The sequence below is a fragment of the Ascaphus truei genome, chromosome 1 (genome assembly GCF_040206685.1).
Source record: "Ascaphus truei isolate aAscTru1 chromosome 1, aAscTru1.hap1, whole genome shotgun sequence".
In the NCBI taxonomy this organism is placed as follows: Eukaryota; Metazoa; Chordata; class Amphibia; order Anura; family Ascaphidae; genus Ascaphus; species Ascaphus truei.
In genome coordinates, this window is record NC_134483.1 from 127,378,265 (window position 1) to 127,666,622 (window position 288,358).

Consider the following 288,358-nt stretch of genomic DNA (forward strand, 5'->3'; position numbering starts at 1 on the left):
TCTCTCAAACGCGCATGATCTAGCTCCACTTGTGAGTGTGCTACTTTACTTTCATCTTGGCAATAATTGTTATACAGATTTATACTATGTGGCACGTGCTTCTCTTTTCTTCTCTTCTCTTCAATTTATATATATATATATCTTATACTATATTAGTGAAAGCACTGTATGCCTGCCTGCCTGCCTGCCTGCCTGGATGTCCGGTGTCCCTAGGGGAAATCTCATTGGTCCCTTGGCCCGCCCCCGCACACCTCTCATTGGCCTGAGGCGGAGTGATGGGCCAAAGGACACACAGGGACACACACACACACAGGGACACACACACACACACGGACGGACGGACACACACACATACACACAATCCCCTCCCGGTGCCCCTCACTCTCCCCCGTCAGCTGGACCGCACCTCAACTTCCACCCCCCCCCCACCCTCCCTGTGCCCGAACTTACCCGGAGTCCCGTGTACACACACACACATTCCCACCCCCCCCCAAGCTCACACACACCTCACCCCCCCCCCCCAAGCTCATCCCCCCCCCAAGCTCACACCCCCCCCCCCCCCAAGCTCACACCCCGGCGCCGCTACAGTCAGCAGGGGAGCAGAGCGAGCGCCCGGGACACACGCGGGGGAGCGGCCACAACACACGGCCTCCCGCCTCACATCCACGTGGGAGCGGCCGGATGAGTGAGGCAGCGGCAGGATGGGTGAGGCAGCGGCAGGATGGGTGAGGCAGCGGCAGGATGGGTGAGGCAGCGGCAGGATGAGTGAGGCAGTGGCTGGATGAGTGAGGCAGCGGCAGGATGGGTGAGGCAGCGGCAGGATGGGTGAGGCAGCATACCCACGGGCCTCGCCGCACACTCCTCGGCACTGCCTCACCTCTCCCACCCCCCCTCACAGCAAAGACCAGCCTACCCGGCGCCGCCTGCAACGCTCCTCGGCACTGCCGCCTCACCTCGAGCCGGAGGGCAGCGGGGGGGCTCCCGTCCTGCAGGAGGCCTCACCTTGAGTCGGAGGGCAGCGGGGGGGCTCCCGCCCTGCAGGAGGCCTCACCTCGAGCCGGAGGGCAGCGGGGGGGCTCCCGTCCTGCAGGAGGGACCCCACACATGCCCCGTGCTGCTCTCCCCCCTCCACATGTGCTCTCCCCCCCTCCACATGCTACGTGCTGCTCTCCCCCCCTCCACATGCCCCGTACTGCTCTCCCTGCAGCTTCCACACATTCCTTCAGCGCCAGCCTCATCCCTCCATACACACACACACACACACACACTATATATATATATCTCTATACATAAATATATATATATATAATATATATATATATATATATATATATATACATACACATACACAGAGACACACACACACAGAGACCACACACACACACACACATGTACACACACACACACACACACACACACACATGTACACACGCACATGTAGACACACACACATGTAGACACACACACAGATGTAGACACACACACACACACGTAGGCACACACACACACACATGTAGGCACACACACACACACATGTAGGCACACACACACACACACATGTAGGCACACACACACACGTCGACAGACACACACATGTAGACAGACACACACACACACACACACACATGTAGACAGACACACGTAGACAGACACACACACACGTAAACAGACACACACACGTAGACACACACACACACCTATACATACTCACACCTATACAGACACACGTATACACAGACACACACGTATACACACACATGTATACACACACACACATATACACACAGACACACGTAGACACACAGACACATGTAGACACACAGACACACGTAGACACACAGACACACAGACACACGTAGACACACAGACACACGTACACACAGAGACACACGTACACACACAGACACACGTAGACACACAGACACACGTAGACACACAGACACACGTATACACACAGACACACGTATACACACAGACACACGTATACACACAGACACACGTATACACACAGACACACGTATACACACAGACACACGTATATACACACGTATACACACAGACACACGTATATACACACGTATACACACACGTACACACACGTATACACACACGTATACACACACACACACGTAGGCGCACGCATACACACACACGTAGACACACGTATACACACACATGTAGACACACACACACATGTACACGTAGACACACACACACATGTACACGTATACTCACACACATGTACACGTACACACACATGGAGACATACACATACACATGTACACATACACACACACGTATACACACACACACGTATACATACACATAATGTATACACACACACACATGTATACACACACGTATACACACACACATGTATACACACACACACGTGTATACACACACACACATGTGTATACACACGTGTATACACACACACAAACATGTATACACACACATGTATACACACACAAATGTACACACACACAAATGTACACACACACACACACACATACACATACACACACACACATACTATGTATACACACAAACATATATACACACACACACACACATGTATACACACACACACACACACTATATACATACACACAATGTCTACACACACGTGTATACACACACGTGTATACACACACATGTGTATACACGTGTATACACACACATGTGTATACACACATGTGTATACATACACATGTATACACACATGTATACACACACACGTACACACACACACATGTACACATGTATACACACAAACATGTATACACACACACGTGTGTATACACACACACGTGTGTATACACACACACGTATACACACACACACACACACACACACACTATCCCCAGCACCACCACATCAGCACATCGCTATCCCATGCCCCCCCAGCTCACTGGCATTCTCGGCTCCCCGCCATTCCCAGCCCCCATCAACACCATCAGCACACACACATCGGCACCTTTGCACCTCCCCCATCGGCACACCCACATCCGCACCCCCACATCAGCACCAAACCCTCCCAAATCAGCACACCGATACAATCACCATCAGTACAGCCACAGCAGCACTACCACCGCACATGGGCCGCGTTGACCACTCCTCACCCAAATGCCACACCCACACCACAAACATCCCGGGCAACGCCGGGGCTCTCAGCTAGTATATATATATATATATATATAATCAAAAAATAAATTGATGATACCGTTCTGTGGCTAACGAAATGCTTTTATGTGTGCGAGCTTTCGAGATACACTGATCTCTTCTTCCGGCGATGTTACAATGAATGAAGCAAGCAAAAGCTATACTATAAACAGTGTCTATTGGAATGTTATCTGTGCTGGTCCTTCCCCCGGTGTGGATGTGTTTTATGGCTGGAGGTGTCAAAAGGTTCCTGCCTTATTTCTACTTGCTCTCGTCCTCGCCTCCCACATACAACTTCTACTCCTTCTGGTGTTAACCCCTCCAACCTCATACCCATCCCCTGCTACCCTCCCTCCTCTCTCCCTTTCTCCTGTGCCCTTTGGAATGCTCGCTCCCTCTCTAACAAGTTCCTCTCTGTGCATGACTTCTTTCTCTCTCACTCCCTGCTTCTCTTTGCTATAACTGAGACCTGGCTCACTCAGTCTGACTCTGCTCTGGAAGCTGCCCTCTCTTATGGTGGCCTTTCCTTCTCCCACACTCCGCGCCCTGATGGCAGGGGTGGAGGTGTGGGACTCCTGCTCTCCTCTCTCTGCCATTACCGAACTCTTCCTATTCCCCCCTCTCTTGCCTTTCCCTCCTTTGAGGTTCACACTGTCCAGATCTTCTCTCCTCTCCCTGTTCATGTGGCGGTCATCTATCGCCCACCTACCTCTACTCAACTCCCTTCTGCCTTTCTCTCTCACTTTGAATCCTGGCTCTCTTTCTTCCTCTCCTCAGACTCCCCTGTTATTCTCCTTGGGGACTTCAATTGCCACATTGATGACCCCTCTCTCACTTGGGCTTCCCGCTTTCTTTCTCTAACCTCTTCTTTTGGCCTTCAACAGTGGACTGCAGCCAGCACCCACAAGGATGGCCACTACTTAGACCTGGTTTTCACTAAAAACTTCTCTCTCTCTGATTTCTCCATTTCCCCTTTTCCTCTCTCTGACCATCACCTCATCTCATTCTCTCTATCTCGCTTCTCCCCTTCTCCACCTCCGTCTACCCCCCGGTTCTGCAGAAACCTGCGCTCTATTCACTTACCTGACTTTGAGTCCACGTTACACTCCTCCCTCTCCTCTAAGCTCTGCTACAGACCCTGACAAACTGGTCAGGAACTACAACTCTGCCTTGTCCTCCTCTCTTGATCTACATGCCCCGCTTTCTCTCTGCCGCACTCGCCCTTTTAACCCTAGACCCTGGTTAAATTCCCATACGCGCATGCTGCGTTCCTCCACTCGTTCCTCTGAACGCCTCTGGAGGAAATCTCATACTCTCGCAGACTTCCTTCACTACAAATTTATGCTATCCTGTTTAAACTCTGCCCTCTCGCAAGCTAAACAAGCCTACTTTTCTTCACTAATCAACATGCACAAGTCTAACCCACGCCGACTGTTCTCTGTCTTTGATACTCTACTCAAACCATCCTCAGCTGCCTCTCCTTCCTCCATCTCCGCTCAGGACTTTGCTGACTATTTTAAGGAAAAGGTGGAATCCATTCATCAGAACATCCCCTCTGTTTCTTCCTCCGATCCTACACCTCTTCCTAACTCTCCTCCTGCCTTCCTTGACTGTTTTTCCACTGTCTCAGAGGAGGATGTGTCGCTGTTGATCGTCTCTTCTCCCTCTACCACTTGCCCTCTTGACCCCATTCCCTCCCATCTCCTAAAACCTCTTGCTCCTACTATAATCCCTACGCTCACGCACATTTTTAACTCCTCCCACTGCTCTGAAACCTTTCCTTCCTCCTTCAAACATGCAACAGTCATACCATTACTCAAAAACAGCAAGCTTGACCCTACCTGTCTTTCTAACTATCGGCCTGTCTCCCTCCTGCCTTTTGCCTCTAAACTCCTTGAACGTCTTGTATTTGCTCGCTTGCTCCATTTTCTCAACACCTATTCTCTCCTAGACCCTCTACAATCTGGCTTCCGCACTGCTCACTCCACGGAAACAGCCCTCACTAAAATAACTGACGACCTCCATGCTGCCAAAGACAGAGGTCATTACACTCTGCTCATATTACTCGACCTCTCTGCAGCATTTGACACCGTGGACCACCCTCTTCTCCTTCACATTCTCCATACTCTTGGCATTCGGAACAAAGCTCTATCCTGGATCTCATCCTACCTCTCCCATCGTACTTTCAGTGTCTCTTCTGCTAATACCTCCTCCTCCTCTATTGATCTCTCTGTGGGGGTACCCCAGGGCTCTGTCCTGGGACCTCTTCTCTTTTCTCTGTATACACTCTCTCTAGGTGACCTAATAACATCTTTTGGGTTTAATTATCACCTCTATGCTGACGACACACAAATATATTTCTCAACACCCGACCTTACACCTGCTGTACAAACCAAAGTTTCTGAATGTCTCTCTGCTATATCATCCTGGATGGCCCTCCGCCGCCTTAAATTCAACATGGCTAAAACAGAGCTCCTCATACTTCCTCCCAAACCTGGCCCTACTACCTCCTTCCACATTACTGTTGGAACTATGATCATTCACCCAGTAGCCCAAGCACGCTGCCTTGGGGTCACACTCGACTCCTCTCTCACATTTGCCCCTCACATTCAAAACATTTCTAAAACCTGTCGCTTTTTCCTCCGCAATATAACAAAGATACGCCCTTTCCTCTGTTGCTCGACTGCTAAAACTCTGACTCAGGCCCTCATTCTCTCCCGTCTTGATTACTGTAACCTCCTGCTGTCCGGCCTTCCAGCCTCTCACCTGTCTCCCCTACAATCTATCCTTAACGCTGCTGCCAGAATCACTGTACTCTTTCCTAGATCTGTCTCAGCATCTCCCCTCATGAAATCCCTCTCCTGGCTTCCGATCAAATCCCGCATCTCACACTCCATTCTTCTCCTCACTTTTAAAGCTTTACACTCTTCTGCCCCTCCTTACATCTCAGCCCTAATTTCTCGTTATGCACCATCCAGACTCTTGCGTTCTTCTCAAGGATGTCTTCTTTCTACCCCCTTTGTATCTAAAGCCCTCTCCAGCCTTAAACCTTTTTCATTGACTGCCCCTCACCTCTGGAATGCCCTTCCCCTCACTCCCTTGAGAAAGGTCCTGCTTCAGGACCGAAACGTCGGTTGAATGTGCCTTTTTTCAATACATCTATATTTGATATCCATCTGAGTGCTGTCTCGGTTCTTGCTGCGTGGTCTTGGACTCCTGGTCTGCCTTGTAAGGAATCACCATTTTATATATATATATATATACATACATATAGTTTATGTTTTGTATATAAAATTACGTATACTGTATATAATATTTACGTATATTAAATAAATGCATTTATCATGAATAATAGCAAAATCATTACAAGTCGCTAGAATTTAGACACACAGCCCAGGCAACACAGCCCAGTAACAATAACACTCACAATAACAATATTATTCAATAAAAAATTAGTTAGCTTCCCCATGGCCATTCTAAGTAATACTTGGGAAACATCAGGGAATCTGGTTTAAGCAATTGAGCAGTAAACAAAGAAGTCTCAATCCACATCCAATGTGACAAATACTAGAGTTCATTTATATGTTTTTTCTTCTCATAAGTATGGGTCACCTAGTTCAATCTTTTGGCCAAAACGTCGTCCACCTGCAACCAGGGCCACCAACAGAAATCATGGGGCCCGGGACAAATGAAAGGAGCAGGTCCCCCCCCAAACCCACAGCGCACCCCCCCCCCGAACCCAAAGCGCACCTGCCACAAAAAAATATCTTTTAGTGCGCAACTTTTACTTAACTGTTTTCTTATTGTGATACAGAAAAAAACATTACAATGCAACCTGGTTATTTTTATATTTTCAACAAAAGACATGTGACTGCCTGTCTGGGTGAGTGGGTGGGTGAATGAAAGTGGGTGAATGACGGTTGACAGGGACTGGGAGACAGTGACTGGAGACAGTGACTAGGAGACAGTGACTGGGTAGGAGACAGTGACTGGGTGGGAGACAGTGACTGGGTGGGAGACAGTTACTGGGTGGGAGACTGTGACTGGGTGGGAGACTGTGACTGGGTGGGAGACTGTGACTGGGTGGGAGACTGTGACTGGGTGGGAGACAGTAACTGGGTGGGAGACAGTGACTGGGTGGGAGACAGTGACTGTGTGGGAGACAGTGACTGGGTGGGTAACAGTGACTGGGTGGGTGACAGTGACTGAATGGGTGACAGTGACTGGGTGGGTGACTGTGACTGGGTGGGTGACAGTGACACTTGACAGTGACTGGTGGGAGACAGTGACTTGACAGTGACTTTGACAGTGACTGGTGGGAGACAGTGACTGGGTGGCTGGGAGACAGTGACTGGGTGGGAGACAGTGACTGGGTGGGTGGGAGACAGTGACTGGGTGGGAGACAGTAACTGGGTGGGTGACAGTGACTGGGTGGGTAACAGAGACTGGGTGGGTGACAGACTGGGTGGGTGACAGTGACTGCGTGGGTGACAGTGACTTGACAGTGACTTGACAAAGACTGGGTGGGTGACAGTGACTGGGTGGGTGGGTGACAGTGACTGGGTGGGTGACTGTGACTGGGTGGGAGACAGAGACTGGGTGGGAGACAGTAACTGGGTGGGAGACAGTGACTGGGTGGGTGACAGTGACTGGGTGGGTGACAGTGACTGGGTGGGTGACAGTGACTTGACAGTGACACTTGACAGTGACTGGTGGGAGACAGTGACTTGACAGTGACTTAGACAGTGACTGGTGGGAGACAGTGACTGGGTGGGTGGGAGACAGTGACTGGGTGGGAGACAGTGACTGGGTGGGTGGGAGACAGTGACTGGGTGAGTGACAGAGACTGGGTGGGTGGGAGACAGTGACTGGGTGGGAGACAGTGACTGGGTGGGAGACAGTAACTGGGTGGGTGACAGTGACTGGGTGGGTGACAGTGACTGGGTGGGTGACAGAGACTGGGTGGGTGACAGACTGGGTGGGTGACAGTGACTGTGTGGGTGACAGTGACTTGACAGTGACTTGACAAAGACTGGGTGGGTGACAGTGACTGGGTGGGTGGGTGACAGTGACTGGGTGGGTGACAGAGACTGGGTGGGAGACAGTAACTGGGTTGGAGACAGTGACTGGGTGGCAGACAGTGACTGGGTGGGAGACAGTGACTGGGTGGGTGACAGTGACTGGGTGGGTGACAGTGACTGGGTGGGTGACAGTGACTGGGTGGGTGACTGTGACTGGGTGGGTGACAGTGACTTGACAGTGACACTTGACAGTGACTAGTGGGAGACAGTGACTTGACAGTGACTGGGTGGGTGGGTGGGAGACAGTGACTGGTGGGAGACAGTGACTGGGTGGGTGGGAGACAGTGACTGGGTGGGAGACAGTGACTGGGTGGGTGGGAGACAGTGACTGGGTGAGTGACAGAGACTGGGTGAGTGATAGAGACTGGGTGGGTGACAGAGACTGGGTGGGTGACAGAGACTGGGTGGGTGACAGTGACTGTGTGGGTGACAGTGACTTGACAGTGACTTGACAAAGACTGGGTGGGTGACAGTGACTGGGTGGGTGGGTGACAGTGACTGGGTGGGTGACTGTGACTGGGTGGGAGACAGAGACTGGGTGGGAGACAGTAACTGGGTTGGAGACAGTGACTGGGTGGGAGACAGTGACTGGGTGGGAGACAGTGACTGGGTGGGTGACAGTGACTGGGTGGGTGACAGTGACTGGGTGGGTGACAGTGACTGGGTGGGTGACTGTGACTGGGTGGGTGACAGTGACTTGACAGTGACACTTGACAGTGACTGGTGGGAGACAGTGACTTGACAGTGACTGGGTGGGTGGGAGACAGTGACTGGTGGGAGACAGTGACTGGGTGGGTGGGAGACAGTGACTGGGTGAGTGACAGAGACTGGGTGAGTGATAGAGACTGGGTGGGTGACAGAGACTGGGTGGGTGACAGAGACTGGGTGGGTGACAGTGACTTTTGAGTAACTGGGTGACAGTGACTTGACAGTGACACTTGACAGTGACTGGTGGGAGACAGTGACTTGACAGTGACTTAGACAGTGACTGGTGGGAGACAGTGACTGGGTGGGTGGGAGACACTGACTTGGTGGGAGACAGTGACTGGGTGGGTGGGAGACAGTGACTGGGTGAGTGACAGAGACTGGGTGGGTGGGAGACAGTGACTGGGTGGGAGACAGTGACTGGGTGGGAGACAGTAACTGGGTGGGTGACAGTGACTGGGTGGGTGACAGTGACTGGGTGGGTGACAGTGACTGGGTGGGTGACAGAGACTGGGTGGGTGACAGACTGGGTGGGTGACAGTGACTGTGTGGGTGACAGTGACTTGACAGTGACTTGACAAAGACTGGGTGGGTGACAGTGACTGGGTGGGTGACTGTGACTGGGTGGGAGACAGAGACTGGGTGGGAGACAGTAACTGGGTTGGAGACAGTGACTGGGTGGGAGACAGTGACTGGGTGGGAGACAGTGACTGGGTGGGAGACAGTGACTGGGTGGGTGACAGTGACTGGGTGGGTGACAGTGACTGGGTGGGTGACAGTGACTGGGTGGGTGACTGTGACTGGGTGGGTGACTGTGACTGGGTGGGTGACAGTGACTTGACAGTGACACTTGACAGTGACTGGTGGGAGACAGTGACTTGACAGTGACTGGGTGGGTGGGTGGTAGACAGTGACTGGTGGGAGACAGTGACTGGGTGGGTGGGAGACAGTGACTGGGTGGGAGACAGTGACTGGGTGGGTGGGAGACAGTGACAGGGTGAGTGACAGAGACTGGGTGAGTGATAGAGACTGGGTGGGTGACAGAGACTGGGTGGGTGACAGAGACTGGGTGGGTGACAGTGATTTTTGAGTAACTGGGTGACAGCGACTTTTGAGTGACTGGGTGGGTGACTTACCTTGACCGGGTGGGTGCTGGTTCCTTCTTCCTTGCCCCCCCAGTCGCTTCCCCCCCTGCCCCGATATCCCTGTGGCAGCTGCCCGGGGCATGAGGTGGGCTCAGGGGGCACGCGAGAGGTGGGCTCAGGGGGCACGCGAGAGGTGGGCTCAGGCGGCATGCGAGAGGTGGGCTCAGGCGGCACGCGAGAGGGGGGCTCAGGGGGCACACGAGAGGTGGGCTCAGGGGGCACGCGAGAGGTGGGCCCAGGGGGCACGCGAGAGGTTGGCCCAGGGGGCACGCGAGAGGTGGGCCCAGGGGGTATGCGAGAGGTGGGTTCAGGGGGCACGCGAGAGGTGGGCGGCTGGGGAGGGAGGGTCAAGACTGGCGGGCTAATCCCGTGGCTGTTGCCCAGGGCAGGAGAAGTTGGGTTGGGGTGCGCGCGCGAGGGAAGTTAGGTTTGCACCAGGGCCATCTTAACAACATTAGGGCCCCCTGGGCAAAGCAGTGCACGGGGACCTGCCTACACAATCACTCACATTAATAAAAATGTAAATTAACGATTTAACAAATAGTTCATATCCCCTAAAAATCTAGTTTACAATTTATTCTGACATCTTACTGTTACAGTGTTATTCATAAAACAATCTTTTATATAACTTTAAAATACCTCACAAGAGAAACATCACTTTGCTATAACTGCAGTACAGTGAAAAAAGTCAACCTGTACCACCTTTTTTATCTGAAGAAATATCACAATAAAGACACAGTCACTGGTATATACAATGCAGACTGTCGCTTCCAGCCTCTTACGCGCTCACTAGCAGCAGCAGGCACTGGAAGTGCTGCACTGCTAGGCTGCGAGCGGTTGTGACGCGAGCCTGTGTGCCGGGCGGGCGGAGAGTGAGCGAGCGGAGCCAGGGTTCCACTTCCGGGCGGGAGAGAGTGAGCGGAGCCAGGGTGCCGGGCGGGGTGAGAGCGAGCCAGGGTGCCGGGCGGGGTGAGAGCGAGCCGGGGTGCCGGGCGGGGTGAGAGCGAGCTGGGGTGCCGGGCGCCGCTGCGGGGGAAGAGCGAGCCCTCCTTGCTAGACTTAAAATGGAGATTTTACTTTTTTAGCATTGGTGGGTAGTGTTGAGTCCGCCCCCCATCTGCACCTTTATTTTGGTGTCAATGGATTCCTCCCACTGGGCTTTAAGCCCAGACACCGGCCTTTAATACCGGCTACACTAGCATGAGGTCACTAACAGACCTCCTTTCACTCTATCTGTTGGTTCTGTCCCAACAGATCTTTATTCTGTCCGCCCCACTCTATCCCCGACCTCCCTCCGGGCGCGCCGAACCAGATCCCTTGAACAGAGAATCCATCTCCCTTGCAGAGAAAAGGGCCCAAAAGGTGCCTCGTCACACTCTCCCTAGTGGGAAGGGAGTCTTACTAAAAGAAGTAATAAAATACTGCCCCAATGGCTAATATAACCCCAATTAACTTTGTATCTCTAAATGTGAAAGGTTTAAATCACAACAGGAAAAGGAGGTTAGCCCTCCAAGAGATGAAAAGATCCAATGGGGACATTATATTTGTTCATGAGACGCACTTTACATCTCAGGAGATGCCCAAATTATTCAGCAAGGCCTTCCCAACGGGTTATTTTTCATCGTTTAACAGTAAAAAACGAGGAGTCGCAACTCTAATCCGCCTGGGAACCCCATTCAATCTTACTAAAACAACCACAAAACAGAGGGTAGATTTTTAGTGGTATACGGCTTGCTCGCGGGCGCGCCGATCGCTCTGATCAACATATACGTGCCTAATGAAAACCAAACAGAGTTTCTGAAGGCAGTCCTTGACAAGATCGACCCAAACTACTTATCTTCACTGGTAATTGGGGGCGACTTCAATATGGCCCTGAACCCTTTAGAGGACAGGTCGAGCCTACTGAACCGTCCACATGCAAAAGTCTCTAAAAGACTGGGGAAAAAATGTAAAGATATTATAGGAGAATTCTCTTTGATGGATATCTGGAGAGTGCAGCATCGGGGCCAGAGAGATTACACTTTTTTCTCCTCTCTACACCAGACTTATTCTCGTATAGACTATTTTTTTGCTACCAAAACCACCCGAGAAGCCTCAGTAATCTCCAATATAGTCCCAATTACGTGGTCAGACCATGCCCCAATTACAGTGACCTTCGCAACCCCTTTTGTAAAGACTTGTTCCTACAATTGGAAACTTAACGACTCTCTACTGAACTATCCCGAGATTGAAAGGGAAACAAAGAAAGCACTCAGAGAGTATTTTGCCCTCAATACCGATTCGGTCTCCTCCCCGGCGGTGCTATGGGAAGCCTATAAGGCAGCGGTGCGCAATCTGTGGGGCGCGACCCCCAGGGGGGGCGCGAGACTGCCGACGGGGGGCGCGGGGTTTACAGAGGCCCCGCGCGCTTCCCGAAGGCACTTAAATTAAGTGCCGGGGGAGCTGCAGGGCCTCTGTAAACCATACTTACCCGTGGCTCCGGCGGCTTCCTCCCGGCGTCGCCATGGCAACGCGGCGTCAAAATGACGCTGCGAGGTCATGTGACGTCACGTTGCTATGGCAACGTGACGTCATTACGCCGGTGCGAGGGTAAGTTGGGGTTGGGGGGGGGCGCGGGAGTGAGGGGACAGCCGGCAGGGGGGCGCAGGGAAAAAAGTTTGCGCCCCCCTGCTATAAGGCAACAATCAGAGGAACCCTCATCTCCATTGCATCTAATAGAAAGAAAAACAAAATAAAGTCTCTTAAAGACTTAACGGATAAAATTATAGAATTAGAACGCCAACATAAAACCAACCCCTCAAAAAAAATTTACAAAAAATTAACTTCCACTAGAGAGGAGCTTAAACAAATACAATTAGAGGATGTAGAAAAATCGCTAAGATGGACCAACCAAAAATATTACGATAAGGGCAATAAGGCCGATAGACTTTTGGCTAGCAAACTAAGAGGTATACAGAAGAGATCACAGATAACAGCCATTAAAGGCAGGTCTGGGGAGATTATATATAGTCATAAAAAAATCGCAGAGGAATTCACCGCATTCTATACAGAGCTCTATAATTTTTTTAACTCAAGTTCCGAAATAATTAAGGAATCTCTCTCTAAATGCCAACTTCCAAAACTGACGGAAGAAGAAACGCAAGTACTCAATGCGAAAATAACAAAAAAAGAACCGACAGATGCGGTGAAGACATTAAAGGTCTCCAAGGCCCCTGGCCCCGATGGCTTCTTCAATACCTATTACAAACGGTTCCTCACAATTTTATCCAAACACCTCTTAACATTATTCAACTCATTTATGGATGGTACCCCAATCCCGCCGTCCATGACTAACGCCAGCCAAGCTATAATAAATAAAGACGGAAGAGACCCACTGCAATGTGGGAACTACTGCCCTAACTCCCTATTAAATAATGACTTTAAACTGTACAGCAAGATCCTCGCCAACAGATTGAATCCAATTCTACCCAGGTTGATAAATATTGACCAAGTGGGCTTTGTCCAGAACAGGCAGGCCTCCGATAACACCCGCAAAATTATAAACATAGTCGACCATGTTCACCTCACAGGCACTAAGGCAGTCTTATTAAGTCTAGATGCAGAGAAGGCGTTCGACAGAATTGATTGGCTATTTCTTGACCAAACAATGCAAAAATTCGGCTTCAATGATTCATTCCTGGAAGGAGTAAGAGCACTTTACCGCAGTCCCTCAGCGGTGGTCAAACTCCGCAAAAACGTTTACGATAAAAAATGGCACAAGACAGGGATGCTCCCTGTCACCTCTCCTTTTTGCCCTAACAATTGAACCTCTGGCATCAAGAATACGGGACAGCGTCGACATCCAAGGCATCTTAATTGGAAAAACTAATTATAACATTTTGCTATTCGCTTACCATATCACACCCCCATACCTCCCTCCCCAATTTGCATAAGGAATTAACTGACTTTGGTAAGATATCAGGTTATAAAATGCAGTAAATAGCAAACAAATCAGAAGCCCTGAATCTCAATCTATCGGAGCCAGAAATACAACTATTAAAATTAAACTTTAATTATCGGTGGAGCCCTTCATCCATAAAATATCTGGGAGTAAATGTATCTAAGGACTACCACTCTTTATACCGATACAACTACCCAACTCTTTTTGATAAAATCAGAAAGGAACTGGATAAATGGGAAGAATATCAAATATCCTGGATCGGGAGAATGATCTCAGTTAAAATGAACATACTCCCTAGATTATTATACTTTTTTCAGACACTCCCGATCTGAATCCCTGGGTCAGAACTGAAAGATGTTCAAAACAGGATATTCAAATTTATTTGGCATGGAAAAAGACCCAGGGTGGCAAGATCGGTATTAATGTCGCCAAAAGCGAAAGGGGGTATGGGAGTACCAGATATCACAAGATACTATCTAGCAGCCCAACTAAAACAAGTTGTCGAGTGGAATTCGGACGCAGACCAACTTTGCTGGCTAAAGATTGAGTCTCAATACGCCAAAACGCCTTCTCTGCAAGCGTGCCTGTGGGCCACGGACAGAGGCGACAGGGTGGCCGTCCGGTTCGAACTAGGGACAATGGGACACACATGGGACTAAAGACTAAAACCAAATTCCAGCTCTCGACACCGAGCTCACAACTCACACCACTGTATAACAATCCAGAGTTCCCCCCCCCGGTTGCGAAAACAATTTGAGCAATATAAAAATAAAGGGATCAGAGCGGTGGGCGACCTGTTGAGCGACAGGACGCTCCTGAGCTATCAAGAAGTACGCAATAAATTCGATGCCCCAGATCTGGGCACATTTAAGTTCCTCCAAATTCGGCACTTTCTACAAAAACTGTCCCCCACTTTAGAATTCCCACCTCTTACAAAGTTTGAAAAACTATGTCAGGAGGACACACACCAAAAAGGTCTTATATCTCAAATTTACGCCGAATTTGAGAAACCAGCGAATCCCACTACACATGATTATATGCTCAAAAGGGCAGCGGAATTAAATATAGACATAGACAGAGAGGACTGGGAAGAAATATGGGACTCGGCATCGGGAACTTCCGTATGTACCACGACCAAGGAAAACATATCTAAGATAATGTTCCACTGGTACCTCACGCCAGTGAGATTGAAACAAATCTACCCTCTGGCTTCTGATCTATGCTGGAGAGGCTGTGGACAAAAAGGGGACAAGGCCCACATTTGGTGGCTATGCCCAGGAATTCAGAAATATTGGCTCACAATTCAAAATCTGATAAAAGAGGTCACAGACCTCACAATCCCTATAGATCCACAGACCTACATACTGAGCAGACCAAGAGAGGAAATTGATCGCCCAGTATGGAAATTAATCTCCTTCATCTTAATAGCAGCAAGATCTTCCGTGGCGGCCTCATGGAAGAAAATATCTCCCCCCACAAAACAATCTGTGAAAAAGAGATTGATGTTAATGGAAAAACTGACAGCATTTCTCAACCACTCGACGGAGAGGTTCTATAAAATATGGGAGCCCTTGCTGACCCACTAAACGTGTCAACTATATTCTCTCCCCAATAAAGTTAACCAAGATTGACCACCTGATGGAAGCGGCAAGGCGTCACCAGGAGAGGGAAGGGGATCCCCTCCTCCCCCACCCACCCCCTCCCTTCCCTTTTCCCCCCCTCTCACGGTTTACTCTTCTCCTTTTTTCTTTTTCTCCTTCTCTCTCAGATTTAACTCTAGGGATAATTGTGCGACCCTGGAGGTCCTCCACATTCCCGTGTGGTTATTCAGTTCTCCTTCCCCCTCCCCAACTCCTTCCCCCCCATCTGTCAAAAAAGAAAAACAATTATCACTGTATTAGGCCATTATCACTTTGAAATGTTTGTTATGTGATGTATCAATGCCTATGTAGCCATGTGTAAAATTGGTGTACATATCTCTTTCATGCTGGCAGTTAACCTGGTAAGTATGCAGGATTGCCAGTAGTCATCATGGAGGTTTGCCCTCAAACCCTGGTGAGGTGTCATATGTCCCAAAGGAAGTGACAACATGCTTGGTGTCCACCCTTAGTGACATCAGAGATGGGCCTGTTCCTGAGGTGATATAAGACTCAGCACTGCCTAAAGTTAGTAGTTCAGTTTCCTGTGTTGTTCTGCCTCTGTTCAGTGAGAGGCACGTGAAGGTCTGCAACAGTGTTGCAGTAGTCTCATGCTAGCTGTGAGTCTGTGCAGCTCTGAGCAGAGAGACAGAGAAGCTGTTGAATCTCCCTAAGGGGAGAGGTGGAAAGCAACTCCATTAGGAGAAGGAGGAACTTTCCAGATGGAGTGCAGCATAGGAATGAGAGGCTAAGCTGATAGCTGTGAGGGGCAGCTGGCCCATACCACCATGCCAATAAAGATGACCTTGAATAAAGACACTTCACTGTGTGAGTCTGGAATTACTCATCAGGGGAAGGCATCACCAAGAAGGAGTTCCTCATCAGAACCATCCCCTTGCGGGCGCAGGGATCCTGATGAGGTGGAGGTGCTGCACTGAATATAGGTAGGACTCAAGTACACTACCTCAGCTGCCTGTCTGGGTTGGCAATCCCCACACAACATCATGCGGGAGACTCAGGAGTCCTGTGTTCCACTGAAGAGCAAGCGGCAGAAGGGACTTTTGCAAGCATGCTGTGGAGTGGTGCCAAAGCTGCGGCCGCGCCGTTCTGGTCCTGCCTAGGGCCGCGGAGTATTACTCTGGATGATAGCGAGGAGGACATTGTCGTAATGTGTGGGGAGAATGGTGAATTTGCTTGCTAGTCAGCGTACAACGCACAAAAAGCTACCTCAGTTGCTAAAGAGATTGGCGAGGCAAATCAAAATGGCGGCTCCAGCTTCCCTGGGAGACCGCGTGGGCCAGTTGCAGAAAATTCTGCAAATGCGGGACTTGCAGAGAGTTGGCCAGGAGTGGCGCCAACAGGAAAACCCCGCTCTGATGGGGGGTATGGCGCGAAAGCTGCGGCCGCACCTTCTTGGACTATGACCAGCTCAGCCCCAGTGCTGGGTCACCCGATCAATCTATGGGACCTCCCCCTAATCTCAACCAGGGGGAGTGGTTTCCAATTATGCCCCGTGGGCATGAATCCAGCGGAGCAAGGAGCTGGTGAACCGGCAATGCCACTACAGAAAGTAGTCCCTGTAAACAGTGCTGCCTGCGGAGAAGAAGACAAGGATTTTGCTAGCAAAGTGGCTGCAAGAAATTGGCTGGGATTGGCGCCAAATAAGGAGTTGCGCTCAGGGGGTGGCTCAGTGGAGCGAAAACGGAGGACTGTGAAAAGTTCATCCCCTTTGCCGGGGCATCCAATTAACTTGTGGGACCCTCCCCAAATATTCACCAGGGGGAGGTGTCTCTACCTCTGCCAAGCGAGACCCGAGTTGTCTGAGGGAGGAGCTGGATGTGAGCTTCCTGTCCCACAGTTGCGAGGAGCTGGTGAACAGGAGAGACCACTGGGCAAAATGTCTCCCGTAACCAGCACTACAAAGAGCGAGATGGACATTGGGGTATATCCCTATTCATTGCCAGGAGGCTTCCTGGTAGTCACGGCTGGGGACAAAGAGACATTGCGGTGCCTGTGCATGCAGTGCAGGTTGCCCGGTGGAGAAGCCAGCACAACGGCTAGGTGCCCCCAATGTGGCATCCACTACCTAGGGGCCGTGCAGCCCTTCGTACCAGGGCAGACCGTGGAGGCGGGAGTGAACACAACCAAGCTGATGGCTGAAGTCTCGCCCTTTGTCAAGCAAGAACCAGTTGATTCCGGAGAATGGGGATCACTCCTAATGATCAGAACGGAGCCTGAAGAGAAAGGGGCCTGCAACCGCGGTGAGAACCCGGAACCTTACCGTCGGTCCCCAACCGGAGTGCCACTTCCCGAGTCGGAGTTCGGATACTCAGACGAGGAGCAAGCAACCCCGATGACGGTGGTGATGCGCCTACCGGCGGACCACTACAGCGGTGCTGGAAAAGAATCGGCACTTACCTGTGTCGATGGCGGAGGAAGAACCATCCCGAGCCGACGGAGCGGTAAGCGACATCCTTGCCCTCCCCAGGCGCCGGTGGTGGCAATGGCGGAGAGAGGCCTGGCCCAGGCCCGAGCGGAGCGGAGAGCAGAACCATCACTTCCGGCGGCGGATGTCGTTCTGGAGGAAGAGGTTCCGGTTGGGAGCCCAACGCAAGATGGCGGCGGCGAATCCCGCGAAATCCAGGACTTCATTTCCGGTGGGCGTAGCGGAACCGGATGGAACAAGGACACGAGTGAACCGGAGTGCCAGTCCGATGGTACCGGGCAAGGTAGTGAACAGTTGCGGGTCATAGCCCCGCGTATGCCGGCAGTATTTCCCTATGCTCAACCCCCGGCCATAGTTAAAGCCCCTGCCCCTGTCACGTCTCCCTCGGTGTCCCGATCGAGCCAAGGGTGGTCTGGGGAGTCACAGGGCAGCGCTGATGAACAGACTGGGGAGAACCTGGACTGGGGTGATTGCTTTACATCCGATGAGGGAGCGGGGTGGGAAATGCATAGGAGAAAAGAGTCATCTTGTACGAGTAATACTGATTGCAATGCTAATATAAAATGTAGGCCTAAGCGCTTTGGGTCCAATTCTAGGTCCACAGGGTCCACAGGAGTGTCTTCTGGGGATTTGGGTAATGTTGCTCATATTGTGCCTATTGCCCGGGGAACCCCCTATGTACCTCCAGTGTCGGCAAGGGTTGCCAGGGATCGCCAAAAGCTATTACTTTATTTTCACCATCCAAGGGAGGGAGAAATTGAGTTTGAGATGGATTCCACTGATGAGGATAGAGGATATAGGGCTCTATGCAGTAAGCGTTGATAAGGGTTTTTTCGCCATTTTATAGGCAAAATTGGGTTTGAGATTCAGTAAGCGTCGATATTTGCTTGATTTCGGCAGGTTTCGTAGCCGATAATTTTGTTATGGCCAGTCTGCTGTCGATAAGCCTGTTTTCGGCACTTATCGCCACTTTTTTAAATCGGCTGTATTCAAGTAGCAAAATCAGCTTATCGGGGCTGATCGGCACTAAGAAATTGAGATGTTATGGCCAATTTCTCCCGCCAACTAAAGTTGGCAAGTTGGAGGGGAGAACGATCGCTAAGACTGCCGGAACGGCACTTAGAAAAAAAAAATCATCTGCACATCAATGGAGTCAATGGAGCGGGGACGTATAACATTATAGTACTGTTTACGTTCCATTGCTCACAATACAAATGTGATTAGCATTACAGTGTGGGGCATTCACTGCATTGTGTCAAACCTGACGTGTATTATTTGATTTACATTGTACTTTTAGATGTTTTCATCATTTGCGTGTCACATTACTCATCATGTGATGATGTGTCAAGGGAAAATCCTATACTCCACTCTTAAAGGAGAACCTCACATCATATCACACATTTTACTGAACTGAGAGACAATTCTTTATATGATGTTACACGTCACACATCTAACACATCCACCGTATATTCATGTTGCTTTACATTACACAATGCTTGTAATGTGTAACGCATCTTTAAACGTTCATGTACATCTTTCTTCTCATGTTTACATGTACTTTGGGTCCTCCCTTTTTTCATGACGTCACTTATTGGACACTCAATCACATAGCATGTTTACATTGTAAACGTTGCATTACAAGCACTTCAACCTAACTTATACACACAAGGACAGTAGTTAATCATTGTTACACCTTTCAAACTGATTCAATAGCAACTATCCTCATTACATAAATGTATGCATATGCACACGAGAATTCATTGTTGTGAACATGTGACAATAACATGGCTAATTACACATGTTGCAGCAAACATTTTCCACGTCAATCTCAGGCTTTTTGTCTATTTACATGACTGACTGTTGCGTTCAGAAGTGTTACATGCATTGCACATTACACTAATAATTTTCAAACAATGTTTGTACAAAGCTTCACGTTACATCATTGGCAAATATCATGATTGCCTGCTGAATACACAGAACAAATAATTATTTGATCAAATGGACACAGCTTGTGAGCCAAGTACTTTAATATGTTAATGTAACACCTTGCTTTTTACTATGTCACCTGACATCATCACATACCTATTTAAAGGACGCCCATTACCTGCTCATTCACAGCTACTCATTTCAAAATGTTGCGATTGTTTAGGAGACGGAGGAACATTCTTTTTCATGACATGCTTGCAGATGAAGAGAATGATATAGGGCAAGGGAGGGACAGAGCCAGGGACAATGTCAGGGACAGGCACGCGGATACGACAGGGACAGGGAGAGGGACAGGCCGAGGGACAGGTAGAGGGACAGGAGATCAGAGGAGAAGACAGAGGAGACAAGTTGTGCCTCGTCCGCGTGTGTACAGGGAGAGAACCCTGTTAGATGGGATGAGTGAGGAGGAGATAGTCAGTCGCTATCGTTTAAGTTCAGCAGCAATCTTATCTCTTTATGAAGAGATAAGGGGAGATTTAGATTTTTTGACAGCCAGAGGTCGTGCAGTCCCTGGGCTTGTTAAAATGCTGTGCTCATTACATTATCTTGCTTCCGCGTCATTCCAGACAACTGTGGGCATAGTGGGCGGGGTCTCGCAATCTACATTCTCGCGGGCCTTTACCCAGTTTCTCTATGCACTCAATAGACGCGCTAGGAATTATATTCATTTTCCTACAGAGGCCACAGAGTGGCTGGAAGTCAGGAATGGCTTTTATCACATAGCAGGGATACCATGTGTGCTGGGTGCAATCGATTGCACACATGTTGCTTTGATTGCACCTAGTCAGAGTGAGCATGTTTACCGCAATCGTAAGCACTACCATTCACTTAATGTACAGGTGGTATGTGATGCCACGATGAGGATAATGCATGTGGTACCCAAATTCCCTGGTTCCCGTCACGATTCCTCTATCCTGAGGAACTCTTCAGTCTTCCATGCTTTCGAAGAGGGACATTTTGGACATGGTTGGCTGCTGGGTGAGTACATATTTGGATGTTGTAACACAAAACACATATTTGTTTACGAATGTTTTCATTATAGAATCTTATAACTAATGTAAGCTTATGTGTGCTCCATTGATTATAGGTGACTCAGGATACGGAATTAGGCCGTGGCTCTTGACTCCGGTGCTAAACCCTCAAACTGAAGCAGAGGAGAGGTACAATGCAGCCCATATCTCTACAAGATCTGTTATAGAGAGGACATTTGGCCTACTCAAGACCAGATTTAGGTGTCTCGACAGGACTGGTGGGGCTCTTCTATACAAGCCTCAGAAAGTGTCTGATATTTTAATTGCCTGTTGCATTTTGCACAATGTGGCACTCACACATAATGTACAATCAGACCTACCTGACGCTTTGGTAGAGGAGCATCCCACCCATGTAGCTGCTGAAAATGAACAAACAGACAGTGGTGGCCAGACACGCCAGAATCTCATAAATTCCTTTTTTTCTTGTAAGTAAAAACATATATTTTCATAGTACTACTTTTATATATTAATTATGTAATATTAACACTAATTGTTTTTTACATAACCTTCTGTTAGGACACAGATGAATATGGGTTGCACACCTTTCTTTTCTCTGCTGTGTGCACAAAGGGATGTGGCACCGGTATGTTATTGTTGCACAGGTTATATAATCCCTCTTCCATTTTAATTTAGTTGTGTGTATGTGAATACAACTGTTGTAACAAATCAGTAATATTTTAGCATTGTGTTGTTCCTTATGCAAACACAATACACATAGTATGGCCATAGTCATGAATTCTTGCATTATGCTTGCATACAATGTTATTGTTGCAGTGTAACATGTACATCCATATGATGTGTACACCAGGCTGGTTTACATTTAGAATGTGATACAATATACATGGTGTTGCACATTTAACACCAAATACACACTTTGCTGTGTTGCTTACGGTACTGAAGATGGCATGTCAATGTTTGCAATTTATATATTGTTCCATTGCATTATAGGTATATCTCCAGTATGACTGATCATGGTATGTATATTTGCTGACATCTGTCATAAGATGTGCCTACCTCAATATTCGTATAAGTATTTGAAGTAAAAATCCAACATATTGGTAAACGATAAATGTTACATATATGTACTTTCTGTATCATGTACATGCATTTAGCTACTAATGAGGTTTAATGTGCATTGTATTATAAAATGATTACTCCCAGTTCATCACATTTAATGTATGTTCCCTTATAATTGCCATTAATGTAATATACAGGTGTTTGGAGAGAAGGGGATAACTGTAGATATTTTTTCACTTACGGGAGCTCATTAATCACGGATGCAATTGACTGATCATAACACTCCATGCATGAATGCATGTCTGTGCGTTGAGTTCAGCAGGCTGCAGAAAAGATATCCAAGAGCCCAGGCTGGATCCCTCTCCGGCTGTCTTTCCCCTATCAAATCTCTAGTATCTTGAGCAGATGTCTCCTCCTCTGTATGTGATTAGGTGAGTTGTAGGTGAGGAAATGCATTTCAACGCACAGACGAAAAGAACCTGCCAGCAGGGAACCAGCCAAGACAAGACACCCCAACCCGGAAAAGGGATGCGCTGTGGAGTCTGGCGTCATCTCCTTCTAATGCCAATAAATATTGGCCGCTTGTGAGTGTTAAATCTCTTTTTAATTACCTGTTAATAAATCGTATTGCACTATTTTTTTTCCCTTTCTTTTTATTTTCTTGAGGAAGATACCAGGAGGCATCCCCTCATCCCCACCCCATCCAATCACCCACAGTGGTGAAATCACCTAATCATTACTGGAGACTAGATGTGAGTGTGTCCCCTCCTAGAAGTGAATTTTTATTGTCTAACCCCCACCTCCCCCCAAATGAAGAAGTGAATTGTGTTTAACCTTTGTGTTGTTTTTCACTGTGGTTCCCCTTTCTTCCCTTCAATTTCATACGTTCTACACGTCGTGGAGCCACAAATGGAGCAACGTGCCTGAGGACCCTTCCCCTTTTTTCTACCTACACCTGTACAGAGGTTGGTGAATCACCTCTGAGAGACTCGGGCGGCAAATCTCCTTTTGTGGAAAGAACTGAAGCCACACATTGAACAGTAGGATAATCTTTTTGGCGCAACTTCCCTTTTCTTACTTCTTGGGTGGTCAGGGAAAGGTTGAGGGCTTTCGATTTATCGCTGTTGATTTTGTACCCTGAAATCCGGCCGAATCTTTTCAACTCAAACTGAAGATTAGGAAGGGTCGTCATGGGGGATGTCAGAGACAGGATAATGTCATCCGTGAACAGCGAAATTTTGTGTTCTCTGTCTCCGATGGCGACCCCTCTTATATCTTGGCTTTGTCTAATTGTTGCTGCCAGGGGTTCGATTGATAGTGCGAAAAGGAGTGGGGACAGAGGGCAACCCTGTCTAGTACCATTCTTAAATTTTATGGAGACTGAGTCTCCACCTGGGAGTTTGACAAAAGCCGATAGGTTTTTATATAGGGCCCTAACCCCCTCCAGGAAGGGGCCCCTGAATCCAAATTTAGTCATAGTGTGGTCTAAGAAATCCCATCTAATTCTATCAAATGCTTTTTCAGCATCTAGATTTAGTAGGAATGCTTTTGTCCCCACTAGATGCATGTGGTCAACGATATTTATTATTTTGCGCGTGTTATCCGAAGCTTGTCTGCCCGAAACAAATCCAACCTGGTCTTTATGGATCAAGCTCGGTAATATTGGATTTAGTCTGTTTGCAAGGATTTTACTATAAATTTTAAGATCCGAATTAAGTAAAGATATTGGCCTATAGCTCCCGCAATGGAGCGGGTCTCTTCCTTCTTTATGGATAGTTGCCAGGTTAGCTGTGGACATGGATACTGGGACATCTTCCCCCTCCATAAACAAGTTGAAAACCTCCGTTAAATGTGGAACCAGCACTTTCTTGATTTTTTTGTAATATTGATTTGAGAAACCGTCTGGCCCTGGGGTCTTGTTTGCCTTTAGTTGTTGTATTACTTCAAATATTTGTTATGGGATATTTTCTCGTTAAGTTTAAGGACGGTTTCTTCTGGAAGGGCAGGTAAACTCCACTCCTCTAGGTATCTAGAGATAGCCGCCAACCCAGGCTGGGCGTTTTGGGGGGGATTTAGGTTGTACAGTTTGGTGTAAAAGTCTGAAAACTCTTGGGCAATTTCTTTCTCTTTAAAGGATTTTACCCCCGATTTGGTCCGAATTGCTGAAATTTAGGATTTAATCCGTAGACCTTTCAATTTATTGGCCAACAACCGGTCCCACTTGTTTCTTTTGTCGTAATACCGTTGGTTTGTCCATCTCAGTGCCCTCTCTACCTCGTCAAGTTGGACTCTTTTTAATTCAGTCCTTGTTTTTTCTAGAGTTTTGTATAATTTTTTTTTTGGGTTTGTTTTTATGTGCGGTCTCCAAAGACAGGACCCTTTCCATCAATTCCTTGTATTCTTTTTGTCTCTTTTTCTTTTGGAAAGACGCTATGGAAATGAGGGAACCTCGGATCTTTGCCTTATGGGCTCGCCACAGCGTTATAGGGGAACCAACCGAACCCTTGTTTATATCAAAGTACAGCTCAACCCCGTTATAGCGCGATCCGCTATAACGCGGTTTGAGCGTGGACCCCAAATTTAAAAAATAAATAAAATTATTTTTTTAAAGTTTTTTTTTTTGCACACACTCACTGCACACACTCACTGCACACACTCACTGCACACTGCATACACTCACAGCACACTGCACACACTCACAGCACACTCTCACTGCACACTGCACACACTCACAGCACACTACCCACATTCACAGCACACTGCACACACTCACAGCACACTACACACACTCACAGCACACTGCACACACACACACACACACACACACACACACACACACAGCACACTGCACAGCACACTGCATACACTCATAGCACACTCACAGCACACTGCTAACATTCACAGCACACTACATACACTCACAGCACACTACACACACTCACAGCACACTGCACACACTCACAGCACACTGCACATACTCACAGCACACTGCATACACTCACAGCACACTGCACACACTCACACACAGTCTCACACAGTCTCACACAGCCAAATACACACACACACACACACAGAGACACACTGTCTCTTTAAGGGAGCTTGCTCTCGCAAGACAGAAGCAGAAGCAGGAAACAGAGACAAGGAGAAGAGCTGCCAGATGCCGGGTAAGTGCTGTGTGCTGTTGCCGCTGCCCCACCGGGTCTGGGAATGCTGGGAGAGTTCTCAGCTTTCCCCCTCCGGCGGACACAGTACCACCACAAAAAAAATGAAATAATTTTTTTTGGCGGACATTTTTTTTCCGCGACCCTGTTTATAACGCGGTGGTCACGGGTGGCCCACGAGGACTGCGCTATAACTGGGTTAAGCTGTATTCCTTTAGTTTTTGTGTCTATGTGCCCACTATTTCTGGGGAGTTTAAGAGAGAGTTGTTTAGTTTCCAACTGTAACTATTGTTCTTACTGAAAGGCAGAGAGAGCACTATGTCTATGGGAGCATGATCAGACCATGTTATTGAGCCATGGGTGGACGCCTGGAGAACATTTTTGGTACCCAGAAAAAAAACAATCCTCAAGTAGGACTGTTGTAGAGCAGAATAGAATGAGAAGTCTCGCTCCCCCTGGTGTTGGGTTCTCCAAATATCGAACATTGGGAAGTCTCTAAGCATATTGTTGAATTTTTTGGCATTGATTATTGATGTCTTTGGTGGCGCTATGCCTTGGGCACTCGATCTGTCTTGGTCTGGGGAGCAGGTCATATTAAAGTCTCCCGCTATTATTACTGAGGGTGATTTAAGGTTACTTAGAGTTTCAAAAATTGACTCCATGAAGGGGATCAGGCCTTCATTTGGCACGTAAACGTTCACTAGCGCAATCGGCTCTCCTGTAAGTGAACCCAACAAAATTAGGAATCTTCCCTCTGGTTCCAAGATACTCTTTTCGAGGGCAAAGGGGATATTACTTCGTATCAGGGTAGCTACCCCTCTTTACTTAGTATTGCAGGAGTCGTAGTATCCTTGTGGGTATTGTCTACTGAAAGTGTTGGGAGGGTTATTTAAGTTAAAATGAGTCTCTTGTAAAAATAAGATGTCACCGTTGAGCTTATTCAATTCTTTTTCATTGCCTCTGTCTTCATGCTGCATATCTGGGACAAATTTACCCGATCATAGAGCAATCTACTCTATTCTCTGAATTTGAACATGTTCATAACGGACCAAACATTTTGGACATTTATATATATATTTATATATATTTTCGTATGAAATTTAACCCCTTAACATTCATTGATATGAATTTTAAGTCTCTTTTATTAGCCATAGTAGTTTAATTGGTTTGTGGGCCTTTGCTGTGATCACTTTCTCAGGGTGATCAGGCTCATTTATCTTTGGTAGATAGACCTTCGGGTGCCATCTGTGCCGACCCCCAGCCCCCCTATGATCTCCAGAGTTTCGAGAGGCGACTCGTCTGAAGGGGGGTGGTAGGAGGGGGACGGGGAAGAAAAAGGAGGGTTGGGAGAAAGGGATAGCTAGAAAAAGAAACCTGAGGGCTATGAGAGAGCCCAAACATGTGAAACCTTCTTTGCCCTTCTGGCAAAGGTGGAGGGCTTATTGCCCTTTGGAGATCTTCCAGCGCGCTCTCGGGAATGGCGCCCTGAGTGGTGGGGGGGACCGAGCCCCTCTCTCATCTTGCATTTTAATTTTATTTTCTTAGTACAACAGCTTTTAAAGTTTGGGGGAGCCATGGGGGCAAGTATCTATCAGTGGAGAATGGGTGAGATTGGGGGGTGGGGGTGGGGTGGGATTGGAGGGGGGGCTGGGATGGTGGGGAGGGGTGGACATGAGGGGGAAGAAAGGGGGGGGGGGAAAGAGGGATAGGGGGAGGGAGAGAGGAGGAGGAGAGGGTGGGGAAACAGGGGGAGGGTGAGGCGGAATGGGGAAGTGGGGCGAGAGGAAGGAGGGAGAGATCAACTGTACTCATGTTTCGAGTATCTATCAGTGAAGGGTGGGTGGGATAGGTGGAGGGTGGGGGAGTGAGGAGGGGTTGACCTGGAGGGGGAAGGAAGGGGGAGTGAGTGGGGGAGAGGGGGGGAAGGCGAGGTGGAGGGGGAAAATGGATAGGGGGAGGGGAAATAAGGATGAGGGAGAGATCCACTGTACCCCATATTGCATTTAATAAGAGCCTTTGTTGGTACCTGCTATATGTATAACATCAAACATAAAAACTTCTACATTGACATGAAACAGCTACTGTACTCAGAAGAAGTCATGTCTTAATACTCTGGAGATAGCCTCAACCTTTCTATAACTTTAAACAGACGATTTCCACTTTGTGACATGAGGAGATGGGGGGGGGGAGGAAGGGGGGGAGGAGGAAGGGGGATGGTGGGGAGGAGGGTGGTAGGAGGGGGAGGAGGGTGGAGGGAGGGGGGGATGGTGGGGAGAGGAGGGAGGAGGAGGAAGGGGAATAGGGGGGAGGAGGGGGGAGGAGGGGGGAGGGAGGGGGGATGGGGGAAGGGGAGGGGGGATGGGGTCGGGGGAGGGGGGATGGGGTGGGAGGGAGGGGGAGGAGGGGCGCGGGGGGGAGGGTGGAGGGAGAGGAAAAACCACCAGGGCCAGTGGTGTACTGACTGGGAATCCTTGTTGGTATTTGCTATACTTATAACAACATAACATAATAGCTTATACAGTTTTAAACATTCAAACAGGAGGAATCTTATCATAATACTAGGAAAGTACATCAATTCCTATATTAATTCAAACGGACGTTTTCCACTTTGTGACGGGAGTGGGAGAGGGGGAGGGAGAGGGCAAAATCCACTGGATCCTGTATTGCATTTACTAGGAACCCTTGTTGATATTTGCTATATGTATAACATCAGATATAATAACTTGTACAGTAGAAAACAAGAAAAGAGGTGCTCTGGAAATAATATCAAACCGTGTATAAACTCGATCAAACATTTTCAATTTCAGGGGGAGCTGGATGGGGTGACCCAGGGGGTGGGTGGGGGGGGCCGGACAGGTGGGAGGGGATGGTGGAGGGTGGGGGATGGGGGGGAGGTGATAGAGGGTGGTGTATGGGGAGGGGGGGGGGTGTTCCGCTGAGCAGACCCCCTGGTTTGTGGTGTATTTGTGGAAATGTATAATCATTCACAACTTTCTACTAACTGTAGACCTACGACACAGGGTCTCAGAGTGGCGTCTCGGCTCGGACCTTTAGTTGGAGTCCTCACGGCGGTGCCAGTCGATGTCTGAGTATCGCCCACGCCGTCTTAGTGAGATGGTGGGGAGGGCCCCCCGCGGGAGGGCCCCCGTCCGTCCGACAATGCCCAGGCTCCGGTCAGCACTTTATTTAGCCGTGTGTGTGTGTGTAGGGGAGGAGGGTCTGCGCAGTGGAGAGTGCCTCGTGGCAGCAGATGGGCTTCAGACCTCACAGGGAGAGCTCCGTCCGATTCACCGCTGGCCCGGGTTCTGCAGGGCGCTCCGAGCTCCTCCCGCTCCGTGGGCCCGCCGCAGAGCCTCCGCTCCCGACCAGGCTGCCAGAGGCAGAGGGCGATTTTGCACCGCCATTATTGTTGTTTTAATTGTCATATAGTCGGCTGGTCCCTTTAAGATTTAACCATCCAATGAGGGCCCAGGGACTGGTTCTCTATGTGCTTAAATAGCGCATTCATTCACTATTGCTCCATTACCCCTGAGGAAGTGACGTCAGTAGTCACGAAACGCGCGTAGGGTGGAGTTTAGACTGTACTTGGTACTGCGTGCATGAGCCGGTTTTGGAGAGGAGCGGCGGTGTATTAGTGACGTCATCTGAGGTGGAGCTGGCGCTCCGAGTCGCGGCCGCGAGTAGGAGATAGCCTCCATACACACCGCGCAGCCATCTTCTCAAGCCTGCGGACGGCACGTTGTAATCCGCTTGCAATGTCGCATAGCATGTGAGTGCATTTGCTGTTGATCTTAATTGTTTTATTAAATTTTGTTACGGTACTACACCATTGGCATTTTTTATTATTTTATGTATTTTCCGTGACTGTGATTGATCCATGTGGAGAGGGCAAATGTAATCACCTGAAGACCCACTGCTATCCAGTCCCATACACCAGAGCACAAGCTAAAGATACCTTTCAAGGCCTCTTGCTATCTACTTTCATGTAAGTAGTTAGCAGCTGTGTGGGTGTGATCTCCAGCATCAGAGAGTACAGCGCAATGGTTCTTGTGTTTTGTCTGATTTCAGATATACATTCACCAACAAAGAATTTCTGAAAGATCATCTGTGAGATCTACGAACTGTTCCTTCATTCAGAGAACTGGGAACTTACCTATCAGTTTTATTATACCTGGTGGTGAGCAAAGGACTGTTTTCTCTTTGTTTGCTGACATCCTTCTCATGTTTATTTATTTGATATTTGATATTTATTTTATACCTTTCCTTTCTAAAAAGATGTCCAACATTTTTTTTTAAAGATCTATTATATCTGCCATTACTGTCTCCATTGGTAATGAATTTCACATTTTAATTGCCCTTACTGTAAAGAACCCTTTCCTTTGTTGCTGGTGAAATCTCCTTTCCTCCAACCTTAAGGCAGGGGAGCGCAAACTTTTGCTGCTGCGCCACCTGTCTTGCCTGCCCCCGTGCTCGCGCCCCCCCAACCTTGGAGCTGCGTCACGTCACATCCCCCCGCTGCTTAATTTGATGCAGCGTTGCCATGGCGACGAGTCACAGAGCCGTCTGAATCACAGTAAGTTGAGAGTTTCAGACTCATCACGCATTCCCACGGCATTTAATTTAAATGCCTCGGGATGAGCACAGGGCCTCTGCAACTGCCGTACCACCCCAGAAAAATCTCCCACCCCCCTGGAGGGGCGCCCCCCAGTTTGCGCACCCCTGCATTAATGTATGACCCTGTGTCATTTGTACTGACTTTGGGATGAATAGTTCTTTTGAATGCTCCTTGTATTGTACTTGAATATATTTGTAAATAGTTATCATATCCCTCTCACATGCCTCTTTTCTAATGTAAACAAATCTAATTTAGCTAGCCCCTCCTCAGATTTTCCATCCCCTTTATTCATTTGGTGGCTCTTTTCTACACTTTTTCTAATTCCATAATGTCTTTTATATACCTTCTTCAATACTTACATGGAGTGCTGTATACTTTTTCTGAACCCCTGGTTTGGGTTATGTATTATGGTTTATTATTGATGTATTAGGATACGTACATGCACCAATACATACATATATATATATATATATATATATATATATATATATATATATATATATATATATATATATACATATATATATATATATATATATATATACATATTATATATATATATATATATTATATATATATATATATATATATATATATATATATATATATATATATATATATATATATATATATATATATATATAGAGGTATCAGTACCGTGTTAGCCGAGCTTATATATATATATATACACATACAGTTGTATGAAAAAGAAAGTACATCCTCTTTGAATTCTATGGTTTTACATATCAGGACATAATAACAATCATCTGTTCATGTTCACACATGTATGGAGTGAAAATTCTTAGCATTTTGTCACCCTCAAGTCTTTCATTCATGCAACATTATAACAATCAAAATATAATTTGAGGAAAAATGCAAAGCAGTGTGACTTAGAACGTATGTGTGTGTATATACACACAAACACACGTGTGTGTGTGTATGTGTGTGTGTGTCTGTGTGTCTGTGTTTATATATATACATACATACATACATACATATACAGTTGTGTGAAAAAGAATGAACACCCTCTTTGAATTCTATGGTTTTACATATCAGGACATAATAACAATCATCTCTTCCTTAGCAGGTCTTAAAGTTAGGTAAATACAACCTCAGATGAACAACAACACATGACATATTACACCGTGTCATGATTTATTTAACAAAAAATAAAGCCAAAATGGAGAAGCTATGGGGGCTATGCACTAAGCTGCGTGCTTTCGTGCCAGCCTGAAAAAAAATGATCACGTCTGATAAAAAATGAAGCCGGCGGCGTGATTCACTAAGGCCCTCAGCCCAATTTCTATCGGACGTGCCCAAAACAGGCTTATCGTGCGTGCAATGTTTTTTCCCTCTGCTAGCGCACTGAAACTTCCCGTACGCTAGCTGATAGAAAAAATAAGCCGCCTGTGACATTTGCATGGAGATTCTGCACCCCTGCACATCTACATTATGAAACACATGTATATTAAAAAAAGATTTCACAAACATCAATACACGAACCCCCCCCCTCTGCCCTAACACATACAGTACAATAATGTGCAAAATTACTATTATCCAGATATGGATAATAGATTATTTGCCCATTATTAAAAACTGCATTAGCATACATACATAAAGTAAATAAAAACAGTAGCCAGTTATTCCAATGAATACAAGCAGTAACAACATCAACAATTAATTAATTAAACCATTAACCAATTAAACCAATTAATTCCTAAACCAACTCAAAATGAATAGTAACACTAACCAATCAAACCAATGAATTACTACAACATTAATGAATGTAAACATTAAAAGACAAAGAAATACATTCAAACAATATCTGAAATAACCATAAAACGCATTAGCTAACATAATACAACATTAACTTCAAACAGACACCAATCGCAAACATTTTATTACCATTAAGCAGGAAAAAAACAAACAATCACATCCACATAAGAAATTGAAATTAAAAAAACCAACAGCAATACCAAGCCACAAATGCCCCCCAAATATTGTCATAATAATGTATTAATCTGTACCCTAAACTGGTACAGATTAATATATTATCAGTCAATGTGCCTCCCCCAAAAAATAAAAAAAAACAAATCCAATGAAGAAACCTGTAAAAAGAGATATTTACAAACATTCAATATATTACTTACCATTAGAAGCGGTGGCCCTCCGACTCCCGGGATAACAGGCCTCCAACAGCATCCGATGCCATCCGCCATAAAGATTCGGATCAGGTACCCAAATCTTCTTATTTCTTTCTTTAATCACCTTCTTCTATCTTCATCTGTCACCATTTCTTGATCTTCTTTATCTTCTATCTTCATCTGTAAATCCAAAAAACCCCATGGTAAATCCCAACCGATGTTGTCTCGTCGTCTTCTTGGGCTCAAATGAGGCGTCACAGCCTTAAAAAAGGCTTGTGAAGTCACATTTAGCCTCAAAATGGTTAACAGCCACCTGATTGGCTGTTCAAACCATGTTCCGACTTTAATTATTATTATTTTTTACATGACGTCACTTAAAGGGAATGATGCCAGCCAATCAGAATGGCTGTGCTTCCTTTGCCTTTAAGATGACGTGACGAAGCCGGTGTCACATGGTATTACAGCCAATCAGATCGTGGGAACCAATTCCACACTCTGATTGGCTGAAATACCATGTGACGCCGGCCATCTTGGATTTAGTGAAGTCATCTTAAAGGCAAATGAAGCACATCCATTCTGATTGGCTGGCATCCTGCTTTTTTTATCACCTGCCTTTAGCTGGTGAGCTTTATTCAGCGCAACTTTCACGTACGATAAGTTTGCGTTGCTTAGTGAATCCTGCAGAAGGGCAGGATTCAGCGCAAAGAGCTCATCGTACGAGCAAAGATGGACTTTGAAAAATTTTCAGGAAAACGTCAGTTTTAGAGCGTAAACTGCCTGTTTGCGCGGCTTAGTGAATAGCGCTCGGCAGAACTTCACGTTCTAAGAGCACTTTGCGCTCTTAAAACGACTTATCACTGCTTAGTGCATAGCCCCCTATGTGTGATAAACTAAGTACACCTTTACTGCTTCCATATGAATTAAGATGCTAAGTAGAAGACAGGTGCTGCTAATCAAATGCCGTTGATTAATTGATCATCAGCAAGTGTGACCACCTCTATAAAAGTCGAAGTTTTAGCAGTTTGCTGGTCTGGAGCATTCAGGTGTGTGTTAAAACAATGCCAAAGAGGAAAGACATCAGCAATGATCTTAGAGAAGCAATTGTTGCTGCCCATCAATCTGGGAAGGGTTATAAGGCCATTTCCAAACAATTTAAAGTCCATCATTCTACAGTGAGAAAGATTATTCAAAAGTGGAAAACATTCAAGACAGTTGTCAATCTTCCCAGGAGTGGACGTCCCAGCAAATTCACCCCAAGGTCAGACCGTGCAATGCTCAGAGAAATTGCAAAAAACCCAAGAGTTACATCTCAGACTCTACAGGCCTCAGTTAGCATGTTAAATGTTAAAATTCATGACAGTACAATTAGAAAAAGACTGAACAAGTATGGTTTGTTTGGAAAAGTTGCTAGGAGAAAGCCTCTTCTCTCTAAAAAAAAGATGGCAGCATGGCTTAGGTTTGCAAAGTTGCATCTGAACAAACCACAAGACTTTTGGAACAATGTCCTTTGGACAGATGAGTTCAAAGTGGAGATGTTTGGCCATAATGCACAGCACCACGTTTAGCGAAAACCAAACACAGCATATCAGCACAAACACCTCATACCAACTGTCAAGCTTGGTGGTGGAGTGGTGATGATTTGGGCTTGGTTTGCAGCCACAGGACCTGGGAAACTTGCAGTCATTGAGTCGACCATGAACTACTCTGTATACCAAAGTATTCTAGAGTCAAATGTGAGGCCATCTGTCCGACAGCTAAAGCTTGGCCGAAATTGGGTCATGCAACAGGACAATGATGCCAAGAACACCAGCAAATCTGCAACAGAATGGCTGAAAAAGAAAAACATCAAGGTGTTGCAATGGCCTAGTCAAAGTCCAGACCTCAACCCAATTGAAATGCTGTGGCTGGACCTTAAGAGTGCTGTGCATAAACAAATGCCCACAAACCTCAATGAACTGAAGCAACATTGTAAAGAAGAGTGGGACAAAATTCCTCCACAATGATGTGAGAGACTGATAAAGTCATACAGAAACAATTACTTCAAGTTATTGCTGCTAAAGGTGGTTCTACAAGCTATTGAATCATAAGGTATACGTAGGTTTCCACACATGGCTTCTCCATTTTGGCTTTATTTTTGTTAAATAAATCATGACACGGTGTAATACTGTATGTCATGTGTTGTTGTTCATCTGAGGTTGTATTTACCTAATTTTAAGACCTGCTAAGGAACAGATGATTGTTATTATGTCCTGATATATAAAACCATAGAATTCAAAGAGGGTGTACTTTCTTTTTCACACAACTGTATATGTATGTACAGTGGCGGCCGCCTTTAACCTCCTGCGGCCGTTTCCCCGCGATTTTTAAAATCGTGGGCAGATGCGGCATGTTTTCGGCTGTTTTGGGCGCCGCAGGCGCTTTCATTGTTTAGCGCGATTAGCGCTGTCTGGTGAATGCGGCTGACGCGCGGCAAAGTCCGTGACAAACGGAGAACATCCCCGAATTTTTCCGGGTATGTAGGAGGATAAAAGGGGCCACGGCTGTATGTATGTATACACACACACACACACACATATATATGTGTGTATATACACACACATACGTTCTAAGTCCCACTGCTTTGGAAGCCAATGTGCTTCTCATTACCCTTCAGCTGTCCAGACCGCCGGGTAGAGGCATGTGCTTTCATACAGGGTGAGTGTTGTCTTCCCTTCACTTACCCTTGTCAGCACAGTCATACCCCCCCCTGGTCTTACTTTATGGGGCTTTAATAGGAGTGATATTGCCTTTATTTCCACACTTCATTGTGCACCTGGATATATGTGTTACTTCATGCTATATGGATTCTGGATTTACCTAAGATACTGATAAACCACATAGTGACGTTTGTAGCACCAGTTAGAGGATTGTTCCCTATTCCCCTATGCTCTGTTATTGACATCAATGTAATTTCACATAACTTTCAACTCTACCTACTGTAGATGGCAGGTAGATACAATGTACTGTAGTGCCGATGGTTATTCTAACACAAACCAGTGGCAATCACCAAAAAGATCCAGGTACATACTGGGTACATGCTGGGTCGTGTTTAAGGCAAGTTTAAGGCATTGACATTAACAGCAGGGGTCCCTGGCAGTCCCATTCAAACAGAATGGGACTGTCGGGGACCCCTGCTGTGTTAATCCAATGGGTCATTAGTCAATGCAGAAATGCCTTAAACTTGCCTTAAACTAGCCAAGTTACACCCAGCATGTAACCAGTATGTAACCAGCATGTAACCAGCATGTAACCGGACTAGTTTAAGGCAAGCCTTAGAATACTCGTGGTCTCGTCTGTAACTGAAATTAGACATTCGACTTTATGTTAAGAGCTGTCTTTAAAAATAGCAAAACACCTTGCACTCTATTTTGTATTTTTTTTATCCTAAGATTGAAGCAGGGCGTCTCTGGAGCTGGATCTCATTCCTTTCAGCATCGGGGACCCCATGCTTCTAGAGATACTTAGCTCCATAAGGGTGCCGGTATCTTTTCAGCCAGTGAATTTGTTTGGCAGTGTTTAAATGTCCCACATTATGCGGGCCAAGGGGAAGCTATGACATCATCCCTTGCTGCTACCCATTGGCCCGCGTGACCTGGACATTGTAACTCCACAGAAATACCAGCACCCCATATAAGTATCTCTGGTAGCAGGGGGTCCCTGTAGCTGAAATGGGGATCAGCCCTGGAGACTCGCGGCTTCAAAGCTACTGTATAACAAAAAAAAATGTCGTTTTGCTTGGTCACAAGCAGAGTTGTTACTGAGATTACATGAAGTGACAATAGGACAGCAGAGAGATGCAGAACGCTGAACATGGCAGCACATAGCGGAATAATAACCATTATTTTTATGTTATAGCTTTATATGTTATAGCTCATGTAATTTTATTGATATTTAGTCCTACATTCACACATTAAATAGACACAAAGTCTATGCTTACATGAAGACATTCAGAATAAAGGCTTTTCTTAATTGGGGTACAGTGTAATCAGATTTCACCAAAACAAAATAAAAACTAGGCTTATTTTATTTTTGATTGTGTATGCCTGCAATGCTGCACTTTTTTTTACTACAGCAGGGAGTTTCCCAGGCATTTAGCCACAGAATTTGTCAGTTGGCCATAAACCAGAATTCCTTAGTCTTTCAATTTCAGACAAAATGGTAACTGGTTGGGTGGCCAATGGGAAACACCTTCTTAAAATGCATAAATATCTTAAAAGGATACACACTCGGGGGGTGCGTGCGTGACGTCAATGCGGGTGCACGCATGCTAGGGAAGCTCTGTGCACCCCGCCGGAAAAATAGCTAAAATCCCCTGATCACCGCTCCGTTTAATAAGTATATAGAAACAAGTTCCAAATAACGATGCTCAGTAAGGACAGGAAACATGTATTTCAAATGAAATCTTGAATCATGAAGATAGATGTTAGTCGGACGAGCTCTGAATCAAGCCTAGTGAGATTCACAGACCCAGTGTATTGGCATCTCAGATGAGTAGTTAATGCAATAACTGTCCATATAGTGGAGACACCTAGCATGATCCTATAAAAGGACTCCACTGGATGATTCCCTCTAGAGTAACACTGATAGTGGTCAACTTCTCCCCAATAATTGAATGGTGAAAATATGGTACTCACATATAGCAGCTTGTCCTTGTGCGTGCGTCAGTAGTACAGAAAAGCATCCAAGGATAAGGATGGAGCACAGTATACGGGCTAACACCAACAAAGGAGGGTTAAAACATTAAACTTTAATGATCATGGCATAAGGGGAATATGTGGTAAACACTCTGACGCCTTTCACGCTGACGCCCTTTATCAAAGAGTATCTTTGCCATGATCATTAAAGTTTAATGTTTTAACCCTCCATTGTTGGTGTTAGCCCCTATACTTTATAGCTGTGCTCCGTCCTTATCCTTGGATGCTTTTCTCCACCGCTTCGTTTAGTTCCGCAGAACATCCGATCCGCCGGTGTACTAGCAGAGATGTCCTCCTAGAAAACGGCGAAGCCGGGTACACTAGATCTCTCCTGCTTCAGCCGTGGGCAGCAAGCAGCACTAGAGAAAAAAGAAAAACAAAGATGGCGCCGCTGAGCGCACAGGAGCGCACACCTACAGGGAATAACAAGGGAGAGAGGCAAGTTACGGATCTTGAGGGGGATATCCCTAACAGAAAAGCCACATTAAGAAATCAAGCAGAGAGGACCACAGCAGGTTAAGAGGCAGTGGGGGGAGCTGCTACAGACAGAGGACTGACTACAACAGAGGGACATACAGTGATTACTAAACAGGACCTCCAGAACATGCTTAAAGAAATGCAAGCAAGTTTTCAGTAAGCTCTGGATAAAGCCGTAGGGGAATTTAAAACAGAAGTCTCTGTACTAGCTATAAGAACTAGGGAGCTTGAAAATAAGATGGACATTTCTCAGAATTTACGAATTCGATATATCCCAGAGTCGGTGTCCGTGGAAGCCCTCCAGTCATATCTTAAGAGACTGTTTAGTCAATTGACCCTCAGCTCCTAAGGCTCCACCAATATGCAACCAAGGAAAGGATTATAAAAGCCTGCAGAAACAGAGGCTCAATAGAATTTGAAAACCCCTCTATCCAGATCTTCCAGGACCTCACCAGGATGACAATTGAGAGGAGCAGAGGGCTGCGATCAGTAATGGTGGTACTTCAGGTAAAAGGTTTTCGCTACCGATGGGCCTTTCCATTCCACCTTTTAGTCAACCATGATGGCAGACATATCTTGATCCGGTACCCCGAAGAATTAGCACCTTTCCTATCGGTATTGGGTCTGACCCCCAGGGATGGAACAGGCCAACGACAAAGACCTCGGGATGATAACAAAGATGACGATCGATCGGCCGAGGGTGCAGTTGCCCGAAGATAAAAGACCCTTGACCATCTGTGCCTTTGAGGAACTCTTGTCAAATCACTCTCCTGTGGTTCTCTAGAACTTTGGAAGATTTAACTGGAATCCACGGCTGTTTTCTCCAAACGAGGATCCGTCTACATACGATGACTATGAGAAGCTTACACCTGTCCTATAATGATGTTTGCTTCCCCTCTGTTTTGTCCCCCCCTTGTTCTTCCCTTTTTTATTCTTTATAACCTTTGTAGGGATTATTCCATCAGAGTCTTGGAGTTGACCGTCTTTATCTCGGAAACTGGTCTGCTGATCGGTGAAATAAAAACGATGCTTGTGCTGTTTGCGAGCCCTGGCTAGGATGCAGGTGCGATCAAGGGACTGGGAATAGAGAAAGACGGGGTGTGTGGGGTGGGAAGAAGCCCTGTATGCCTGATGTCATGTCGCCCCCAGTAGGGTCATATGCCGTCAGGCCAAGTAGGGCCTGGCTGCAAATTACAGATGAGTAGCTGGTTACACTCATCTTTGTAGTTTAACTTTTTGTTTTTGGTGGGGTTTTTTTAGTATCCATGTTCCCGGAGGGGGGAAATTCCCTTATTTTTTTTCCCACTCCCACCTGTTCCCCACAACCACCAATCTTTTATGTTCACAATTTTCACATGAGAGCGAGAGACACAATATTGGGAATGACTAGTCAGGCGCCATTGAAGTTAGTGTCCATGAATGTTAAAGGCCTTAATAGCAATGGTAAGCATAGATTAGCCCTAAAAGAATTTTGGAATATGAAAGCAGATATTGTCTTTCTACAAGAGACACCTTTTGACACCCAGGATCCCCTAATACTTTCAGTGGGACTTTCCCTATAGCATTCCACTCATATTTTACCAGTTAAAAAAGGGGGGTTGCAATATTGGTATAACAGGGTATTCCGTTCCAGCCACTGGAAATCAAGAGGATAAAGGAGGGAGGTCCTTGGTGGTCCACGGGCTCCTCTCAGGCCAACAGATTATTCTAATAAATATATACGCACCCAACAATGGTCAAATTGGAAACATTGGAATCTATGGGGGAAGTAGAGATCAGCAACTGATCCTGGAAGGTGATTTTAATATGGTACCAGACCCAGACATGGACAAGACCACTCACTCAGAACACCTGCACTCCGCAATGACCTACAGTGTAGCAAAGACATTTAGACTGCTACTCAAAGTATTTGGGAAATTGGATGCCTGGCGTGGCACACATAAAGGACAGAGGGATTATTCTTTTTACTCGCCCCCACATGATTCGTATTCGAGAATTGATAATATATTTGTATCCCCAAGGATCTTGGAAGTATTGGTCCAATCAGATATAGGGCCTATTACGTAGTCAGACCACGCCCCCATGGTGATTTTGTTCCACCCCCCATTTATTAGGACGCGATCATTCCATTGGAGGATGAACGACTCACTATTAAACTACCCAGAGATTAGTACTCAAATTGGAGAGATGCCTAAAAATGACTTACATATTAATAACGGATCTGTAAAATCAACAGCAGTATTATGGGAGGCACATAAGGCACGATTAGAGGACAGCTCATTTCAATAGCAACGTATAGAAAGAGGATAAAAATAGAGAAAAAAAATGTTACTGGAAAAATAGTACAGTTAGAACAATTACACAAAAAAAAATCCAGAAAATTTTAAGTTAGGCAAGGGTAGAACTCAAGAGTATACAATTAGAAGAGGTAAAGAAGGGCCTGAAGTGAACTAAACAGATGTATTATGATAAAGGAGATAAGGCTGACCGTCTGCTAGCAAATAAACTCAGAGGGATTAGGTCAAGAACTTTGGTCCCTGCCATAAGAATGAAAGGAGGAGAAGTGACATACAATCCCACTAAGATAGCAGAGGAATTTGCTAAATTTTATACGGACCTCTATAACCTAGATAACTTATCCCCAAACGCTAAGATCCCAGACTTGTCCCAGATAGAAGACTATTTTAGAGAATGAACCCTTCCGAAACAGACAGAGGAAGATCATAACATTTTAATGCAAAAATAACTCCGATTGAGCTAACAAGGGTGGTTGGCGCATTGAAACCATCAAATTTTAAGGAATCCTAGGACCATGTTTACTAGATTTATTTAACGATTTTCTTAGCAGATAACAAATCCCTTCACTGATGACGAAAGTCAATATAGTGGCGATCCCTAAAGAGGGTAAGGATCCTTAATGTTGTGGCAGCTATAGGCCAATTTCACTGCTGTAGTTGTTTGCAAACTCACAAACATGGTTTCGTTTGATAATGAGAAGTTTATTGCAGAGTATGATCATACACATTCAAAAGTCTTGAAGACTCTCTGCCAGGGAGTGTCCAAACAGCCATTTTATTCATTTTTGAATCCTTTGCTAAAAAAAGGTTACCAGGTAGAATATACTAACCACTCCTTAATTCTTAAACCAATCATCTTACAGATCATTATATCAATTGGCTCTCTCCAGAAAGTTACTGATGTTAATTTTCACTATCCTCTTGCAAGTCACACTGTATGTCTAAAACCATGGGTCTCAGAGCTACAGTATGATGCCTCGGTTCTGATGATACTTTTATGCATAACCTTTAGCTTTAAAGCTTTAGTGCTAAGTCCTCCTAAAAATAATAAATAGTTATCATTGCCTGTCTCCACTTTTCCTGTTATTTCTAATGCAGAGCACATAGATTACAAATGCGGTCATATAGTGCATTTGTTCTGAATTTTGTCTTAAAGCAGCAGTCCAAGCTGACGTTTTTTCCCCCCTTTAATATGTGCATCAATACAATCCATACAATGATAAGTAATTAGCTCAGTTTTCGATCGATCCGTTCTCTTGTAATCGATCGGTGAAGATTCAGCTCAGAGTTCACTAAATGTCTGTCAGTGCAGCAGAAGAAGACCAAAGAAGCAAAGTTCTGTGGGGAAAATCATGTGACCAGGCAGTCACTAGATACAATTGATGCACTGCTAGGGAGAGGGCAGGGCTCAAAAAGGGGTGTGCCAGAGCCTGTTCAAAGAGGAAGGGGATGTGACTTTGTAAATGGCTGCTATAGAAACAAAAAATGCTTGTTACATTATAATACATTAAAATGTCAGAGTTGTTTTTAAAAAAAAATATGCTACAAGTATTTTTTCATAGTACAGAACTGATTACAAAAAAAAAAAAACACATAGGATATTGCTTGGTCTGCAGCTTTATGGCGATTCTTGTTGAAACCTTTTTGCTTTGCACCGGAAAAGCATTACTGTTTACAGCCTCATGAACCAAATGTGAATGTTCTTTAGTAGGCATTTATAGGGTCTATATTATTCTCTTATATGTACTGTAGTACTGCATTCCCCATCAGTACTTAACTGAATGGTACTGATTAAAATGCATTTAAATATGTAGACATTTTAAACCCGGTCGCAAAAATGCTGTGAAAAATAAAGAGGATAACCTTTAATAAACCATCATATATCTTCATCATATTCATATAAATTAGTTAGAATGTGTGCAAGATTATTTAATTTTTCTACACATAACTCTCCTAAATTACAATAAATAAAGTAAACAATGTTAGGCAGATGGGAACAGTGAAGAGATCACTATCAATTGGTGGAACAAGGAAAACTGTGCATGTGTGGGCGATGCAGACATATAAATAAAGCAAAAAGAATTAAAGGGAGAGGGGAAGCAGCAGGATACACTATAAATGCTTCTCCTGAACCCTCTCCCTTTTTTATCTCTTCCAATCTAATTCTACTGTTGTTGGTGTAATCTGTGAGTGTGGAGTTTGTTTAGCAGTCTGCTTGCTATGCATGTGCCCACAGTTGCTGACATCAGATTACCTTTCACCTACTTCCTCAGCTGCAAGAGAGGTTACTAGCGTTCACTGAGGCTCCAAATGTACGCATGCGTACTGCTTTCGTCTTAGCTAAGCTGGGTTACCAGAGCTTCTCTTGCAATAGCTGCAGTGAGGATACCCTCTATGGGTTTGCTTGCTGTGGCAATATTCATTCATGGATAGTTCACTCCCTCTGATGTACGAATATGGAGGGCCTTGTACCCCTACTCTGTCACAAACACACAGTTCTGCTTTTAATGGAGCAGAATAGAGCAATTGCGACAAGTCTCCCATAGGTATGTAACGGTATTCCCCCCCCCAATCGCAGATCTGGTGTGTGTGCGGAGAACATTTTTCACAGCCACCTCCATCGGAGCCTGTAGGGAGTAAGGAGGTTCCTCACCACTCTGCTGGCTTGCGATGGATTCCTCTTCCTCTGGAACATGATCAGGTAGGTACAGGTCCACTCGCACCACTGGACAGCTACCTTCTAAGGAGGACACCTCCGCCAGGACGCGATGCTGAGTGGAGCCATTCGCCCTGGTGGCCAGACTTAAGGAGCTATCGTGCTCCGCGGTCACCTGGAGGCTCACACCCAACACCCCTGGGGCAGTCAACTCACCCTGGTCATCGTTAGCAGGTACTGATCCCAAGCCTGGGACCGATGGTACTTCTGTAGTAAGCCGGACTGGCCATTGTAGGGCACACGGGCCCACAGCAGAGTCCGCAATATCTGGATACACCTCCTCTAGGGCACACGGGCCCACAGCAGGCTCTGTATCCGCCGAGATAGTTGGTTCGATGACGTCACTAGAGTGGTCCGCCGGCAGGCGCATCACCACGAACGGTTGGTTGCTGGAATCACCAAAGGAAGATGGGGGTATAGGCACCTTACCCTGGGGTTCCTCTGTATCACCGCTGGGGTGGTTTGCCGGTAGGCGCATCGCCACCGATGGGACTTCAACCTCTGCCTCGGAGGATATCACTATCGGATCCTCCGCAAGGTAGACACCGGGTCCTTCTGCGATACAACCAGTGGGTATAGGTACGAAGCTGGCGTGCTCCGATACCTCCACTGCGGTCACGCTCTTCTCCACCGATGGTTCGCTCGGTTCCGTAGCTAGCTGGGCAGGTGATTCCTGCTCGGGAACCGGGTCTAGAATGTTCACTTGGGCACACGGGCCCTCCACAACCGGTTGTTGGTAGCGGGAATCCCTAAGTAACTTCTCCCTGAAGACAGACTTAACTTCAGCACAACTCATAGTGATATAGAGGTCAGGCTTCTCCTCCTCCTCTGAGGATATCACGATCGGATCCTCCGAAATTTCTATGAGAGGGGTAGATAGGTTAGCTATACTGACCGGCTCATCGTCCTCTGCTGGTTCTACAGGAGGGGCATAATAGGCTTCAAGAACCGGGCACCGCAACCGTCACATTGAGGCTCCCACGCCAATGCCGCTCTAGAACAGTCATGAAGGGCTAAAATACTGTATGCTCAGCTCTCCGTCCACTGTGCCGGTCTTGAAATCCAGCGGTAGCTGAAACAGGTCGGCTCCCTGGACATAGGCTTTTTGCAGGCAAGTGCACATTAGTGTAAGGGCTTTCACTCCTGGCTCGTGCCAGGCCACATAAACATTGGGGTGTACCCCATGACAGTCTATTACCTCATCAACGTATGTTGGATGATCACAATGTTTGCTCCCCCTGGTGGAATGTGAAGGAGGGGCAGCACACTCTTTCAAGGAGTGATTCTGGCTCTGCACTCTGTCACTCAGTTGGCAGGGGTGGGGCTTAGGTTTTCCCGCCGATCCCGGACAGTTTTCTGCAAAGTCATTCTGCGCCTTGAGCGCGGTACCACGTGCACTCGGGGGAGTGTTCACTTGGGGGAAGTTGCCATGGCGCTGGGTCAGCGTATACTAAAGGGTAACCCTCAGGGGGGCACCCGGGCATAAATAACGTGGACGGTGACTCGAATGGGCATATATCCCTTGAGAATGACACGACAAAAAGCAGCGAGCTCCACGTAGGCGTGGAAGGGCGTGCTGCCATCCGGGGATTTTATGCATATGCTCATAGATCTCTGTCTCTGATACGTTGGCGGGAACGCCTTCTAAGGCCACCACACGGCGGGGACGAAGATTATTTATCCTCAAGGCCCAGGCAAGGACCTTGTGTCCGGACTTAACAAACATGGTGGACAATTTGGAGAAAGAAAATATGGAACAGGGCACCCCAGGTCTATCTCAGCAGCACCTCCAAATGTAACGGGTATCCCCCCCCCAATCGCAGATCTGGTGTGGGTGCGGAGAACATACAATGTTACCAGGTGTGGTGCTTTACCTGTTGGCTCGCAGGAGGGCTGAGCTTCCGCCACGGGGAACCTGGGGCAATTATGATATTATGAGTAACCACTTACTCGGTGCAGCGCCTCCACCTGCGATGGCTCCCACCAGAGGGGGAGTAAGTCCTCACAGGACAAATACAATAATCACATGCACTGTATGTATAATAACCAATGTTTTTTACTAACGTGCAAAGCAAACATGTAACATCAATACCACCATAACAGGTGTCCCTCTCTAGAGGAGACACTAACTGCGTCGCGCAGGACGCTTCCCCAACACCAGGTGATCCCACCCAGTGTCCATAGAAACTCCACCCAATGTCCCGCACTCTGGCAGAGAGAGGCAATGGGTGACTGCGCAGTCACTATTATACTAAGGGCCCGTTGGTGCACTTGTATATGTATAGTACCTGCCGAGCACTCCGGTGCTCGGAGCCGCAACAGCTTCGCAAAGGATCAGTCGTTCTGGGATCCCGTCTGATCCGGTCCGGTGAATCCTTGCTTGGGGTCCCCCAGGGGCGATCCCACCCTGGAGATAGTCTCTGGTCTCTGGGTACCGACTTGAGCCAAATTCGTCTCTCGTGGAGCGCAGCAGCCACTGTGTCCCTGTCTATCACTGGCACTACGTGACACGGTCCCTAACCTAGGGCATGTCCCTGTAGAACCACAAGCTGGGGAATGAGGACCTACCTGGGACCTAAGGGGTTAATGGCCTATCCCGTCCCCCTAGCGCTTCCTGGTCCTGACTCTAACTAACTATTAGCACTCGCAGCACTTACAATAACGCGCTACAACCTACTCGCAACCTGCAGCTAACGTACTGCACTAACACTGTGCCTGCCTGTCAGACCTCACGGCACTGACAGCCGTGAACCTGACTAGACAGCACACTGACACTAAGGGCAGCGGCCCTATCTTGGGCCGTCCCTGATCAATTACCCACTAATCTGGTGGGGAGTTGGGGCCTACCTGGGGTGTGGGTACCTATCTGGGCGCAGGAGCTGCACTCGCTCCCCGCACCCTTCCTTCCCTCACAGCTCCCCGGCTCCAACTGACTCTCATGCTGAAAGCCCGCGAAATTGTATCTTTCTGCCTGACTGGAGATCCTAAGCCCTATTGGCTCCCTGGTGTCACGTGGGGCGCGCAGAGGCTCCTGGGACTCGTAGTCCCTACTAGAGCCTTCCCTGGTAGGCTAGGGCTTCGGGGGCTTTCTATGGGCTGTCCTGCGCCTGCGCAAGCTTTCTGGTGCTGCCTCAACCTCTCCCTTCCTATTCTTGCCCTCGCGCGACTTCTCCCTGACTCTGGGGCCCTACCTACGCGTGCGCGATCACTGCGCATGCGCGAGTCCCTTATCACTGGTGGCGCCCTCACCGCCCGCTCCGGGAGCGCCGGGATCCCTGTGACGCGCCTGTGGCCTTGGCAACTGGCCGCACGGGTCCCCGGCAACCCCCGAGCCGGGACCTGACCGCCCTCACCTCTGCGATCGCCGGGCGGAGCCGCCATTGGACTCGGCGGCACCCGCGATCGGCAGCTAGGTGAGGCGGGTGCTGACAAGCTGGGGAGACCTGGCTACAGGAATATATTTCAATTTAATGTCCCAGTTTACACGGGCCAGGACTGTCCTATAGAGAAGCAGAAACAGGGCTAGAATACGTGTAGACAACATGCATAGGGGGTGATTCATTAAGCAGTGATAGGGTTTATCGGGGCTGATTTAAATGGGAGTGTCCATACCACTACCGCAGTTCAATGAATTACGCCCCATAGTCTATTTTATATATATAGATATAGATATATTCAAAACTAAAAAATGAACTAGCACTAGTAGGACACTGACCTTTATTATTCTGCAATAAAGTGTCAAAAATGAATATTTTGGGGCTTAAAGAATCAATAAAAATATTAAGTCTACAGTTGAAGTACAATATACAATATGTTAATTAATCAAGGTGGGTGCACAGGTTATAACGGGTCCCAGGTCAAATCACATTCTTAACTGCCAATAAAACAGTCTAATTTGGCTTCCCTAAACAAATGTAACCATGCTAACAAAAAATACTTGTCTCTTTTCATTTTTGGGGAAATTATTTATAAGTTGAATTTCTTAGGGGCCTCTGAATGGGGAAGTGTTTGTCAATAACGTGTTTTCTTTAGCCTTTTTCTGACTGTCAATAAAGAGACAGGGAAAGAGTGGGAGAGAGAGAGAGAGAGAGAGAGAGAGAGAGAGAGAGAGAGAGAGAGAGAGAGAGAGAGAGAGAGAGAGAGAGAGAGGGAGACGGGGGAGATAAGCACAGTGACCAAAATGAACAGCCAGAGGAATTGAAAACCTCTCCGAAGTCTCAGCTCACCATCTTTACAAACTGAGATTAAATATTATTTAAACATACCGCTAGATGTCAAATTTGAATAAGAAAGGCACGAGTCGCTAAGATGTAACCATTTAAACATGTCACTGCCATTAGTACATTTTTATTCTAGAAGGGATTACCCCTTTAAAGATCATGTGTTAACACAGGGGTGAACAAACTGGGTGATTCTCTGAGGGGGGCGCTGGGTTTAATGAGGCTCTGCACGCTTCCCCAAGGCATTTAAATTACATGCCGGGAGAGCGGCGAAGGCCTCTGTAGATTTCCCTTAACTTGGCTCAGACTGCTTCTGGAGACGCATTGCCATGCGTCAAATGACGCCGCAGGGTCGCGTGACACTGTATTGCCATGACATCATATCGAGACGTCAGAACACCGGAGCCCAGGTAAGGAGAGGGGGCGCGGGGAGGGGAGGGGGGAGAACCAGCAGGGGGGCACAGGGGGAAAAGATTGTGCACCCCTGTGTTAAAGGATACATATCCAATGTCTTCATCCTGGTCCGAATCTTACTCCCTGAAACTGAAACCTGAAAATGCGGTATCCTTTACTTTTACAGGCATACCCCGCATTAACGTACGCAATGGGACCGGAGCATGTATGTAAAGCGAAAATGTACTTAAAGTGAAGCACTACCTTTTCCCACTTATCGATGCATGTGCTGTACTGCAATCGTCCTATACGGGCATAACTGATGTAAATAACGCATGTGTAACAGGCTCTATAGTCTCCCCGCTTGCGCACAGCTTCGGTACAGGTAGGGAGCCGGTATTGCTGTTCAGGACGTGCTGACAGGCGCATGGGTGAACTGCCGTTTGCCTATTGGGCGACATGTACTTACTCGCGAGTGTACTTAAAGTGAGTGTCCTTAAAGCGGGGTATGCCTGTATTACACTCTTTCTAGCAGTACTTTGAATTTGAAGTGCTGGTGTCTTTATTTGCCGTCTGTAATATGTTGCCCTCTTCTTCAACATTAGCGGGATTAAACTAGTAAAAGAACAACTAGCAGAGGTAATTCAAAGGGCGTCACATGAAGCGTGCCAGTGTGCATCGGAGTCTGCGCCAAATGTAAGAATGTATTTTAATGCAAATCTCTTAGGCTGACCCAGGGTTTATCTGATGAATACAAAGCGGAGACAAATTATAGCAAGGTGTAAGAATTGATACATTCCTTTATAATTTGCAGTATACAGGCAGTCCTCGTTTTACAACGCTTCGCTTTACAACGAATGGCTTATCCAACGCTATGCAATGCATACCTATATTCATTTTTACAACGCCAAAACGGCTTATCCAACGCTCTTACGACGCTTTGCACCGTTGTGTATGTGTGTATATATATATACAAATTCACATGAACAGCGTTGCAAAGCGTCGTAAGAGCGTAAATATATATAATATTATACTATATAATATTCTATTATACTATATAATATATTATTTATTATGTTATATTTTATATATAATACAGTATATACACTATATAATTTATGTGTGTGCTGCATATTTTATTGCCTGCATAAAATATTTGGTGTATTTTAGTGTTAAAAATGCCTTCAGGAACGGAACCTTTCATTTAAACAGTGTTCCTATGGGAAAACATGTTTCGCTTTACAACGTTTCGCTTTTCAACGCCATTTTGAGTAACGCATTGTGTCGGATAACTGAGGACTGCCTGTATTAGCTACTGTTACTTTCTCCTACTACTATTTCTCCATTTAACCACTTCTTTCCGTGCAGATATCCGGCGAGTGCCAGATTGGCCAGGAAGCTGCAGGCAATGGTCGGAGGGGTGACCGGATCACCGGGGCTCTGTGGTGGTGCGATCGCAGGGCGTCGCCATCTTGGACGTCCTTGCGCATGCGCAAGACCCGGCGCATGCGCAGAGAAGCATAGTTACGGTAGCCAGTGTTGGACTTTTGCAAGGAGGGACTACAAGTCCCAGCAGCCTCTAGGGCTGCTACCACATGAGTGGCAGGAGTCAATAGGGCTCATAGGATAACGGCCAGCTTACTGTGACTTTTGGCACGCTCAGCAGGGACTACGGCAGTCGGGAGAGGGACCCCAACTGAGCAGGTAGTGTCCAGGGAGCAGTGCTTCCCTGGACTAGGCCAGATTGCCCCGTAGGCCCTCAGCTAGGCTCCGATCACAAGTAGCTGCAGGAAAGATCCATAGCTAGGGACGCTTCCCCTGTCGTTACAGTGAAAGAGTGCTGCATCTGTGCCATTTGCCACACGGTGACTGCGGCCTGCAGTCTGGGACCAGACCCAGGCCTATCCATTATCAGAAAATATTACAAGGGACACACTCCAACGGGAGCCCCCTCAGAGGTGGACTGGACACTTGAGGATCCACGTGCAGCGTGGACACGTGGCGGGTCGGCGTACAATCAACCAAGAATGCCTGGTCTGGACTAATACCAAGAAGGTATTGCCCAAAGTGCACCAGTGGCCATACACACTGTGAGCAGTACTGTCACACATGTTGGGGTGGGGTTGCTGTTGTGGACATCGGGGGGTTTGGTGCCCAAGGCATCTCATGACTCGGGTGGTTGCGACCTTGCTATTACTAAAGTTATCAACTATATGCCAGTAAATATAAGTTAGCCATACTGTGTGTGCGTGTGTTATTATCTGTTACTAGTGGGTGCATGTGAGAGGTTATCCTATTGCTTTAGGTTCTCTCGCAGGTAGAGGTGCTGCATACCAATGAACGTGATCACCCCAGGCTCCAATTGGCAGAGGATCAGGCCTCCTGTACGCCTGAGAGGTAATCAGCACGCATAGTCTCTTTAGTCACGGGGAAAGAGGGCTACACTCATAAGGGGAAAAATAAATTCCTTCCCGACTCCAAATATTCACAATCAGATTTCTCCCTGAATCAACATCCTTCCCATCTTTACTTATTTGGTACAGTATATCCCTGTTTACCTTTAATCTAGACTTATAAGGGGAACAAACTGCTATATAAAGGGAACAAACTGCTGCTATAAGAGTAGTGCACTAAACAGTATTGAGGTAATGGGCCAAAGAGAAGTCAGCAATCAGAAGTTGCAAACAAATCTCCAGTTTCTTGAGATGATTATTGTTACATAGGGCCTCATGCAGAGAGCAGCGCTATTTAAAATTGGAGAGGGGAATAAAATGTAGCTGTAATGGAGAGTTTTTTTCTCCATATGCAGAAAGGGCATAAAACTGCATTTAGAATCCTGTCTGCATATGGAGAGTTTCAACCAGCGATATGAGCGCTGTTGAAACTAGAGGGGAAAAAATCGCGTTTTTTTTTTTTTCTCCCCCACCGGCCGCCGAGCGCCAGCTTCTTGCTGGCGAAGCAAAATGTTGAAAATCGCCCAATTTTTTTGGCGCGAACAGCCACTAGATGGCGTTCGCGGCTCTCTGAATACGGCCGTTTTCAACACTGGAGAGATTTAGGTTCTCTCCAGCCGCGCGGCGAGTTTCAGAAAAAAAAATGGCGCTTTTTTTAAAACTCGCCATTATCTGCCTTTCTAAAGGCAGATTTCGGCAAAACATGCCGCTTTCCCTGTTAGCGCTGCTCTCTGCATGAGGCCCATAGTCTTTTTCAACTGCCCCAACCCTATTTAACTAGCATGATAGCTTAGCAAATAATGAGAGGGTTAACAGTCTAACTTTCCTATGTTATGTATAATTTTGTGCACTTGAATAGCGAATGTCTTCAAATCTGAATATTTCTCTAAAATTGTACATTTTCGAAGGTTCAGATTGCTTAGAAATTCACAAAAACGCACTTACTGTAGGTGCAAAATTTACCATGCAATTCGGCCAATTTCAACAGAATGTAGCAAAAATGGCAGTACATATAATGAGCCATGTGACCAAGCACACTGATTTTCAATGCTTGATGCAATTTTGCCGTTTTTATAAAAAAATTCTTAATTTTGTTTCTGTGAATGTTGCCTGGTTCCCAAAATTCAGTGAAAGTGCAGTACATCTCTACACTTGAACAAGTCCATATTAAAAATATATATATTTTACTATCCAACACCTGAGACACCGGTAGAGTGACTACAATGGGTGTCAAACCTACTTCACAGGCCAGTATCTTGGTTATATGTCTAGTCAGAAACTTCAACTCCATATTCTTAAAAAGAAACAATTTTAACTGCATGTAATAGGATCATAAGAAAACCTTTGGAAATATTCTGCTACTATAACAAAAAGCTACCAGAACACTGCAAATTCACACTAAGGCCGGGCCATAGAGGGGTGGGGAGAGCGGAGGCGCGCTAACGCTGAGGCTCGCCTGCTTCAGTCAGCGCGATTGCACGGACTTGCAGGCGAGCCAGCGTGCGCGAAGGGAGTCGGGGGGGAGGTGGTTGGAGGCGGGGCAGTGACGTCGCTGGGCCAATCGCCCGCGACGCACTGACGTCAATGTCACGGCGCCGACGTCACGGCGCCGTGACATTGACGCTGCTTACGGCTGATTGGATGTTTTCAGCCGATAGCGCGCTGAAAAACAGCTTGGCGCTCGGCTGAAAACTCCAAAGCCTGAGCACGCCTGCGGACGCTCGCGTGAGCCCCCTCTCAAGGTATCCTCATTGAGGATGCAGGGGCTCAGCGCTGAGCGTCCGCCTATGGACGCAGCCTAAAGCATAACTTGGTGCCCATGTTAGTTATGGATATTTGATGCAGCCATAGTAATAATAATGTAGCAATCTCAGTTCTGCTCATGCTCTTTTCCTTCCTCTCTTGCTGGGGTTACTGCCGGTCAAAGAACAAGTGTGTCACTGTGTTCCAGACAGAGAACAATCTGGTTAGGTTTATGCACAGGCACGACTCCACCAAATTGTCTTTCCCCTCTACGTTATGTCTATGTTTAACCCTTAGCCAGCAAAATGTGGATTGCATTGCAGATCTATACCATACAGATATCACAGTCACCAAAGAGGTTAAATATAGAAAGGATTTTGTGTACCAGTTCAATATCTGGCAATGCCAGACGTAAAGTCATTTGGTACCGTGTAATATTAGCTCGAAGCAAAAACACAGATGTCAGGGCATTCACACTTCTAATCTAGTGCTAACTATTCCTCTTTTAAGCTTTGACCAGCTCATCACCACTAACTATTTCTCTTTTATCACATAAATGCCTCTAGTCAAACATCCAAATGTTTAAAGTTGTCAACAACAAAAAGTCTCCACAGCTCGAATAAGCAGCCCAAACAAAGAAAAGCAAATATCTGTTTTTTGGGTTTTTTTTATTGTGGGATGACATTTTATCTAAAAATGCCACAATTTAACTTCTATGAAATGCGTTTCAACATGTTTTTGTCCCAGCAGTAAAACTCAAGATGCATTAAATAATCTGATATGAGTACAGAAAAAAAATAAAGAACAAATAGGAATAAATATGGTGCATAATAAATAAAATGAAGTTACATTAAATAGAACATTTTATTCCAGCTAAGCCTTGTACCCTTTGCTTTTAACTCCCATTTTGCTTGTATTGCTGCAGTCAGCAAGGAGGAGGTTGTGTAACAGTCTGCATGCTCTGCATGCACACCCTGCTGCTGACATCAAGTTACCTTTCACCTACTTCTCCAGCTGATCTAGAGGTTACTAGCGTTCACATGCTTTGTGCTTTCTGTTTTCTGCACATGCGTGATTTATCCCCCATATACCCCCCTGCACATATTTCTTTTTAAGGTGGCAGATTGGATTAGGTGGTGTTTAAATACCTTTACAAGAGATTGTGGTGTGCAATCATAAAAAAATATGAAATATATACAGCATACAAAAGGAGTATACATCAGTGCTTTACAAACAGTTCAATAAGTACCGCTGGCTGAGAAAATAGGACTTGTTTGTTTATAATACTGTAGTTTATGTCACTAACTTTTGCAGCCCTGTGTTGATTGGAAATTGACGGGCTCACCTGGGCTCCATTCCCAGCGCTGCAGTAATAATGGATGTGTGACAGCATTTAATGATCCTCTCTATTGTTTTGAGCATGACATCAGTTTGCGCTGGTTGATGAATAGCCTGTTTACCCCTGAAAAAGCACAACCTGCCTTCTCCTATTTGCTTACCTCTGTAGTGATTATATATGTTGTAAACAATAATGCATACATTTATAAAATATATATTTTACATAATACTGATCATTTTCTTATTTATGATTCAAGCATTACCATTGGAAACCTTTGATTTATTTGGATCTAACGTGATACTCAGTGGCTATTAGTACATGTTAAGGTGCATCTACAGAACACCTTAATAACATTTCTCTCCCCCCTGTGGCCCCTATTCAGTATCTACTGTATGAACCTGCTTCTGCTCGTCATGCAGGGAAGTCCTTGAAGCCCATTAATTTGAAGTGAGCCCAGCAGCTTGAAGAGTGACCTATGTCGCCACAGAACATCTGTCACTTCCTGTACCTCCACAGAACACCTCTATTATTCTAGAGCTCAATGACAAGATGTCACTTAGGGGCATTTGTTTATGAAACTGCGATTTGCATTGCGTGATAGTGCCCCAATCGGTACTATCACAGTTTCAGGAATAACCTTCTAAGGCTGCGCTTATAGTGTCCGCGACGACGTCGCTCCAAAACGAAACAATTGACTCCTTATAGTAAGTGCAACAGTGACGGAGCGACCCAAAATTTGGACTGTCGCCACATGTGACTGTCTGTAAACTAATCAATGACCCCGTCGCTAGCGACATCGCTGAAAGTTAAATTATAACTTTCACGGGTGGTCGACGGCGACGGGTAACGTCATTGGTCGCGTCGCAGTCGCCAGCACTATAAGCGCGGCCTAAGACCTCTATTCAATATGCTGTGAAGCGGCTTCTCTGTGTCATGGAAGCCTCTGGGTCCCACTGAAGTGAATGTAACTCAGAGGTTAACCTAGTATGGAGAAGCAGCCTCACAGCCCATTGAATAATACCCTTAGACGTTCTTTATCTAGCTGGGGCGGTCACATCTCCACAGGAACATTGACAAGAAGGAGGTGATCCAAAGATGTCCAGTGAATGTTTTGCACCAAAAGTGCGATGAGAGAGACATAATAAATATAATGAAAGGGAGACATTGCAACAATTGGAGTGCCACCCCCAATTGGTTTAATTATACCAACGTCAGACATGTGGATAACTATTTAATTGTACTGTTTGTTTTCCAGAGCACATTTTTGGTGCAATATAAAAAAATAATAATATAAAAAACGAAATAATACTTTTTCCAAAACAGCTTTGACAATGTTATTTGAATCGGGTTCACTCATTTCAAAGTGTATATTGTTCTGAACGCTAAGCTACTTCTAAGGCTGCGTCCACAGTGGAACAGAAGCTGCAGCTTTCCCAGCTACCCATATAGTGTAGCTCTTTAAAGCTGGCATTGTAATGATAGCTCTTCATATTCAGTTGTTCTCACATATTCTTCCTCTCTTGCTGGGGTTACTGTCGGTCAAAGAACTAGGATGTTGCTGAGCGCTCAACACAGAAAAAAAAAGTGGTTAGGTTTATTCACATAGACAGCTAATCAAAAGTCAAGGTGGTGTTCCTCTCTTTAAATTCTGTTTCTATTAACACCAATGCTTGAAGAAGGAGCTATAGAACATCTTGTTGCATTGTCCTACTGCCTCAAAGAGGTTAAACATAAGAAAGGACATTAGCAGTGTAACCCTAATATCCCCCTCCCCCACCAGTGGATTATGTGTGGCAACGGTGTGTGTGGTGCATTACCTGTGGCTCACAGGAGGTCTGAGCCTCCGCTGCTGGGAGCCTGGGGTGTATCCTGGAACGATGCTCGTAGCGCCTCCACCTGTGCGGGATTCTAGGGTGTAGAATAACCCCTGAAACAGGACCCACATACAGTAACCAATACACAAGATTATGGGTAAAACAGTTTACTATATGCATAACAGTTATATAACAGTAGTGTCACCTTGCAACACTAAGCCTCGCAGGGCTGCAACCCCACACCATGTTCCCCAACACCGTTTCCTCAGAGTCCCCCACCCACCCAAGTGTGAGACAGCGCTGTCCACTAATTTGAGTTGTTGGTTGGTGCACGTGTTGTGGAGAGGTACCTGCCGGGTGTGTCCACACCCGGGCGTGCAGAGGCTATACTTGGGATCCACGGAACCAGAAGGGTGATCCACGATGCCTCCACCTCTACGGTGGGTGGCTCCTGCGTGGAGTGATCCACCTTTAGAATGTCTCTCAATCTGCAGATGGTGATCCAGTCTGATCACCAAGGGCCAGGATGCCACCGCGTCCTCAATTATGCTGGTTCTACAGGACCGTGTCCCTATCCTATGGGCCGGTCCCTGCAGCAACCACAAGCTGAGGGGAGTCGGGGCCTAACTGGGGCCTAACAGGGGTGATTCTGGCCTAGTAAAGGAGTCACAGACCCCTGCACATATCTCCTACCTTGTCCGTGTCCCAGCTCCGACTGACGCGCGGTCCCAGCGCGCCAAATGTAACCTTTTACTGTGAGCAGGGATCCAGCCAACCTTATTGGTCACTTGCACCCATGTGATCGCCCCTGAGGCTCATGGGATATGTAGTCCCAGCTCTGAGCCTCTTCCTGTTGGCTGCAGCTTTCCGCGCTTACTCTTGCGCGTGCGCGACTTCATGCGCATGCGCGAACTCTCGCACCAACCCCAACATGGCCACCGGACTAGGGATGCCTGCTGCCCATGCGTGACTACACTGCGCATGCGCAGATAACCAAAATGGCGTCCCCCACTATTCGGATGCGCCGCGGAGCCTTCGGAGCACCAGAGCGCTCCCTGCAACTGTCCTCCAACTCTCTGGCTAGCCAGCGGGTTTACCGCTGACGGAGGCAATACCCTCACCAACCACCACAGCGGAGGTAAGGAGGAGGGCCCAGGGAGAACCACGCTACAGCAATGTAATGAAAACAGACATGGGGGTGGCAAAGCTGGCCAGTTGGCTGGGAGAAAAACTCCCTTGGAATATAATAATGGGTTAAATTGAGAGCAGGGAAGTTGTTGTTCTTCAGCATACACCAAAGAAAAATGTGATGTCTACATACTGTGGCTCTGAAAACAGTTAACATTGCTGTTTTCAGGAACTAGTTATTAAGCTGAAAAAGTTAAAAGGCAGATTTATAACAACAATGTACGGTATGATGTGGTGTTTGTCTGAATGTGCACAGGTTAAAACTCAGAAGTATTCAATTAATATCTCTTTACAAATGAATGTACAGGCGAACGTGAGGAGGAGAATCATGTAAATTATTTATCCTAACAGCTTTTGCTGACTTCAAGTTAAGATGGAATATTTTACAGTATAATCATTTCGTTTTAGGCTTTTATTCAATATGTTGTGAAACTGCTTTCCCTTTGCTGGAAAGTATTTTACTCCCATTCATTTGAATGAAGATGAAGGGGCCTATTCTATAAGCCTTCATAAAAAAAAATCGCCTGGCCGTTTTTGCTGACTGTTTTTTGAGCGTTGCTATCACAGTATTCAGAAATCCTCGATTACCTGTGATAGGAAAATTCCCAAAACGGGCGAGTAGCCAGCGGCGTGATGATCGCCTCTCTGAAAAGGGCAAATTGGGCAATTTGTTTTTGGACGGCAGAGAGAGCTGCCTAGAGAGAGCCGCCTCTCCCTGTGCATATCTCACCAGCGATCAAAAGATTTTAATATACATTTTAATACTAGTGTAGATGAGCAGGGGGCCTACGAGCAGAACCGCGTTGATTTCAGGTTCAGAGACCCCCTGCTTCTCGAGATACAGGTCCCGTTATGGGGTGCCAGTATCTCCTATGCATTTTATTCCCACGGTCAAGTGACGCGAGACATTTAAATGCATAGGAGATACCGGCACCCCATTACGGGGCCTGTATCTCAGGAAGCAGGAGCTCATCTACACTAGTAATAAAATGTATATTAAAACAGCTTCGTTACCTTAGCGGCCAGCCGCTAAGGCAATGAAGGAGTTAAACCTCAATAGCCTGTTTCTTGGGGCAGAGGGGGTGGATGAATGGGTAGTCCCAGGGTGGATGGTTAGGCCTGCCTGGAAGGTTGCAGGAGGAGTTAACCCCTTCACTACCATAGCAGTGGGAACCGCTATGGTAATGAAGGTGTTAACCAGCCCCGCTACCCACCGGAAGGCCTAAATATCCATCCTTGGGGCTACTACCCCTTCACCCAATCCCTCTACCCCCAAGAAACAAAAATAAACACAATAACCCTACTACCCACCTCCTCTACCCCCCAACAACCCCCCTCCCCAAACACATATAGAACAGTAATAGGCAAAATTACTATTATCCACATATGGATAATAGTGCATTGGCCCATTATAAAATCAAACATTAGCCAGGGGTATAACACTGTCGTGCGCTCAGGCGAGCCACTGGGTGAATACAACACCTATGGTGTACATGGCTGTAGGGGGAACACAAAACGGAGCATAGAGGGGACCACTATGAAAGTCGGGGCTCAGGGGCAGTAAGCTTAGCCCTGTCAGCTCATCCGTCTTGGGTCTTGTTGCTCCGTAGCTTCGGTTCCCGCAGCGTGCATCCGGCAAAACGCATAGAGGAGGAGGCTGTGGTGCAGCCTGCTGTTTTTAGTGTGTTCTTTTCAAACATTAGCCAGCCTGCATAAATAAAGTAAATAAAACGTTCAACTTACCCCTGCCATCATGAAGGGCATCCTCGTCAGCATACTGCAGGTCCATGTCCTCTGATGCCAGCAAGAGTATCTGAAAAAATACAATTTAATGGCCCCTTAATCACCTTAGCGGTTAATAACCACTATAGTAATTAAGGAGTGAACCACCCTCCTCCGCTACCCACCCGGGAGGCCTAACCACCCAGCCCGGGACCACTATACCCACTTTGTATCCATTGATTGGCACTTTAAGGGATGATGTCACATCCTTTTGAACTAAGGTAACCAATCACATGGTACAGCAACCAATGGGATTGTCTTCAGTTTTAAATGAATGTATTATTTTGTTGGCTCCTGGTTTGAATTGATGTGTTGGCTAGTTGTTTTATTAATTAATTGCTTTGTTGGTTTCTAGTTAAAATGATTTAATTGTTTTGTTGGTTAGTGCTTTTATTAATTGAATTTGTTGGCCAGTGTTTTTATTTATTGAATTGTGATGTTTAGGTGCTTGTGTATGTTTTAATATTGTGTATTGTGGGCCTTCATTTATTTTTATTACGATGACCATTGACTGATATAATGGCTTATCATGCCCATATTAAATGTACCACCATGCAATCAAGGGGTACAGGGTGGATATAGTGGGTCTGGGGTGGGTGGTTAGGCCTCCCAGGTGGGTAGCGGGGGAGGGTAGGTTAACCCCTTAATTACTATAGCGTTATTAACCACTAAGGTGATTAAGGGTTAGGGGCCATTAGATTGTTTTATTTCAGGAAAAATGTGAAACTAATCCCCTGAATGGTGCTTCCAATACAATATGGAATAGCTGTATAAAGTAGGAATCCAGAACCATAAGCAATATAGGGGTAATGGTGACTATAATCCATCCATGATGCCCAATTACGTGTGTATGTATAATAACCAGCTCACCTATTAAGCCACACGGGAACAAGCCGACATATGGGAAATCGAAACTGAGAAACCTGAGGATAAGCCCCATAAACACAGAATTTACCCTATAAAAGGTGCCCGGATCTCATCCCGTCAAACACATAAAACATGCATAAATAAAAACATGAATTCTTAATCTTAAAATCACCACATTGCATGTTACAATTAATCCAGCAGGATTTGTAAAAATAAAACAACAAACCAGCAGCTACACAAATGTATATGAAATGTCACACAATTGCATTGAGTGTGTACATGATGCAATTAATCTGTGCATCATGTAAGACTATGCAAAATATATGTAAAAATAAAATACACTATGAACAATGTCCCCTAACCACCAATGCCGTCATGAAAATCAAATAGAAACTAAGCAACATAAATACATTTACCATCAATCAATTAATCAATTCCTAATCCAATTACAATACAATACAAATCAATTATACAATTTCCTATTCAATTCCTAAAGCCAAAACATTGCCAAAAGAATTCTAATTGAAAGTAACCACCATCATTCCAATCTAACTACCAGAAATAAGCCATTACAAATAACCTGTAACTAAATACAAATTACATTATTCACACCAATGTATAAATAAAGCTGCTAAATACATTAGACATACATGAAAAGAACATAAACATTAGCAAAATTATCAATTATTATCCCTGTATGTCTATCCATATAGATAGATATACATAACATACAGGGGCAATAACAGAGCATAAAATACAATGCATTTACATCCAAAAATCACATAGAATACACCCATTCAGTGTCCGTGAATGTATGTATATCCATAGGGACATAGATACATTCAGGGGCATTAAATGGGAATGAAAAAATAAAAGACATGAATTAAAAATCAAACAAACCTGTAAAAGTAAAAATAATAAACTTTTCTTTTGTTTACTTACCATTAGATGCCCACTCACCGAAATCCAGGCGACCCGGATGCACTGGAACCAATCCAAAGGTAACCATAAAATAATAAACCCTTACAATACACAACGGTGTCTTCTTTCTTCTATTTGTAATCCTTTACGTCAGTCTTGGGGTCTTCTTTGGGGTCTTCTCCGTCTTCTTCCATCTTCTTATGCCATGCCTTTCTTTTCTTCTTAGGAGGGGAGGTGTTCCCTCCTCGGCGTCTGGCTTCAAAATGAGATGACATAGGCTTTTATAGGCCTATGACATCACATTTTGGTCAAACCTGCGGACCCGTAGGGACCACCCATGGGCCCACAGACCCCCATGGGAACCACCCGAGGCCCCTCAGACACCTGTGGGTCTGACCCGGGGCCCCCCAGACAGCCACGGGCCTTCCCATGGAGACCCCATTGTGGCCCACGGTGACCCGCGGAGACCACCTGGTGGACCAAGGCGCCTGGCGGGGACCCATAGGCCTCCAGACCCTGTTTGAAACCAGGTGCTGGGCTACTGTAGGTCTGTGAGGTGACCCGTCAGGCCCACCGGGGACTCCCGTGGGCCTAGGGTATTAACCCTGTATGTAAAATAATAAATCATGTATTTATGGAGGGGCACAGGGGGTGGGTTATGTATAGAATAAATATAATGATGTTTATTGTGGGGCTGTGTATTGTTTTTCTTGTGGGTACTGGGGGTGGGGGAATGGGGTATTGGCCCCAAGGGTATGTGGGTAGGCCTCCCACCTGGGTTAGTGGGTTAGTGGGAGAGGGTGGTTAGGCCTCACGAGATGGGTAGTGGGGGAGGGTATTTACTGTAGGCCTCCCGCCTGGGTTAGTGGGTGAGGGTGGGTTAACCGCTTAATGATTGTAGCGGTTAAAGACCGCTAAGGTGATTAAGGGGTTAGGGGCTATTTTTATTCTTGTGTACAGTATGTTTTTCAGCACCGGAGGGACATGGGCAGGATGAAGATGAGGATGAAGACGGCCTTCATCGTGGGTGCCTTGAAAAGGTAAGTGTAATATGTATTTACTGTATTTATTGTAATTTATATGTATTTAAAATGGGCAAATGCATTATTATCCATATGTGGATAATAGTAATTTTGCCCATTACTATATTGTATGTGTTATGGGGGTGTATTTAGTTATAAATATAGTTTATTATTTTTGGAGGCGCAACATTGGTACCGCAGGCCCGCGGGGACCCCGGGACTCCCGCGGGGACTTTGCGTTCTAAAAACGACTAATCGGAGCTTAGTGCATGACCCCCTGACTATCAGAGGAAAGTCCTGTTGCAGTCGGAGTAATAAAAAACTCATGATTGTGTAGTCTGTCTGGGTCTCGGCAATGGCGTGCTTCAGTCCAAGAGAGCAATTACAGAAAATAGGGTAGATGCTGAGCACAGCAGTGAAAATAGGGCTGGAGGCTGGCACAAGTAAAAAATATTTATTTAATATGCATAATAGCAAAAAATAGACAGCAGGGCCCGGCTGTCTAATTTTTGCTATTAAGAATATTAAATAAATATTTTTTTACTAGTACCAGCCTCCAGCTCTATTTTCACTGCTGTGCTCAGCATCTACCCTATTTTCTGTTGTTTTATTTCATGTATTATTTCTGGCAATGGAGGACATAGCCCTGCAGTATGCTGATGAGGACACCCTTCATAATGGCAGGGGTAAGTAGAAAGGTTTATTTACTTTATTTACTGTATGCTGCCTGGCTAATGTTTGATTTAATAATGGGCAAATGAGCTATTATCCAGATCTGGATAATAGTTATTTTGCCCATTACTGTACTGTATGTGTTGTGGGGGTTGGGGAAGGTGTATTTATTGCAATCTATACCAAATTAAAATTTTTGATACATGATTGGTACTGCAGATTAGCGGGGACCCACGGGGACCACCCGAGGACCCCCGGGACCACCCGAGGACCCCCAGACACTCATGGGGACCACCTGAGGACCACCGGACACCTGCAGGGAACACCTGCAGGGACCACCTGAGGGGCCCCAGAAACCTGTGGGAACCACCCGAGGGCCCTAAGACACCCGTGGGAATGACCCGAGGGCCCCAGACACCCATGGGGAACACCCGGGGAACCCCAGACACCCGTGGGGACAACCCAGTGACCCCATTGGGGCCCCCGGACACCCGTGGGGACCACCTGGAGGCCCATAGACACCACCAGACACCCACGGGGACCACCCAGGGACCTCATTGGGGCCCCCGGACACCCGCGGGGACCACCTGGAGGTGGTATCAATCCTGTGTATAAAAATATAAAATCTGGTTTTATGTTGGGGCACATGGGATGGGTTGTTTATTGGTGGTTAGTACATATTGTAATGTTTATTGGGGGCAGAGGGGGTGAGTGAAGGGTGAAGTATCTGCTTCACTCACCCCCTCTGCCCTCAATAAAGCAGTTATTGTGCCTATCCGCTAAGGTAATGAAGCTGCTTTAATGTAATTTTTATTATTAGTGTGCGGGAGCAGGGGGTCTCCTGAGCTGAACTGCATTGATTTCAGCCCCAGGGACACCCTGCTTCCCGAGATACAGGCCCCATTATGGGGTGCCGGTATCTCCTATGTATTTAAATGTCACGCGTCACGTGACCATGGGAATCAAATGCATAGGAGATACCGACACCCCATAATGGGGCCTATATCTCGGGAAGCAGGGGTTCCCCGGACCTGAAATCAATGCGGTTCTGCCCCGGAGACCCCCTGCTACAATACACTAGTAATAAATTAAATTTAAAAAAATTCGGACGAGATTTGGGCAGGGAGAGGCGGCTCTCTCTCTCTGCAGCAGAAAGAACTCGCCGGGTGAGCCCCTTTCAGAGGGGCGATCTTCATGTCGCCGGATACTCGCCATTTTTGCTAATCTTGCTGCATACCGTAATAGCAACGCTGTTAAAAATGGCGATTTAAAAACCATGGCAATTTTTTTTATCAGCGCTTAGTGCATAGGCCCCATAGACTTCAATAAAGTCTCACTGACTGAAGTTACTAGTTTTAGATTAAAATGCAATTTATTGGTCTACAACCACCATATCACACTTATTCAGACCATTAGAGGTTGACATCTCTGCATATAGCACTAAGGACCGGGAATTAGTTTCGTGAATAACATGTGAATAAGTAATTAACCATTAATTGCTCATTTGCATACACTTGCGATATGGATTTAGTAAATAAGATAATAATAACACCATTTGTTTTACATTTATTGACCGCTAGTGAATCCCCCTTATTAAAAATAATTTTAGTTGGGTTTATTATAACATGCACAGCATGCTTTAAAAGCTGAAAGGTGGAAAACATTTGCAATTAATCTTTTTTTTATTTGATTTATTTTTGTAAAATAAACTAATTGTGAGTGTGAATAGAAAAGAAGTGTTATTCCACACCTACTAATATCATCACACTTTGACCTCTGCTCATATGTATTTTACAGACATAATTAATTATATCTTTGAAGCCATTTACATGAATTGTTGATATAACTCAGCAAGGCATAGTAAATGACTTAGTAAACAAAAATGACAAGCGTGCTTAGTTGTTTTTTAGGCTGCACAAAATGCAATGCAAATAATAGCACCCTAATTACATTTACAGAGATCATGCTTGTGTGCAGTAAGTCAGGTCACTTATTCTTGAAAAAGAACTGTAATCCATTGTCTCATAAAGCCACCAAAGTTTCGAGAATTCTGCACATTAAACCCACTTTAATAGATTGAGCTATAGTCTGGGGTATTTTTATGGGTGGTTTGGGAAAATGAGTTCACCACAGCTATGCAAAGCTATAGCAAGCTGTTTCACTGGACCACATTACCCTGAATGCTGTGCTTCAAGAGCGTTCCAATGATGTGCTGGAAGCGTGAATTCTTAAAAGGGCAACGTCCTGAAAGGGACAATGCAGAGCTGTCTTGATCTGACAGAAACAGCAGTAAATACAGCTTCAAAGTGCTGTTAAGAACATACCTTATCATTCATACACAATGCTCTGAGGAGAAGAATGGAGGGAGTTCTGTATGAAAGTCTCCCATTAACAAAACGGATTTATCAGACAAAAAGGTCCCATAAGAAACACAATGGGATTTTGTGCTTTGGTAAATATGGAGTGTTTTTTGTTCCTGTCTTTGCAGCCGGGAGACTTTGGTGCATATCCTCCACAGAGTAAATTGGCCACTTTCAACCACGTGATAAAGCGCAGTCAAGTTTTTTGCCAAGTTTTTTTGCTGTATTGTGTATTTTTAAAACCAAATTATATTATGTGAAATAAAAATCGCTGTGAACTGTATATATTTCTTATTTTGTAAATGTATATGTAGCTAGGTTCCCCCCTGGGGTTCCCTTACCTCCTGAGATACCGGTGGGTGGTGCGCGGGTGCCTCCAACTAGTGCCGGTGCGTGCAGGAGCTTAGGCAGGCTGTTGGGAGTATAGGCAGGGCGACTGAGTCGCTGGCGGCTCCCGTAGTAGGGCGCCGACATATTGTAATTGATTGCACATGCGCAGTAGGACCACGCGAGCGGAGGCCATTAGGTAGAAGGGCTCCGCGGGACTACAAGTCCCATCAAGTATAGGGGCAGCGAACGAGGTGACACCACAGAACCAATAGGGCTGCAGCTTTCCCCTGCACCACAGAAGATACATTTTCCACGCTTACACCACGTTAGCAGTCGGAGCTGGGACAAGGAAGGGGTAGGTTGTGTGTGCAGGTGTCTGTGGCACCTGCACTAGGCCAAATACCCCTGATAGCCCCAGCTAGGCCCTGACTCCCACTTAACTTGTGGCTGCTTTAGGGACTTGTCCTTAGACAGGGACATTGCCCTGCTTAGCACTATCAGTGTCAGGGACACAGTGAGACACTGCATGGTGACTGTGGCCTGTGGTCCAGAACCAGACCATCAGAGACTATCATCAGTCTGGGACCCTCCAGCTGGATACCACCCACCGTGGAGGCGGACTCATCGCTGACATCGCTAGATCAGTGGATCCTATATTCTACAGTGTGCCCGGGTGTGGCGTCACCCGGCAGGTACCCAACTCCTCATGTGCACCAACAAACAGTTCTAGTGGGCAGCGCTGACTTACACATTTTTGGGTGGGACTACTTACTCAGGGACACCAGGGTGGTTACTGTAGTTGTCTGAGGGTCCTTATGTGTGGGACTGTATCATTGATTGGAATATATATGGTCATGATTGACCTGGTGTGGTATGTATACAGTGCATAGAAGTTCATGCAGTAAAACTGTTATCTTTTCACTAAGTGTGTGCTTTATTGTATGTGGGTCCTGTAACGGGGTTATTCTACATATAGAATCCCGTACAGGTGGAGGCGCTATCGAGCATCGATCCAGGTTTACCCCAGATTCCCAGCAGCGGAGGCTGCACCCTCCTGTGAGCCACAGGTATTGCACCGCAACACACACCGTAGCTACACATCTCCCAGTGGGTGGGGGAAAGTGTGCTACATATACAAAAACATAAATACAGTATTTTGAATTACATTTTACATACACATTTTGAATAAAATATCTGCATGTGTAACTCAAACTCTATTAACTAAAACTATTTTAGCAGCCACTATTTTTATATTTCTTATATTAAAAACATTGTGGTGGTGGCACACCTCCTTAATGGAAAAACTCACAACCTTCTTAAAGAGAAATACATTAAATACACCCAGATCTGGGAGCCCTGGTTTGCTTCAGATGGCCATCAAGGTGGAAACAGGGATATAGCTCTGCTCTGCTCTGGGTTAGGGGAGGCATCTGCCGGCAGAAGGTCAGGGGTGCCGAGGACAGATCCCCCAGTCCCCCTCTGCTCCCCACAAAAGTTTAGTGGTGAGATGCAAATTACATATTTTAAATTTCTTTGGTGGTGGTAGCGGATTAAAGATAGATATTGTGACGATAGATACTACTCATTTGAGGGACATGTGCCTAGATGACGGTGAGTCAGCTAGTTAACTATATGTATTAACTCTGGTCACATATATGTCACGTGCTCAAAAGTGTTTCAGTCATGACAAATTTAAAAGATTGAGGGGAGATTCATTTGAGGGACCATGAACAGAGAAAAATGAATCAGCTATATAGCTGTGTGTAGTAACCCTTATCACATATGCAAGTCACGTGCTCACAGGTGTGCCGTATATGGCACCCACCATCTAGATTCCCGCTCAAAAGCAGCCAATCAGCTGCTGTTGCTGATCTGGCTGGAGTTCCCAGGTAAAGGTGCTCTAGCCAGCTACAGCCCTCAGCCAATCAGGGGCTGACAACACACCACCTAGAGGGAAAGGGGTCACGGACGTAAAGCCGCCCTCCTGGTGACCCCTCAGGGCTATTAGCAATGGACTTTATTTTCCCTGAGGTTACACGTGTACACTAGGGTAGTTTTATGCAAAAACAAAGGCCAGAAAATATCTCACAGACGTAACGTCTCGTTATTGTAGTGTAAAATTGCATTATCTTCCAGTAGCGTGATGTTAAATACAGATGTTGCAGAGTAATTTATCACTTCCATTCTATTGTCAACTGTCAATAAATTTTGCAAAACCGGGGCCTTTACCTTTCCTTGCTACACATTTGGAGCATTGAACCAAAAACAATAGGTGGATTAAATAAACCCTCCCGGTTTGTTTGGCAGGTTTAATTACACTTCCTGGCATATGCAAATTGGGCAATTATACTGAATTAGAATGTCACCAAGTGATATTCATGTGCACCTACTCATTATGTCTGGTACAAGTATATATTTCCTCTTTTTGTTACCCACACATACATGGAAGCTACAAAGAGTTACGAAATAGATAGAGAATACAATACCTGCAAATAATTAAATAGAGATATGCAACCTTGTTCTGCCTTTTCTCGTGAAAGCCTGGGTGAATTAACAAAAGGCAAATAGTTTAGCAAACAAAATGGCCTAAATCTGCTTTTTTTTACATTTTTGGTTACATAAATATTCACTGCAATTGTACGCTTAAGAGAAAAGCAAAGCCTTCGAAAGTCAAATGGGACAAATATTGGCAAATCATATAGATTTGCATGGGAAATTTGCACTGGCAACTTACGGTTGAGAAGCAAAGTTTTCACCAACCGCGGAAGTCACTATCAGTTACATGGGCTATAAGATGTCTTCCAGCACCAGTAGGTGTGTTATGGAATAGCACCGTAACACACCTTTCTGTTTTTTAATGTTTCTTAAGGTATTTAATACCTTTGGCATACTTAGGGCCTCATGCAGTAAGCGACGAATATGTGAAATCGGCAAGCTTACCGATTAGTCATGTTATTGGCGATTTTTCCTCTCCGTATGCAGTAAGTGCCGAATACATTCAAAATCAAGGCGAAAACAAATCCGCCCACTCTCACGATGATTAGCCGATCACACACAGGTGTATCGGCGTGCGTGGCGGGGTGCTGTTAGGTTGCCCAATCACAAATCTTGCTGAATCAGGCGAACCAAGCATGTATTGGATAGCGCGCCATATTTAAAGGCAACGTGTACTGTTAATCATTCTCTGTGTTGTTGGGAGTGAGAGAGAGAGAGACGCACAGAGCTTGGTGATTTAAGATTTGCATATTGACTGAGAGACTTGTTGTGTATTGGGAAAGCTTTGTCCTTTGTTGTTTTGTTTACATCTTTGTCTTGTTTTATATGTGGAAGTGTTTCGTGTGATTGGCTGTACATTTGTTGTCTGTTTTTTGTGAGTGCTGTAAGTATGCCCGCAAAGCGTGGGAAGAGTGATGCTGGTGGGAGTGGGAGTGCTACTCGTGCGAGTACGTGTCGGAGTGAACGTACTGTTCAGGGGAGTGATGTTGCTGGTGCTGCGAGTGGTGTTGCTGGGAGTGGGAGTGCTGGTGCTGGGAGTGGTGTTGCTGGGAGTGGGAGTGCTGTTGCTGGGAGTGTGAGTGCTGTTGCTGGGAGTGTGAGTGCTGTTGCTGGGAGTGGGAGTGCTGTTGCTGGGAGTGGGAGTGCTGGTGCTGGGAGTGGGAGTGCTGGTGCTAGGAGTGGGAGTGCTGGTGCCAAGAGTGGGAGTGCTGGTGCTGGGAGTGCTGCTGGTGGCGCAGTTGCTGATGGGGTGTCTGGTGGTGGCGTGCTTGCTGGTGGCCAGCTTTTGGAGTCTCTTCCATTGGAAGAAGGAGAGTCCAGTCAGCACCAGCCAAGCTCTGAGCCTAAACCTGCTCGGAAGAAACGTGTGGAGAAGCCACGTAATCCTCGCTTCAATGACCAGGAAAATACAGCTCTTGTCACTGGGATTCTGGAGCACTATGACAGTATCTATGGACATTTAGTAGGTAAGTGCACCTTTACATTTATTCTTCAAATACATGTGATCCTAGGTCATCTGAGTTTTGTTCATATGCAAATATGGGTACAGAATATCTTTCTATGTTAATTAGTGTGGAAACACAGCTTTTTATCATGCGTTACAAGGACAACTAAACACAGGCGTTCAATTTGCCATAACTGCATACAATATGAATGCAAGCTTGCTTACATGTATAGGCTTAGTAGTGAATGCTCATGTGCTTCACATATTACACCTAAAACAGCATGTTTGCTATCTCTTGGAACAGCTAGCAGTGTAGGAAACTGGTGCTTCTATTATTATTAATTTACCTCATATATTTTATATGTTTTTCAAGGGCGGACAAGTTCATCAAGCAGAAAAGAAATGTGGGACACAATAGTCATTGGTGTCAATGCGTGTGGGAATAGTGTCAGGGACAAGTATCATTGTCGGAAAAGATTTGATGATATTAGGTCAAAATTGAAAAAGAAAATACAAGACCAACGCGTGCATGCTACTGGCACTGGAGGTGGGCCGACACCACAACGTCTGATATTAACTCCATTGGAGGAGCTGCTTCGGGCAAAATTACTTCCCGTCGTCGTGGAAGGCTTGGCTGGTGACCGTGATATTGGAATTTATCCCTCACAATTTCCACCAGGTGAGAAATATTACTGTACTAGGCGTGTCGTTGCTTACAGTTATTTTGCATATTTCCGCTGCTTTTTATACTGTCTTCACAATATAAGCATACCTGCATCTATTTATGTATATGTCTGATTCTGTATATATATATATATCTCAAAATAGACATATATGTTGTAGTCCTACTAAAAGCAGTAACTAATATAGCACGTGCCATTGCGTGGTCATTTACATGTGAATTCCCAAAATGCATTGCTGCAGTGGAAGCAATTGATGGTGGGCGAAGATGGGGAACAACAGGGTAGTACACATGTGTAACACATGCTAATGAGAAATTATTACTAGCTACAGGTACAGAACATAAATATGTATAATATTATTGTGTATTTTATTTATTTTACTCCTACAAACACGACATTACTGCCTATTTGAAGCATGCATCAAATATATTGCATGCAACGGCCAACAAACATCACTTGCACTAACACATCTATAGTTGTTTATGAAAAGGTCCATTTTTGCTTTATGTCATATACAGACAGCATAATGAGGCACACGTAGCATATGTTATGTCATTGTGTTCATAACTTAAACACTGCAGACGACTATTTAGCTCCTCTAACATTGAGTTAAAGCAGCTGCAATGAATATCTCATCACAGCATACACGTCAACAGAGGGGGTGGGGTTCAGCACAAACACAAATTACAGGCTCATCTTAGGGTCAACTTAGTTCACACCATTTTCACCTGTTTGAAGTAATTGAAAGGTGTGGCTGATTAGCCTTTTTGGGGAAGGGAATACCGTTCTTACAACATGACTAGCACAACTGAAGTTAATCACACTCATTTGAAAGCGTAACTCTAGCTACTAAATGCCCCAACAACTCATTAGTTATCAAACCGTACGTCACACATTAGTTCACTCATATCTATAGTTGAACTACTATCAACGACACATTATCACACACTGCATGTCTTGTCTTGTTGAGTGACAGCCACATTCAGGTGTGCCACATCTTCTATTAATGTACCACACATATCCTGTCCCAAAAATAAAACTTTTTGCTATATGACCACCTTCATGATAACCATTGTGAATGTTCATCTCATGATACTTATGTACATTATGATACTGATATCACTACACAACATATGATTTTTATGTACAATTTTTATCTATTTATCCTCACGCATTACTGCAGAAACATAGTATGTTGTATGTTAGGGAACTCAAACGTTCTAAGTACACAGGCATGTACATTGTTATTACAACTATTTATGTTCACTTTCAGACACACATTTTCAGTTAAGGAAATGATGCTGTTAGGTACTCATAAATACTGAACATACAATAACTGTTTGTTCAATATTTACACATGTAAATGTAAAACTAATGTTATTGTTATATATAGTTGCCCCTGGAGGACATGTGTCACCTGAGAGGGAACAAGTGTCTTCACCTGGGTCATGCAGCTCAACACACCTAGAAGGTGAGTGTATGAGTTGGTGGCCATATAATATGTGCACTTCTATATGTTATGTTGTCATGTTCATTATTTGTTTTGCACATGTTCTTTAAATAGGATTACTTAGTGTCAGTGAAAATGAAGTGTAAGGCAACATGTATTGTGTTAGTGATGTTAACTATCATGTAGGAGTTGTGAGTTTACAGCAAGTTTTCATTCATTCATATTTCATACTGAGTCCAAACATTATTCGTAAGTCAAGGTAGTTTTTAATGTGAGTTTATAAAACGTATGGAAACATGTTAGTTGTTACTTATGACACAGTATAATTACATAGTAACACAGCAGAGATTAACATGCCATTTAATAATGTGTACATTTATTTTTAGAACATGATGATGAAGATGATGATGATGATGCCACCGCCATAGACACAGAAATACAATCAAGTGAGCATGAAGAGGTTCCAATTGAAACAGTTTTACCGCCAAATCGTCCATCAACTACCACATACGATGCAATTGTAGCTTCTGAGGGAAAAATTGTGGAAGCAGAAAATCGACGCCATTCTGATCTGATGACAGTGCTGGAAAGGATGATTGCACTGCAGGAAGAAACGATATCACAATTGGCACATCTCCACAGAGTCTTCATTGAAGTGCCTAAACAGTTGCAAAAAATCAACACCTCATTCGAAGCATTAGTTGTTCAGCAAACCCAAGCAAATTACTTGAGAATGACTACTGTACCACATTTAAACTTCAACACCTCACAGGCAGGATCTTTACATGCTGGTAATTTTTCACCACATGCATCTGAGCTTCATTCCCCAGGTCCGAATGTTACCGCTCAAGTAGCAGACATTGCTGTGCAGGTTCCTGACGACATCCTACCGCTGCCATCTGTACAAAATCAGGAGCTGACACCTACAAAGGAGGCGACAAAAACAAAACACCACAAGCAGTTACTACTGACCAGTTTTTGGGCACAAACAAAAAAAGACACACATGAAACAGACCAACCATCACTTGTGCAGTGTCTACCAACTTGCTCACATGTGTCAGTGGGCACAAGCCCTGTCGGTGAGTCACTGCCCAAAAGCCCTGTAGGTGAGTCACTGCCCAAAAGCCCTGTAGGTGAACAGTCACTGCCCAAAAGCCCTGTAGGTGAACAGTCACTGCCCAAAAGCCCTGTAGGTGAACAGTCACTGCCCAAAAGCCCTGTAGGTGAACAGTCACTGCCCAAAAGCCCTGTAGGTGAACAGTCACTGCCCAAAAGCCCTGTAGGGGAGTCACTGGCCACAAGCCCTGCCCGTGAAGTGCCAGAGGCCACTCAAAGTGGCTCTGTTGTGGCTAAAGTTGTTTCAAAACGAAAAAGGAAAATACAAGAGACAACAAGCAGGCCTGTTACTCGCTCTCAAAAGGAACAAAAAAAATAAATGTTATAATTCACTAAATATGTCTTTGGCCTTGTTTTGTTGACTTCAGATTATCTAATTAATATTGTATGTATGCTGAAGACTGTGTTGTTTCCAAACTTTCAAGTATGTTCTTGTACACGTGAACTTCTGGAAATTTTACCAGTCCTAATTAATTAATAGTGTTATTAATATTGATGTATGAATCGTGTATTCAGTAATGGTCCACCAGGAGCCAGTTGCTAAGTTTAGAGAAGCTGCCATTGACTTTGCAGCAAAACATTGCATTTGGGTGTGTTACTTGATGTAATCATTGCATGTGCATATTATTCACATGCAATTTAAAAAACACCTATTTAACTGCAAACATCTTTCTTGTACGTGTACAGTAGGATTTTGTGTTAAATATTACTTACCTTTGATGGCCATTGTAATGTTGTCCTTTAATCATTTATGTGTTCTTGTTTCAAGAACATCTCTGAATTTATACTAATATATATGTAGTATGTATGGATATATGCACACACACACACACACACACACACACACACACACACACACACACACACACACACACACAGTGTGTGTGTGTGTGTGTGTGTGTGTGTGTGTGTGTGTGTGTGTGTGTGTGTGTGTGTGTGTGTGTGTGTGTGTGTGTGTGTGTGTGTGTGTGTGTGTGTGTGTGTGTGTATGTGTGTGTATGTATATATAGTACTATCTAAACTGGTATATATGTATTTACCAAAAACATACACTTCATGCTTCCTTGTGAAAACACACTATTTTAAGAATACAGGCCTAATATTTGAGAACTATAGTAACTGTGAGCCTATAACAGTATTGGCCTAAAACAAATGTTTATTAGTTAATTCACTCATGTTTAACACCATTCGAATAGGTTGCATACAAGGCCTACTTACTGCCATCAATATGTTGTGTGTACTCCTGCATTATATATATATATATATATATATATATATATATATATATATATATATATATATATATTTATGAGAGAGATATATTTATAGATATATATACAGACGTACTGCAACTGATGCAGACAGGGAGTTAACCAGACTTTCAAATACACACAGAAATTTATGTGGAAAAAAAAACATTTCCTTTTGCAGGTGTCTGTGTATTTCATGATATGGCTGTGTAAGCACTATTTTCACACAGTGCTCTATTTTATTTTTCAAGAAACCACAATGTTACTTAATTAAAAGTCTCGGAATGTTATGAGAAACGAGATAAAAAAAAGATACATGTTTGTCAGACAAACGGCTATCAGAAACCACAAACGTTCAACCAATTAATTCAACATATCCAATTGGAGCTTCAAAAAAAGGAGTAACAGTTGATACTTTTTATGACCTTGAAAAGGAAACAGCAAATTGTTAGGCATTGACCACTTTCATTCTTATGAGCAAAGAACAGAGACCTGCACACATTTTTTGTGTTAATCTGCAATGGCTAATGAATTCGTAACGACTATGAATCCGCAAAGAGGGTAAAAATTCATGATAGCAGAAGCGATTTTGTCCACTTGCGGACACAAAGCTAACACACGTCAAATCTATGATTTGATTAGAGCCAAATATCCTTATTACCAAGAACGTGGGCATGCGCGCAATTTTAATTCCTCAGTAAGATTCACTTTATCAACTAATGACTGTTTTGAACGTGTGCAGGATAAGCTAGAAGACAGGTATGGTTTCTGGAAGATTGCCAAGGATAAACATTTCACCGTGAAAGAGGGCACACATATTGTGCTTAATGGCATATTTATTCCTAATGCCAATAGCAATGGATCCGCTACTACTGTTCCGTGTGAATCGATACCTGCTGCAATATCTGCACCCTCCATTCCTGAAACCCACATTGTACAAGAACATAACTACTATGATTATGTACCAAGCCTTTCAGCTGAAAATGCATTGGAATGGGTACCCGAAGAAATGAACCTACCTCCGGACCAATTGTTTGAAGAAAGCAGTGGCGATTCCTATGAGCGCTTCATGGAGGAGATGTGTGTCATACTGGATTCAGCGTTTGGGTCAAGCGTGGATGAAAATGCTTTGCATTTCTGGAGCGAACAGTTGCAGGCAGACGAAGAGTTAATTCTAGAAGAATGGTAAATATAACAATCGTTATGCGTTGACTCTGCGTTTACATTTTTTTTTTTTTTGTAACCACCATTTTCACTTTCAATGCGTGGATACAGCGTAACATTGCACACTGCATAACATGTAGCGATCACAAACAAATTGTTTCCTAATACAATATAGTAGAACCTGAAAGAGTAGTACACATTGCTGACGGAATAAATATACGTACTTTCCTATCCCTTTACACATATTAGCAACATTTTACCATAACTCTAACACATACCTGTTTGGTTATCATGCAACATCTACAAAATAAAAAACCGGGTCCACCACGTATGACGTGGGACCCTTGTCATGGGCCAAGGCGTCCTTAAAAAGGATTACGGATGTAAGTCCCGCCCCCAAGCGACGTGCGCGCCTCAAAGCCTATTGGCTGTCTTGTTTTGTTATAGTAACGGTAACTGCAGTGTGTCATACAGTGGGGGCGTACACTGGGCGTTAGCCGAATGTTAATTGAGTGGGAGGAGTGTTAGCGTGCGTTTCACGCTGGCTTAACATGACGTCACACGTATTGCATTTGCGCATTTTGTTATCGGCCGTGCTTTCTGTCCAAACACGTCTGTTTAAAAAGAATACAGATGTACTCGTTCAGAACGAATGTAGTTTCGTCTTCATTGTAGTTGAAATAAAGATTTTATGTTTACTTGTATTTTCAACATGTATTGAACGCACAACGTACGCATTGTTTTGCGCATGCGCTAACAGTTATTCGACCCAAGCGTGAAGTGCGTGCGCACACTAAGATGTACGCGCACATTTTAGTATACAGCCAACGTTCACTTCATATACATAGTTATGCCTTCTACAAATTTAAAGAAACATTACATACTGATGTACACTTGTACTTCTAACATATAAGTGAGTGACGTGTGTATGTACACAATCATATAGAGCTGTGTAACGCGTTGTCACGGATACATATATAGTAAGGTGCCATCTTTGACCATCATGTGTTTGCTGTATTTCAGAGATGTCGGGGAAGATACAATCGGATCAATGTATGATTTCAGAAGAGTCTACCTTTATATGAGATGATTGTGAGGAGGAGCCACCGACTACTATACTACATATGGAACTAATTTTATATTGCTTGCAGCGCTTATTAACAAACAATTAAAAATGTGATACCCTTATGCCTATATTGCATAAGCACTTAATTAACATAATGATGTTGCAAAAGAGTGCCTCATGAATTTTTATTGAGTGTTCTTTAATTACTACTAGCATTTTATGGCATGGTGTGTTTTATATATAACAACCATTCCCACTCTGCTAACACATTTGTGTATTCTATTGTGTAATGGAACGTATGACTGTCGAAACTATGTAACAATAATAATAATTATAATATGAGCATGTTCATGTATAGCGCTGCTAGTTGTACGCAGCGCTTTACAGACACATTTTTCAGGCTGAGGTCCCTGGCCCGTGGAACTTACAATTTATTTTTTGCCGCCTGAAGCACAGGGAGATAAAGTGACTTGCCCAAGGTCACAAGGAGCCGACACCGGGAATTGAACCAGACTCCCCTGCTTCAAACTCTCAGTGCCAGTGTGTGTCTTTACTCAATGAGCCACTCCTTCTCCCAATGTAAAGGACACTTACAACCAACTAGCCATTTATTGTTAAAAATCTCTTGTTACATGGGTATGTTGATAAAATGGTTTGGGACTGTAGCAAATAATGTTATTGCCCAGATGTTGTGGTCCCCTACAATGCATGATGTTCTGAATATGACATCAACATCATGTAATGAAGTATGTTTCTGTGTATATTTCATTAACCTAACTAACTATAGTTTACTGTGTTTATTAAACGTTCTAAAAATAAATAGTATAGTCAATATGATGATATAAGCTACCATAATAAAGCTGCTGTTATCATTTGTCAGTGTTATACATGGATCCTACACAAATTGATACAGACACAAACAGTTGTCTTAAAAAGTGTGTCTATGCTAATGTGCACGTGATTGACGTTACAATTGTCAGAATACTTGATAATTATCATCATGATAATGATGAAGTGACGTGATTGACATTCCAAAAATATTACCAACATTGTCATATTGGGAAATTATAAATGCTAAATGACAGTAACATTTGCGACAAAATTGTGGTTTCTGTTAACAGTTTTACACTTGGTACATGTAGGACACATCCACACACGTGTGACTTATACATACACATGTCACAAATTTAAATTAATGTTGACTATTAATTCCTAGCATTAATAAACACCTACATTGCTAAATATAAGATGTAGTACGCATTGTTGTGATTACAGGCATTCATGCATGGAGTGTTATGATCAGTCAATTTCATCCGTGATGAATGATCTCCCGTAAGTAAACAAATAAGTACAGTTATCCCCTTTTCTCCAAACACCTCTATATTACATTAATGGAATTTATAAGGAAACATACATAAAATGTGATGAAATGGGAGTAATCATTTTCTAATACAATGCACATGAAACCTCAAGAGTAGCTAAATGCATATACATGATACAGAAAGTACATGTATGTTACATTTGTGTTTAAACCAATATGTTGGGTTTTTACTTCAAATAATTATAGGAAGATTGAGGTAGGCACATCTTATGAGAGATGTCAGCAAATATACATACCATGATCAGTCATACTGGAGATATACCTATAATGCAAAGGAACAATATATAAATTGCAAACATTGACATGCCATCTTCAGTACCGTAAACAACACAGCAAAGTGTGTATTTGGTGTTAAATGTGCAACACCATGTATATTTAATCACATTCAAAATGTAAATCAGCCTGGTGTACACATCATATGGATGTACATGTTACACTGCACCAATAACATTGTATGTAAGCATACTAGAAGCATGAATGAGTATGGGCATAATATGTGTATTGTCTTAGCATAAGGAACAACACAATGCTACAATATTAGTGCTTTGTTACCCCAGTTGTATTCACATACACACAACTAAAGTACAATTCAAGAGGGATTATATAACCTGTGCAACAATAACATACCGGTGCCACATCCCTTTGTGCACACAGCAGAGAAAAGAAAGGTGTGCAACCCATATTCATCTGTGTCCTACCAGAAGGGTATATAAAAAAACATTATTGTTAAGATAACATAATTTAACTATAAAAGTAGAACTTGGAACATATATGTTTTTACTTACAAGAAAAAAATGAATTGATGAGATTCTGGCGTGTCTGGCCACCACTGGCTGTTTGTTCATTTTCAGCAGCTACATGGGTGGGATGCTCGTCTACCAAAGGCTCAGCTAGGTCTGATTGTACATTGTGCCTGAGTGCAACATTGTGCAAAATGCAACAGGCAAGGATAATATCAGACACTTTTTGAGGCTTGTATAGAAGAGCCCCACCAGTTCTGTCCAGACACCTAAATCTGGTCTTGAGTAGGCCAAATGTCCTCTCTATAACAGATCTTGTAGATATATGGGCTGCATTGTACCTCTCCTCTGCTTCAGTTTGAGGGTTTAGCACCGGAGTCAAGAGCCACGGCCTAATTCCGTATCCTGAGTCACCTATAATGAATGGAGCACACATAAGCTGACATTAGTGATCAAATTGTACAATGCCAACATTCCTAAATAAAAATGTGTTTTGTGTTAGAACATGTAAATCTGTACTCACCCAGCAGCCAACCATGTTCAAAATGTCCCTCTTCGAACGCATGGAAGACTGAAGAGTTCCTCAGGATAGAGGAATCGTGACTGGAACCAGGGAATTTGGGTACCACATGCATTATCCTCATCATGGCATCACATACCACCTGTACATTGAGTGAATGGTAGTGCTTACGATTGCGGTACACATGCTCACTCTGACTAGGTGCAATCAAAGCAACATGTGTGCAATCGATTGCACCCAGCACACATGGTATCCCTGCTATATTATAAAAGCCAGTCCTGACTTCCAGCCACTCTGTCGCCTCTGTAGGAAAATGAATATAATTCCTAGCGCGTCTATTGAGTGCATAGAGAAACTGGGTAAAGGCCCGCGAGAATGTAGATTGCGAGACCCCGCCCACTATGCCCACAGTTGTCTGGTATGACGCAGAAGCAAGATAATGTAATGAGCACAGCATTTTAACAAGCCCAGGGACTGCACGACCTCTGGCTGTGAAAAAATCTAAATCTCCCCTTATCGCCTCATAAAGAGATAAGATTGCTGCTGAACTCAAACGATAGCGACTTACAATCTCCTCCTCACTCATCCCATCTAACAGGGTACTCTCCCTGTACACACGCGGACGAGGCACAACTTGTCTCCTCTGTCTTCTCCTCTGATCTCCTGTCCCTCTACCTGTCCCTCGGCCTGTCCCTCTCCCTGTCCCTGTCGTATCCGCGTGACTGTCCCTGTCACTGTCCCTCGGTCTGTCCCTCCCTTGCCCTATATCATTCTCTTGATCATCAAGCATGTCATAGAAAAGAATGTTCCTCCGTCTCCTAAACAATCGCAACATTTTGAAATGAGTAGCTGTGAATGAGCAGGTAATGGGCGTCCTTTAAATAGGTATGTGATGATGTCAGGTGACATAGTAAAATGCAAGGTGTTACATTAACATAATAAAGTACTTCTGTGGCAAGCTGTGTGCAGTTGTTCTTAGAAGTATTTGTTGTGTGTATTCTGCAGGGAATGATGATATTTGCCAATGATGTGACGTGAAGCTTTGTACAAAGATTGCTTGAAAATAAATAGTGTAATGTGCAATGCATGTAACACTTGTGAACGCAACAGTCAGTCATGTAATTAGACAAAAAGGCTGAGATTGACGTGGGAAAAGTTTGGTGTAACATGTGTAATTAGCCATGTTATTGTCACATGTTGACAACAATGAATAGTCGTGTGCATATGCATGCATTTCTGTAATGAGGATAGTTGCTATAGAATGAGTTTACAAGGTGTCCCAATGATGAATTACTGTACATGTGTGTATAAGTTAGGTTGAAGTGCTTGTAATGCTACGGTTACAATGTAAACATGCAATGTGATTGAGCGTCCAATAAGTGACGTCATGAAAATAGGGAGGACCCAAAACTAGATGTAAACATGAGAAGACAGATGTACATGAACGTTTAAAGATGCGTGACACATTACAAGCATTGTGTAATGTAAAGGAACATGAATATACGGTGTATGTGTGACATGTGTGACATGTGTAACATCATGTAAATAATTGTCGCTCAGTTCAATAAAATGTGTGATATGATGTGAGGTTCTCCTTTAAGAGTTGAGTATAGTATTTTCCCTTGACACATCATCACATGATGAGTAATGTGACCCGCAAATGCTGAAAACATGTAAAAGTACAATGTTATGCAAATAATACACGTCAGCTGTGACACAATGCAGGGAATGCCCCCACACTGTAATGCAAATGACGTTTGTATTGTGAGCAATGAAACGTAAACAGTACTATACTGTTATACATCCCCGCTCCATTGACTCCATTGATGTACAGAAGATTTTTTTTTTCTAAGTGCCGTTCCGGCAGCCTTAGCGATCGTTCTCCCCTCCAACCTGCCAACTTTAGTTGGCGGGAGAAATTGGCCATAACATCTCAATTTCGTAGTGCCGATCAGCCCCGATAAGCTGATTTTTTTTATTGAATCCAGCCGATTTAAAAAAGTGGCGATCAGTGGCGAAAACAGGCTTATCGACAGCCGACTGGCCATAACAAAATTATCGGCTCCGAAACCTGCCGAAATCAAGCACTTATCGGCGCTTACTGAATCTCAAACCCAATTTTGGCTATAAAATGCCGAAAAATACCTTATCAACGCTTACTGCATGAGGCCCTTAGCCTTTTGCAAATGTGTGATGCCAAATCTCAAAGTGGGATATAGCAGAGCATGTGCAAACTGTGGTGCGTGAGACTTTTGGGGGGGGCACGGCACACTTTTTTTTAATACCTACCTTCCCCTAAGCACCCATGTCTCCAGGTCTAGCTATCTGCGGGCAGAGTGTTCATCCACAACTACAGATGGAGACAGGGTCACCTACCTACGTCCTACTGTATCTCCCTTACCCCACATTCCAAATACTTTACACGGTGTGTTACAACTAAGGGACTTAGACCCTACACCACATGTCATTTAGGTATGCAATTGGTATCTACATTAATTGGGTACTGTAACCTTAAGAGGTCTGACAAATCAGTATGACACATCCAATTCAGGTCTTTGCTGTCTACATATGCACTTACGAGAAACACACGTAACACAGCATGATCACGTAATGTACCTAAGATGCAGGCACTGCACTATGTTTAATCACGAGGGGCTATTATCCCCACAACATGTGCAGGCCACGTCATGATCAAGACTAATCAATTTGCTGCAAAACTGACAATACAACAGTTCAGGCCAGCAGGCGATCTGGGGGAAACACGCCCCCAGCGGTCGCTATGGCAACCATTAGCTACTTAAAGTGCACATTGACAGCGTGCATGTACCTTTGAGAAAGCGCGATCACGCGCGAAACGTGCGTCAGGTGACCAGAACGTGGTGACGTCACCGCATCCAAGATGGCGCCCCCGCGACTGTAGCTGCTGCCTCGAGACCGGGACACTTCTCCCCTGGCATTCTACTCCCCTTCTCCTCCACATATGACGGCGCAAAGGACGATACAAGCGCCAAGGAGCTAAGTAGTACATCTCACCAGTGTGCAAGACATTTATGTCTAGGGTAATAGGAGTAGACTGCATTATATGTTTTGCCTCCTTCCCCACACAGCTACCAGTGTGACAGTCTTACTACTATGCAGGATACTTACTTTACTGCTATATAACAGGGGGGCTGAATTTGGGGTAGTGCCCACTTACCGTGAACAGCACTAGCTGTTCATGCACTGTGCATATTCCCTACATGGAGACATAGTATGATTAATGAGTCAGTGTGTTTTATGCCAATAAACCAATCAGGTACTAATATTGATTGGGTCTGATCAGTGTTGTTCACCGGTTTCTAGCTAGATTACTATTTATGTGACCCCTGCATCATACAAACGGTAGTATACAGAGGCTATAACTGGATACGGTCCTTGAACCATGCCTCAGGGCGTCCACAAGAGCACACTTTGTGCTTGCCCTTTGCAGAGCTCTCACATCATTCAGCTACGAATCTCTATGTGTACATCCACACATTATTTTTTGTGTGGTTTAGTATTTATTTTTATTTTTGTCACTATTATCTTTCTTGCGTCGTTGTTGTTTTCACCCTGTTCTGGTATTTATTTTACACACCGTATAAGTGGTCTAGGGACATCACACAGATGTATACTATCTGACCATTCGGCTTTGAGTTAATCACCCCTCCAGATTTAGCTTCAATGACCTACATCATGTCAGGTTCATTGAATTATTGATATTAGGATTTCCATAGGTGATATGGGCCTCCCATTCTGGAGCTACATACAGGGGATTATCTGAGCGAAGCAGTCCACATTAAGGTGGTGTAATATCAATATCTCCTTACTACTGAGGAAGATTTTGTTGGTTTGCCTTCAAGGGGCTGGTCCTGGACTGTATATACCATGTCCCTCTTTACAAATATGTTTTAACCTTCTCTTGCGATTAAAAGGTTTTTAATATACATATTACAAATTACTGGCCTTTCTGAGTGCATTCAGGGAGGAATCTTTTTTCTGTCTGTTTGCACGGCACACTTACCCGGCTTCAGTCCACACTTCAGACCATGCGTCTCCATGGCAGCGTCACATGACCCGCGCTGTCATTTGACGCCCATTGCCATGGAGATGTAGCATCAAATGCGACCGTGGGTTATGTTACGTCACATGACCCGCGGTGTCATTCGACGACGCATTACAGTCGGGGGAGGGGCGCGACACAAAGGGAGAGCAGGCAGGGGGGGCGCAGCTCAAGAAGTTTGCGCACCCCTGCTATAGACAATCTACCGTACAAAGATCTGCAAATGTATCCAAGATAAAGTACGTTGCAGAAACGTTAATGATTTATTGGGCAGAAATTAATTGAGAGTCATAGGCCCCTATTCTGTAGGGTGTGATAGCACATAGGACGTACTACCACATGCAATGTCCATGAAATGTCCCACTGACTTTAATTGGATTTTTTATGTGATGGCACATCATCTGCGCTATCACACCTAAAGAATAAGGAACATAGAGCATACAGGCATACCCTGCATTAACGTACGCAATGGGACCGGAGCATGTATGTAAAGCAAAAATGTATTTAAAGTGAAGCACTACCTTTTTCACACTTATCGATGCATGTGCTGTACTGCAATCGTCATATACGTGCATAACTGATGTAAATAACGAATGTGTAACAGGCTCTATAGTCTCCCCGCTTGCGCACAGCTTCGTACAGGTAGGGAGCCGGTATGGCTGTTCAGGACGTGCTGACAGGCGCATGCGTGAGCTGCCGTTTGCCTACTGGGCGATATGTCCTTACTCGCGAGTGTACTTAAAGTGATTGTCCTTAAACCGGGGTATGTCTGTAAGTGATTAAGTGCAATAGCGCCGTTTTGCATTGACTTGAGTGGGAGATTCTGTTCAAAATCAGCACTACTGCACTTTAGTTAATTACTCCCACATTTCTATAATTCTGTGAAACATTTAACATGACATTTTCTGTGAAATGGAAAACTACAGTACTAGTTTGTTAGATTGAATTCGGTATTTTTACATTTTTGTTTCTGAGACTTCATGTGTCTTTATGTTAGAGATAGAGAAATTGATCAAATCACTTATTTGTTTCTCTAAACTATATATTTTTCATTGTTTCAGTATTAGAAAATGTATTCATTAGATTCAGAGAAAACAACAATTAGCGGAATATTTCACTGTGGGATACATCTTTGTTATGGGAGCTGTCAGGCAGACGAATAAAACCGTGTGCAGATGAAGTTGCTGTAAGTTTTGCATTTCAGTACATTGGTTTTATTTCACAGCATGTGCCCTGGGATCTCATTGTTTCATTTCCAGGAATAGCAATCGTTTGATAACCACTGAACAGTTCCAATGGGTTTATCTAATCTTTTTTCCCTCTCCGATGTTTAGTGTCTTTTTTCCCCATTGAGCACATATTCTGTCCTCATCTGCAATCGTTTCACCTGCTTCTTTTTTCCATTAGTCTATGACACTTTCATCTCTCATCAAGTTTTACTAGCTTCTTGGGGATATCCTTTAGCTCACAATTCTACTCTTTATAGGTTTCTTATAGTTTGTTATCTCACATATATCTCACATATAAACATCCCCCACCCCAAAAAAATCACGTTTCTTGTTTTGTTTCTTTGTGTTCTATGAGCCAGGTGGTCCTCTGTAGCTGAGCCTCAGCACTCAAAGCTTCGGGGAATAGGGGACACAACGATTGCCAAGATATGTTCTTGGAAATTTTTTGCCAGTATTTGCATAGAAAAATAAAGTAAAAATAAAAACAATATTAAATCCAAATCAATCCAGGCCTTCAGTACTTGTGTAGTCCTGTTTCCCCTTAAACAAGATGGCTACTGGTGCTGCCCTCTAACCTGTTGGCTCGCAGAGGCCTAAGCCTCCGCCACGGGGAGCCTGGGGGAATATACTTATAACGTTGGTGCAGCGCCTCCATCGTTATAAGGGGGATCCCAACGTAGTGGCAGGAGCCCCTCACATGACCCAAACAATAAACACACACTGTAAAATAGAAGGCCTTTACTGGCACACATATATCTTAAACTCTAATATCTTATACTCTAATATCTTATACTCTATCAAACTAAAGGTACAACTACCCATGCACCTTGCAGAACTGTATCCCACCACCGTGTCCTGAGAATCCCAGTCCCTCAATGTCCCACAATGCCCACAGTGTGTGACCGCGCAGCCCACTAATTTGAATGGATTAGAGTTGGTGCACTTTCTGTAATGGTACCTGCCGGGCGCTCCAGCACCTGGGCGCGCCGACAAGGATCAGAAGGGATCCTCCACTGTGCATTCTCCTCTGCGTGGGGTGGTATCCCGCAGCAGGGTCCCACCGTGAGGATAGTCTCTGCTTCAGCCCAGTGGTCTGGTCCCAGACCACGGTGACAGGATCACACAGAGTAGCACTGTGTCCTTGATGTATAATAGCTAAGGGGCAAGGTTCTTATCTTAGGGCCTGTCCCTGTAGCTGCCACAAACTAATACTGGGAGTCAGGGCCTAGCTGGGGCCTACGGGATATCTGACCTAGTGCAGTGGGTCACAGACCCCTGCACACAAACCTCTTACTCCTATCTCACTCCAGCTCCAACTGACTCCTCCTCTTCCAGCCCGTGAAGATCTATCTCCTGTCTCAGGAAACTAGCTGCACTATTGGTTCGCTGGCATCACATGGTCCTGCCGCCCCATAGCACTATGGGGCGTGTAGTCCCTGCGGAACCTCTGTCTATGGGCCGCCGCCTGCGCGCTGTACACTGCGCATGCACAACCCTCATACTGGCCACTGCGACTCCTGCGCTCTTCGCGCCTGCGCAACCTGGCCCAAGATTGCGACGCCCTGCAGAGAGAGTCACCAGAGCTTTTGGCCACCCACACTAACCCCTGCAGCCTCAAAGGTAAGAGGGGTGAGGCGCAACAATGGGGGACTGAAAGGGGACCTGGCTACATCCTCCCCCCGGTGAAAACATCAACGTTCCCACTTGAAGGAGAGCGCCACACATTTTATATAATAAATATGCAGAGTATACTTGGTACAACTTATCACACAAACTCTAAACGATGTTATAAAGTTTGGTAAACATGTTAATAAGGAGGACAGCTTAGCTTTAGCCGATGGATGAGACTCATAGTGGGGTGCCCCAAATTGATTATAAGCCACTCTAGTGGGTGGACGCCTAACTCTTTGACTGCGATGAGTTTTGGTCTCAGTATCTGTAACTTTCTTAGATGAGAGATGTGCTGGGACTTGAGGTCCTGTCTCTCGGGTAACAGGTGAATCAGCCGGAACAAAGTCTCTGTTAGGCACAAAGCTGGAGCTGCTGGGGTTGAGAGGATGGCTTGTTGAAGCTACAATGAGGGTACCTGGAGCTCAGGCCCATTACCCGGTACTCCTTCGGGAGGTGCCCACCGGTCTCTGGTTTGGTTAGCAGCAGTTTCATTCCCAGATTCAGAATCGCTCTCCGTCATAGGGCTAAGAGTGTCCGTAGATTCTTTGGGCTCAGAGTTGTTTACTACAGTCTCTGGTTCTGAGCCTATATTGCCCACTTTTGGTATGGGCAATAAATGGTTGCGATGCCAAACCTTTACCCTGCCGTTGATATCACGTATAGATACACAGGGAGGCCTGGCATCTGGGACTCTACTTCAAAATATCCTTCTTTCCATCGGTCGGCCAACTTATGCTTGCCAGGAATCCCCAAGTTGCATTAGAGAACTGCGTCTCCAGGCTGCAAGTCTCGATAGCGAACTTTATGATCGTACCTCTGTTTGTTATTGGCATTTAACTGGGCCGTGGCCCTTTCGGCTATCTGGTAAGCACGGTGCAGACTATCTTGTAGTTGTTTCACATAGCAGTAGTGCGCCACATTGGGTACCCCATCGGTAGATACCCGGAGGCGGATGTCTACTGGCTTCTCTGCCGAACATCATAAAGTAAGGAGTATACCCCGTCGATTCATGCGAGTACAATTATATGCGTGCACCAGTGTCTCGACGTGCTTACTCCATTCTCCCTTTTGTGATCGCTTTAGTGTGCCTAACATATCCAATAAGGTTCTATTGAATCTTTCAGGAAGAGCGTCCCCTTCAGGGTGATAAGGAGTAGTCCTGGACTTTTGGATGTTTAGTAGCTTGAGAAGTTCCTTGATTAGCTTGCTCTCAAAGTCTCTTCCCTGGTCAGAGTGCATTCGGGTTGGCAGACCGAAAATACTTCTCTCACAGTACCTTGGCTACTGTGATAGCTTTCTGATCTTTAGGTGGAAAGGCTTGGAAGTATCAGGTGTAATGATCGGTCACTACCAGCACAAAAGTCCATGCATACTAGATCCAGGGGGCCAGATCTTTTTAGATGGCCCATTGGGGCTGCATGAGTGGGCAGTGTCTTTCTCTGCAGATACCGCAAACATCTTCGGCAATGCTGCTCCACAGATTCCCTCATTCTGGGCCAAAGAATCGGTCCCGTACTAAACCGAAGGTTTTGTCTATCCCCAAATGTCCATGGTCATTGTGTAGGAATCTTAGGAGATGGTACTGCATACTTCGGGGCAGAAACAGCTGTAGTCTGTTCAGGTGATTGTGATAGGGGACGACCCGATAAAGGAAATCATGATCAATCTCAAACTTGGCCCACTCCCTCATCAGAATGTCAACAGTATTAGCGGGGGCCCGCTTTACTAAGGAGGGATTATTCTGATGTAATGCCTCACGGACAACGTTAGCCATAGGATTATTTATCTGCGCCGTCACTATCTCCTTCCATGTTAGGAGAGTGTTGGGAAGGATTTCCAATCCATTCGGGCTACAGTAAGCGGCGGGGAGAGCCTGCAGCCGGCATCCCAGGGAGTCAGACACTCTTTCGTCTTCAGTGGCCGCGGTGGAACACATTGCTTTCATTCCTGGTCCAGGGATTTCGTCTCAGGGGCCATCATTTGATGTCCGGCTCAGCCCCGGTCTTCTCGATAGAGCATCTGCTCCGATGTTTAGAGGTCCGGGCTTGTATTTCAGGGTGAACTGATACTTGGATAGGGTGGCCAACCACCTATGGCCTGTGGCATCCAATTTGGCTGTCGTTAGGATATATGTCAATGGATTGTTGTCTGTTCTCTCTTCAAAGGATACCCCGCATAAGTAGCCCATTTTTCCACGACGGCCCATTTGAGGGCAAGAAATTCCAGTTTGTGAACCGGATAGTTCTTCTCACTAGAGGTCAAACTTCGGCTCACATATGCCACTGGTCGCAAGTCAAAGATGCCATCAGTTTTTGCGCTGTGACGTCAGCATGTTGGTCTCGGTACATCTTTACGATGGTGGATGCAGGGGGCTGCGTTTCACGTTTCACCGTGTCTAGACAGGACCATTCCTCGAGGACCTGTAAGGTGTAGTCCCTCCAGGCGTCGAAGGTCTCTTCACCAGCAGGTGGAGGTTTGGCACCTGAAAAGAGTTTCAACTCGCAATATGGTTGTGGCGGAGGAGGTTCACTCTTGGGGCTCCCAGTCGCTGTATGGCCTGGGCCAACATTTGTATGTCACCCGCCCGACGGGACTAGGGCTGCCTATACTGGAACTGCAGTTAGAGCAGATATGATACTAGCTTCATCTCCGCAAAGGCTCTCTGGGGGCGAGGAGGACAGTCTCATAGCAACCTCCTGTAAATCCGTGCCAGGGCTATGGGGTTCCAACTTTACCATAATTTCGGGGTAGATAATGAGACACCCTTGACTGAGCGCTCCGGGGAGCCATAATTTGGACCGAAAGGGGACATGGCTACACTTGTAAGGGGAGGCTTTTTGTGGCCTGCCGCCAAGGGATTCTGATGTTCACCGACACCCTCAATCCTCTGTTAATTGCAGTCTTCCTCTGTAAGTATTTCTTCTTTAATCTTCTGTCTTCTACTTTTCTTCTTCCTTCAGCCACTGCTACAACTTCCGGTCTTCTGTGAGAGCCCTGGCCTTTTATAGGGACTCGGGCTGTCGTAGAAGACCTGTTATGTTTATAGTAACAATGAGATTGTTTGCTGTAACATGTGATTGCTGCTATTATGTCATCATGGATTTTGCCCACCAGGAAAACATTTTATTTGTTATGGTTTGGCATCTTCCCTTTTTGGAGGCTTGGCCCATTGCCCTGAATATGGGGCAATGGGCCAATGGGCCTTACTAGAATAGGGTAAGTCCGATATTTTTTGGAAGGTACCGATTGAGTGCCATTGTGGTTACATAGGCTCTCCTTATATTTATGTATAGCAAGATTGATATAGTGCTATTATCCATTATTCATTTATAAAGCACCCTTATAATATTATACATTATGTAGTAAAACAATGCTGGTGTTACATATGGAACATCTTATGGGATGAGCTTAAAGTAATTGTTAAGATGTCTTTGTGGTGGGCAGGGGTGGGAACATTATAGTCAGGCTATGGGTCAGGTGCATTCAGAGCTTGCTTGGTTGGTGTGCAAGGGTTGGGGTCAGGTCTCTGGATTTAGTCTCGTTGGTGGCATGGTGTTGACCCTGACAGTGGGGACAATGAAGGTGATTGGATCGGTAAGGTGGGTGACTTTGGAGGGTTTGGGAGAGATTTTAGGAAGGTTTAGGAAGGGGTGAGGGTAGGGGAGATCATGTGAATTGGGGATATATATTTATATTTCAAGGGTTAGAGATAGCACTCCTTAGAAGTACATATTCATTTATAGTGTATTAGTGAGTGCACGCATTATAGATAATAATATAAAGATATACAGTACTTCACCCAGAACCAAGCCACGGAGAAGAAGACACCGCACATACAGGTAAGTGATACCCCCCCCCAACCCCAGATTGTATTAAGGAACAAGAAATGCAATGTTTCATTTCTACTAAGGTACCTTCCTCAGGGCTGTGCCACTGGGTGCTCATTTGTATCTCATTTCCCAGAATCCCTTGCTGCCGTAGAAGCGCTGTATGCTAGGAGATAATGGTAAAAATCAGGGTTGTAGACCTGTTTGAGACATGTGAATGTGCTCAGAAGTAATAGTTTCATTTGCTGTAAGGCAATATAGGAAGCCAAAATGGGCCACTTCAGCCCGTATTAACTTTAATGGACTTCTGTTGACATGCGTTGAGATGTTCCACACCTCTTTTGCATATCATTAACAGTAATGACTGTTAAAGTTAACAGCAGGTCATCTTAGCAATAAAGCAGGCCTTAATGGTAATTTTGGGAGTTCTGCCAATTTTGTTGGCACTTAATGAAGTGCTGAGTGAAATGAGTGCCTTGTTAAGGACTTACCAGACCTCTATTGATCTGAGCCAAAGATAACTGTTGGGGTCACCCAATTGGAAGCTGCAACGTCATCTCATCATGATCTCACTGCTTTCTATTAGTCACCTGAGTGATGCTGACCACTGAGACCATATAGTTTTCCCAGGAACTGGTAGGTCCTCATTCACATCAGAAGTTCCAAGGCAAAAAAGTTTGTTGTGTGTTTAATTTTTCATTATTTGTGTCAAGGTATCTCCCACTTCATGACTGCACATGGCATTGTCTGGTTCCAGAGTGCGATTTTTAACATAGTTCACTTTTTATGGCCATCCTGTAGATGGGTGCCCTGCCAACATCTGGGACTTTCAAGCCTAATATATTAGGGTGTAGAAGAATACATTTAACTTGTGACCCTGCACACAGCATATCAGCACCACACAGATACAGTGATCCCTATTAGAAGTGTTATATAACATTGCTTCATTGTATATACAATGTATAGAGGAGAAACAACAGCTCCCACAAGCCTCTGTTTAAGTATATGCTTAGCGATATAAAACGAAAAATGGATAAGTGCTGCACATCAAATAAATCAAACTAATAAATGAAATAGATACAGTTACCGGTGCTCCCAACAATGAACGAAAGGCTGCATCCAATCCCAGGTTCAAGATGAAAGGTGGAAGACAGGGCACACGGATTTGAAAATAACAAAGTATTTATTTAAAATATCAAGATTTTGACCGCAATGGTCTTTGTCAAGTGGCTTAATGACCAAATTCCAAATAATGGAATTTGGTCATTAATGTGGTCATTTATGTAACTGTATTTGTAACCATGAATTATTTGTCATATTAACTATGTCCAGGACATACTTGAAAACGAGAGGCAACTCTCAATATATTACTTCCTGGTAAAACATTTTATAAATAAATAATAAATAAATTGTCTGTGCTATTGTAAGGTTCGGGGAGCCACACCGCCCTTGAAGCGCTCCCCGCTCACCCGCTCCTGTGGTTGTCACTCTCCCGACGCCCACTTCTGCCGTGAGTCCCTGTCTTGCCTTGCTGCTTCTTCCTGTGTACCGACCCGGCTTTCCACGACCATCTGCTCTTTTCCAAACCTGACCTCAGCATCCGGACAAATGACCATTCTGCTCTCTCCTACCCTGACCTCGGCAAACGGACCACGACGACTCTACTCTCTCGAATCCCGGACCCGGCTAATAGTACCTGCAACGTTCCGTACCTCTCCTCCTCTGACCCCGGCAAGTATAACAATGAACCGTACCTCTCCAACCCGACACGGCTATTCCGACTTACTCTACACTCCAGGCGCGCCCCCGTGGTTGTGGGTGGCGTAATATCCCACCTCAAAACCTTGGTCCCGCCTTGTTTGTGGTGAGCACAGAGTGACAGCTATACAGTGTATAAGAAAAGTTGTTTTATCAACTATTCCAATTTCAAAACTACGCCTAGACTGTCCTCTTAGAGCACAAACAACCTCATATGCAGGGATAAAATAATCTTTTAAGATTATTAAATAAAAAAACTGACCTTAAAGAAAGTAGAGCACTTTAGCGGTTTAGGTTACAAATGGTCTCGAGAGGAAAGTATGCTATGCCTTTTTGCAGATAACACACATATCTGCAACAGGCTTGACACTCCATGGGGGTACACAACATGATTAATATTGCCTGGGAATATTGCCTGGGAATCCTAAGAGCTTCCGGGAAATTCCTAGGAGCCCCTCTTGAGAAACATTGACTAGTAGAGAGGGTAGAAGGGAGGGAAGGGATTTGAAACTTTAAAATACATAAATGGTTTTAACAAAGTACAGGAGGAAAGCATATTTCAGATGTAACCCTCCTTGCCTGGCTCTAAGGAAGTTTACATCAGTCGGACTATATACATGGCATTTTTCACTCTCTCATACCTGTTCAGGGTTCTGGGTATTGGGTCGGTGATGGCTGGGCGTGGATATGCCGATGGAATAATGATGGGTGCCAGGATCTTTTATATTACAAACAAGATCTTTATTCGCATCTGTTTACAATGTTTGCCATACAGAAGACAGGCTTCACTTCGGACAATAACTGGTGGCACACATTATGGTTATTCTGTGCTTTTCCCCTGGTAGCTTTCACTCCTACCCTGGGTAGGTATTTATGCATTCTTCGTCTATACATATCAGATCGGGAGTTTACTAAGAACCTTCCAGTGGGGCCGTTCCGATTAGGCTCCGGAGAACTCCTACTGAACAATTGCTTACTCCTCTTCCTGCATGAGAACTATCTTTGGCCATTACTATGGGCACTAACTAAATAGAGCATGTCCCTTAACTAAAAACAATAAATGGTGACAGGACATCCTTAATACCCATAACTATACACTTAAACATATATCGATGACTCACAGTGAGGCCCTCTAAATGAAACTCCAAGGAACCTATTTCTAGAACATTGGGTGGAGCTATATATACCCGTCTAACTCTCTGGTCACAAAACATCCTACATCACATAGTGGGGAAGGGCAATACCAGAGTGATCTCAACGGGTTAACTCATAAGGCTATTGACCCCTGGCACTAATTATTAGTCCCCAGAGGGGGGGGGGGGACAACATAGAGAGAAGAGAAGTGCCAGACCAAAAGCTTCAGAGCAGCCAGCTAAGGGGAAATGTGAGGAAGTACTTGACAGAAAGGGCGGTCGATTTGTGGAATAGCCTTCCAATAGATGTGGTAGGGGCTAACACAGTTAGGGAATTCAAACATGTTTGGAATAGACATAAGGATATGCTAAATATGAAAGAAAGCCAAGTACCGTATAGGGTCTGAAATTTTACAGCAGATAGGAAAATGGGCAGACAAGGTGGGCCAAGTGGTTCTGATCTGCCGTCAAATTCTACAGTATGTTTAGGTTTCAAGGCTACAGCAAAAAGTTGTTTCTGCCATCTCTCCCAGAGCTCTGAGCTTTTATCAAGAATAGAAACATACAGTATAAGTAGAATATATACTTTATAGATATCTTCATTACAGAAAACTATAATATAAGCAGATAACTTTCTTTGTATTACTCATTCTAACCTGTAGGAGAATGAAATCATCTTCTAGACTTGAACCTAACCTCTTCTAAAATGATGGCACGAAGCCCATTGTCATTGTGGAGATGAGCAATACCCAAGTGACATTCTGGGAAGATGATTAGTCTGGGTGTGTTATACTATCGGACATGTGCAGTTTTGAGCATGTGTTTTCTATGTGACATACTGAATACTGGAATACAATGTGGGCATCTCTCGGTCTGGTTGTGCAGTATATGTGGAGCTAGCTAGGAGAGGAGAAAAGTAATGGCAATATGTACACTGTATTCACTGCAACATATTTATCGGGACAAGAACATCTATCAGACTCTGGATACTTTTAAAAAGTCTTAACCATTACTGATAGAAATTATATTCAATACTATTTGTATGCTGGCTAACAGTATGATTCTTCCTCAATATAGGTAAGATTTGCATTCACATCACTTACGCTATAAAATAAAGGAAAAGCTAGAAATGTTAAAGAACTTTTTTTTTATTCAGGATAATATATTTAACACATTACTACAGTACATTCATTTAACGTGGCCATATATGGGACTTTACCTTTAAAGACTTTTTAACAGTTTAGCAAATTTAGTCCAGAACGTTTGTAGCACCAATTAACAAAGAACACGCTATGGTCCCTATTTATTAAGCAGTACAGAGCTATAAGGCATCTTATAGCTCATTCACATGAATAGATCAAAAGGGTACTTTTCAGATTAGTACTACTGTACTTAGTAAATATGCACTCTAGTCTATCATACAGATGTAGCCAACATTATTGCACCCATTTTTATGCGGTAGGGCACCCACTTTTACAACTTGCGGCTCCACTGCATTGAATTGGTACAATAATGCGTTAAAAGTATTGCATGTGAATGAGTTTGGGAGCTTAGATGGAGGACGCAGAGAGCCCAGGGATCTATACAGTGGCCATCCGGACACTTCCCTTCCCCTTTCACTCCCCACCTCCCCACCTCCCCACCTCCCCACCTCCACCCCCCTGTTTTTTGTTCTGTTTTACTTGTATTAATAGTGCTGTGTTAACACTATTTACATAAGGGATTGAAAGATGATTATGAATTATGTCTTTCCTGTGCAAAAAAAAAAATGTAAGTTATAAAAAAAAAAAGAAAAAGTATTGTATGTTAGCATGCAATAATGGGTGCATTAATGTTGGCTGCATCTAGACATATTGCTGGATCTCCCCGAGCTGCAATGATCAGCGCTTTAACTATAAAACTATCTTTAGCAATATTTAAGAGACCCAGAAAATATTATTTGACATCAATCCTTTTACAACATTTCCTAGGTTATTACAGTCACTGGAGCCTTATAGTGCGACATTCTGTGACATTCAGCGCTATCACTGCCATTGAATGCTATGGAAAATCTGTGATATTCTGCGTCATAATGTGATATACTGAGTTATGAGCGAGCACAATAACATTGTCTACATCTGTAAATGCCACATTGGCAAAAAGAAAAAATGGCACAACTTTGAAATGACGATTCTTTAATGAATACTCAGTCGCCTATTTGGAATGCTGTGATGCCGCTTCTTCATGTCAGCAAAGACTCTAGGCTCTATTCAAGTGAGTAAAATATTGTCTAGTTCTACTGTAGTACCACATTTTTCTCAAGGAACCCCTGGTAACGTCCCAGCAGAATTCGAGGACTCCACGGAACACAGGTTGAAAATCACGGTCTTAAATTGCTGTTGCCATACAGTATATTGGAAAAAGAAAATGTGCATCAGAAAGGGGGTAAAAAGGTTAGCAATGTATCTGAGTCTCTATCATGAATACAGAGAGTTGGCCACTTGGATGACACAGGCAATTTCTTCAATCAACTGAAATATTTCCAAATTAATAAGTTACATTTAACAAAATAGTATTTTTTTAAATACTATATTATGTTTTATTTAAAGTAATTTTTCGTTACAATGTCTGAGGATTGTTTGCACTGTCAGTGCCCGTTTTAAAATGTAATCTTTGGTAACTTGTTCTTGAAAATAACTGACCATTTACTATATACAGGCATACCCCGCATTAACGTACGCAATGGGACCGGAGCATGTATGTAAAGCGAAAATGTACTTAAAGTGAAGCACTCCCTTTTTTCCACTTATCGATACATGTACTGTACGGCAAACGTAATATACGTGCATAACTGATGTAAATAACACATTTGTAACAGGCTCTATAGTCTCCCCGCTTGCGCGCAGCTTTGGTACAGGTAGGGAGCCGGTATTGCTGTTCAGGACGTGCTGACAGGCGCATGCGTGAGCCGCCGTTTGACTATTGGGCGATATGTCCTTACTCGCGAGTGTACTTAAAGTGAGTGTCCTTAAAGCGGGGTATGCCTGTATATCAGTAATGTAACAATCTTATGGGGCTAAACTCATTTGCAGGGCACACTTCTACATACACTTTGTAGGAAAGCTGTAACCATTTGTCTTAGCAGTCAATTAGACTGTAAGCTCCTCGGGGCAGGGACTCCTCTTCCTTAAAGCTGCAGTTCAGTCTTTTTTTTATTTATTTATTTATTTTTTTACTTCAATAGTTTTATGTGTGCAATCTCTAATTACCTAAAGAACTGTATAGCTGCAGGTCAATTCGTTCTCCATGTATTGATAGGTCGAAATTTGGTGACATAATTAGTGAAGGGATCTGTTTATATTCTGCTTTTCTGTCAGTGGAAGCTCATGAATATTCATGAGCATTCCTGCACTGACGTGCTAGAGGGAGGGCAGGGCTGACAAAGGGGTGTGCCAGGGCTTGTGACAGGACATGAAGGGGCAGTGCCATAGCAAATGGCTGTTAAAATAGAATACAAGAAAATTGGTCTTTCAAGGTTGTTTTTTTAAAAACAGAAAATGCTAAAAGTATTTTTTCTTACTACAGAACTGATTTATTAAAAAAAACACACATGCAGGATATTGACTGAACTGCAGCTTTAATGTTACTTTTCTGTCTAAAGCACTTATTCCCATGATCTGTAATTTATATTATCTGTTATTTATTAGATTACCATGTGTATTACTACTGTGAAGCGCTATGTACATTAATGGCGCTATATAAATAAATACATACAATACAATACAATAATAGGCTGGTGCTCATAAAGGATGTATATTGAATAACTTAATACATAATATTGAATAAGAACTCGGTACCTTTAATGCAGCAATGCCCACAATTAAATATTTCATATAACTTGTGTGTATATATGCACATGGAGAAAGCACACCTAGAGAGTGTAAGATAAAGCCAAAATTGGCAAGGGCACATGTTATATAAGGCAGGGGTACGCAAACTGGGGGGCGTAGGGAGGCGTGAGATTTTCTGGGGGGGTAGAGGGGCACAGCGGTAACAAAGGCCCTGCGCTCTTCCAGAAAGCATTTCAATTAAATACAGGGGGACCGTGCAAGGCCTCTGTCTTGTCTCCGGCGGCTTCAGACAACGCATCGCCATGGCAATGCAGCGTCAAATGACGCTGTGGGGTCACGTGATGTCATGTTACCATGGCAACGCAACGTCATTTGACGCCGGAGACGAGGTAAAGGGGGGGGGGAGGACACGAGAAAGGGGGAACGGAAAAATTTGCGCACCCCGGATATAAGGCATTGTAGAAAATATAGTCCACCAGATTCCAAGGAGCTAGGAAGAAGACACAGCACACAGGTTGCAAAGTGCAAAAATAGAATCCAACGTTTCGGGGTCACTCAGTACATATACATATATATATTATATATTTTCTTCCTGAAATGGGCTGTATATGAAAAGCAGTGCGTTCTACATCATCATTGATATTTGCACTTTCTTCTGCTAAAGGGGGAAGCTGTTTGTAGCCAGTGAGATCACTTTCATGCCAAAGCAACTGCTGATCATCATTTTTATTTCAGGTGTTAACTTTAAAAGGGTGTATATACCCTGCTTACAACAGAAAAGGAAACTACTGCATTGCATAACGATGCTGCTTATCAATATACAATAAACACAACCCCACAGCTCCTTCTTAGAGCAAGCAGAAGTGAAAGGAGCCATCATCTGCGTAGCATCACTGTGGTCATATAGGGTTTACCCAACCATTGCCCTGTAACCCACATTGGAAAAACTTCAATATTACAGATGCATCCAGCCTTATCGTTCAAAATGGCCATGACCGTGCCAATCGCGGCTCAGAAGGATTAACACTGCAGGAGGTCAGATTGAAAAGAATGGACCCCCGGCAGCCACCTCCCCCAGCATCTCGGCTTTCCTGCCTTTCACCGGGTTGCGCTGGGGTCGGGAAAGGCTGGCTACTGTACATCTGTAGCTCGTTAGCCACCAGATTCCCAAAGCACCATTATGGTTTAATGCACCCGAACAAGCACCATCTCAAATGGACTTATATAGTTACATAGTAGATAAGGTTAAAAAAAGACGTCCATCAAGTTCAACCTATGCTAAATTTAGACAACAGTGGGAGTTAACTCCGTTTCGGGTGTGTTAAACCGTAATGGAGATTGGTGTATCTGGGGGTAGGAGTGGATGTGAGGTTGCTGGTTAGGGGTGAGAAGCTATTGGGATGATATCTTGTCTGTGATAAATTGCATGTATGTATGTATATGTTTAATTATTGTATTAATTGTACGCTTTTATTGTCATCTCATTGTTTTTATTGGTTTGTACAGATTAGTTCTTCTCATTGACAAAACATGTCAAAGGGATGGATGTATTTTATTAGAAAATGTGGTTTTCACCTCAAATAGGTCATTGATAGTGAGTAACTAGGTCTTAAATTGACCGTAAGGCATCATAGCAAGTACTCTGCTCACAAGTCATTGCCATTCTGCACTGGACCATCATCACTGACTAATTCATGTGAGTAACATAGGACAGAGAAAGTATGCATTAACTAATCATATACTGTATCTGTATGGAGTAAATAATATATTCTTCGAAGCAGCCGTAAGGGCTGTTTGCGGCAGAAAATCTACATTGGGTGTTTTCTATTGATGGTTTGACATATTTAGAAATACCCCCTATAACTACTTCAGTAACCATTAGTTAGCTCCTTCATAATCACTCTGTTACTTTTGGAGAAATCAAGTGCATTGTAACCTATTCAATATTGTACAATTATTTCTTAGAGTCATATTTAGAAGCTACATTTTTGGAAGAGGAAGGTGTTAAAGGGGCCTTCAGTGTATGTTATTTACAAATCCTTCCTACCTTTTCCCATGTCAGCATTAAACCTGATTAGACTAATAACAAGCCGTAAAGAAAATCAAATACCATATTACAAATTCCTTTCATAACTGCACATACACTCTCACCTTTTAAAGCTTCTATGATTTTTACAGGCAGACGACACCAACCGGATCATTTGCATTTGCTTCCAAAAGGATCCACCCTAGTTGCACCATTAAGAGTCACTAATAATACAGCTCATGCCAGACTGAGCTATGTTTGTTTTTGTAAGTCACGTGTCCCACATCCTGTTTCTGTATTTTCATGATGGAGAGGTTTGGAAAAAGACAATGTGGACAACTTGTTTTCAACCTTACAATACTTTGTAAAGTGTGAGGAAATTTCTGTACTGTAAAATTAAACCGTTTGCATTTGATTTCAACTCTGCATACATCCATAATTGTATTACGTTTAGTAAATAATGCAGGAGATACACAAGGGTTATGCATATTCCATCAACAAGCAGTTCAGATGTGAAATGTTAGTATTCATTTTGTGGGGGGGGGTATCCTATTCCTAGATACCGCAAGACGGTTAAGTAGGATAGAGGTTTACTTGCTATGTTAGCCGTGGAGGTTTTGATGGGTTACAGGATTTTATAAATTGGAGTCTATTAAGTGTAATTCAATTTATTGCAGATCTAATTAAATGTATTGCAATTTATAATATATCCAAAACTAAACTGTGAGTACCAAGTCAAATGAAATTCATGACCATGGCATCTATCAGGCAATGTCACACTAAGGGTCAGATCAACAAAATTCTGTTAAGTGACTTAATGTGACGTTACATTATACCTTACCGTGTATCTTTAAAAGCCAATAACGTAACGTTAAATTATGTTTTCTCCCGGAAACAGTATTGTGTTAACCATAATGGTCAGTAGTGATAATTATATGTGTAGCACCCTTGGGGTATGCTAGATTCTTCTTAGTACATCCTGGTCCCTACAGGGCGGTAAGGGGTTACTTCCTCTTACAAGCCATCGTTGTAACCAATTCCAAGTAAATTCCAAGTAATCAATTCCAAGTAACTAATGTGAAGTAACTTATTTCATGTTGCAAGTCACATATGATGGTGATTGGCTAGTTTATTTGTTTCCAGCAGTTTCTGGAAAAGTCCACACTTTAGGGGATGACTTACTGTAGTAGTAAGGCCTTCTCTTTTCCTGCACAGCAACAGGGCTGGGGTAAAGGCTATAAATGTTTGGGACTTGAATATCTTTCCTCAGATCATAAGTGGACCTGCGTTGAGGGGATCTCCAGGGGTCCTAGCCCTGTAATAGGGGGAAGCAACCTTTCTTGTTTTCTAGTTTAGGGCAAATCTCCCTGTATAGGGCCCTTCCGACACAACACGAATAAAGGGTACCTGCCAAAGTAGGAAGTGGGTTCTTCACAGCAGGGGCTCCCTGAGGAGACCTGGGGGAGCTGCTAAGAACTGCAGGAAAAAGTTCCAGCTCTGTCAGGCAGTAGAGGAAAGACTTGAAAAAGAGCTGTTCTTTCTACAATACTCATGGTTGAGGAAACATGAGTGTAAAGTGTCATGTGACCTTAGAAAACCTGTTCTGTTTCTGGCCTGAAATTTGGATTGTGGAATAAAGTTACAGAAAAGTTCCTGGCACCAATTATATTCTTGCTCACCGTAGCAGCCCTGCACAAAGTTCCATCACCCTGAGATATAAGGTAACGGCTGAGCATCACCTACACACACATTGGGACAGTTTGATGTGGCCCCTTTCTATTGGCTGCAGGTAGAGGTGTTACATTATGCAAAAGAGGCGTTTCCCATATCCACGAAAGTCTGTTAAGATTAAAGTTGGGAGATAACATGAAGTTAGTTAGGTAATACCTAAACTTGGCGTTTCTCAAATCCAGACCCTGAAATAGGTCTTTTACAGGGTCTGGATGGGTATCCACACCACAGTTGATTATAGAATATAGAATTATTTATGGTGTTAATTCCCTCTGATTTCTACCTTTAGAAACGCCTATATCAGGGTCTGGATCGGAGTGACATCAGCTGGTTTAGCTCACACTGCTAGAGCTGCTGTCCTGAGTAGCAGAGGTTGTAGGTTCTGATCCTGTTGGGCCTGACACCAGTACCTGTATCCTCATAGGTTCTCATCCTCATCCTACGGCCTCATCCTACGGCTCGTAGGTTTGTCAATATATGTTTTATGGAAATCCTTTTAAGAAGTGGGGTATGTAATTTAAATATACTTGCATATCTTCCAGATTTCTAATGTGTATTCCTTTTGTGCACTCTCCCCCTATATTTCTGGGCAACCCAAATTATAATGACAGAAATTCCATAGTTTTTCCATGATAACCTTCTTGAATCTACTGCAGTATTTTCTAAGATATCCAATAGGGTTTATATTAACCAATTCCATGTCTTTTGAAACAAATTGATATATGAATTACACAAACAATGAGTCAGGGTATGTGAAAAAGTAAGTGAACCATTGGTTTTATCAGCTAAATTAAAGGGAATAATTAGAATCAAGTGTTTAAATAATTAGGTAGATCTTCATGTTTGAGTTTGGGAGGCCCTACCCTATATATAAAGATATAACACATATGGAAACCTGTCATGCCACAATCAAAAGAAATCTCAGGGGACCTCATAAAAGCAGTTATTGATGCTCATCAGTTTAGAAAGGGTTACAAAGTCATTTCTTAGGATTTGGGGCTAAACCAATCCACTGTCAGACAGATAGTATACAAATGGAGAAATTTCAAGACCACAGTCACTCTACACAGGAGCGGTCGTCCGACCAAAAAGAACAAAGGTAATTTGTCCAGGAACTTGCTAAGAACCAAGAGTAATATTCAAGAATCTGCAGACCACTCTTGCCTTGGCTGTGAGTGTTCATGACTCAACTATCAGAAAAAGACTGAACAAGAATGGTGTTCATGGAAGAATAGCCAGGAGGAAACTACTGCTCTATAAAAAGAACATTGCTACCTGTCTGAAGTTCGCCAAAGAGCACATAGATGATCCACAAGACATCTGTAACAATGTTCTCTGAACAGACAAGTCAAAGGTAGAACTTTTTGGCCTCAATAAGAAATGTTATGTTTGGCGAAAACCAAACAATGCATTCAAACAGAAGAACCTCATCCCAACCATTAAGCATGGTGGTGGGAGTGTGATGGTTTGGGGCTGCTATGCTTGACCACTTGACCGCTTGCCATCATTGACACAACCATGAATTCTGCATTGTATCAGAAGATTCTAGAAGAGAATGTCAGGTCATCCGCCCATTAGTTGAAGATTAAACAAAAGTGCGTCATGCAGCAAGACAATGATCCTAAACATACAGGCAGATCCTACAAAAGAATGGCTTCAGAAGAAGAAAACCGCGTTTTAGAACGGCCTAAACACCATTGAAATATTGTGGCAGGACCTGAAGCGAGCTGTCCATGCAAGGAAGCCCTCGAATGTCACTGAGTTGAAGCATTTAAGTAAGGATGATTGGGCCGAAATTCCTGAAAACTGATGTGAGAGACTGACTAGCCAGGTTCTGAATCTAAAGGTTCACATACTTTTTCACACATGGATGTTGAATCATTTGTGGATCAATAAATCTTGAATGTTTTTGTGTCATTTGTTTGATCAGGATATAGTTATCTATTATTAGGACTTAGATTAAGATCTAATAACATTTTAGGTTTGAAATATGTGAAAATCCTAAGGGGTTCACAAACCTTTTCTCGCCCTTATATACCGTTAGCATGAAAGCAATATAACCAGGCTGCCAGGTTTGAGTTTTACGTAAGGGTGTTTAATCTGCTATCTCTGATGCCTTCTGTGTGCTCCCAGAAGAACCCTCTAATACCTACAGTATTAAGTATATATATATTTCTGCAGCAATGATGTTACCTTGCCTGATCAGGCAGGTTTTACTTCTCAGAGCTATTTTATTAAGCTAGTTACAGAATGCTTGTAAAAGGAGCATTACATTCATTTGGTCGTAATGAATGATATCTTGTAATTGGACATCATGGAAGCTTGTTATATGTTCTGGCTGAACATGAGACTGCTTCTCACCTCCTAGCTACTCTGGGACAGGGCACACTCACGGAGACTGCTTCTCGCCTTCTGAGCTGCTCTGGGACAGGGCACACTCACGGAGACTGCTTCTCACCTTCTGAGCTGCTCTGGGATAGGGCACACTCACGGAGACTGCTTCTCACCTTCTGAGCTGCTCTGGGAAAGGGCACACTCACGGAGACTGCTTCTCCCCTTCTGAGCTGCTCTGGGACAGGGCACACTCACTGAGACTGCTTCTCACCTTCTTAGCTGCTCTGGGACAGGGCACACTCACGGAGACTGCTTCTCACCTTCTGAGCTGCTCTGGGACAGGGCACACTCACAGAGACTGCTTCTCACCTTCTGAGCTGCTCTGGGACAGGGCACACTCACGGAGACTGCTTCTCACCTTCTGAGCTGCTCTGGGACAGGGCACACTCACGGAGACTGCTTCTCACCTTCTGAGCTGCTCTGGGACAGGGCACACTCACGGAGACTGCTTCTCACCTTCTGAGCTGCTCTGGGGCAGGGCACACTCACGGAGACTGCTTCTCACCTTCTGAGCTGCTCTGGGGCAGGGCACACTCACGGAGACTGCTTCTCACCTTCTGAGCTGCTCTGGGACAGGGCACACTAACGGAGACTGCTTCTCACCTTCTCAGCTGCTCTGGGACAGGGCACACTCACGGAGACTGCTTCTCACCTTCTGAGCTGCTCTGGGACAGGGCACACTCACGGAGACTGCTTCTCACCTTCTGAGCTGCTCTGGGACAGGGCACACTCACGGAGACTGCTTCTCACCTTCTGAGCTGCTCTGGGACAGGGCACACTCACGGAGACTGCTTCTCACCTTCTGAGCTGCTCTGGGGCAGGGCACACTCACGGAGACTGCTTCTCACCTTCTGAGCTGCTCTGGGGCAGGGCACACTCACGGAGACTGCTTCTCACCTTCTGAGCTGCTCTGGGACAGGGCACACTAACGGAGACTGCTTCTCACCTTCTCAGCTGCTCTGGGACAGGGCACACTCACGGAGACTGCTTCTCACCTTCTGAGCTGCTCTGGGACAGGGCACACTCACGAAGACTGCTTCTCCCCTTCTGAGCTGCTCTGGGATAGGGCACACTCACGGAGACTGCTTCTTACCTTCTGAGCTGCTCTGGGACAGGGCACACTCACGGAGACTGCTTCTCCCCTTCTGAGCTGCTCTGGGACAGGGCACACTCACGGAGACTGCTTCTCACCTTCTGAGCTGCTCTGGGACCGGGCACACTCTCGGAGACTGCTTCTCCCCTTCTGAGCTGCTCTGGGACCGGGCACACTCTCGGAGACTGCTTCTCACCTTCTGAGCTACTCTTGGACAGGGCACACTCACTGAGACTGCTTCTCACCTTCTTAGCTGCTCTGGGACAGGGCACACTCTCGGAGACTGCTTCTCACCTTCTGAGCGTCTCTGGGACCGGGCACACTCTCGGAGACTGCTTCTCACCTTCTGAGCGTCTCTGGGACCGGGCACACTCTCGGAGACTGCTTCTGTGCCATAGAAGAGCGTGCTGTATCCCTCTGCGCAGCTCCTCCATACTGTCTGGCTTCGAAGGATTAACGCTCCGATTCAAAAGAATGGACTTCCCACTGAGTTAATCCTCCTGGGCCACAATCGATCCCTGCAGGCACCGTCCTCAGTGCCGCAGATTTTTGCCTGTTTGTCCGCGGCACCGAGGACGGTAAGTCTTGCTACATTTGTAGTTAATTATATGGCAAGTATAATTTTCCGAAAAATACATCTATTCCTCTTCCATTGCTCCTTTCCTCAAATGGCAGGATATTTAACAAATGTGTTAACCAAATGTAGTGCACGTTCTGTGATATCTGTGACCCGACCAGAATTCAGACAAGAACATTTAGAAAAAATAATGTTACATCAACACTGCGAGTTTTAATGTTGATTCAATAAAATAATTATGTATGACTCCGTTAAGACCATAATAGGCAGACAGTCGGCTAGACGTTAATATCCCCTGAAACCATTTTTCGGATGTAGCATCGCTTCTATCCTTAACCTCATTTCAATTACAGGCACTCTGAAAAGTTATGTTTTATTTTGATTCTGGTCATTTGTATGAAAATATTGGAAGACTTGATCAAAAAACAGTATTCTACAAGCAAGCTGTGCTAGGTCAGAAACTGGAATACCACAATATGGGGAGTTCCCTCCAAAAGTAACTGAGGGGCACATGCATCTGGGGCCGATACGGGTTATCGCACCCGTTCTGGAGTAAACTCCCATTCAAGTCATTAGGAGTTAATGCCAGAACGGGTGCTATAACCTAGGGGTGCGCCAACGTTTTTGTCTGCGCCCCCTGCCTGCTCTACCCCCCGGCCTGAGCCCCTACCCTCCTCCCTCCTCCCTCACCTTTTCTTCTGGGTTTTCTGATGTCACAAAGTCATGTAATATCACGTTGCCATGGCAACGCAATGTCATGTGACCCCCAGTGTAATTTGAAGCTGCGTTGACATGACGACATGTTGCCAGAGACTAGGCAAGGAACATACAGAGGCCTCGCAAGCTTTTAATTTAAATGTTGCAAGGTAGACCGCGGGGCCTCTCCCCCCCCCCCCACGAACATTTCACACATCCCAGTTTGCATACCTCTTCTATAACCTATAGCAGCACTTGATGCATATATTTCTTAAAGCCATATTTGCTCTACCTTGCAGTCCAATCAAATGAAATAGGTGTACTGTAACTTATGGCTTTGCACCATTATGTAAATCCAGACTCAGTAACGTGCGATGTTGTCCAACTTTGGTTTCTAAAAGTTGTGTGGTTTCAATTATTTTCAATATTTGCTTATGTGAACAATTGCTACATTTGTGAGCTTTGCTAACAGATTAGTGAAGCTAGCAAAAATCACCAAATGTGCAGAATCATATGAGTTTGCATGGTGTCTATGGTTTCTGTGGTTCCATGGTCGCTGAACTTTTAGTGAACCTCGAGACAATCGCAACTTATTCACCAGCAACCAAAGGTCCAAAGTTATCCAAATTGGTGAACTTCGTTGAAGGTGTCACCCCCTCTTTAGCTCTTTACCTGGCAGAAAATCGGCAGCACCTGAGTCCCGTCAGTCTTTTTGGGTTCCCGAATATGTGATCCAATGGGGGAGTGATCCTGTGGTCATGACCAACCCCCAATTATGCAAATGGAAATGGAGGGGGCTTCCCTTCTCTTCCTATTGATGGAGCAGTGACCATGATCACCTCCTAGAAAATGAGTAATAATGACGTGACGTTCCCTGGACATCGTGAGGGCCCCTAAAGAGCCGATCCTTAGGACGTTCAGGAAACCATCATTAGGGCAGCCTAAGGGTTAAAGGTCACTGAGACAGAAAAGGTTTCTTGGCAACGATATAGAAATGGGTATGATATGATTAGCGATTCCGGTTTTAGGTTTGAACCAAAAAGCACAGGAAAAACACCACCGGCCGATCATCTCGCACTTCCAGGCAACACCAATAAAAAACAGAAATGAAGCATCATTTCTTATTGGATTTGACCTCTCGTAGCCGCCCTGCCAGAGATAGGCTACAAAGGCAACATAAAGGAAGTGCTCAGATAAACACCATATACAAATGGGTGTCAGTTGTTTTCCGTTGTTAACACGGATTTTATTTTTTAACAAAATGAAAACACCAGAAAAACAAAAAATAAACAAAGAAAACCAGAATCCCTAAGCATATGGGTAGCTCCGCTGGCTGGCACTATGCATCTCATATGCACTGACCTTGGTCCCTTGCAGACTCATGTACCAGAAAGCCCTCCTACTGTCTCTAACTTTTATCCACTTACCACTAAGATTGTAAGCTCTTCGGGGCAGGAACTCCTTTTCCTATTGTTTTGTCTGAAGTGCTTATTCCCATTATGTGTTATAATATTATGTCACATGTATTGTAAAGCGCTATATACCTGCATGGCCCTATATAACTAAAGACATGCATACCTACATGACACAGTGCATTAGGTACTGTATGCATATTGTCCTCTTTAAGAGGCGGGGCCTCCCTACATGTGCTTTCAGTGAATGACAGGAGTATATAAACAGAAGGCAGCAGGACTTGCTTGTGACCGATAATAACCTCTCCTGTACAGCTCAGCCTCTGTATCTATAAAAGGAACTCCGGTTTAAAAACCTTAGTCTTTTTTTTTTCCCTCTCCGAGGCAGAGAGAGGGGGAGATACTGTGCTGACAAAAACATATCCACACATAACACTCAAAGAAAAGCATCAGATCTGCATTGTCCGGACTACAGGAGACAACCGGAGGATACATTTGTTCTATGCATCTGATCGCCACCTTGGAGGAGTTTTATCACAGGATCTGGCCAAGGCTTTTAAAGGACCTTTCCTACTGATTTTCACAAGCAAGACAGGAAAGGTAAGGGACCTTTTATTTTTATTTATTTATTGATTTATTTATTTTTTACCCCGATTTCTTCCAATTTAAATCCACATGGACATGTTAGGAATCTTTTTTTGGGGATTTCTGAAAAAGAATCTAGATACGTCTTATAATGAAAACATAGGTCATTTTTCGCGATGCCCATTAAAATGAATAGTTTTGTATACAGTATATGGATATATACATTATTATGGCATGAATGTAGTTCCATCTATTATAGTTCTTAAAGAAGACATCCACAGCAGCAGCAGCACATTACACAATCTGAGATCGTTTTTGCTTATTGTTTTCAGTTTTAATTTCTGATTCTTGATTGACCCCCCTCTCAATATTTGTACATCCACTCCGAACAGTCCAGGGCACAGCCCTTGTTCCCACTGTGCCAGCAGCTGCTGTGACCTGTTCACTTGTTATTAACAAAGGGTCCTTCTGTCATTCTGACTGCAGTGTTCTGCTGAGGTGGGGGTACAAGTACAAAAAGTCAAGCTAATGAGACAGGACAAGTGGGGATAGGCATCTTCGGTTACCTGATCCTTATTTATTATAAAAAAAATGTTTAATTATTCCACTGCATTAGCAAAGAGATCCCTTTTGCAGATACATGTGGTGTCCTTGTAAGGGACATTTCTTATTTACTTGAGGAGAGGAGTGCAGGCTGAATACCTTTTCTGTGCCTCCCTTTGTGTGCAGCATCTGGCATAGCCACTGCTGTGTTGTTTGAGGACTGAGTTCCAATCTGACCCATCAGTAGGACTTTGCTGTCTCTGCTGCCAACATGTATGTTTTTTATTGAAGCACTTCCATGTATTGTTCTAAGCACAGATTGTGCTGATCCACGTACTGTACACTGCATGCACTGTACACACCAACAAAGAATACAAAATACAGGAATACTGTGATTGTTATCAGGTTAAAGGAGCTATACACACAGTTGGTAAACCATTGGGTGACAATATTTCGTGTCCCAAACAGAATATAAAATAAAAGGGGCATTCACAATCCCATTATCATCACATCATCCTACAATGGTAAGACCCCAGCTGTGACATATTGAGTTTATTATATGTAACATCTTCTTCAGAAATGTTAGTAGCCCGAGCCCTAGGTCCGTTTTAGAAATGTCTTCTTATATCGGTGGCTATTTTAACTCTAGTGCCCATTGCATACGACAGTGTTATCTGCTGCTTCCAGTCCTGCTGCTCCCCACTTGAGCCAGACGTGGGAGCTGCTGAGAGATGCAGGGAGAGAGAGAGAGAGAGAGAGAAGTGACTAAATGACCGAGAGTAACCTCTCAAGCTCAAGCTCTGCTCACACACAAAAAACGGGGATCAGAAACAAGGGTCCAACTTCCTTTCGAGACCTGGTAAAAGGGTCGCAATACGAAAAGGCATGGGGTTTTTTTTTTCTCCAGCAAATGTGTCCTTTTTAGTTTCTCGTTCCAACAAGTTAAGGGAAATTACAGTTTGTCAAAACTTCATCCAAATTCATGTTGCTGAAAAGTTATTGACTGCAATAATTTCAAAGGAAAAGTCCTTTACAAATCTGAGCGCATTGTCTGCCTCACTTTGCATAACGCTGCAGCTCAACTATATTACAGTGAGCAGGGAATCACCTCTCATTGCTCAAGTTTTGCACCAGGACAAAAAAAAAACTTATTTGACGCGGATGAATGTAAGGTCAGAAGGACCAATCTGCTTTAGGCTGAGTCCCCGCTGGCGCCGAGCGCGCTCATGCTTAAAGTATGAGCGCCGGATGTCCTGCAAATTGCGCCCGCGTGCGCAGGGGGGATGAGGGTGGGCGCAATTGCGGCCTATCTGAGCAAGCGGGAAAGTTTAAAAAATGTATTTACAAAAGCGCCAAGCGTGTGTGCCCGCGCATGTGCGCCGGCGCGCATCACGTGGATGGGAACTTGCATATATATATATACATATACATATATATATATATATATATGTGTGCAAGTAACCGCGTCAAGCGCCGCCCGCTCAGCGAGCTCAGCGCCAGCGGGGACTCAGCCTTACATGTGATGAAGAAACAATTTGTTTTTGTTAGCTTATATGTCATCATTGCTTAGTGAATGTTTTTAACACAATCAGAGAGAAAGAAGTTGGGTCTCCTAAAGTTACTGTAATATGTCTTTGGTGCTTATTATGTTACCATACGGAAACCCCAGCTATTGATTGGATGTTGTAGTTGGGGCGTGCTTCAGAAGTGTGAAAAAGGGTGATTTACTCCCCAAACAAACGGGGTTACGGTTAGGCCCATAATTAGAAATGTGCAGAATTATCCCAAATGCAGTCGCAAAAAATGTTTTTGTATTGAATAACCAATTTCGCTTCCTTCGTGAAACGTTTCGCCAAACCTCAACGGGCTAAAAAGGTCGAGACATTTGCAGCTTTGCAAGCTTTCAGTGTAATATCGCCGGGAGATGAGCAAAACTTGGTGCCTGGCTCTCTGCATCAAGCAGATCTATTGCTTTTAGAAAAGTTAGCAAATTCGCATACTAAGGGAAATGGCAATGCACATTGAATAAATGCTTGGCAAATCGCTGGCGACAAGGCTGCACATTTTTGGAGCCTAAAAAATGGGAAATATCACCCGGTTAACGAACTTGAGCAAAGGTTTTGCACATTTCTACCTGCGTTCCTTGTGTGGGTTTTAGCATTACTTGATTTTCGCAAGGACAAATCTGAAAATAATCAAAATAAAAAGCATAGTTAGATTGAAACAAAAGAGACTACAATCTGGGACACAACACGAAGTTCATTGTCTCTTTAGTTAACAGCACAGACAGGGAGGATGTTTTTTTCAGAACTGGAGGAAACCGCAGAAGTAATTGCAATAGTTCTGTTTATGTGATTTATTATGCTTCTAGACCCATTATCTTGACTTACTTTCCTTAGAGCAATCAGCAGTTTATATACAATGGTGGGAATGGACTTTTCGTTTTGCAGTGGTTGTGCTGTAAACGAACTTTTGTGCATTAGAGTAATGGCTTTTGATTTTTTTTGCATGTGACTAACATGTCAAAAACATTACTCCATTTGTAAGGGTGCCATGGTTGGTTTTTATGGTGGCGGGAATGAGGGGAAATAAAGCAAATTATTCCAGGCACACATTTGTAACAGAGAAAAAAATTGCAGTTGCTGTAAATTAAGACTTTTTACTGTTATCAAGGCTACTAAACGTGAAGGTCCATCAAGGTTTGCAGAGGTTAAGGAGATTTGAAATGTTACCAGCCCAAGCAATATTAAACCACGGACACAAAGCCGTGTTGACAAGGTCATTGATTTGGAAAACACACCGTGACATTTTGCCTGAAGGAAAAAGAGGCATTACCATCTTTGTGTCTGGAGTCTTCTGCTGGCCACTGAAGCCCCCACAGAATCAACATTTTGTGTGGTGTGATTTTTTAACCAAACCAGAACTTTTTTTGCATATTTCGAATAGCAATTCTGATACATTCACCAATTCGAGGACATTCACCATGCAGACTGAAAAGACTAAAAATGAAGATGCCAAAGGGCCCTGAGTATAAAGCGATTCATGGATGCTTAAATAGGCATTTTGGAAATGCATCTTTAATGGCGTTATTCATTAAGCTGCAATGGTGCCAATCAGGCTCTATTTTATGGAAATTCCCATTGACTTCACTGGAGTTTCTGTGGGATAATGCCCCGATCTACCCCATTGCAGTTAAGAAATGACCTCCCTAAGTGTAACCTCTGACCAAGGTTCTGCGTCAAATGCAAGACCCCTGCTTAACAAGTTTATTACAGTACATTTTGTGCGGTTGCAGGCTGAAAAAAGAACTGTGCTTCTAGTTGCAAGTTTTATACATAATACTTTAGTTTGTTCAAATAGAAACATATGGCTACAATTTAGCCTTTCTGCTTCTGATATTCTAATTTTCTTTTCATTTACTTTTTTAGTGTTATTGCAATTGCAACCTTATTTCTTACGTCAGTGGTTCTTTTGTCTGTTATTGCCTTCAGACTGACATACAAGTTCATAGATACTGAATTAAATTCAGTTTTGTATTATGTTTGCAGGCTTAAGAAAACAGAGACAAACGAAAATAAAGAATGTATTAGGTCAGACTTATTTGGCCTTACTAAGGCTACGCTTATAGTGCCGGCGATGGCGACGTCAGGCTACGGTCGCTGGTAAAATCAAACTGAGATGACTTCCAGCAATTGCGACCAAGCCGTCGCATTGCGCTTACTATAAGCGCACGCGACAGCGGCAATGCATTTGTTTTGACGCGACTGTCGCTGTCGCCGGCGCTATAAGCGCAGCCTTATCCTTGAGAGCCAATTAGGACCCAGGAGGTGAAGCTGAAGATAAGAAAAGGGCAGCAGGAGTGGAGGGAAGTAGACTCAGGAATTGTACGGTGTTAGGAAAGGTGAGAAAGGTTATATGGTCAGTCAAGATAGTGGAGCCGTTTCCCACCTCAAAAATAGTCTACATGGTTATGTTGTATTGCCGGACAAAAACCAAATCGTCACCAGATGCATACCAGATTAAGTACTCTCTTACCCATAGAAACTAGGATTAGGAGACTGAGAATGCATACTGTACTGTACATGAAAGGTTTGGGCTCTTATGATAATCTGGCTAATCTGGCTGTGCTCGGTTTTGTTAACTTCAATGTTATAATACCTGTTTTAAAGTTGCCACCAGTCTTCATATTGGTGGTGGCATCTAAAGGTTTAAGTAAAGGGTGGTATATAAAGGTTTGTTTTACTAAAAGCGTGTCCGGTTTCCTGTCATGTTACAGTATAATTCTGTGATGGGCTTTATTGTGTTTCTGTATTGTTTTGCATCACATAGATAAATGGTTCACTACCTAGTAGCTATGAAACGTGTACAATGGACATGTCAAGTGACCCAGTCATAAACTGGACACTCGTAGCACTGCATTTTATAACACTTTTTGAAGACATTAAAAATTAAAAAAAAATCTAAAAGATGGGGGCGTTCAACCTTGGCAGGCGCTGAATAAATGTTCGATGTAGTTAGGACACTGCAGCTGTCAAAACATCGAGGGAGACTGTGAGAACATCTAAATGTCAACTGTTCACTTGTAAAAAAGGAGGGGAAATTACAATTGTCCCATTCTTATGAAGATCATTTCTCCGAAAAAGGCTAATGTTGATTTTACTAATGTGGTCTCAGACCCCGTCAAGAACAGAGGACTATGATTGCCAGAACATTCTCGCTTGTTGTGGGTTTCACTAGTAAAAAATCAGAATATTTCCTTTTATTCTGTGATTGCAAAATTGCATGTTTAACAATAGTGTTGGATACATTTTCATATTGGCTCAAAATATATCACAGCCTACACAGTCTGCATAGTTGTAAGACTTATTCATGTAGGAACTGGAAAGCTGTATATGGATATAAACATGTTGATTTGCAAATTAATCTGGCAACTGTCATTTGGATTATTTTGAAGAAGGAACCCCTATGCAAGACCATGAACTTCTAGTGTATATTCATACTGTTCCATGAAGGCAAATGGATGAGATTATTATGAGATCTCCATCTTGCATCAAGGGCCATAACTGTTGGGATAAGAGAAACTGTAGTGTTATGGTTACGCCTAGTAGGAAAATGGGTTCAAGTCTCAGTGCCAGGACTGTGTATTATCATGTACAGATGTAGCAAGACTCACTGTGCCGGGTCGTGCAGTCGAAAAAAGTGTGTCTGTGTCGAACACGCGCTTTTTAAGTGAAACTTCTTTGTCTTTTGTAACTGTTTTGTCACAGAAATTGTGTTTGTGATGGTGCTTTTTTTCATTAAAAATCAAAACACAATTTCAGTGACAAAACACAAAGAAGTTTCACTTAGAACGCGCGTGCTCTGCACACACCCTGTTGTTGCTATTTGCACTTCTATATTTATACTAACTGGGAATTCCTCGTGTTTGTTTGTGTCTGTGTGTGTGCGTGACGGTGCGTGACAGTGTGACAGTCTGGGTGGGTGACAGGGTGTGTGGGTGACAGGGTGACAGTGTGTGTGGGTGACAGACCTAGGTGGGTGGGTCGCTGACTTACCTGGGTGACTGACTTACTGACCTGGGTTGACTGACGTGGGAGGGTGATTACCTTACTGGCATGGGTGGGTGACTGACTGACCTGGGTGACTGACTGACCTGGGTGGGTGGGTGACTGATTGACCCGGGTGGGTGTGTGACTGACTGACCTGGGTGACTGACTGACCTGGGTGGGTGGGTGACTGACTGACCTGGGTGGGTGGGTGACTGATTGACCTGGGTGGGTGTGTGACTGACTGACCTGGGTGACTGACTGACCTGGGTGACTGACTGACCTGGGTGGGTGACTGACTGACTGACCTGGTTTGCTGGGTGGGTGACTGACTGACTGACTTACTGACCTGGGTGGGTGAATTACTGACCTGGGTGGGTGACTGACTTACTGATCCTTGACTGACTTACTGGCCTGGGTGGATGACTGAGGCCCCCCTCCACAGTGCAGTGAGTAGCCCGGAGCAGCCTGCCCCCCCCTCCCACGGCGCTGTGAGTGGCGCGGAGAAGCCCTCTCCCCCCCGGCGCAATGAGTGGCCCAGTGCAGCCCCCCGCCTCCCCTGGCACTGTAAGTGAGTGTCCCAGGGCAACCTGACCCCCCCTATTCTCCCCCAGCGCATTGAGTGGCCCGGAGCAGCCCAACCCCCCTCTCCCTCCCCCCCCCCCACCCAGTGCAGTGAGTTGCCCGGTGCAGCCCGCCCCCCTCGGCGCTATGAGTGAGTGGGCCGGAGCAGCCCGCACCCCCAACCCCCCCCCCATTTCCCCCCCAGTGCAGTGAGTGGCGCGGAGCAGCCCATCCCCTATCGGCGCTGTGAGTGAATGGCCCAGAGTGGGCGCCCCCTCTTGTGTCTATGGATCAGCACTGCCTGCCTCCGGTGCAATTCTGGAGGACGAGCTGACCCTGTTCAAGAGAGGTTTTGGGTGGGGGGTGTGTGTCGCTGACTCCTCCTGGTGGAAGCTGGCAACACTGATGGCCTCTTCTGCCAGGAGTGATGTCACTTCCATCACCACTGACTTCCGTCTCCAATCAACTACATTGAATGCCGCTAAAGAAGTTTCACTTCAAAAGTCTGCGGCGCCCGGAGACAGTGTCTGCTGCGATCATGCTTCGGGGGGTCCTTGCTTCTGGATGTGACTCCCCGTAGCGTTAATCCTCCAAGTGCCACACCCGGTGGCGGCACCGGAGACAGTAAAGTTAGCTACATCTTTATTGGTTTTAACGGTGCAATCCCAAAAAGCTGACCAGAAAATGAGTTAGCTTTAAAATAATTACAGATTGCATTTCTGAAGGGCCCCCGAATGGGGGGAATGCTTAGTAAATGATGTACTTCCCCTGCCCGTCCCGTTGCTGTTCTCCTTTGTGAGAGGAGATTTTCTGGTAAAGTATTGTCAACGGTGCTGAGTATCTCTATGGCGGGATCTCCTACGGGCCGTCACTGCCTCAGATTTCATCCGGAGAAAGATACAGTATACTGTACACACTCGTTTCAGTGAAAAGGTCCTTTAATTTAGACCATTTATTGTATACTGTATATATAAAGATTGACAGGGCACAATGTTTTGGGGTGTTAACCCTTCCTCAGGTACAACACTTCGACGAAACATTGTGCCCTGTCAATCTTTATATATATACAATAAATGTCTAAATTAAAGGACCCTTTTCACTGAAACGAGTGTGTACAGTATACTGTATCTTTCTCCGGATGAAATCTGAGGCAGTGACGGCCCGTAGGAGATCCCGCCATAGAGATACTCAGCACCGTTGACAATACTTTACCAGAAAATCTCCTCTCACAAAGGAGAACAGCAACGGGACGGGCAGGGCAAGTACATCATTTACTAAGCATTCCCCCCATTCGGGGGCCCTTCAGAAATGCAATCTGTAATTATTTTAAAGCTAACTCATTTTCTGGTCAGCTTTTTGGTATTGCACCGTTAAAACCAATACAGATGTAGCTAACTTTACTGTCTCTGGTGCCGACACCGGGTGTGGCACTTGGAGGATTAACGCTACGGGGAGTCACATCCAGAAGCAAGGACCCCCCGAAGCATGATCCAGAAGCAAGGACCCCCCGAAGCATGATCCAGAAGCAAGGACCCCCCGAAGCATGATCGCAGCAGACACTTTTGAAGTGAAACTTCTTTAGCGGCGTTCAATGTAGTTGATTGGTAGTTGTAGTTGATTGATATATATATATATATACAGTATATACTTACACAATAAATGGTCTACAATTAAAAGACTCTTTTCACTGAAACAAATTTGAATATCTTTCTCTGAGTGTTTCCTTTACCCTTAGCCCATACTATCATTATCAGAGAGCTAATGAAGCTAAGGGGAGAATAAGAAGGGGCTTTTCCTGTGCAAATGTTTGTTGAACACAGTAATGTTAGAGAAAAGGGAGTAGGCAGAATAAATGAAACCCCTCCCAAGTCTCAGTTCCACATATTGTAAAATTACATGTCAAAAATATTTAAAATACTTATTCTGTAGCTGTCGGGGTTTTGGCAAAAATGTCGCCAATCATCCAGATTTACACCTTAAACACGTCACTGCCATCAGTGCTCTTTTTCCCAAGGACATATTGCTCCCTTAAACAGATTTGCATGTAGAGAAATATAGACAGTGGTTCACATTTACTGGAAGTGCTGTTACAGGTTTGGTCCACATCCCCAGGAGGTTTGCTATCCATTTCCGTACTAATGGTATCTTTCTGAAGGCGCCATCACTGTTTTCAAGCTGACAATCACAGCTAGTAGATATTTATTACACCGTTTTCTACCCAATATGTTCACAAACAGCTTGCAAATATATTTTGATATGCTATCTATAATCATCTGGTCTAGGGGCCCATTTGTCTTTCGTCATAAAGATGCACTACAGTGAACCATAACAGCGTTCTTGGTGCTAGTTGGGGTGCAAATTGCATTGCCATTAGAGTTCGAAACCCAACAGCAACTTTTGGGGAAGTCACATAATCTCCCTGTTCCTCTGTCACCATTATTCGGTTATAAGCATTGTGTCTGCAAGTTATTTATGCATTTCTGTACACACCACAAAAATATTATTATTATGATACTGGCTTGAGCTGTATTTTATAGTCACATTACATTTCGAGGTTGTGTTTGTGACTCTATGACCTTAGGTTTAGCATTGTGTGACGCTTCTATATAGCTCACCTCCGCACTGCACATTTCAGGATGCTTGAAATACCTCCAAGCAGTTCTAAGTACCGTAGCTTCTAGTGTTAGAACAGAACCCATTAATGATGCACGTTGTGTTTAAATGAGTATGTTATAATGTAGGTGCTTCAATGAATAGGGCATTGCACATGTTTTCAGAATGATAAAGTCACATTAAATGTATGAAGAAGGCAGCTGCTTAATCATAAAGCACAAACAAATATGACATACAGAAAGTACTTATGCATATCATCTGTCATTGACTGTACAGTACAGTTATTTGCATTCATGTCTGTAATTTATAATGGCAGTACTATCAGCATTAGAAATGTGTGGCCAGAATAGGGAGTGGGTTGAGATAAGGGAACAGCAATTAAATACAGTATAAATTTAAGTGTATGTATGTATATCTTTATTTATGTAGCGCCATTAATATACATAGCGCTTCACAGCAGTAATACACGTGACAATCATATAAATAACTAATAATACAAATAACACATTATGGGAAGAAGTGCTTCAGACATAAAAGTGACATTTAGGAAAAGGAATCCCTGCCCCAAAGAGCTTACAATCTAATTGGGAAGTAGGAGGAGCGTACAGATACTGTAGGAAGGTGTTCTAGTAAGTGCATCTGCATGGGGCCAAGGTTTATGTATGAGGTGTATAGTGTCAGCCAGCAGAGCTACTCATATGCTTCGTTAATGAGGTGTGTTTTAAGGTGGGTAAGTGTGTAAGCATGCACACATACAGCAAATAAATGATGGTTTGGCTGACTCAATATTGAGAAGCCAAAAATCTTTAGTGACAATTGTAGTAATAGAGGCCCTTGTTACAGAATACTTCTTACATTTTAATGGTTATTCTTTTCCGTCAGCAGCAGCCACGTTACACATTGCCAGAGATGATCTCATCGTGAGGAGATTGCATTAGGAAAGTACGGTACATGCAAAACAAATAACCGGCTTACATACAGTAGATGCACATAGTTGTCTATTTATACTGTATGCTGAAAATTGGTCTGTAGATGTGCAGATCATTTTGACAGCTATGAGTAGTTAAGGCTGCGCATATAGTGCCCGCGACGGCGACACGACGTCGCACAAAAACAAATGTATTGCTGCCGCCGCGTGCTCTTATAGTAAGCACGACGGCGACAATGCGACGGAGCGTCGTGAATTTTGGTAGCTGGCAATATTTGATTTTTCAAGGGCTGTCGCCTCATGTGACAGCCCCTGAACCAATCAAATGCCAGTACGCCAGCGACGCCTCCGCAAAGCGAAATATAACTCTCGCTAGCAGCGACGGCGATGGTGACGTCGCCCGTCGTGGGCACTATACGCGCGGCCTAAAGCGGGACATGGGAGGCATAGTAAAAGCAGGCTAGGATAATTATGTAGTGTGCTGGCGCTTTAAGCAAAACCGCTACAGACTGTGGGTCATACACACAAAGTAGTGCTATAAGCCACGTTTTCTATCCATTCAAACGAATGAGTCACATGGTTCGTCCAGGGCCTGCCTCCATCTGGTCTCATCCTCTGGTAAAGAGAAATATGGGCAGAAAATGTAGTTGGGGTGCAATGCATACCAGGCCCTCTGGCAGCATAGGGACGGTTAATTTATAAAAAAAAAAAAAAAAGAATAAAGATATATGGCTTTTAATTAAGGTTTTTTTTTTTTTGCTGCATTTGCATGATACCATTTAATGTGCTCTGAAACAGAAATATGGCCTTTTGCAATGGGACTCTGGCAGAATGGCTATTTAGTGTTGGCGTGTTACACCCGTGACTCTCTCAGATCAGTTTAAGTTGGCAATTCATTTTCAGGATTAATCACATGTATTCATTTTTTACTTTATGTAACTGACTGTCTCCCATTTAAAAAGTAACTACTGTACTTGATGGCACTTCATTAACCACATTCATAACTTGAGGGTCCTACAAAGCATTGTTCTTGCTTTTCCCCCAAAAGGAGTTATCGGTGGATAGACAGAAGTGAGTGGAAACACCATCCGTGTTCAGACAGCATAAGGTTAATGCTGACACAAAGTAAATGTAGCAGACTGGTAAAGACCCTGTTTGAAGAGTCCACAATATGGATTTGCTAGAATTCTTGTTTATTGCTCAATAAGGTGAAGGTCCCAGAATAGAAGGCTGAGTGGTGGTATCATGTGTGTGAGTGTATGGTGGCATTGATTTTAGAATGCAAGTATACACATAGGGAATTGGGAGACAGGATGGGAAAGAAAACTGCCAATGCAGCTTTTGGGATGATGAACAGCTACATGCAGAAGATGGCAGAATGTTCTCAAGACGCAACTCTCTAGGATCACTGCTTTGCTGCTTATTCAAAGTCTGGAATCCATAGTGCTACCAGGGGGTCATCTAAAGAAAACATTGTTGGGAGATACAGCTCAAAAATCATAGTAGTAGTAGTAGTAGTAGTAGTAGTAGTAGTAGTAGTAGTAGTAGTAGTAGTATGAGTGGTCCCGTAATAAGACTACATTGTTTTGGATTTGTAGATGGCACTGAGCTGCCGCTGCAGTTAAGTATATTTGAAATATGTATTTATAGACATGTCACTGTTGGCATTCACAGCTTTCTTTAACCCTAATGCTGTCTCATTGAAATGGACAAAAATCATTGTAGAGCTTCAGGACTGTTTCGCTACTGGCAGGTAACCTAAGATAACCTCCTGCACTCGTCTACTCTCTCATATTGGTTGCGCAAATGAGATATGGCATCGATAGGAAGCAGGGATGGAAAAATCCTGCAGACGCCCATGCCGTGCACAGTGATGACTGACGTGTGCGTTCAAGTCACCGCCACGCCACTCAGTAGGCAGGGGGGAACCTCACCGGAGAGCAGGAGGCAGAAGGCGTGGGAGAGCTGGGGGCAGAGCTAGCCAGAACGGGGTGGAGCTAGTCAGAACCCCCTTGTACATCATAAACTGCGGTGTGACGCAGGAGCTTAAAACTTTAAAGCCCAGCTAGCCAAGTAGAGCGGTTACCGACACCTACATGTTTAAAAAAAGGTGTTTGGATTGCTCCTTTAATAAGATTGTGTAGCACTGCTACCCCCCACTGGGAGATTTTGCCCTGGCTACAGGTCTGAGTGATGCTGGTTACCTGTGAGGGTCCTGGAGAGATGAGCTTCCGAGATGTTGTGGGGAACAGGACAGGCTTTAGTCAATCCTCAGGTTCTTTTCATTGGTGACAGCGCCTCAAGTCACAGTAGACTCCAACAGAGCTGGAGGCAGTCCCTACCATGACAGTCTTTTCTCCTATACTTCTGTCCAATAGACTGCGACTTAGTCAGAAGAATATAAAAAAGGGTCTTTATTTGATGCAGCCACTGCAGTTGGTATCACAGCATTGCATATAGTAGTGAATGGGTTCCAGACCCCCGGATGATGCTGGCCAGCAGTGAATGTTGAGGCCTTGTGCTCTGCACAGATCTTGAGTTCTCCCCAGGAGGCTAAACTCCTCTCTCTTCCCCGACTGGGAAGGAACACCAACTCAGACTGACCCTATAATTTGGAATGCATCCTCCCTAATGCAAAAGGGGAGGGCACAGGGTCTGCACCATGATTGGCTGCAACACAGATCCAGTGTCACCTCCTCTCCTGCCACTCAGGGAGGCGGCGTGAGGGGGGTAAACCCCACAGGATAGCCTGTCACTGTCTGTATCTATGAGTTCTTACGTGACAGGAATGCAGAAAGATAGTCTGGATCAGCCATGGCTATACTGTAATTACATATGCTCCTAATACAAAATAATAAATACCCATTTCAACAGTGTTTTATGAGATACTATTGCGTTAAATATGAAAGAGGCCCCACTCCCAATAGATTCGTTCCCTACCTGAGCATGTCATGGATTTTTTCATGCAATGCACGATTACCAGATTTGCTGAACAGCTGGCCACATTGGTTACTCAAACTAAACAGCTGGATGTCATACTTAATATTGACAAGGCAGTATTGTTTGAGCTCAGAGAGAAGACATTGATTTGATTAATAACACTGTAGTTTGTAAGTACAGTATGTTTGTTGTGGGGATATTGATGAGATAAGCTATGTGAAGAAAACATTTCCAGGAAAAACAGTCATGATAAAACCTAGGTGATAGCATTATATATTTCTCTGGAACTGAATGAAAATTGACTGTGAGACCTTTTGTGTTCCACTGTTCTTTGGATTTCCGTGTGGAAATAAAAATTGCTCACTGTGCAGTTTTGAGGGGTGATAATGGAATTATGTCACGTATGATAGAAATATGTTCAACATGAAGAATTTGACTTGGAGATTAAAAAGCAAACTTGTTTTTGCAATATGGGCTTGCGTGCCAAGAGTTTACTATCACAATGACTATGTTTAGTATCTAAACAAAATCTGATTAAATCAATACTTTAAATCAATACTTTAGCACAGAGATAGAGTACTTTAAAGAATAGGATTTAAAACAATTGAAGAGACTTACCAAAACCAGCAATCCCACCACTTATTTTTTTGTACCCTTTTTTATTTTATTTTTAACAGCATGGGTACTGGGATTCCTCCGGAGCTATACAACGGTTATCTCGGCTTATTGGTGAAGTTACCATCATCTCTGCCCCTCCAAGTGACATAAAACGGCTGTTTAAATCTTGTGGATCCTGCACGTTAATAGGAAGCTGCAATGTCATCCGTTGCGGCTTATTTGACAATCTTTTCAATGCCCGGGGGTAACAAAGAAGTAATGCAGGCAACTTCTCTGGTAACTGTCTCGGGAACGTAGAGGTTGCCCGAAGCACAAAATAGTGCTGTGAGCATTTTGGAAGAATAAGATGTGTATGTTCCCATCCTATATGTATAAGGGGTAGGGGATCAAAATGGCAGAATACTGTCTTAATTTTTGCAATGCCTTCTAAATTCTTCTATAAGTAAATGTTTTTTTGTTGATGCTTTTATTTTGCTTCTGTTACTCTTCATCTTACATATTAATACAAGTTGCTGCATTAGCCCCCTAAGGGGTTGAGAAAAGAATGCAGAACATGGAGCTTCACTAAGCTCCAATGTGGGTTATCACTCCACAATCCTGCCATTCAAGTCAATCACAGTTAACGTGATATAACCCGTATCTGAGCTTACTGTCGGTTGTCCAAATGCTAATAGGCCAGCACTCTTACTGTAGACAATGGAATTCTTGCTTTCGGGTCAGTCCCCTTTTGTAACTTAATGACTGGTTTGTCTAAGCCAGGGGTGCGCAAACTTTTGTCCCGTATGCACCACTGCCTGCTCTCCTTGGCACCTCATGCCCTCCCCCCCCCCACCTCCCTGCTCGGCCCCAGCGTCAAATGACGCACGGGGTCATGTGACGTCACATTGTTCTGCCAGGCACATCTATATAATTAGTTTATAAAGAAACCTCTGGGTACTTTATTGAGAAATAGACAGCTGCACTGAAACTTTAAAATACTTAACTTTGCTGTGCGATAATGTATTATTAATTTTAAGCATATCTTCTTATTACCATGTGCTTCTCCCCCCCCCTCCGTTTATGAACTGATGAACCCATACAAAGCAACTACCACCTATCGTTGAAGCGCCAATCCATGCTCTTTTTTTTATTATTATCTTTCATTACCCTGGATTGAAGCAGGGGGTATCCAAAGCTGAACCCCATTAATTGGAGCTCCGGTAACCTCCTGCTTCTGGAGATACTTACCTCTGTATCGGTGCCGGTAGCCGCCCTGCTCGGCTACCAGGGTTCGTGTTATGGGGGTGTTTCAAAGCTCCGGCACCCTGCAGGCCAACAGGACTGGTTTGTCAAAGTCACTTAAGAACCCATGAACGGAAGTCACCTTTTGCTTATGTCACCTGCATTTGTTATTTCACACTGGAAGTAACGGTCATGTTCAGCACTGAGGAATTTCCTGAGAGAGAAAAGAAGGTCGCTGTGCTAATAGCCACACGATTAAATATGTTTATGTAGAAAAAATGCTCCTATGTGATATGTAATGTAATCCTAACCTTTCAATAAATGGAAACAATAGAAAATATGGAAACCATGGAAAATAGGACAGAACAGATTGTACTTTGACACTAATGTGGCCATCATTTCCCTAATAACCTTGTAACATGATTAGAGGGGGGTGGATTCATATAAACCAATGCATCCAATTTGAAATCTGAGATGCTTTTCAGTGTATTAATGCAATCCAAGCTTAACATTTGGGGGGGAAAAAAAACCCTGTTTAAATATCAGATCGATTAGCCAGTAAAGTGAAGCATCTCAATATAGTATCACATCTCATTTTCTTGGCCTGGTAAATGGAACTTAGTAGAAGAAGAAATGTGACCGGAAAACATAACACACAAAGCCACTCACTTAGCGCTGTCTATTGTTTCACGTGACTTGACCACTTATGTTCCAGACCTGCGTGCAACAGAAATAATCTTCCAGCACTAGAGATCGGAGACATTACTTGGATTTAAGAAAGGGGTGTGGGTACAAAGCAAGATTTTCATTAATTTACAGTAGTTAAAATGTCAAGAATAAAAAAAAATTGAGGTTTATGTTGGAACAGTTTAAACAAGGGGGGGAGGGGGGAAACGGGCATTTTTTGATTCAGATGATCTGTAGGCCAAATAGTACCTGTAGTTGAGCATCCTGCATTTTGTCTCCTTTATTACATTAAACTTAGAAAATCATTGTAATTGTATTGCACATGGTATACAATCTGTAACAAGGCAACTATGTTTTGATTAAAGCAAGTACAGGCATACCCCGGTTTAAGGGCACTCACTTTAAGTACACTCGCGAGTAAGGACATATCGCCCAATAGGCAAACAGCAGCTCACGCATGCGCCTGTCAGCACGCCCTGAACAGAAATACCAGCTCCCTACCTGTAACGAAGCTGTGTGAAACAGGGAGACTATAGAGCTTGTTACAAGTGCGTTATTTACATCAGTTATGCACGTATATGACGATTCCAGTACAGCACATGCATCGATAAGTGGGAAAAAGGCAGTGCTTCACTTTAAGTACATTTTCGCTTTACATACATGCTCCGGTCCCATTGCGTACGTTAATGCGGGTATACCTGTATGTATATTATTTACAGAGATGTCTTCTGAAGTGCCGTCTGTGTTTACTTGGAAAGTTGGATAACTGACTTAGGGGGAGATCCTCAGAATTTTTACCTAATGATGTGATGTTCACGAAATAGGGAAGGGCCGTTATTTTTCTTATTATTAATGGGTATCCTCAACGCTAGTGCAATGCAAACATAACGTCCGTTCGTCAAAGTAGCAGCGCTATTAATGGTGATTTTCATGTCTCAGAGACGCGTTCTCCAATACCCCGCACATGTGCATCGGTAAAAACTTTACGGTGCGTTAAGGCAGCGCTATTAACGGAGATTTTCATATGCCTTACCAAAAGCTAATGCAAATCTTGTTATAATATTGAGAAATTGATTATTTTTACACTTATTAACTTTTTCACTTAATCATACGGTATATAATGTAATAATGATTGTATAAAATATGGGTGTACAATAGAAAGCTGCAACAATACAACTTTCTATTGGTGGTCAGAAGGCACAAAAATAATAACACATATCTCGGGAAACGAGGGTCGAGGAGTAACTGGAGGTTAGGGGACCACAGATCAGCTGCAAGGGACTCCCCGGCTTAGGTAATAACAAAAAGATTTTAAAAAAAATAATAATTTAGAGGGGATGGCTGCTGTAAACTTTCCAGTGTAACCAATCAAAACAAAACGGTTAGTTGAACAGGAGACACAACACATGGAGGTTCCATTCAGCAGCACAGCGGCTTCACATGAATAACCATACATACAGTACTGTATATGTTTGACAATGTTATTATTCATTGATAGGGCTTAAAATGAGAACAAAACATGTACATTAAAGCTGCAGTTCAGTCAATATCCTGCATGTTTGTTTTTTTTAATAAATCAGTTCTGTAGTAAGAAAAAATACTTTTAGCATTTTCTGTTTTTAAAAAAACAACTTTGAAAGACCAATTTTCTTGTATTCTATTTTAACAGCCATTTGCTAAGGCACTGCCCCTTCATGTCCTGTCACAAGCCCTGGCACACCCCTTTGTCAGCCCTGCCCTCCCTCTAGCACTTGTCAATGCAGGAATGCTCATGAATATTCATGAGCTTCCACTGCCAGTCAAGCAGATTATAAACAAATGCCAGCTTTTAATATGTCACCAAATTTCGACCTATCAATACATGGAGAACGAATTGAGCTGCAGCTATACAGTTCTTTAGGTAATTAGAGATTGCCCACATAAAACTATTGAAGTAAAAAAATAAATGTACAAAAAAAAAAAAAAAAGACTGAACTGCAGCTTTAATGACATTATTACAGGAAAATGCAGCACTATCCTGTATAAATGAGCAAAAAGGGACTTCATTTGTCTAAGACCTTCAGTATAAGGGCTCGCCCAGGGTGGTGCTGAGCAGGCGGCGCGCTCACGCTAGACAAGTTGCGACAATGCACGTGGCCTGCTGAGCGAGCAAATTTGAATTTGCCGCTCGCAAGCGCGTCACGTGAGTCATTGGGCGAACCAGCTCCGTGGCATAGAGGCCGCACCCCCAGACGCGCGCGCACATAGCCGGCCAGAAAAAGCACGGCCGAGCAGGGCGCAGTGCCGGAGCGCCAGCGCGCCTCTACCCTGGACCAGGCCTTAGTATTTTTACTTGTTTACTTGTTAATACCATGTACCTGCCAGCAGGAGCTGCAGCACTTTGCTTTCAATACTTTACAGCCTGGTATAGTAATAAACCCATTTGCGTTGTACATTTGACTTGCTGTACGTTATGTACAATTATATCTAAAAAAGCTAGCAAGGTAGCAAACACTGATACCACGTGTACGTTTGTGTTAATTGAAATGTTTATTAAGGAGTCTCTTATTGGCAGCTGTTTCCCCTTTTTCCAGATTCAGTAATACATTAAAACTAATATTACATTTTTTTTCTTTAACTGTGTCGGACCTGTGTACAATGTGTACATTGTGTCACAAATGGCATTTCTGGCATACATTTTTTTTCTTCAATGAGCGTTTGGTGCACAGATGTGAATGGTTTGTACTAAAAGAAATAGTATCTGTTCGCCCCGCCCCAAAAATTATAGCGTAAATCAGTCATGCACCAAGTTTAGCCTTGCGTGAACCCTAAAAAGTCAGTTTGCATTGTTAGCGCAAAATTGAGTTACTACGTACACAGTATCAACCAAAAAATTATTTTCCACTGCACTGATATTTCATTATATACTGCCAGTTCAGAAAACGTATTATTTTCCCCGGTATGGCAATTATAAATAATATTACACTAATAATTGGGTAGTTATAAATAAAAAAAATAATATAATTCTGCTTTAATTTAAATTGTATCAGGTATTCATCATTACGCAATGCGTCAGACTTCATTACAAATAACACACTATGGGGCCTATGCAGAGAGCAGCGCTATTTCGAAATTTGCCATTTTTTGGAGAAAATCGCGCAGAAAACAGCAGAAAATGGCGAGTTCCGAAAAACGCGCCAATTTTTCTTTTCTATTTGTAAAACTCGCCTCGCGGCTGGCGAGAACCTCAATCTCGCCAGTTTAAAAAATATCCTAATGCAGAGAGGCGCGAACGGCATCTAGCGGCTGTTCGCGCCAATAAAATGGCGCGATTGTCTCCTTTTTGCCTCGCCAGAAAAAATTGGCAAGAAGCTGCCGCTCGCGGCCATTGCAAAGGGAAAAAAAAGGCGCGAATTTGTTTTTACACGTTTCTGAAGCGCGCATCTCGCCAATTTAAACTCGCCACACGCATCCATGTTAAACATAGCAGAATTCGCACTTTTCTGCATATGGAGAATAAAACTCTCCAAAAAAGCTACTTTTTAATAAATTCGCCAATTTTAAAATTCGCTGCTCTCTGCATAGGCCCCTATGGGTGATATGTATGAATTGGCAGTGTATTCAGTGTTTGGCCAGGTGTACTAAACCACTCAGGAAGTTTTGCTCATGACCCTTGGATTCCTTCATACCCTTCCCAAACCATGGGGCCGTCTCACCCATCACCTAATAATACAACGGCACCCATTTTGGATGAAAACGGCCACCGCTTTTATTAAACAATCCTTGCCAGCAATTTAGCACATTGACATAATAACATATTTAATGTAATGCGTAATCCATATGCCAACCACCGACTTTACTGCCAAGTGGGCACGTTAACCATAATAACACCAACGTTAGAGCAATGCACGCTGTAACCTAATGTGTTACTACTCCCTTCCCAGGCTCCACCGGGGCCAAACCACATCTCCAGTCCTTCGTGTTTCACTGACAAGGAAACCCGCCACTGTGACATATAATCCAACAATAACATAATATGGAACTACAATATATATAATTATTATTTTCTGCATTATTAATAAAGGGAGGGAGGGAAACTTTTCTCAAGATTTTTTCTAAATGGTTGCTCTAACTGTTCTTTCCTGAGCCTAACTAAGCTGTTGGGGTCAGATTCCTGATTTGTTTTTTAATCAGAGGGTGCAACGAAACACCCTTTGATGAACTAAAAAATAGGGTGAGGTTGTGCATTGTTTTCTTGACTTTGATCATGTGATTACATACTAGAAGCACACCTGCAATGCTTATGGCATTTAAACGTGCTAAGCATAGGGTTGAGAGAGTTTTCTGGAATGACATTCTGTGAATAATAAGGGGGGGGGGGGGAGATAAAGACAAAAGGTAATTTTGGACTGCATCTCATTTAGCCATGGAGAACTCTTCATTTTCAGTGAGTGCCACCTGATGTAAAATATTATAAAGTATAGTCAGTAAAGTGATAGTCAGTAAAGTGATAGTCAGTAAAGTGATTTTAAGGTATTGACACAGTTGTTTTCAAACTTGATGCAGTCTTAACACATCTTGTGCATGTAGGGTTGCCAGGTGGCTGCTCCAAAAATACTGGACGCAATGGTGAAAGGTGCAACACGCTCGTGACATACGTGCGCACACACACACATACACATACACACATACACGCACACTCCTCTCACCTCTCTCCGCTCCATGCTATTTCGTCCTCTCCTTGGCCCCCGCCCCAGGCTCCTGATACCTACTCCTGATTGGCTGCTGCTGGGTAATGCAGCCATTCAGGATGGAGGAAGCTGCACAGTCCCCTAGCAATAGATCTCCTCTCTCCCTGCTCGCGGAAATCCCACAGGCCCACCCAGCCGGTCAGGTCACAATGTCCAGAGTGATAATACCGGACATATACATGTCCAGTATTACCTCTAATTTTTTACTTGACAGAGTGTCCAAATACAGGACAGTCCGGTTCAATACTGGACACCTGGTAAACCTAGGTACATGGTAGTAACCTCCAGCATGATAGCAACTCGGTCAAATCTCCCTCATTTGAGGTCTTCTACATTGAAACATAGTCAACTGCAACACCCATGAACCACTAGGACTTTTATGGATTGCAACTCATTGAGGTACAAAATAGTCCATTATTAAACATACGCAGACGTGAACAGTTTTGTGTCTCAATTTCTCTAGTATTGTGATCTTTCAGCCAGTAGTAAGTAGCATCTGCTGCACCTTGATCTATATCAGCAATAGACAGCTTGGGATATAGCAAATCCTGAGCCCCCTTGGTTAATGTTTTTCTTCTGCACAGTGATAAAGAAAAAATTTTCCCAGCTGCTAATGACTATTTCCCGTTCTGACTCTTTTCCAGTTAATGAGCAACTTTAAGTCCCTGCTGCTGCCACTGCTTCTCCCACAGCTGCAGAGGTGAAGCAGTCTGCACTCCCCGGGAGAACATGGCTTTCTGGACACAGCTCGGGCTGCTTCTTTGGAAGAACTTCACCTACAGAAGGAGACAGACAGTAAGTTTCTCTTTCTCTGAATGAGTTCTAACCTGTCTTTTGTGGGATCAGGCTCGTGAGCTTTGTTACTTGTGACTTAAAAACAGAGTTTCAACAATGGGAATGTGTTCCAATTGGATTGTGCACTGTATTTCTTAATGCATTATTAGCATTAATACAATGAATCTATAGAGCATAACGAATATATATTGAAAAAATGGAATATATACATGGTGCTTCCACCTGATATATAGAGGCTTTGCAGTGGAAATGTTGTATTCCATGGACATCCAGTACCACTAGAGTAAGTTATGTATATGTATGTGTACAGAAGGAATAGCAATAGGCACACTTACTCATACAGTAACAATGTAACAATATAATGGTGTGCGCACATATCTTAACAACAAACTATAAAATAATTATATATCACTCAAATTACCAGGAGTTGATACAGCACAACTGGATAAGGTGAATTAAAAATGTGTGTTAAAGTTGCAGGGTTGTATACAGTTGTGCTGCATCAATTCTTCTAAACCAGTGGTTTGGGTGATATATATATATAAAATAAAAATATATGTGTATATATATATATATACGTGCACAAGGAGGGGTCTAGAAATGTCACCGGTCCACCACGAGAGGACACTCGTTCACTGCGGGGACAGTCACTGAAAAGTTTGTGGCTGCTGCAGAATGTCTTCAGAAGCAACGCTGTCAATCACTGCTCTGCTGCCTGAAGTTGCGCCCCATAATGCCTTGCTCGCATGTATATATATATATATTGTCCCGCGAACCCGGAAGTAGCCCGGTCTCGCTCCGTGCGACGTTGTGCTCCAGCCCAGCATACGTCAGCACGCACATAGAGATACCCAACACACATTAAAAAACGTTCAAAAAAATTATTTGATTAGCAATAACTAATGGACAATAGACACACGAATATATCCTATTCCAAGTTAAACCACCAAACTGAAGATAGAAATGTAGCCATATTACATCCACAGATACATTAAATCTAATTTAAAAAAAAAACAATCCATAATTCTTGAGGATTGATACCTCTGGCACACGAAAAACTGTTACAAGTACTGTACATTGACAGAAAAATGTTTCTGATCCATAGTTCTCTTAAACTGAGATTATAGTAGGGCGCGTGCGAGACGCCTATCGCTCGAGCGACCCCTGTACTGAGGTCTGAGGCGTTGCGGACGCGTCACAAGGCTGGTTTGCTCTCATTGGCTGAACCGCTCACATGACGCGGCCGTCGCGCGAAAAGACAAAATCATTTGTCTTTTTAAAAATCTCGCTCTGTATCAGTCGCGCGGTCGCACGCTCTAGTGTGGCCTCATAGAGAAGAGGTCTGTTGTCTGCGCCGCACGACCACTGTAATCTCAGCCATAGATGCAAAAACAGTGTACATTTTAAATGAATAGCCATATAAATTGATACCTATTTCCTATCGTGTCAATTTGGACAAAATGTTGCTTTTGTGATGAGTTGAATAGGTCAGCTTTGCAGAATGAGAGCACACTTATTTCCAAGCCAAAGTGTTATCTGTATCTGCCATGATACCTTCAACTTGGAACCTTGTGTGATAACAGGACTGCTTACTCAGCAAATACATGATAATGCAGTTAAGTGACTTAAATGCAATGTTACACAACAAAATCAGTTGGCTCAACATGTCCAAAAAATACCATCTCTTCTTAATCAGAAAACATCAAAATATATAGTTGTTTTTTTTACATTTATTTTTTAAGTACCAAGAGATCTCCAACAATGCAAATTATCATGGCCCAGCGTGTTTCTTCCTATGGGCTTTTTCAAGGGCTCTTGCAATATTACTTTTATCTTTTAATGTGTTCATCCAGTTTTCATGACTTTTACCAAAAGCCCTTGAAATGGTTGATGTTTGGTGTGAAAATGAACCCTTCATTCCATTGGCAACATTATTTTTGTGATATTGTACTGTACAAACAATTTAATCCATCTTCAACCATTAGCAAGGTCTTGCTTGAAGCAGTCACAACTTGCTAATATTCTACTAAGGTTCAAATATATTGAAAAATAAAAGGCTTCACAAACCTTGTGTTAAAATGAAACCAACCACTGCCAGCCAATGCTTGTTTGTTGTTCCTAAAGTTGCCATTGGTATTGGTTGTGAAAGTATCAGTATAGAAGTACTGTATAGTTAGATTAATATACTGTCATTTTAGGTTACATAGTGTGACTTGCAGTGGAAGGAGCACAGAGGTAGATCCTACAACACTTCCTGTGAAAGGCTTGTCCTATCAGTAGAAAACCACCCTCTTATTATTATTAAAATAGGTTATAAAGTCAATGAGTTTAGGGGGTTCTGGACCACAAATTGTAATTTAACACTTTAATTTGCAAAGAGACATGCATTGTATAGACCTGCTTGGCAATGTCTCAAGCCACTCTGGCAGTGAATAATGCCATACTCTAGCTTTAGTACTGTAGGAGATATCTCTGCCGCTATTGAGGATAGGGGTAGCTTCGGCTGCACGGAATGAAACTTATAGTACTTATGAGCAGTGAGACTCGACAGATCTAGGTCAACATGCCATCAGTCTTCTAGCTCAATGCAGGGCATTTCCCTCCAGGATACATTGTCCCATTGAAATGTTACTGCTCTACATAATGCTTTATCCCACAGAAAGGCAGACGCATTAGAGCTTCTATTTCATTCAATTGTAAACACTGATGAGGTAATTGTACAAGTTTATACTACTGTACAGTATGTACGTTTATACATTCTCAGCTACAGCGGAGTGGGAACTGTCCTTGCCGTTTAGGTAATTGCTTAAGAGCCTTCTGGAAATAAAGGGGTTAATAGTTATACACCTGTAATGAATGCAAAATGAAAAGAAAAAAAAACAGAGTAGGACTCACTGAAAAGGAATCCTGCCCTTGCTTCCACCATTATTTTTATTGGCCCTCTCATAGGGCTAGAGGGTAAATAACACTTGATTGACAAGGACCCCCTCATTAAGAGGGTCCAATTAAAAGTAATTTCTCCTTACGTTGCAAAGAAACCAAGACAGCCAAATGTTTGCCTTAAGTACATTTATTTGCGGACAATAATTACATTGTTGAATTGTTTTCAAAATGTTGATTTTTGCCAACTATACGGACCTCAGTACCCTTAAGTGCTAGTGTATGGATTAGGAATCCCTTGAGATTCATCCAGTAACCCTGTAAGAATTGTAAGCAGCGTCACAGACACAATATGAACATGTCTGATACCTCCAGAACACTGCAGTGTTTCCCATAAAGGCAGACTCATTGTATAATAGTTAATAATATTAGTGCCACACTAATCCCATAAGTATATCCCCGTCTCTTTCTGGCCTGACGTAAACGCTATTACTAAATCTTGCCATAACCTCCTCTGAAACATTGCAGAGAAAAGCCCCTTCCTCTGGTTCCGAATACTTAAACATTCATTCATGACCTAGTCCCCCACCCCCCCCGCCCCATATTGATTATTGCAACATTCTTTTATCTGGCCTCCCTGCCTCACACCTCCCTCCCTTACAAGCCATTCAATATGCAGCTGTTCGAATGCATCCACTAGCACGCTATGGTGAGACAGTCTGTGATATTCTGTGTTATTACTGCCATTTAATCCTATCCTATGGAAAATGTGTGCTATTCTGTGTTAGAAGCAGATGCAATAACCGTGACTACCTCCGTTCTTAATGCATGACTCCAGGACAGAATAGAGATAAAGCCACATTTAACCAACTATATTATTAAAATGTTTGATAAATATAATAAGCTGCAAATCAAATGTTGGATAAATATCACAAGTGAAATCACTGATGAACAAATATCACGTCTTAAAAACCAAAGTGGAGGGATGTCATCATAGAAAAAAACGATTTTATTTTTTGAGTAATGCTTAAGCAAAGCTGAGAGAGATCAATAAGTGACACCATTGTCTGCAAAGAAAAGCCGTCCTCAAGTTTTGATATGATGCATTATTTATACATTTAGACATGAAAAAAATAAGTTCGCCTTGTGCCAGACATAAATTAGCTAAAGGAGAAAAGCATTGTCAGATGGAGACACTGCCCCAGACAGCATCTCATTTACAATTCCATTGATTTAATATCTTGAGACATAGGGGGTGGACTGTAGAAATGCCATGTAATGTGTCAGTTCTGTATATTTGTATACAGTATATATATATATATATATATATATATATATATATATATATATATATATATATATATATATATATATATATATTATATATATATATATATAAAATAGTCATTTGTGGTATGCCATAAAAATCACAAACAAAAACTCATTTGATTGATGCTGACATCCGCAGCATATACTTTAGATAGAGAAGGACATTCGACCCTATCAAAATTAGAATGTTTGGGTTCCATGGATCCATCAGGAGCCGAAGAAATTGAACACATTCAAATTTTGATTGAGTGGAGGGCCCTTCATATGTATGCTATAGTAAGATAGATAGATAATTGTATATCTATAGTAAGATATAACATATAAAAATATTACTTGTGAATGCATTCACGTCTTAGACAGGTCTGCAACTCTGCTTTTCACCATTATCACCTAGCATACAGTGCTTCCACTGCAGCAAGGGATTCTGGGAAATGACATTGAAATGAGCACACAGTGCCACCTTTTGTCTCAAGTCCACAGTGTGTATATATATATATATATATATATATATATATATATATATATATATATATATACATATATATACATATATATATATATATATATATAAAAAAGCTTTTTATGCATATTGTAGGTTTAAATGAAAGCCTGCAATCTACGTAGAATGCATATGGTGTTCACACCACACATGTTTACATGGTTCCTTCACTGCTCTCACATATAGAGGGAGAAGCAGCAATGTAATGGTAGACTAACAGCTCAGACCCAGATCACGCAGAGCCAGGATGGCCAGCCATGCCTGAAAGGAACAAACGTATGTTGCTGAGATTCAAGACATTTTGTGGTGGGTTTTCCTCAGTGTCTAGGAGACCTTAACCAAGAATAAGCAAAAGCAACAAAAAGGCCTCAAGGGCATTTGGCAAGAACTCTGCATTACAAGAAGGGTTTTATTTTTCCAGAAATGTCCCCTAGAAAGATCAGACTAGCTCAGTTAACCTTTGCATGGGGCGGGATGCAGTTCTTGGAACTAAATAAAAAGTGGGGACCCCACTGACTGAAATCATTTATGCAGTTTTTCTTTAGTGTCTCTAACCCCTCCCCTAAAGCTTAACTCCTTCTGTGCTGAGTCAGGCATTACATATCCCGACGCTGCTGTTACCAAGGGACCAATGGCTTTCTTTAATAACAGAGAAAAATATTAAACTGTGATATATATTTTTTTTTAATCTTCCCAGTTTCAACTGCTGATTGAAATCGCTTGGCCTCTCTTCATCTTCTTCATTCTGATCTCCGTGCGACTTTCTTATCCACCCTACGAGCAACACGAATGTAAGTATCTGAGATGTTAGGTGCATACCACATAGAGATCACCTCACTTTACCCACACGGGTAGTATGTAAAATGATAGTCTCTTGAGTAACTGCCCTCTGGGTCCAAGGAAGTGTATATATGTATAATTGTATTTATATAGCTCCAGCCTTGTACACTGCGTGTGTCAGCGGTGAGAGCTCTGAGCTGCGGGTCCGCCTGTGAGGGCCTGTTCTATACTACTATATTCCCAATGGACTTTACTTAGAGAACCCAGGCAAGTTTACTACGTAAGTGTAGTGACGCTGCTTCATACTATACAGGCATACCCCGGTTTAAGGACACTCACTTTAAGTACACTCGCGAGTAAGGACATATCGTCCAATAAGCAAACGGCAGCTCGCGCATGCGCCTGTCAGCACATCCTGAACAGCAATACCAGCTTCCTACCTGTACCGAAGCTGTGCGCATGCGGGGAGACTATAGAGCTTGTTACAAGTGCGTTATTTACATCAGTTATGCACGTATATGACGATTGCTGTACAGTACATGCATCGAGAAGTGGAGAAAAGGGAGTGCTTCACTTTAAGTACATTTTCGCTTTACATATATGCTCCGGTCCCATTGCGTACGTTAATGCGGGGTACGCCTGTATATATATATATATGTGAAATATCATACAAAATCACAATGTTTAAATGAAGGAAAGCACCGTTCAGGAGCACCCGATTTCTAATGTTTGTGCAGATCCTTTAACAGATGCTAGTGCCATAGAGAATATTTATCACATTGCTCGTTCTGTTTTAGTCTCCTCTATAGAAATGATACAGTCTGGCATCTACAGTATTATGACTTGTGGTTCAAATTAATTTCTTCCTTAGGGAGAAACCAAAACAAATGTCATACTCGGACTCATATAATAAACAATACGAGTTTGTGATAAGGAAAGTGGAGAATCGCTAGACATCACAAAGCGTTTTTAAGGCAACATCATCAACAATGTAGCAAAAAATATCTATTCAAATATGGTGTTGTAGTTTAGCCTATAATCATAGCAGAGGACATCACATTTTGTAAATGGGTCTGCAAAGAAAATAGGAATATATGATTGCTAATTAGTGATCATCAGTATATTTGTCTATACTATTGCATAATAATTCACTTTGTACTTCGCTTATATAACTTTTTATACTGGCATAGTTATGTAGCTCATCGTCTATTCCAATATAGAATCTGACCCTGTAACTCTTGTAAGGAGCACGTGTAGCTCCCGGGGGGAATCCAAACTGCACATGTGGCTCTTTTATAAGCTTGGGTTGTCAACCTCTATGTTGCAACTTCCCTGTCTCACTCCTGTGAGACATTGTTTTCAGTGTTATAGATACACTTGCTGAACTGTAATGTGATGGAAAGTTTAACTTTCCGCAAATATGTGCAAACATGCCTTAGCAAGTTTTTGAGCTTTTGCAGCAATTTGCTGAAAGGATTCGTCAAGAGTAACTTCACATTTTTTTTTTTACTGAATAAAATGAATTGAATATTTTAAAAAGGATCGGATCAAGTATATTGTAAAATATATTTCTGGTATTTGAGATATATATATATATATATATATATATATATATATATATATGTTCTTCAGTATTAGGTGATACCTTTTTATTTGGATTAACAATTTATGTCATAGGACAAGCTTTCGAGAGTTTTCCTCTCTTCTTCAGGTCATGGAGGAAAACTCTCGAAAGCTTGTCCTATGACATAAATTGTTAGTCCAAATAAAAAAGGTATCACCTAAAATAAAAAGGAAAGGTTGTCGGCGGCACTCACAACTGCTAATACACTAAGAAATAAGTGCTTAAATACTGAAAATTATTCATTCTAGACATAAAGATGATAACAGACCAAATGCATATAAGATAGAAAATTTGTGCCCAGTAAAAAAGGGGGTAAATTTGCTGTGATAAACAATCATAAAATACTAATATTAATATAAAAAAAAGTATGCATATCTTTTGACCATGCGGTGCACAAATATAAAACAACTGAAACATGCATAAACAGGAAAAATTTTAATTATGTAAATAAAAAGAAGAAAGCTGTTTCTCTAAAGAATAAACAACATCTTTTTTTAAATTATTTTTAACTTGGAGCGTGCGCTTCTCATTTATATATATAAATATATGACGTGCACGCTCCAAGGTAAAAAATAATTAAAACATTTTTTTCATTTATTCTATAAAATGCAAGTGCTCACTGAGAAAGCAGAATAAAAAACTTTGATGCTTCTATTGCGAGTAATAAAGTCACAGGTGCCAGGTATTTTATATATATATATATATATATATATATATATATATATATATACTGTGTATGTATGTATATATATATATATATATATATATATATATATATATATATATATATATATATATAATGGAATTAAGGCGCTTATTTTTTTTTAATGAATGATCTGTTGTTGCTTTTCCGGTTGGTGCGGATTCTAATTGCATTGTCAGCCCTTCTCTGCACGGTACAGATTGCAGTTTCCTGTTGACTCTGGCACAGAACAGGGATTTCAGAACAGAAAACCTTGAGAGCCTCCCAATCAGAGAGGCCTTATTATCTGCTGCAGCCACATGCAGCGTGCCTCGTACAAGGCTTACTTAACTTTTACTGCTCAGTGTAACCCACTTGTAATACCACCAGCCCCTAGAGCACTCATTTCAAATAGAAATTTGTGTTTGAAAGCCCAGCAGTATGTTATTGCCTATTTAGTGTCTTGCCAAAATGGACACTTTCACAATCAGGTTGTAAAAAGGAAATACAATGTTTGCACATATTAAGGGCATTTTTTACATTTTAATGGAACTTTTCTAATGTTGTGTTACGTTTAGTTCACGTGAAAGGCAGTTACTCTCTTGTTAACAATGTGTTGACTGCGGCCAGTATGTTTTATAGGGGCCTACATTATGTTCAGTGACTGTGGGAAACACTCTCTCTCTTGGTCCTCCTTCTCCAGCATTCTTCTCACCTAGGATGGACCTTTTCAGCTACATCCCAATTTCTGTATACACGGTTGAAATGAGAAAGGCCAAACCAGTTATTATACTACATCCCATTCTTTTCTAGCTGTGGACACACACAATTAGTAGACCGTCAACTTTTAAAGCTTCTCCATATAATTTCTTCTTCTACTTCACTCACATGAAACCTCTATAGTATGATCACAGGGCGACTGGGGCAAATAAAAACGTTATGCATCTTGTTTTGTAATGCAATTGAGGCTATTCAGTTTGTACAACTCCAGTAAGGGTTTATCAGTTGCCCCAGTCACTGTGACCTGTGTGATCAGCTGTTATCTGCTGTTTGCACAGTAAAAACAATATTGCTCAATGAACATCTGCATGTCTCGTGTTAGCCCACGCCGAGCTATGAAGTAGGATCACTGCTTTTCTAGCGTTTATTTCCTATTTGCTTTACTAATAAACCATGTTGTGGCAAACAGCAGTAGGCGATTCTACTTGGGTCGCTTTCAAATTCTGTTAAATCAGATTCATTCTGTTTGAATCAGGGGAACCTGGTTCAGTTCCCAGTGTCAGATCCAGGTGACTTTGGAAAAGTCATTTTATCTCCCTGTGCCCCAGGCACCAAAAACATAGATTGTAAGCTCTTCTGGGCAGGGACTGTGTCGTTAAAATTGCTATGTGCTGCACACTGCGCACTATACTGTAATTGTGAAGCCACATTGGGAGAAAAGCACTATATGAAATAAAGTTACTGTAAATGAAAGATTATATACATATATATTTTTTAAAAAATGGGTTAAAGTCCATCCATATCCCATCCATGTTGGGCCAAGTCTACCTCTTCTTTGAGGAAAATAAGATAATTCTTAGACTAACGCACATTGTTCAAAGATGGAGCGATATCCAGCATTTTGCTTCCAAACCTCCCTGGGAAAGGTTGGTTGTCCAGTATGTCCTTAGATTTCACTTGGGGGAATATCAAGTCAAAAGTGGTGCAGTTCTAGGCCAAAAGACTGCACTACAGTCTGTAATAAAGAAACAACATTGAATTGAAACCAATAGGATTTTTTCTTTGATCCATCTGGAGTAATGTTTTTGCACCAGAATTGCCCCACTTTTGCCGTGATACAAATGTGTATCCTATTTAGCAGCCCTATTTTTTCCTTCCTCTGACTGAGATTGAACTCGGCCATCCCCTCTACTGCGAGGTTCAACACTACAGCTCCGTGGGCAACAAGTAACAACATTCAGTATGGTCCAGGCCCTGCCATTAGCTAGAAGGTTAAAGCAAATACTGGAACTTCTTTCAGGGAGCTTTTCTTGCTTGTTCTCAGCCATTGTGTTTTCACTGATGCAAGTTTCCCAGTGGGGTTGCACATGAACTTGCTGTCTTTTCCCAACAAGACAACACTTTCTGTTCCACCTCTGTGTCCTTCCAGCTGGTTGTTTAGTTGGCCACTTACCAGAGTTGCAGAAATAAATGGGGGGGTGGTGGGGGAACAAAAAAAAAGAACGAAACAGCACGCTGCTTTTAAAACCTCAAATCACATCCACATCGGTGTTGCAACTCAGAAGGGGGCTGTTCACACGTCAGTTCTGTTCTGTTTCACTCGCTTCCCATGCCAGGTCTTCCCGGCAGGACATTTATTAACCGCCTGACTGCCAGAAATTACGGCAGAGCTCTGCGAAACAGCAGTGGACCGCCCCCGTCAATTAATTGTAACCAGGGACGGCACTTTTTCATCCCTACAACTCGTTTCATTGTGAAATAGTTTGGTGGTCATCTGTTCTCATGTGCTGTCTTCCGAAGCTCGAACCATTTGTATTCTTCCTGATAGATCACTTGGTGCATATAGTATAGATTCCTGGCCTGAATTGGAAAAGCTTTAAACATGAGCCGAACACAGGCGTGGGCAACTCCAGTCCTCAAGGGCCACCAACAGGTCAGGTTTTCAGGATTTCCCTGCTTCAGCACAGGTGGCTCAGTCATAATGACTGCACCCCCTGTGCTGAAGCAGGGATATCCTGAAAACCTGACCTGTTGTTGGTGGCCCTTGAGTGCTCCAATGTATAAATCCAATTTTTAGATAATGTGCAGTGTACGCGTCACCTCTCTCCCACATGTTGTCTGTGGCACATGTACAGTATGTAAATGATATGCAGGCATAAGCTTATAGGGTTCCATGTTAAAATGGATAAGAAGTAAAGAGTGACACACTGTCATTACCCAGAATCCCTGGCTGCAGTGCTTCCACTACGTTTGCTAAGAGATAATGGGGAAAGACAGGGTTGCCGACCTATCTAAGACATGGAAATTCACCACAAGTGGTATTTTTATTAAATGATATGCAACATTTCAACCATGCCGCACTTTTGTGTGCCATAAATGCATCAGAATTGGCCTTCAAGTTTTTCTTGGTGCAATTGACGGATGGATGCAAGTGACGGCAACAATTCCTAATGCATTCACATGTCTGTATGGGTCAGCACCGAAACATTGGATCTCTGTGACTTTTTGTAGTCATCAAATGACTTTTTTTGCCTTAACTTTCTTGCACCTTCTTTTGGTGCACGGCTACCCCCTTTTGCCATTCATGCCAGTACCCTGACTAGGTGTCCTGCCTGTAGCACCCATGTCTTTCATTGCTTTTGATTCATGTCCCCTTGGACTAGGGGCATCCCAAGTTGCATGTTCTTGATTCCACCAAATGTAAGAACATGAATACTTACATACCATCATAAAGTATGGTGCTAATGATTTTAGGTGATAGATTTTTTTGACACAGTGCACTCTTTCAATTGGGTTTTAAAAACCGATTCTTTATACATAGCCCCCTGCGAGTTATTCAGCATGTGTTAGCAGTTATTCATACTGGCAAACATATTTGCAAGAGGTGGATCGCCTATAGGCCAACATGTATTGATAAACCAATTAGGAAGGCTTGTGTGTACACAGAATGATAGAGCATAATTACATTCCCATTTCTTGGAATCCTCTCATTCATGCCTTGTTATGTAACTAATGTTTAAACATATTTTCAGAAGGCCCGTTATGTAAATGCAAGTCTTTTACTGCTTCAAAGTCCTGCAGCACATTGCATAGTAATGAGTCCCAGGCCCCTCCAGCTGTTTCCATTAAGCGAGTTAACATTGCTAAGTCACTCTCACAAGTATTGCCTGTGCTATGGATCTTTCTCCCAGCTATTTTTTTTCTTCTGCAAACGGAGAATTTTGGTGATCATCACATTTTTGTGTCAGTATTCACATATATATATTTCCACCCCACAGGTCATTTTCCAAACAAAGCTATGCCTTCTGCAGGAACTCTGCCGTGGGTACAGGGCATTATCTGCAACTCCAACAACCCATGCTTCCGCTACCCGACACCGGGAGAGTCGCCGGGAGTGATCGGAAACTTCAATGGATCCATGTAGGTTGAAGCCCTTATTATTATTGTTGTTTATTTAGAGAGCATCAACATAATGCACTTGATACAGTTGGGGTACACTAGTTACATCAACTAGAATGACACCCAAATAAGAACAAACGGATGCAAACCGATACAAATGGTTCTGAGGACCTTGCGCATCAGAGCTTACATTCTAGAGGGAATAAGGGGCACAGTTAAAACAAAAGGTATAAGTAGATGCTTGTTGTGAGACTGAGTACAGTATGCCTCTGGATAGACTTTACCATCATTATTGTTAGTATACTATTACTTCTACTACTCCAAGATATTCCACAGAAAAGTGGATTGCAGTCAGGGACAATACATAGTCACAAACAAACCCAGTAGTAAGAAAGTCCTTTTATAACAGAACTTACAGTCTAACTCTGTGATGTGCAACCAAGTTGACATGACTGTTTAGCCACACATCTTTATAGAAGGAGGAACGGAGATAGATTAGAAAAATAATAATTACAATTTTAATGAGAAAATGTAACAAGAGCATGTGAATTCTAAGTAAAATAGATATAAAAAAGACAAATCAAGTTAATTCTGACGAGGCCATGGCATGAACGGTTAATATACAACAGTAGGTGTAACAGTTAATAGCCATCTTATTATAACCCATTTTATTAACGTTGTTGGTTGTGTTTCCTCATCTGCAGAGTGTCACGTCTAGTCTCCGATGCAAGGGATTTGCTGCTGTACAGCCAGAGGGACACCAGTATGGAGGACATGCACAAGTTCCTTGGGACAGTGCATCGATTCCAGGGTCCAGGTAAATCAACTTTGAAGGCTGCACTGCAGCAGTTGCGTCACGTCTGTGTTGCTCTTAATTTTGCCATCATTGTTCTCAACCAATGCTAAGAAATCACCGTTATAAGTTCTTCCACTCGGTAATAGCTTTTTTATATGTGTTTTACTTTGTATTAGTTACAGTAAGCAGATATGAAGCCCCTTTTTAAGATATCTCTAAATGCTCTTCTTCTGCTTTCTTCTCTCTCCCTTTGACTTCTACGGCCAGGATTATTGGATATACCGTGCGGTCAGTAATTGTATGCCTAGAAAGCACCGTTCTTCTAAACAAGGGTCACAGGTGTTCCTGTTAAACTGACATTAACGCTGCTTGCTAAGTATTGGCTTTAACAGGTGCCGCACGGATATGAGCTGTATTAGAAAACAGAAAGCAGAGTGTTTGTGAAACATGCTGATTGCGGTTTGTGGATTGAAGTTACAGTAGTTATAGGGAACTTTTTTAGCCCAGGCTGTACTGACAACTGGTGTTATGAATTAATACAGTTACATTGATATAACTGGCTGTAATGATTTGTGCGTTCCTGCTGGGTTACTTAAAAAACATTATCCAAACTGAGGTAAAGTTATTATAAAAGTAATTTAGAGGCATGTACAGCTATGACTATGTTTCCCCCACCCCCTGAGAGATTCCCTGGCTACCAGGTGTGTGGTAGCATATCTGTTGGCTCACAGAAAAGCTGAGATCCCGCTGATGCTGTTGGGGAAACAGGACAGGCTTTAGGGGTGATAGCTGATTCTCTCTCACTTTGGTGTCAGCGCCTCCATCTATCGCAGGCTCCAGGAGTGCTGGAAGCAGCCCCAGCGGAAGAACTCTCTCATACTCCCCCAGACAGACTGCAAGCCCAGGCAGGATATATTTGATAACAGGAACATATTTGTGTGTGAGCAAGTTGTTATTTTTTCTGAATATACTCAAAACAGTTAAGAAGCATTGATCTGAACCCCTGGGGAAACTCTCTATGGGGGCTATTTAAAACAGTGAAAATTGAGCAAAATCTTTGAAAACCAGGGCACTGTCCTAGATGACCTTCTGTTTCTGCCTATCAGCATTTATAAAGCTTGTTCTGATGAGTTTCCCCCCCTGTTTACCCGTGTTGCCCGAGCTAAGGCTAATTGAATCATTAAGTTATTTACTAAAGGAAATATGGGAGATTTTATGGGTTTATTCACTATATTGCCAGCTGCATCAATTAAAAGTGCAGAATTGTAAATCCCGAGAGAGAGACAGAGAAAGAGTGTGTTTGTGTAAAAGGCAACAAGAACCCTCCACTGTATAGCATATAGCAAATAAAAAGATCACTTGTGTTCACATTCAAGACTTAGACAGGTCTGCAACCCTGCATCTCACCATTTTCACCTAGCATACAGTGCTTCCACTGCACAGCTGTGTTAACAGTGAGCATGAACTTGTGAGGGTTCCATGTAAAAATGGATTTCAGGAAAAATGTGGCACCGTGTGCTCATTTGCATGTAATTTCCCAGAATCCTTTGCTGCAGTGGAAGCACTGTGTGCTAGGTGATAATGGTGAAAGGCAGGGTTGTGAATGTGCTCACAAGTGATCTTTTTATTTGCTCTATATATATATATTTTTTTTTTTTACATACATATACAGTATATACCATATATATACCATATATACCATATATACCATAGCCAGTAAACCCACCCACAGACAGCTGTTTCGACCCAGCTGTCTGTGGGTGGGTTTACTGGCTATGCATCTTAACCCTGGCTGTGCTTAAAGCTGTGACCATGCAGCAAGCTTAAGCCTATAGGGAACCATGTTTAAAATGGTTTTGAAGCAAAAAGTAGCACTGTGTGCTCATTTGCATGTCATTTCCCAGAATCCCTTGCTGCAGTGGAAGTGTTGTGTGCTGGGTGATAATGGTGAAAGGTGGGGTTGCAGACCTGCCTAAGACATGCAAATGAGCATACAGTTATATTTCCATTTGCTATATATATATATATATATATATATATATATATATATATATATATATATATATATATATATATATATATATTCTGTTTGATTTACTAACATTGACAACGCAACCTATTTAATAATATGCCTTGTGCTCTCACTACATTTATTATCATTATATGTCACAAAATACATTTAAGTCTGCATTTACTAGTCTATTTGTAAATGTGATACACGCACAATGCATTTTCCTATTTACTACAACACATGCCTTGGCACAAGTTGTGAATGCTAAAACTGCCCCTAGGTACATAGCCCCCAATATGTCTGCTATTGGCTCCAGAACTATGCAAGACCAAAAATGATTAAGACAAACATGAATGTGATACAGTATGTCCCTGCATGACTCATGATAAGTGCATTGGTGAAACTTAAGGTCAGTGTTACAATGTGGCATCTTTATCAACAGTTGATAAACATTTTACTGCAATGTGCTGTCCTCACAGTGCACAATCTGTCCAGAGCAAAGGGCGTTGTATGCAAATATTTCACACACTGAAGAGAGCAGATAGGGACTGCGGACATTTGGGAAAAAAATGTTGGTTATAGAATCAACCCACATTATTTTTTAACCCACTTATTTTGTGCCGTAAGAGACTCTTGGAGGTTAGTCTTTAGCTCTAAGAAAGTTGTACCATTTAGTTATTAGAACGTAGTGGCATTTAATAATGTTAACTTAAGTCATTCTGTCTTTACTGTGGATAATTATGTGTGTTGCATAAAGTAAAGAGTGACACACTGCTCATTTGCATGTCATTTCCCAGAATCCCTGGCTGCAGTGGAAGCACTGTTTGCTAAGTGATAGTGGGGAAAGACAGGGTTGCAGACCTGTCTGAAACATGCAGATGTACCCACAAGTGATATATTAATTTGCGGTACACTGTATGATGGAGGGTTTTTGTCACTTTTTTTTTACCCATCATATCTGTGTATTGCATTGAATGTTCAAGAGAAAAAGGTTAAAAAAAAGAGAGAAAAAGAGATACAGGGGAATAGGGGAATAGGTGTGTGCAAAGTTTTTGGCGTGTGACCCCCTGCCAGCAGCCCCAGTGTTGGCGCCCCCCCCCCCCCTGTCGGTTAGAACCCGGCGTCAAATGACGTTGCAGGTCATGTGACGTCACATGACCCCACCGCGTCATTTGATGCCGCGTTGCCAAGGCGCAGCGTCGCCAAAGACCCGGCTGGCAGCAGGCAAGGGACGTTACAGAATCCTCACGCCTCCCCCAGCATTTCATTTAAATGCCTTGGGGAAGGGTGCGGGGCCTCTGTAACCGCCATGCCCTCGCTAGCAAATCTTGCGCCCCCAGTTTGCGCACCCCTGCAGTAGAAGGTATGGCGATCTATTTATCAAAGTCGGCTGGTTTTTAAAGCAGTGACAAAACTGGAACAAAAATATTATCTGACGTATCAGAGCAAAACTGCTTTCAGTTGGATTCGTGAACAATTTTATAACAAGACTGGTTCGTATCAGGGAGGCTTTGATCAATAACATTGCTTATGTTAATTAAACAAATGCCCTACGTTTACCTCCTTCTGAATTCTATGTTATGAGCTAGCACAGGGGAGAGCAAACTTTTACTGCTGCGCCCCCCTGTCTGGCCTTCTCCGGAGCTCACGCCCTCCCTCCTACCTTGCAGCTGCGTTCAAATGACGCTCCGGGGTCATGTTGCCATGGAGACGCATCACAGTGTCTGAATCCCGGTAAGTTTTATTGTTGCAGAGGCCTCATGCAATCACCCGGCATTTAATTTAAATGCTTTGGGGAAGAGAGCGGGACCTCTGCAACTGCCCGCGCCCCCCTCCCCACCCCTCCCCACCCCCCCAAGAAATTTCGCAACCCCCACTTTGCGTACCCCTGGGCTAGCACAAGGGAAAGAATATGCATAGCACGGGCCATGAGAAATGTATGCATGAAATTACCAGTGAGCAATCCATCATGGAATTTGCCTCCAGTTTATCACCAGTTTCAGATTCTGACTTGATTGCTGAATCATAATCCGTCCATCCTCGGTTGGCCCAAAAGTGCCTGATTTATCTTCTCTTATCAGTGTCACGTCGAGGCAACAGCTGATAATATTTAGAGCAGAAGCTCGTAAAAGCCTTCCAAATCTGAGCCGTTGTGGCATGCACTTAATAGCATGGAACGGGCAGCGGTTTGCACGTGTTGCATAAGAATGAATAGGCCTGACCGGCAGCGATACCGAAAGGTGCCCTGAATTCAATGACTCCTGACACGTCTTATGTTTTTGCCAGTAGTCAAAAGAAGCCACATGTTTAGAGCGCACTAGGCTTCTGATGTTCTATTTTGCGGCAAAGTGATGCATCGCATGCCCTGTTACATTAACCCCTTCACCACAGCATGCTTTTTTCATGGCAACATTTGCTGATGATCTGAGCATTGTAAGGACATGTTGGTGCATTGTAATGTGGTCATAATAGCAGAGGCGCTGCATGCATTGAGCAAATCGCTCCCTTCAAATAAGTGACCTGCTCCCATTGCCAATTGGCTGAGTGCGAGAACTCGGGCAACTGTTTACCAAGTCTGCAAAAATGAGAATAATTTCATAAGGTTGACAATGTCCTGTCTCATTGTTCCTTTAATTTGTTTTCTTTATAGTTTACAGTGCAGTCTCAGTCTCTCTCCCTCTCTCCCTCTCTCCCTCTCTCCCTCTCTCCCTCTCTCCCTCTCTCCCTCTCTCCCTCTCTCCCTCTCTCCCTCTCTCCCTCTCTCCCTCTCTCCCTCTCTCCCTCTCTCCCTCTCTCCCTCTCTCTCTCTCTCTCTCTCTCGGCAGGAAATGGCAGTGACTGACGCATAGCTCGAGCTACATCACCAGCAGTTACTCACTCTATTCTTTGCCAGTGCCTCATTGGCTTTGGGCCCATAAAATTAATTTATCTCGTGTCTGGATACAATATTTCAAACATTATTTTTATCTTTCAAGAAAAACAGGTCTCTCTAATAGTTGGCTTTGAAATACTCTTTTTCTGTAGACTTTTGGTTCAAATCCAGCCAGTAAATAAAAGTAACGCGGGTATTGCGTGAACTATTGTGGTACAATTATGGTGAATGGTTCACAGCGTTAAATGTCAGAGGGACATTGTTATTGATAGTAAATGGTCACATTGATTGTACCATTCAATAGAGAGGATAGGGACGTATAAACAGGCTATAGAACTACCTCTTAAAATATATTTCGGGGTTCAGTTTAGGGTCATTAGCTGCAGAAAGAGATATCGCCAGATGAGACCCAAATACTGGGAGGGTATATACTGTACTCACTTTTCGGTCCCAGATGCCACCTCTGCACATGCATACAGAGGATCATGGGGACAATACATTAGTTTGCCGAAGTGATAGATCATTATGGTAGCTGCAGGGATTATCACTAGACACAAAGGACATTAAAGACATCCCACAAGGGATCACAATAGATAGACTTGAGGACTATTCATTAAAGGGGTATGCTTAATTTTATAATAACGTTGCGTATCACTATACAGCTAGAACCTCTAAGACTCTTCCTGTTAGGGAAAATTGAACTAAAGAGATTGAAATCTGCATAGCATTGCACTGGATATCATGTTTTGTGGGTTCTGGTCTGTCCCCCCCCCCCCACACACACACACACACCTATGACTGCATTGGTAACCTTTAGTGGATGAGCAGCTCGCCCATCATACTTGATACTATATAGCAGCCATTATTACACTTGTTGTTACACAATATCATGCTACCTCCGGGACAATGCTTACAGCGATATTTCTTGTGGCACCATTCAAACAAATGGAGTAGTCTGTAACAACATTGACCAGAAGACGTCATAGCACAATCAGCATTATCTCTGCCGAATTGGCAATACCTGTTATTAAAGTAAATGGCAGATATGGCCGATTCGGGCTTGATAGCGCTGATCACGCTTACATGACCATGGTGAGATTTGACATGCAAATCGTGGGATAAACGGTGCAATAACTCCAGCTACATCTGTACATACAGTGCAGGATCCAAAGGAAGTGGCATTGGCACAGCTCTCGAACCCAGGTCTACTGATTCACAGTCTTACCTCATGAGGCATTCATCCCAGACCCATACTATACCCAAAAAGGAAAATAAATGCAGGCTTGTGTATAACTTGGATTACCTAAAACTGAAATGATGTACTTATGCATCCATTGGACAACATATTCACCCCTAAGTAATCTAGTTTCATTTAATTAAATAAGGGACGCTGATAATCCTTAAACTAATAAAGGAACTTGCATGAGTATAGGCTTGGAAAAGTCGTTTTTTTTTCAGACATAAGCAGCTGCTGCTCACATTTCTATATGGTGTTCCTTTGGAATGCTGCTTATGCAACTCTACAGCATAATGTGATATAACTGTATTATCTGGTTTGAAATATGACACGTGGAACAAGCCTGAAAGGAACCAAAGGAATGCAGTAACACACCAGTCCCTGCAGGGTTTTATTTAATACTGATTCTAACAGAACTCTGTAATGGGGGATCTTAAGAGGCAAGTTTAATCTGAATCGGCCATTCTAAAAGGGGATCCTCAACTTTTTGTTTTGTTTGTTTGGAACAAAGTGGTAACGTTATTAGCAGCAGGAATGCAAACATTTGAGCTTTGTTTCCTTTTATTGCGTTATAGTCTGAATTGGAAGGACATGCAGAACATAGCGGTGACACTACAGGGGCTGGTGTATACATATAGAATACACATTCCGGTGAGACACTAAAGAGCACTTACAGAAGTAGAACAAGGTTATAATTTCACAGATTTCTGCATCCACGACAAATAAATAAAAACACATACATTATATTTAGTTTGTTTCTTTATATCTTTGGAATAATAACAATATTTATGATTGTTATGATTATTATTATTATTATTATTGACAGATTATCCTTCCGTATAGGTTGCTTCATCTTTCATTGATGTTCTTGGTGTCTCTATGCTTCCATGTGTCGAGATTTCTGTTCGAGTGTTGGCTTTTTGTGCATCAGCTTGCATTCTGGGGAATGCTAAAAGGAGGAGCAGGGGAGCAGTTACATGATGCACATATGGTTATGAGACGTATCGAACTGTGCACCTTTCTGGTTCCTAACAATCTGCACCAGGTGTAAGAAACTATTTCTAAGATTTGTCATAATAGTGTAATTCGCCCAAACACGCTTTGTATTCTCCACAAAAATGTCTCAATGCATATCTCATATTTTTTCAATTGCATTTTTCAACACTAGCCGTTCTTGCCATGATTTCTGTCTAAATCTTTGTTGTAGGTTGTGTGATACCTTTCAGCAGACCCAAATTAGAGCTCTTTAGAGATTAAATTATAGTGTACTAAGCTTTCTAAACTCAGTTTTTTCTTCATCTGTACACACGTGTTTGTGAGTATACTTGAAGAATTAACCTATGAGGTGTAGAAAGCTCTGTACACTATAGGGGCCCAGATCTTTCAAAACCTCAGGTTTCTTCTTTAATTTTGCAATATGTTCCCCGACGAGTGTTATCAAATATTCCAGTACTGTGACAAATTCAAGATGAAACATTTCAAAGTTCTAGTGACCGGATTGATCCTGGAGAAACGCAGATTCATTTTAGGTTGTAATAGCAGTATTAGAAGTCTTCTTCGCTTAAATTATAATGTACACGACTTTCGAAAACCTCATGGATTTCTTCTTCAAGTGTACTTTAAGAATTTTCAAGTACACAATCATTTCATCTATGAAGAACTGTAATGTTGATCTGCTGAAAGGTATCACAGCATACCACGAATCTGCTCTTCTCCAGGACCAATAAGGCTAATGAGACTTTGAACTGTATACATCTTGCATCTGTCCCAATGCTGTTGATATCACCAGTGGGGAGCATATTGTAACATTTAGTTTTGGGAAACTGACGATTGTGTCATCACCCTTGTATATGAGAGGCTATGACTGCCAGACTACTGACGAATGAAGAAATGTTAGTAAAGATCAAGGACCACTGATAGATAATTACTTTCAGATACATGGAATGATTTTCTTGAGACTGGTTATTCTGAGATTGCAAGATACAAATAATATTGTTTACTTGACAGCACAAGTAAAAGGCTTCTGGAATGGCTCAGCCTCTAGAGCAGATTACAACTCTAAATTGTGCTTTGACTAAATTGACCTACTGTAATTGAGAAGATCTTAAAATGGGAAAGTTTGGGCAGTGATGGTGTTTAATGTGTACTCACTCCAAAAACATTATAACATTAAATGAAAACACCTAGTTTGCTCATTACAAAGTTATAAAATATGCATCTACTCAATAGACAACAAAATAATTTTACCAACAAAGTAAAATGGCAGCTACAAGTATATTTGGATGGCAGTGATATGGAAAGAAAGTAATCAATCTCTGTAGCAATAATAAACATGCAAACACATCCCTGTATTTGACATATTGTAGTATATATACATCATTACATACAGGTTAGGGATATTTAGCATGATGTAAAGAAACGTACAGCAACAATCTGCCATGAACCTTGGCAAGGTGTGTGGATGATTCACTAAAGTCCTTATGGATGATACCATTAGCATTATTAATTATAACCCTTCTAAATACACATTTCTTTCTTTAGATTTTGCCTGTCCAATGCCTTACAAGTGGTTTCGCCTCATTGTAATCATACGATCCAATAGATTGAGAGGTAGGGCTATCCTACTTCTCAAAAGCGGCTACTTTATCATGTGTGCACAGTTTGGGGTATAGCATATTTCTGGCTATGTGGAAAATCCACCATTACATTTTTACACCACATGTGTAAGCCAAAAAAAGACCTGGCTACAATACTGACCATGAACGTATGAAGTGGTTTAAGTATAACATATGATGCCACAGGCATACCACATGGTTTGTGTTATGTGAATCTGTGGTTTATCTCTAGTGGCTGTTTAGTTTTACGGGTGCTTACAAGAAGACGATAGGTGCCATTATATACAGTCTACCTCCCAGTTTGTGCTTCAAGGCGTAGATATGCCAGACCCTTAATGGCTAGTGTGAGGAGACTCTCTAAACAGAAAAAAGTCTCACTTCATAGTTTTTTTTTGCTGCTTAAATGTACCTTGTTAGTTGTAGAAACAGGGAGTGGGCAGCTTCAATAACCATGGGGCTGATTATAACCTTGTGTTTCAGGATTGTGTTTACCAGACATAAGGAGCTCCTCAATTTTACTTATGCATTTTTGTGCGCCCATACTGTAATTCCACTCATGAGTTCTAAATGTTTTGAAGCAAAGAGCCTATTTTTTTGCCAGAAAATCTTTTGAGGGGGTGTTCTGTTGCTATTATAATGTAGGCAGATAGAGAGCATTTCTACAAACAAGTGACAATTTCAAAGAAATTGTATTTATAATTATTTTTAGGGGCAACAGATTTATTTTGACAATTTGATCCCAATACGTCTCAAAAATGCTTAGTGACAACTCAGAAAATGTAACTTTGTGACAGCATGAGGTCTTCAGGGGTCAATAAAATGAAGGTCTCAGCCCTTGCAGTTGTCTTAACTACAGTAGTAAACTGGAAAGATGGCTACATTTTTATTTGTGTAGACCAGTGGTTGTCAAACCTTTCCGCCAGATCAGGCTTCCATTGCAACCACCCAATATCCTATTCATATTAAAATAATGTTCATTAACCTGTGTGCAAGTGCATGGGCTATTCCTAATGCCCCGTCCCGGGCATCGGTCTCTAAGGAGAACCACTGGTAGAGTGTACTAGATGCTTCTATCTATACGTTTACAGCATCACCATCCTGCTTCTACAGCCCCTTCTTTAAATCTTGACAAGTTTAGCTATTCCTGGTGATTGCACTGCTCCATGTATACAGGCACATGCAGTATACACACGCTGGGTCTTTTGTTGTTCGTTTGTTCGTCCTGTAGAAGGACATTCCACAACAAGTATTTATTAGATGTTTCCTGTAATGATGCATACAGAAAAACAGACTTTTTACACTTCCATAAAATACATCATAATCTGCAGTAATTTTTTTTTAATAATTTCTTCTTCGCGGTCAGTACAGATATCAGGATTATTAGACAAGAGCAACATGTTTCCATTTTTTTTCCTGGTCGTTCGTCCCATTTTCTTCTCTTATGAGTTGAATCCGTTGATTAAATCCAAGTTGGTGTGTGTTCCCAAATAAATGATCCAATAGCATTGTTTCAGAACATGGGGGGTCCTAATATGCTGTATAATCGTCTCCCCCAGATAGAAGGAAAGAACAGATCCATGCAAATGAATGAGGCTGGATGGGCAGGTGATAGCTGATACAGCTCAAACCCATTATAACGCTATCCGTTACAACGCGAATCCGCTTATAACGCAATGCAAGTGTGGCTCCCAATTTTCGTATTTATGAATACTTTACAACACGATTATTGGTGTCTTAAATACTTTATTGTACAATGCCTACAATTGTACATTATTTCTAATGCGCTCAGCTTATAACGTGATGTGATTCTTTGGACCCCAAGCACAGCGTTATAAGGGGGTTGAGCTGTACTTTGAAGTTGTCACAAGCTTATTACTACATCCTCGACTCTACCTTTTGGAAATGCAGATGCAGTTGGAGCATGGTAACAGCTTTCCCTATAACAGGCTTTTACTTAGAAGTCTTTTTACAGATTTAATGCAGAAGCTTTTTAAATAATAATGATAATCGCTCCTGCAGTGGTGGAGTTACAAAGCTTTGCATTGATTGTGCGGCTTGGACTAAAATAAGTCTGCACAATAACACGGGACATATTGTTGTTTCTCTGCAGCACTCTTATTTCAATTCATTTTTCCAAGTGATATTTTTGTCGGGAGTTGGTAATAGCTTGTTAGTTCTAAGGTATATGCATTATGACGTTGACAAGCCAAAAGTTTATTTGGAATAGTTCATTTCTTACTGATGACTTCGCTTCTCATGGAAGAATGTTGGTGCAGTAGGCACTGGTTTTATGTTACATGCACTAAGGAGGAGGCTTGTCTATTGATCTATTCCTTTCGTCTGTCTTCTGTAAATTATATGCTACATGATAACATTTATTGTAATAAGAACATTTATTTCAGATTACTATATGTGTCAATGTTATGCTGAGCACAAGTACATATTAAGGTGTTCACTAAAAACTTATGTGAGGAGGGGGAGTGGTATTGTGTGTGTGGGGGGGAGGGGTGGTATTGTGTGAGGAGGGGTATTGAGTGGCAGAAGGGGAGGGAGATTCAGTGGAGGAGGAGGGATTGAAGTAGTGGGATTGAGAGTCGGAGGAGGAGGGGAGAGGGGGTGTTAGAGAGGAAGGGGATGTAAGAGAGGGAGGGAAAGAGGGGGAAAATACATGGGGAGGGAGAGGATAAGGTGGAGGAGTGTGAGATAGGGGAGAGAAATAGAGGGGGGAGTGTGAGATGGGCGAGAGAAATAGAGGGATGAGGGAGCGAGGAGGTGTGTAAGGAGGGGAGTTTAGGAGAAAGAGGGGGAGGGGCATGCGTGGCACCGACATGGGGGACCCTGCTGGAAACGCTTGTCCTGCACCCCGTGAAAGCTGTCTGTGGCCCTGCTGCAGGGTGGTACTGTATAATGATGCATGAGCGCATCAGACTACGAAAAGTGCTCTGCGCAAGCTGGGAGCATTTCTAACCTAAAGTACACTCTAGTCGTCTCTCTCCTCTTATTTTCCAAATCTCATGCAAAACATAAAGGCTACAGGACATTTTTTTAAACTGAGCGTGTGTTTAAGAGTGCAATGACCGACAGTAACCCCAACAGTGCACTGGTAGTCAGAGAAGAATATTCTTGTGTTTTCTCTTTCTTTAATGCCTGTGCCAGACTTGTTCCTTTGCCAAATCAGGTGTGTGCCAGCTGCTCTGTATTAATTTAGTCCTCTAGAGTCACACACTTGTAATAGATGTACGGAGTTAGGCCGACGGTTTCATATGATCTCTATCTTGCTGAGGGCCACTTCTCAGTTGCTTACAAAGCAATAGGAGAATTCTGTAATATGTAGTTATGGGGCAAGAGTCCCAAAAACAGTGCTCAATCTCGTTCAGAACTTCAGTAGATAATAAAAATCCTTATTTTGTTATGGAGTCAGCCTATAACCATAACTTTTTAGGTATTGGACCCAGTGCTTAGTACATGAATCTATCACATATGACAAATAACATGAATGAGGGTTAACGTACCGTTACTTTGTAGGATTGCGCCCTACATGACCCTTGTGTTGCCGCACTGTTACCGGTCATCCAGTCTCAATGAAGGGAGACATACAATACTCACATATGGCTGTTCTCCTGTGCGTGCATCCACGCTCGGTGTGCAATATAACAGTAGGAAGGATCCGAAGATTCCAGCGGTGCACAACTTGTAGAGATGAGAGACCAGCAAGGTGTAGATTAAAAATGAAATTTTATTGAAAAAACATATGGTATGGGGGACACACTCTGACGCGTTTCGGACCTGCGTGGTCCTTAATCATAGAGCTGATTCGCGTCTCCATTACCCCCTGTCTTATAGTGTAAAACCCCTCCCCCTTGCGTCATTGCGCTGTGTGTTTTGGCGCGAAAAATCGATAACTAGTCTATACCTAACAGCTGTGTATGCGCGCGTGTTGGAGGGTGCAGTGAATATTAATTAGCCATGTGTTGTTCTCTACTATCAACACACGCACGCACGCTGTGCGTAATTCTGTAAGACCCTCGTTTCTGCCGAAGGAAGGAATAATGGCCGCGCAACCACTTTGTGGAATAATCATAGCCATCATAACTACATCTAGTCAAAGGGAACAAAATATTTTGTCACACCAGTTTTGGTAAAGAGTAAAGACAGTACAGTATATAGGTAGAAAGGTGCCCTACTGAATGCACTCGTAGTGTGATAATGTAGAGTGAATTGGTGCAAATAAAACCCTTGTATTGGATATTAAAATATAGCACATTGTACTTAGAAGCTTTTAAAGGTAGTGGTTTATTTTCTGGGATCTATACACCTGACCCTTATAAATATATATTTTAATATCCAATAAAAGGGTTTTATTTGCACCAATTAACTCTACATTTTCACACTACGAGTGCATTCAGTAGGGCACCTTTCTACCTATATACTGTGTTTGCTTTGGCCCTATATTGCACCTTAATATGCTCTATTATTGCTCTATCTCTATAGGCTGATGCGGACATTTTCCCTTCTCTCTTCTTCCCCCTACCCATTATATTCGTAAAGAGTAAAGACAAAGCACTAGCGCTTTTAGGACTGTATCAATGGCTTTCACCTAAAATTTCCAAAACAGAAATCATAAAATAAAACTGTACAAGTGAAAACAAGTATGGATTCAGTGCTTCAATAAAATATTGTCATTTCAGTAATAAGTAACCGTAATTTGCAATTCAATTTTTTTTTACAAAGAGCAAAAGCATCATATGATTAAACCCACTTTACACCCAACCCACCTACTTAATTTTATGACTCCCAAACTGCTTTCTATTAAAAATTGTTTAGGTATATTTTTGACCTGTTAAAAATGGGCCCCATTGGAAGTTTGACCAATTTCATTATTAAATCACAAATGGAATTCTTTCATTGTTTTCGTTGTATGAAGAAGGCAATAAGAAGGAAAGACTTCTGCATAATATGCTCCCAGACCCGAAGTTATATGCAACTTATATTATTAGCATATAACTTGGGGTCTACGTGCATGTTACACAGAAGTCTTTCCTTCTTTTTGCCTTTGCTATACGTAGTTACTTCTCTATGTGTCCCACCTACTATGTACTATTACAGTACCTCATTATCTTAGAGGTGTAGCAGGAGTACACAACCCCTCTCCAATCAACTTTCTTTGTATGAACCCTGAGTCGAAGCAGCACAATGTTTATGATTTTATCAATTGGTATTGCACAGTTGAATAATTTTCAAACACTTCTTTATCTAAAAGACACAATTCTCTTAATGTAAGAAAGGCAAAGGTGTCAAGTTTTGATGCCTAGAACACATAACTAGCCTTAGGCAGACGACCTACATGCTTGCATCAAGGGCAGAGTATATTGCCTATACAGTAGTCTTGTTTTTGTGTCAATACTATATACTGCACAGTTAAAGAGAAGTTGTAGGCAAGAGAGAGGATAGACATTGCAACCCTGGTGCAATTTCCTCAGCATGCGAATGGCGGACTTCTGGGATGAAACCAGGTCATAAATGCAAACTCGGCTACCTATGAAAACTGTGAACAACATTTGTAACACTGCAATGTGACAGATCTGTTGATAGATGGAGTAAAAAAAATTGGATTCATTCTCGAGCCTGGCAGCAATGTCAAATAGCTTGGAGGTTTGTCATGTCAATGCTAAGGAAAATGCCACTGGAAACATAGCTCACAAAATCAACCTGCATTATGGTGACCTGTAAGTGAATATGTTCGGACAATAAAATAACCTAAATATCTGAAGCTGCATTTCTAGATTTGGGTCTATTTTTAAGTATATCCACATGACTATATGAGGACATCATTCTGGTTCATGCTCAACATCTCACCACTACTTCCCTTTTCATTTTTGCATTTTGTCCTGTAAGCTAAAAGTATGTGCACATATTGTTTTCCAGGGCTGTTAGTACTCTGCAAACACTATGTAGCAACTGTAGAGGAAAAGAACCACAATTGATAGCGCACTCTCACCTAATATCATGATCTGTGTATGAATTCAAATATATTTTAATAGGAACAAACGATAAAATACAGGGCTTTAAAATAAACGAGTAAATAGCGCATTGTTGATCCAGTTGGAGTATTTAAACCCCGGATGACAGACAATGCTTGATACAGTGTATTAAGGATAAACATTGTCCTTGGTGATATCTGTATGAAGAAAATACACCAAGGGATGGGGGGGTGGAGGAGGGAAAAGTCATTAAAATACCATGATTAAAATGCCAGCAGCTGACCAGAGTGGCTAATTGGTGCACAATATAAGAAACGTAATAAATAGGTAAACGTATCTATGCAGTACACAGTGGATTGCGCTTTTTCCACAGTGTGATAGTAGTGATCTGTAGTGCCCTCCCACTGGCCTTGACAAAGTGTTCCTCTGCGAAACGCGCGCGTGTCGGCACATCTGACAACCTGCACGCGCAGGGTTAACCAATGGCATCGCAGACATAGACTCCACACGGGAGTACTCGCGTTGCCCTGCTTCTGCACAGCAAATAGTTGTGTTGATCCGACGGTCTCACAGAGCACCTCACTTAGGCCTCGTCCAGGGTGGTGCTGAGCAGGCGCGCGTGCTTACGCTGGACACGTTGCAACAATGCACGGGGCCTGTGTGAGCGAGCGGGTGCGCCTGCTCGGCGCTCAGCCGCTTGCCGAGCAAGCAAAATTGATTTTGCTGTTCGCAAGCGCGTCACGTGAGCGGTTCGCCCAATGAGGGCGAACCACCTCCGTGACGTTGTGGCCACGCCCCCATACACGCACGCACCTAGCCGGCCAGGAATCGCCCGGCCGAGCAGGACGCAGCGCTGGAGCACCAGCGCGCCTGTTTCCACTCTGGACGAGGCCTAAAGGGGAAAGATAGATTTAAAGGCACCAATGGTTTATATACAGTATTAATAGGAACATACTTACCCAGTTTACCTGCATATTCTATCCACCACACGTATTAGCACCATCACCCTTTCAGCATCAGTATTAAGCTGAAGCGGGGGTTCCTTTCTAGTTTATCTACTCTGCAAACACTTCATGCACAGTTACATTGCTAATATAATATACAGTGTGTGTTCAGGCTTGGTGTACACTCGAAGTCACAGTGGAAACTTGTCCAACCAGTTACTGTTTGTGCCAAGTTAATGTTGTTTACTATATTTCACACGTCCGGTACAAGTTGTGTCCTAGAGTCTATTTAGAGTTACATATTTTGTCTTAATTGACAGAACTGCAGAGTCAGTATAGATATTTACCTAATAATAGCTATTACTTGACTATAAGCTGCCTTTTCGGCTTGAATTTGTTCCAAATGTGCCAGTATCTGGAAGGAGAAATGTACAGTATGTATAAAATGGGACAATGCATCTCAAAGTCTAGTTTGATAAGAATAGTGATTTATAAAAATCAAATGACAAAAGCCATAATGTGTTTATGCTCCAGGTTATTGGACTGTTGTTATTAGGGCTTCATTTATATATGGTTTCCATATTAAGAACATACTGTATAGCATGACAACTATTAAATAATTCCATCTCTTGTGTGCATCATAATTGATAACTGCAACCAAGGGTGGTAACTTTCAATGGCGTGTTGCTTCTAAAAACATTTTTAGGTGTTTTTTGGCTTTGCTGAAATTCGATTGATTTTGGATTATCAAAAATGTCGCTGTCTACGGATGCACCATTAAAGGTTTGTGTCTTTTTGCCACTTGCAGGTTGGAAAATTCGAGATTTCCTAAAGGAAAATGAGAAATTTGCAACATTTCTCCAACATAATATAAGCTTGCCTTCAGTTGCAGTGGAAGAGATAATGAATGCTGATCTCCACCTGGAACAGGTAAAAACATGAAGTGTTTTCTGTAATCTTGCATGATATCTTATGTGTCTGATCAATTGGCCTAGAGCCTGAACAATAGTGAATGTCACATATTGGTGTTAAAATGCATAAATTATCAGATCACTTTCTTCACCATGGGATGGAAAAGGCCACCCTGTGTTAAAATCCTAGGATTGAGATACCAGTGTGTCAATAATACACACCTTAAGATGAAAACATAACCCCATCTGGAAATGGTTGCCCATGTTATATTTTTTTTTATAGTGTATGGTTTAGGAAATGTATTACATCATACTCTAGGATGAGGGGCAGATTCCTCACCAACCCGCAGATAGGTATATTTCAATTAATATGCTTGCCAATTAGTCAATGGTCTCCTTAATTTGGCAATTCATGATTTAAACACAAAGAGAGAGAGAGAGCGAGAGCGATAGAGAGAGAGAGAGACAGAGAGACAGAGAGAGAGAGAGAGACAGAGAGAGAGAGAGTGAGAGAGAGACAGAGAGAGAGAGAGAGAGAGAGAGAGAGAGAGAGAGAGAGAGAGAGAGAGAGAGAGAGAGAGAGAGAGAGAGAGCATTCTTTGTATTTTAGTGCCATTCATGTAGTTATCAAAGTGTTCTAACATCAAATAATACTGAGGACCATTCATCTTTTCTCTATGAACCAAAACATGTAGTTGCTTAAGAACAAAGAGAACTATTTTAAAGGGACCTCTCACTTTCTTTTGTAATGCACAATTAAATCTGCTCTCTTGTTTAAATGGGTGTGTTTAACCGTTTTCTAATACAGTACCACTGTTCTGTTGATGGCACTTGAGCCTCCTATTCATAGTTGTTATAAAACAGTCTTCAATGAGCATGTTCAAAATACTATAAAACAAACAATGCTAATCTTTATCCCAGCCATACTGCTTTAATAGAATAAAATGTTTAGGACATGATAATCATTGGTTTCAGATATGCGACATTTAGCCTCATAAGATCTCATTCCTTTATTTCATATACTGTGTATATGATTGAAACTTAAAGCATTCTTATCATTCAAAAATTATTGAGGTATTTTGTGTGGATCACTCCATATAAAAAAAATCTAGTTTAGGTCATTGAGAAAATATAGTTGTATCTTAGCTGCACATTAATTCTTATATATTTATTTCCATTGTCTATGTTTAACTATTGGAAACATCAGTGGAGTTATATTTTTTTTGATGATGTAACGAATACATATTAGCGTAGACTGTTATAGTAAATATGGTAACTCATGCCTGTTTTACTTCAGGTCTTGGTTGCTGGATATCAAATTCATTTGAAGGATCTGTGCAGAAGCTCCAGGCTTGCACAGTATGTGACCATTCACAACGAGGATGTCGCAAAGCTCAGCGAAGGGATAATTTGCGCCCTTCCAGAAGAGAAGCTCAACCTTCTGGAGCATGAATTCCGCACCAACATTGACCTTCTAAGGCCCATTACAGTAAGTAGAGAGCATGCTGGGCATGTATGTACACATCATGTATCTCCTTAGATCCACCTCCAGAAACCGGCTTATGGTCCCAAGGTTCAATAAAGAATCCGGTCTCATACTGATCATCCCTCAAATCCGCCTCCAGTACCTTCAATATTTTGTCTGTTTCTTACTTTAAACATGTTTGATACTGTTAATAGTAATGTTGTCAACTTTACTTTGTGCCTAGGACATATTAGAAAACAAGAGGTAACTCTCAATGTGTTTTGTTTCCTGATAATATATATATATATGTTGACATAAATAAATGTATAGACATACATGTAATTCGTACCAAAGTCCAAAAAGAGATCAACAGGAAAACACTAATCTACTGACACATACAGATGTAGCAAGTGTTACTGTACCCGTTAACGCTGGCGTAGTATTTAACAGTGCTGCAGTTGGTTAAGTAGATAACACACGTGTTATTTAACACATTATTTTGTGTGTTAACTTGCATTTAGTGGGTAATAACACCTAGTGCATCTGTATACCGGGATTATTTCTGTGAAGATAACGTTTGACTTGTGTTGTATATGAGAAAGTAGGCTCTGAAGGCTAAGTGAAGAAGCCATGAATTAAGGTGTACAAAATCACAAGAGGGCCTATCCTCGGATTATCTGAAATGCATTGTATGTTATTCTGAGGTTTTCGCCAATAGCAGCAGAATGTATTTTTTTTGAGCTGCCTCATCAAAAACTACAGACACGTGGATTCCTTTTATAGTGATTAGAATGTGCTTGTTGTGCTAACTTCATAGAGTGAGCACATTTGGAAAGTGTAAATCTAGTAGTAGTGTAATTTTTATTTTAACGTGAAATATGGCTTCAGAGTAACCGATGATACACAATTGCAGCTCATTTAAGACGTTGAGCTAGTACAAATTACTAGCCATGCTCTCGTAGGTCATTATTTCTTTTCATTCAGTGAAAACCTGACCTACAAGGGGGGCCTGAGGACTGGTGTTGAGCACACCTGGTTTAGAGCATTTGTTGCACTTCACCTGCTGTTATTTTGGAGCATTGCATTAGCTAAATATTAACCTATTATATATATGATTCATATATACATACACGTTGATAGTTACTTTGTGTAAAAAAAAAAAGGGGGGGGGGTCTGGACAGTGGCTCCTGAGCAGATTTTTTTCTAAGGTGAACATACCGTAAACTTTCTTTATGGATTTGGTTTTACATGAGCTGTAAAGACCTAAAAAGACTTCTCCAGAGATGTTCTAAGAGAAGAATAAAAACTATCCCAGGAGAATAGGGAACTGGACGTGATATCAAGTGCGCAAGCCTAACTTTCTTTGCTTAGCTAAGCTAAACGATGTGCTGACGGGCTGTTGCTGAAGCGCTGTGGCTAGCTTATCTCCGTGTGTCTATCTTCTGTGGGTGCACCATTACACGTCAGGGGAAGAAAGTGGGCTGGCATTAGTTTAAAGGGAGAAAGGGGTAAGGCAACAAATAAGTGGCTGAGCAGGGTGTCATCAGGGTCACAGAACATAGCAGTACTTAGCAGTCTGATAAGGGAAGGCAGATAGAGAATCACACTGTCCTGTGCATCAAATCCAATAGAAAATCAATGTGCCAGGATCAGGGGGAGGTTGTAAGCAGGATCCTCACGGAGTAACAACGTGTCCTGGAGATATCTGAGGTACTGCGACCAAGCTCCTAATCAGACTAAAGCTACTCCCACAGATATACAGACAGTCAGAGATAGCTTCAGGGGACTAGATACAGGATAGTGGAGGTAAGGAATAACCCTCTTAGACTTATGGGCGTTGGGGACCACACAGTGATGAATTTAGTGCAAGCTTCCATGGCTCCGGGTATGTGGGTGGCTTACGTGGCGGCTTGGCGCGACTACTCAGGTTTTGCAAGCGGGTTGGGGGGGGATGTGGCGTGGTGTTAGCCAGTGATAGGAGGCTTCCTCAGATCCTGCTCATTCACGCAGGAGGTAACAACATGGCAGATTTGCGCTTGATTGACTTGATCGATCTTATTAGCCCGGACTTGACGCTGATATTTGCCTAGCGGTTCAGATCGTGTGGTCAGACATAGTCTATAGGCAGGCATGGAGGGCCACGAGGGTACTGCGAGCGGTCGACGGGGCGTGTAAAAAGGTGAATATGGCCACAGGCAAGTTCGGAGCACTGTGCGGGGGCTGGAAGATCTGACACCCAGATTTCGATTCATTACAACAATTTGATCACACCGCTCACCCAGATTTCGATGCAAGCTCGGGTGGTTTATTCAGGGAAGATGGGGTTCACATGTCGGAAGTTGGGGTGGACCTTTTCAATAACAGTTTGCAGGAGGGGTTGGGGAGGGTTCTTGTGGGTCTGGCGGTACGGGCCCAGTTTAAGGGGGTTAAATAGGCCCGTTGGTGGTGGCTTTTGGGGGGGTAGGTGCTTGGTCTTGCCATACTGGGACCTGGGCTGTTTAAACCCTGGGGAAGTGCGAGTGGGCAGGTCATTTAGACATGACTTCCGGGAGCCCGCTTGTGACAACGGCCGGGTCACAGGGGCCCGGCCATAAAGAGGGCACGAGGTCAACGGTTCAAGGACCGGCTGACCGGCCCCTCCCCCTCCTGTCAAAGGAGCACTATGGCAGTGAGTGGCATTTATCCCATTAGTTATTTGTTATAAAATAAATAGCCGCGGCCTTTTATACCTCCAGATCCGGTCTCTGTGGTTATTCGTACGTTACATGTGGGTTCGGGCCAGGGTGGGAGAGGGGAGCTACCTTGCAGTCTCCTGGGTCATGTCCTTCACTGGACGTTGAGGGTGTAAGGGTAAGATAAGCCTCAGCGCTGGGTTGAGATATGTAAGCACCAGGTGCATGGCGTTATCCCAGCAACTCATCACCCAATGGCACATGCCACTCTGCAATGTGCCGGACAGAATATAAAAGGCACAGTGAGTCTGAACGGCACATTAGCCATACACGTGAAAAAATACATTATCAAATCAATATCCAAACTAAAGTCTTGTGATTATTGTAGCTTAAACACCACTCCCTTGGTGGAAAGGCCAGCATTATGCTGCAGTGCATTGCAAGCTCTTAATTATCACCTCTGGGGCCACTCGAAAGTAATGCTAATATAAATAAAGTACAATTACAATAAATATTATATATGTTCTGCTAGTGCTTCTATAATATAATGTTGTATAGCTCTGACAGTGTACGCAACGCTGTGCATAGAATTCTGCAGGCACCTGCCTTTGCCCTGCAGAGCTTACAATCTATGATTTTGGTCCCTGAGGCACAGGGAGATCGGGGGACTTGTCCAAGGTCACAAGGAGCTGACACCAACATTTTTTAAACCAGGGTCCCCTGATTCAAACTGTGAATCAATGGGGCTTTTTTCAGCACCAGTGTCTTTTCTCACTGAGCCACTCCTTCTATCAATGTTACATGTCTTCCCATCATACTGTAAGTGCCCACATGTTAGACTTCCTGGTTACTGTGTGCTAGTGTTTGTGAGTACTTACAAAGAACGAGAAGAGAGAAAATAGAACAGTATATATCATGATATTTACCTGTAAGTTACTAGTAAGAATAATAAGTGACACTAATTTGGGAGGAACTTTAAATGCCACATGACCTACATACTGTACTTATGAATTTGAAAGCACAAATTCAGAACAGTTACGCTGAGTTTCTCCAAGTGGGTTTAGCAAGCCCATGTGGCTCAAAGAGCTGTGATATTGACCCATCTGGAAGGAAAAGGGTAATGTACCGTTCCAACACCAAGGAAAGTATATGTTAACTGTTTTCCTGTATTTGTGCTGTGACTGTTGTGGCAAATGTAAGACGCTTCTTAATCAGGTGTCTTATGTTTCAGACCAGCTGGGGAATGTAGATGCCAGGACATTTTGACATGTGTTATCTAAAGCATCCAAACCTCCCCCCCCCCCCCCCCCCCGTATTAAGCTTCTGAAATGGCAGACCAATGCTCACAGGGCAAAGTACCTGGTACACTGTCATTAAAAGAGTAGAAATTTGCAATTTTAATGCCCAAATTACCTTGATGGCAATAAAGAGTTGTTTCGCTTTTAAATGAGCTGGAGCATCTCGGGAACGAGGGGGCCCGCAGAGCTGAAACTATTGTCGCTCAGCTCCGTGGGCCCAAGGCTCCCATCCTGAAAATGGGGGGTAAAAAATAACAAACGGAAAAAAAAACCCAACAGCTGGGATGCCGAGAGGAGCAATACATGTAATATCCTAGAGGTGTTTTTTTCCCCATAAATAAATCAGATCTGTAGTATTAGAAAATACTTACTACATTTTTTTTAAATTCAACTCTTGATGAAATTTGTAATGAGTTTTAATATACTGATAATCCTTTGATTTCTATATCAGATTTAGCCCACCTTCCCAGCAGTGCAAGGTATTTGTAACACTTTCCTGTTTGTGATCATTTGTTGCCAATATTCCCAGCAGTTTGAGCTGTAAACTGTAACAATAGGCAATGTTACCTTAGTAATATAAGGATACATTGTAGCTGCTGAGTTACACTGTCTGAAGGATTGCTTTAAACTGAAAGGCGGCCATTTAGTGCCAATTTGGCAGTCCAAAATGCCGTTTGGACTGCCCTTTTAATCGATAAGTAGCTCATATGCCCTAGTTTATGTTAATTTTTTTAAAATAAATAATAGAAATCGAGCAGCATGGATATCTTTAGAAAGAATTCATCTTGGTTGCAACAGAAACAATTGAACAACACCCTATAACTCATGTGAGAAATATTTTGGGCTAGGAAAGACGCACACACGTGTCCTATGGAGTTCTATTCTTTCACACTGCCATGGTAACGACATTAAAACAAAGCAGATCCAATAGCCAAAACTCCTGCATCTGATTTTGTTCTACACTCTAGGATATTGTTATTTTTATTGGAGTGAAAAAGAAAGAAAAAAAAGTAACAGTTGGCTATTGTTGAACACACTGTCCTTAAAGTTCGGATGCAAAACAAGACTTCTGCTAACTGTGTTCTAAATGAGCAGTGACCCAGGAAATGCCAAGCGAGCTTGTGGAAACAAATAGAATAGAAAAAGGTTAGAAATCTAAAAGTCATCTAACTCGCCCGTGTGTATTCGTCCCGTTGTATCGGCAGAGAGTAGCCATGTTTTTTTTTATTTTCCATGCTAGCATTTTAATAAGGGTTTTTGAAATAAATCTCCTTAGTTCTGTTTGCACAGCTTCAGTCTTTTGCCTAATTGGTTTCAAAGGGTGTTAATCACCGTCCCTAAATGATGATGCTATTTTTAAGTCAAGCAAATTACCATTGCTTTTTTAATGCACCTATTAGCATTACAGTCACACGTGACATCTGTGATGCTTAGAGAATTGCAGGAATTCACAATACACTGTATACGGTGAAGTGTCAGAAGTTAAACCAGGAGTTCCTGTTTAGACTCACCTTCGTTATTGCCAGTGTTATGTTGCATTGTGTACTAATATTGGGTATCTCTTTAAATGCCGGTTTCTCTGCTTTTTAAAACTCTCGCGTCACGTGAGCCAATAGGAAGCCGCATCTGATGATGTCACGGCTTCCTATTGGCCCGCAGGATGCAGCAGCCTCAAAAAGAGGCCATTATGTGATCCCTGCTAGCGAGTCAAAGCAGCTACTGGCACCCACTATGGAGGTAAGTATCTCCGGAAGCAGGGGGTTCCCAGAGCTGAGATTAATGGGAGACCCACTCCTTCAATCCTATGTTAAAGAAAATACGTAAATAAATGTGACCGCTTTGATTGCCTCTATCATGCTTGTCTGCTATTTATGCCCACCAAAACTTTTACTAACAACCAATTTTAACGCTGCCCTACATGCACAGGATACATTTATAGTTGGCGTGGTGTTGAGCAAAACAACAGATTACAGATGGTTATCGTTGTAACAGTATGTGTGTCTGATTTTAGACAAAAGAAATGTCTGTTAAAGTGCACAAAACGTTCTATTTCTTTACACCACTGCTATTATAGAGGTCAGTAAGACCAGAAAACATTAAGTGCTATATTTACTAATTCGTGCTAAGCCATAAAACACCTTATGGCCCGTTCAAGGGAATAGGCCCAAGTGTGTCCAAAGGTGCCTTCTTAACCCTGCTTAGTAATTATAGACCTAGGTATTTATTTAAAGGGAGCAGGGTCTCCCCTCTCACATTATTTCCATCTGAAGGAGGATTCACTAAGTTTTGATAAGAGGCATGGGAGCTCGATCATGCGTTAACTGCCATACAAACCAGATTAAGTTCCAGTACCCCTTATCAGAGCTTGATTTGTCTTGGTGTATGACTGTGGGCTAGTTTACGGACACAGTGTACGCTTTTGTTTGTCTGCGCATTGTGAATAGGAACATTCTGATGCACATTACCCAGAGTCCCGTGGGGAGTTCCAAGAAACCATGAAGTGACTGAGATCCACTTGATAACATGAGTGCCATTGTTTTCTCGTCAATAATATGCTCTGATGTAATGGCTATTGAATAAATGCATGCGTCTTAGGAAACTGGCCAGACAGCCCATTTTCTTGTAATAAGCGAGTTTTCCTTTTATGCTATGCCGTATAACATTGTGATCCCGTAATCCGCTTTGTAATACTAGGGTCTTGAGACCTATGATATCATTTGCTGTAAACTTACAGACAAATGTATTGTTGGGAAATAAAAAGGGAAAAGGCATAAGCAGTGCAGTATAGTGTTCAGTGTTTGCTGTATTTTCCAAGTCAGTGTGATGGTGAGTTTGGATTAACAATAAGTCTCTTCAACGGACACATCATCTATACATGTTTCTTAGAGAAATTATGAGATGAGAATTCATCATTTTAATGCATCTAAGTAGCCACAGAATTTAAGAACTAGGAGTAAACCCAGATTGTGAATTTCAGTTTCTAGTCAAGATTGTATGTCATCATTTGCATAGAATTGTGTGCAAATGTTGGAAATAATAGGCTGATACAATGGTTTGTTGTCTCTAAAAGGCCGCTGCAATTTGAAATCTGAGTTTATTATTATCAATATCTTTACATTACCGTCGTGATCCAGTTTCCAATTTTCTCAGCAATATACTTTGGCTCACTAGGACTTCCATATCTTGCTCCACGTCGACACGTAATCTTTTTAACAACACAAAGGAAGTTTATTGATAAATTTCACGAAAGAAGTTTGTGTACAGCAATGTACTAGCACATCAGAAATGGATACTCAGACAGTGGCATACTCCAGCCTCATCTGTTAGACTCAGGCATGTAAACCATTGGTAGCTGGTTTGGGATATGAGAAGGAATCCTGGAACAAGTCCAGACACATGATCATTGGCAGTGTACTCATCAATGGTGATTATGTATCAAAGTATTCCAGCCCCAATACAGGAGGTTAAAGGTAGCATTCAATAAAAAGAAACCCCGATATTTGTCATCTGATTTTTTCCCCGCTGATAAATACGATTTGTTGCATCACTTTTTAACCCCCCCCCTCCCCGTTTTGTGGCTGGGAAGTTTTGATACATAGCCCTCAAAATGTTTCCAAATATAGGCACATTTGAAAAGTATTAAAAGATTTTAATTTTCACAAAATGAATTATCTCAAAACACATACTGTACAAGCAAATAACAGGCAATGGAAGAAAGAGTACTCTCGCTTACCTACTTTGTAACTGGCTGAAATGAAACTCACATGAATGGAGCAGAAGGTGTCTTGGGGCAAAAGACTGCTTAGTAAATATGGCCAATTATCTTTATCATACATTTATTTTTCCTTTTTTTTTTAATGAGAAACTGTCTTTTCTAGTTGTGCCTTAAATAGTTTCAAAATTGCTTAAAACAACTACCCCCTGTGAGTATTGGATACCCAGATGGCCTCATTCACAAACAGCTTGTGCTAAAAGTATTTATTCAACGGTTCTAGCACGCACTAAACTAACGCACAGTTTAGTAAATGAGCCTAAGAGTATCAAAAGAAGATAATGTACGGTCATTTTGATCTTCTTGATCTTATGAAAACATATGTTTTACTCAAATAATACTGCAGCTTCTCGTCTAGCTTTTTTTAGCATGGATTCTGCTACAGATCTTCGTATGCACGACTTTCACCACTATTTATACTAAAAAACAAACCCTCTTTACACTTGAAATAGATGTGTTTATTTTGGTGAAACATAATCGCGGTGTTACTTTAATGTAACTGGTGGTTGATTTTTTTTTTTTTGGATTCTCGCAATTATAGAAAGAAATAACATCAAAGCCTTTTCCTCTACTGAGAGCGGTCACGGAAAAGTTGCTGGACAGCCTGGGACAACTCGCCAAAGAGGTAAGGATAGCCATTTAAGGGTCTGTTAGAGACTTCATGTAACAGTTTCCATTAGACTGGGCAGGGAATACTCGCTTAGAGGTACAGTATGCCAGACCAATGCTCTGTAATGGAGACATCCTACATGCACTGTGACTGACATGAAGTTGTTTGTGTGCTCTGAATGCTCTATCACTATAACGTAGAAATGTGTGTTTTGAAAGAATGGTGTAGAAGAAAAAAAAAGTGTTGATCTTATAGAAGCTGGACATCTGTATAATGTTCTTTAATGACATTACCTGCCTTATTTTCTCTCTCGCTACAGTTAGCTATTAGGAGGGGTTTTGTTTACTTTAACAATGAATATACACTGGCAGCTTATTTTGATCCCCATCCGTGCATGCGGGACCAGCAATGTAGTTAACTCTTTCAATGTCCCTCTGGCACTAAAGGGTGAAGTCTAGATTGGTACATTTTATAAAGCAGCAGTTGTTGACCAACCGTTCTCCTTTAAAAATGAGTTTGCTCCTCTTTATACCATTGTAAACAGCCAATGCTCTTCGCTAGAGAATAGAGCATTGAAAAAAAGTGTCGAGCCTTCTTATCACCTCAATAAGGACATTCCCCATACTGCCCTCTCATTTTTCTATGCACCAGCTGAGAATCTCTAGTTTGACATAGGAACTGTCTTGTAGTTTGATACACAACATACAAAACCAATGCTAACAGTGTATAGTTATTCTCAGTACTTCTACATAGTGCCGCAGCATGTTGACATTGACATAGTATGAAGCCAGTATACTGGAGCTTCCCCTTATACATGGGGGATTCCTGCTCTGATTTGCAGTGTTGTGTTTGTATATTACAGTCACATACTATACTGTACTGTATATTATGTCCATGCCCTTCAGCATGTTCCAGATAAAAGGCTGATAATATTCTTCACTATGTTAAGGTGTGGGACAGGGTCAACTCAATATGCACATTAACAAATGTACCCAGCTAAAAACGAGGCCATGACATGAACTTTCATGTGCACAATTTGGGATAAACAAGTGCCTTCAAGTAATAAGAATACTAACAGAAGAACAAAATTAAATACACTAATAAACACAATACACTGTTATTACCACTCAAGGTGCTACTTGCCATATACTCTACTTAAAAAAATGACACATTCTGGGCCAGAGAGACCTACATGTTATTTCCCTGGAGTGAGGTCACATTCCTATTCACCAATGTAACACTGAAAATAAATAACTCATGTAAGTGATTTCTCATTTGTAAACCATCAGAGGACTCAAATGGAAGCACTTGCCTTGAATACTGTCAACCAGTCATTATTCATGGTTCACTAGCCAATGAAGTGTTCTCAACTTACTGCCCCAAGGACTCAAAGTGCACAGTAAAGCTGTCTTGCCCATGCTTGAGAAGGTTGTAAAGCCATTCATTTGAATGGAACTGCCCCCGCCCTTAGAACTAGTATACAGCTTCACAGCATATTGAATATGGGCATTTAGCTGCCCAAATGATGCCTGTTTGTTAGTGATCCGTTGCACCTGTACTATGCCACCGTATACAGTACAGCATGTACTGTACTGCTTTGTGAGCACACAAATTGAAGGCGAAAGTTTGTTTTTGTGGATAAGACAAGTAACATGTATAGGGACAATAGTACCCATGGATTTAATTATTCCAGCCCACTACTGTATAGCACCGTAGCGAGTGCAATTTAGGGATCTTTTAGTTTGAATCTGTCAACCGTCTCTGTCTAAATATGAGAATATAGATTGTAAGCTCTGCCGGGCAGGGATTTCCTTTCCTATTGTCTGACTTTGCTGCGCTTATTGTATTATTATAATTCCCTGTGTTGTCTTTGTAAAGCACTGAGTACACAGTGGGCGCTATATAAAGATATACATACATACAATATATTTTGTGTACAGTATGTGCTACTGAATGACTAAATAAGTCAGTGCTGTAGAGTTCGAAGTGAGTCAAGTATTATCTGGGGCCTGTGCAAACCTGCCCGATGACACACATTCTGGGATCTTGTTACAGCTCCTTCCTTTTTACTTCACAGAGTATAACAGCGATAGACAAATCATGCAGTTCCCATCTTGCTGATGTGGCTCAAAGGCTCCAGTAAAATAAAATTGGCAGCAGTCCCAGAGTAGCGTTCACTATATTCTCATGCTTTGGAGAAAACAGCAGCGTATTCTTTCATTGTACAGGACAGTGTGTGTTGTTTGTGTCGGGATCCATTGAGCGAGACTCACTGAAGGTTAATATTGAAAGAAATATCTGGGTATAGCGCCATTTTTTCTTAATGACCTATTCCTTAAAGCCATGGGCCTCATGCAGGGAGCAGCGCTATTAACAATATCGCCATTTTCCGGCGAAAATCGCGCTAAAAACAGCCGAAAATGGCGAGATAGGAAAAAAGCGCCATTTTTTTGTTTCTATTTGAAAATCTCGCCGCGCGGCTGGCGAGAAATAACATCTCGCCAGTCTGAAAAATATCCAAATTCAGAAAGGCGCGCTCGCCATCTAGCGGCTGTTTTTGGCGCGATTTTCGTCAATTTTCTCCGCCAACTAAAGTTGGCAAGAAGCAGGAGCTCGCCGGCTATAGGGGGAAAAAAAATGCGCTAATTTTTTTTTCTCCCTTTCAGCTGCGCGCATCTCCTCATTTACAATTCTCCACATGCAGTAATGCTAAAAATAGCGGATTTCGCCCATTTCTGCATATGGAGAATAAAACTCTCCATTAAAGCTACTTTTCCTTAAACTCTCCAATTTATTCTAGCGCTGCTCTCTGCATAGGCCCCCATGTCTCCAGTTGGAAAGCAGCAATAAGAGGCGGTTTACCGCAGTGATATATCTCCGATATGCATATTTACCACAAAGCCTGCAAATGAGTAATGAACGCCAAATTACTTCATCACTAAACTTCCATACCTGTCAATATCAGGCTACCGCTAGCAAAATAGCACAGATTTGTATCACCTACTCCACTATATGTATATAATGGCCCCTACTGTATATCCATAGTCAAGACAACACTAGCAAACCTAGAATAGGTGAGAACAATACATTAAATGGACAAATTACTTTTTAAAATTGAAACTGCTTGGTAGCCGACACAGCCAGGTAGGTAGGCTAAACTCCTGCCAAGCTGGACCACAAGGGTTACTCATTTCATTCTCCCCTAAGGGCCAGTAAAACACTGCATCTATATGGTTTACAAGTCCCTATGTGTTAAACGCATAACTGAAATGTACTGTATTACACATTAAATAGCCTACAGTACATAAACAATATTAAATTAAGTTTTAATCTCATCAGTATCATCTGACCCTACCAGATCCTTGAAACGAGGGGCCAGTTGGCCCCAGTGGTGCTGAAGGGGTTAATAGTCAATACAAACTGCAATTTCCCCCCACTCTGCACCTACCGGGGGTGCTTCAGACTATTTTGAATGACCCCTAAGTTCATTCTGATCATAGCCCACAACTCCCCAACATAACCCAATCTGCCCCCCTCCAGCACACATGCACTGATCTCAGGCAGTAACCACCGTGGCCTATCAACGTTTCCTTATTGGTGCCCAACTCACCAATGTGGCAGTTGCTGCACAGTTAGATTTTTTTTATCTTTGCTAAATGGCTTGTCGTTTGGTTGTTGTATCTTTTAGAACATTACAGTCCTATTCCAGAGTACACCGTATGGCCCCTTTCAACTGAAGGTGTCTTCGGGCGCCAGGTGGCGCCTTATGGAATACCACCACTTTGCAAAAGTCGGCTTAAGGACTTTACAATAATGGTGCGGTGTAAATGTGTGTGCTTTCTGCCTCATTTAGGTTGTTACCATGAGGAGCTGGGCAGACATGAGGGAGGAGGTGATGTTCCTAAACAATGTGAACATCACGGCTCCACCGACCTTAATATATCAGGCTGTCTCCCGCATTGTGTGTGGCCACCCGGAGGGAGGAGGATTAAAGATCAAGTCCCTCAACTGGTATGAAGATAACAACTACAAAGCCCTCTTTGGAGGAGGAGAAGGAGGAGGAGGAGGAGGAGGTGGAGGAGAGAACGGCACAGAGGATGAACCACAGGTTACCTATGACAATTCCACAAGTACGCAAATATCTGTCTTTGTTTTTCATTATTAATTGCTCATTATTGCGGTAAAACTTGTGCGAAAACAATGCTGGATTTATAAACATACATTTTTGACATTCTTTCAAGAATATTTTTTTCTTACTCATAAATATTTTTGGGGCATCAGTTTTGTATCTGGAAGACTTTACTAATTATCCCCCATAGAGGGCACTGCCAAATACTACATTGTTTGCTGTTTGTCTTACCTCAGTGTATGTTGCACATGTTGTTACACCAGACTCACTGTCATCAATGGGCCATAGGAACATCCTATTAATACCCATAATGTACTTATTCACAAGTCATAATGTTGTTCCAATCCATTAGATAGAATATTGAATGTTAAAACAAACGATGAATTATCCCTTTCAGTGCCGCGCTTATTCCGGCCCTGCGGCCATCTCATTACTTGTTTGCAACCCCCCACTCTTTACAAAAGGCCTGGAAAAAGAGGCTCTCCTCTTCCAGTCAGATTGAGTCCGTAGCTTTCTACCTAGCAACAGGATGTCATTGGAAGTCATAAGCACTTCTAGGCCCTTGTGATGTCCAGTGAGCTTCATAAGGGCCCACCACATGCTATTCAGAATACAAGAATACAGGTTAATACACTGAGAAGGTGAGCTGAAGAAATAGGTCAGTGGTAATGTCACTGACTTTGAAGCAAGTAAAACAGTTTTGAGTGCCAGCGTCAGCTTTCTCTGCGACCTCGGCCAAGTCACCTTGTCCCAGTGTGCCTCAGGCACTAAACTGAGCTCTGCAGGACAGGCACAGCCTGCAAATATATATGTACAGTGCTGTGTACATTGTCAGTGCTATAGAAGGAAAAACAAATATTATTATAGTAACTTGAAAACTTTAATACAAAACATCTTACATGCTAAATATGTTTAACAAGCACAGTGTTTTGTTCTACTGGGTGATTAACACCTGGAATTTGAAAGTGACGTTGTTGAAGTTCTGTTACACTCTTACACAACAAATGACTGGGACTGCAGGTTGCATTCGTGGCTAAATCTGATCACTGAGCAAAACCAAACCAAGGATACCCTGTTCTGCTATCAGAATTGCAATGTTGTAATTACATGTTGTCTGTACCCCTTAGCTCCTTATTGCAATGAGTTGATACAGAACCTGGAGTCCAGTCCACTGTACAAGATGATCTGGAGAGCGCTGAAGCCTTTGCTCGTCGGCAAGATCCTTTATACCCCCAACACTCCAGCCACACGCATGTTAATGATTGAGGTAAGCCACTTCTACACAGAACACTCAGAGCCAATTCTCAGCCAGCTCTGGGATCTTTTCTGACGTGTGTTTATAAAATTCAACAGGTGGTTCTTTGCATCTGCCACTTTTCCAGATAGGATTTCCTGAGAGGGAGCAGAAGTAGCTGTGCTGCACATTAGGAGAAAAAAACAGCTCTGTCTTTGCCGTTTATTCTAACAAGGGACAGCGCTTTAGTGTTCCACAGCATGCAAATCTGCTTTTAATGCTGACATATTCCAGTGCTCCACACAGAACCATTTGCTTACAATCCCACATTAGGGCGGTGTGCATGTGATCAAGGTGATTTAAAGTTTCCGGGCAAATTACATAAAGTTAAACATTCGGGACAATGTTTACATCCTGTAACGTGACTGCTCAACCCTAGTTATGCATAAATACAGCATACATACAGCATACATGCATGAGCGCTTGCATAAACACACACTGATATACTGTACTGTATTTTCTGGCTAAAGTAAAATGTTCAGATCTGCTCTTAATGCAGCATTCCATTCAAGGGTCTCAATTTACTTTAATACTTATGAAGCAGGGGTTCCCCAAGAGCTGAACCCCATTAATTTCAGATCCAAGAAATATATGAGAAACTTGTTTTGATTGCTTTAAAAGAATATATATATATATATATATATATATCAGAGCTATTTCTTGTCGTGATGTCACTGCAACCCTAAACGTAATGTCCTTGTATAACACTGCACCCCTCTTTGTGCCACTATGCCAGGTCAACAAGACGTTTCAGGAGCTGAGTGTATTCCAGGATCTTGGAGGGATGTGGGAAGAAGTCCGCCCAAAGATCAAGATGTTCATGGAAAGCAGCCAGCAGATGGATCTCATCAGGGTCAGTGCAGTTATTTGATAACGTGGTATCTGCCATGACTCTTGTATAACTGCATGACATGAACTGATATACGTAGAATCACAAGCAGAGCTGATAAAGCACAGGTGTTTCTGAAAGCCTTGCAGATGCAGAGAAAATCTACTTCTAATACCCTGAATCCCTACTTATTGTTTAACATGCAAACACCCAATAGGCATTTTACAAATTGATGTTAATATCAACATAAGAATTAATTACAGTACATATATTATGTAATCTCTACTGATATCTAGAACTGTTTTCTGGTGTTGCTCATCATTTCAAAGACAGCCTCACTTCTATAAATCCAAGATAAGAACCATACTGTATGTAGCATTAAGCAGGGACTAATCACTGATTTAAAGAGTTCTGCATAATGTGTTTGTCAATTGATAATGAACATTCTGCACTATTGAAACTATAATGTATGTAGCGTACACTACATAGTGAAACATTATAATGAAAGTGTCTCTGTGCATTTCTATCATCTTCTTCCTAAATATGTATATATATGTGTATATATATATATATATATATATATATGTGTATATATATATATATATATATATATATATATATATATATATATATATATATATATATATATATATATATATGAAATGCCCTACTCCCAAAATCCACCTGGTCTGCTAAGTTATTGCAGTGTGGTGACTCTAACATAAGTACAGAACACAATTATATTAACTAATTGGGATTTTGAAGGGATACATACAGGACATTATTGACAAATGGCATGAGATGGGGCAAAAAGTGAGCATTATAAAGGGGCTTCAGGAAGGGATAAGAAATAACTTCAGTAAAATATATGATGGCTTTAGTTGAGTTGTGCATTTCCCCTGTAGGGGCACAGATAACACTCAGACATTCTGTGTGCTTTTATCCTGCAGACATTGTTGACCAACGAAGGCAGCAAAAACTTCCTGAATCAGCAACTAAACTTGACAGGGTGGACAGTTGAGGATATCTCCAGGTTTTTGGCCAAGCGTCCGAGAGATGCGCAGACTGAGAGTGGAACAGCTTATACCTGGAGAGAGGCCCTCAATGAGACTGACCGCGTTGTTCTGACCATGTCACGCTTCATGGAGGTGGGTACATCAAAATAGTCATTCGGCCTGCTTGCCAGAATATTCTTCTTATATGCTTATTTATTTATAAAATGTTTTACCAGAAAGTAATACATTGAGAGTTACCTCTCGTTTTCAAGTATGTCCTGGGAATAGAGTTAAGATGACAAATAATACATGGTTACAAATACAGGTGCATAAGTGAACAGGGTATACATTATATACAAGACATTGAATGCACAGGTAAAGATAATATATTACGGGCGTATGTAACAGTTACAGACCAGATTAAAATATTAGACAGTTTTAGTTTTGAAAGAACTTAGACTGGTGGCGGCTGTGAGAGTCTCCGGTAGATTGTTCCAGTTTTGGGGTGCACGGTAAGAGAAGGAGGAGCGACCGGGTACTTTACTGAACCTCGGGACCATATGTTAAATGCTTAGTATTGTTATGTCTAGGGGCAAAGTAAACAAAAGGAAAATAGAGTCTCCAAAGTACATTCACAAAGAACGGCAATAGATTGTTTAGTGACATATTGCAATTAACCTTGTGTGAGATATATAATGTAATTACAATAGTTATCTTTTTTGTTGAGATATTTTGTGGAAATCTCTTGCAAGTTTCAATAATGTTTCATAATACTGTACAAATATGCACACTGTATATTTTTGTATCGGCCCTGGGTCCACGATAAATAAACAATAAACAAAAATCATTTAAGTGCCACGGTACTGGGTAATGGATTTCATAAACTGAGGAATTGTATATTTGTTTTCCATAAAATGAGGAATGCATATACCCAACATCTCATTTATACATTTGAAAAGAGTTCACAGACAAGTCACGACATCTGTGCTTTCTCTCCTTCACCTGCAAAAGGGTAAAAAAAATATACAGTACTGTGGTTTTTAGGTTAAAATGTGTGTGTTACATAAATGTGACATCTGAGGTTACTTTACAGTAGTCACATATTAATGATCAGTTCTCCACCTTACATTAAATCCCAAATAAAAACATATTTTTTCCCAGTGTGTCAACTTGGACAAGTTGGAACCAATGGCCACTGAAGAACATCTCATCAATAAGTCCATTGAGCTTCTTGATGAGCAGAAATTATGGGCAGGTGTTGTCTTCATGGACATGCCCCCAAGTGGCACAGAGATCCCTCACCACATCAAGTATAAGATCCGGATGGACATAGACAACGTGGAGAGAACAAACAAGATTAAGGACGGGTGAGTGTTATGCATCACTCCTACACATGAACAATATCCCATTTCAGTGGCCAGTACCTTAACAATAGAACCTCTGATAAAGTGCACATTTAAATGTCTGACAATCATGACTGTAGCTGTTTTTGACTATTTTATGACATACATTGTTACTGTAGTAAGTTTCACAGCATGTGAAAACTGACATTTGCAGCATTCAAATGACACAAGGAATTACATAGTGGTAATATTACGGCTAGTGTCATCTACCCCTTGTGACCTTGGGCAAGTCACTTTATCTGCCCGTGCCTCAGGCACCAAAACTAGATTGGAAACTCTTCAGGGCAGGCTCTATAATAGGAAATAAATGTTCTATAATTGTTATAATTCAGCGAATTATAAATATAAGTGTCTCATTTCTTTTTAGGTACTGGGACCCCGGTCCCCGCGCTGACCCATTTGAGGACTTGCGCTACATCTGGGGAGGCTTTGCTTACCTTCAGGATGTTGTGGAACAGGCTATAATTAGAGTGCAGACTGGGACGGAGAAGAGGACTGGAGTCTATGTGCAGCAGATGCCCTACCCTTGTTATGTAGATGACATGTGAGTAGAAGGGCTTCTCCTGAAATCTTTTTTCATTTGCCTTATCTTCTTTCATTGAAATCTTCAAATACTGAGTGCGTAAGCAACTGCCACCCCAATGTCACACGTCATAAAAATGGTTAGACTTCTTCACACAAGGATCCTTGATAATAGCTTATATATTACTATAGCACACTGTGGGGCATTTTCATCAAGTGATAGTACAGGATAGTGCAGGGGTGCGCAAACTGGGGGGGGGGCGTGCTAGATTTTCTTGGGGGGAGCACGGCAGTTATATATAATATTTTAAATTACTGTAAATGCCGGGGGACCACGCGAGACCTCTATAACATAACACATTTACCTTCCAGTGACGTGTCGTAATGGTAACCCGGGGTCAAATGATGACACGGGGTCATGTGATGTCACGTCACCATGGAAACGTGACGTCGTGTGACCCCTTGCATCATTTGATGGGGGGGGGGGTGGTGCGAGGCGCCGAGGAGAGCAGGCAGGGGTGCGCACGAGGAAAAGTTTGCACACCCCTGGGTTGGAGCACCTGATCCAGCGTTCACAGCTATTCAAGTCAGCAGGAATAGATACCGGTGCGCTAATGCGTGCTAGAGCTTGATGAATTTGCCCCTTATTGTGTCATTTTTTGCATTGTATACATTTTAGATATGGATTCAGGACAGTGTGGGAACTTTTTGCTGAGACCGGATGCAGTAATGTAGTAATGTTGCACAGATTTCCAGCTGTTTATGCCACCTGAATATTCAGAATAGTCCCACTGTGTCTAGCATACAGGTCTACACTCCTAGTAATAAACCTGACTACTCTCTGCCTCATTCAACATCAGATCTATCTCCTTTTTTGCACACGGACATTGTTTTCTTGGATATTAATAGGAGGCCACATGGCCTAAAACTTTGGTCAGTTATTGCAGATGACCTGGATATGCCGCATTGTAAATGGATGGAAGTAATGTCTGCTCCTTACAGTGTATAACAAACTATTAGAGGGCACAGTTTCAGTGGCAAATGTTTTCAAGTTGTGACACCTTTCGTTGTATCCGCTTTCGACTACAAAGATCTTATAATATCCGAGTTTTATTTTGGCTTTTCTCCTGTGGTTTAGATTTCTGCGGGTCATGAGCCGGTCACTGCCCTTGTTTATGACTCTGGCGTGGATCTATTCGGTAGCTGTTATCATCAAAGGAATCGTGTATGAGAAAGAGGCTCGTCTGAGAGAGACCATGAGGATTATGGGACTGGACAACGGCATTCTTTGGCTGAGTTGGTTTATCAGCAGTCTCATCCCGCTTCTCATGAGTGCCGCACTCTTGGTGTTGATCCTGAAGGTGATATATTGGAACCTAGGCTTTCATTTTGTATAGCTTTTTCTTTCCTATTTAAACACATCTGAAAAATACCTTATGCCTGCTCTTTGTCTCACACACAGCTTAGAGCTGTATGTATGCACTTCACCTTGTTAAAAGGCATGTAAAACGACACACAAGCACACTTCTGGAGAACCTATAGAATAGTGTCCTTTTTGCGACACAAATAAATTGTGTACTTGCAGGCTATACTGTATGTAGTTCAGACTCAACCATAGTTCACAGCAGAGTCAAAAGTATCCAGAATAATCGATTAATTTAGGAGGGAGTCGTTTGCCTTCTTTGTAGTTGTTGTCTCTGTTAACAAAAAAAAGAAATATATATATGTAAGTAAATCTCTCTCTCTGTCTCTCTGTCTCTCTCTCTCTCTCGTCTCTGTCTGTCTGTCTCTGTCAGTCTCTCTGTCTGTCTGTCTCTCTCTCTCTCTGAGACCATTTGCCTTGCGGGAGGTTAGCAAAGCAATAGTAAAGTAGTAAGCACTGTAACATTGGCCTTTCTAATACCATGCATAGCAGGCACAGGTTGATTGCAGAATATGTGGATAAGATTTTTTGAATCTCTGTGCCCTAATTTACTGTATCCCAGATGGACTCTAACACTTTGTTTGCCTTGCCTCCATCAGATGGGCAATCTGCTGCCTTACAGCGACCCGAGCGTGGTCTTCGTCTTCTTGTCTATCTTTGCGGTGGTGACCATCTTGCAGTGCTTCCTAATCAGCACTTTATTCTCCCGAGCGAACTTAGCAGCCGCCTGCGGTGGCATCATCTATTTTACGCTCTACCTGCCCTATGTGCTGTGTGTCGCCTGGCAGGATTATGTGGGATTTCCACTCAAGATTTTTGCTGTAAGAACCTCTTTTTCTTTATAATAAAACACAGATTGATCCAGCAAACTGGTCATGATACTGTAACAACATAGCTCAATTTAATACACGACATATAGGCCTGTATTTATTAAGCAGTGCTATGCTATAAGACACCTGCTGGCCCATTCACTCAGCTTTTACATACTGTATGGTATTGCTTTGTAACTACAGAGCTGTAGTATATACAGTAGCTTATTTAGGATTCATTGTTAAGTTTTGACAGTATACACATATCACAAGATGGAGCACAATTGCGAAATACATAGATGACATCTGTATAAAATAAAAACGGACACAATATTTCACCCACCATAAATGCTATATGACTTTGCCTCTTACAAACATCCTTTGATTTCCACACCTTTTCCTTGCAGAGCTTGCTATCCCCAGTCGCCTTTGGATTTGGCTGCGAGTATTTTGCCCTCTTTGAAGAGCAAGGCGTTGGAGTGCAGTGGGGCAACCTCTTGGATAGCCCCATAGAAGAAGATGGGTATAACCTCACCACCTCATGCTTCATGATGCTTTTCGACACGTTCTTGTACAGCATCATGACCTGGTACATTGAATCTGTCTTTCCAGGTAACCTTCAGAGATACAGAAAAAAGTCATTACTAACCCGAAGAGATGCTCTTTTTATAGCAGCTGGTTCATCCTGATTTATAATTATCTTTGACTTTAACATATGAGTCAATAATAAAGTAATCATATTAATCAATAGTAAATAACCAATATGTATTAATCGATACTATATCATTTATAGTTGATGTATATAATATATGTTTATAATTGATTTATAACTATTGCTGACATAAAGAGGCAGTATATTTAGTTGGACCTCCCTTGTCTTATTTCACCTGTCTTGTCAGTTACAGTAGGGGTGCGCAAACCTTTCAGTCTGCGCCCCCCTGCCTGCTCTCCCCCCCCCCTGCCTGCTCTCCCTCCCTTCTCGCGCCCTCCTCCTTACCTTGTCTTCTGCATCAAATGACACGACACCGCAGCGTCAAATGACAACGTGTCGCCGAAGACAATGTAAGGGAAGTTGCGTATGTCTCTCGCGATCCCCCGGCATTTAATTTAAATGCCTTGGGGAAGAACACAGGGCCTCTGCACCCCCTGGAAAATCTTGCACCCTCCAGTTTGCACACCCCTGAGTTACAGTATTTCTGAGCAACAGAAAAGGGGCAGGGGTGCAAAAAATAGACACCGGGGGTTATTCACTAAATGCAATGAGGCACTATTGCACAGAAACTCCCATTGAACTCAAAGTAAGTTTCTGTACAATAGTGCCCTGATTGGCACTATACCACCTAAAGATTTGGGATTAAAGGAGCTAGTAATTCACAACATAACCTTGTGCCAAGCACTTGAGAATGAAAAGCATACACACATCTGCGTTATGACAGTAAAGTGAGAAACAAATGTGTTTGTTAAAACATTTATTCAATTTGACTGTAACCATAAAGTTTTTTCATTCCATCTAATTTGTGCTTACAATATACTTCTATTTCATGAATCCAGAAACATGCCAGCAAAAGCTCATTCTTGTATTTACTAGCATAGGTAATGAAAGCATTGCATATGTGTAATGACTTAAAACTAGAATTGTATTATGCTATTATTTAGGTCAGTATGGGATTCCCAGACAGTGGTACTTCCCATTCACAAAGTCTTACTGGTGCGGAGAGGAACCCAAAGAAGGCAGTCACCCTCATTCTGCGCAGAAGGGAACATCTGAGAGTAAGTGCGCATTGACAGCTGACTATATCAATAAGAGCGTTCATTTTCAAGAGGTCTTCATTCAATATTTCAATCAGAATATAATAATAGTTGTGTTTCTCTTACATGACACTGACAGGCCAAACCAAAGAGGATACAATCTACTTTTGATGTTTATGGCGCAGGGAGATAATGTAAATGACCCAAGGACATTGAGAGCTGACCTGGGAGTTGAACCAATTCCCTACTCTTTAAAGGCAGTAAAATAATGACTGAGCTAATCCTTGAGAAAAACCCCCAGAATGGCCATAAAAAATGCCCAAAAAATATGCTGACCAGACTGCAGAAAAGTAACTGATGTGTGAAAAAGATAGCGCAAAAGACAGTACTTGTATGCAATTTGAAAACAGGAAAGGGTCACTCTCTAGAGTTATCATCGCCCTTAGTAGAACAACATACAGTATCTCTGAAATATATCTCACCTCTGTTGTTTTGTTCCCCAGTCTGCATGGAAGAAGAACCCAGCCATCTTCAATTAGGGGTCTCCATTCAGAACCTGGTGAAGATTTACCGCGATGGCAAAAAGGTGGCCATAGATGGTCTCACGCTGAGCTTCTATGAAGGGCAGATCACTTCTTTTCTTGGACATAACGGAGCTGGGAAAACCACCACAATGTAAGGAAACATTTATATTATGATATAGAAGAAGCCTGTTCTAAAATCTGTAATATGTGGCGATACTTTACCAAATTTGGGAATTCGGTGGAAAAATAGATAATGGATTTAACGGTAATGCAAATTTGACGTGTGTAGTTAAATACAACACCAAGCGTAATGTTTGTATTCATTTTATTTTTTGTTATTTTGGAAAGTCCACACATTTTCAAGATAATACAAAGGCTGCACTATTATATTATTCTTATGAAATACAATAAAAATAAACCTGTGACAGGTTCTCAAAAACATTTTGCAAAACAGTTCCAGTTGACTGTCTACTACTGTACTTTACATATACTGTAGGGTTATTTAATAAAAACACAGACATTCAGGTGAATGAATTTAGCTTAGTAATTAAGGGTATCAGATTAACTTGTACATTTTGGTACAACATTTGGTCCAGTCAAACAGAAATGGAAAACCAGCATCTCCAAATATATACTTCTCAATTTCCCTTCCTTATCTCTTCCATGAGCACAGTATCATGCAATGTCTATATAATATATACCTGTTCACTTATGTAACTGTATTTGTAACCATGTATTATTTGTCTTAACTCTGTGCCCAGGACATACCTGAAAATGAGAGGTAACTCTCAATGTATTACTTCCTGGTAAAATATTTTTTATAAATAAATAAAATAAATACTCTCCACCTTTATCTCTCATAATTGAATATTCAGATTATTTCTTACTGTTGAAGATCTAAGAAAATAAACGCTGAAAAGTAAATATCCAATACCATTGATTGCTCTTGACATCTTGTTTGTAGGTCCATCTTAACTGGCTTGTTCCCCCCAACTATGGGTACAGCCTACATCATGGGAAAAGACATCCGCTCTGAACTCAGCTCCATCAGGCAAAATCTGGGAGTTTGTCCCCAGCATAATGTCCTTTTTGACGCGTGAGTAGTATGGGTTGACCTTTAACACATTCTTGGATAAAGAAAACAGATGTAGACCCATCTCCTAGATCAGTAGCTTTTCAAGCTTCTCCTCAGGGGCTCGTGCCAGACCAGGCTTTTAGAGAAACCAACCAAAACCCTATTCGTATACAAACTTGATGTGCAAATGCATTGGTTCTTCCTAAGACTTGTTGTGGCCAATGGTCTCTGAGGAGAGGTGTGAGAACCACCGTTTTAGCTGATTTATGTAAAATGCTCCCTTGCATGAAGCACTTCCTAACCACACTTATTTTTGTAAGCGCTGCACTAAATTGAGAGGTCATTTTGGATTAAACACAGTTTCCAGTATTTCCAGCACTTAGACAAAATGCATTCATACAGAACTGACATTACTGTGAGTTTGCCTTCTCTCATGCTCACAAGCCTAATACTGCTAAAGACCTGAGGCTAAAGAATGGAGGTTCCCCAGCACGCTTACAAAGTTTCATGCTTTCAATTCTATTCCACTAGGCTGACAATTCATTATGTTCAGAAATATACCATTTGAATTACATGGGTAATAACTAAATATAATATAATCTTTATTGAGATGTGAGAAAGTGGTTTGACATCTGATTTATTGGAGGAGGTGAGAATTTAGTGTAAGTCCACCATGTCCACTGATTCCTTTGACATTTTCAGTAATGTATATTGTACGTTAAGGGGTTTTATTTTCAAAGAGTATACTGTATGAATTTAAGATTTATTTGAACAGATATTTTACCTGCAGGCATAATATGCTTGTCAGGGGGAAATTCTTTTACCTGACATGAAATATTGTTACAACACTGGCTCAGACTGTTTGCTGGATTTCATCTAGCTTGCTCAGTCATGTTCACAAACAATTAAAAATCTAACCTATGAAACATACATTGGGCTTTATCCTTTACCCTTTTGTTACCTGCCTATAGGTTTGCTGGAGAGGGATAATTCAAATGCCCTCTATTAAGAATTATTCACTGAATTTAATGAGAATCCCAATGGTTGCAAAGTAGCATTTAGTTCTAGGGTTTATGGCTTTTATTGTTAACGGAAATCAATTTAACAAATATTTGACATTTCTGCTCATATGCCTCCTGTTAAATAAGCATATTAGGTTTGAAGAATGTGGTTTAAAGCAGTAGTTCCCCCCCAAATATATTTTGTTAACCTTACATGAACCGCTATAAAAAAGGTAAAAATGAGCAGCGTGGAATGCTGCTTTAATACTGTAAAAAATACGTATTGATTTGTTTTCTTATGAATGTTTGTCAGAATCAGTCCAGTCAACATATGGAAGCTCTGGGCTTGTTTCCCGAATATTCCTCCATCTGGCCAAGTGTAGCTGTGTCTCTAGGACAGGACTGATGCATGCGGCAAGGCTTTTTCATCTTTCCTCTCACTGCTTCCATTTAGGCTGACTGTTGAGGAGCACATCTGGTTCTATGCACGCCTGAAAGGGCTTTCAAAAGAAAAGGTGAAAGCAGAGATGGAACAGATGGTCATCGATGTTGGTCTCCCTCACAAGAAGAAGACTAAGACAAGTCAGCTGTCAGGTAATGTAGATAATGTGGTTCTCCAAATAAATCCTAGCTGTACTTGCGGTTCAAGAACACCCTTGCAATTGAGTGTGGAGGGTGCCTTATTTTTTATTGTGTTGATGCTCCTGGTCATCTTGCATTGTCTTAGCATGGCTAGTACACAGTGGCCTCTATACAACATGCTATGAAGACATCTTTTCCATGCTGGAGAATAGTTCAGCTCTATTAGATGAATCCTCTCCAGCATGGAGAAGACATCTTCATAGCACATTGAATAAGGGCCAATGCCCTCACAATGAAGTCAGGAATACTTACATACAGTAATTGCTGCAGGGATTTTGTGGTTGTTACTAGATAACTAATTTGTAAATAACCGTGTTACTCTTATCCCCAGTATTTCTCGATCTCAGTGGATTAGAGACACATGTCACAATAAAACCCTTTATGGCATGTCAAATATTTCTAAGTAATTAAGCAGCTGGACCAAGCCATTCCTGCTATCATAAGACTAACATGAGGTTAAGCATATATACGTAGCACTGTCATACTTTATGTTAGGAGCCTTACATTATTTGTGAGAGAACTTACTAGTTATGTTTGGTTTTAACAGGTGGCATGCAGAGGAAGCTATCTGTGGCCTTGGCCTTTGTGGGAGGATCAAAGGTCATCATCCTTGATGAGCCCACTGCTGGAGTTGACCCGTACTCTCGCAGAGGGATTTGGGAGCTGCTGCTTAAATACAGACAAGGTGAATGGTTTAGCAAACAAAAGATGATATTCAGAATTCACTTGCACAGACCAACCAAAAGCCCCCGATGTGTCTAGATGTATGTGTATTGCTTCAAATTAATAAATAAATATAAGGTGAAGTTACTAAAACTATATAGGCAGAGAAGTATCAAGGATAGAGCTGGTTACTGATGGTAGAATGTCTATTTGTGATATCCAAGTCTGATGAGCCTGAACACAGGAGTTGGAAGAAGGCACTTTGTCTCATCAGTAACATGATTTATTTATTGATGCCTCGTCACTGCTGTAATGTTCATGTTATGAAATTCTAAAACAGGTGACTATTGATTTAGTGATTTATAACCCTGTTCTGGCTATCTTGGTCATTATATTACATATTGATTCATATTTCGTTACCTTAGTACATGACCACTTTTGAACATAAGATTATAGTGCACTGGATATATATTTTTATGCAATATGTATCTCAGCTTCCCAAGATTATTGTGTGCTTTGTGCTGCCGCCTGCTGGAAGTATCTACAAAGTTATGTCTTCATTCATCGTCAACATCTTTCCACCACAGGACGGACAATTATCCTATCTACACATCATATGGATGAAGCCGACATCCTTGGAGACCGGATTGCTATCATCTCCCATGGCAAGCTCTGCTGTGTGGGATCCTCTCTCTTCCTGAAGAACCAACTGGGGACTGGCTATTACCTGACATTAGTCAAAAGGGACATAGACTCATCCATGAGCTCCTGCAGGAACAGCAGCAGCACCATGTCTTACCTGAAAAAGGTATGTCCACCACATACATGGTATGCCCTATACACACACAGTATTGTTCCAATGTTCTTCCTCTTGAATAGATTGAGGCTGGCACAGAGACAAATATTAACAATGCCTAATAATTTATAGATTATAGTGCACAGCCTTTTTTTATGCCATGAATGAGTGTGTGTTGTATTGTTCAGTGTTCATGCATGCAAAATAATTTTAGAAGTATTTGCCATGTGAAACTAAGGTAACAAGGGCATTTAGGAGTTGGGGTAACATTGAATACTCCCATATAAAGGGCCTATACAGCCTTACTGCAGTTAACGCTTGGGATGACGGTACCCCGTCATTTGTGGGCAGGAAAACAGCAGGTCAGTTCCTGCTCGCAAACAGCAGCAGAGCCCGATGCTAGCAGCACCATCAGGAGCGGGGACCACAGAAGCGGTGATTACTAAACATAACAAACATACATCGGACCGGAAGAGAGAAGCAAAGTATAGGGTAATTATTACTGACTAGCTCCTTTCCTAACCCTAAACCTAACCCTCAATTCTATCAGATCAGACATTCATTTGTAAACTTTAATAATCACCGCCACTGTTGCCCTGGAGCCTAAAGATAAGGCTAGGTCGGCAGCTGATTTAAGCATCATGTGCAAGACTTTTTTTTAACACGCTGTAAGACATAAGTCTGCTGGCTATTAAACTTGAATTTGCAGGTCAACAGGGGGACCCCGTTTACTCATCCTGCTGTTATCTCTCAGAGACTAACTCTTCCACTTTCTGCCTTTTTTTCTGTGCCATGCAAGCTATTTTAACCCCTGCTGCTCGCTTTTTCTCTCTCTTTGCCAAGGACATGGAAAACAGTGATAATTTGGTTCCTGATGATGTACTCTGTCTAATTCATAGTGCCCTACATGTAGTTCCAAGTTCTAGTAGCCGTATTGGTCCTGGAGAAAAGTAGATTTGATGTAGGTTAATATACCTTTTAGCGGCAGTATCATAGTTGAAAATAATTAGGTCTATGATGAAATCTAGTGTTGGTCCTCTAAAAGGTATCACAACCTACATCAAATAGTGCCCTACACAAATGTATGTCTTTGTATACTAAATGATTTGTGTGTTTTTATTCTAGGAGGACAGTGTTTCTCAGAGCAGCTCAGATGCTGGCCTGGGCAGCGACCACGAAAGTGACACCTTGACAATAGGTAAAAGAGCAGAGTCAAATTGTTCCCACCACACAAGTGTATGCAATATTGCCGCATATGGATTAATATTGAGTAAGAACGAAAAGATCAGTATAGCAGCAGTTTCACTGTAAGATATCTATCTGGATTAAACAGTGTGGGCAAGATCCACAAAGGTCAGTTAATGACTATTATCAAAATCAGTAACGGACGTTAAGCTCCCTGAGGTTAACGAGAGTCCATCAAGCTAATTATATGCAAAAACAATGGCCATTGATCTCATTAGCATAGGCTTACGAGAGAGATACCAATTTATATATATATATATATATATATACACTGTATATATATATATATATATATATATATATATACACTGCATATATATATATATATATATATATATATATATATATACACTGCATATATATATATATATATATATATATATATATATATATATATATATATATATATATATATATATATATATATACACACACACACAAATAGACCTTTACAAAACACGTGGCCAGACACCTTTGCACAAAAAGTAAGACACCGGAGATTTACAGTATGCGAGTATGGATATGCAAAGTATATTAAAATGAGTTAAATTAGCATATCTCCCAGGTACTGTATTTCATATGCTCTCCTTTTGGTCCACATGTGTCTCTCCGTGAGATGTCTAGTTGTTGGGTGAACGTGTGTGCTTGTGTGCACATATATATATATTGGGACTCTTTAAAATAGCGTCTTGTTAAAGCCCAGCGTTATTTATATCGGAGCTCTGTAGATAGACAATGTTAGATAGAACACCTCTTTTGCATAACATTAGCACTAATGTCCGATATAGTTAACGCGAAGTCCATTCCGGCTGAAAGCAGCATTTAGCACTGTGTTAGTGAGCTTTGAAGATACACGTTAGCACGTAACGATGCGTTTACTTAAGTTAAAGCCTTGTTAAGTCAATAACAGAGCTCGGTGGATCTGGGCCTATGAAGTTTGTTGGCTTTCATCTTTCAACAGGGAGACAGATAGGTACTAGTTTGTTGTGATATGGCTGGCAGGAACATACATTAGTTTATTATGTATGTACTGTATGTACATATGTGTTATTTATTTTGTGCCAACTATGTAAATACAGTAGCATTTTTACCCCATTATCTTAGAGGCATTATAATATGGAAATAATATCCTACTGGTTTAAGAGGCCAATCAACAATGGGTGAAAGGAATCTCCTTATAAGGGCAATGTATGCTGCTCTAATGTCATGTTATCCGGTAGTATTAATGTGAACCCTTATGTTACTTGCTTGCCAGGCTTTATACATGGTACAGTATAGCCGTTGCTGTGTATATCGTATTAAAACACTTTGCATGGTTGTATAATTCAGATGGTGCACACATAAACCCTATAAATTATTGAAAGCAGGATTTTGACGATAGGCTTTTGGTGTTGGTGGGCTTCACAGATGTCTCTGCCATTTCAAACCTCATCAACAAGCACGTACCCGAGGCTCGGTTCGTAGAGGACATCGGGCATGAGTTGACATATGTGTTGCCCTATGAAGCTGCCAAAGAAGGAGCCTTTGTGGAGTTGTTCCATGAGATAGATGACCGTCTCTCTGACCTAGGCATTTCCAGCTATGGCATTTCGGACACCACACTTGAAGAGGTACGGCAAAATGTGTGCATCATATCAAGGCAGCTACTATTTATGACAGTCAGGCTATTATTTGTGACTGCTGTGGTTTTTAATGCACATTGCAGCTGGAAGGATGCACCTCAAGATATGAGGAAATGCACAGATGATTTTAGACCCTTAGCGACACTGAGGTTCATTCTAGTTATAAAGTGGTGCACAATAAAAAAAAAATCATGAGTTCACTGACATTAAAAAATATAATCTTATTACTCGAAATAGAATACCAAATGCCATTAATGGCCATTGGAAAAAAAGGCAAAGTGTGGAAGGGATGCACTTTAGTTGGCAGTTGTAATGAAAGATAGGGGACCTGAGCATTGCAGTGTTTTATGTGGATATTGAGGATCATATGACTGGGAAATTCAGCAGCCCAAACACTGGGATTACTAACACTTTGTGCCGGGGTTAGGATAGAATAATTGTTCAAAACTAAAGCGATATATCATGTTTTAATCATGCAGCACAAATGTAATATATTCCTTTTAAATGTGTATTCTTCAGATATTCCTGAAAGTGGCTGATGATACTGGAGTGGATGCTGAAACCTCAGGTAACTTCATTCTAATGTTGAGCTATAGCCCAGCTCTCTATTCTTCTAATACTTTATTTTATCAGCTTTTTCTCATCAGTGAAGAGGTGCTGTACATGTCTGTAATGGATGTTTTGTGATATCCCAGTGAATCTGTTAAATATGGTGACAGTTAATGTTTGTTCTAAAATATAGTACTGTGCTGCCCACTCTTACATCTCAGTCCTCATCCCCAAATATATCCCTAAATGCCCCCTACGTTCTGCCCACATCATCCACCTCTCCTCCTACAAGACTTCTCCCGTGCTTCCTCCTTTGTGTGGAATTCCCTACCACGCACCATCAGACTCCCCCCCAGCCTTCAGACGTTTACAAACTCCCTGTAAACTCACCTTTTTAAGGAAGCCTATCTGGCATACTCCTAACATCCACCAACCAACCTTATTTGATGCCAGCTGTGCGGCTGGACCAAACTCCATGCTATCAAATACACCCTATCATCCACACACCCCAAACCTGAACAGATCCAGCTGTGTAGCAGGACCACACTGCATCCTGAGGCACACTTCACCCTTACAATGCACAGTCGTTTTACCTTTTGTTTCAACGTTGCCCCTTATTTCCTCTAGAATGTGAGCTCTCATGCGCACGACCATCATTACCTTCTGTATCTGTTTGTGCATATTTGTTCTTTCTTGTATGCCATTCGGTTTATGTAATTGATGTCACTCTGTACCCCGAATGTACCGTGCTGCAAAATATGTTGGCGATATACAAATAAATGATAATAATAGTACCGTGCTACATACTGTAGTACACCACCAAATAACATTATCGACCTTCTTGTCTACAGATGGGACACTGCCTGCTAGAAGGAAGAGATATGCATTTGGAGATCATCAGAGCTGTCTACGACCTTTCACAGAAGACGATGCTTTTGATACCAACGATTCTGACATGGATCCAGGTATTTCTAGCCATGAAACCGAGATATAATTGACATAGGAGTATTGGAGGGAAACTATTCTGTAATTTTGTCACCCAACCTCAAAAGTCCAATACAGTAATAGTATCCTGCTAATAACAGATCATGTTGGTGTTGATTAACATAATGATTGTCACCACCACCACAAAATAATATCACAGGAAGAGGAGATACTTTTCAGTCCCTGTTGAAATTAAGAGTTTAATTCATTACCTACTGTAAGAAACCAAAACATGGTTTGCTTTAGACATGATTACGTTTATTTATGGAAGCCAATTTGTTTACAAATGTTTTTATTTTCTTGTGAGCTAAGTGGGACTGCCTCATTAAGATGCACTGAGGTTTAGCACCATTTAGTAAAGGTGTCCTTAAAAAAGCCATGTCACGGGCTTGTGCCACTACTCAGAGGAACCTGTCGATGTTACTCTACTTGCTTCCTTCATAGCTGTGGACCCTTCATGCTGTATCGTATGTATACATTTCTATGTGTTGTTTCCTACCTGCAGAGTCACGGGAGACAGATTTTCTCAGTGGGGTGGACGGCAAAGGTTCATACCAGATGAAAGGCTGGCATCTAATGAGACAGCAGTTCACCGCTCTGCTCTGGAAGAGGCTACTTTATGCCAAGCGCAGCAGGAAGGGCTTCTTTGCTCAGGTGAGAGAAAGCTACATTTGGCAAAGTTCCTTCATTACAGCAACACAAGCAACACCTCTAACAATTTAAAGCAGCAATCCAGCCCAAAATTATTATTTATTTTTTTTACCTTACCTTAGCTGGGGGATCCCTCGGAGGTGATCTCTAGATCCCCAGGTTCCCAAGCAACAAGAGTTTATATTTTCTTTAATAAAACTAAAACAAACTACAAACATGACCACAGGCCCTCGTGTCACGGTGGCATTCTTGTGGGCAAGGCCGCCTCCTGGTTATTATGTTTCCACCAGACAAAGTGTCTTATTGATCAGGAACTGGGATCCCTGTTAGTTCAAGTTATTTAAAACCATTAAACGTGAAAAAAATAGTGAGCCGTATGAATTGCTGCTATAGGATTTCATCTAGTTTTAGAATTTGGTAATGGTAGTGTATTTGTTTTGTGCGGGATGGAAGCTGTAATGTGGCACTATCCAGTGAACGTTCAAGATGGGTCACTTTCATTCTAAACTACATATAAAAAGAACAATTGCAACAAAATGCAGACTAAATTATCATTGCTTAGGCCCACTTATTATTTTCACCAACCTCTTCTACCAGAGCAAAATCAATCTTTGTCAACTCCTATCTTCATCAATACATCCACATAACTAATGACCGGGTCATTTTAGCTTATTTTTCAATTTCAAATGTGAAATCCAGCACATTTTATATTAATGCATCAGTATATTTTTGTAACATGTCCATATCCGCTGGGATGATTTAAGGCAATTCACCATGGTACAGTAAGTGCGCATGGGTGCCCAGCTTGACATTCAGAAGGATAGGCATGATTCTACACTAAGCATTACCTGACCTATTAAGCTTACTGTAACTATTGCTGCTTGAATGGCCAACGACGAATGATAAAGCCAGTAAAAGTGTCCCTCTCTTGCTACATTTCCAGATTGTGCTGCCAGCTGTTTTTGTTCTCATCGCTCTCCTGTTCAGCCTTATCGTGCCTCCCTTTGGTAAATACCCCAGCCTTGAACTGCAGCCTTGGATGTATGATGAACAATACACGTTTTTCAGGTATGTCTACAGGGCACGGGTAAAGGTACACCCCTTCCTTGAAAATATTGACACTCCATTGATGACTTTCCATATGCAGCTTGCGAAACTGAAACGTACGATACATTTTTACTTTTGGGACTTATAGCTTAAGACGCAACGTTATTAAAGAAGACAACTTCTAACAAGTCAAAGCTTGTTCTGTTTAAAGAACAGAGACCCAAAACAATTATTGGGCATATCAAAAATAATGGAAATCCTCACATACGTACCAACTTTCTGCTTCCAAGTAGTGGCAATGCATGGCACATCTTGAAATGCCCCCAATGACCATGTATTTCTTTAGCTCCCTATGAATATCAGTTCTCTAAGTTTGTTGGTTTGCATGATGTCATTAGTAAATAATCTACCTGCAGGCTGGAAGTTTCAGCTTGTCATATTCATGTCCGAAGAACAAAATAACTGCAGGAAACCAGAATCATGGTTTTGGTCTGGGGGGTAAAGCCTGCAGTGCAAAGGGTCCACGTGACATGACATTGTCTCTGCTTGTCTTGCTTATAGCAACGATGCCCCTCAGGATGCAGGAACTCAAGCGCTCTTGCAAGCCCTGACTAATAAGCCTGGTTTTGGAACGCCTTGTATGGACGGATATTCCATTCCGTAAGTATAAGACTGACAGCACCTCACATTCTTTGCTTTGGTGGTGACATAGCCTGCACAAACTGATTTTTCATTGGAAAGGTTTCTGCCTCACATATGGATTAAAGAAGCATCTTTCATTTTGAAACATGTACATTTCTGTTTTTATATGCCTGGCAGGTGAACGCCAAAGATGTATTGAATTGCCATTTTAAAGATACCAGATTTGGCATATATAGTGGTTTGAGGTGGGGTTGCTTTAGATTTTGATGGTAAATTAAAACGTATAGATATGATAAAAAATGCATCACGATAATGTTAAATGTAGGTAAAAACAACATTTCAATTATGTCTTAAAATGTTCAATATGCATATATATGCTGTAGGCGAAAAAGAAGTCGAAAACGAAATACTTGGGGTACCCCAAACATTTTTAAGGAATCAATCAGGGGGCAACTAGCTTGGATTTTGTATGTCATTTATGTGACATGGAGGCTGAGTTCATCAGGATTCATTGCCAGTTGCACTGGATTCTATTTATTCGGGAGCATCACCAGCACGTAACTGCTGCTGGATGATAGCCCTAAATCTCTATCCACTTCCTCCTTCCAGTGCAATTATTTCACAAATCCAGGATGGTTTCCCCCGGACTCTTGATTTGTTTTAGCTTTAATTTTCTATACTACATTAATATCTTCTCTTGTGTAAAATTATATTGTGACGAGTTGAGCCTATATTTTAAAATGGACGTGGAATGCTTTTAACAACAACTATTTTCATGTTAGGTACAGACAGGGTTTTGGTTAAAAAATCATCTATTGGAAGGAGGTTGCCGTTGTTTGGAACGGTTTATTGGCAGGAGGGCATTGCTTTTAAATACATTACCTGCTGCCATTTATCTTGGTGTACAGTGGTGTCACCTGCTCGGCTGGAGATGAAGAGTGGAGCACCCAATCCGTCCCGCAGTCTGTGATGGACATTTTCCTCAACGGCAACTGGTCAATGGAGAATCCGTCTCCATCCTGCGAGTGCAGCAATGAGAAAATAAAGAAGATGCTCCCTGTTTGCCCACAGGGGGCAGGTGGATTACCTCCCCCACAGGTACTGCTGCTTTGTTACTGACGTATATGCAACATTCACTGGTGCAAGCACCACAGGCAATGTATAGCAACTAGACAGCTGTTCTGCCATCTCCGTTTATACTTTCACACGTGCATTTCCAGCTCAGAATAATTTTTATAATGTTTAAAAAATAATTTAAAAAAATAAAAAAATCGGAAAAGTTCAAAAACGGTAAAGCATTAAGATAAAATTGATATTTATTTAAAAAAAAAAAATGGAAAATATCCATAAGCAGAGAAGCAGACATACAGCGTACGAGTCCTTTTGCTTTACATTCTATCAGGAGTATTCAAGGCACCATGGAGACACGGAAATGATTTTGTAGCATTTAAGCCGTCCGCATCAGATATACATGTAAATAATAATGGAAAAAGAATTTCAAATACATGCAATTCTATGGATGCCATATACTGTAAACTCCAGAGACAAAAGGATGGTCATTTATCTCATAGCTAACCATAAAATAGACAGTCTGGGAATTGCACAGTATAGTTCCGCTTTATGATAAAGTATATGGAAAAAGCAAATCACAGACTACATTGACCACAAATGTGTTTGCATACTGTAGGTTTTATATTCAGTAAAACACAGATATAATGCCAAATAATTGGGGCGGAAACTGCTTTATCCCATGTAACAAATATATACAGATTATGGGAAGGAAAATTAAGGATTTTTGGCAATTTCCTAAACTTTATTTCTCAGCCAGATGTTTGCAGAAAGCAGAATATTCTGCAAAATATTAATAGAGAATATTCCAGGTGAATATTTAGCAAATGGAGATCACATTGAAATATATATTGATGTACATTAACATTAAGAGATGTATGTCAATGTGGTTAGGAATATAGCAAATATCTATGTCTCCAACAAAGAACATTTGCCCACCCCCTCTCCTGGACACTCACCAGGTAATGTGATATTTGAAATGTCAGAATAACATACTGTACGGTATCTCAAGTCCTGGAGCTCATTACGTTCCACAAATATGTTGGCAACGCTGAGCAGTGATACATTATGTACGTTTATTTCTTCAGACACGGTGTACTAAGGCAACGGTTGACAAACATATATTTAATTAAATTCACCACGTCTCAGAACACTACGCTCCAAAAGTACTGTATCGTCAAGGCTGCGGCCACGCTAACGCTGAGCACGCTCAAGCTTGAGAGCGGTGACGTCACCAACTCTCCAAGCATGAGCGCAGGCTGCTCGGCCCTGGCGTGTCCAGGGGCGTGTCATTGGCTGGATCGAGACTATTTCTGTTTTTATATGTGTTTTTGTGTGTGTTTGTGGCTGTGTGCATTGACTGGCGCTGATTGGTTGCTGAAGGGTTATGGTGGCACCCTTCAGCAAGCTTAAAAATAAATTTGCTCTGTCTGCCCAAGCGCCTAGCTTGGAAGAGCGTACGTGCACACTCGTGCGCCGCATGTGCTTTTAACTGAAGTGAGCGCGCCAAGCGCGCTCAGCGGCAGAGTGGTCGCAGCCTCAGGCCTCGGACATGGTGTCCGCCGCACGCTGACCGAACAGACTGCCTTAAGGCAGTGCTTGCGTCCATGCGGCGTGCGGGCGCGTCCGCACGGAAGCAGGAGGGGGCGCGCGTTGCACAAGAAATCAGTTGAAACTGATTTCTTGGCGTGACAGGCCGGTCACATGAGCGGTTTGCCCAATGAGGGCAAACCAGCTCCCTGACGCCCCTCGGCACGCCCCCCACGGCCCGTCTAGTATGGCCAGGGAAAGCACCCGCTTTCCCTCAGCCTCCGCGCGCCTCCGAACGGGAGAAGTCACTGTCCGAGGCCTAACTCTTTTCCAACTGTGCAATTCGATCCCACAGTGAGCCACGGATATATTGATATTAACCAGTGATTGAGCAATGTAGAATAACAGTACAGCCATATTTTATCCCAACTACAAAGAGTTGACATGCTAGTTATTGATAACTAAGTGTCTAAAAGGCTGAGGTTGGAATTGAATCCACCAGGCTGTGTAGTAAAGATAAACACCTAACTCCTCTTGTATACCTTCGCAGTGCACAAGAGCAGGCTCGTCAGGCACCACTGTACCACAAGAGCAGGCTCGTCAGGCACCACTGTACCACAAGAGCAGGCTCGTCAGGCACCACTGTACCATGCAACCGTTTTAAAGTGCTTCTTGCAACCAGCATGTTAACCCCTTGTTACATATATTCTGTATTCTCTTGAAACAGAGGAAACAAAACACTACCGACCTCCTGCACAATTTGACGGGCAGAAACATATCAGATTATCTCGTCAAGACTTACGCACAGATCATTGGAAAGAGGCAAGTGTGGATAAATGACAATTCAAATACCTGTCTGTTAGAAATCAGCACCAAACGATTACAAATATTTGAAAAATTAGAATTTAGTCACCGCTACGTGTATTTATTTTTTGTCTTTCTTCCATCGTTATGTCTTTTTCACTTTTTCTTTTCCAAAGAGTAATGGGCATGCACCTCCTACCTCTCCCTATTCTTATAGTGTAGAGTACAGTGCAGACAGACTCCACATGGATATCCTCTGCATTATGTGCTCCCTTTTCACTTCACATTTTGTCTGCATGCACATAGGAAAAGGAGCTTTTTGATTGGCAGTCAGAAAGTCGCTCTCACATGGCGGCTTGTTCAATAATATGCGATAGCGCCAATTCAACTTTAATGGGACTTGCTGTGCTGAAGCACTGAATCGGCCCCATAATGTTTGTAACATGAAAGAGCAAAGGCTTCTACTCCTCGCTATTAAGATGACATTAGTGTATAGGTTCCTATGTTTCAATGTATTCCTCGTCAGTCTTAATTTCCCCTTATATACTGTCTCCTCACATTTTGCCGTTTATTACTGTAAATGAAGGTAACATCCACACTAGAAAATGTTAAACATTTGTATTATTTTCTTCTTCCCGGTAGTTTGAAGAACAAGATCTTTGTAAATGAGTTCAGGTAAGAAACTCTGCTTTGTAATGAATGTGTATTATGTGCGTGCATCTATACACTATGACCGAAAACAAATGATATATACAATATATGTGTGTGTGTGTGTGTGTGTAAGTGTGTAATTAGAAGTAAGAGAGAAGCGCGTGATGCAGTATATAAAATGTAATGACACAGATAAAAGCCTCTAAATAGGTACACTCACAAGTGAAGTGAGGAAGTACGCATTCAGGAGATAGAATCTCTCAATAAATAGTGGATATCGATCATCTCACGGTGTAGAAGACACCCTTGTCCTGTTAAATCAGTCAAACCACACTTCTGGCACGCGCCCGGAAGAGGTTCCCATCCGATTAAGGGGAAAGACCGGCAAACAGAAACTATTATCCACAAAGTAGCAAAGAGCAGCACAATTCCTCTGAACTCAATAGCTCCTGCTGGCACGCTAGCGTGATGGTGCAACACGCAGCACATACTGTAACATAGTCCCTACGCGTTTCGTCAACGTCCACATGACTTCATATGGTGTTTCACACTTTAATTCGGACACAGGCACATCTAATTAGTGCTATTATATCGAGAGCGACAGAGAGAGAGAGGCGCCAATTATATGTATTAAATAATAAATAATTTGATTATTTAAAGTATTATTACATTTAAGATGTGCAATTAGTGTTAAATATATGTATTAAAGTGAATATAAACAGTATGTAATAAACGTGAAAGCAAACAATACACACAACATAAAACAGAGAAAAAACAGTCCCTTAAATGTCCAATATGTAGAGAACGCATCTGGTAGAGGGGTGTAGGGCAGCTTTCATAGGGATGAACCTAGAAGGAAAGAAAAGAGAGAGCGCACGGCCCATAGGAAAGGAATAGGGAGGGAGGAAAAAGGCTCACTCACAAGGGTAGGTAAAAATCAAGCAGTTAAGGATTCCAATTCCTCTGCGGGCAGAGTCTGTGGTTTCCGGAGTGCAGCTGGAGACGGATCCCGGTTCATGCAGGCTGCTGTATGCACCTAGAGAGAATCTTCACCGCGGATTCATACAGTTGGCGGTGATATTTGCATTCACAACTGCTTGATTTTTAATAACCCTTGTGAGTGAGCCTTTTTCCTCCCTCCCTATTCCCTTTCGTTAAATGTATTTTTTACACTATGGGCCGTGCGCTTTCTCTTTTCTTTCTATATACATATACATATATATATATATATATATACACATATATATATAAATATATATATATATATATACAGTATATACACATATATATATATATATATATATATATATATACTGTATATATGTGTGTGTGTGTTGTACTTGAACTTTGAGTATAGGGTCATACAAGTGCATCTGAAATTGCAGCATAACTCCTTACCATTTAAATTAAGTGTATCTGAGGGTGAGAACGGAGGAGAATGGGACGAGTGAGGAGAGGTATGAGCAATCTCTTTATCTTCCATTGTATTTAATGAAAGAAAATGACATACTATAAAGTCATTAACGGGTACTTTCAGCTATGTATGAAGGAGTCTCATGGATAGAAAAGGAAACTTGACCAATACAATTTCCAGTTTTATCCATGTGTAATAATCTATTATTTTCAATGGGAAAAAACAGCTGCAAAACTTTACAATGAGGCAACACATCAGTTATCTGCCATTGATATATTCCCCTCTCCCCTTGTCTTTTTGGGTATTCAGGTATGGAGGCTTCTCACTGGGTGCAAGCAGTTCCCCAGAACTTCCTCCAAGTGAAGAAATCATGGCTTCCATTAACCACATGAGACAGGTGTTTGAGCTTGCACAGGTATACACCGAGTTGTTTCTGAATAATGAGAGGAGCTTTGAGGTGTGCTATGCACTATGTATATGTAAAGCTAGCGCTAACACACGTAAGCAAGAAGTCTGAACACCCCTTTCCATCTGTTTCCACAGTAGTGCCTAACATTCTGCTAAATAGGGAAGGGTAATCATTAAACAAATGATATCAAGGACTAGTAAATACAAAAAAGTTTGAAAACACCATTTATTTAACCTAAATAAGTGTTCAATACTGCAACACTTTAAACACAAAACATCACCAATCCAGCACACATGAAAACAAAATAGGGACGAGTTTAGACATTGTATTGACCCTGAGAACAGTAAATTCGGGACTGCTTGACCCCGAGAACAGTAAATTCGGGACTGCTTGACCCCGAGAACAGTAAATATTGGTGCCAGTCTATGGACCTTCAGTTGGGAACCACTGTTTTATACTGCACTATGTATGAGTCCTGCTCATTTAACGGCATCCCCTTTATATTTGCACAGAAATGTATATGTGTATATAATGGCATCACCTGTGTGTAAACACATTGTATCAATAATATCATTGTGCACTACATCTGTATTTCCTATTTTTCCCATTCTCGGATGGTTTTCAGAATGGACCAGCCAATCGCTTTCTTGACAGTTTTGGAATCTTCATGAAAGGACTGGATGCAAAAGATAACGTCAAGGTATTTCCACCTTAGCCTCTCTTTCCATGTTTGATATTTTCAAAAGATTGCTGCTTTAAATACAAGAGGCAGAGGTTTTTAAGGAGGCTTGCGGCTTCCCCGTAATATTAAATGTGGAACTTCACATGTTATTTTTCTTATCAACGGTGTAAGTTTTCCCATTGAACCGATTTCCATTATATATTGCTCTGCAATATTTCAATGCTATGTTATGGATAATTCGCTACACATTGTGCTATACAGGCATACCCCGGTTTAAGGACACTCACTTTAAGTACACTCGTGAGTAAGGACATATCGCCCAATAGGCAAACAGCAGTTCGCGCATGCGCCTGCAGCACGTCCTGAACAGCAATACCGGCTCCCTACCTGTACCAAAGCTGTGAGCAAGCAGGGAGACTATAGAGCCTGTTACAAATGGGTTATTTACATCAATTATGCACGTATATGACGATTGCAGTACAGTACATGCATCGATAAGTGGGAAAAAGTTAGTGCTTCGCTTTAAGTACATTTTCGCTTTAAGTACATTTTCGCTTTACATACGTGCTCTGGACCCATTGCATACATTAATGCAGGGTATGCCATGTATTACACAATGTGATAATATTTACCATTCATCCTGTATATTCTTAATGGAATGCTTTTGTAGTGTAATAACCACTTTATTCTGCAGAGGAAACGTTGTGCGTATGTTGGTGATATCTATATATATATATCTATATATATATAGATATATATATAGACCATACGATACCGGTTGCAACACGACATCAAGGGACAGCACGCAGGTAAGTAAATCATGAATTTTCTATATTTGATATTTGTGTCTTCTATCAAATATAGAAAATTCATGATTTACTTACCTGCGTGCTGTCCCTTGATGTCGTGTTGCAACCGGTATCGTATGGTCTGTTATTGCTTTATGGGATAAGCACCAAAACTTATTTACTTGCATATGGTGTGCCGGCTGTGCATTGGATTCTATATATATATATATATATATATATATATATATATATTTATAGACTAGGAAGAAATATTCCTTCACTGTTATAGAGTCCTTCATTGTAACAAGGTCAGCACAGGTAACAGGTGGTTAACAATGTTTACATGGTAGAACTGCTTTCTTCAAGGTGTGGTTCAATAACAAAGGCTGGCACGCTATTGGGGCTTTCTTGAATGTGATGAATAATGCCATTTTACGCTCCAACCTACGGGAGGGAGAGGATCCTGCCACATATGGGATTACTGCCTTCAATCACCCTCTGAATCTCACCAAAGAACAGATCTCTGAAGTTGCTCTGTAAGTACCAAGTTCCTGAACTGACAACTTAGGCTGACATCCACAAAAGGGTGCTAAGCTTTAGCACGCCTCAGCTCCCATTCATATGATTGGAAGTAAAAGTGTGCTAAAGCTCAGCACAGTTTTGTGGACCTGGGCGTTACAGCAGCAGTTAATGTACAATTGCCTTTACCCTTTAAAATACATACTGAGTGTGTACCCTGCATTCTCCTCTAATCTGACTCCCAGACTTAAAAAAATACATGAATGAGCTATAACATTAATAAAATTACTGATTAAAGTGATCACCTTGAATAGTGCTGATCCTAAAATGTCAACTGTCCTTCTTTAGGATGACCACATCGGTGGATGTCTTAGTCTCCATCTGTGTGATCTTCGCTATGTCTTTCGTACCGGCCAGTTTTGTGGTTTTCCTGATCCAAGAGAGAGTCAGCAAGGCTAAGCACCTGCAGTGCATCAGTGGAGTGAAACCAGTTATCTATTGGCTGGCCAACTTTGTCTGGGATATGGTAAGAGACTAAAAGAAGAACAGGGGAGACGGCTTTGCTCATAGCCATTTTGAGTTTTGTTTTTTTGGGTACTACTTGCCATGATTTCTACATCTGTTTTCTAAGGATAAAATGACTAAACAGTGGTAAGGCTTAGCACACTTTAAGTCCAATACACTTGAATGAGTTCCCAAAGGAAAATATTTGGATCTTTTGAAAGAATTAATGCCCAGGATTTTGTTTGAAATAACAGGAAAAAAATGTTTTTTATGCAGTTTTAGTTGTTTTTTTTTTCTTATTTAAAGGATGCCCATACAAAAAATATTTTTAAAAAGATGACAACTTTTTTTTTTTTTAACTCTTGTGTTATCAAATTATGGTGGCGGTTTATTAATGTCCCCTGGCCGTAAAATATGAATCGACATAAAACTTGTAAAAATAAAATAAAATAAAAATGAAAACAATTGTATTCATTTGCTGATCGTTTTGTAGTAGGAAGACTTTGATTAATAACCCCCACCTATATATTATGTTATTTTCATACATGCTAAGGAATATATTCCTTTTTCTTCCAGTGCAACTACGTGGTCCCAGCTACCTTGGTCATCATTATATTCGTCTGTTTCCAGCAGGACTCTTACGTCTCTTCTTCTAACCTGCCCGTCTTGGCACTCCTACTCTTATTATATGGGTAAGACAACACATGGCACCACATTTGGAGTGGATGCGCTTGTAACCTAAACCGCACTGCTGTGTAGTGTCCTTCTTATGCATTTAAGCAATTCACGTATGGCTTTATAATCAGGCGTTGCTCTATTTTTACCAAAGAAGATAGAACAAGTATGTCTGGTTGCATTGTAAAACGGATAATGTCTATGCACATAGATTGTCATATCTGTTCAGTACGAAAGATCTCTTATTCTGTTTCTGTAAGTGCACTTGGACTCTGGTCTGTGAGGTGATAACCCATTTAGGTGCAGGTGCACAAAAAGGCGCTAAGCTTAAGCACTCCTTTACTCTCATTCATATGAATTGGGAGTTGAGGTGTGCTAGAGCTTCGCACCTTTGTGGATCTGGGCCTTAGTGAGGGCACCCAGCCAACTAGAGCACATGGATGTCTATCTTACTTTAGTGCTGTCGATCAGGGTGCTAAATCTTGATCCTCTTGCAGGTGGTCCATAACCCCTCTCATGTATCCAGCCTCATTTTTGTTCAAGATCCCCAGCACAGCCTATGTGGTGTTAACCAGTGTAAATCTCTTCATTGGAATCAATGGCAGCGTGGCTACCTTTGTACTTGAACTCTTTACCAACAATGTAAGCATATTTATGTTTTTGTTTTTTGTTTTTTTACAGACACTGACTGTACACTGACATTTTTTTACTGACACAGTTACATTAAATAAACGGTAATAATAGACTTTAGAAAAAAATGAAACTTTCATTGACCATACAGTCTAACATTGCTTTGGTCAATGTTGTAGACCTCATCACACTGTATCTTGAACTGTATCCAGCTAAATTGTGTATTTTGACTGTAAATTGGCTTTAAATATCCACCTTCTTAATGAAAGGTTAGAGACATAAGACATTGTTACTTTTGTCAAGCAGCGGGTTTACGTTTTAATCTTGTGTGAACTAGGTCAGGCTCAGTTTACTAATTTATACATTTAATAGTTGATGAAAAAGACGATATATGTTGGTACAGTAGTTGTAGAAACCCACACATTTACATTTTTTTTTTAAATATGGCACTTGACCTGACGCATTTTCAATTCGGCTTGGAGGTGCTCACTGTTCCCTCAATGTCAACACGTTTGTAATGTGGCCAAGTACCCCTTCTCCAGAGTGAATATTACCAGGGAAGCAATACTGTACCCACCTTCAGAAATCCTAGAAGTGTATACATAATAATGGTAGCCATCAATCATTTTGGTGTGATTAGGGTAGTTTGTGAAGTGTTCTCTAGATTTTGTGATTGCCACCACGAGCTGCAAATCACCAAACGTCTTGTCTTGTTAGAAACTGAGCAACATCAATGAGATCTTGAAGTCAGTGCTCTTGATCTTTCCTCACTTCTGCCTGGGACGAGGACTCATTGATATGGTGAAGAATCAGGCCATGGCTGATGCTCTAGAAAGATTTGGTGAGTAATGTTCTTATATTTCTCCTCCTTGGCATTTTGGTGGTTGCACATGATTGACGGTGGATCTTTTGCTCTGGTACAGGAGAAGACCGCTTTGTCTCTCCCATGTCCTGGGATCTGGTTGGACGGAACCTCTTTGCTATGGCTGTGGAAGGCGTGGTGTTTTTTGTCATTACCCTGCTGATCCAATACCGCTTCTTCATCAAACCAAGGTAAGCCTCCATCACAGGACAAGCTGTTCATGAGATTAATGTCATAGGCAGACTCTTGTTAAAATATTACTCAAGTTCTGCCAAAGTATTTATTTTTTACACCCTTTTACAGTATTTGTCGTCTGTTGTCTTATTAACGTCAGACATAGAGTTATTTGATAAAAGTTATTATTTGCTAGATGTGACACTAGTTGGGGTTGTCACTCATCTTGATCTGATGCACAGTATCTTCCGTGCTCATCTTTCCTTTAATCAAGAAAATTGGAACTATTGTGATAGCAACAGTGATAATGAGGCAAACTCACTAGTTTATTTGAAAGAAAACTGTAATGTTCAAGCAGCATGGGTAGGAATCTCCCTCCAGCAAGGTGGAAAGTGCCTGGAACATTGGACACATGTTACACATACTGTAACTGCAGTATGGATAACAAGGATTGTTCTTATTTCCTATTATATCACCATCTTTGCTACACCACGTCCCCTTCAACGTACTATTATTATCCTCACCTTATTACCGGTGCATGCTGTATTGGTATTGTATCTTTTACACTCATAATACTGAGCGATGGAGTATGATGACACCATAGACATTAATTATTATAAATAATAATGCACCAAGGCATTTATGACAAATGTTCTTATATTACATCCTTCGTCTTTGCAATTCACTTTAATGGCATTATACAGTAATTCTTCAAGACCGCTAAAGTATATACCACCTGCAAAGTGCCCTTAGATCTTCTACACCAGCATATTTATATTGCAAATGATTGCAAGTATGGTGAGCACTGTAACAATGGCAATTTACCCTAAGTTAGCCCCTTCAAAGGAAATAAACCACAAAGGCACAAAAATCCTTCAAGCCCTTCCAGAAGCAAAAATGTTAATAAAGTAGTGTACCTCTGCACTTTCATAATACCCAAGTATAGTAGTATCCACAGTAAGTACTGTACATGTATTGATTCTGCATAGGGAGCTGAGAAACTAAATCCTTCATAACAGAGTCAGGAAGGATGTTAGCTTTGCCTGAGCTCTGTACTGGGATACTATTTCAGGAAAAGCCAAGGGGAATAGGAGGTAACAGTGTCTTTATAGTTTCTCCATTATACTCCCTTCTCAAATGACCCTTGTGGTTAAAGTCTAGCTCTCTATCATCTTGTGTGATCACTTTCTCTCCCTGTTCAGTTACCACAGTGCATTAAACTGCAAAAAAAAAAAAAAGCATTGGTCGTAAAACTGGAATCATTCAATCTCTTATTTTTTTTGTCCTCAAGGGCAGTGAATGCCAAACTCCCCCCTGTGGTTGATGAGGATGAGGACGTGGCCAGAGAGCGTCAGAGGATAATGAGTGAAGGGGGTCGAAGTGACATCTTGGAGATCAATGGGATGACAAAGGTAAAGACATGTTCTCACCTGCTGTTTAGAAGTGATGCTGACTTGTCATCCATATGTAACCCCCAGGCACCTAACAGGCAAAGCTCACACTTGCAAGAAATCCTGCTGTAGATTAACCTCTTTATTGCTGGTGGCAGTTACAGTGCAAGACATAGAAATCCCCTCCAAGAATAAAGGCGTTAAAGCCTCTATACCTTTAAAACATTTTCCACATTTTTAACTCTGATTTTTAAAGCAGGGCACAGGCAAACATAAAGAGAACGAATCCCTGAGAAGTAAATATCCTACGCAGATCATTCATTTTATGAAAGCCAATTAGTGAACTGTGAAGGGAGAGGATTGCTGCTTCATTATTGAGTCACTTCAGATCCCTCTGTAGGAACAATCTATGATCAATATCTGTCATTTTTAGAAACAAACGGCCTGAAATCAGAAAATGTGTGAATGCTGTATGCGTCACAGGAGAATATATGCACGAATATCCCATTTCTCACGTGGGAGTCTCTAGCCACCCCAAAACCAATAATGTCCTTGGATCTCTGTTTTTATATTCAACTATATGCCATCAAACGTAGAGAGTTTGTTTGTTTTCCTGTGCTGTTCCTCGCCAAGGGTTACAGGTGTTAATAAGCGGAGGTGACTTTGATTTTCAGATTTATAGAAGGAAGAGGAAGCCAGCTGTCGATCGGCTCTGTGTGGGCATCCCTCCAGGAGAGGTAATAATGACCTCTGTGATTCATTCCCTCTTATCCTGCTTTGTTTAGTTCAGTTGCAGAGTACACAGGGACTTTGCAGAACCCTAGCCCACTTATCGTATGCTTGTAAGCAATGCTATTAATCTGGTAGGGTTTATATTCTTTAAGTAAACCAACAACGTTCTACCTTACTTATAACATTGAAGTACAACATTTAATAGCTGGCTTGATTAATTCAATTAGAAATGGCAGCAGAATACAATTATTGGACATAAATATTAACTGACATCATTATCATCATTACATTTCTTTTAGGGAATCACTGACCTAAACTAACAAGTTGTTGGGACCCTAAATCCCACTGAATGTCAGTAGAATTGTTAGTGCTGCAGAGCTCATTGTTACGTCTAATAATAAGAATAAGAATACCTCCATTGGAGGCTTGGGTCTGCTAGGAGAACCTAGGATGCATACAAACTGGGCTCAGGGTGACAGGAGTGTCATACTGTACACACTTGGAAATAGAGTGATTTTGTCAGTATAAAACAACTTATTTGTATTTCCCATTTGATTTAAAGGGTAGTCCAACTGAGCAAGTTCATATTTTTTAAACACACGATCATTCCAAGTATCTCAAGCATGTTTGCATTCCTACGGCAGGGGCTAATACAATAAGGGAATTCAAACATGCTTGGGCTAGACATAAGAATATCCTAAATATGAAACAATATGTATGTCAGCTACATTCAACCTTCAGTACGTGCCATTTCCTTCATCATCAAGACTGCCCATTTATAAACCTGAGAAATAGCCACGGCGGGTGATTGCAATTCGTTTTACTGACTATTTCATCCAACAAGAGAGAGAATATCATCACACGGCCATGCACACCTCTACTGTTATCATGATTCAACTTTGTAGCTGAACTGATTTTAATATTTTTTAGTGCTTTGGGCTGCTTGGAGTTAATGGTGCCGGAAAGACCACTACTTTCAAGATGCTCACTGGAGATACTGATGTGACAGCTGGAGAGGCATTCCTTAAAGGACATAGGTCAGTACTACAAAAATTCTGCTGGCATAGATGTCATTGATACATTACACCAGGGGTCTCAAACTTAGTCCTCACGGGCCACCACTAGGTCAGCTTTTATGGATATCCCTGCTTCAGCACAGGTGGCTGAGCCTGTAAACCAGACTCTGTAAAGCAGATTCTGAAACATCAATATGTTGCACTTCTTAATGACACTGAGTATGCCACTCATAGTGATATAGCCTGCCTGGTTACAAAAAGTCAAAGCACACACCAGGGCTGCCTATTGCCCAGCTGCCTTTACATGAAGATAAAAGAGAGCTTGTGAACTTTTCCTCCTCCAGGATAGGCTCATACATTTACATGCATATATATGATGTTGTAGAGGAGCCACGTTTGATCTTTCTATTGCATTTAGTGGGTGTCACAGGCTATTGGGGTAACATTCAGGTTCACAAGTTGCAATGATTAGAGGTACTCCTATAACGTTTTAACTTGTCTTTTCTTTAACACAGAGAACCTTTAAGCAGCCATTTTGTGTATTGTTACCATTGCTTTATATATCAGCATTTATTTTCCAGGGTGGGGTGTGAATATGACATCCTGCTACGCCTGTCTCTTTCTAGTTAAGGCCGGTTGTGCACAATCCCTAATCACTAACCACCGGATTGATTTATGTTCTTGTAGCATCTTGTCAAATATGCAAGAAGTCAATCAGAACATGGGATACTGTCCTCAGTTTGATGCCATAAATGAGCTGTTAACAGGAAGAGAGCACCTGGAGTTATATGCTCTCTTGCGTGGAGTGCCCGACAAGGAGGTTTGCAAGGTACAACATATTTTATTTTTTATTTATATATATATATATATATATTGAGACAATGTACCCTTCCTGGTTTTTATCTGAGCCACCTCTGACAACACTTCTGAGGCACTAACAGGACACTGAAGTCCAGCAGAAATGAGCATGTGTTGTCGCAAACAAAGTTGTCTATGGCCAGTTAAATGAAAACTAGACTTTTTTGAAGCAATTTACTAAAGTATTTTCCAACTGGCTTTAATTGCCAGTTCAAGACTCTGAACCAAGCCCTGCTAACAGCTCTCAAGTTCTCACAGTAGCCACATTCGGAGTTGCTTCCAGGTGCTTAAAAAGCTAGAAACAACCTATTAAACATCCTTTCCATGTATAACTCACTGACATGTGGTCTTGCAAAGCTTATAAAGCCCCAATGAGACAGCTGTGATCCAGTAACTTGCATTTCTCTCCTTGTTTACATCCTGAGAAGAAGCAAAGTCCTGGACCGGGTCTCACACACCCTGATTTTGTAACCCTACAGTACATGGCAACCAATAAATATAGCCAAATGTTTATTAAATGCATATAACCCTCTCATGTCATGGGTGACCTTTTATTCACAAATCCAACAGTGACATTTGAAACACGATGCTAAAATGATCAATTTTATCTGAGAATAGTTACGTTCCCCTCAGGATGAGACAATACTGTATGTGCTCTATCATGTTCCAGCCTGCGTAATGTACCAATGAAACCCCAGTATAAACTGCTTTGGAGAAATATTAACTGGCAGGAAATATGACCATTCTTCCTTGTTGTAACATCTGCATTCCTCAACAATGGCATATCATCATATCTGGGAAGATGACATGAATAGAGAAAGATTGCTGCATGTATTATATAAAAGCAGCGATTTAACTCCTCGTGTGCCAGAAGTTACAGCTCTAGAGTCTTGTTATTGCTAGTACAGAGATCTCATGTCCCTGATCTTCTCCCGCCTCACCCCTTCACACCTACACCAGAGCAAGCTACAGTATCATATTTAGGGAACATCATAAAGGGTCATCAGAGTGCCAGATCTGTGACCTTTTCTGAAGGTCATAAGGCACTCACAGCATTAAGCCATGCGTGATATTCGAGTGTGTTTTTTTTTTTTAATTAAATGAATTATGAGCACTGTAGAATGTTGCAACAGAGATATATTATTACGAGTCACCGAGGAGAAATCAAAGTAAAGCATTTGTACAGTTAATATTAACATTTGTTTTCAACAAATTTGCTTATGGAAATGCTAAACAGTGTTCTGTGTTTGAAATGCTGAATATTACCTTCTTGCTCCTGCTTTAGGTGGCTGAATGGGCAGTGCGCAAATTGGGCCTCGTAAAGTATTCAGAAAAATGTGCAGGCAGCTACAGTGGAGGGAACAAGCGCAAATTGTCTACTGCAATCGCCTTGATTGGAGGGCCTCCCGTGGTATTTCTGGTTAGTAGTAACATACAGTACTCTTTTACATGCACTCCGGATCTTCTATTTAGCCATCGGCAACATTTCAGTCAGTTTTCTTCGCTGCAGTGTGTCATATTTTAAACCCCAGCAAGGTTTTATGGAGTTTATTGTAGTCTTTAAACTTATATCACTCTAGAACATAGTAATAAAAATAATCTAAAAGTGACATATACAAAAACATCTGCAGGCCAAAAGAAACAAGGAAAGCAGAAAAAGGCAGCGCACTGCCAAAAAAGCAGGAGGAGGCTCACAGGTACAATAAAAAGTTTTATTCCATAAAGGGATCAAACATCACCCCCACACAGCAGCAAAAAGCACCACACCAACGCCTTTCGGGCCGTGTGCCCTTTAGCAAGGTGTACAAACAAGTATTAGCAATATATATTTGTATTGGTTGCATCATTTTAGTGGGTAGTTCATATGGGCCCTAGTGAAATCTGGATTCTTTTGATACATTTTATGGAGGCAGTCCAAATGAGTGTAGCAGGATTTACATCAAATGCCTTACGAGGAAGCCCTTATGCACATACTGGAAACAGGATGAAGTAATATGATATACAGATGAAGTCCAAGTTATGCTCCTTGGGACTTAAGCTGCATGTGGTCCTGGTTCCTTTGGCAAACGGCAGCTAGATTATAATAATAACAACAACATCTTGGTCTTTTCTCCCAATGGAACTCAAAGAGCTTCACAATTACAAAGTAAAGAAAAAGATTTAAAACTATATTAGCCACCAAACAGACACTGTACATCCTATATTTGACAGAATGGAGAATTCCGTATTTAATATCGGGCTGGTGGCGGAGCATTAATCGAATACCCGGCTAAACAGGTTTTGAGCTTGTGTTGAAAGATTTCCAGAGAAGGGTGTCTCAGACCATACGAGGCAGTAGTGAGTTTCAAAGAGTAGGAGCAGCAGAGATAAAAGCTCAGGTCCCAAAGGAAGTCAAGGAGATTGTGGGGACAGCTCCAGCCTCGTAGGAAACAGGAGCTCTTTTAGGTAGCTGGGACCCTGATTATGTAGGAGTTTGAATGTTAGCAAGTCAATCTTCAAATTCACCATCTTCCAGGCAGCCAGTGCAGAGACCAGAAAACAGGTGTCATTATACATTGCAGTGGTAAGCCTGGGAGTAAGTCACACAGCTGCAGCAAGCAACATGTTTTGCTGAAGCTCCGTGATGTTGCTGCCTCAGATACACGGACAGTGTCAGATTTCCAGTGGCAAAATTTTGGGACGGCAAAAATGTTCACCCCCATTTGAACTTGCCGCGCTCTCGGGCCTATAGGACCTAATGGGCAGGGAGTTATTTACGTGTGCCTGCCGCCCTGCTACTCCTTCAGAACCCAGCGTCACATGGTGTCTCGTTGCCATGGCAACCATGACGTTGCGACATCAAATGACGTCGCGTTACCATGGTAACGAGACAACATGCAATGTCACATTGGTCATTTGATGCTGGATTCTGAAGGAGAAGCAGGGCGGCAGGCACAGGCGGCAGACGCAAACAAGTTCCTAAGGATATGTTGCTGCATCGGCGCATCGGCACATCGGCACATCTGTGGGTGTTTCAATATCTCAGATGAATGTAAAAATACTTCATCGTGGAGATTAGTACGTTGTTTATAAAAATAGCTTGAGTTTAGTTATATAGGCAGAATGTTAAAGATACAGGAGTATAGCATGTTTCTAATTAAGGAAATAGCAATGCCAAGGCGTATGCTTTGCAGCTACATTTGGGAGAATTTGAGACTAAATCAGTGAAGAATCACTATAAGGACAGCAGAGTAAATCAAGTAGATGAATATTATTTATGGTAATAATATGAAAGGATATTGTTTTGTAAGCATAAAGGGCAGTTATTAATAAAGTCACTGCTTTTGGGCCAACCATATCTGTTCAACTGGTGGTTAAAAATAGCAAGAGCAGTATTTGCTAGGAATACAGCAGCTGAGTAAAACATGTATCAGTCACTCATTCAATATAATGGAATAACAGACTCAAATGCTATCTCTCCAACTCTTTAGGATGAGCCAACTACAGGCATGGATCCCAAAGCAAGACGCTTCTTGTGGAACTGTGCTCTAAGCGTCCTTAAAGAAGGAAGATCGGTTGTGCTCACCTCACACAGGCAAGTGCTGCTTCTTTGGATTAGAATTACACCTTACTTTTCACAAAATTAGTTTATTTCTAAATGAACAATGACCTTGCATTTAAAATGCCACTGAGGACAGCAACCTATCTACAAGGTCATTTTTACATCTTTCAGTGCTTCTATTCTCTAGAATGTCTACACAGTGGGTCACATTTAACCCAGGGATTAATGAAAGGGTGGGTATCACTATCACTCTCAATATACTGAAAGCTGGCGTGAGGTCTTAACATTGAATTCAATGTGATACGGTTGACACAGTGTCCTGAGCTGCCATGTACTGTATAGTATTCTATAAGTACAGTCCCTCATTGTCTCATCGTGTGATGGTTCCTATCTACATGATCTTCTCCTTACCCTCACAGCATGGAAGAGTGTGAAGCCCTCTGCACAAGAATGGCAATCATGGTTAATGGGAGGTTCAGGTGTCTTGGAAGTGTCCAGCATCTAAAGAACAGGTAATTGATGTTTCTTTCTTTCGGCTAACATACAATACCAATATCTACTCTGTTCAATCATTGGTATCAATTTTTAAGATGTGAACCTCCTTCCCACCTCCCCCCAAGGAGACACATTTTGAACATAAACTCAAAGTGATGCCTTTTAAAGCAAAATAAAAAAAAATCTTAATTATTTCCTAGCTGTTTTTTTTTTTTTATTATTATTTTGTCGTCATTTTAAAAGGTTGAAAGCCTGCAATAGTGTTCATGTGGCAACCTCTGCTGTTTCTTTCCACTCGTCCAATCCCAAAAGGAAGCGCTATGTTATACACTATGTTATAGTTTATAACATAGAAAACGGTTGGTTTATTAAAAAGAAATATAATCCTCACACAGTAACAATATATATTTTAAATACATAGAATAAGTGGGCAAGAGTTTCATGGAGTCGCACAACATTTTTATGGGAGTTCACGTTTGTAATACATTTTAAAGGGGTTCCTCGGTTCTTAAAAATGTTGAAAACCACCGGTACAGAGAGTGATTAGCGCACTGACACTCCCACTTCTGTCTCATTTACAGGTTTGGAGACGGTTATACAATTGTAGTGAGGATTACAGGCTCCAACCCCGATCTGAAGCCAGTGGAAGATTTTTTCAGCCACGCCTTCCCGGGCAGTGTACTAAAGGAGAAGCATCGGGGAATGTTGCAGTATCAGCTCCGCTCTTCACAATCTTCCTTGGCCAGGATATTCAGCATCCTCTCCAAGAACAAAAAAAGACTTCAAATTGAAGATTATTCTGTGTCTCAGACAACACTTGACCAAGTACGTCTTCCTCTGGGGTGTGGGACCAGTGTGCTCATTTTAGCACGTATCATCTGCCTATTCTTTGGTCTGAAAGTGTTTCACGCACAGGAAACATGGATATGAAGTATTGTGAAATGGTTGTCACTGATACACGTTTCCCTATTTAACTTGAAGAAAAAAAAAATCTAGCAATCATTCCATGTGTCGAAAGTTAAAGTAAGAGTTTAATTTGCATGTTAATGTCAACACACACAGAAAATGGAGATTATTTACGAAAATCTCCTGTCTGTAAAAGTGTGGCAAAACCAGTGCAGCACGATTGCACTAAATTTACCAAAGACAGAATTTCTATTACTTTCTCATTTCTTTGGTAAATATGCTGTTGCAATTTGCAGTTTCTTTCCAGTTTCGCAGCCAGGAAGCTTGATTTAAAAAAAAAATTGACCCTCAGTTATTAGGGTTGGTGGCACTTACACTCAATACAATAATCTGATGTCTCACCAGATTCCTTGAGGTCAGAAAAGCTCAACTTTTTGTCATCGTCCGCATTTTTCAAGAATCCCTCGCCACAAACATCCTCTAATCACATAAGGCAGCGGTGCACAAACTGGGGGGGGGGGCGCGAGACTTTATTGGGGGGGCGCGGCGGTTACAGAGGCCCTGCGCTGAGAGTGCAAGGCCTTTGTAAATTTACTTAACAGCTTCAGTCCACGCGTCTCCATGGCAACGCGGCATCAAATGACGCCCTTTACCATGGAGATGTGACGTCAAATGACGCTTCATTGGAGGTAAGAGGGGGCACGACCGAGTAGAAGAGCAGCCAGGGGGAGAGCAGCGCAGGAAGTTTGCTCACCCCTGACATAAGGCATTCTCAAACAACAGGGCTTTATCACACACATAAATGAAGAACCCCTAAAGTTTCAGAACATAGTGAAACGTCGACATACAAGTATTCAGGGGCATAAATATCTCAGATCTAGGGTAATGTTACCAATGTGCATCAAATAAAATAAATACCTTTGGAGGCATATGCAGTACCTTCTTCAGGTGACAACAACATCACAATATATTCATACGGTTGGATATCTTGTGATAGCCAACCAACTACAGAAATCTTGCCAAAATATCCAGTGAGCTCATCAATATCAGACACCATGATAAAAAATATATATATATTCAAGGTCAACGATAATATACAGCTACAATATTTAAGAATCAGGGCAAATAGGGATAGTCTGCAAAGCAGGGAATGTTACAAATCAGATATGTGAAAAACGGAAATCAAAATACTACAAAGTATGTAGTACTGGTTTTCATCTGGAAAAGTGGCTTTACCCTTACATTTTGGACCATTTAATAAAGTCTCATGGTAACAAAACAGGGGCAAAATAACAACTCCAGATTTATCAAAGGAAAAACTCCAATTGCTTTCAATGGGATTCCTCTTCTTTGATAAATATGGTACTGTTTTGGCAGTGGCTTTGCCATAGTTTTGTAGTCGTGAGACTTTGGTTAATACCCTGTGTATATCTTTCCATGTCCTATAACGTAGGACTTTATGTTGATGTGTTTGATAAAGCCCTAATTGAGCTGCATTGCAACAGTAGCACCATCTTAAAATATATACTTCACGTTCCTTTTTTTGTTGTATTAACTGTGTGCAGATGCCACAGTTCTCTTTTTCTCACTTTATGCCAATGAGGTTAAAGGTACCCTATTAACTTGTACAAAGGGCATACAAATACGCTTCCAATAATGAAGGGTTCTCAGAATACTGAAGTAACACAATGTTGTGTGCCTTTTCCAGGTATTCGTTAACTTTGCCAAGGACCAAAGCGATGAAGACCACTTGAAGGACCTGTCATTGCACAAAAACCAGACTGTTGTAGACGTTGCCCTCCTGACGTCCTTTTTGAAAGATGAGAAGGTGAAGGAAAGCTACGTGTGACAAGCCCGATAGGAGGAGCACAGAGGATTTTACCAGAGAGCCTCCCTTGGCTGCGAAAGGGACATGAATGCCAGGGAGTCAAATCTCCAGAACTCGCCCAGAGAGGCAACGTATACTGGACAACATAGTGCTGCCACTCAATGCAATGCAAATCAATGCAATGACAGAGAAAATTCCATTACAGAGGCAGTGCCTCTTGTATTGCCTTGTTGTACTATACTCAAGTGGAAGACTTGAACATAGAGGCCAACAGTATGTCAATGTGAATCTGTAGTGTTGCACCCACTGGATCCTGCCCCAAAGTGGGTTTGAAACTAGCTATTACGTACAATTTAATTTTTGTTTTGTTAGTTTGTTCTTCCAGGATCACAACAATCTTACCACTGACAAATCATGACCAGTGACTATTTATTGATGTGTTGGGGCTATTACATGTGTATTGAGGACAGGAAAGCCAGACATATTTCCCCCCCCCCCCAAGTTGAAGGACTATCTTGAATACCCTGTGGATGTTACTTTAGAGGGTGCAGGTCTGATTTATCTTCACTAAGTCAGAAAAATTTGAGGCACAATTTGAAAGGGCGGGAGGGGGCGGGGGAAACATAACAGCAATAAAGAACGGCAGATAACCAATACTTGATAATAAAAAAAAGTCAGTGCTTAGACAGGAGTATGGCTGTATAGACCTCTAGCTGAAGGGTTACTACATTATGTCCAGCACTTGTAATTCTCTATTAAACAAAGTATGCAAGAGAATTAGTTTTTTTCCACTGCACAAAAAAAATTGTTCATAAACTTTGGCCTCAGACTACTGTATGTGTAGATGCAATGTGAAGTGAAAACCGTGTCTCAGTTTTGTACTGCTATTATAGCTGTCTAGGTTAGCTTTCCTTCGAAAAAGAAACTAATAGGGTTGTAGTACTGTAGCATTGTTACAGGCATACGGTGTTATTGTTGGCGTTGCCTGCATTTTATTCATGTCTTCTTTAGAGTACGGTGTGTAACCTCAAGTATGCCATTTGCATTGTCTTAGTCCTATCACATTACTTCATTTCCCGCAGATCCTTTGTTTTCAGGGCAACCCCTCTGCAGTTGGAGGGACCTTCATTGTGTGTCAAAGCTCGGACTGCAAAGGGATTCGTGGCTCTCCCTTTTACAACCACTCCAGTAGCTATGCAGTGTTCCTATTCAGGAGTTATGAGACTCCTGCGCATTGTTCAGGAAAATGAACAGTACCGTTAATACAGGCCATAGTATATTGTTATTTTAGGGTTATGTGACATTTCTCATGCACATTCATACTGTATGACCTGCTGTAAATGAGTGACTGTTATAAAACAGTGGAGGCGTCATGAAGATACATCTGGCTGCATTTCTCATCCTCACCGGCTTTGAACCACAAACCACATTTTGCATTGACCATGTTTATACAGAAATTATTGTTCTTTTCTACTTTATAAACAATTTTGTTAAGGCAATTGGCCATTTTGGCATGTAACACCTTTGTCCTTGTGATATGTTGTGATATAATTGCAGGCAGTGGCATAGATTGGATCTGTGCACTGCTTTAGTGAGCCTTTCGGAAAGCTCAGTAGCGTCTTTTGCTATATATTTTATATTGTGCTGCCTACTTTCACCTCAGCACTAAAGAGATCAACAGACCACAGGTATAGAAGCGGTCAGGCGAACATGCACAGAAAGAAATGCATGACTTGTAGTATTTGGTCCTTGACTGCCAATGCTTACAAATTTTCCAATTGGTGCTGAATTTGGTGGAAGGGGAAGAAGGAATCCCCTTTGGCCCTAATATTCATACACAACTCCATTAAACAAAGTTACATTTGTTTTTCAGCTAGATTTGCACGTTCTAGATAACCACCCAAGCTCTTGCCTTTGGGAACATTTGTTTTCAGCCAAAATAGTGGTCATATTATTTAATATTTTTTTTTGCCAGTTACAGGTGGCTTAATACATCTTAGTTTAATATCTATACTATTTTGAAAAGCTATGACAGAGGGCTTCATGTCAGAGAAAAATAGGTATGTTAAAGGTTACCTTTCTTGCTGCCAAGTTGGGAAACAGTTACCACATTGTTGCCATCAGGAACAGCTGAGCCAGATCTGTGTTTGTTTAAGAAAAATCCTCTCTTACTAGACTGTTATGTTGTGGATACAGGCGGTTACTAGTATTAAAGGTATAATGTCTTGTGATTGTAACAAGGGAGTCAAGAAGTGGTTTTACATCACTTTGGTTCAAAAGGAAGAGTTCAGTCCCATGGTCAGCAGTGCTATTAACCTTCCCAAGCCACATGTAAAAGTTGAAATGCTGCAGAATCTCATTCTTTGTACTTACCAATGCAATGATAACGTTGTTCTTACCTCAGACTATGCAAGAAGCATAATACAGACCTAACCCCCACCTTCAAATAAGCGTACCATTTTATTATTTTAGAGCACTGCCATATGCCTTTACTTTCCATTAACCCTGAATTGTTGGAGTGGCATGCAATACATTGATTATAAACAAATCTAGCAGCTTCTCCATTGGTAAATATTAAAAGTCTAGCTCTACGAAATGTGCCTAAATCAACTGGATTTAATAAGTGAAAAGCTCAGGTGGGGATATGTGTAGTAGTTTCAAAGAGCAAATCCTGTATACAGTACCAGACTGTTGTTACATAATGAGTACACATAATACAAGTGTTTAAGTGCCACACTTGTGTTTTTTTTGTTTGTTTTTTTTAACCACTCAGACCGTTGAGGTGCACATACAAAAGGCACTTTGTTGCCTGTGGTTTACCGTTCATCAAGCAGCATTGCCACTTGCTCTGTCACTTAGAGGTGACTACAGGGCTCAGGAATAGAGATGCCAAGTGTCAATATTTGCCCCCGGCTTGTCTAAAGAAGGCAAATTCCTGATAAAGTCCGGTCCGATAATCTGTATCTGGCACTATTCTAAATAACATTCTGTTCAGCCTACGTACTGCCGGTGAGAGCTAGTCTTTTATATGCCTTAAGGAAGTGCTACTGTACATCTCACAGTGGCCGAGTAGGTGGCGCTGAAGCTTTACACATGGTTGAATCTTTTTGTAGATGTTGTTGTTGCTGTTCATTAGGGATATGACATTTCTCCCATATGATGTGATGTTTGTATGCATTATATTTCATTATGGTTGGTCCTTCATTCCAAGCACTTTAAGCTGTCAGTAATGGGATCTATTTTTGCACTGGAATACCCATTAGCGTTGCAAAAACTAGACAGAAAATAAAAGGTTTTACAATATATAAAATTTCTAAGTTAAATCCTTCAGTTGTTTCCATGACTGAACAAAAATATTTGTATTGTCATTAACTGTTTAAGTATTAAAAATGTATAGGCATAGATTTATGTTAATTGCCTTGTATTATGTCACATAAATAAAACTTGTGACACCAAATATGCAGTCTTGTGTCTGTAAATATAATATACTTGTACACACGGTGCATTGAGCAAATGTTTGTTTTACAATACAAGATAAGATACTTATTTTATTGTAAGTGCTAATTGGTAAAACAATTTACAATTCATGTCAAGCTGCAGCTAATGTGTGACTCCTCCCCATTGTTAATGTACTGTATATGTTGTAATATAAAACAGAAATACACTTTCAACTTAAAATCTCTTCCTTGCAGAAAATGGAGATGAAAAAAAATATGATTGGCTTTCTCCAAGAATAAAAAATGTTAGAACTCTCCAGTCTGCTTCTAAGGCCAAGTCCATAGAAGGACAGGCCGTGCTGAGGCGTGCGGACGCTCAGCGCTGAGCCCCTGCATCCTCAATGAGGATGCCTTGAGAGGGGGTTCGCGCGAGCGTCCGCAGGCGTGCTCAGGCTTTGGAGTTTTCAGCCGAGCGCCAAGCTGTTTTTCAGCGCGCTGTCGGCAGAAAACCTCCAATGAGTGGGGCTGCGTCAACGTCACGGCGCCGTGACGTCGGCACCGTGACGTTGACGTCAGTGCGTCGCGGGCGATTGGCCCAGCGACGTCACTGCCCCGCCTCCCTCAGTCTCCCCCCACCTCCGATCGCGGACGCTGGCTCGCCTGTATGTGCATGGAATCGCACAGCTTCTGCAGGCGAGCCTCAGCGTCAGCGCGGTGCAGCACGGCTCCCCCCCTCTATGGCCCGGGCCTAATGCTTCTCTTCTCCAATTACCTCCAAACTCACAATGTGTGATATCAGTGATGGATCAGTGTGCAACACCCCGCATCAATACTTCCTGAATCCCAGCCAAAAACATACTGGGCCACATTTACAAAGACCAGTCTTCTGCTATAAGACTACTGGCAGTGGAAGACACCTTGCAACCCATTCAAGTCAATGGGATGTAAGGGGTCTTATGGCAAATGATGGCTTGGTAAATATGGGCCACATTCTCTACTGCAGGGGTATCAAACATAAGGCCCACCACACGCTTTTGTCCAGCCACCTTGGGAGTTGACGCTCTACCGGCAGACGAGGGAGAGGTGCATGCAGCAGGAACTATCAGGAGGGGGAGACAGCGAGGGGGGGGAAATAGAGAATGCGAGGAGGGGAGAGGGTAAGAGCTCGAAGAGGGGGAGGGTAATTGCACGAGGAGGGTAAGAGCGCGAGGTGGAGGGGGAGGGTAAGAGCATGAGGAGGGGGTAAGGTAAGCGTGCGAGGAGGGGGAAGGCAAGTGTGCGAGGAGAGGGTAAGTGTGCGCAAGAGTGGGGAGAGTAAGGCTGCGGCCACGCTAGTGCTGAGCGTGCGGCGCTTACCGAGTTTAGTTTCTGCTATTTAAATTGTCCCGTCCCCACTCACGCGGTGCGTGTTCGCTCTGCAAAGCTTGGCACTTGGGGACCCACACACACAAAAAAAAAAAAAGAGTTTGACGCGCGCTCAACAAGCCCCCAATAACCCCACGCGTGCGCTTGCAAAATAGCCAGGACACCCAGCGCTCATGCTTGGAGAGCGGGTGATGTCACCGCTCTCATGCATGAGCGCGGTCAGCGCCAGCGGGGCCATAGCCTAAGAAAGCGAGGCTGGGGCAGTAAGAGCGGGAGGGGGAGAACGGGGGAACGTTTAGAGGAGAAGCAGGTGAGAGAGTCATGTGACTGAGAAGCAGGCGAGAAGAGTATGTAGGAGAGAAACTGGAGAGGGGGGGAGCATGTTACAAAGAAGCAGGGTGAGGAGGGAGCATGTGGTGAGAAGCTGGAGTATTGAAGTACAGTACAATAAAAATCGAAGCGAGTTTGACACCCCTGCTGTACAATAACTGATAGGGGGGACACACTGTTCACAAAATGTTGTGCATATTTTTGTTGGTACGATAAGTAAAAATACATATGTTTCAAGGTAGTGGAACTAAATATTGTTGGTAAGTGTGTATCCTCCTTTTTTTTCATTATTATATTACCTAGGTCCTAGCCTGTATAAATAGTTTCATGGTTCACAATACTGTAATATAAACTGAGATGTGTAGGCTGCAAAATAGGATTTCCCATTGATATATATGTTTGTAGATGTGGTGTAATAGGGTGAAAAATCAATGCTTAATGTCACCCATTTTTCAAAAGCAAGCTTACGTTGGACAATTTTAGACAACCTTTATTTGAAATATATATTATGTAGTTAAAGAAAATTCTGGCGTTTTTAGATTAACAGTTTGTACCACATAACACTGATAAGGTATTGGTCGGAAGTTACTTCAGTGGTGAGAAGGATGTAGGAAGCAAGAGAACGTTCTTCTGGGATACCAGGAATCTTACACTTTCCCTTACTGAAACAGGAAGGAAATTAAGAATTAATTACAACAAGTAGAAAACTCATAACACTGACAAGTTATTCTGTTTTAGACATCTGCCATTTCTATGCACATGAAGTTATCAATTGTTAGTACTCTGTGTTGACCATTATTATATTCCTTATCCATTGGCTCAAAGCCTGAAGATGATGTCAAAGTTGGCCTTACTTTTATCCTTAAATAAAAAATGGTGGGATCCATGAAGTCAAGAATCTGATGAACGGAGGGGTCTCTGAAGGTAAGACTGGGGCAGTAATTAACAAAAATCCCCCTTGATCAGGCAAGGTTACAAAAGGTAGCAGAGATTGCCGTGTTGACATCTTTAATATTTTCTTCACTTGATGTCCCTGTTGCTAGACTCAGAAATTAAGTGCAATGCTGTTCTGAAGGTAACTGCCGTTGACGACACAGTTACCGTCAAAGCAAACACAATACTCTGCATCACGCCTTAATCAATCCCGGACTAGGAGTTTGTTCCACAACACTCAAAATGGCATCCACATCTCGGTGTTCCCAACATTAAAAATAAATATTATGTAACCTACTGGTTTCATAGAGGTGCATAATGTATCCAACAATGAAATATTGTTTCATTCAAACATTTCTTAAGATGATATATATTATACATATATATAACACTATACAAACTTAACAAAAGAGAAGCTGTTAAAGGTCTGTAATTGAAGATCAGAAGAAAAAGAAAGGGAGATAGAGTGAGAAAGTTGGAGATTATGGGTCTGTTCATCTAGTCATTAATTATGAGTGGCAATTGTTTGAATGGTTTCTAAATATTTATTGTAAGAATTGTACTCGAGTAAATAAAATCATAGAATTTATGAAGACATTTCATGATCAGAAAAAAATAAGACAAAGTGCCTTAATTGTGTACCAGATTTTTAGTTTTATCAGATAATCAAGGGTAAGCCATAACAGAAGGGGGGTAAGAGTGGTGTGTGTGGTGTATTATATAATTATTATTACAATTGTTTATTTGGAACGTGACAACATATTCCGCAGTGTGATATAGGGATATAGAGATACAGAGATGTAAGTTACATAAACAGAAGTACATACCAAATGAGGACAAACATGCACAAACCTATACAAAATGTCCCTGCTCATGAGAGTTTATAATCTAGAGGGAATAAGGCAGTGCTGGGATTTAGCCGGTTTGCACCAGTTCGTGCAAACCTGTACCTAGAATTTCCCATGTTCGCTGAACCGGTGCGAGAAGGGAGGGAGAGAGCAGAGCTTCTGCTAGGGGGCTGGGCAGCTTGATCCATCCTGATTAGCTGCATTACACAGCAGTAGCCAATCAGGAGGAGGTGGCAGGAGTCTAGGGGTGGGGCCAAAGAGCAGAGGAAAAGCATGCAGCAGAGAGAGGTGAGGTGTCCTGCCTCTGCCCTGTGTGTATTTGGTGTGTGTGTATGTGTATGTGTATGTGTATGTGTGTATGTGTATGTGTGTTTGTGTTTGTGTGTGTGTGTGTTTGTGTGTGTTTGTGTCTGGCTGTCAAGTGAGGGGGGAGAATGACAGGGAGGGCGGGTGAGAGAGGACGAAGGGAGGGCGGGTGAGAGAGGACGAAGGGAGGGCGGGTGAGAGAGGACGAAGGGAGGGCGGGTGAGAGAGGACGAAGGGAGGGCGGGTGAGAGAGGACGAAGGGAGGGCGGGTGAGAGAGGACGAAGGGAGGGCGGGTGAGAGAGGACGAAGGGAGGGCGGGTGAGAGAGGACGAAGGGAGGGCGGGTGAGAGAGGACGAAGGGAGGGCGGGTGCGAGAGGACGAAGGGAGGGCGGGTGCGAGAGGACGAAGGGAGGGCGGGTGAGAGAGGACGAAGGGAGGGCGGGTGAGAGAGGACAAAGGGAGGGCGGGTGAGAGGACGAAGGGAGGGCGGGTGAGAGAGGACATGAAGGGAGGGCGGGTGAGAGGACATGAAGGGAGGGCGGGTGAGAGAGGACATGAAGGGAGGGCGGGTGAGAAAGGATGAAGGGAGGGCGGGTGAGAAAGGATGAAGGGAGGGCGGGTGAGAAAGGATGAAGGGAGGGCGGGTGAGAGAGGATGAAGGGAGGGCGGGTGAGAGAGGATAAGGGAGGGCGGGTGAGAGGATGAAGGGAGGGGGTGAGAGGATGAAGGAAGGGCAGGTGAGAGGATGAGGGGAGGGGGTGAAAGTGGAGGAGGGTGAGAGGATAAGGGGAGAGAGGATGAAGAGGGGGTGCAACAGTGGTATTTGTGGGAGGAGCATTAAGATCAGTATTGCTCACCATGTACAGTAGGACTAATTTATTTATCTAACCATTACATCATTTGTTCTAAATTTCACTCCAAGCATGCACTTTCATATTCTATTTCCTAAAAAAAAACACCTCGGAAGGGCGTTCTCTTCCAAGACTCCAACCCAGATGTTTTACGAAACAGAATATAAATTGGTGCACATTGGGGAATATTTGGATTGAAATTTAGAAAAAATGATGTAACAGTCAGGTCATTTATAAACAACATGGCTTGGATCAAGTTATTTTATGTATAAAAATGTTTTACTAGGAAGTACTGTAACACATTGAGAGTTACCACTCATTTTCAAGTATGTTCTGGGCACAGAGTTATAAAAATACATGGTTACATTAAAAGAACAGAGTTATACAGTTAATTCACAGACATTTCATGGATAGATAGAGTTGTAAAATTGGGTACAGGGGATAAAAGGCTTGTGAGTTTCAGATTGAAATAGAGCAGCTTTAAACATCACCAAACGGCTCACACCCTTCGGCTGCGCCAAAGGCTGTCCGCCTTTGAGGCAACGCAGACGTACACTGGGGGGGTTGAGATTCAAGGCAGCTGTGAACAAAATGTTCTTTGTGTCCTCGTGGCTCATGAACATTCCAGTGGGTGCGGTTGACGTTCCACGAAGTACAAGCAAATGTTAACCCTTAGCATGCTGGTCCTGTGCAGAGGGGAGCAGCTCTCGGGGAGCCCTATCAGCCTGTCCGCCTTTGGGGCAACGCAGATGTACACTGCAAGTTCGGTTCCGGTACCCCAGTTTTGGGTCCCCGGGTTCCGTTCAGGTTCTCAGTGTTTGGGCGGTAAGGTGAGAGAGTTGCTAAAATTTCTGAATCCCGCCACTGGAATAAGGGGAAATGCTATAACAAAATTGAAAGTGGCTGTTCATTGTGGGTTGGAGTGTATCTCAGGATAGAGAATGGTCCAGCTGCACAGTTGATCACATTAAGGTTTGAGGGTGTGCATGTTAGGGGGTAGATAGCATGGAGGCTGGTCCATCTGCACAGCTCATATCCATAGGGATGGAGCCAGGTTGGGTGCATGTTAGAGGTATGTCAGAGAGGTTCCTTAAAATGGTGAGTTTTCAGGGAGTTTTTTAATGTCAAAGCTGGGGGAAAGTCTGATGATGAGTGGTAGGGAATTCCAAGAGAGAGGGGGTAGGACGGGATAAGACTTGTAGGTGGGACTGCGAGGAGGTAATAAGGCATGGAGAAGTGGATGTCATGTGGAGAATGTAGGGGGCGTTTATGGACTTGAGGATGAAGGGGCTGGGGACAGCATAGTTGAGAGCATTGTAATTTAGTGCTAGGGTGTAAAATTTGATTTAGAGGATATAGAAAGCCAGTGCAGGAATTTGCATAGTGAAGTAGCAGAATTGGAGCAGAGTGTGAGGTAGATGAATCTGGTAGCAGCATTTTGCATGGAGTGGGACAGGCAAAAAAGGGGTATTTCAACTAGGAGAAGGTTGCAGTAATCAAGGTGGGACAAGATGAATGAGTGAACTGGGGTTTTGGTTGCATTAGGAGTGAAACGTGTGTATCCGGGCAATATTTCGTAAGTGGGGATGGCAGGACTTCGTGAGGGACTGAATGTGAGGAATGAAGGAGGTAAAAAAAAGTCAAATATTGCCCCTGACAGCGGTCTTGGGGTGGCAGTAGAAGAGGAGTGTGTATTAATTCTGTTTTGGACCTGTTAAGCTTCAGGTAATGGTGGGATTACATAGAGACGTGACACGGGTCAAGAGAGGAAGAGAGTTTAGGGGAGCAAAGGTACATTTAGGTGTCAGCAGCATAGAGATGATACTGAAAGTCAAAAGATTATATTAGTTCACCAACAGAAGAGGTGTAGAGTGAGAAAAGAAGATGGCCAAGAACAGAGCCTTGTGGGACCCTGACAGAGAGAGCGAGTAAATAGGAGGAGACACCAGAAAAGGAAACACGGAAAGTGTGGTTTGATAGGGAGGATGTGTACCAGGAGAGGGCTGCAAAGGACAATGGAGAGGACAGTGTGCAGGAGAAGGGGGTGATCAATAGTGTCAACGGCAGCAGAGATCCAAGAGAATTAGTAAGGAGAAGTAACCCTTAGATTTGGTTGTGAGTAGGTGATTGGCCACTTTTGTTTGTGCTGTCTCAGTGGAGTGTAGAGCACAGAAACCAGATTGCAAAGACTCAAGTAACGAGATGAGTACAGAAAGTTAGTCAAGTGGTTGTATACAAGTCACTCTAGTAGCTTGGCAGTGAAGTGGAGGAGTGATAGCAGGAGTTAGAGAGGGAAGCTGGGTCAAGAGAGGGTTCCTTTAGAATGAGTGTGATGAGTTCATGTTTAAAATAATTTCTATTCACATATCTCCCTTTTAGTATTGGTCAAAACGTAGGCTGCGGCCAGGCTCCCTGCTGGCGTGCTGAGGCGCGCTGAGGCTCAGGGAAAGCAGGTGCTTTCCCTGGCCTTGCGGTTGCTTACCGCACGTGCTGTCAGGGGGCCGTCAGGGGGCGGCCGGGGGTGGGCACGTCACTGGCCGGGGGCGGGCCAGTGACGTCACGGAGCTGGTTCGCCCTCATTGGGCGAACCGCTCACGTGACCGGCCTGTCGAGCCGGCAAGCAGGGGAATTTTAAATTCCCCTCAGACCTACGCTTCCGGAAGGACCGCCCACTGTGATGTCACCGATGATGCAGATATCGTGAGACCACAGGATTCAACCAAGATGGATGCGCAATGATAACATCATCGCCGGATTATCAATGAGGATGGACATGATGCTTATAGGACACACATGGGGTGATCAGCGTTTGCTGTGGGGGGGTGTGTTTGCTCCCCTGTTTCACTAATTTGGAGGGATATATAGATGGGACATTGTGTTGTTTGTTCATTACCAGTCACTTGACAAAGGCCTAAGTGAGGCCGAAACGTTGTGTATCTTGAATAAATTCTTTCCTAAAGAAACCCGTGGAGCCCTGGATCATCTTTCTTGTTGCTGTATACCTGGATTGCTGCAAATAGCCATCCCTGAACCAAGAGCTCCAGCATTGTGCAAGTATCGCATTTATTTGCAATTTTTTGGAGTGCTACACACACACATATCTTTACATAAAGTTTGACATGAAGACATGTCATGTCTAATTCACTTAATCTGGTCTGTGAAGTAGATGGCAAAGTCTTGGCAGTAAGGATAGTTGGGCGGAGAAGGGAGTTAAATGTGGCGAATAGGCTTTGAGGGATAGACCGAGTTCCTATGAGTGAAGAAAAGTAGGTTTGCATGGCAAGGGAAAGGGCAGTGTTATAGGAGGACTGTATGAATCTGTAGTGGAGGAATTGGCTTGAAATCGTGACTTCCTCCAGTAAGATTCAGCAGTACGTGAGCATTTTTGTGGGTAATGTGTGAAGTGTGTGTGCCATGGTTGTAGCTTAAACCAGGGGAAGATGGATAGCATGGACTTCAAAAGGGTGAGAAGGAGAGCAGTGGGAAAGGGGGGCATGACGTTAAATGTGTAGCATGGGGAAAGTAGTATGCCAACTCCTCCGCCCTGTCTATTCCCTGCTCTGCGGTGTGGCTAATGGCGAGATCTTGTATATAATGTATACCCTGTTCATTTATGTAACTGTATTTGTAACCATGTATTATTTGTCTTAACTCTATGCCCAGGACATACTTGAAAACGAGAGGCAACTCTCAATGTATTACTTCCTGGTAAAATATTTTATAAATAAATAGGAGAGAGCAGCAGGAAAGGTGGTGTCTGATGTCTGAGGGGGTGAGTCAGTTTTCTCTAATGGCTAGGAGGTTGAGAGAGTTGAAAATAAATACATAATAGATTGCTGCAAGTTTCTTGCAGGCAGATCGTGCATTCCATAGGGCACGGGAGAAGGGAAGGGACAGCAATAACGGAGATGAGGTTGGAGTGGTCAACAGTGCATGGAGAAAGGGAGGCTTTTGGGTAGGGTGTGGGACGTGATAGCATTGGTACTGTATGTAGCTAGGGCCAGGATTAGGGGGATATGTCACCACAGAGCAATAGTAAGAAGAGAGAGTGGGGGACAGGGAGTTGCTGGATTTTTTTTTATGATGCAAGAAGCAGATGGAGTTGATGGCGGAAGAATGAAGGAGATGACAGTAGAGAATTGGAAATTAGGAAGGAAGGTTTTTGGGAGCTTGGGGTAGAGGCAGAAGTGCAAGTTTGAGAGTGGAGGCAATTAAGGGAGAGCACCGTAACAGTAGTCCAAAGCGGAGAGGGGGCTGATTCATTCCTTAATATGAAGCTGTGTTTCCAGTTTGTGGTGTTGGCAGGTGCAGTCACCCTTTGGCTGCTGTAAGCAGTGCCAGGGTGTGTTGAAAGAGGGGGCTGCAGATGGAATTGAGGATGGAATAGTCAAGAAAAGTGTGATAATTAAGAGCAAACAAGGTGAATTATTGGGAAAGACTGTGGTAGGTTAAAGTGGGGGAGGGTAACGGTGCAGGCTAACAAGTGTAGAAAATGAGTGTCGAGAAGGGAGCTCAGAAAGCTGCCTAGTATATTCATGTAGATGAAGTTGCTGAAGGATCCACACAGACTGAAGGCTACCTCCTTTATAAATCCAGAAGCACTTTAAAATATTAACTTTCAAGTATGAACACTTTAAGTGCTAGGCTTTCCCCAAACTAGGTTCAAACATATATTGCTAACAATCAAATGATTCCCCCAATAAATAAAAAATAAAAAAAAACAGCCTAGTTGCCCATTACAAACTGGACAATTGTCTCACAAGGAATTTAAGGTAAGGCAGACAAACCCGGAACATACCAGATTAAAAAAACAGGGAAGGGGAGGGGGAGGGGGAGGGAAATATTGTCCCGAGGGGTTAACAGGTGATTCAAATGAAGTTAATATCCCTGCTATGATTTATATAAACAAATGTACATATAGCAGAATAAGTAATCCAAAAACTGAACACACAATCACTCTTAATATTTTCTGAACAAATAATAAATAATCCTAATAAATCCAAAGACATGTACAAAGGTTCAGTAACTTACCAGCTGCTACCACCCGCGCATCTTCATGAGCCACGTGTCTTCCAGCTGCTCGACTATCAGGACTCTCATACCACCAAAGCACATGAACTTTTAAACAGAGAAAAACAAAAAATGACCTTACCCAAGAAAAGAAATACAGTATAATAAATGTGTTTCATATGGTAACATCAAGACCTACAGTTCACCACGATCGACATAAAAAGGCTTTATTCACAAAGGACAGCTACCTCAATTTCATTTTTAACACCTGACAAAAATTAATTCGTTGGTTTTCTTGCCGGAGCACGGTCCATTACTGATTTTAATGTCCTTACACAGATTCTCATAATGTGGTCCACAAAAACCTTCATGGTGGTTCCCGAAACCCTTCGAAATGAATTTAAGGCAGCTCTACCCTGCTTTTGATAGATAAGAGAATGCCTTTCTTGTCTCTTGCTTTCCCAAGACCCTTCTGATTCTAAAACTTTATTGTTCACATTTCACAAGTTTTGTAAGAGATTGTAATATTTGCGATTGGATTAACCAACAAATGATTGGCACAGATTTGCTTGAACCAGTAAGCAGAAACAGACCAATATTATTGCACCAATTACCGTATCAGTGGTAAAAAAAACCCTGCATTAAATCCTGCCCAGATCTTGTCGAGTGTCAATGTTTGTTTCAAAGGTTACAGTAGAAAAGAGAGGTTCTGTCAACAGATGTTCTCCGGAGAAAATAAGACCCAATAACAAGCACTCCTACTGCTCAAAAGATATATATGTATATGGTAAAAGTGAGAGTCCAACCAACTGATTGGACTCGTGGATGTATGTGAGATATATAGATATAGATATATATTTATACACATATACATATACACACACATACCTTTGAGCAGTAGGAGTGCATGTTATTGAATGTTCCCTTCTCAGGAGCGCATCTGTTGACAGGACCTCTCTCTTTTCTACTGTATCCTATTTGCCTAGTGCTCCTACTTTTCATACATTTACTCCATCTAGGTTGAGCGGGCATCTCCTGTCTTTTCTGCTTTGTTTCATAGGTGCAGTGACATATCTAGAGTTACCTTAACAGATGCAATACCGTTGGCTACATCTGTAGATCTAAATGTTTGCTGTGAGAGAAGGAGGGCACCCATTACCTTGGTTGAGTAATCCATATTCTGTGTTGAAGACACCAATGAGCTTGGTGTAGCCAGTATTATTGTGAGTAGAGATTGCAGCTCTGAAGGCATCACCCCAAACAGCGGGTCCACCAGGCTTAAACTGAAAGCTGACCATCTCATACACCCCTGACAAAAAGAGAGACTAGATCAACAACAAATCATCATTACGTAAATTTGCTTATCCCCCACTGCCAGCAGATGTGTTGCATCCAACACTGGCCATTAATAAACTTGAATGTAGTTGTTTTCTCAAACATGGCTGCCAGAGGTCACCAATATTGCCGCTGGAGGCAAGGTTATCCCTGTGTTCACTGGACAAGAATACTTCTCTTGTTCAGGAACTGTGGGATTCCTGGACATTGGGGGTAACACAGATCAGCTCCATGGCACCCCCCCCCCCCCCCCGATTCAGGATAAACAAGAACATTTTAATAAATTGCAAACAATTGCTGCTTTAATACACATTCTCCTCCAACTCCCTACTTGACACATTACACTACATTGAGACAGCACTGACAAAAGTGGCCAATAAACTACTCACAGATAAGTGTACTCTCTCCATACAAATTCCCTTGGATTACTCTGCTGCCTTTAACACTATTGATCACCCTCTTCCCCTGCACACACGCCACTCCATTGGCCTCGGGGATGCCACCCAATAGTGTTTCAGATCCTACCTATCCAACTGCTCCTTCAGCGTTTCCTTCTATGGTGTCTCCTCTTCATTCCCCTTTTCTGTCGATGTCTCACAAAGCTCGGTTCCTGGCATTCTGCACCTCTTCTCTCGGTAAACTAATAAAATCTATTGGCTTTCAGTATCATCGCTATGCCGATGACACCCAAATTTACCTCTCTTCTTTGGACCTCTCATCCTGTATCACCAACTGTCTCTCTGCAATCTCCTCTTGAATGTCACACCATTACCTGAAGCTTAACATGTCCAAAACAGAAGTAATACTCTTTCCCCCTTCCATTGTCACTCCTACACCCAAACTCTCACTCACCGTCAACAATACAACAATCTTCTCAACAACCAAATCTGCTGCCTAGCAGTCATCATTGACTCTGCCCTCTCCTTCATTACTCACGAAGTTCTGCTATCTCCACCTACGAAATATCACTAGTATATGCCCTTTTCTCACTCATGATGCAAATAAAATTTGTTTTATTCACATCTTGTTCTGTCTGACTACTGCAACCTTCTCCTAGACCTCCTGTCAACTCCAATCTATCCAAAATGCTGCTGCCAGACTCATCTACCCAGTGTCAGATTGAAAAAAATGGTGCCCTTAGGCACTTACCTGGTGCAATGGCAACATGGCGCCGTGTGACATCACTTGCCGGCCGTGCAAGCACCAATCGTGCATGCGCCAAATGCGCAGGCGCACGAGCGGCAAGCACCGATTGTGCACAGGCCAGTGGCATGCCACCCCCAAATTCTGCTGCCTTAGGCCTGGGCCTATCGGGCATAATGAGAAATCCGCCACGGCATCTACATCTGCTGCTTCACTATGCAAATCCCTATACGGACTTCCATATCCTCCAGAATTGAATGTTAAAAAAAACCTCTAGCTCGGTTTGACAAAGCTCACCAATCATGCCCTCCTTACATCTCAGCCCTCAAAACCAAATATACCCCTAAACATCCCCTCCATTCTACCCAAGACATCCGCCTCTCCTCCTTATTAACTCCCCTAACCTCCGCCTACAAGATTTCTCCTGTGCTGCCCCCTCCTCTGGGATTCCTTGCCATGCACCATCAGACACTGCCCCAGCTTTCAGGCATTTAAAAGCTTCCTGAAAGCTCACCTTTAAAGGAAATCTATCTAGCATACCCCTAACATCCACCACTCCCTCAGACCAGCTGTGCGGCTGGGCCATACACCCTCCGGAGTCATACTCTGTCCTACAATGAGCAGCCACTTTACCTATTGTTTCAACATTGCCCATTATTCCCTCTAGATTGTGATCTCTCACTCTGTACCCCCATTGCACTGCACTGCGGAATATGTTGGAGAAGGATATACAACAGAATACATTTTAAACACTGTATATACAGGCATACCCCGCATTAACGTACGCAATGGGACCGGAGCATGTATGTAAAGCGAAAATGTACTTAAAGTGAAGCACTACCTTTTCCCACTTATTGATGCATGTACTGTACTGCAATCGTCATATACGTGTATAACTGATGTAAATAACGCATGTGTAACAGGCTCTATAGTCTCCCCGCTTGCGCACAGCTTCGGTACAGGTAGGGAGCTGGTATTGCTGTTCAGGACGTGATGACAGGCGCATGCGTGAGCTGCCGTTTGCCTATTGGGCGATATGTACTTACTCGCGAGTGTACTTAAAGTGAGTGTACTTAAAGCGGGGTATGCCTGTAATTTTTTTGAGAGTAATTAAAAAGAAGTGGAGTGCTGGTGCTGTAACAGCCATAAGCAAATCAGTCCAACATCAACAAGAAATGAACAGCAGTGCACCAATAAATGACACAAAAAATGAATTACCGTATAATGAAAACAAACTTCCTTTATTTTTGTAAACCATATGTAACAGGGTATGTTATTCCTGTCTGTCTTTCCCCTCTCTGTTATGTAAGTTCCTGCTAGCTGCAGGCAGTAACAAGTTAATTCTGCGGGCTAGTGACCCCCCTTGTGCTCATCATTGATGGACAGGAGTGCAGTGGTGACTCATGGCCTGGGTAAGCCTATCAGGGATAAGTATAGACCATAAGCCCACCCCTTCTGCTTCCTGATGAGAACTAGTGTAGTCCTGCTCTGGAAAAGAGAGCAGTTGGGCTGTGAGTCCCTCCCATGGCGGATGAGTGGGCCCACTCTCAGTCCCAGGGACTGATGAACATCTGACCCAGGAAGATGACCCATACTATCTGGGTCAAGCACTATCCAGAGGATTGGAACCCTCTGAACCCTTGCACCGCTGTGTAAGATCATCATGCAGTGACCGCTCAAATAAACATTCCTTTGTTCTATTATACACCTGTCTGGACTGAGTCAGTGAGAAGGTGTGTGAAAGTGCTTCATGAGGAGATTACCTCTGGTATTCCCAAGGCCCACTGAAGCTGGAGGCGCTGACACCGAACCAAGATGACATCAAAAGCCTGTCCTGGTCTCCATATCACCGCAGACAGCTCAGATCTCCTGAAGCTACAGGTATGCCTCAGCACCAAACAGTAGCAATAAAGTGGATCTCCCAGAGGGTGGGGGAAACAGTACTACACATAAATATGCTTTTATTGTACATATATTTTGTTTCCGGTTTTTATCTCCCTTTGCAATCTATGTTGCAGTAATGAGACAAGCGGTAATGGGATTCTAACATTCGATTTGTACAATATAATTTTATAGAAGTTGAGCACGTCAATAAAATAAAGGACACACCTTCTTTTTCCGGTTTCTGTAACTTGCACCATGGTACCAAGTAAGCAACTTCATTGTCCTGTTTGTCTACCATGGCTATAGCCTTCGATATATATTTGTCCTGCCAATCTCTGTCCTGGGATAGCTTTGACCGAACTGCTGCTCGCTGTGCAAAGCTGTCTGCGAAAAAAAGTGAAAACTACTTCTTCATTTCCACTTTGATTAAGAAACTGTTTGATTCACATACAGTATTTACATCTGAAGTTTATTCATGAAAAAAAATTCAAGGTCTATTATAATTTTACAAATTTTGAAAATCATTGACATTCAGAAAACCGAAGAGAGAATAATAGCTATTAACTCCTTAAATATTTTTTTCTCAGGCTGTTCATTATTATTGCATTTAGTAAATAAAAAAAAAAAAAAAAAAGAAAGAAGGCAGTTGAATTGGAGCCCATAATTTGTGATAATTGGACTTCTATAAAATTGATAACCAGAAAGAAAAAAAAAAAAAAAAGGTCTTGAATATCCATTCCAAACATCTTCGCACAAGTCAAAAATAAAAAGACACCCAAAAGAATTGCCCCTTGTGTACATATTAAAACCAAACAAAAAACACAACCTGAGTTGTGGTGAATATATAGGAAAATACTTCACACACGAAGACGGCGTCACAACTGTTGTTCTCAAGTAAAGTGCCTATACTATATGTAGCCAGGTCCCCTCTGCGCAGCGGGCCCCCCTTCTCTTTGCACTCACCGCGGCCGGGTGCTGGAGTGCGTGTGTGCCACTCGATATGCTGGGGGGGTGAGCGGAGCCTCTGGCGGTGCAGTGCGGCGATTGCGGCTTCAGGAACTCCCGGCGGCTCCCGAAGCAGGGCGCCGCCATCTTAGGTTGCGCACGCATGCGCAGTAGAGTTGGAGTGCGGTGACCGGTCGGGAGGTGATGCGCATGCGCAGGGATAGCGCGCACACTAGCCTACCAGGAGAGGGCTCGAAGCAGGGACTACGAGTCCCAGGAGCCTTAGAGGACCCCACGGGACGCCAGGGAGCCAATAGGGCTGTAGGATCTCCCTGCAGGGGGAATTAGATACATTTTCACGGGGTTAGGAGAACGGCAGTTGGAGCAGGGAGCTGGGTAGGTGAGGGTGCAGGGGAGCAGTAGCCCCTTGCACTAGGCAAGTCACCCCCACAGGCCCCAGATAACACTTTCCATTGCCCCAGTTTGTGGTTGCTTCAGGGACAGGCTTTAAGTTAAGGAGATCTGCCCCTTTAGCAGTTTGGTTAGTTAAGGAGACACGTAGTGGCGCGCAGCCTGATTCCTGGGTCTAGGCTCAGACCCCCTATATAAAGACTATCTTCACGGAGGCCCCGCCAAGCTGTGACTGCGGCCTGCTGGCTGCAGACGGGTCCACTCCCAGTATAGACGGTACGGTGTACGGTGATATTATCCACGCCGAAATTCACCCCACGTGTAGGAGGACGTCTCATCGGATCAGGCGGATCCAATCCCGTTATCTTGCGGCCCCGTGGGCTGGAGCCCCGGGCAGGTACCTATACTAGTGCACTAACCACATCAAAGGATAGCGCTATTTCCAACACATTGGGTGGGTTTGGACATAAGGGACATCAGCGAATTGGTGCCCAGCACCCAGGTACTTTGGAGGAGAAGATACATATGTGGAGGTGTGCATCAAGGGAAGTTACATGTATGTTGGTTATATGCTATGGTTCTTATTATCCGTCAGTAAATACTGTTATCCAATCACGTGTGGTATTGTATATGTGGGTTCTGATAAGGGCATACTCCCACCCCGTTGGGATTCCTCATCAGTGGAGGCGCTGCACCAAGTGTAAGTACACCCCAGGCTCCCAGTGGCGGAGGCTCAGGTCTTATGTTATCCTAACAGGTGAAAGCAGTACTAGTAATACCGTACCACAGGGGTACACCCGTTACATATACATACAAAAACTTATATACCCGAGGGTATGGCAAAGTCTCTCATAATGGATGTACCGCTATAAACAAACGCACATCACATACATCAAATGTGCAAAGGTGTACAGTGTATTGCATTTTTATAAATTAGCCTAAATGGTCCAACAAGAATTCTGCATAGATGAAACTTTAGTCTATAAGGTCATCTGTGAAGAACCTGGTTGTTGATCCATTAAAATGTATCACAACCTACAACCCATCAACCACACCTCCAATGCCAATAAAGAATTAGCCCACAACTTTGAACTATTATATAGAGTACCCATCACATAGTGAAGATTTCTAGTCCTTGGTCCAGGTGAAGTATGGGTTTATTGCAGACTATTTCACCTTTTAATTAACCAATATGATAGCGCCTCACTGGATAGAGAGATAGAGAGGTGTGTGTGTGTGTGTGTGTGTGTGTGTGTGTGTGTGTGTGTGTGTGTGTGTGTGTGTGTGTGTGTGTAAAAGTACACCCTCTTTAAATTCTATGGTTTTACATATCAGGACATAACAATCATCTGTTCCTTAGCAGGTCTTAAAATTAGGTAAACACAACCTCAGATGAACAACAACACATGACATATTACACCGTGTCATGATTTATTTAACAAAAATAAAGCCAAACTGGAGAAGCCTTGTGTGAAAAACGAAGTACACCCTTACTGCTTCCATAGGAATTAAGATGCTAAGTAGCAGACAGGTGCTGCTAATCAAATGCCCTTGATTAATTGATCATCAACAAGTGTGACCACCTCTATAAAAGCCAAAGTTTTAGCAGTTTGCTGGTCTGAAGCATGCAGGTGTGTGTTAAGACAATGCCAAGGAGGAAAGACATCAGCAATGATCGTAGAGAAGCAATTGTTGCTGCCCATCAATCTGGGAAGGGTTATAAGGCAATTTCCAAACAATTTAAAGTGCATCATTCTACAGTGAGAAAGATTATTCAAAAGTGGAAAACATTCAAGACAGTTGCCAATCTTCCCAGGAGTGGACGTCCCAGCAAATTCACCCCAAGGACAGACCGTGCAATGCTCAGAGAAATTGCAAAAAACCCAAGAGTTACATCTCACACTATACAGGCCTCCGTTAGCATGTTAAATGTTACAGTTCATGACAGTACAATTAGAAAAAGACTGAACAAGTATGGTTTGTTTGGAAGGGTTGCCAGGAGAAAGCCTCTTCTGTCTAAAAACAACAAGGCAACATGGCTTAGGTTTGCAAAGTTGCATCTGAACAAACCACAAGACTTCTGGAACAATATCCTTTGGACAGACGAGACCAAAGTGGAGATGTTTGGCCATAATGCACAGAGCCACGTTTGGCGAAAACCAAACACAGCATATCAGCACAAACACCTAATATCAACTGTCAAGCGCGGTGGTGGATGGGTGATGATTTGGGCTTGTTTTGCAGCCACAGGACCTGGGAACCTTGCAGTCATTGAATCGGCCGTGAACTCCTCTGCATACCAAAGTATTCTAGAGTCAAATGTGAGGCCATCTGTCCGACAGCTAAAGCTTGGCCAAAATTGGGTCATGCAACAGGACAATGATCCCAAAGCACACCAGCAAATCTACAACAGAATGGCTGAAAAAGAAAAAAAGAGTCAAGGTGTTGCAATGGCCCAGTCAAATTCCAGACCTCAACCAGATTGAAATGCTGTGGCTGGACCTTAAGAGAGCTGTGCATATACAAATGCCCACAAACCACAATGAACTGAAGCAACGTTGTAAAGAAGAGTGGGCCAAAATTCCTCCACAACGATGTGAGAGACTGATAAAGTCATACAGAATACGATTACTTCAAGTTATTGCTGCTAAAGGTGGTTCTACAAGCTATTGAATCATAAGGTGTACTTAGTTTTTCACACATGGCTTCTCCATTTTAGCTTTATTTTTGTTAAATAAATCATGACATGGAGTAATATGTCATGTGTTTTTCATCTGAGGTTGTATTTAACTAATTTTAAGACCTGCTAAGGAACAGATGATTGTTATGTCCTGATATGTAAAACCATAAAATATCAGTGCAGTCAGTGTTACGCCCAGTCTAGGTTTTCCCCAGCAGTGAGCAGCTCCCTTGAGAGACAGGGGTGTTGGGACAAGGCCTGTGTTCTGTCCAATCCTGGGCTCAGACCTTGGACCCTGCCCCAGGGCTGAACTTCCTAAATTTAGCCAGTGTTATCTCTCCCCTGAGAGAGACTGGTCTCACGGAAGAGTTGCACAGGGCTCTGTTACCTTCCATCCACTCCCTTACAGGAGTAGGAGTGAGGACTATACCTCTGCTCCATCATGGAGTAGGGGAAGAGCAAGGACTGACCCTTGGTGCCCATTCCTGGGGGTTGAGTCCAGGGACAATCACAAGGCAGAGAGCCAAGTGTATGCAGAGTATGCTGATTGTTGCTGTTGGACAATAAAGAAAGTTCCTGTTTATAAAATATACCCCTGCCTCTGAGTGCAATCTATCAGGGGGGAGTATTCAGGTGTTCTCCTGCAGGGATTGCCTCCAGCATCCCTAGAGCCTGCACTGAAGTGGAGGCACTGAATGAGAGAAGAACTAAACATCACCCCAAAAGCTTGTCCTGTCTTCCCCATACCACCAGCGGAAAGCTCAGCATCCTGTGAACCAGCAGGTAAACAGTACTACACACCGTGTAACAGGCAGATCACACACACACACACACACACACACACACACACACACACACACACACACACACACACACAGCCTTGAAAGCTTGTATTGACATCAAATACATGTCCTTGTATCCTCACTATTTCTTGTGAACCAGCAGGTAAACAGTACTACACACCGTGTAACAGGCAGATCACACACACACACACACACACACACACACACACACACACACACACACACACACACACACACACACACACACACACACACACACACACAGCCTTGAAAGCTTGTATTGACATCAAATACATGTCCTTGTATCCTCACTATTTCTTGAGAGGGGCGGCCTGTTAAAGTTGCCGACTGTTACGGTGTTTGCATACTGTACCATATTTCCAAATGTGGAACACCTTATTCAGGCCTCCAAGATCCAGTGTCCAGTAGCCTGTCATCTCCGAGTGTGCCGTGCGCAGGTGGATGTGCTCGTTAGTTAGACTTATAAACTCCTTCATCATTGCTGGCTTGACATTGTACGTGCGAAATTCATAGACGGTGGTATCTGCCTGACGTGGACCCGTTGCAAATGTAGCTCTTACCTAAAGAAAGAAAGGTTAAAATGTTGAAGGTCTGGCACTTAATTACACAAGTGCTATTGAATTTTATTCCCAGCTACAGTATTAGAATGATTCTGAGCTCTGCCTCCAAAACAGCGTACGTTTAACATACAATAATGTAATTTTCCTCATATTTAAATGATTAAGATTACAAAAATTTTACACTTCAATGTTATACATAAAAGGATAGTAGCTTACATAGAACATATAATCCCTACCACAGCAAATGCAATGTGATTCCACAATATAAATATGACTATCAAGTCACTATATATGTTTAAGAGGTTCCATTAGGGTAGGTATTTTTTAAAGAGTTAAAGTACATAGATAGTACAAGAGTTCTAAAGAATTCCTACAATGTTAAAAACCAAAGCGCTAGGAAGTTATGATAAATAAACTCTAGTATTAAAAGGTCAATCATAAGCAAGCAAAAGTTCTCACATCTCAAAAGATACTGTAAACGTCTACATTTGACCTCAGGGGAAGGACATCAGTGTCACTGGCCTGGAATCCTAGTATTAACTCTGCCCTAAAGACTCCAGCAAATAATACCAGGACAGGGATCATCTCGTGTTTCATACAGATACATCTGTGGTTACACATCAGACCTGTTGTCAGGAGCACTGGGGAAGTGTGCAGCAAACCATGCAACCACTTCCACCATTATTAGACACCTAAAAATAACAATTAAAGGGCACATGCATACAGTACAACCTGCATTATTTATACAATCACTGATTTTCAGGAGCTTTTCGCCTCTTTGTTTTATTTACCAGTATATAGGGGGGGGGGGGGGAGGGAAGACATACACATTATTCCATACTGCACAGCAAAACATAAAATGAATCTGAAACATTGGCGGAATAGGTCCTGGAAGCCTAAAAACAATATATTGCCTATTGAAACATTAAAACAACTAAGCTTGAATCACCCGCTTTATGAATTTTCATTTTGTAATGAAGATGTAAGAACATCTTAGACAGGTGGACAGTTATTTTTTGGTTGGTTTTGGTATAAAAATTAAAAAAAAGTTCTGACATTATGAAAGCTTCTTTAATGTACGTATTCAAACCTTTATGCAGCAACCTAAACAAATAACCTTCAATAAAAAAATATAAAAAAAAGTGATCTGAATAAATATTTGTTAAAGCTAAATGCAAACAAATTGATGTTCTGGTTTAAACTTGCACGACTAATTACAATAGAACAAACCCAAAAAGTAATAAAAGGCCACACTTTAAGAAGAAGAAAAAAAAAAAAAAACGACCTATGAATTAAGATTTAGTAATGAATCCATATAAAAATCACATCAAATTCATTTAAATATAACATAAAAAATTCCTTACAAAATAGTCCAGTTCATGAAGTATGCACACAAGATGGTTGAGCTTTGTAATATCCCAGCATTACGGTCCAGTCAGCTTTCTAAGACGGAGCCCACGTGGCGGCGCAGGTGCGTGCTTCTGTGCACACTCCTGCAGCCCCAGCGATGCGTGCACTAGCTGCAGGAGATGGATTGTGGTTGGTTGGCCCTCATTGGCTGAACCAGCTCACGTGACGCTGATGTCAGGTGACTGCAGCCCGCAACTCTTCAATTTCTGTTGTGGCGACAAAATGTAGCTGCGTCGACGCGCATAGTGCTGCGGGCACTTGAGGAACTACTTAGACAATCAGATAAGAGTCCTTGATGTGCACGCGGACGCAAGTGCGCGCACATAGCCACACCGCCACCGTGAGCTCGGTCTAATGTGGACACTGATCAATACTGTTCCACTCTTCTCCTCACACTGGGAATTGGTGATTAGCAAAGTCATTAGGCAGCACAGGGAGTGATAAAAAGCTACAATCTACACCAGCAAAATCTCCATTCCCTCTGCACTGGGATGAGAGGGCTGCTGGGATGGCTAGCAGTTGGAGACTGAATGTGACCCCCCAATGTTTGCGCATGGCCCCCGGGCTAAGTCTGGAGGAGAAAATTGACGAAAATCGCACCAAAAACAGCCGCTAGATGGCGAGCGCGCCTTTCTGAATTTGGATATTTTTCAGACTGGCGAGATGTAGTTTCTCGCCAGCCGCGCGGCGAGATTTTCAATTGGAAAAAAAAAATGGCGCTTTTCTCCAACCTCGCCATTTTCGGCTGTTTTTAGCGCGATTTTCGCCGGAAAATGGCGAGATTGTTCATAGCGCTGCTCTCTGCATGAGGCCCTAAGTCTGGAGGAGCACTGATTGTAAAATGTGTAAGACTACTGTATCATTCAACAAGGAACAAAATAAGCTGCCATCTGCCAATTCTAGTCACCTGCAGGAAAGGCTGACTTGCCACCTTCCACTCATCATAATCCTTACGTAAATACCTTAAAATAACAAGTTACTACACGAGTAATGGTCTTGATAATTAATAAAGTGGAGGCAAGACACCTGAACTGTTATTACTATGGCACAAAAGAAGGCCACAGGAGTAGAGGGAGGCCACTGTCTACAATGCAAGCTCGGGATAGTCTCACTTCTCACCAACACAAAGCGAGGAGAAGGAAAATGATTATCTTGAATGCAGCAGGGAGGTAATGAAGATCACCCAAAAACTCAGAGGATACCTTTCTGTTACAATCCCAATACTGTCAGCACCTAGGAGGTGGGCTACCACCAGACTCGTCTGTATAATATTTTAGCCTCTCCCTTGTTGCATTTCTGTGTTTATACCGATAAAGTATAGTGGTACACCGTATGACAGAATCTTCATGGGACTTCACCAAGCTCAGTTATATTACAAATGTTATGGTAAAGGAGAGCCATGAATGTTTTACCAAGTATCAGTAACGAATAGTTAATATTTATACAGAGGCCAACTGTTACCCTTTTTGGCAGTAATGCTTCCTGGTTCTTGGTCACATGTTATTCTGTTGTCAGTGCAGAATGTTCAGAGCTGAGAGCACTTGGAACCTGTAGCTAATTAGGATTAGTTACAGAACTATTTGTTCCTATTAAACACAATGCATGTATGTATACTGTATATGTAGGTCCCATTACCCACCATAACCTGTTAACATCCAGCAAAGTGATTGATGAATGCTGGTTTCAGTTATTTAACATTGAATACTCCCTAAGCTGACTCCCATTTGAACATTCCACTTACAAGCACAGATACATTGAAATTCTTTACATATCTTTTATTTTTTCCTTATTAACGATATTTGGCATTAGGTTGTCAGTTGATTAATACTGATACATTTCAGTGCAAATTTCTAAATTGCGCCGGATGCTATATTATAATATATATATATATATATATATATATATATATATATATATATACACACATACAGACACACACACACACACACACACAATGTTGGCGGCATGCCACACGCACACGCACACCTGGAGACTGTTCACCTGTGCGCATGCTGCCTTTTCACGCCACGCAGAAGCAGCTGCAGACACCAGTTTCCCCCTTGAAATGATGGATCGTACGCTGCACATCATGTTTACGACGTTAATCGTATTCTTCTTTCGCGTTGCTCGACAAAAGCTTGATTCTCCCCCTCCCCTCTCTCAGTGCTTCAGATTTAGCATTGTTATATTCTCTCTAAATAAAGCTACTTCTTATACTACCAGTGATTATTTAAGAGAGCCAGGTTGATTGGCAATAATTCTAGTACGGACACGTTCTTCAATGACAAACGTATAGAGCAGAGTTCTGCTGCATGCTCATACTAAGCTTTCTGTTTCACTGCAGTACATGTTTTTTTCTGAAGCTTCTGTAGCCAACACCCACTCTCCCTTGGCTGTACTACTGACACAGAAAGTGCAGGGAAGCACAGACTGTACCATTTCACAATCTCAACTCCAATGCAAATAGGCAGGTTCCCCTTTTTAACAACACATCTTGAAGCAGTCATGAATTAATGACTGCAGGAATCGTTTTTATAACCAACTCATAAATGAACTAAGTGCAATAGAAAATGCTGGCAGCTGCCCTTAGTTAACAGAGCAAATAGCCAGGGGCCAAAGTGGTACTGACTTCTACAAATTCAGTTTTTTTGTATATGTAAAGCATGTGACAATGTATAATTATCAGTGCTCCTCAATCAGGAATACCCGGTAGGTGATACAAAGTACATGAAAGTAGAAAAGCATCACAGGGCACTGTCTAATTGCAGCAGATTTCTCTATTTTGCATTGACTATCCTGTTTATACTGCTAGCACCCGTGGATTACTTTTGTAACATACTGTAGCTTTAAAAATTGGCTAATAAATACTTAAAAAATCTGCAGTGCCCTGTGATGCTTTTCTACATCTATGTACTTTGGATCACTACAGGCTATCCCTGATTGCAGGAGCACCGTAACGGTATATTTTTTGACATTTTATGGCGTGCAGCAGATTTATCTATTTTACAATGTATAATTCTACATTCTTACCTACAATTGCAATGCTGTTATAAATCTGTAAAAATCCTGATTGTGTGTGATGGTAGGGGTAAATATGGCTGGTCTTAATAAAGGTGAAGCCTGCCATTACCCCTACCTGTCAATAATACACTGGTATCATGTTATGTGTATGTATAATGTATTATGTCTTAAACTAGTTCCAGCACCTCAGGAACCAGGGGTTAAATTTCTTTGCAGAAGAAATGTTGCAAAAACTGTCTGTGACCTTTCCCTGTAGATTTTTTTTCTGTAACATGTTATGTTTCAATTCTACCCAGCAATGGAGCTGGGCACATCCACAGCACCTGGCCCTGAATGTTTCAATGTTTTGGGTTTAGTGTATAAAAAGGTGGTGAGGGAGACCCCTAGTTAGACTGAAGTGAGCCAGAAGAGTTGCAGACGTTGTTGCTGTAACTGAGAGAAACGGCAGTGTCCATTCCTGTGCTGGTGCCGGGCCTGGAGTCCTGTTCCAGAAAGCACTGCAGGGAAGAGAGAACAGGGGTGATCTCTGCAAGGAGGTCCCTAAGCATAGGTAGACAGGGTATCCCCAGTTTCCCCCGGTTGAGTACTGTTGTCTGTTTATATGTATAGTTGTGGATAACTTTTTTCCAATAAATTAATTTTATAAACTCTTGTGTTTCTGTCTGGCGAGCTGATCCCTAGTATTAGGCCTTGTTCAGAGTGCCGGCTTCGCGACGTGCGCACGCATGTTCTAAACAAAGTGTTTAAACTGAATAGCAGTTGTCAGGGTACCAGCTTTCATTGTCTCCGAAGTACAGAGTTGACGCTGCGACAGTCTCCATAAACAACTCAAGTTGTTTTTTCAAGCTGCAGCATCGTCACTGGTACTTCGGCAGCCAATGAAATAATTTGGGAAAGTGTAGTGAGAGGAGCAACACCCATATCGAACCTCAGGTCTGTAGCCCCGCCTCCTCAACGCTAGCAAAGGTCTGCTGGGGATGATGTGCACACATTGCCTAGCAGACTGATGCGCGCACACACGGACACGAGCCCTCCACCTCCTGTCTCTGGCACCCTGAACGAAGCCTTAGTCCTGGTCTCCTGTGACAGTGTGCCTAACAAAATGGCTGCCTTTTAACTTTGTGCTACAGTCTGTGAAATGCTGCAGCTGATATGTAACATTATACCACTAAGTGTAACACATTATTGTTAGAGCCATACCGTAATAGACAGTTTGCTGTTTGAAACACAGCAACAGATCTGTTTGTGATACTTTGTTGCTCGAGGGCAGGCCTCAAAAAGGTCTGTCAGAGTGAGTCTGTTTCAAAAGAGGAAGTAGATATGACTTTCTAAATGGTTGCTAAACAACCAAAGGATGATCAGAATATTTTTAAAAAATCATTAAAAATGGCAATAGGAGTTTAAAAAAAAATATGCAGACAGTATTATCTAATACTACAGAACTGATTTATTTAAAAAGAAACATATAATTTTTCACATTTCGCTGCTTTAAGGTTGAGCGAAAGCTATGCCCACCATATTTTAGAAAGATGCATACAATACTTATGCTTAGAAAACAGGGCAGGGGGAGACGCTTTCTAAAATATATTTGAAACAAAATAAATACAAATTGGAACCATTATTCTGTGAATAAAAAATTAGTAGTACTCTGGAACTGTAAATTAGAAAGTAGGGGTACTGTGTACCCTTTAGTGCTTTGACCACTACAGATAGCCCATGTTACGTTTAGGGTTATTTTCTATATCAGTCAAAGAGACCGATTTGGCTATTTTAGGCTGGAATTCCCCATCGACTTTCTGATCGGCCTCTTCGGCTGGTGTAGAATACGTCCCTGAGGCTTATGGAGGCGAACTACTCTAGACCCCCTCAGCAGGACTGGTTGAGTTAATGCCAATTTTTTGTTGTCTTTCTCAAAACATCCCTGGATTTGCACCCCTCTTATTCTATCGGACTGGATTAGTCTTGAATCAAGTTGGCATTCTTACATGGTCTGCCAGCAGACCTGTCAAATCTCACTGATTTCCTGTAAGTCTTGCTGGTTGTAAGCATCAGCAAGCACACCGATTTCCGTTCTCAATGGCAGAATTTTTTTTTAAATCTCCCTGAATTGAATCTTTTAAATTTGAGGTCTTTCTGCCATGGTCTTGTGTAATATAATCTTAAAACTACAGTATGGTTGCCGGCTAATATCTAAAAATTTACCAGGTAATGTTAAATGTAGATTTCAATGTGAAATGTGCATATATGTTGAAGTGGGAGGCTGAGCGAGGGGAGGCGTTGGACACAGTCGATTGGTCTGATATATGCGAAGCAGTGGCAACTAGCTCTGTATGCATGGTTATAAAGGGGAATGCAAACAGTATACAGGCATACCCCGCTTTAAGTACACTCACTTTAAGTACACTCGCGAGTAAGTACATATCGCCCAATACGCAAATGGCAGCTCACGCATGCGCCTGTCATCACGTCCTGAACAGCAATACCGGCTCCCTACCTGTACCGAAGCTGTGCGCAAGCGGGGAGACTATAGAGCCTGTTACACATGTGTTATTTACATCAGTTATGCACGTATATAACGATTGCAGTACAGTACATGCATCGATAAGTGGAAAAAAGGTAGTGCTTCACTTTAAGTACATTTTCGCTTTACATACATGCTCCGGTCCCATTGCGTATGTTAATGCGGGGTATGCCTGTACGCTGTTGTTCTGCTGGTGTCTCACCCCGCTCCGGATGCATGCGATAAACAGTAGTATTTCTCCTTAGTGTTTTGGTTGTTGTGAACAGAATGGCTCCCATATTTGCTGGTCTTTCCTGGTCCTGGTTCCCTTTTGGACAGGCCTTTAATCTCATCAACTCCCTGACCGAAACAACAATGGAACCCGGACTCCTGGCTGGTCTTGCTGGGTAGACCCCATCCCAACATGCCTAAACGGTCCTATAAATTAATGCTACATGCGCTCTTGGCCGCCAGATGCTGCATTTCTGTTGGTTGAACAAGCAGCAGATTCCCGAACTATTGGTAATTTAGTGCAAAGTATGGTGGGAGTACACTCTGTCTTCAGGGATCAGTATCCTGTCACTTTGTGCACCACCATACCTATTGTAGCTGGGCTTCACTAGGGACTCTGATGGTCTGATCCAACTATGCTCTGGAGTTTCTACTCTGAGAACTCCCAGCTGAACACTTGCCTGCTGCTCTTCGGGTCAGCGAACAATCTCTATTCATTACTATGGGCTCTATCTGTGAAGGGCACGTCCCCTAACTGAAAACAATAAATTGACAGGACATCTTTACTACACAGAACTATACAATCAAACCTATTTACATTACTTACAGTGAGGCCCTCTGCAACTACTATTCCCAAGGAAAAAAGGGGGAGAGCTGCTCAAAGCTCCAAAACGGAGAGTAAGGAAATATAAATAATAAAGTCAATATATAGTGGGACAACTGTGGTTGGAAGTGAGGGAAAATCCAAACTTAGGGTCCGTAGTAAACAGCTGGGAGAGGTGACCAGGAACAGGGTATGCAGTGTCGGAGTTCAAATTGAGAAACGCTATCTGGGATAAGCATATAACGGAGGAAAAATGTACTACCTCTGTTGATCCCGTTTATAGCCCTCCGTCTTCTCGTGGTGTCGGGCGTGGATGTTGCAACCTCGAAGTATGGCGCCAGCTTCCTCTCTCCAACACTGTGGAGCTCCCGAGTGCCAGTGGTGTGTGTTACAGCCTCTGGTCCGTCCGGGAACGCTCCACTCGCTCTACAGGTTCCACGTGTGTCTCCTACGTGGAAATGGATCCCATGTAGCGTGCCTTCACAGCCACAGTGCGTCTCCCCAATCAAAACGTATTATATTTTTACCATGATTAATTTACCATGTTGATATACTATATTTTATTACAGCATGTATTTTTTACTTAACATCAATGGTTTAGATTATATTTGAATTGTGTGTTCTTAATTGTCATAGCAACAGATGTGATTACAATTTACTGCAATTACCTTCAGCTGCATCTTTAGTACACAGGAGGGACTAAATTAGAGTGCTTAACACACAGTCCCAACCATACTCCTTGAGAAAGGGCTTTTAGAGCCTGAAACACGTAGGAGGATTTTTTCTGTTGTATTTTGTTTGTTTTTTATGTAGTCCATTAAACTTTTTTAACCTCTCAACCCTCTGGTGAGCTGATGGTGCTTATTACTGGGACGTTGCTGTTTCGTGCCAATCCATTTTTCTCTGTATATTCCCAAGGAACCTCCTCCTAGAACACTGGGGGGTGCTATATATCATCCTATATCCCTATTGTGGTATCACTGGTCTCAAGACATACTGGGGAGTGGCTATCCTTTCTGCAAATCATCCTGCATCACATGATAGAGAGGGAAGCAACTCTGTGTGAGCCCACAGAGTTAACCCTCTAGGGCCCTTAATCCTTACACTATCATAGTAGTACCCACTAGGGGGGGCTACATGCATATATGTTGCAGTGGGAGCCTGAGTGAGGGGAGGCTTTGAACATAGTCAACTGGTCTGATACATGCGAAGCAGTGGCAACTGGTTCTATATGCTGTGAGGATCAGTGAGTCTCGCTGCCCTCGGCGTGCTCCCCACTTACCCCGGCCATGATCGGGTGCCCCGCTTCCCCCGCCTCCTGCAACGCATCATTTGGGCCATCCACCAACAGCCGCCGCACTACGGGTGTCCGCGCATCACACGCGGAGGTAAATACACAATCTCCTGGTCTCACCTCCAGGTTGCGCCCACGCATTGGTGCCTGTCTCCTTTATATGCTCAGCCGTCACACTGGCAATTTGGCTGAGCATAAACCTTTGTTGTTTAGAAGTGTTCACTGCCACCCTTGCCTCCACAGTCTTGTGTTGATTCTCGGTTCCTAGCTCTCTGTTCTTGACCTCGACTCTCTATCTGGACTCCGCTTTTCTATACTCCTGACCCCGGCTACCAACGACGATCCACACCTCTCCAACCCAGACCTCGGCAAAGTACCACGACGATCCGCATCTCTCCAATCCTGACCATGGCTAAATTACCCGCAACGATCTGCACCTCTCCAACCCAGAGCTCAGCAAGTATCTTTGACTATCCTTACTTCTCCAAACTCGACCCGGCAACCTCAACTAATCTACACTCCAGACGCACCCCCGCGGCTGTGTGTGGCGTTATATATCTATCCCCACCTCGGCCTCACGGTCACGCCTTGTTTATATTGAGCACTCCGTTACAGTATGCTCAGCCCCACAAACATGGACACCGCTGAGGTGGGCCGAGTCTTGAGCACGCACGCCAGAATGTTTTCAAAAATTGAGAAATATTTCGAGCAGAATGGCCAACGCATGGACCTATTACAGCAGAATCTCCTGTCTCTCATTGACTGGGCACAAGCCCCTCCTCCTAGTCCTGTTCCTTCAGGTTCTTCTGCTACCACGTCAACCCTTATGACGATGACTTTGACATCTGAACCCCGACTTCCGACACCCAATCGTTATGGTGGAGATCCCCACAGATGCCGAAGGTTTTTGAATCAATGCTTCATTCAGTTCGAAATTATGCCTTCTCGTTTTACTTCTCAAAGATCCAAGGTGGCGTATATCATTTCGCAACTCACCGATGATGCCCTTGCCTGGGCTTCCCCCATCTGGGAACAAAGATCGGACCTTACTCAGGATATCGGTCAATTCACCCGGGAATTCCGCAGAGTCTTTGCCATGCCTGGCCACAAGGTAACGGCTGCTTCTTTACTTTTTCACATTTCCCAGGGAAACCGTCCTGTCTCCAGATACGTCCTTGAGTTTCGTACTATCACTGCTGAGACCGGATGGAACAACGAGGCGTTGTTGGCTGCCTTCTGGCAGGGTCTCTCTGCGACATTAAAGGATGAACTCTCTGCACAAGAGCGTCCTACCAATCTCGAGGAGCTTATCGCCATCTGCATTCGCGTAGATCAACATTTTCAGGAAAAGAAGTCTGAAAGATCCCGCCATCGCCAACCCACTCCGAGATTGCTTTCTCTCCATGCCGGTACATCTGAATCTCTTCTCTCCGATACCCCCAAACCCATGCAACAAGGTGGTAATAAGTTGTACTCCATGGAGAAACAACGCTGACGCAACGCCGGTCTCTGCCTCTACTGTGGCAATCCTGGACATCAGATACTCAATTCCCCACAAGTCGGGAAATGCCAACTCCCAATGAGGTACAGGGGAATCACATTGGGAACACTCTCCACCTCCCCTATTACTAAGAAAATCTTGCTAACCAGGATCCTAATCCCTGTCTCGCTGACTGGCGAGAACTTTCATATCATCGCCCTAACATTTTTGGATTCCGGGTCAGGAGGCAATTCTATTGACCAATGCTTCATTGAAAGGAACAACATCCCTCTCATCCGCAAGAGTCATCCTGTGGGTTTAGAAGCTATTGATGGTTGACCACTATATCCTCCATATCCTTACAGACTACTCTCTTCCACCTTCCACGCAGAATTTGTCTATGTAGCGTTGTTCCGGGTTATGGGATACCCCAAGAGTTGTATCCGGAGATTGAGTGATATCCTCGAATACAGCCAAGCGCATTACTCCACCAACCTCATACCCTGAAAACGCTCTTACGACTCACTGCCAGAGAACCTGCTGCAGCATCTTCCAGACAATGCAAATGGGTATGAAGGGGTTAAAATATATCTGCAGGTATCCACTGAGTCCTTAGTATAGCAAGCGGCTCCCCCAGTATAGCAGAGGTACACACATACAGTACATGCCCAGGTATCCTGAGCCTAGAGTAGGGGTTCAGGAAGGTGCTAAGGTTATGAAGCTGAGCAGATTTGCAGTGTTTTAAAAGGTTAAAGTATTTTTCTAATGTGTGCCAAAAATGAGGCTTGTGAATGTAGGGAATATTTACACTCACTCCATTCCGGACACCAGAATAAGAACTCATAACTTTTTGCACGCAGAAGACAGGACACCACATCTTTTATTAAACGGGAATAGTTTAATACGTATAGATATTACTGACCTGTATATGAGCAGAGGGCTTTCTAAGTCATGGATTCCGGAAGGCACAGATGGCTACACGGCTTGGCGCCACTGTGTCTGTCCAAGGGCCATACTTAAAAAGGCTCAGAGATGCCTAGGTGTTAGGCCAGATGAGGCCCTACCATTATTCTGGAGCACCCATATCCTGGCCTGACACAATGCAACATCACACCCGTTGCCCAAGATGCAGACTCTGTGGAGCCTCACACCGTGGGGGGTGAAGGGGCAGAGAGGAATATTTTACCTGCCCCTGGAAAAGACTCAGGGGTGGGAAACCCTGTCTGATTGTCTTAGATTGGTTGCTTGAAAGTTGCTAAGGTTTTTTGATTGGCTGCAGGGTTTCTGGGAAGGCATACGAGAGGTTTTAAAAACTCAGACAGCTCAGATTTGTCAGTTTTCCAAGTTTTCCAAGTTATCCAAGATTCTAAGCAAATTCCAAGCGCCACACCAACAGCTACGAAGTAACAGATGTCCAGGACTTTTTGTGAGTAACTACTGGTCATTGGAAAGTGCTCTAAAAAGGTGATCTGAAGGAATTTCGTTCCGGAAACAGATTTATTCGTTAGCCCCATCCCCAGTAAGTGTGTTATTCTTGAATTGTGTAACATTGTGTGTTCGACTTATATAAGAAATAAATTACCATTTATTTTACCATCTTGTTTTGCTCAATCAAATGATCCCGGTTATAAAAAGATGTTGTAGAACCTGATCTCCCGTGACAGGCTTCTAACTGGAGATGGGATGTACACTTCAGCAGCAACCAGTGGAAATGCTTAATATAGATAGAAAAAGATGGAACATGGCAGAATAAATTTTAATAACAATAAATGAAATAAAATGGATGCACTCACAAACAGCTTATTCACAAAAGCTTTAGTGAATAATTTTCCAGCTTGATGTTACTCCTCTCGGACCCAGCACAACCATGTCTGTCCCTTCGTCTTGTACTTCTACCATCACTGAAAAAGCGGTATGCGAAACGAGTTTGATGAAATTTTACCACAGCCAGCCACCGTACTCCTGCAAACCGGCAGATCGACCAATCAGCAAGTACCCTAACAGAGCTCTGTTTTCCTGCACAAACCGTACCCTGGTAGGAATGGCACGAAGGGTAGAACCAGGCTGCGCAGGAGCCGGGGAAGAAACCGGTAGCAGTGGATCAAGAGAGACGCGGGAGCGGCTGTGAAGGACACATCAAAGAAATCCTAGAAGTACAAGACGAAAGGACAGACATGGATGTGTTAGGTCCGAGAGGAGTAACATCAAGCTGGAAAGCTATTCACTAATGCTTTTGTGAATAAGCCGTTTGTGAGTGCATCCATTTTATTTTATTTGTTATTAAAATTTATTATGCCATGTTCCTTCTTTTTCTATCTTTTTTAAGCATTTCCACTGGTTGCTGCTGAAGTGTACACTCCATCTCCAGTGTGATCAACATTTGTAAGTGCACGTTTTTTTTTCTATGAAGAGTGATGTGGATATCTGAAAACAACTATAGTTTATAGAGTGGTTTGGACAGGATACACTTGAGCCCGTGCCACCTCCTTAGGAGTGGTTAAAAGTACAGTATTGTCAGTCTACTAATACTCCTTTCTCTCTGTCTATTTTTTCCCCATGTACATCTGGTTGGGTTGATGGACTGAGTACACGTGCTGGAGGACTTTCCTTTTTTCATGAATAGAGATCTGACAGTCTCTTTATCAGTGTTCTATCTAGGAGCGATTCATTTTTCTGACAAAGATTGGGGCAGTGTTGCTTCAGTGATATGGTGACAAATGTAACTCCTGCTAAGAGGTATGCAACACACTCATACTGCCTGTAACAGGGCCTTCACCCCTGTCTAAATGAGGATTCAATAGAAAGCCTGTATTTATTGGCAGAATCCAGCAAGCAGCTGGTAAATTGTAGCTAAAGACAATTAACGAATCTCCACCTGGCTCATCAGACAAGTAGAAAAACCTCCTCTTGAACAGCAGCGTGAACTCTTGAGCCCAGTTACAACATTGTACAACACATTGTCCTGAGCATAGGACTGTGCTGATGGTAAGACACCAGAAACCAGACCTCTTTTCTAGGACACAGCGGACCCAGGAACACGCCAGAGACTGGCCCCTCAACGGACCAACCCAGACCCAGAGAATGACACAAAGGGCCCCTGCTTACAGGTACCTCTTTGAACTTTGGGGTTATAGGTTGGAAAGAGGCTTATCCTCCCAACCCTTCCGATAGAGACTGGGGAAGTAAGTTAGCCCTTACAAAGGGATAGGATATTTCTTTCTTTTACAGTCCCTTAAACTGTATCATTTAAAGGGATGGGCTGGTTAAAAGCCATTGTTTAATTTCCCCAAATACATCTCCCCGGTCATAACTCTGCACATGTCTCTTACACTGCTTCATGTCAGATTTCTCTCCAGTGTGCACCGAACATGTGACTCATGGACATGGGAGCAGCCAATAACAAAGGCTGTGAGAGAGGGTGACTAAGGAGAGAGGAACCTTTAAGAGTGGATGGCAGAGCACATGGGGGAGACCTGCGAGCCTGAGAACTCTCAGGACTGACGTTCAACTGGTGTTAGCAGACTCTGGCTGGAGGGAGAGCAGCTAACCTTGTGGGGAGGCCCAGCAGATCATCTAAGTGAAAACAGCACAGAGGAATGCGTACCGTCAGAGGAGATCCTCAACGGCAGTCAGATAAAAGGGTACTGAAGCATTTGCAAAGTACAGACCTGCTACATTAATACTTAGTTAAGAGCGCCAATGGTTTGACGGCACTATCACACAGGCCTTGATACCCAGGATTGGGTAGCCTCAGCAACAGATACTGACATATACCCATGCAGCTTTTAGTGGGGCATGTTATATTAATATAGTATGTGAATCTATGTAGTAATTCTTTATTTAAGTGTCATAAGGTGGCAGATGTCCACTGCTACTTATGTTATAAATATGGTTATACTATAAACCTTACTGGAGTCTGACTCCCGTTGTCTGACCTAATGCCACATGTGGAACATCACATAGAGAAAGAGGACTCAAGCGCGAGTGGTAACATGACATAACACGGTATCGGGTTGCCGTGGCAACATGACAGTGTGGTGTCAAATGATGCTGAAGGAGGAGGGCGGCACCAGGTAAGCGCCTACGGGCGGCATATTTGTAAATCCAACACTGGATATGGCTCTTTGAATGGAGCTACTGTGAAAAATCATGTTGTCTATTTATCACCCTCACCTGTTACTGAATGCAATAATGGCTGCTCCATTTGTAGAATACCTTCTTTGGAGGAATAATGTATTTTATTATTGGTCTAACTTAAGTTAACGCATCATTAAGTGCTAATGGGTATCTACAAAACTCACTAACGCGGTGTTAAGTGCTGATTTTAGCTACAACGAGCCTTGCGTTAACTACTGTATAATGAACATTAGTGCTAATATTATGCAAAAGAAGTGTTCCCTGTAACAATGCCTATCTACAGAGCTCCATATTAGTTAATGCAGGAATTTAACGATGCGTTAGTGAGGTCATACTGTCCCTAATAGTGGCGTTACTACCATCCACACCTTGAAATATGGGTTTTGAGGGAAAGGGAAAAAGACTTGTTTACACATTTACAATGTGTAGCTGTACCATTTGTCATTAAAATGTTATGTCACAGGCCTTATATAAGGACTGTCACGTCCCATTTGACCGCCAAGAAGCTGTCAGATCAACATTTCTTGGACCTATTGGAGAAGAAAGAAGAACTACTCACTGTGGCCTACTCTTCAAGCAACTGAGGATCATGGACTTCTTCACATCATGCTGCTGAGGATCATGGACTTCTTCATATCATGCTGCTGAGGATCATGGACTTCTTCGCATCATGCTGCTGAGGATCATGGACTTCTTCACATATCATGGACTTCTTCACATCATGCTGCTGAGGATCATGGACTTCTTCGCATCATGTTGCTGAGGATCATGGACTTCTTCGCATCATGCTGCTGAGGATCATGGACTTCTTCACATCATGCAGCTGAGGATTAATGCATCGTGGGGCAAGAGTTGGTGCCACTGTTGGATGAGGAGGATAAATGTTCATCCCGGCAAAGGTAAGAAACTCATTGATAGTATTTTATTTAGTTGTGTATTTTTTTTTTTAGGATGCCCATTGACTGAAATGTGTTATCTACCTACCCATTTGTTGCCATTGTGGCAATTCATCCCCATTTTATGGGCATGGTTTACCAAAGTGACAATCAATGGGTTTATTGGCTAATGTATTGCACTGTTCTGTAAATGTTATTTTATTGTGTATTCCTTGTGTTTTAAAAACAAATGGGCAAACGTGCTTGTCACGACCAGAGTACAAACCGGGCACTGATATTTAACTCCTTCATTACCTTAGCAGTTAGCTGCTACAGGAATGAAGCTGCCTATAAATGTATTTTAATTACATAGGATGGAAGCACAGGGTCTCTGGAGCTGATATTAATGCTAGTCAGCTCCGGGCACACCCTGGCTTCAATCCGATGTTGTAAAAATACATTTTTTCTACAGTCACATCGTGGATCCCCTTGGGTGGCGAGAACAGAATCTGCGAGTTGCCTGCGAGTTGCAGCCGCGATGTGAATCCCGGAGCTACCTGAATAGCTAGATTTTTTTTAAATGAGAATTTGAGCATTTTTTGAGCTAGCGCTTGGTTTGTCTGAGCGAGAGTGCTACCGCTCGGGAAGAACCAGTTGTCTAGCGAGTTTGGCATGTTATTTAAGCTTTCTGAATAGCTACACTTGCAAACGCACTAGAAAAGTGTTCAAAACTGTTGAAAAGTCACTTATTGAAGTTTACTGAATTGGCCCCCGAGACTCTTATCACATTTTAGGTATATAATGAAGTTTATTGCATATAGCCTTTAGTTCCTTGGGTGGATACACATTGAGATTTTCTGTTTTTTTTTTTTCTTCACTTTTTTGTTATCCCCATTTTCACATATACATTTTATTGATACAGTAGCACCACAACACTTCTTTCTTTTGTTCTGCACCATAAAAATAACATCAATGAAGACTTGGGGGCATAAAGCAAAAGGATTGCAGGTTCACATGTTTAACCACTAGAGGACCTCATGCATACATGTTTTCCTCTCACTGCTATAACAAAATAACCAGTGGTGATGTGTTGAAAGCTGTAATATACTGTATGCATTGGAACAATGGTTTTCAACCTTGAAAGAATCGTTGAGCCTCTTAAAAATGTAAAGGCATACCCCGCATTAACGTACGCAATGGGTCTAGAGCAGGTATGTAAAGCGAAAATATACTTAAAGTAAAGCACTACCTTTTTTCCACTTATCGATGCATGTACTGTACTGCAATCTTCATATACGTGCATAACTGATATAAATATTGCATTTGTAACAGGCTCTATAGTCTCCCCGCTTGTGCACAGCTTTGGTACAGGTAGGGAGCTGGTATTGCTGTGCAGGACGTGCTGACAGGCGCATGCGTGAGCTGTCGTTTGCCTATTGTAGCGATATGTCCTTACTCGCGAGTGTACTTAAAGTGAGAGTCCTTAAAACGGGGTATGCCTGTATTGTGACTTCACGTAACCAAAGCCCACTTCCATGAAAACACTATTGTTGAGAATACTTTTTCTTATATGAATCGAAAAAATATATTCTCCAGCCCTCATTGAAAGGAAGTACCAGAATGATATTGAAAACATGACCAACATTTTACTTGTCAATATCAATCTGCACACAAAACGTCATACAAATTAGAAAAATGTGACAATTCAAAAATCTAAACACAAATAGTGACTAAATACTAAGGATATAGGCAGAGGCTCCCACCAGGTGTACTAAAAAAATAGTTTAGATAACACTAGAACGTAGAAAAAAAGGAGATCCCAGAAAGGCAAGGTAATATTAGTATAGAATCCAACCAGGCATCGTCAATGAGACGAATATTCAAACCTTTCTGTATATTCGTACATATTCCTCTATCAGCTGCAATGTATCAGAGTATCACGTTAGGAGTCAGGTCTGGTACCACTAGTGTTGCTTAAAGTTGCTGGGTGGGATGAAAGAAAGACTCCCAAGACAAGAAGGTGCGTTTTGTGTATATTATGCCCTTTTTCAAGCTTCTCCATGATTATTTTTCTTACGTAATGCACAGACAGTGCGTAGAATTGTGCAGGTAGAATGGTTACCTGCACTTAATGTTGGTACCTCAGCCACAGGGAAATAAACTGAGGTAAAAGGGAATTAGTCAAGGTCACAAGGAGTGCTAACACTAGGTTAACCCACAACACTTAATGTATTATTATTATTTTACCTTTACAATGCCCATATGATGTAAAGTACAACCCCCTCAGTACAGCATGGGCCCTGGCATGCCAGAGGCCCTTAAAACATTCCAGGCACGTCATAGGCACGCTCCTTTTCCAGTGATGGTTCGTTCAGCCCGATCAAACAAAGTGGCCAGCATGAGCAAAATGGAAGTTGAGCCTTCCTGGCATGGTCATGTGACCCTGGTGCCTCCCTACCCTGGTACGATAAGGTTACGTTATAAATAGTAGAGGATGCCAGCATTTACATAAACCATTCCTATTTTATATGATTTGCATATGAAAAATGCCAGGAATACTGTTAGTAAATTGTATTGATAACCAGATTGACAGATGATTGCCCTACCTTTGCTGCTATTTCCTCTTTTCTGTATTACATAAAACGGAGGGGGACTTATTCTGTTAATAGTCTACTGACCAATTAACCTTTTAAATCAAGGTTTGAGAATGTAAAGGAGCCTTCCAATGGGAATGTCCCACCTATCCGCCCCCTCCCCCTCCTCATTGTTATTTTTTGCAAAGGTGGGAAGCAGGGAAGCAAATTTCAGCTCCGGATCACCCCTGCTTCCTCGGATACTTACCTTCATATGTGTGCATTACTCAGAGTATATTATCTCCGCCATTACTGTCAAAGTTGAAGTTAAAATAACAGGCGTCTGCTACCCTAAAAAACATATTTACTTTAATAGTGTGCAAATTAGTTGTTTGCCCGTCATTGACCTCTTTGTAATTTGAAATGATATGTAACGGATTTTCTGGCCTGGCTGCCCCACCGAATCTCACATTGGCCCCTGTGGTCTAACCAGTCCCCATTACATGTTCGTGTCTGGTGGTGCACCTGTTGGCAACAGGACTCCTGAGTCTCCCGCCTGATGTTGTGTGGGGATTGTCAACCCAGAAAGGCAGCTGAGGTAGTGTGCGTGAGTCCTACCTACATACAGTGCAGCGCCTCCACCTCATCAGGATCTCTGCGTCCGCAAGGAGATGGTTCTGATGAGGAACTCTTCTTGGTGGTGCCTTCCGCTGTGGAGTAACTTCACACTCACACATTGGGGTTGTTGTGAACAAGGGCATCTTTTATTGTTGGTATAGGCAGACTGCCCCTCGCAGCAAACAGCTAAGCCGCTCATCTCTCTGCTGCACTCCATCTGGAAGGTTCCTCCTAATGGAGTTGCTTTCCACCTCTCCCCTCAGGGAGATTCACCAGCTTGTCTCTCTGCTTTGAGCTGCACAATCTCACAGCTATTGCATCAGACACTCTGCAACACTGTTGCAGACCTCCACATGTCTCTCCTGAACAGAGTCAGAACACCAACAGAACTGAACTGCTAACTTTAGGCAGTGCTGTGTCTTATATCACCTCCAGGAAACAGACACCCTCTGTGTCATTAATCGTGGACACACAGCATGTTGTCACTTCCTTTGGGACATATGACACCTCACCAGGGTTTGAGGGCAAACCTCCATGATTGTTACTGGCAACCCTGCATACTTACCAGGATTACTGCCAGAATGAAAGAGATATGTACACCAATTTTACACATGGCTACAGATACATAAATGCTTTATTGCAACGTTAGTTAAGAGTATCACCCACTTCAAGGTTAACAAGGCCATGAGCTAGTTAAAGACAGGCTGAGGCTACACCCCTAAAATTGTAGGTACTCTTCCTGGTTTAATAATTACAGTACAAACAAAACATTGTTTATTGTTTAATTTATTTTTAAATGTTGTTAAGTATATTGATGTTATGAACATTTAAAACAAAATAAGCTAGTAACTTAAAGTAATCTAGTCAAAGGAGTATATGAGTGCCAAAGTATTTCCAGATAAAGATACCTTAGAGCAAGAATCTTCAATAAAAAATATCAAAATAGGTACACAGAGAACTCCATCAGAGTGGGTAAGAATGTTAAGGAATATATGAGAATATATCTTATGAGAAATGGGAAGTCTTGAAATCTTCTTAATAAATAGGACAAATATCCCCGGAAGTTAAACGTGAGTGAAATATGATCCACATCCCTAAAAGCCTAATTGGGAATGTCTTAATACATTTCTTCAGCAAAACATAGTACTTACATTTTTCTTCTTTATTTCTTCTAATTCCGAACCAATTTCAGGAGTGTCTATTGGAGGCGTGACAAACCGCTGATAACGAAATCCAAGAGCAACGAGTGAAAAAACAAAAACAGAAGCAGTGCACAGAGTCAGGGTCAAAAGGATGGTTAAAAAATTATGTTATTACTCAAACATAACTAAAAGGAGGTACAGAAAGCTCTCCTATGCATTTCGTACCCTGAGGTACTTTACCAAGGATTAAAATATTACTCCTTGATAAAGTACCTTAGGGTACGAAATGCGTAGGAGAGCTTTCTGTACCTCCTTTCAGTTATATTTGACTAATAAAAAAAAATGAATCATCTTTTTGACCCTACTCCCTTGGCTGTGCGCTGCTTCTGTTTTTGTTTTTTCGTTCCTAGTAACTAAAAGTAGACTAGTAACTAAAAGTAGGCTAGTGCAGCCTTATCAAGTAAAAGTTTCACCCACTTTACGTGAGTCTCGCACATTAGGGCTCTCTCTCACGGTCTCACGTCCCCGGCTGATGCTGGGTCCTTACTCCGAAGGTGAGGAGCGGTCTTACGTAAATCTTACATATGTGTGAGGCCCTTGTTCATGCTCTAGAGTAGTTGGGGGGTGGGGGGATTCTTGACAGCTTTGCTAGGCAGCTGCCATGTTGCTTCTTTAGTGATCTCATTTACAATGCAGGAAGTTCCAGGTATGATGGAGATTAATGTAATTTAACATAAGCTTTCATTTTCCACAGATCCCGGGAAGATACAACATAAGTAAATCCTCTAGCAGCATAGATACTTCTATCACGGAGAACTAACAAACATACAAAAGCACACATTTACAATTTAGTTAACACTATATACTGTAAGCATGTGTGTGTCTGAGTGTGCCTGTGGAAATCTGTCTATATCATGTGTATCAGTATCTCTGTGTGTGTGTGTGTGTTAATGTGTGTGTTTACATTAGTGTGTCAGTACGTGTATCAGACAAAGGGCCATATTTATTAAGCAGTCTTCTGCCACAGGAGAAGCATTCAAATCAATGCGCTGCAAGGTTTTTTTCAGTGCTGGAGGGTGTCTTAAAGCAGAAGACTACTTAGTAAATCTGGGCCAATGGGCGTTTGGTGAATTTGGGTAGTGGGGTAAAGAGCATCAGGAGCTACTAGCCATCAGTGACAGTGGGTTATCATTAACCCTTTGATCATCTACAATGCGTTGCTGACCCCAGCAAAGCAGTTACACATTTTGTGCTTTCAAAATTTTTGCTCTGTCTGACGTACTACATAGGAATGCATTACTTATAAAGCGGGGTCACTAATAAAGTGTGAACTTGCCGATTCCCATTGGCCTGAACGGGACAGTGCGTGCGGTGGTGCCAAATTTACACTATTACACCTCAATGAAGTACCGCCTGAGTCTCAAATGAAAACTTTATTGTAAAAGCACACTCGTTTGAAACACCCCGTCCTGCTTTGACCAAATTGTCCCTGTCACAGGCAGAGCCATAAATAACATCACGAGAGAGATGCAGGACACAATGAGGAAAACCATTGAGTCCATTGCATGGAATAATTTAGCTTGGTTATTGCATGTATATTTAGAATTTTCTTGATATATTAGACACACAAAATGTTTGCCTTATAAAGAAAGTCTTAATGTGGATGTAGCCTCTCTTTAAACTAAAGCTAAGTAATGTAATGGAAGAGTGATCAAACTAATAGACAGGTAAACTGGTCACAGGTTTTATTTTTGCCACTGATTTCTTTTCTTTGCTTTGTGGTTTTTGTGCTGTAGGTGTTTATAGCATCAATCTGCCTTTAGTACAACACTGCAGCATCAATCTGCCTTTAGTACAACACTGCAGCATCAATCTGCCTTTAGTACAACACTGCAGCATCAATCTGCCTTTAGTACAACACTGCATCAGTCTGCCTTGGGTGTAAGGCCGTGATTATACAGGAAAACGCGCGCGGCGCTGTGTGTAGTGGCGCCATGCACCTGAAAAACAACTTTAAAAAAAACAATAGCAACGCTATACCTGCTGCGGCGTGTGCGCCGTGTGGAGCTGCAGGGTGGCAGTCTCATGGCACGATCTGCAGATTTGTTCTTGGCTGGTGATAACCTCGTACCCATGTAAGTGGTTCCACCCAATAAGGGCGAACCACTAACGGCCACACCTCCTTGCCTGCTCGCCACTGGCTCCCTGGTATAATCACAGTTCTGCTCGTTGGCAGCGCTGGGTGACGTCACAGAATAGCGCTGCCGCCTTGCAGTATTTGGTACATTAATGGCGCTATATAAATAAAGACATACAATACAATTTGGTATAATTGAGGCCTAAGGCTGCAGCATCAGCCTGCCTTGGGTGTAAGGCTGCAGCATCAGCCTGCCTTGGGTGTAAGGCTGCAGCATCAGCCTGCCTTGGGTGTGAGGCTGCAGCATCAGCCTGCCTTGGGTGTAAGGCTGCAGCATCAGCCTGCCTTGGGTGTAAGGCTGCAGGATCAGCCTGCCTTGGGTGTAAGGCTGCAGCATCAGCCTGCCTTGGGTGTAAGGCTGCAGGATCAGCCTGCCTTGGGTGTGAGGCTGCAGCATCAGCCTGCCTTGGGTGTAAGGCTGCAGCATCAGCCTGCCTTGGGTGTAAGGCTGCAGCATCAGCCTGCCTTGGGTGTAAGGCTGCAGCATCAGCCTGCCTTGGGTGTGAGGCTGCAGCATCAGCCTGCCTTGGGTGTAAGGCTGCAGCATCAGCCTGCCTTGGGTGTGAGGCTGCAGCATCAGCCTGCCTTGGGTGTGAGGCTGCAGCATCAGCCTGCCTTGGGTGAGGCTGCAGTTGGTCCTGGAGTTCACTGTTGACTTTGAAAGCAAGTAATAACAGAGCATGAGTGTTTTTGTTTCACTATATCTGGTGTCTCCCAGAGCAGCTAGAGATTTCTGTATATTTCTGTACAGTAACATAGACACTGCTTTAACCATTTCCATCCATAGTACAGGAGCATGGTTTATCTTTCTTAAATCCCATTACAAGAGGGACACCAGAGCTAATTGAGATTTAATAGTTTATTAAATGCGTGTAAAAGTCATATCTCTCTTACCAGATATACCAGTAGCCCTCAATATAATATGGCTGTTGAGACTTGTAAAAAGTCAAAATATATACAGGCATACCCCGGTTTAAGGACACTCACTTTACGTACACTCGCGAGTAAGGACACATCACCCAATAGCAAATGGCAGCTCACACATGCGCCTGTCAGCAAGTCCTGAACAGCAATACCGGCTCCCTACATGTGCCGAAGCTGTGCGCAAGTGGGGAGACTATAGAGCCTGTTACAAATGCATTATTTACATCAGTTATGCACGTACAGTATAGGACGAGTGCAGTACAGTACATGCATCGATAAGTGGGAAAAAGGGTAGTGCTTCACTTTAAGCTTACATGCTTTACATGCTTTACATGCATGCTCCGGTCCCATTGCGTACGTTAATGCGTGGTATGCCTGTACTGTATAATAATATTGTTCTTTGCTTGCTCAGAATGTCCACACCATAGTCCATTAGGGTTTGTGCTGATGTTCTGACAAAATTATTGAGTTCATTTAATACCACTCAGTGTAAGCAGGAATATAACACTCTATCTAAATAGAGCAGGGGTGGGGAACCTTTTTTCTGCCGAGGGCCATTTGGATATTTATAACATCGTTCGCGGGCCATACAGACACAGACAGGCAGGCACACAGCAGGCATGTAGGCACGCAGAACGCCGCCCCCTACCTCTGGTAGTTGCTGCTGCTGCTGGGGGGATCGTGTAGGGCGGATGCTGGGGTAAGTGCGGGGGGAACTGCTGGAGAAGCATGGGGGAAGTGCGGGGAATGCTGCGGGGAAGTACGGTGGCTGCTGGGGGATTGCCGGGGCTAGTACGGTGGCTGCTGGGGATCGTGTAGGGCTGCCGCCGTCTCACACCACCTCCTCCCGATCGGGCGCGCGGCAGCCATTTTTTTTTTTAAATTAGCGCGAGCCCGGTTATAGCAGTTGCCTTAGCAGGGCCAGACCAAATGATTTTGAGGGCCTTATACGGCCCTCGGGCCTGACGTTCCCCACCCCTGAAATAGAGACTACATTTTTGTATTTTATTTATTAGCCTGACAAATATGGGAGCTTTGTGGTACTTTTTAAAAAATTAAGTCCTGTCTATATTTATACATTTTTACACTGTGGTGGTAGCAATCAGCCACTACTAGCAGCCCACTGTTTGTTAGTGTAATCCCGCTGGGTCCCTCCAGATCTTGAGTTACCACCAATGCAGCTAGAGATGAGTCAGGGTTAAACATAGTGACACAGTTTTTGCCTTTGTCTGCTACAAAATAGTTGCCGCTTGCATCCACACAGACTCCTGATGGATTGCCAAAGCTCAACTGGTTGCCATACCTAGGTCCTATTGTTTTTTTAAGTGCTCGTTCACTGTCTATAATCTTAACACAGCAGCCTGAGTGTTGTCCAAAAAGCTGCCCCTCTGTAACCAGCAAATCTTCACCCTGCAAGAGAAGTCCTCTTATTTGACAGCATTATGAACAAGTTAATAATTTCTCAGGAATAAACAAAGGGGCTTATGCAGAGAGGATAGAGAAGGGAAATAGCGCCATCTTTTGGCGACAATACGCACCAGAGAAGCTTGTCCTGCAGAGAACATGGAGAGATTCATAAAATTCGCCACAGCAGGTTTCTTTACTTTAAAAATTGCCAAACACGTGGCGAGATTGGTAAATTCGCCATGTTAAAATAGGGTGGTATGCAGGTAGCATAGATGCACTGCAACTCGCCATTCTGCCCTATATTATAGCGAGTTCAATGTAGCCAGAAAAAGTTGGCAATTTTGCATCTCATCAGAAAAAAGAGGTAACGCAGCTTTCAGCATACGCCCATAACTTACTCCAATTCTGTGGCTATTTTCCTGCCGTTTTCACATTAAATAACGTTCCTCTCTGCATAAGCCCCAAAGTGTTGTATTTAGTAAGCGGTGCTAAACAAACATGTTACAGTTGGGTTCATCCACCTGAATCAGCCGTACATGGCTTGGACAGTACAGTAGGGTGTTTTAAGGTTTAACTAACATTAAAGAAGATATAAAAACTCAACAAGCGTCTTAATAAAGAACGTGTGTTTAATGTGATTGATATTGCAGTCACAATGAACAACTTTCTTTATGAAGAACCATGTGAGTGGGGATCTTCTGTGATTCTTTGGACAATACAATATCTACCCTGTACTAATGGCAGCTCAATATTTGTATTGTGACTGCTCCTTCATAGTGACAGCTTTAACAACAATAATAATAATAATACATTTCACTCTGGTACCTCCTTTGTCTAGTAACTAGTCTGGGGTTTTGGAAACTAGGAGTGTTTTCTAGATCTTCCACTACTCTGTATTAAATATTATAAGTAATTTTAGTGCTGTAAATTAACCTATAATTGTCTCATTCAGGTAATTTACTTTATGACCACAGAAAATTACAGTATATATCAATTTCACTTTGTGGAAGGGAGATAAAATAATTTATGGCCCCAATGGTCTCATATATGCCAGAAGAGCCTTTGCATTTAAAGCAACAGTCCTCGTGTTGTTTAATATTCCATGAATCTTAGGGTCCCCCAGAACTGATCTGTTGTCCCCCAACAATTGAGGTATTTTCCTTCAGTGTGAGAAACAAAATTACAAATATGGCCATTAAATTACCAATCGAAAAGTCACAAATCATCTCCTCGTGACATTGCAGCTTTCTGTTGGCTACCAGTACGGCCATATTGTGTTCACAAGAATTCTTTTAGGCCGGGATTTATCAATTAGCAATGCTGGTTATCGCACCCCAATGCAGTAGTAACTGGCAATGACTTGAACGCGATCAGAGATCAATACCCCGGATTGTAGCTTAAAGAATCCAGGCCTTAGTGTGGACTCTATTTTATATGTTACTAAAAGTGAAATCATCTTAATGTTATATTTTTAGAAAAAATCCCATTGCAATCAATACAATTGTTTTGTTTAATACATCTGAAGCAATGTTTTTACCTCAGTATTGCACCACGTTTGCCTTGATACATATGGGCCATTATTTCTTATTATAATTGTCCCCCTAACTGGGATTTACCCTTAGATGTACATTCTCATATGACATACCTCAGTAACTGCAATATGCTCTGGTCTGTGGAGTCCATCAACAACGTTAGTCTTCAGTATAGCATTCATCCTCCAGTCCACACCAACAATGTGCACTTTACCTCCATCTGTCCAGTCTGTCACTGCAATACTGTTGGACCTCAAGACTGCCAGCCCGTAGGAATTTTTCCAGTCTGTTTTAGAGGACTTTAGAAGGTGAATCATATCACCCTCCCTAGAGAACACTTTAATGCCTTTGGAGCCATCAGACACCAGAAGAAACCCCTCCTGGGTGCATGCCACATCTCCAAGACAATTATTAGACTCTGACCCATATACAAATGTTTGCTTGTGGTGACCATCTGGTGAGAAGATCTGGATTTGTTGATTCCCGGTGTCTTTAATGGCGAGGTCACCTTCAAGAGTGGTAGTCACACTGGTTGGCCAAATGAACTTGCTGGCCTCTGAGCCAAACCCTCCCAGCTGTTTGACTAGAGTATTGTAGAAAATTCTTTGTATCCCGGAAAGCTTCCAGTCCTTATTAAATTCATGCATGGCTTTCTAGGGATTTGGAACAGTGAAACAATGAAGCCATATTAATTACATGTACACATTTACATTTAATTATAGCTGCAACATCCTGGCATTATACTGTATATCTAAAGGTTAACTTGACATTATGTGCAGTGTAAAAAGCATACAAATGCTAATGATACCTGCCTATCATTGCTCTAGCTGTATTTGATGCAAAGGGACCTCATATCGTACTGTAGCTTCAACGTAATAGCAACACAGCCACTTGATAAATAGTGCCCTGAACGTGCTTTATCAAATGAGTTAAAAAGAGAAAGTGGGGACAATAATGTTTTTTGTGTGTCTATACATGACTAGTTAATACATTTCAACATAGGATCATGCATAGGGGTATGTTATCATTTGTTAATGGCTATTCAAGCGATTTTGGCTTTTAAAGATCCATAATGGCTATCGCCTTTTTATTATTTGCTGTTCCTATGTTTCTCAAGGGGCTCCTGCTTTTGTCTGTAAAAGGATAACATCTCCAGGTCTGCAAGATGTCATTTTATAGGGTAAGAAGAAATATAATGTATGAACACTTCATCGTTTTGTTACATTATGATTTACTATTCCATAGGAAACCTTCCAGTGCTAGAAGACACCTTACACGCTATTCAAGTGAATGGGCAGTAAGACGTTTTATGGCATAGCACCACTATAAATATATATTGGCCTCTACCTGATGCAGCACTGATATATACTGATTTTACAAGTGTTTTTATCGATAGCTTACTAGAAATCAAATGTAAAAAACACAGAGTAAAAATAAGAACTACAAGATACATGAAAAAAACAAAACATGAATGTATTAATGATTACCATACTGGAAACTAAGCTTAAAACACCATGCAGCAGGCAGCAAACCACAACAGAAAAGCTTTTCAGTGAGCATCTACAATGCAGATAATGTGGTGGATCAGTACCTGTTCATCATCCAGCTCCTGCAAATAGTAAGAATCTAACATGGTTTATGTATGTTGAGCTTCCTCAAGGCAAGCAGAGAGGGGAAATAAGATACTAATTTAAATGGCTTATTGAAACAAGCAGCAAAGCTACTGAAATTCTCCTGCAGCAATGCTCAAACAAAATGCATCAACAATAAATACACACAGAGTGGCCTATTTACCAAAAAGTGTAAATATTGCAAAAAGATGAGAAAGCTGTTGCTTGTTTTTTTTTAATGTTAATTAGACTGTTTGTAAAATCAATTTGTTTATACCTGTGGCTTTGAGGGTAGGGCTCATTTTCAATATACTTATTTACAGAAATACAGGTAAGAAAATGCAGGGAACTTTTATATTTAAAAATATATTTGTAATAATAAATGACAGAAGCACTTCAAGATTAAGACCTCTATTTAACATAGGATTTGACACTGAATCATTTCAACAGAGCTAGGCCAATAGGCGGCCTATGATGAAATAGTTATTTTGATTGTCATTGGTCAGGCACAATGCCCTGTATGTTACATTTATATGTTGTTGTTTGCATCAACATTAACAGACCATTCAATCATTTACCTGGATAGTTCAATGAAACTTTGACTCACCAATGTTTCTTTCAGCAGATTAGTTCATTCAGAGGAACAATATGATTAGGAAGCACAATTTTTGCTGTACAACATAACATTTCACAGTTTTATACTGCGAGTACTTTTTATCACCCAACCTTTACATCAATAAGACAATAGGTTGAAGCTGGCAGCCAGCTGAGCACAGATTATTCTCCTGGCCGCACGAAAAAAGCTTAATACACAGGCAAATGAAATAAGACCCCACCATATTTCTTAGACAGAATAATTTTTCTCTTCTGGTCCAATGAAAGAAGGAATGCAATTACAGATACAGTGGAGAGCACTGGGAAATAAATGGAAGTTTTATATTAAGACCCTTCCGTTGTAAGTGCCATGCAATACTCCTTGATGCTTACAGATACCCTACTGGTTTGCAAATGCAGTTCTTTTGTTTTGCTTTTTATCCCTGAGCTCCGTGACAGTAAGTGTGGATACATCTGTACCATGCATATTGATGATTGCTTATTATTTAAACAGCTTGTTCATCCTATGACATGTATGTGATTGTTTCTGTAATGCAAATGTAGCCCTGGTTCCTAGTGAACACAGACCACTACCATATGCTGTATAACCTGTAGGCTCACAGGGCCTAAGCCTCTGCCACGGAGAGCCTGGGGCACGCGCAATACTTGATACTTGGTGCAGCGCCTCCACCTGCGACAGCTTCCGCCAGAGGGGAAGTGGTTCTTCGCAGGACCTTATGTACATCAACACACACACACAGCAGTAAAACCAATTAACTTTACTAGCATGAAAGAAATGATGTAACCTCTCTCCTCCTTTATCATCAACCAGCGTCCCTAATTCAGGCAGACACTATACTCTGCGTCTCGCAGGATGCTCACTACCTCCCCTTTTACCGGGTGATCCCACCCTGTGTCCAGAAACCTCGTCCAATATTTCCCCCACCCTCAAGTGAGACAGAGAATCTATATGTGTGTGACTGCGCAGTCACTGTGTCCTGAATGAATAGTGATATCGTTGGTGCACTTGTAGTTTACCTGCCGGGCACTCCAGTACCCGGTCCTGCAACAGTCTTCACAAAGGATCGTGTGGGCCTAGATGACATCGCCCGTATGTGTCCGGGGCGATCCCACCCAGACACGCAGCAGCACGGCAGCGGAGTCTGAGCCCAGACCTCCCGCTGTCTTGGAAATGTCCTGATAGCAATCACGCACACAATAAGGGAATGTCACGGTTGTGCTCGCCACAAACCAGGGTCGGACCGCGTGGCTGAGGTGGGGTTGTAAAAGCACCGACCTTAGACCGCGCAGGCTGATCCGGATTGCGCAGTTCGTAGTCATACGTAGCAGGATCAAGATAGGAGAAGACAGCATCGTCGTTGTACAAGCCAGGGTCAGGACAGGAGACGTCAGGATAAACATTGTCCAAGCAGGAGTTTGGCAACAGGTAGTCAGGAAAGCCCTGCTTCAGCTTAGGAGCGCGGGGGTGGCCTCTGCGCATGCGGCGACCATGGCCCATGGTACTGGTCTCAGGAGGTGGAAGACAGACCAGATTTACACACTGCCTAGCTGCACGGGTAAACCAGTGCTACAGCGCAAGAGTCCTGAGCGGGCTAGGGAATCCTCCGTTTCAGCGCAGGAACCAGGACACAGCCTCTCTAGATTAGGGAAAGAGTAGGCCCCAGGAACCAGGAAGCTGAAGAAACACAGGGAAACCTCCACTAGTGCAGGAAAGCAGGAAACTGAAGACGTAGGGGATACCTTTGCTTCAGTGCAGGAAACCAGGAAGCTGAAGACGTAGGGGATACCTTTTCTTCAGTGCAGGAAACCAGGAAGCTGAAGACGTAGGGGATACCTTTGCTTCAGTGCAGGAAACCAGGAAGCTGAAGACGTAGGGGATACCTTTGCTTCAGCATAGGAGAACGGAAGCTGAAGGACGCAGGGGAAACCTCCGTATCAGCATAGGAGAAGGAAGCTGAAGGACGCAGGGGAGACCTCCGTATCAGCATAGGAGAACAGGGAGGGCTTGTGGCAGAACAGTAAGTGACATCCGGAAAGGACTATGCTCGGCGGGGAGCATTGTGGGAAAGCAGTACTTAAAGGCCAGCGGGCCAATCCCCGGAGGGGGGTGTGAAGGTACTGCTCCAATAAGTGAATACAAGGCTGGATTGCAGTGATAGATTGCACAGCTGCAGTAGATACCAGAGGGAGTGTGTGGCAGTATTGCTTTGGTGAGTGAATCCAGGCTGCAGTAATCTCAGGTGAAGAGTTCCAGAACTGCACCGGTCTGCAAGGTAAGGCAACCAGTAAACCGCGGAGCGGATTCCTTACAGGGAACCGGAACCTATCTATGGCCAGTCCCTAGCTCAGCTTCACACTACTGGGGCTCAGGGTCTGACTGGGCCTGGGGTATGAGGCCACAGAGCTCCTTCTCCTTCCTCCCACCGCTAACTCTGACAAAAGTGTGCGCCCCTCGACCCCTTTTCCTCCATTCCTCGCATCTCATTGGTCCATCGCGCGTCACGAGGGTCCGGGGGGCTGCTGGGACCCGTAGTCCCACTGCCTCCCTCCTATCAGAGCTCTCCTCTTTCGCGGGCTTTTGTCACTATGCCCGCGCATTCGCAACCTCCTGCCGGGCCGATCCTGTGCCTGCGCCAACCTCAACATGACGCTCCCTCTACGCGGAACCTCCGATATCGGAGCGTTCCCTACTGCAGAACTCTCCCACCCACAACAACAATTGGTGGTCAAGGGGGTCCCGGCTACACACAGATTCTGATTCAGCCAACAACTTGCACACTCCATACAGTGTATCTTACCAAATGTATACTGAGCGTCACTACTCAAGCTCATGTTGGGGTATATACAACTATATATGCTTATATATTATTCACGTGTTAATGTATTGGTCATATTTATGTTTGTTTTCTCTTGGTCAATTCAAAGATTTGGGGGATACAAAAAAGTGAAGAAGTTGCAGAGGATGGAAGATGGCAGATGAAATTCCACTTTACAAAACTAAAGTAGAGAAGAATTAGGTAACTACAGTGCAAGCCAGTAATGGGGAAATTAATAGAAACAGAATTGTTCAGTATCTAATATTCCAGTAGCATCCCTGGCTGGTCCCACGGCCAATAGGAAGCCGCAACATCATACCTTTATGCTTCCTATTGGCTCGCGGGATGAAGGACCTTTATAGGGATTGAGATATCGGCACCACCTTTAGACTAGGTAAGTATCTCGGGGAGGCGGTGGTCATTGGATCTGAAATTAGCGTGATTCAGTTGAGGAGACCCCCTGCTTTCCCCTATGCTCAACAAAAAAAAGGGGGGGGGGTGAAGTGCCTTTAAATTCTCTAATCTAGATTTAAAATATTAACTGGTCAATAGGCTAAAAAGAGCTTTATGTAATGTACATTTGTCACTGCACAAAAAGAAGTACTAACAGAAAAGGTAAGACAATCTGCTGAGGTTATCCACACAATTTGGACATAACTATATGCAAATCATATGTGGATCTGGGCCTTAGAAGACCAAAAAACAAGGACCAAGATTTGGTTCTGGAGAAATTGAATAAAAAAAACTGATAAAGTGCTGTATAGGCAACAAATATTTATATTTTGAAAAATATAATTTACTCAGAGGAGGAGAAGGCAACCAACAGAGTGGGTTGTTGCTCTTTAACAAACAAAACGAAATACACCAACATGTTACTTCCTCCTCCTTTCCAGAGAAGATGGAAAGATATACTGTATGAGAGGGGCAGTGGAACTACATCCTCAATATGCAACAAAATAAGAATTCAATATGGACGAACGCAATTTCCTCACTGTAATTACACACATACATTATTTGAATTGTGCAGACTGGACCTAACAAATATGACATATTGAAGTTTATTATACAAGTCTAAACGTTTATACATACAAAAACTCACACAGGAAATCTTAAAATATATTTAAATCATAGAGATACCAAATGCTCACTAAATACGGCAAAAAAGAGATGGGAGGTGGAGCGCAGAGAAAGAAAATACCAGGGTGAGACAGGGTCAATTTAATGTAACAAAAAAACACAGAATTACTTACAATTGGTAAAACAGCAGCATGCAAAAATCTGCAGCATGCAAAAATCTGCACTCCTGTAAATTGTGTATTTGTAAGGTATTATTTCATTGCCATATTGTAATAGTGATCAAATTGCAGTGGCATATTTAAAACATAGGGGATTAACAGCTTAGAAAAACTAGACAAGTATAATTATGTTCAAATATTTGATTTAAACGTCTACTGTCTCCATAATAACTAGGTGGTTTGGGGTGATTTTACAATCTTTACCTAATCTCTTTTGTAAACCTTTGATTATGCAGGCAAACTGTTCATCCACACATCTTTTCTTATCTTGTGAAAACTCATTTTTATCCAAAGAGGTAAAGAGAAGAATAAAAAAGGAAATAAGTAAAAAAAAAAAAAAAATTATACATAGAGAGAGAGAATGAGAGAGGATGAGAGAGAGAGAGGATGAGAGAGAGAGAGGATGAGAGAGAGAGTGAGAGAGAGAGAGAGAGAGAGAGAGAGAGAGAGAGAGAGAGAGAGAGAGAGGAGAGAGGGAGAGAGGATGAGAGAGAGAGAGGATGAGAGAGAGAGAGAGGATGAGAGAGAGAGAGAGAGAGAGAGAGAGAGAGAGAGAGAGAGAGAGAGAGAGAGAGAGAGAGAGAGAGAGAGAGAGAGAGAGAGAGAGAGAGAGAGAGAGAGAGAGAGAGAGAGAGGATGAGAGAGAGAGAGAGGATGAGAGAGAGAGAGGATGAGAGGGAGAGAGAGGGAGAGGGGGAGAGATAATCTTATTTTTGTAAGGAAGTCAATTACATTGATACAGTACTTTATTAAACAATACAATTATTTTTGTGCACACTTTGTGGGACTCCCATTTACAATTGACTAGTGTAATAATAGCATATATATTTTTTTAGGGCTTAAGTGCAGTAAACTCATAAATTGCTAACCACTAAAATATTCACTGTACTTGTAGATGAAATGAAAAACTGGTTGACTTGCCACAAACCTTTGTTGAAGACTTAGGCCGAGTCCATGGTGCCTCAGCCCGTGCGGAGGCGCGCTGAGGCTGAGGGAAAGCGGGTGCTTTCCCTGGCCTTGGTTAGCGCGCCCGTCGGGGGGCGGGCCAGTGACATCACGGAGCTGGTTCGCCCCCATTGGGCGAACAGCTCACTTGATCGGCCCTGCGCTCCCATGAGCGCGAAAATGTAAAATTTTCATAAGACTTACGCTTCCACACGCTTGCGGAAGCGAGCCCCTGCTAAAGCCGCTCTCATTGCGGCTGCAGGGGCTCAGTGCCGAGCAGCAGCGCGCCTCAGCATGGGTCAGCGCATAAGCGCTGACCATGCCCGAGGCCTTAGAAAGGATCACCCAATTGCTTCTACCCTGATTAACAATTCATAAAAACTAGAACAGTATCTGTCATTTCTGTTAACGCGGCCCTCCATGTATTCTATATGTACAGCGTTTAGGTTCCAATTAGCAGCTCAGTCCCTGAAGAAAACTTCTCTTTTGCGCTATTTAATGGCGTTTTCTTTATAAACGTTGTAAAACGCGTGCGTCTGAGAGCAAGACAGCCTTTTCCCCCCTGTACATTTTAAATGATACACACACACACACACACACACACACACACACACACACACACACACACACACACACACACACACACACACACACACACACACACACACACACACACACACACACACACACACACACACACACACACACACACACACACAGAAATATGACAGCATGTGCAAACCAGAAGAGAAAAGAAGTGAATGCATTTCATATTAGTAACATAAGCAGCCACTTCATCAATTCATTACTTTAGTTTTAAGTCTGTAATTTTTCATGGTGTTACTTACCTCCACTGGCACCATCACATTTACAGCCAATATTCATGAATACAATAGATATCTGCAAGTCCTTGAAAACAAATGCAAAGTTCAAACTTCAGCGAAGCCAGGCTCAGCACAGCAGTAGCTCTTACCTGTTACCCCAGTGTAGTTACCATGGTATAATACCTGAGAGAATGGTACTGCTGATACACATCAGGATATTCAATCTGCACAGTTCAGATACTGTAAGCTTTCAGACGTAATGCTGCTGCTGCTGCTGCTGCCTACTGAGAGAATAGCAGTAGTTGTTTGCATTATTGTCAAGACAAGGCTCCCCATAGAAACCCAGAATTGACTGTATTTGCTGCCAGCAAAGTCAACACTGATTTATTTGTACTAAATGCTGTTCTTTGTGGGTAATGTTTTTTTTTATCAAAGCATAAAATACAAACAAAGGCATGGGGTGGTGGCTTGTTACCATGTGCCGGGATTATTGATGTGGTTTATTTTTTTAAATCACACTGTGGTTCATTATTGTCTAGTGATTTACTGTCTGGCGATTTGTCCTATGCAGGGACGTGCAATTCTCTTTTATTGTACAGTATACAGTTACACATGTAATGTTCATCTTGCTCCGCATTTGTTTTTGTACCTGCATACTGTATAAGTAAAAAGGGACATCAGTGAGATTGATTTTGGGACATAAGTATGTATCAAAAGTCAAGATGTATGCCGTTTTGGGGCCGTTCTTATGCGTCAAAGGAAAATCCCTGTTAAAAGCAAAATATTGCATCACTTTTGCTTTGCCGTTGCCTGTGGATTGTCAGTGGGAAAAGCAGCACTCAGGACAGAGAAAGATAGTCAGAGACAGGTGAGAGACATACAGTAGAGGCAACGTTTATTCTAACATTTGCCGTAAACTAGCCGGGTTACATTCTGGGTATGTGCTGGGTATGTGCTGGGTATGTTCTGGGCTAGTTTGAGGCACGTTTAAGGCATTTCTGCATTGACTAACGACCCATAGGATTAACACAGCAGGGATCCCTGGCAGTCCAATTCAGTTTGAATGGGACTGCCAGGGACCCCCGCTGTTAATCTGATGGGCCATTAATCAATGCAGAAATGCTGGGGCTAATTTAAGGAAAGTTTAAGGCATGTATTCAGAATGTACCTGGGTGTTTCCTGGGTTTTTTGGGGAATTGCCACTGGTTTTTGTTCGAATAAGAGTTGCCTCTACTGTAGACACAATGATGTAATGTGGTGTAGCCCCGAGGAAAATTTGCACTTTCTGGCCCCCCTCCGCGAGTGCCGTGTGGTAGCGGGTGCCGCCGGAGGCTGCGATGGACCCGCCGGCACTTCGCGAGGGTGGGGGCCAGTGCAGGGAGCAGCGCGAGGTGTTGCGGCGCAGGCCGGTTGCCGGGGACGCGATCGGGCCGTTGCTAAGGCCGCGATCGCGTTGCCACCGGCCCGGCGGCTTGTGCAGAGGGCGCCGCCATTGCGTGTAGGTTCGCGCATGCGCAGTAGTCAGCCAGCGCAGGGAAGGCCCCAGGGAGATCGTGCGAGGGCAGGACAGGGTAGAGGGAGATTGAGGCGGCCATTGATAGTTCGCGCATGCGCAGGGCAAGTGCGCACGCGGCCCCAATGCTGTAGCAGCCTCCTGGGAACTACAACTCCCAGGAGGCATAGGGAGACAGAGGTCAGGTGCTCCATTGCGGCCAATAGGGCTGGAGGAAGCTCAGCCCGGGAAAAGAGATACATTTCCCGGGCTTTGGACACGTCAGTCAGGAAGAGGCAGAGGAAGGAGAAGGAAGGGTGCAGGGAGCGAGTGGCTCCTGTACCAGGTAAGGGTTCTCCTTAGGTCCCCAGGCAGGCCCCAATTCCCGGTAAGGGCAGGGGGTAACTGAAGAGGGACGGCCCTAGATAGGGAGGTCACCCTTAGGTGTGTAGGTGCAGGTTTGGCAGTGCCACAGCGGGTAGTGCTGTGCGCACTGGCAAATAGGCACAGAGTGCGAGCAGTGGGTATTTGCTGCGGGTTCCAGTGGATGGTGTGTGTATCGTTCTGTGTGTTGTCGCTGCATGTGCTGGGCGCAGTGTGTGCAGCGTGTGTGGATGTCTGCAGACTGACTGTGTTAGCTGTGTGTCTGCTGCAGGTTGTTAGTATCTGGAAGTTAGTACCTAGTTGTTAGTGAGTTACAGATAGGACTGGGACGAGCGAGGGGAGGGGGGCAGGTTATTACTCCGCAGGCCCTAGGAGTTTTCCCCAAGCCACCCCAGGTTGCGGTTCATCAGGGACAGGCCCTAGGTTAGGGTTCCTGTCACGTTAGGGATAGCGGCGGTATTGTTCCCGTGAGACGGTGTGTTACCGAGAGACGGTTGTGTTCCCGTGAAGCGGTGGGACCCTCGTTGGGGTCCTGGAGAAGCACCTGGATAGGATCAGACGGATGCATCGCACGTCTGACCCTTTGTGAAGATCGTTGCAGGCCCGAGCACCGGAGTGCTCGGCAGGTAACGCTGTATCATAAGTGCACCAACAGGCCTTTCTCTAAATTAGTGACTGCGCAGTCACCCACGACCTCCGTAGGAGTACGGGACATTGGGTGTGGGGGATCACAGGACACTGGGTGGGAACACCAGACATTGGGCTGAGGTGATATGGTTAAGGTGATGCGGATAGAGCATGATGTTATGTAATGTGTTATATGTTCTCAAGTAAAGTATTAGTTATTGGTTTATCGTATACGTGTGTTATTGTATTTCTTACCCAGGGCTATCTTTCATAACGGGGATCCTGGGTAAGTGGAGGCGCTGCACCAGGTAAATGGTAAGGGTTTCCCCAGGCTCCCAGCTAGCGGAGGCTCAGATCTCCTGGAGCCACAGGTGTGATACAGTTACCAGTAGTCCCTTAGAAGAGGTGTGTCGCAAGGAAAGGGACCGGTTAGACCACAGGGGCCAATGTGAGATTGGGTGGGTCAGGCCGGTTCACAAAAAGGGCTACAGTGGTTTTATTCACTTCTGCACCATTGGCCTTTTTGGTTAATTAGTGTGTCATGTAATGTGTCCACTATATAGGTCAAAAGTGCCCCATGCCATATAAAACTAATTTATATTGGTAGTGTAGCCCTGTTTCCTATCGAACACAGGCCACTACCATATGCTGTATAACCTGTAGGCTCACAGGGCCTAAGCCTCTGCCACGGAGAGCCTGGGGTGCTCACAATACTTAAGACTTGGTGCAGCGCCTCCACCTGCGACAGCTTCCGCCCTAGGGGAAGTGGGTCTTCGCAGGACCTTACATACATGAACACACACACAGCGATATACCTTAACCAATATACGTTTACTTATAGCAACCAACAGCTTAATTAACAGGTGTCCCTCACTAGAGGAGACACTACTACCAGTGTCCAGATGACTGCTCACTCTCCCCTTCCCTTCACCGGGTGATCCCACCCCGTGTCCAGTTCCCGTGTGAAATACGTTCCCCCACCCTCAAGTGAGTCAGTGGATGTATAAGTGTGTGACTGCGCAGCCACCGTGTCCCGGAGTGAAAATGGTACCGTTGGTGCACTTGACGTTTACCTGCCGGGCACTCCTGTACCTGGTACTGCAATTATCTTCACAAAGGATCGGCGTGGGCGTAGATGACGTCACCCGTAGGTGTCCTGGGCGATCCCACCCAGACACGCTGTGACTTAGTAGCGGGGCCTGGTCCCAGGCCTCCTGATGATTTTGAACTGTCCCGGTAGCGATCGTATCACAAAAAGGGAATCTGGAACCTAACTATGGCCAGTCCCTAGTTCTGCTGCACTCTACTGGGGCTCAGGGCCTAACTGGGTCTGGGGCATGCAAACCTAGGTAGGGAGCGGCCTGCCTCCCTACACCGGAGCTCCTTCTCCTTCCTCCGACAGCTAGCTCTGACCCCTCGTGCGCGACACTCCTTCCTTTTCCTCCCTATTCTCGTACCTGATTGGTTCTGCCGTGTCACGGGGGACCACGGGGGCTGCTGGGACCTGTAGTCCCCTAACTCCCCTCCTCCCCGAGTTCTCCTCCTTCGCGGGCATTTGTACCCTCTCTGCGCATGCACAACCTCCTGCCAGACCAGGTCTGCGCCGGTGCCAACCCCAACATGGCGGCTCCCTCGACGCGGAACCTCCGTTATCGGAGCGTTCCCTAGATGCAGCATCTCCCACCCCACAACACAACTGGTGGCAAAAAGGGGTCCCGGCTACATCAGTATTCAATACCATATTATCTATTCCCTCCCTGTAGACGATTTTACTACACTCTTACCATAACACTGTATATCTGTAGCAGACTAAGTTACTGTATCAAGTTTCTACAGTATGTCCAGTAATTGCAGCTAATTCTGAAAGTGCATGCAAGCGGAGGAGAGCTCCACTAGTACAATATTTATTGGGGTAATTCTATATTGTTCGAAGTGACCGGTCAGGCCATTTTCACCAGAAAACAGCGCTAACTGCTGCTTTTGACAATATAGAATATGGCCCTATATTCATACATAGAAACAAAAATGTATACACACCATCAGAGGCAATTTATCACCATCTCTGCTGTATTTATCAAAAAATATGGTAATCTTGGTTAGCAAAACCTCTTTGTACGTCATGGCCTTTTGCTAATTTTCGAGGTGGCGTTCGCAATCAGCCAGATTGGCAGGAAACGATCGCGCGATTGCTGGAGGGTCCAGGCACAGAATGGGGCATTTCTGCTTCAGGTATATTTGTACATGCCTTATACAGTACATTCTCTCTACCCCATTTGTATCTAAAGCCCTCTCCCGCCTTAAATCTGTCTCACTGACTGTCCCACATCTCTGGAATGCCCTTCCCCTCAGTACCTGACTAGCACCCTCTCTATCCACCTTTAAGACCCACCTTAAGACACACTTGCTTAAAGAAGCATATGAGTAACACCGTGGCTAATACTATACACGATACATAAAGCTTGGCCCCCTACAGCCGCACTTACCTGAATGCCCTTCTACTGTCTCTGTACGTTCTGCCCACCAGTTAGATTTTAAGCTCTTCGGAGCAGGGACTCCTCTTCTACAATGTTACTTTTATGTCTGAAGCACTTATTCCCATGATCTGTTATTTGTAGTTATTTATATGATTGTCACATGTATTACTACTGTGAAGCGCTATGTACATTAAAGGCGATATATAAATAAAGACATACATACATAGGGGGTTATGCACAAAGCAGTGATAAGTGTTTTTAAGTGAGATAAATGCCTTTATTTCTCAATATTGCGTGCAGCGCAATTCACAAAGCAGTGATAACACTACAGTATAACGCTTAAAAGGCTTTTTATCATCAAAACACAGTCATTGCTAAAAAAAACTGCTCCATAAATGGCACCATAAATAATTTATCTCACTTAAAAACACTTATCACTGCTTTGTGCATAACCCCCATAAGTTCATAAATGATTTGGGTGTCCTCCTGACCCTGGCAAAAACACAGAATTCTAATTACAGTAGACTGCTGGCACTAAGGACGGCAGGCTCCGGATGTGATTAATATTTCAGAAATAAAATAAGTACATTTAACTCAAATAAATGTTATTAAACGTATAAATCATTGTAACACAACAAGAGCTGCTATGATATTCACCAGAGAACTCAGTCTTTAGCTGTAAATATCTTGACATTTTTAAGAGGTATGAACTGATTATATCATATACCAATTATTTTCCCTGAAAATCAATTACTTCATTATTTTGTCTCTTGACCAAATCATGTTTTGACTCTTTTGTTCTCAAATCTATTTTTTCCCATTGTGTTTAAAGAAACAGTACGGGTTAACTTAAACAAAAAATATATATATATATATATATATATATATATATATATTCTTTTTTATTAAAATCTTAAAGCAAGGTGTCCCGAGCGAAACCCCATCAATTTTGGCTCCTTTACAGGGTTCAATTCCGGACAACTTCCGGCAGACCAGCCCGAAACGCGTCAGAGGTTCCTCTCATAAGGCTTGTTAGTGTTGGGTGTATGTCCATACAATAAAAAGAAAACCTTTTTATCAAAACTCTTTTGATCCAGCCACCGTCATTTTTTCACCTTTTACTCCAACAAGCTGTGCACTGTTTGCACCCCCCTCCTGGGATATTTCCTAACTCCTGATTCAAACCTGTAATTTAAAAAAAAAAAAAATGAAGTTATTCTGTATTGCTGCTTTAGACTTGTCTAAACAATTCAGCCTGTCTCCAAAGTTTCTCTCATCCTATTTATGTTTCAGATCTTTTTTTAAGCACTTTAAAACAGGACCAGATGATTTATTCACACGTCACTGCACATGTGCTGACATAGCATTTAAACATACTAGTATATACAAAAACACACACTCATACAGTACAAAGATACATACATTCATTGATAAATAGACATCATTTTATTTATATGGGGTAATGTCTTCCTGTGTTGCTTTTTTAAGAGTGTTCATACAGTAATTTATTATCAACAATCCTTTCATGATAAAACGCAACCAACATTTTAATAGTGACATATGGTCAGCTATGCTATAGCATGTGACATCAGTTCATTAGGGCCATTAACTATGCGGCATCAGGTCACTGTAATTAGGTACAAAGTAGAGAAGAGCAAAGGGTTACTGTTTCAGTATTTAAAAGATAATCTTGGTATCTGGTGACTCTTGATATACTGGATTGTGAGATCCTCAAAGGAGATCATCTGACATCGAGTATCTCCATAAATAATGACGGACTGAAAGCTTCTTTCAAGTTTTAGATGTTAAGAAAAGTTGATAGACAATACTTTTCATGCTTTATACATTGTTAATGAAAACTATGAATCGCTATATACATTAGTGGACACACACACACACACACACACACACACACACACACACACACACACACACACACACACACACACACACACACACACACACACACACACACACACACACACACACACACACACACACACACACACACACACACACACACACACACACACACCTCAGTGAGTTAAGACACTGACTGGCACTGAGTTTGAGCAGGGGAGCCTGGTTCAATTCCCGGTGTCAGTTCCTTGTGACCTTGGGCAAGTCACTTTATCTCCCTGTGCTTCAGGAACTATTTTACATAGATTGTAATCCCTACAGGGCAGGGACTGTGTCTGCAAAATGTCTACGTAAAAAACTAGCACCGCTATACAAGAACAAACAATTATTATAAAACTCTGAAGAAGTAGTAAAGCAGCTGTCCAAGTGGGCCATTTAAAAAAAAAAAAATAATAATTTGACATTGCATTGAAGCAGAGGGTTGCCCGAGCTGAACTCCATTAATTTCAGCTTTGGGGAGTTCCTTGCTCCCAGAGATACTTACTTCCATATGGGTTGTAAAATACCCACAGGGGGTGGAGAGAGAAAAGTCACTTAATCAGTGCCTGACCCATAATAAGAGGATCCACCATAGTTTCTAAAAATATAACTATATTGGGTGCTAATGACCCATCAAGTAGACCTCTTATGATGGTGGTAGCATGGAAGTAGCAGAAAGTCTGACCACAAGGAATAAAGGCAGTTGTAATGTGAGGTAAATTAGTGAATATATGTAGCCCTTGTTCCCCCGTACCTGGGAAGGAACAACCAATGCTGCTATTACCTGTCTGGCAACCAGGAGGCCTGAGACTCCACCACTGGGAGCCTCGGGTGAAATCTGATCTGTCTCGGTGCAGCGTCTCCACCTGCAAGGGATCCCAAAGCGGTGGGATAGGCACCTAACAGGAACAATACAACTAACAAACGCACTCTGGTACGTATATACTGTAACAACAACCTTTACTGAACATGCAAGAAGTAGTACCCTCTACCACACAGTATAATAGGCCCAACTTACAGTAGTACCACCAATGAGTGCCCCAAAGTACATAGGGTGCTTGGCACCAATACCCTGATATCCGTTTCCCCAATGTCAGGGCCCACCCAAAATTGTAGGAGAGCGCTATCCCGTGAAGTGTTGATGCACTTGTAGAGGTACCTGCCCGGGTACTGCAGATTTACAAAGGGGGATCCGTCTGATCCAACGTTGTTGACGTCGTCAGCGATGGCATCCGCCTCTACGTGGGGTGAATTCCAGCGTGGATCATATCACCATACTGAGTCTCTAACAACGAAGGTGGTCTGGTCCCAGACCACAGGCCGTAGTCACCACGTGGCGCCTCACTGTACCTGACTATGAGAAGCTACTGGGGTGGGGTGCCTAACTATGGGCTTTCCCTGTAGCAGCCACAACCTATTGTGAGTCAAGGCCTAGCTGGGGCCTAAGGGGGGAAATCTGGCCTAGTCCAGGGAAGCACTGCTCCCTGGACACTACCATTCATTACCAAACATAAACACAACTTTATTCTGGTTAGAACCCCACAACTGGCAACCTTCTACCATCTGCTGAAAATGTATAAGAATGTGTCCCCTCCACCTGGTAGACCTATTGTTTTGGGGATTAGCAACCTCACCGAGAAAGCCAGCATATCCATCAATAAGGTCTTGTGACCCTTCAGAACAGCATTCCCCTCCTAACTCTGTGATAATAAAGATATTCTTTCCATGTTGGAAGTGGTTACCATCAACCACAATACCTTGCTGGTTGGCCTGGACAACAAGGGTTTATAGACAGGAATCCTCATGGAAAAAGTGAAGCACAGCCGGTCCAAGAAGAAAACAATCCGGGGCTAAGCGAATGAATTAAAAGAATTATTTATTGGGGGTGCACAGCATGGTGGCGCAGGGGATGTACTTGCACATTTTCTGAGCACAAGAGACAGCCAGTATCAACCTCAACCGCACAATCAGTTTATCCTCTAACTCAGGGGTGCACAAATGTTTTTGTCTGCGCCCACCTTCCCCCCTGCTCGCGCCCCACCTTACCCTTTCTCTGGTGTTTTCTGACGTCACAACGTCATGTGACCCCCATGGCATCATTTGACGCCGTGTTGTCATGGCGATGCATCGCCAGAAGCCACCGGAGACAAGGTAAGAAACTTACAAAGGCCTCAAGCGCTCCCCTGGCATTTAATTTAAATGATGTGGGGAACAGCGTGTGGCCACTGTAAGCGCCGCACTCCTCCCCCAGAAAATGTTGCGACCCCCAGTTTGCACACCACTGCTGTAACTTCTAGATTTTGTGTTAATAAGACATTTCTTCTTGTTTAACCAATCTCTTTACCACCAGAGCCAGAGTAAGGCAATGGGGACCACCTGTGCCCCCACATATGCAAATCTGTACCTGTGCTGGTGGGAAAAGACAGTGGTCTTCAATGTGGTTCACAGGAGATACACGGAGTGTATCGAAATGTGGGGCACGTACACTGATGGTATTTTTATCCCCTGGAAAGGTACCTCCGAACTCCTTCATGAGTTTTTCCACTGTCTCAATTAGAACACCCACAACTTCAAGCTTACCCATGAAATCAGCAGGGATATCTGCACTTTCTTGACCTAACCATTAGGATAGATGAGACAGGTAACCTTGAGACAATGATCTACAGAAAAGATATGGCCACCAACAGTCCTCAGGGCGGACAGTCACTACCCGGACTGTATGGGGAGAAATATCCCCATGGCCAGTTCCTATGCCTTAGGCGTAACTGCTCCACTATGGCAGAATTTGAAGGGCATGCAGTGGACATGAGGGAGTGGTTTCTGGACAGTGGATACAGCAGTAACTAAATAAAAAAGGCCTTCAAAGAAGCAAAGTCATCACCAAAGATTAGGCTACTTGATGGGAGAATCATCCATAAATTCAGTGAAAAAGTGATATGGTTTATTAGCTCATATCACAACCAATGGTCAAACCTTATGAATATTTTCAAAAACCACTGGCATATACTCTTACAAAACTCAGACTTACAGCAAGTTCTTAAATCATAGCCTACCGTGGTATGCAGGAGGGCCCCCAACCTTCGAGACAGACGAGTTCATCGCCACTCCTCTGAGTCTCCAAAGATATCATGGCTAGTCAACAAAAGCACAGGGTCCTCCTACCCATGTGGTAGATGTAAGGCCTGTCCCTGGATAAGTGCCACTAAGATCTTTACGGATTCAGATAAATCCAAACAATACAAGATCTGCATTCATCAACTGTCAGACTACAGGGATCATTTACCTTATCTCCTGTGCATGTGGGAAACAATACATGGGGAAATCACACCGACTATTAAAAACCAGGATACTGGAACATCTGGGTTCAATCAGTTATGGTCTGGACACCCCAGTGGCTACTAGGCATGTGATATGTCGGCATGACAGTAAAAGCAATGTCCTACAGTGTGCGACATAGAACACGTCCCCTAGGTCCACTACAATGAGAGTACAGGTGGATTAATCATCAACACTCCCTTCCCCCCATGGCCTATATGAATGGTTTATCTTTCTCCATTCATTTGATAAGGGACATTATCATTAATGACCTGCCAGCCCCCAATAACCCCAGCATTGGTGCACCTACCTATAGCAACAGTCTGGGTCATTTTTGTCACTTTTAATTCCCTTGTCTATGTTTTCTAGGAGTATTTTAAAATATACATTGTTTTGTAAAAACACCAGCCACACAGCTAGTAGTTTCTCTCTATCATCAATTTGACACATCATTGCATATCTGGCAATCTTCCAGGACTGAGCTGTGTGTAGTCACAATCAGCACCTACGGGGTTAAACTTTATGAGCAATTACTTTATTGCTGGCTCTGCCCCCTCTGTATGAGGGGTACTTTAGGAGCCTATTGTGAGCTCCTTCTCCTCCGTTGACAAAGCGTGTCTCAACATGCGAAACATGCGAGTTGGGTGTACAGTATGCACTGAAGTCATCTGTCAGTGGGTAGTACGTCTGGGGACCGCACACTCTACTCTAGCCTGCAGCTCAGTTGAGTGTCTCCTGTTGTGTCCTAGCAGAGGTTCCGGCAGCCGTCGGTCCTCCACAGGTCAACTATCCTTTAGTTCAGGACTCTTGATTTCCCCTAATTGATTAGAGCTCTCTCCTTCCCTGGCTGCGTAACAGCCATTCCCTCTCCTCCTCCTCTCCCTACCAACGGTGACTGTTAGGACCAGTAGGTCAGGCCAGAATCGGCACTTGTGTTAAGCCATCCATTTTGTCTGTTCATAACCAGCCTTTTGCTGAAATATAATTTCTAATGCACTCAGTTTCTGCCAAATTACATTTTCTTTCTCCCTGCTCAGGATATTGCTAAGATACTTTTTATGCTGATACTTTTTGTATTGTCAGTTTCCTGCTGTTTTAGTCAGTAAACAATAAGACTGGTTCTTTTAGAGAGGCAGTATCATATAACTTAGTTGCTAGAGACTCAAGGTCTCTTTTGATAACAGACAATGAATAAGCTATATATTCAGACAGTGCCTGTATTGGGAGAATCACGTCCCAAAATCATGCCACTAATATGTCCTGCCCCTAAATCACGCCTCTAATCCAAGCCACACCCAGGTTACACCTACGTTACGCCTCTAACCAAACCCATTATTCTTTCTGTATAAAAATCATTACCCTATGCTTAATAAATTAAGACAAAGGAATTTGAAATCTGGCTTCAGTTACGTTTCTTTTCCTTCGTTTTCCGGGCCCGTGAAATCATCAAAATCGGAGATAACAAGTGTCAGTGCGTGAAAAGCTTCCCGGCGGAGTCTGCTGTAGACGGTGCAGATGTGTGTATCCAGTCACAGAAGCCTAGGCAAGTAAAAGGTTTCCTTCAGTGACTTAGGTGATTAGGTTTTATTAGCAGTTCTAGGCACATGCTTATGAGAGTTTCAGAGGGAGGAGAGGGCTGGCTTACAGAACACTTTGATCTTAATACCTGATTATACTAACCTATTCAGGCTGTAACTCCACATTGTGTTAACTGTCTGAGCCCTATCAAACACCAGCCCAGTTATCTGTGGGGGATCTTGCTTTCCACTACAGGGTTACTGTGTGTGGAAGCAGGGCCGCCAACAGAAATCATGGGGCCCAGGACAAATGAAAGGAGCAGCCCCCCCCCCCCATAGCGCACCTACCTCAGAAAAAAATATTTTCGCGCACAGCTTTTAGTTAACTGTTTTCTTGTTATTGTTAATACGTCAAAAAAACATTACAATGCAATCTGTTTATTTTAATATTTTCAACCATAGACAAAGATACACAATGCTACAGTACATCCTATGTGACAAAAGGCCTGGGGGGGATTCAGTATGGGCCTGGGGTGTTCCCTCCCTGTTTTTCTGGGTTAGGGGGGATTCTGATATCTCCTGTGTGAAGCTAGAGAGTCAGATCTGGAAGAAAGCAGTATAGGTTATTTCGGTGTAGGTATATGGCAGTTAAGATAAGACAGAGATAGTGTGGGTGAAAGAGAGAGTTAGAGAGAGAGTGGGTGACAGAGAGAGGGAAAGAGTTGGGGTGGGTGATGGGGTGGGTGACTGGCTCTTGGGTGGGTGACTGACTTGGGTGGGTGACTATGACTGACTGTGGGTTGGTGTCTGTATTCATTCAGACTCGCACACACTCACACACTCTCTCACACACTCCCGCTCTCTCACACACTCCCTCTCTCTCACACACTCCCTCACACACTCCCTCACACTCTCTCTCACACACTCTCTCTCACACACACTCTCTCTCACACACACTCTCTCTCTCACACACTCTCTCTCTCACACACTCTCTCTCTCACACACACACACTCTCTCTCAAACACACTCTCACTCTCAAACACACTCTCTCACACACACACTCTCACACACACACTCTCACACACACACTCTCACACACACACACACACACACACACACACACACACACACACACACACACACACACACACACACACACACACACACACACACACACACACACTCTCACACACACTCACACACTCACACACTCACACACTCACACACTCACTCTCAAACACACACTCTCACAGACACACACACTCACTCTCTCTCTCTCACACACACACTCACTCTCACACACACACTCAGACACACTCAGACACACACACACACACACACACACACACACACACACACACACACACACACACACACACACACACACACACACACACACACACACACACACACACACACACACACACACACAGTCAGATACAGTCAGACACACACACACACACACTCCGACACTCTCTCACACACACACTCAGATACAGTCAGACACACACACACGGGGGAAATCGGAGCAAGGGGGGAATCGGAACGGGGGAAACCGGAGCAGCATGGGGAATCGGAGCGGGGGAGGAAATCGGAGGGATGGGGAAATAGGAGCGGGGGGCGGGGGGAATCAGAGTGGGGGGGAAATCGGAGCGGGGTGGGGGGGGGGAAATTGAAGCATGATCATGGAGGCAAGGGGGAAGCAAGGGAGGCATGGAGCAGTACTGCTCCATGCAGGAAGTGGCGGGCCTCGCTTTGCCACCTCATATATAGCTTTGTGTGGGCCAAAAAAAATTCCTGGCAGCATGCCAGCATGGGCCAGCCAATCAGGAGAGGGGAGTGCCAGCACAGGCCAGCCAATCAGGAGAGGGGGAAGTTTTTTTTCCATTTGCAGAGAAGCGCTCGCTGCCTGGCGGATCGTGAGCGCGCTAAATCCTGTCACCCCGTGGTGACCGGGCGACCGGATTTATCGAGGGGCACAGCCGCGCAGGGGGCCCAGGCGGCCTGCCCCTTGACTCACGGGGCCCGGGATGCCATTACCTGCTGTCCCCCCCTGCTGTTGGCCGTGTGTGGCGGGATCGTATTATGGATATTGGTTGAACAGCTGTGGACTAACTACCTAATACAGGGATAATTAGTCTGTGTCTCCTGGAGCTTAACTCTCACATAAAGTGCTAGCTGGGCTATATTAAGCACCAGCACTGTTGTATGTATTGTATGTCTTTATTTATATAGCACCAAATGTGTACTCCGCACTTCACAAAGAATACATTACAGGGAATTATAATAATACAATAAGTGCAGCAAAGTCAGAGAATAGGAAAGGAAATCCCTGCCCCGAAGAGCTTACAATCGAAGAGGTTTGATGGGGAACTTACAGAGACAGTAGGTGAGGGAATACGTGCTGTTAACTCTGGGTGATTTCACCTTCTACTACAGGGTTAGAGTTTGTGTGGGGGCATCATATTACGCCTGTCCCACAGCACTGATGCCGTGATTATACCCCAAAACGCCGTCAGAGGCGCGTAGCACGACACCGTGCGGCCGAAAAACGAAATACAAAAAAACAATGAAAGTAAACATACCTGTAGCGTTGTGCGCGCTGCCTGGAGCTGCAGGGTGGCTGACTCATGAAGAGATTTTCAAAATTGTTTCTGGCTGGCGACGGCCGCCTCACGTGAGCGGTTCAGCCAATGATGGTGAACCTATCACGGCCACGCCTCCCTGTCTTCTCTTCTCCCCTGTATGATCAAGATGCCGCTCGGCAGCAGCGCAGGGTGATGTCACCGGCTCACGCTGCCGCCCAGCGGCATCTGGTATAATCAAGGCCTTAGCCAGCAAGCCCACGCTACATATATTGATATACGTTTGCAGAGAGGCTGTCCCCTGTACAGACTATATAGGCTTTATCACCTATTGGACCTTTCCATAAAATGTACTACTGTTTTATTATGTACTGTGTTCACAATGATATTTAGATGTTATATTTTTTGTCACTTTATTTTATGAACTATTTTGTTAAAGGTACATGTTTACAGCCACTCATTTACCTCACAGTACCACTGCTTTTCTTCCTTGTGGTCACACTTTGTCCTACTTCCATAGCTACCACCATCATAAGAGGTCTACTTGATGGGTCAATAGCACCCACTATAACTATATTTTTAGCAACTATAGTGACCCCTCCTCTTAGTGGCCATGTACTGATTTAAGGGACTTTTTTCTCCCCATCCCCTGTGTGGGTATTTTTGATATTTTCCTATCTCCCTTAGGTGCACCCCCTTAGAACACAACCATTTTTCGTCGTTGAGCGGTGGGCTTCTTTTTGTGTATTCAGAAATTTCTTCATATGGGTTGCCAGTATCTTGGTGCTGTTTAAAGGTTCTGGTCATGGTCTAGGACATTTTGTCACTGGCGATTCGACGTGACTCACCCTGCCGCCAGAACCTACTTACCTCCAGCTAAGGTAAGTGTCTAAACCCCCTACCCTAAGCCCTTAACCTAAAACCCTCTACCCTGAGCCCTGACACTAAAACCCCCTACCCTAAGCCCAGACCCTAAGCCCAGACCCTAAAACCCCTGACACTAAAACCCCCTACCCTAAGCCCTTATCCTAAAAACTCCTATCCTAAGCCCTGAGCCTAAAACCCCTACCCTAACAGCTAAAACCCTTTAAATTAACCCCCTAACCTTAACAGTAATAAATCTTACGGTACCACAGAACCGGCCGGTGACGGGGATTCCAGCGGCAACTCAGCTGCGACGCAGGGTCCATTTGCGGCCAAAACACAGATGGCCATTTGATCACGGTGAAACAGCCACAACCAAATGTCCCATTCCACTTGGCCAATAGGAAGCTGCACCGGAGGATGTCAGCGCTTCCTATTGGCCCGCGGGATGCAGGCGCTTTGAACGCTGCCATCACATAAACCACAGCTAGCCCAGCCAGAGCGGTTACCGGCACTCCCTACCAAGGTAAGTATCTCCGGAGGGGGTCAGAGGAGATGAAATGAATAGAGTTCAGCTCTGCAGACCCCCTACTTTAATTCTGCGTTAAAAAAAAAAACCTACTTGAACTGCTGCTTTAATGTTATGTTGTTGAGAAGCAAATATAAGGCTCTACTTTTATTTTATGGAAGTAATAATTGTGCTACCAGATAAAATGCAAGTTACAATTTAATATTACTAAAGAGCAATACACTAGAAACAAAATAAATAATTAACTGTTTTTTGTTCGTTAAAAGATCAGATGGTGCCGTTTTGGCAAGCTGCCAATGTACTTAAAATGATAAGAAATAAGCAGTTGAAGGAGGCATTGATATACAGAACCATAAATAACTATACCCATAATCCTTCAGAGTGACATGGGGCGTCAAGACTGACTTCACATGGTGGCAGTAGAGGCTGCATCTGCAATGAGAACAATACAGTATTTACTAAGGTGCTAAGCTGTAAGGCAACTTACAGTCCGTTCACTTGGATGGATCAGCACGTGCCTTGTGTCTTAGTACATCTTTATAACCCTGAATGTGAGCAATTTTTTTTTTTAGGTGCTCCCAATACTATGAAACTGTATTTATTGTATTGATATTTCATTCATCTCTAACTTTTATTATGTATTTATACAATTATCAGAAATATATATATATATTGGTATGTTGTACTTTAAAGGTGCAATTCCTTTAAAAATATATTTTCTTTTGCATTTGGAAAGGCATCTTTGCATATTCCTGCTCGCCTCTCCAAAAATGAATTATTTTCTAAACGGAACAAAGTCCATTCAGCATGGAGAAAATCCCTACGGTCTGAGAACAACCCGACAGGAGTAGAGAGGGGCGAATTTTTGGGGCGGATTTCAGCGGATCAATCTCAAAAAGGGCGTTTCACATTTTGCGGATTTTTTATTATTATTGTCAATGCACTCCGCAGATTCCGTAATCCCCTGACGGATTTGTAGAATCTAATTAGCGGATTCAGCAATCCAATGGTGGTTTGCTGAATCCACGGATTGGATTCTACAAATACATTAATGGGTTGTATCCAATGGCGGCTTTGAAGAATCCAAGCCAGATTAAAAACGACCAAATCTGTTTTTTACACTGCGAAGCGGATTTTGGGGGTGGAAAATGCGAGAAAATCCGGGAAACGGATTTCTAGACAAGAGAAGAATCAGGTGAAGTTTTAATCTCACTTTAATGATGTCATCTTCCATGCTCAACAAAGAATAAGATTTGCTTTTAACCAAGCAGCTCTTTCCCTGGCACACCAGAAAGGCTGACTTTTGACAAAACATTTGTATTGTATTGTATGTCTTTATTTATATAGCGTCAAAAGTGTACTCAGCGCTTCACAAAGAATACAGAGTGCAGCAAAATCAGACAATAGGAAAGGAAATCCCTACCCCGAAGATCTTACAATCTAAGAGGTTTGATGGGGAACTTACAGAGACAGCAGGTGAGGGAATAAGTGTAGTAGATGGCAGTGATTGGCCACAATGGATGGTAGGAGTGACTGAGTGTGGATGAATAGCCATGAGTGCAGGCTATTGGGTTGCCTTGTGGGGTGAGTTTTAAGGTTAGTCAGTATTAAAATGAGAGGGTTAACACAATTTACAGGGGAAGAGATGGCAGGGAGGCATGGGTGAAATCAGATGTGTGTGTCTGGGTTCAGGATTAGGGGAGATCCCCAGCAGCAGGAAGGAGTAAATAAAAGGTGTGAATAGAGGATTTGTGTGGGTGTTTTTTATTGAGGGGTAAATAAGTTGATGGAAGAAAGGTGTATAAATAATTGTGCAGTGGGGAGTGGGGAAGTTGGAGAGAACAGAGACATTCACAAAGGAGTGAGGAAACAGTAAACAGAAAAAGCAATAGGGAGGGCATAGTGAGATGCATGAGGGGAGGCTTCCCAGGTACTGGTGGATAGAAAGAGTACAAAGAATCACAGCGTATTGAAAGTAAAGTTCTCACAGTTGCAAAGTTGTTGTGCAGAGTCCCGATCTTCCTCCAGTCTTCACCTCCAAAATGAACTCTGCCACACACTTTTGATGTTACACTTTACGATGGGACACAGCCGTATGGCTTCACAGCCAAAATATTCTGTCTTAAGTACTCTGATCACATGCAATTGAATAACAATTAAGGGAGGGGTCTGCCTATCAACTCACAGAAACATATCCCAATAGTTAATTAAATCTTAATTTCTCTTGATGGTAGAAATTCAGTTCAATGAAACATACCCCAATAGTTAATTCAATCTTAATTTCAATAATTTCTTAATTTATAGATTGCTCTATATTGTACCTATTCAGGGGCATACAACTTGTAATTTAATTGGCATTTCTGGCCCTGAATCCAGTAAATTGAATACTGTGACATAGTCCAAAGATGTTAGGCAGCTTTCTGCCCCATTTTAGGTCAGAAAGTACAGGAATAGTTCAAAATGATCCGTTCCGCAGCTTCACATTAACTCAGGCTGCTGGATGGAAAATCCAGACCACAGATTACAATGGGTCTAGTTCTCCCTCACCTGCTCTTTTAATCACTTGCACAGGTATTTAGAGCAGAGAGGTTTGCATTTCACTCTCTCTCCTTAGAGCCTGGAGGCTGGGGGTATCGCTGCTCCCCTGTATCCAGTTTCGGGGTGGACGGCCCCTCCAAGTATCACAGTACCAGAGGATTTGCCTGGACACTTGGGACCGTGTTCCCACCACGAACAGATAAGACAAAACAAATGTTTATTGCTGTTGCTAAAAGACTGTGCTGTATCTAGTGACCCTAAATGAGAGGGCATTGTTTTAAGCTGGGGAACCAGGTTAGTTGGCCCAGCAGCAGTTAGAGGCTGATTCTGATGTGTAGTTAGATCCCTGAAAGGGATAGGCTTTCTTTATATGATTTTGTTTTTATTTCTTAAAAGTGACACTGTGTGAAATGTTATAACACTGATATGAGTAAACCGCTGAATGAAAATATCAGAGTGCCTCTAACCTACACATGTTAAAGCTGCAGTCCCTTACTGGGATGAAAATAAAGCAGGCAGAAGCCTGAGTTAAGCAATGTAATACTTTGCATGATCCTGTTTTTTTGTATAAATAACCCTAGAAGACTGTGTCGGGAAGAACCCAGACAGACGTCAGCGCTACAAAAGAGGGGCGTTTGTCACATATGGTGGAGAATGCGGGTCGACACGAAAAAGTCTGTGGGTTTGCAAATAAATGCGGGGGTTTAAAATGGCCGCCCAGGTGAACTAAAGTACAGATGCTATGAGTGAAGTCTGTCCCACTGTGTATATCAGTTGTGCTTCTAGCATACACAGAGAATGTGCGAAGTGTGGATGCAATAGCACCTTGAACCCAAACAGAAAACCAAAATGTGTTGCTGAAGAAGAAAAAAAAATTGCATCTAGCAAGTGCTGTTTGTAAAGCTAATGCCTTTTGCTGAAGTGAGTGGGTTTGCAGCTAGCAAGTGCTGTATGTAACTTGCTGAAGTGAGTGAAATTGCAGCTAGCAAATTGTCCCTGCCGGGTTTCTAAAATGGCCGACGTGAAATGTTTGTTGTGTAATGTACGTAACCATACAAAACCGTGTCCCTTCAGGCCATACTATGATCACGACCGTGGAAGAGAACCGCCCCTACAGATGAAAGCTGCAGAAGTGACAAGTGTCCGGAGCGCCGGTCCCCAAAGTCTCCAAATTAAACCGTGGCAGCAAATTACTATGTCCCTACACCAGATCCAAGATGAACAAAAGCCCATAGTGCCTGGCGCAATCGTCCCAGGAATGACGACACGCCTAGAGATGACAAAGGCTACTGCTACCACCATAGGCAGAGAGCCAAGCGAATCAAAGAAAACAAGAACTGACTGGAAACTATGCTATGAGATGTCATAGAAAGATGTGCAAAACTTCATCACAGAGTTGGGGGTTTCTCGGCAAGAGGCTAGAGCGCTTAAAGCAGAGCTGGAACTCTCACGCCATGAGGTCTATGCTCACAGCACAGAGCTGTGTACATTGAAGGAAACCTATGAGAATACCCTGAGTAATCTAGAGACTGTAAAGAGAGAGAATGTAAGTCTGACACAGAAAAATTCAGACTTGACTGACCAGATCAGTGAAGGTGATAAGAAGCTTCACCAAGCAGGAAAAGTGGAGAAGCAATTGATCCAGGAAAAGTTAGAAATGCAGGAAGCACTACAGAATACAGAATCAGCGGCGATCCAGGCAACACAAACTGCAGAGCTCCAAAAAATGGAGGCGCTGATGCAAACCCAGAGCAAGCACCAGGAAGAGGTGAAGACCCTGAGGGAGGTCTGGCAGGATCAGGTTGAAGAGCTGCAGAAGCAGATGGCTGAGCGCGAGATACAGTGCGCCAAGAGGGAGGAGGTGTCCGTCCGTCAGGTGGTCTGCCTGACATTGCGCTATGAAAGCGAGATGGCCGATATCTACAAGCAGCTGGACCACACGGCAAATGAGGGGGCCCGGCTGCAGCTGGAGCTGGACAAGACCCGGAAGGAGCACCTGCAGCTGCAGGTCAAGAATAGAGAAAATGAAACAGAGTTAAACCTTGCTCTGAAACAGATGACGGACATGGAGTCGCAACTCAACTCCAAAGAAGTTGAATTAGCAGCCGCAATGA

The 288,358-nt window shown here is 43.0% G+C and overlaps 4 protein-coding genes across 9 annotated transcripts; 2 read left to right on the forward strand and 2 right to left on the reverse strand.

The window, feature by feature from the left end:
* The first annotated feature begins 64,995 nt into the window (after positions 1-64,995).
* On the forward strand, positions 64,996-82,234 carry LOC142487717 (uncharacterized). Its single transcript, XM_075587524.1, has 6 exons — positions 64,996-65,011; positions 67,135-67,362; positions 67,714-68,019; positions 69,417-69,494; positions 69,860-70,722; positions 82,199-82,234. Exons 1-6 carry the CDS (start codon positions 64,996-64,998, stop codon positions 82,232-82,234), a joined length of 1,527 nt encoding a protein of 508 aa, XP_075443639.1.
* Positions 82,235-104,475: 22,241 nt separating this feature from the next.
* Positions 104,476-214,563, forward strand: ABCA1 (ATP binding cassette subfamily A member 1). 3 transcript variants are annotated; one of them, XM_075594648.1, is made up of 51 exons: positions 104,476-104,768; positions 125,788-125,938; positions 131,344-131,437; positions 137,731-137,872; positions 138,556-138,668; positions 155,116-155,237; positions 156,516-156,707; positions 164,967-165,050; positions 168,889-169,165; positions 170,292-170,431; positions 171,195-171,311; positions 172,238-172,435; positions 173,444-173,649; positions 174,053-174,229; positions 175,346-175,568; positions 176,230-176,451; positions 176,847-177,051; positions 178,096-178,209; positions 178,692-178,863; positions 179,677-179,808; positions 181,243-181,382; positions 181,978-182,115; positions 182,681-182,901; positions 183,241-183,381; positions 184,015-184,087; positions 185,542-185,744; positions 186,276-186,324; positions 187,157-187,270; positions 187,795-187,943; positions 188,884-189,008; positions 189,549-189,647; positions 190,538-190,727; positions 192,955-193,049; positions 193,674-193,706; positions 195,406-195,511; positions 196,131-196,205; positions 197,342-197,511; positions 197,843-198,020; positions 198,575-198,690; positions 199,171-199,315; positions 200,021-200,144; positions 200,227-200,356; positions 201,631-201,751; positions 202,405-202,467; positions 203,393-203,499; positions 204,166-204,307; positions 205,622-205,756; positions 207,807-207,910; positions 208,297-208,389; positions 208,954-209,197; positions 210,987-214,563. In XM_075594648.1, exons 2-51 carry the CDS (start codon positions 125,873-125,875, stop codon positions 211,125-211,127), a joined length of 6,960 nt encoding a protein of 2,319 aa, XP_075450763.1. In that variant the 5' UTR covers positions 104,476-104,768; positions 125,788-125,872; the 3' UTR covers positions 211,128-214,563. The 3 variants fall into 3 exon arrangements, with proteins under 3 accessions (XP_075450763.1, XP_075450764.1, XP_075450765.1); XM_075594649.1 differs by lacking the exon at positions 183,241-183,381 and having other exon boundaries at positions 104,477-104,768; XM_075594650.1 differs by lacking the exons at positions 104,476-104,768; positions 125,788-125,938; positions 131,344-131,437; positions 137,731-137,872; positions 138,556-138,668 and adding an exon at positions 145,700-145,814.
* Positions 211,599-237,748, reverse strand: LOC142491734 (protein NipSnap homolog 3A-like). Of its 2 annotated transcripts, none has more exons than XM_075594651.1 (6): positions 237,367-237,748; positions 233,763-233,970; positions 228,776-228,934; positions 225,348-225,497; positions 224,210-224,296; positions 211,599-216,900 (listed from the first exon to the last, which is right to left on the reverse strand). In XM_075594651.1, the coding sequence occupies exons 1-6, from the start codon at positions 237,469-237,471 to the stop codon at positions 216,824-216,826; spliced, it is 786 nt and encodes a 261-aa protein (XP_075450766.1). In that variant the 5' UTR covers positions 237,472-237,748; the 3' UTR covers positions 211,599-216,823. The 2 variants fall into 2 exon arrangements, with proteins under 2 accessions (XP_075450766.1, XP_075450767.1); XM_075594652.1 differs by having other exon boundaries at positions 237,382-237,745.
* Positions 237,749-256,496: 18,748 nt separating this feature from the next.
* On the reverse strand, positions 256,497-268,293 carry LOC142469712 (E3 ubiquitin-protein ligase TRIM32-like). 3 transcript variants are annotated; one of them, XM_075576290.1, is made up of 3 exons: positions 268,170-268,293; positions 260,029-260,568; positions 256,497-258,386 (listed from the first exon to the last, which is right to left on the reverse strand). In XM_075576290.1, the coding sequence occupies exons 2-3, from the start codon at positions 260,560-260,562 to the stop codon at positions 258,024-258,026; spliced, it is 897 nt and encodes a 298-aa protein (XP_075432405.1). In that variant the 5' UTR covers positions 260,563-260,568; positions 268,170-268,293; the 3' UTR covers positions 256,497-258,023. The 3 variants fall into 3 exon arrangements, with proteins under 3 accessions (XP_075432405.1, XP_075432415.1, XP_075432398.1); XM_075576300.1 differs by having other exon boundaries at positions 268,204-268,292; XM_075576283.1 differs by lacking the exon at positions 268,170-268,293 and adding an exon at positions 268,045-268,167.
* Between the last annotated feature and the right edge of the window lie 20,065 nt (positions 268,294-288,358).

Coding starts and splice junctions, on each gene's coding strand:
- LOC142487717 (XM_075587524.1), top strand. Junction 68,020..69,416: donor TCCCTCACAATTTCCACCAG/GTGAGAAATATT, acceptor TGTTATATATAG/TTGCCCCTGGAGGACATGTG. Junction 69,495..69,859: donor CAGCTCAACACACCTAGAAG/GTGAGTGTATGA, acceptor ATTTATTTTTAG/AACATGATGATGAAGATGAT.
- ABCA1 (XM_075594648.1), top strand. CDS start 125,873: ATGGCTTTCTGGACACAGCTCGGGCTGCTTCTTTGGAAGAACTTCACC. Junction 170,432..171,194: donor CACGCATGTTAATGATTGAG/GTAAGCCACTTC, acceptor CCACTATGCCAG/GTCAACAAGACGTTTCAGGA. Junction 204,308..205,621: donor CCGACAAGGAGGTTTGCAAG/GTACAACATATT, acceptor CTCCTGCTTTAG/GTGGCTGAATGGGCAGTGCG.
- LOC142491734 (XM_075594651.1), bottom strand. CDS start 237,471: ATGATGTGCAGCGTACGATCCATCATTTCAAGGGGGAAACTGGTGTCT. Junction 228,935..233,762: donor GTTCCACATTTGGAAATATG/GTACAGTATGCA, acceptor TTTTTTTCGCAG/ACAGCTTTGCACAGCGAGCA. Junction 225,498..228,775: donor ACAGAAACCGGAAAAAGAAG/GTGTGTCCTTTA, acceptor TCTTTTTGTCAG/GGGTGTATGAGATGGTCAGC.
- LOC142469712 (XM_075576283.1), bottom strand. Junction 258,387..260,028: donor AGCATATTGCAGTTACTGAG/GTATGTCATATG, acceptor CTTCTCTTGCAG/GGTGAAGATTTGCTGGTTAC.